General features: G+C 45.6%; 1 protein-coding gene and 5 long non-coding RNA genes across 8 annotated transcripts in view; 5 read left to right on the top strand and 1 right to left on the bottom strand.

Moving 5' to 3' along the window:
- The window catches only part of ZC3H12C (zinc finger CCCH-type containing 12C), a 185,709-nt gene extending 140,578 nt beyond the window's left edge, over positions 1–45,131 (bottom strand). Inside the window, exon 1 of one of the 3 annotated variants that reach the window (XM_056561678.1) lies at positions 45,114–45,131. The gene's annotated coding sequence lies outside the window, so the exon portion shown is untranslated. Of the gene's footprint in view, positions 1–20,685; positions 20,818–45,113 lie in introns of those variants that run through there. The other 2 variants (XM_056561674.1, XM_056561675.1) reach the window with 2 other exon arrangements.
- Positions 45,132–72,499: 27,368 nt separating this feature from the next.
- LOC130358429 (uncharacterized) lies at positions 72,500–189,572 on the top strand. Its single transcript, XR_008889520.1, has 3 exons — positions 72,500–72,514; positions 189,102–189,232; positions 189,318–189,572. It is a non-coding gene; the product is annotated as an uncharacterized LOC130358429 (long non-coding RNA).
- A 25,398-nt stretch (positions 189,573–214,970) lies between these two features.
- On the top strand, positions 214,971–215,448 carry LOC130358433 (uncharacterized). Its single transcript, XR_008889524.1, has 2 exons — positions 214,971–215,107; positions 215,193–215,448. It is a non-coding gene; the product is annotated as an uncharacterized LOC130358433 (long non-coding RNA).
- Positions 215,449–233,091: 17,643 nt separating this feature from the next.
- Positions 233,092–233,482, top strand: LOC130358434 (uncharacterized). The gene is made up of 2 exons (XR_008889525.1): positions 233,092–233,141; positions 233,227–233,482. It is a non-coding gene; the product is annotated as an uncharacterized LOC130358434 (long non-coding RNA).
- Positions 233,483–241,108: 7,626 nt separating this feature from the next.
- Positions 241,109–241,899, top strand: LOC130358430 (uncharacterized). The gene is made up of 2 exons (XR_008889521.1): positions 241,109–241,558; positions 241,644–241,899. It is a non-coding gene; the product is annotated as an uncharacterized LOC130358430 (long non-coding RNA).
- Positions 241,900–271,749: 29,850 nt separating this feature from the next.
- LOC130358431 (uncharacterized) lies at positions 271,750–272,435 on the top strand. Its single transcript, XR_008889522.1, has 2 exons — positions 271,750–272,094; positions 272,180–272,435. It is a non-coding gene; the product is annotated as an uncharacterized LOC130358431 (long non-coding RNA).
- Positions 272,436–288,358: the final 15,923 nt, after the last annotated feature.

Below are 288,358 nucleotides of genomic sequence, written 5' to 3'. Positions count from 1 at the left end.
TCAGCTAAGTAATGCGCCTCTCCCTATACACTGCCCTTTAAATGATAACATTTGTCTTTTTGTATGGGCCATTTATATACTTATTTACGTTGATCATATCCCCCCTTAAAGGGGTACTCTGCCCCTGGCATCTTATCCCCTATCCAAAGGATAGGGGATAAGATGTTAGATCGCCGCGGTTCCACTGCTGGGGACCCCGGGGATCGCCGCTGCGGCACCCCGCCATCATTACTGCACAGAGCGAGTTCGCTCTGCACGTAATGACGGGCGATACAGGGGCCGGAGCAGCGTGATGTTATGGCTCCGCCCCTCATGACATCACGGCCTGTCCCCTTAATGCAAGTCTATGGCAGGGGGCGTGACGACCACCACGCCCCCTTCCCATAGACTTGTATTGACGGGGGCGGTCCATGACGTCACGAGGGGCGAAGCCGTGACGTTACGATGCTCCGGCCCCTGTACTGCCCGTCATTTCGTGCAGAGCGATCTCGCTCTGCGCAGTAATGATAGCGGGGTGCTGCAGGAGCGAACCCCGGGGTCCCCAGCAGCAGGACCCCGGCGATCTGACATCTGATCCCCTATCCTTTGGATAGGGGATAAGATGTCTTGGGGCGGAGTACCCCTTTAAACGTCTCTTGTTAAGACTGAACAAATTTAATTATTTTATTTTTTCCTCATAGCTAAGATGTTCCTTATTAGTTTAGTCGCGCTTCTCTGCACTTTCTCCACTCCAGGTATACTCCAGATTGTTATGTTTTCCAACAATTAAGTTGTAAAGGTCTTGAGACAGCTCTTTGCATTTACCCATCCTGAGATATGTCCTCCATTGAATGCTCAGGGGCTATTAAGCAATAAGCCGCAAGAATCGGACTTAGTAAAAAAAAAAAAAAAAAAAAAAAGTTTATTGTTTGTCTGCAACAGAACAACGCGTTTCGAGGGGGGGGGACACCCCATCTTCGTCAGGTCCCACCCCTCGAAACGCGTTGTTCCGTTGCATACAAATTTTTTACTAAGTCTGATTCTTGCCGGTTATTGCTTAAAGGGGCACTCCGGTGAAAAACTTGCATTTTTTAAATCAACTGGTGCCAGAAAGTTAAACAGATTTGTAAATAAAGTATACAAATTTAACCACACCTCAAGAATATCACCCTACTTTGTACACAATGAATAAGCAATGAGACAGATGGTTTCTGAAAAAATGCTAATTTTTATAAAAAGCAGAAATAACAATAAAAAAAATAACAATAAAAAATAGTGTGCCTTGCCTACTGAAGAAGGGGTCAATTTGAGCACCCTGAAACGCGTCTAGGCCGTTTCATCTGAACAGAGCGATATACAAGCACTACCTTAATTACCAACAACATCTGAACTTTAGCCGGCACGGAAGTTCGCAACCCAAACCACCTGCTGCACTAACTACTGATCTCGCTCACTGAGCCTATCACAAGTCTGCTGCTTCTAGTGTGAGTCCGTTACTGACATCGGTGTTTGCTGACACCACGGACCGCTTACGAGGGAGCTCCTTGCCGGAACCCTCCACCTGCCAAGGCATTCACGCCGAGAGCATCGCAGAAATTACAGCACTTGTTTCCATTGGCCCGCCGCAGTGCGGAACCAGCAGCCAGGGTGAGACTGTTTCATTCATTCTATACAAACTGTGAGCGAATCCATCTAATGCCACTCTAACAATTGTGTCATCATTGAAACATCTATTGTGTTTTTTTTTTTTTTTTGCCGGACTAACAGTCCAATTCGGACCAATATCTATGGACTATCCTAGAATTGATTAGGTAGTTGCTTCAACATCTATCTGTCATTAGGGCCCAATGACAGTTTACCATTACTAATGCTCTGATCTTTTTAACTATTTTTTATTGTTATTTATGCTTTTTATTAAAATTTGCATTTTTTCAGAAACCATCTGTCTCATTGCTTATTCATTGTGTACCCAGTAGGGTGATATTCTTGAGGTGTGGTTAAATTTGTATTCTTGATTTTTCATTATTTGATCGGTGGGGACCAATTTTTATCCACATTAACCTCGAATATCCCAGGTTGTGAGCTACACATACAGTCTTTTTTAGATTTGTAAATTACTTCTATTAAAAAATCTTAATCCTTCCTGTACTTATTAGCTGCTGAATACTACAGTGGAAATTCTTTTCCATTTGAAACACAGGACTCTCTGCTGACATCTCTGTCCATTTTAGGAACTGTCCAGAGTAAAAGGAAATCCACATAGCAAACATATGCTGTTCTGGACAGTTCCTAAATGGAACAGAGATGTCAGCAGAGAGCACTGTGCTCATGATGTCAGCAGAGAGCTCTGTGTTTCAAAAAGAAAAGAATTTCCTTTTCAGCAGCTAAAAAGTATTCAGCAGCTAATAAGTACAGGAAGGATTAAGATTTTTTAATAGAAGTAATTTACAAATCTGTTTAACTTTCTGGCACCAGTTGATTTAAAAAAGGTTTTCACCGGAGTACCCCTTTAATAGCCCCCGAGCATTCAAAGGAGAGCGCCGCTGAGGACACCACTTTCAGGAGAATTCTTTCCTCCATCCTCTACTATCCACAGACCGTCCTCCACAAGCTGAGCACGGGATCGGTGCAGGCTGCACTCCTCTATATACCACTGATTGTGGAAACAAGCCCTCCATGGTGTTTTGCTCATAGCACTCAGCCGTATTCGGGAACCGTGTTTAATGCAAGTCTATGAGCCGACCGGAGTGAACCGCAGCCTCCGGTCAGCTTTGTTTTCGGCCGTATGCGGTTTCCCGACCGCAGGCAAAAACGTGGCCGACCACGTTTTTGCCTGCGGTCGGGAAACTGCATACGGCCGAAAACGAAGCCGACCGGAGGCTGCGGTTCACTCCGGTCGGCTCATAGATTTGCATTAAATACGGTTCCCGAATACGGATGAGTGCGGGCGCTGCAATTAAGCCCCGCCCCCTCCTCCCAACCGTATACGGGAACCGTATTTAAGAAAACGTGGTGTGAACCCAGCCTTACTTTCCTGCATATGATTGATCTATGAAAAAGGATAATTACGCTTACATGCGCATTGGTCTATTCTGCTTTTTTTGTTTCATAAATCTTTGTGTGACATCTTGACGCAGTTTAAGCCAATTGTTGGTCTGAACTTAGCGTAAAAGAGTGCGACAGATTTATAAAACAATCTAAGTCACCTTGATAAATACGGTGCATTCTTGAAGGGAATCTAGAAGCTTCATTTCTTACTAAGAGCTGCAGACACCATTGGATAACTGTTGGGGTATAAAAGCAAACTCTGCCCTTTCCTGGAGCTGATTGTGGTTGTCAAGCTTATAAAAATCACCTTTTTATTTCTCAGCTACGTGTCAAGAAGGTGGGGCTCAGCTGCTCAAGTGCCAAACCCTAATACACACCCTCACTCGCCCTCACCTCTCAACCCCTTCTTGACTGATATACAGCCCTGTAATTCAGTTAAATGGGCACTGTCATTAAAACAACTTTTTGCTATTGCACTCCTTATGGTAAATAAAAAAAATCTTTCTAATGTACATTGTTTAAAAAAATTACGTTTTATATGTTTTATTTGTGTTCAAAAAAAGCTGCCACTGGGTGTCTCCCTACTTGTCCAGAGCACATCCCCCCCCCCCCCCCCATCTCTTGCACAGATTTTGGACTCCTGCTAACCTGCCAGAAGTCCAAAATCAGGAAATGCAGTCTGGAGTGCTGAGGGGGAAGGGTGCAGCCTTAGCCAATAATAGCTTATCTCACACTGAACTGCTCTGGACTGTGTGTAGTAGAGTGAGGGAGGAAGTTCTCGCCTGTATGGCTTCCGATGATGTCAGGCCTGCTGGGGAACGCCCCTTCCCAGTCTGTGAATCTAAGCAGAAAATGCATGGTGTATCATGATGGGGGCAGTGAACTGGGAGGATTATAAAATTTTACAAGATCATGACAGGTACTCTTTAAGAAAAGGTTGGAAGGTAAGGTCATGAGAGGAGGTGTGTGCTGCCTGTGGCATTTTACCAGCTGGCTCTGCCTCCTTGACACTTGGGTAAGCTTCAGGAAATGTACAGTTTGCTTTCATACCCTAACAGCTATCCAATGGTGTCTGCAGTTTGTAGCAGAAAATAAAGCTGACAGATTCCCCTAAATACAGTTCTAACACCCTGTGACCCCCTGGCTCATTTTGATCTTTGTTATAAGGGCAGGGCTGGTGCAAGGAGTTTTGTCACCCTAGGCAAAAACTAATTTTCCTGTCCCCCTTCACTCTGCCCATTGGCTCGCCCTTTGACACGCCCCACTTTACTGCTGGGGTGACACACTGTAACAACCCCCCTCCTCATGTAATTAGCTTACTACTAGGGTGACCCACTGTAACAACCCCCCCTCCTAATGTAATTAGTTTACAACTAGGGTGATACACTGTAACAAATCTCCTCCTCATGTAATTAGTTTACTACTAGGGTGATACACTGTAACAAATCTCCTCCTGATGCAATCACCTTACTACTACTGGGGTGACACACTGTAACAACCCCCCTCCTCATGTAATTAGCTTACTACTAGGGTGACACACTGTAACAACTCCCCTCCTAATGTAATTAGTTTACTACTAGGGTGATACACTGTAACAAATCTCCTCCTCATGTAATTAGTTTACTACTAGGGTGATACACTGTAACAAATCTCCTCCTGATGCAATCACCTTTCTACTGTGGTGACACACTGTAACAACCCCCCCCCCTCCTCATGTAATAACTTTACTACTGGGGTGACACACTGTAACAAATCATAGAGAGGGCGCTCTGGCTGCCTATTTTGCCTATAGGCAGAGACGACCCTGTATCAGGGGTGCCCTCTCTGAAATGTTTGAAATAATGGACTCTTTAACTATATCTTTTCATTAATGCGATGTTTCCAAACTAGGGTGCCTCCAGCTGTTGCAAAACTACAACTCCCAGCATGCCCGGACAGCCTTTGGCTGTCCGGGCATGCTAGGAGTTGCAATTTTGCAACAGCTGGAGGCACCCTAGTTGGGAAACATTGCATTAATGAAAAGATATAGTTGGGAAAACGCTGCATTAATACTAATGCTAGGAGTTGCAGTTTTGCAACAGCTGGAGGCACCCTAGTTGGGAAAACGCTGCATTAATACTAATGAACCTAATACAGTCTCGGGTGCCGTATGAACACCTCCGATAGGATTTTAAGTGAAAGTAAATAAACCCAAAGCAATGCTACATTACTCTGTAACTTCAACTATGTAAAAATCCATTTGTTATAAATTCTGTAACTATTTTCTACCTACTTAGCATTTAGATAAATGGATGAACAGCAGGGGATACGAATAGTCAGGGCTGCCTAGTAATAAAAGACTGAATAAATGCAACACTATAAAGGACTATTCCTCGGTTAATACACGGCACACAAATGCGCGGGTTTCTGGTAAAACCTGTAATTTTACAACATAGATCTTTAGCGCGGCCTTTCCAGGTCTCGGTGACCACAGAGTATAATTATATCTGATGCTGAGCTGTTACTTCGTGTATCATTCTTTTACAGGTGAGAAGTGGCGTAAATGGCGGCACAGTGATCAGAGGCCATTGTTATAGATACAATGGGGGAGGCCGTGACTAAATGCACATTGCACAGCACAGATAAGTGCTTAAGTGCTCAGAATTAAGCTACTACATATACAGGCATATAGCAGATTATTTTTTTTTACTGGAGATCACGGTAGATCACTATAGATTTCATATGGTAGATCATGAAATGTATTTATTTATTTATAGAAATATATACATATATTTTTTTTTGGAGGGGGGAGGGGGGGGGGAGTTGAGGTGTTACACCATTACAGAGTTGACAACAAAAATTATACAAAGCCATACACAATTTTGCCCGGTTTTTCCTTCCTAATCCTTGTTGGGGAGGAAAATAAACAAAGGAGGAAGCTTTTGACTTCATATCCCGTCCTCATATATTGTTGTCATATCCCAACCCCATATCTCGTCCTCATGCCCCAACCTCCTATCCTGATCTCCTATCCCGACCTCCTATCCCGATCTCCTATCCCGACCTCCTATCCCGTCCTCATATACTGTTGTCATATCCCAACCCCACATCCCGTCCTCCTATCCCGTCCTCCTATCCTGTCCTCCTATCCCGTCCTCCTATCCCGTCCTCCTATCCCGACCTCCTATCTCGACCTCCTATCTCGTCCTCCTATTCCGTCCTCCTATCCCGTCCTCCTATCTCGACCTCCTATCCCGACCTCCTATCCCGTCCTCCTTTCTCGACCTCCTATCTCAACCTCCTATCTCAACCTCCTATCTCAACCTCTTATCCCGTCCTCCTATCCCGACCTCCTATCCTGACCTCCTATCTCTACCTCCTATCCCATCCTCCTATCTTGACCTCCTATCCCAACCTCCTTTCCCGTCCTCATATCTCAACCTCCTATCTTGACCTCCTGTCCCTTCCTCCTATCTCGACCTCCTATCCCATCCTTATATCCCGTCCTCATATACCATCCTCATACATCGTCCTCCTATCCCGACCTCCTATCCGACCTCCTATCCCAACCTCATATCCCGACCTCCCATCCCATCTTGACCCGTAATATGTGTACCAGGTATTGAAATAGCTCCAGCCGTACGGACATGATATGAGAACATACATTTCCCATTGATTTGCCTGGTTTTTCCTTCCTAATCCTTGTTGGGGAGGAACCTCGACCTCCTATCCCAACCTCCTATCCCGTCCTCATATACCGTCCTCATATCCCGTCCTCCTATCCCGACCTTCTACCCGACCTCCTATCAAGACCTCCTATCCCGTCCTTATCCCGACCTCCTATCTCCACCTCATATCCTGACCTCCTAACTCGACCTCCTATCCCACCCTCCTATCCCAACCTCCTATCCCCTCTTCATATCTCGACCTCCTTATATATATAGATAGATGTGGTACCATGGGTGGTGTAGGGAGATACCGTATTACTTTGTGACCCCAGGGCACCGTTAGACTATACATGGTTCGAGGTTGGAGACAGCTTCTCCTGGGCCAGACATGGGGAGTAAATGAACACACCGACGTCAGGTTACGGATAACTGTCTTTACTGAGCAGGGTGCAGATGTTGATACACAGACAGTACGGTGAAGAGTGAGAGGATGCAGTGTAACCCCTTGGGAGCCCTGTTGCCTTGCTGGGACTTGTGGTGCTTTCACCCAATAGTTTGATACTGACTTGAGAGAGGATTGAAGATTGATCCAGGTAGCCAGGGTTCTGTCAAGGTCCTGTAGCTTTCTCCGCCTGGGCATGAACTTCCACCATGCAGGTGATCCTTGCAGAATGACTGGATAGATTTGATCTGGGCCTTCCCTTGGAGCTTCTCCACACACCTCACACCTTTTACCATTTACTTGTGCTCAGGAACAACTGGAGATGAACTGGGGTAACTTCTTCCCCCACTACTCTATATACTAAAGAATTTAGGAGTTCCCATATGCAGGCAGGGTCACATGGGTTTACAAAGCTCCTCTCTTAAAGGTACAAAACACACATGAATACGCATAGAAATAACATATAACATGATACCTTTGAAAGTATATTAAACTTTTGGTAAATTGCTGGAAAAACAACAGAACAATAATCAGTCCCTCAGTGAGCCCAACACCTGTGCCGCAGGTCTGCCAGAGGAAGTCCGAAGCCACAGGACAGCCTTTGGTGCTGGGACACCACAAATGTACAAATATATGAACGGACAGTAGAGAGATCTTTCTAGTGATCTTTTCATACCTAGGCCGGTAACCATGACAACTGGGCATCCTCTACGTCTAGAGGAAAGAAGGTTTCACCATCATCACAGACAGAGATTCTTTACTGTAAGAGCAGTGAGATTTTGGAACTTTCTGCCACATGATGTTGTGATGTCTGACTCAATAAACAAGTTAAAGGGAGGCCTGGATGTTTTTCTAGAGAGTAATAACTTTAGAAGTTATGGAAAACAAAAATAGAGAAAAAGAAACACAGCCGCACATCCACAATTTGTATTTTGATCTGATTGCTTCTCAGCATAAATTCAAACACTAACAGGTTGTTAGTATACATTTTGATCAAAAAGTAGAAGCCCACTCGCCACGTCAAGGCCACCTAATTAGAGTGGGTCCCTAACACAACATTGGCGTAGCGCCAGGCGGCGGCCACCCCCACCGCAACACCATGCCCACAGGGGGGTAGTGTGGCCCAGAGTCAGGGGCTTGATTGGGCAGCAGTGGGGCTGCCTGGCCACTGGGTCGCTCCCCCTGTGGGCATAGTTTTGCGGTGGTGGTGGCCTCCGCCCGGCACTACACCAATGTTGGGCTAGGGACCCACTCTAATTAGGTGGCCTTGACGTGGTGAGTGGGCTTGTACTTTTTTATCAAAATGTATACTAACAACCTGTTAGTGTTTGAATTTATGCTGAGAAGCAATTAGATTAAAATACAAATTTTGGATGTGCGGCTGTGTTTCTTTTTCTATTTTTGTTTTACAATTAGAAGTTATGGATACTAGATTTATGGGGACAGAATGTTCATCCAGGGATTTATTCTGATGCCATTCTGTCAAGGGGCAATTGGCATCAGCCTTATGAGTGATTTTTTTTGCCTTCTTCTTGATCAACACAGTAGGGTTTCTGGTTGAACTCAATGGACTTACAAATGATGTTGCTATGTAGTTGAAATCCTAGCAAGGCTTGCATTGGGGCTGCTAGTATCGGGCATAGGCCTGGCAAGGCTTGCATTGGGGCTGCTAGTATCGGGCATAGGCCTGGTCAAACAAAATTATTTGCAACACAAGTGGATATTGTATCTACTGATTTAGGTTCTATACCATTAAAGGAGTAGTCCAGTGGTGACTCAGTGGTTTACAACTTATCCCCTATCTTAAGGATAGGGGATAAGTTGCAGATCGCGGGGGGTCCGACCCCTGGGGCCCCCCGCGATCTCCTGTACGGAGCCCCGACAGCCCACGGGAAGGGGGCGTGTTGACCTCCGCACGAAGCGGCGGCCGACACGCCCCCTCAATACAACTCTATGGCAGAGCCGAAGCGCTGCCTTCGGCAATCTCCGGCTCTGCCATAGAGATGTATTGAGGGGGCGTGTCGGCCGCCGCCTCGTGCGGGGGTCGACACCCACTATTTCGGCGGAGAGCCTGTCCCCCGTACAGAGAGATTGCAGGGGGCCCCAGCGGTCGGACCCCCCGCGATCTCAAACTTATCCCCTATCCTTAGGATAGGGGATAAGTTTTTCACCACTGGACCACTTTAATATAGTTGGCAATTCACATTAGATTAATGTCAGCCAGAAGCCCCATCATTGCTCAATATCTGCTACCAAGGGATGCAAGGATTAAAGGGGTTCTCCACCATAAGGTGATTTTAGTACCTACCTGCCAGACAGTAATGGACAGGCTTAGGAAGGATCTGTGTTTGTCTTGGGGCTAAATGGCTATGTTGTGAGATTACCATAATGCTGAGGCCATCTTTCTGTGAACTGGCTATTTCCTGTTGGTGTTTGTTCCCTTAAACTGCAAATCCCATAATTCCTTGTTTGTAAGTGTGAGGTAAGCCCCACCAGCGGTGTCTGGTAGCCATTTATCCCTTCTCCCCTGTTGAAATAAACATGCATACTAGTCCTATCTATGTGTGTATGTCAATAGGGGATATAACTTTTGGCCAAACCATTTATAATATGTATATGTTCAGTGTAGACTATGTTACCGCTCAGTGTTAGTGTTGTTTTTTCTTGAGGTGGATGATAGGCGTGTAATAGAAAAGCAAAAGAAAAAAAGTTTTTAAATTATCGAACAATTGTCCAAAAGCAGAAATGGGGGAAAAAAACTAGCAAACTTTTTTTTTCCTGTAAAATGCATGTTTTTTTCAGTCTCAGGAAATGGTCCAAAAAATTGATGGGAACATAGCCAGAACCTTTTTTTTTTAAATAGACATTTTGGGCTCCAGCAAAAGCTATAGCCCAAAAATAGTATTTTGCACAGGAGCGTTTTTATGGTAGATCCCAAAATGCATGCAGGTGCTGAAGATGCACTTCATTTTACAACTATGGACTTAAAACTAGACTAAATGGGAATTAGGAGATGTTTTCTATTAAAGGAATACTGCAGCTATGGAACACTTATCCCCTATTCGCAGGATAGGGGATAAGTGTCTGATTGCGGGGGTCCGACCACTGGGACCCTTCGCGATTTCCTGCACAGGGCCATGGCTCTCCTTGTGCAGGAGGCGTGTCCGCCGCAGCATGATGCCGTGTCAGACACGCCCCCTCCATGTATCTCTGTGGGAGAGGGGGAGATGCAGCGTTCATAGAGCTGAATGGAGGGGTCGTGTCTGTCCAGCTCTTAGTGAGGTCGACAGCACAAGCATTAGCCGTGCAAAGCTGCTGCAATGCCGGATCCCTGTACAGGAGATTGCGGGGGTCCCAGAGGTCGGACCCCCGCGATCAGACACTTCTTCCCTATCCTGTGGATAGTGGATAAGTGTTCTATGACTGCAGTATTCATTTAAATAAAAAATAAAATAGATTGTATTTTCAATTTAGTGAGATTTAAAATGTTTTTCTTTTTTTCTTTTTATGGCCCGAAAAAAATGGCCCGAAAACTCAGAGGGAACATAACCTAAGAGTCAAGGACTGGAATATGGTGACACTTAATTTCTTTCCCAATTCTGTCTGTGGATAGATTCTGTGGAGACAATGTGACACTAAACAAACCCCATACAGGTACTAATGTTAGAATATGGAGATCCCAGGGTAGTAACTGGCAGTAGGAGAAACCATTGACCTTTATATACAAAAACCCACATCTTACCCTGCATCACCGCCCTGTAAGTGCAACCACCATAAATACATCCTTACCAATGGCCTCATTGCCTCATATTCTAGGCAAATACACATAGTGAGGAATCTAGCTATAAAAAGACTAATATTAATACTAATATTAATTCAATGCTGTATGAAAATACATTAGCAGCGGAACAACAATGACTACTATGACAATATTAAGGCAAATAAATATACTCTACCTCTATCCAAATAATGATGTAAGTTTATTTAGAAGACGAGTGCTATTTCAGTACTTACCTGAGGCAGCAGACAAACTTGGCTCAGGGTCAAACATTACTAAGAATTTACACAAGACATGCGCTAGGGCACCAGGATGCCGTACCGTATATACTCGAGTATAAGCCGAGTTTTTCATCACGATTTTTCGTGCTGAAAACGCCCCCCTCGGCTTATACTCGAGTGAACTCTCCGCCTGTCAATCCCTTCTCAGTGGTCTTCAACCTGCGGACCTCCAGAAGTTTCAAAACTACAACTCCCAGCATGCCGGGAATGCTGGGAGTTGTAGTTTTGAAACATCTGGAGGTCCGCAGGTTGAAGACCACTGCGGCCTTCGTCATCATCCAGACCCCCCCTTTAGTTTTCTACTCACCTCCCCTCGGTGGGAAGGAAGGGTGAGCTGGTCCAGGCCATCTATGCTGCAGGGACCGTCCGGTGGGGAGGGTTAGTTGTTCCGGGCTGTCCATTTTCACCGGGGGGGCCCTCTTCTCCGCTTCGGGCCCGACTAGTGACGTTGCCTTGACGACAACGCACAGGGATATTCATGCGCAGCCTACCGGAGAAGACGCCCCCCAGTGAAAAAGGACAGCCCGGAATGACTAATCTTCCCCACTGGACGGTCCCTGCAGCATAGATGGTCCGGACCGGCTCACCCTTCCTTCCCACCGAGGGGAGGTGAGTAGAAAACTAAAGGGGGGGGGGGGTCTGGATGATGATGAAGGCTGCAGTGGTCTTCAACCTGCGGACCTCCAGAGGTTTCAAAACTACAACTCCGGGCATGCTGGGAGTTGTAGTTTTGCAACATCTGGAGGTCCGCAGGTTGAAGACCACTAATGAAGGGATTGACAGGCGGTGATGATGAAAGGGGGGGGGGGTGATGACAGGGGGGGGGGATGATGATGGGGGTCTGGATGATGACATGGGGGGATGATGTATTTCCCACCCTAGGCTTATAGTCAAGTCAATAACTTTTTCCTGGGTTTTTGGGGTTAAATTAGGGGCCTCGGCTTATATTCGGGTCGGCTTATACTCGAGTATATACGGTATGTTACTAAAATCTTTTTTTAGAATGCAAGGGGAATGGAGAAACCAGAGAAGACGCATGCGGTTTTCAATAGGATACAGAGATATCTTCCTGCAGTAATATTTATTTTAGAGACCCACTTCACCAAGAGGCTAGGGAGGTTGGGGAGAAGGTGGGCTAAAGCTTATTTCTATTCCACATTCTTCAATTACTCATCAGAAAGGAGATTTATCAAGCTCCATAGTAGATTTTATTTGCGGGAAAAACTTTTCTATGCATGCTGCGACTTTTTGATTTTTGCTTATTCCAATGCACATTTCTGAAATCTGCTCATGTAGTAATTTTTATTATTTTTACTATGCAGTGGTCATGTATTTATCAAATGCCATAGTTGCTATTTAAAAGTTGCATATGTATTCCAGGTCCAACCTGGCTTACAGAAAGTGCCTACGTCTGCAGAAAGTGCCTACGTCTACGTACCCACAACATTTTAAAATTAATGTAGTGTTAAATAGAATAAGGCACAAAATAATTGTGTAAGAATTTTTACAGACCATGTAAATAACCCATATGTGGCACAAAAATTTTCCTTAAAAAAACAGAAACATCCATAGTAAGAAACATCCATAGTTTGTGGCTTCACTATTGTTTATGAGCCAGTTGGTGCTGCGCTGTCTTCCTTCCTTACGTAAACTCCGGCCTCAGCGCAGCGACACAAGACTCCGCCCACCAATGTCACAGAATGCGGCCTCAAAATTAAACAAAAAAGCCTCCAGAGTACGGATATTCATGGTGCGGCATAGTATGTTTTTAATATTTTTTTTATTTCTGAGGAGGGTGGATGGGTTGTTGCGGGATAGTTGGAGTGCAGCTATTTAGTGCCAGGCAGGCCAGTCAGTGTCACCTGATGCGGTACGCCCCCCCCCCTTCCCCATCACTCTCTAGCAACGCTACCGGTAATAAAGGGTAGATAAAGAACTTGGGCTATTAACATAAGGGAAAACTTTCTGCTTTTTAAAATGCTTTTGTAAGCGGGTTTCCCGGGTTTTGCTTATGTGCGATTTATTTATCAAGGTCGTGCGACTATTTGATAAATAGGTCATATGTAAGAAAAAGTAAGTTAAAAAAATTGTCATATAAAAGCCATACGTTTGAAAATAATGATAAATCTCCTTCCTGGTTTTAAATTATTTGTCTATATAAGCATTTCTTTTGCAGAATAGAGAAAATAATAGATGAGAGAGAAAGTTTTATCTTTTTGCATGTTAAAGAAGTACTCCGAAAGAGAAAAATCTATCCCCTATCCTAAGGATAGGGAGTAAGTGTCAGATCGAGGGGGTTCTGAATGCTGGGACCCCCTGCGATCTCCTGCCCAGCACCCCGGCTATCCTGAACGGGGCGTGTCGACCACAGCATGAAGTGGTGACCGACAGGCCCCCTTTATGCGTTTCTATGGGAGAGCCGGAACGCTGCACTCGGGTATGTTTGGCTCTCCCATAGAGATACAATGGGGAATACTGGGAATTTGCGGAGACATTGTTGTCAATCCTAATTGAAATGTTTGAAACGTTTAATGAATCCTGTAAGACAAATGTCCTCCTGCGTTGCGTTCCATGGTAGAGGATAATATCATACTTTTGCCCAAAAAAAGTTAAAAACCTTCTAAAAATAAAATAGTTTGAACTAATATCCCTAGTTAGTACAGATGCAAAAATTGTTATCAAGGTGTTGGCTGGGGTTATCCCGGGATTGATCAATGATGACTGAGCATATTATATTTCCGGTAGACTGATCCAGCATAATTTGGCAAGGGTTTTCATAAACCTACAGGTTTGCACTGGTCCTCTCCCCTCCATTCTGTCATTGGATGCCATAAAGGCCTTTGACAGGGTGAAGTGTTTTTTTTTTTATTGTGCACATTAACCCCTTAAAGGGGTACTCCGCCCCTAGACATCTTATTCCCTATCCAAAGGATAGGGGATGAGGTGTCAGATCACCGGGGTCCCGCTGCTGGGGACCCCCTGGATCTACCATGCAGCACCCACCTGTAGCGGCTTCCGGGACCGCTGGAGGTCCTCCCATAGACCCCTCCCATAGACATGCATTGAGGGGTGGAGTGTGATGTCACAAGGGGGCGGAGTCATGACATCACGATCTTCCATCCCAGTGGTCGAGATGGACTCAGCCTGAGGACCTCCAGCGGTTCCCGGAAGCCGCTACAGGTGGGTGCTGCATGGTAGATCCAGGGGGTCCCAAGCAGCGGGACCCCAGCGATCTGACATCTTATCCCCTATCCTTTGGATAGGGGATAAGATGTCTAGGAGCTGAGTACTCCTTTAAGGACCAAGCCCATTCTGACCTTAAGGACACTATTTTATTTTTGCCTTTTCGTTTTTTCCTCCTCACCTTCTAAAAATCATAACTCTCTTATATTTCCATCCACAGACCCATATGAGGCTTGTTTTTTGCGTCACCAATTGTACTTTGTAATGACATCACTTATTTTACCATAAAATGTACGGCCCAACCAAACAAATATTATTTATGTGGGAAAATTTTAAAGAAAACCGCAATTTAGCAAGTTTTGGAAGGTTTTGTTTTCACACTGTACACTTTATGGTACAAATGACATGTTTTGTTTATTCTGTGGGTCAATACGATTAAAATGATACCCATGATATATGCTTTTCTATAATTGTACCGCTTAAAAAAAATCTCAAACAATTTTAACAAAATTAGTATGTCTGAAATTGCCCTATTTTGACCACCTATAACTTTCTCATTTTTCCGTATACAGGGCGGTATGAGGGCTCATTTTTTGCGCCGTGATCTGTAGTTTTTATTGATACCAAATTTCATTAGGTTTTACTTTTTATATATTTTTTATTTTTTGGGGGGAATAAAATGTAACAAAAGTGCAGCAATTATGGAATTTTTTACATTTACGTTGTTCACTGTACAGGATAATTTACAATATATTTTAATAGTTCAGACTTTTATGCACGCGGCAATACCAAATATGATTATAAAAAAATTTTTTACGGATGATTTACGTTTTTATTGGGGGAGGGGATTTTTCAAATTTTGTAACTGAATTTTTTACATTTTTTTTAACTCTTTAATAGTCCCCATAAGGGACTATTTATAGCAACCATTTGATTGCTAATACTCTTCAGTGCTATGCTTAGGGCATAGCTCTGATCAGTGTTATAGGTGATCTTCTGCTCTGGTCTGTTCCATTTCAGACCAGAGCAGAAGACCACTGGAGACGGACGGAGGCAAGTGAGGGGACCTCTGTCCGCCATTATGGATGATCGGATCCCCACTGCAGTGCTGCGAGCGATCCGATCATCCATTTAAAGTACCGCACAGCCGCAGATGCCATAATCTGTATTGAGCGCGGCATCTGAGGGGTTAATGGCGCAATCACGGATGTCCACCATTACCGGCGGGTCCCTGGCTGCTGATTGCAGCCGGGATCTTCTGCGCATGACGTGAACACCGGTCCGGTGCTCGCGGTCATGGCGGAGCATAAATGTCCGTCATAGTATGTTAAGTACCACGGCACCATGACGTACATTTACATTCATTGTCGTTAAGGGGTTAACCTGTTAAGGACCCATGACATAATGTTACGTCATGAGTCCACTCCCGATCTATAACACGGGGCCATGGCCTCTAACAACGGCCGGGACCCGTGGCTAATAGCGCGCGGCATTGACCGCGGTGCTGCGCGCTATTAACCCTTTAGACGCGGCGTTCAAAGTTAAATGCCGTGTCTAAAGTGAAAGTGAAAGCATGCCGGTTAGCTCAGGGAGCTGTTCGGGATAGCCGCGGCAAAATCGCGGCATCCCGAACAGCTTACAGGAAAGCAGGAGGGTCCCTACCTGCCTCCTCGCTGTCCGATCGCCGAATGACTGCTGAGTGCCTGAGATCCAGGCCTGAGCAGTCAAGCGGCAGAAACATCGATCACTGGTTTCCTATGAGAAACCAGTGATCAATGTAATAGATCAGTGTTTGCAGTGTTATAGGTCCTATGGGAGCTATAACACTGCAAAAAAAAAAAAAAAAAAGAGAATAAAGATCATTTAACCCCTTCCCTATTAAAAGTTTGAATCACCCCCCTTTTCCCATAAAAAAAAAAAACTGTGTAAATAAAAATAAAAACATATATGGTATCGCCGCGTGCGGAAATTTCCGAATTATAAAAATATATTGTTAATTAAACCGCACGGTCAATGGCGTACGCGCAAAAAAATTCCAAAGTCCAAAATAGTGCATTTTTGGTCACTTTTTATATCATGAAAATTTGTCCTATCAATACAAAAATGGTACCGCTAAAAACCTCAGATCACGGTGCAAAAAATTAGTCCTCATACCGCCCCAAACGCGGAAAAATTAAAAAGTTATAGGGGTCAGAATAGGACAATTTTAAACGTATAAATTTTCCTGCATGTAGTTATGATTTTTTCCAGAAGTACGACAAAATCAAACCTATATAAGTAGGGTATCATTTTAACCGTATGGACCTACAGAATAATGATAAGGTGTAATTTATACCGACAAATGTACTGTGTAGAAACGGAAGCCCCCAAAATTACAAAACAGCTGTTTTTTTTTCAATTTTGTCTCACAATGATTATTTTTTCCATTTCGCCGTAGATTTTTGGGCAAAATGACTGATGTCATTACAAAGTAGAAGTGGTGGTGCAAAAAATAAGCCATCATATGGATTTTTAGATGCAAAATTGAAAGAGCTATGATTTTTTAAAGGCAAGGAGGAAAAAACGAAAATGCAAAAACGGAAAAAACCCCGGTCCTTAAGGGGTTAAAGGCCTTCACTTTTGTCTAGGGGTTGACTAGTTGGATAAAGCTGTTGTATGGTGACCTGACAGAAACTATTTTTATTAACAGTAATATCAACATATCCAAGAAAAAACGAGGCACTCAATTACAATCACAGAGTTGTCCTTAAGCCGCTCCTGTGTTGTCTTAGCTGGGTGCTTAGGGCCAGTGTCTTGGTTAAAGATGAACCTTAGGTCCAGTCTGAGGTCCAAAAACTCCAGGCACTGTGGTTTTCATAAGGAATATCTCTGCACTTCGCTCCATTTAGCTTTTCCTCAACCCTGACTTTATGTCCGAATGCTGGGACCCCTGCGATCTCCTGAACGGGGTCCAGCCATTGCCATGAATGTGCGTGGCTAATGCGCGTGCCGTTGACCTCACTGAGGTCGACGACAGGCCCCCCCATACAGCACCATGGGAGAGACAGGGATGCACAAACGCTGCCTCTCCACCTCTCCCATAGAAATACATGATGGAGGGATGGAGAGGGCAGAGCCAGGGCCCCGTACAGGAGATCGTGGGGGTCCCCGTGTTTGGACCCCAGCAATCAGACACTTATCCTCCATCCTGCGGATAGGGCATAAGTGTTATACATCGCAGATCTCCTTTAAAAACACCCCACAGCATGATGCTTCCCCCACCATGCTTCACTGATATTGGGCAGGTGCAAAATGTGCGAGAAATTCTAACTTTTTAAGTTTCACATCCTCATTATGGGCTTTGGAGTGCAGAGTCATGGCCAGAGCCACCCCAACTGTTAAAGAACGGTGAATACTGTAAGTTATACGTAACAGCAACTTCTGATGCCTCCACAACTGTGCCTGGGCTATCTACCAGCCACCAGTGTGTATAGGTACAGTGCAGGGTGAGAAAGGGTTACAAATTATGTCCTAGCTTTAGAATGGGCATTTAATCGTAGATCCAATGTTGGGCAGCTTTTCCAATCAGCTGTAAACTGTATTAGTGGGCACAGCTGCTAATGAAAAGGAGTCAGACAGGGGCTTTCCTTCAAAACAGAGAATCGGCTGGGGTGCCGAAAATTGGACACGGCGCTGGCCCCTTAAGACAACTCATAGGTGGTGTTTTTAAGAGTCCCACTTATCTAGTAGTAATGGACTATTCTAAGGACAGACCATGAATCTAAAGAACCAGATTAAGGACGGTACATTCAGACCTCTAGAGCCCTGTTTATTTCCTACAAGAATAACAACAATTGTGGTTCAGTGCATTTACAATACATTTCGGTGGAAATCTAAGAGGATAATAGGTTTTAGTATTCATCAGTGGTTCTGGATCTCAGGAACATGTCCTATTAGAAAAGCCGAAATAAACAAACATTTTGCAATGGAAACCAGCGTCAGTGCCCGGAACAATTTAGGAGAATGACTTACTGTAAACACATCTAAAATGCTTAATATAGGGTGCGGAGCTCTGTTTTGCAGCACAGTCTATTATGTTGTTTATTTACTATATTGTATTTATCATTATGTTGGTTATTTACTATATTTTTATTTATCATTATGGTCTTTATTTACTATATTGTATTTACCATTATGCTCTTTATTCATTTTATTTACGGTACTTATTAGTTCTTTATGTACTATATTTTATTTACTATTATGCTCTTTATTTATTTTATTTTATTTACCATTATATTCTTTATTTACTATATTTTATTTACTATTATGTTCTTTATTTACTTTATTTTATTTTCCATTATATTCTTTATTTACTATACCGGTATTTTATTAACCATTATGCTTTTTTTTTATTTACATTTCAATTTTATTTATTTATTTTTTTGTTCTTTTGCTTTGTTAAAAGAGTTTTCTGGTGAGAAAAATATTTTTTTAAAGAGAATTGGGCTGGTTTAAAAAAAAAATGTAAATAAAAAGTCACTTTACCAATCACTTATTGGGAAAAACAAGAAAAAGTAGACACACTAAAGAACAGTGCACAACTAAAAGTACAAAAAATAGATATAAAATTATTAGAAATACATAGGCTAGACACACATTTAAACACACTAAAAATGGTTCCACATGAACCTGAACCACAGACAGGGTGCACCCTGAGGAAGTTGACCACAGTCGACAGAACACGTAGGGGTTCAGGGGGGCACCTGCCCAGTATTTGTATATATCTATGCTTTCTGATCTGGTCCTCCTTCCATTGTAATGGTGGTGGTCGGGGGGGGGGGGGGGGGGGGGGGTTGTATATACTGCTTTCTTTCTATAGATAAAGTTAGATCATTTATGGGATACTGCAATGTTGAACTGATTAATTTGAAATGATGCCCTTCTTTGTCCATTTGCATATATATTAATTAATTATTAATATATTAATTAACATATTAATTATGTGTATATATTGTGATTTTAGTCAGGTATTTTTTTTTAATATAAGGTGTGCAGGTGGCCTGGGAGGGCTCTAAAGGGCTCATCTGTCTGCGATTCAGGGGTGTTTTTAAATGTATGTGTAGCCTATGTATTTCTAATAAAGATTTTTAGTAAAAATCTATTTTTTGTACTTTTTGGTGTACGTTTTTTAGTGTGTCTACATTTTCTTGTTTTTCCAATCTGGTATACAATTGGCACGGTTATCTTTACCAATCCCCTGATGCTGCTGTTTCAGCACTCGCCCGGACCTACCTCCGCTAGTGATTGGCTGAGTATATCCTATGGGTGAAAACGGGACCAGAATGTGGACTCGGTAAACATCAAAATAGCAGCGGATATTGTAGCCACCACACAACTCCTTTGACATACACTGAATGCAAACCATTATTATGCTGTCCAGAGCAGCATATGTTTGCTATGGGGATTTTCTGGACAGTTCCTAAAATGGACAGCAGAGGTCAGCAGAGAGCACTGTGGTCATGACATCAGAGAAATCTAAAAAGAAAAGCATTTCCTCTTTAGTATACAGCCCCTAAAAAGTACTGGAAGGATTAAGATTTTTTTAATAGAAGTAATTTACAAATCTGTTTAACTTTCTGGCACCAGTTGATTTAAAAAATGAATACATTAATTTGTTTGGTTAAATCCCCCTATTATTAACCTCCATATACACTACCAATAACAGGATAAGAATTGCCGACATTCTTTTAAAACATGGATCCAGCATTGCTGTCATGGCTGCATTATGTACAGAATCCATGATGCTAATATAAACATAGCCTAATGTTGTCATTCTATTCGTGCACCAGTAAGAGCTGGATGAACAGTGCTCCGTATATAAATAGGATATTGATTGAAATGTAATGGCGTGAGCTCTTGAGTATTGGAATGCAAAATTGAAGTAAAAAAGGTAAATATGTGTAAATAAAACATGTGATGCAGTGCTGTGTCCATGGCTGCAATCTAGGTGGCCTCCTAGAGAAGCCCCTGTCACATTCTCTGCACATAGATTAGTAATATAGTCGGCTTCCTCTTTAGATTTGGACATCATAAGCCATGTCACTTCCAATACACATCTCTAGGAATGGGAGTGACCATTACTGTATTCTCATCTTCATCATCACAGAGGAATAATGCAGAGCTGCAGACGTGTGCCCTGCAACAAGTTTCCCATTGCTATCACTTTGTAGTATCTATTCTCCCATTAGTGGTCTGTACATAATGACACATGGAAGGAAACCATTCCTGCACGTCCCACACCGCTCCATAGCTCAGGATCTGTGCTCATCCCCTGTTCTGTACAATTACCTTTCAGCAGCACATCTGTCCTGGTCCTCTCCTCTGTACGCCTCCTCCATTACTGGGATACCCATGACTGTCCCAGCAATGGGGTCACATTCATCCCATTATCATCCAGCAGGACACCACAATGCAGCTTCCAGGCAGCGTTCACATCAGGATCTGGGCAGTGGGCACACCTCCTGATATCATCTGTCATTCACACCGGCTGCAGGAAGCTGTGGAGCGGATTCCAAATGCTTTGCCGCTTGTAAATGTATAATTCATCATGTGGTTAACCCCACGTCACCTCATATCTATCCATCTATCTATCTATCTATCTCATATATATCTATCTCATATCTATCTATCTCTTTATCTATCTCATATCTATCTATCCCATATCTATCTATCTATCTATCTCATATCTATCTATCTATCTCATATCCATCTCATATCTATCTATCTATCGCATATCTATCTCTATCTATCTATCTATCTATCTATCTATCTCATATCTATCTCTATCTATCTATCTCATATCTATCTATCTCTTTATCTATCTCATATCTATCTATCCCATATCTATCTATCTATCTATCTATCTATCTATCTATCTATCTATCTCATATCTATCTATCTATCTCATATCCATCTCATATCTATCTATCTATCGCATATCTATCTCTATCTATCTATCTATCTATCTATCTCATATCTATCTCTATCTATCTATCTCAAATCTATCTATCTCATATCTATCTATCTCATATCTATCTATCTCATACCTATCTCATATCTATCTATCTATATTATATCTATCTCATATCTATCTATCTATCTATCTATCTTATATCTATCTCATATCTATCTATCTATCTATCTATCTATCTATCTATCCCATATCTATCTATCTATCTATCTATCTATCTAGCTCATATCTATCTATCTATCTCATATCTATCTATCTATCTATCTATCTATCTATCTATCTCATATCTATCTATCTCTCTATCTCATATCTATCCAGGGGTGGACACAGACAGCAGAGGGCCCCTGTGCAAAAAATGTGCCTGCCCCCCCCCCCACCAACACAGATGAACATATAAATGCAAATAAATCTATGCTGCCTAAAGGGGGGCTCTAAATCTATGCTGCCTAAAGGGGGGCTCTAAATCTATGCTGTAGATATAGGACTCCCCTTTAGGCAGCATTGATTTAGATCCCCTTTAGGCAGCATAGATTTAGAGCCCCCCCCTTTAGGCAGCATGGATTTAGATCCCCCTTTAGGCTCTGCTGCCTAAAGGGGATCTAAATCTATGCTGCCTAAAGGGGGGATCTAAATCTATGCTGCCTAAAGGGGAGCCCTATATCTACAGCATCGATTTAGAGCCCCCCTTTAGGCAGCATAGTTTTAAAGCCCCCCTTTAGGCAGCATAGATTTAGAGCCCCCCTTTAGGCAGCATAGATTTAGAGCCCCCCTTTAGGCAGAATAGATTTAGAGCCCCCCTTTAGGCAGCATAGATTTAGAGCCCCCTTTAGGCAGCATAGATTTAGAGCCCCCCTTTAGGCAGAATAGATTTAGAGCCCCCCTTTAGGCAGCATAGATTTAGAGCCCCCTTTAGGCAGCATAGATTTAGAGCCCCCCCTTTAAGCTATGCTGCCTAAAGGGGGGCTCTAAATCTATGCTGCCTAAACAGGGGCTCTAAATCTATGCTGCCTAAAGGGGGGCTCAAAATCTATGTTGTAGATTTAGAGCCCCCCTTTAGGCAGCATAGCTTTAGATCCCCTTTAGGCAGCAGATATTTAGAGCCTCCACATGAGGCACTGGCAGCATACTTACATCTGCCGGCGGGTCGTGGGATGCGGGGACTTCTTGGAGTTGCGCGCTATAAGTGATGTGTGCACGTCATCGCATGTGCAGCGCAGGAAGTCGGCGTTTCGGTGCAGCGCTTGCAATGACGCCACTACGCGCACCTCCGCCAGGAAGTACCAGCATCCCGTGACCCGCAGGCAGATGTAAGTAGCTATTAGCAGAAATCTCCTGCCCGGCGCCCGGGGACTGCATGTCCCGGGCGTCGGGACACGAGAGCAGGGCTGCCATCAGAAATTTTGGGGCCCCTTACACAGCTCAGGCCTGGGCCCCCTGGACACCCCTCACAGTACCGCCAATTGCACATATTGCGTTGCGCGTCCTACGACGTATAACATGATACCAGTATCAGCATTACAAATTGGGCTGCTACCCCCATGCATTCTCCCCCTTGATCAACCTCCTGTGCCATTTCAACCACTCCCCACTGTGCTATATCATTTGCCACCCCCCTGATCCTCCCCATGCCACTTTATTCCCCCCCTATGATCCCACCCCCTGCCACTTTATTCCCCCCTCTGATCCCCCTGCCACTTTATACCCCCTCTGATCCCCCCCTGCCCCTTTATTCCCCCCCTCTGATCCCCCCTGCCCCTTTATTCCCCCCCTCTGATCCCCCCTGCCACTTTATCCCCCCCTCTGATCCCCCTGCCACTTTATTCCCCCTCTGATCCCCTCTGCCACTTTATCCCCCCCCTGCCACTTTATTATCCCCCCCCGATCCCCCCTGCCACTGTATCCCCCCCTGACACTTTATTGCCCCCCCAATCTCCTCCTGCCACTTTATCCCCCCTGCCACTTTATTATCCCCCCCGATCCCCCCTGCCACTTTATCCCCCCTGCCACTTTATTGCCCCCCCAATCTCCTCCTGCCACTTTATCCCCCCCGCCACTTTATCCCCCCTGCCACTTTATCCCCCCCTGCCACTTTATTGCCCCCCAATCTCCTCCTGCCACTTTATCCCCCTCTGCCACTTTATTATCCCCCCCCCGATCCCCCCTGCCACTTTATTCCCCCTCGATCCCCCCCCCGCCACTTTATTCAGAGATAATGGGGAAGAATTATCAGATCCTGTGCAGAAGGAAAGTGGAGCAGTTGTATATCGCTTCTTTAATTTTTCAGATGCCTTTTAAAAAAAAAAAAAAAAAAAAAAAAAGGAACAATCTGGTTGCTATGGGCAACTGCTCCACTTTCCCTCTGCACAGGATTTGATAAATCTCCCCCATTATCTCTGAATGTCATGTGTGTTGTGGCCTCTGTGATTACTTGTGGTTTTCTCCTGATGCCTCATATACATGTTTTTAATTTGGTTGGTGATAACAAAATAAACTTTTAGCGATATGTGGACCCTTTTTTTGTTTTGTGTAGGTACTTTGTTTTGGAGTTTTACCCTTACAGTTACAGTCGCCGGCAGATCAGCCAGATATTGTGGCAGCAGTGGTGGCCGGTCACAGGGGGCTCAGTCATGATTGTGACGGCTGCGACCATGAGATTTATATCACTTGTGTATTACAGCCATAATACTTTTCATTTTACACTTTCAGACCTATATGAGACTTGTTGCTTTTTGTGCCACCAATTTTACTTTGTAATGGCATCAATCATGCTACCATGAAATACACAGTAAAAAAAAACGCCATTTTGCAACTTTTGGGGGCTACCGTTTATACAAAAAGTAGTATACTTAAAATCCTCCTCTTCTGACCCCTATAACTTTAGCATTTCTCCATATACTGGGATGTGTGAGGGCTCATCTTTTGCGCTTTGATCTGTAGTTTTTACTGGTACCATTTTTGTTTTGATGCGACTTTTCGCTCGCTTTTTTTAAATAAATTTTTTATGGTATATGAAATTACTAAAAATTTGCAATTGTGGACTTTGGCATTTTTTAACAATTATGCCATTGACCGTGTGGGATAATTAACGTTATATTGGAATAGTTTGGACATTTATTTATTGATTCTTAAATCAATAAATGTGGTGGGTGTGTTAAATGCAGTGTGTGGGAATTATATAGTGCAGTGTTTTCCAAACAAAGTATCTCCAGCTGTTGCAAAACTACAACTCCCAGCATGCCCAGACAGCTGTTGGCTTTCTGGGCATACTGGGAGTTGTAGTTTTGTAACAGCTGGAGGCACACTGTTTGGAAAACACAGACATAGTAATTTGTGTATTAGTATGTAGTATAGGTTACCTTCATATGATACACATTCCCCTATACAGGAACTTCTTCCTGGGCCTCCATTGTATAGTAGTCAGGCTCCTCCCACCCATGTGACTGATCACATGGCAATGACATCACCAAAGGTCCTCTGCCTCCCATACACGGCCCGATGTTCGGCAGTTATCGCTCCATTGTGCTGCTGTCGTCTGTAAGAGCCTTATCCAGGGAGGAGAGGACAGATGGCAGGGAGTATTTTGCAGCTGCCAGTGAAAGCAGGAGGCTGCTGCTTAAACAGCAGTATTCTGTGCTGGGGCTGCTGCAGGGGGGTGCAGCAGGGGCCCGGCCCACCTGGGAGATGGGGCCCCTTACTGGAGTACTGGCTGTACCCCCGATGGCGGCCCTGCACGAGAGATACAAATGCCACCTGCATCATTCAGGTCCCATGGTAGGGCTGGCCCAGCATGAGAGGGGGCCTGCCTCAGATGGGCCCCCTCTCATGCTGGGCCCCTGTGCAGTTGAACATGTTGCACATGTGGTATGTCGGCCCCTGAGTCAACTGCATTAATGAATACTTCTGTTCAGTTTTTACAGAAGAAAAAGAAGGAAAAGGACCTCAATTAGGGAGGAAGACTAATGAATATTTTGATGCATGTGTATTTACAGAGGAAGAGGTTCTATGTTTGCTGTCTAAAGTGAAGACAAATAAGTCACAGGGGCCTGATGGGATACACCCAAAATTATTAAAAGATCTTAGTGGTGAGCTAGCAAAACCGTTAACAGATTTATTTAACCAATCACTGGTAACAGGAGTCGTCCCGCAAGATTGGAAATTAGCAAATGTCCTGCCCATTCACAATAAAGGTAGTAGGGAGGAATCAAGCAACTATAGGCCAGTAAGTCTGACATCAATAGTGGGGAAATTAATGGAAACCCTACTAAAGGATAGGATTGTGAAACATCTAAAATCCCATGGATTGCAACATGAAAAACAACATAGGTTTACTTCAGGGAGATCACGTCAAACAAATCTTATAGATTTTTTTGATTGGGTGACTAAAATAATAGAGGGCGGAGGGGCAGTAGACATCGCATATCTAGATTTTAGTAAGGCTTTTGACCCTGTCCCACATAGAAGACTTATCAATAAACTACAGTATTGAGCTTGGACTCCAATATTGTTGAGTGGATTAGGCAGTGACTGACTGACAGACAACAGAGGGTTGTAGTCAATGGAGAATATACAGAGCAAGGACTTGTTGCCAGTGGGGACCTCGGGGATCTGTACTGGGACCAATTTTGTTTAATATCTTCATTAGTGATATTGCAAAAGGTCTCAATTAAAGATGAGTGAACTTACAGTAAATTCGATTCATCGCGCACTTCTCGGCTCGGCAGTTGATGACTTTTCCTGCGTAAATGAGTTCAGCCTTCAGGTGCCCCGGTGGGCTGGAAAAGGTGGATACATTCCTAGGAAAGAGTCTCCTAGGACTGTATCCACCTTTTCCAGCCCACCGGAGCACCGGAAAGCTGAACTAATTTATGCAGGAAAAGTCATCAACTGCCGAGCCGAGAAGTTCGTAACGAATCGAATTTACTGTAAGTTTGCTCATCTCTAGTCTCAATGGTAAGGTATGTCTTTTTGCTGATGACACAAAGATATGTAACAGGGTTGATGTTCCTGGAGGGATATGCCAAATGGAAAAGGATTTAGGAAAACTAGAAGAATGGTCAGAACTCTGGCAACTGAAATTGAATGTGGATAAGTGCAAGATAATGGACCTGGGGCGTAAAAACCCTCGGGCAGAATATAGAATATTTGACACAGTCCTGACCTCATTATCTGAAGAAAGGGATTTAGGAGTAATTATTTCAGAAGACTTAAAGGGGTACTCCGCCCCTGGCATCTTATCCCCTATCCAAAGGATAGGGGATAAGATGTTAGATCGCCGCGGTCCCGCTGCTGGGGACCCCGGGGGTCGCTGCTGCAGTACTGCGCTATCATTACTGCACAGAGTGAGTTCACTCTGTGTGTAATGACGGGCGATACAGGGGCCGTAGCAGCATGACGTCATGGCTCCGCCCCTCATGACCGCCACGCCCCCTCCCATAGACTTGTATTGATGGGGGCGGGCCGTGACGTCACGAGGGGCGGAGCCGTGACATAACGATGCTACGGCCCCTGTATTGCCCGTCATTACGTGCAGAGCGATCTTGCTCTGCACAGTAATGATAGCGGGGTGCTGCAGCAGCGATCCCCGGGGTCCCCAGCAGCGGGACCCCGGCGATCTCACATCTTATCCCCTATCCTTTGGATAGGGGATAAGATGTCTAGGGGCGGAGTACCCCTTTAAAGGTAGGAAGACAATGTAATAGAGCAGCAGGAAACGCTAGCAGAATGCTTGGATGTATAGGGAGAGGTATAAGCAGTAGAAAGAGAAGTGCTCATGCCGCTGTACAGAACACTGGTGAGACCTCAATTGGAGTATTGTGCGCAGTACTGGAGGCCGTATCTCCAGAAGGATATAGATACTCTAGAGAGAGTTCAGAGAAGATACTAAACTAGTACATGGATTGCAGGATAAAACTTACCAGGAAAGGTTAAAGGACCTTAACATGTATAGAAGAAAGAAGAGACAGAGGGGATATGATAGAGACATTTATATACATGAAAAGGAATCAACACGGGAAAGGAGGAGAAGAGATTTAAAAGAAGAAAAACTACCACAAGAGGACACAGTTATATATTACAGAGGCAAAGGCTTCTGCAGTAATATCCGGAAGTATTACTTTACTGAGAGAGTAGTGGATGCATGGAATAGCCTTCCTGCAGAAGTGGTCGCTGCTAATACAGTGAATGAGTTTAAACATGCATGGGATAGGCATAAGGCTATCCTTCATATAAGATAGGGATAGGCATAAGGCTATCCTTCATATAAGATAGGGATAGGTATAAGGCTATCCTTCATATAAGATAGGGCCCGGGACTATTCATAGTATTCAGATTATTGGGCAGACTAGATGGGCCAAATGGTTCTTATCTGCCGACACATTCTATGTTTCTATAATCAGACAATTGTTGCTGTAATACTCCTGGGAAATGTGATGACCGGGCCGGTGCCTGTGCAGAATATTCCACCAATTAATATTCTATGGACTACACTTCAGGTAATGCCCAGCAACAGGAATATTGTGGCTGCAAATCACGTTCTAGAGGAGATGCCGGTGAAGCCTTCATATATTTATCCTTAAATAACCCAGGCCCCATAACATAGGGTCCGTAAACTCGGCACTAAAGGGATGCTCTACTTTTGGAACCACTTTAAAGAATATTTAGGGGACTCCATAACTATCACATCTTCTTATGTGGCAGAGGGGCCCTTCTTAGGCACAGGGCCCGTTTGCTTCGGCCACCTCTGAAGTCTTTATAGTTATGTTCCTCTTCAGGAAGCTCACCGTCTCTGGTTCCTTCTTCATCCGGAGGATAATCCAGCTCTGCTTCATCAAGGGAACATTTAGAATCCATGTATAATTCATAAGAGAACAACAGCTCAGCCGTGTGTCAGAATATTGTCAGGCTGACAGATCGGAGTTATTGAATATGTATCAATGTGATATTCATTAAATACTCATTACACTCCCAATAAGGTGGCCCTCACCTTACATAGCCGTCAGCCAACAGCTAATCCTCCCAACCCCCCTCCTTACGAATACACACTCAGCTCCGCCTGGATTGTATGTGTTCTCAGTAGAGAGAGAGGAATAAGCCACTGCCAGACACCTCTGGTTACAGCTTATCTCTGATATAGGGGTTGTGCAGCAAAGATCAAATTACCGTATATACTCGAGTATAAGCCGACCCGAGTATAAGCCGAGGCCCCTAATTTTACCCCAAAAACCCAGGAACAGTTATTGACTTGACTATAAGCCTAGGGTGGGAAATACATCATCCCCCCCATGTAATCATCCAGACCCCCGTCATCATCCCCCCTCTTCATCATCACCGCCTGTCAATCCCTTCATCAGTGGTCTTCAACCTGCGGACCTCCAGACGTTGCAAAACTACAACTCCCAGCATGCCCGGACAGCCATCGGCGGAGAGTTCACTCGAGTATAAGCCGAGGGGGGGCGTTTTCAGCACGAAAAATTGTGCTGAAAAACTCGGCTTATACTCGAGTATATACGGTATCCCATATCTGATCGCAGGGAGTCCGACCACTGGGAAAAACTGAACAGGCCCTGGCTCTCTGAACAGAGCATGTGCTGGGGAGAGCATGTGCTGGGGACAGCATTCGGCTCCCATAGAGAATGAATGGAGCGCATGCCGTCCCCAGCACACACTCTGCTCTGAGAGCCGGGGCCCGTTTAGGAGATCCCAGCAGTCAGACCCCCTGCAATCAGACACTTATCCCCTATGCTATAGATAGGGGATAAGTTACTGTTCACTACACAACTCCTTTAAGAACAAAAACATTGAACATGTTAATCACTTCCTGTCATTTAATGTAGATGAACGTCAATAATGTCAATAAAGGAGTATGAACAAATCTGGGACTTCTGTAAGGAACTGCCGGTTTGAAATACGGTGCTGACAGCAACAACCGCAGGTAGGATATATGATTTAATCTAAAACAATGTATCAATGCAACGCGTTTCACCACGCATGTGTGGCTTCATCAGGCATGTCAGTACAAGGTGAGGAGTCTCCCTAAATGGCAGCAATTTAACACTTTCATTTCCAGCTAAAATCACAGGCTATATATCAAAACAAAACCTATATATATAAACTTAATATCTGACCTCCACAGCGTAGGAGATAAGATGTCTGATCGCTGGGGGGGGGGGGGGGGGCGGGGCGCTGCTGAGACCCCCCGCGATCTCCCTGTAGCACCCGCATTTGTGACGTTACGCCATGCCCCCTCCATTCATGTCTATGGAAGGGGGCGTGACGGCATAGACATGAATGGAGGGGGCGTGACGTCACGTCCCCAGTCCCGGAAACCTGGAGATTTCCAAAACTGGAGATTCAGCACCCGCATAGAAAGCGGGTGCTACAGGGAGATCACAGGGGGGGTCTCAGCAGCGGGCCCCCCGCGGTCAGACACTTTATCCCCTATCCTTTGGATAGGGGATAAAATATTTTTGCCCGGAATACCCCTTTTAATGATTCAAAATGGATATGTATGATATCAAACATGACAATTCTATAAATATATTAATAAAAAGTAAACATAGTTAGGTATCAGTGCACATTTAAATAAAAATATCCTATAAAGTTGTATATATACATTATTGTCTGACTCTCAGAAGTGATATTACTAATAATAATAATAATACAAGTGAGTAGCAGCTATATACATACAGTGACCCCCCCGACATGCGATGGCCCCGACATATGATCAAATCGACATACGATGCTTTTTTATGTCGGGGCCATCGCATTAACTGCTATCCGACAGCGCAAAATGCTTAAGCTGCTGCCAGATAGCAGCTTAATGTTCCCCGTGTGGTGTGGTATTACTTACCCCTCCACGATGCTCCGGGGTGCCCTTCGGGTCCAGCGCTGGTCCTCCGGTGTCTTCTCGGCCCTCTCCAGTGACGTCAATACGAAGCTGCGTACGCCGTCCCGTCATCCAATAGGAACAGCGTACGCAGCGGTGTAATGACGTCGCTACATAGGCTCAGTAAGGCCTTGCGGAAGACAGCAGAGGACCGGAGAAGACCAGGAGAGCCCAGCAGAGGACCGGAGAAGACCAGGAGAGCCCAACAGAGGACCGGAGAAGACCAGGAGAGCCCAGCAGAGGACCGAAGAAGACCAGGAGAGCCCAGCAGAGGACCAGAGAAGACCAGGAGAGCCCAGCAGAGGACCGGAGAAGACCAGGAGAGCCCAGCAGAGGACCGAAGAAGACCAGGAGAGCCCAGCAGAGGACCAGAGAAGACCAGGAGAGCCCAGCAGAGGACCGGAGACACCATCGGGAGCGGCAGGGACACCATCGGAAGTGGCGGGACGCAGTCCGGAGCGGCGGGGACAGGTGAGTACAGCTTCCTATACTTTACATTGCGCGAATCCCTCAACATACGATGGATTCGACAAAGGATGGCTCGTTTGGAACGAATTACCATCGTATGTTGAGGGACCACTGTATTATCTAATAGGTGATAAAAAAATAACTAAAATAATATGACTAAAAAAATATTAATAATTATATTGTATTGAGATATGACAGTATGTGAACATTAAAATGTACAAAAAATACACATACAAATTTATTTCCATGTGTACAAATTGTACACAAATAGACAGTATAGTGTGTCTGGTAAGTAAACTCCAGTATGTGTTGTATAAATCAATTCTTTGTGTGAAATTATGTGATAACAATGAAATGATATAACTGGTGAGCAGACGGTGTCTGGTTATGAATTGTAATCTTAATATAATGGATCGTAAATAATACTCAAATAAAAGTAATATAAATAAAAAATCATTATGAACAATGTTGAATGAAAAAAAAAAGCATATGTGCACATTTTTCCGATCAAACAATGAAAAAATGAAGAAAAGAACCCAAGTTGTATAACAAGAAATTATTGGCGGCTCTAATTATCTGACATTTTCTATGGTTTCATTTAAACCCTAAGGCTGGAATTCCATTTGTTTTTTGGGGAAAAACGCAAAGAAAAACGCCAATTTTGCCGCATCGCTTTTTTTCGGCCAAAAAACGCTGCGGCAAGATGTTAGCTGTGAATCAATGAAAAAAAGCAAAATTCGTTCCTACTTTGCATTTTTCAGTTCAGCGTTTTTTTTGTTTGTTTTTTTTTGTATCCTTTTGGTGTTTTTTCACTATTTTACAGCTCCTTGGTGGTTTTTGCAAAACCGCAGCATGTTGAGTCTATGGGTTTTTTTCCCCCTGAAAATGTGGCGTTTTTCTTCCATAGAAGTCTCTGGAGTATAAAAAAAAACGCCAAGAAAAACGACATGTGGGATTTAACTTTGGTGTTTTTGCAAGCAGTTTTCATTCTTTTTTGGACTTCAAAAAAATCCAAAAAAAAGTGATTGAGATACCTTTTTAAATAAAATTTCACAGTGGATGTCACTCCTGACACCCGCTGTGATCCTCCTGTATAATGTATAGATGCAGGCGGCTGCTTTTCTATGGTCCTCTGCACTGCCGTATATATACACCTATTCATATTTCACGCAGAGAGCTGTGATTGGTCAGATGGTTCCAGCCAATCACAACTCTCTGTGGGAAATATGAGTAGGTGTATATATACGTCAGTGCAGGGGACCGTAGAAGAGTGGCTGCATCTATACATTATTCAGGAGGATCACAGAGGGTGTCAGGAGTGACATCCGCTGTGATATTTCCTTAACTGCAGGTACTACTGCTCCCAACATGAAGCACACTCTGCTCCATGCTGGGAGCTGTAGTACCTCCATTAATAGACAGATCACAATAGGTGTCAGAAGTTACACTTGCTGCAATCTGTCTATTAATGCAGGTACTACAGCTCCCAGCATGGAGCAGAGTGTGCTCAATGTTGGGAGTAGTAGTACCTGCAGTTAAGGACAGATCACAGCGGGTGTCACTCCTGACACTCGATGCGATCATCCTAGCTATTGCAGAGATGCGGAGCGGCTCTATACAGCACTCACATCTCTGCTCTGTATTCCGGCCAGTGATGTGAATAGAACATCAATCATTCGTATTTCCCGCTGAGAGCGGTGATTGGCTACCACCATGTGGCCAATCCCCACTCTGGGCGGAAAATATGAATGAGTGATGTTCTATTCACATCACTTGCCTGCAGGAGTACAGAACAGAGATGCGAGCGCTGTATAGAGCCAATCCGCATCTCTGCTATATTATGGACAATCGCATCAGGCGATATGTCTATTAATATAGGTACTACTACTCCCCTCATGGAACAGTCTGTTCCATGCTGGGAGTAGTAGTACTACCTAAAAAATTTTAAAAATAGAGAAAAAAATATGAAACACACACTTTATTACAAATTAATTTGGCATATTGAGTATTGCTATCCACTTTGTCTTGATGTGAAAAGTTTTATTTGTTTGAAAGGATTGAAAGGTGACTATTTTATTCTCTTTTATCATAGGGCAACATAAGCAGTGAACGCTCCCACAAGGTGGGCATCCAAAGTCTCCAGGGGTCTCCACAGCAGAAGGATGAATTTCCTTTAGCCTGCTGTGGGCCAGGATGTGTAACATACACTAAATTGTTCATGGGGCGGTTCGAGTCCCTGCATATAGCACAGTCCCCCTGCTTTTTTTTTTTTTTTTATATTGTTTTCTTTAGGCGTTTCATAGATGATTTATATATATATATATATATATATATATATATATATATATTCATTAGAATCTTAAATCAGAACCAGTGAGGTTTAGAATTTAAAACCTTACTGTCCACAGCCTTTAATAAAGTGAAAATGAAAAAGCAGTCAGATTTCACTAATCCAACTAAAGTTGAAGATAATAAAAAGAGCAGAAAAAAAAAACACAAGCTGACAATAAATTCAGGTTCAATTTTATTGTGTTTTTTGTTGCTCTTTTTATTATCTTCAACTTTAGTTGGATTAGAGAAATCTGACTGCTTTTTCATTTTCACTTTATTAAAAGCTGTGGACAGTAAGGTTTTAGGGTAACCTCTAGCTAAAAAAACGCTCATTCAGTACAGCAGACTGGGACAGGACATCCGCATCAGTGGTACAATTTTGTCTGATACGGACATACTGTCCGTACGGAACTCCCCTAAATAACTGTTTACATCAACTTGTTTAAAATATGTACAAGTATTAATTTGCCCCATAGGAGTTTTTTTGAGTAGCAAATCAAAAAATTCAATAGATGTTTTGGAAAAGTGTAAAGTAAATTCTAAACCCCATTGGTTCTGATTTAATGTTCTAATGAATTCCTCAGCTTTACTCTAAGTGCCCGACCATATAAAAAAAAAAAATCATCTATGAAACACCTAAAGAAAACAATATATATATAAAAAAAACTGTGAGACTGTGCTATATGCAGGGACTCGAACCGCCCCATGAACAAGTTAGTGTATGTTACACATCCTGGCCCCCAGCAGATTAAAGGAAATTCATCCTTCTGCTGTGGAGACCCCTGGAGACTTTGGATGCCCACCTTGTGGGAGCGTTCACTGCTTATGTTGCCCTATGATAAAAGAGAATAAAATAGTCACCTTTCAATCTTTTCAAACATATAAAACTTTTCACATCAAAAACTAAGTGGATTGCAGTACACAATGGCCCTCATTTACAAAGACTGGAGTGTCGGTTAGGTTTTTTTTTTCAGTGTACTCGTCTTTTTTTTTCTTTGTCTTTGTGATTTACTAATCTGTCGCATGTGTCGTTTTTTTTTGTGTCGCACGATATTAAATTCTGGCGCACGGGAATAAAAAGTGTTGCACTGGAAAAATAAAAATTAAACCAAATAAATAAAGTAAAGTTACTCTGCACATGGATGTAACTTTACATTTGTGATTGTTAATGGGTTAACAACCCCAATAAAAAAAAATATATATATATAAAAAAAATAATCTATTACATAATTTAATCATAAAAGCGTTGAGGGGTTAAAAATGCTTTTAAAGTATAAAACAAGTAATTTACCGTATTTTTCGCCGTATAACACGCACTTTTTCTTCCCCAAAACTGGGGGGGAAAAGTCGGTGCGAATACACCCCTATTGCGGTGGTCCCTGCGGCCATCAACGGCCGGGACCTGCGGCTAATACAGGACATCACCGATCGCGGTGATGCCCTGTATTAACCCTTCAGACGCGGCGATCAAAGCTGACCGCCGCGTCTGAAGGGAAAGTGACACTAACCCGGCTGTTCGGTCAGGCTGTTCGTGACCGCCGCGATTTCACCGCAGTTAGTGCTTACAGGACACCGGGAGGGACCTTACCTGCCTCCTCTGTGTCTTCTCCGTTCAGGGATCCCCTATATGGCCGGCGCTCTCCTTCCTCGTCATCACGTCGTCCCGTACGTGCGTCGGCGTGCGTAACGACGTGATGGCGGCGACGGAGAGTGAGGATACCCGGCCGGCAGCAGAGACGTTCCGGAGCGACGGGGACACGGCAACAGCGATTGAGCAACATCCAGGGCAGCGGTGACGGGTCCGGAGCGGCGGGGACACGTGAGTATTACTTCCTATGCAGTGGTCTTCAATCTGCGGACCTCCAGATGTTGCAAAACTACAACTCCCAACATGCCCAGACAGCCAACGGCTGTCTGGGCATGCTGGGAGTGGCAGTTTTGCAACATCTGGAGGTCCGCAGGTTGAAGACCACTATTGGGTTCAAAATCTTAATTTTTTTAGATTTTGCACCTATAAATTGGGTGCGTCTTATACGCCGGCGCGTCCAATAGGACGAAAAATACGGTAATCATGAATCACAATGGTCAGCTGTCCCTTCCTCAAAAACACTCCATTTTTCCATTTTCTCTCGACCCCTGGACTGTCGGTTTTTCAGAGTTGAGAAATCAGACTTTTTTCAGGGTGATTTCACAATTACGCCGAGTGATTTTTCCATTTTGTCAGGTTAACGCCCATTTTTGAGCAAACCACGCCCATTATTTAGGTTAAATTAAACTCTCCGAGTGTTTTTGAAAATGTAGGTTGTGCGCCTAAATTTTGGGCGCAGATTTGGTCGCACGCGGGTTGAGACCAAATTTTGGGCACAATAACCGAGAAAAACCGCCGGTTCTCCTTTAGTAAATGAGGGCCAATATGCCATTTATCTCTTGTCCTGCAGCTGTCGCTTGCAGTATGTGGGACGCACCATTCAGATCCCGCATGTACAAGCATCGCTCGAACATAAAAATTAATTTTTTTATTACATAGTTTATCTAGACATATTTCTGTTGTACACAAAAATGACATCAGTTTCCCTAAGTCTAATTATTTTGGAAGAGGTTCCAGACAATCGTCACAACCGCTATCAATGGTTGATAAACCGTGAATCCTTTTGGATCCACAAACTAGCGACATTAACCCCTCAGGGTTTAAAGGAAACCATAGAAAATGTCAGATAATTAGAGCTGCCAATCATTTCTTGTTATACAACTTGGGTTCTTTTTTTTTATTTTTTCATTGTTTGATCAGAAAAATTTGCACATATGCTTTTTTTCATTCAACATTGTTCATAATGATTTTTAATTTAAATTCCTTTTATTTGTGTATTATTTACTATCCATTATATTAAGATTACAATTCATAACTAGACACCGTCTGCTCACCAGTTATATCATTTCATTATTATCACATAATTTCACACAAAGAAATAATTTATACAACGCATACTGGAGTTTACTTACCAGACACACTATACTGTCTATTGTTGTACAATTTGTACACATGGAAATAAATTTGCATGTGTGTTTTATTTTACATATTAGTGTTCACATACTGTCATATCGCAATACATATACAATATAATTATTAATATTTTTTCAGTCATATTATTTTAGTTATTTATCACCTATTAGACAATATGTATATAGTTGCTACTCACATCACTAGTATTATTTGTAATATCACTTCTGAGTGTCAGACAATAATGTATATATTGAGAAGCAATCAGATCATTATACAAGATTGTAGATGTGCACCATGTCTGTTTTTCTACCCGAATTCACACTGTGATTTCTATCCCCTCCTTTTTTTTGTTTTTGTTTTAACATGTGCTGCACTCTTCCCCACCCCCTCAGCCCAACCCTATATAAGCAGTATTTAGCTGCACATGGGCCATTTCTTTCCTAGCAGCCTCCCAGTCTGACTGGAAGAGCATGGTAAGTGAGCTGTTACACCTTGTTCACACTGGTGTGGTGCTGTGCGGTATCCGTTGTTGCCGTGGCGCCGTGTCTGCGGGGGGGGCGGCCCACAGACTGGTTTGAGTGGCATTGGGGCTGCTCTGCCGGTGGGTCGTTCCCCCCTGTGGGCATTGGTGTCGCGGCGGTGGTGGTCGCCGCCCGGTGCTACGCCATTTTATAATAGGGACGTTAGGGACCCACTCTAAATAAGTGGCCTTGACGTGGCGAGTGGGCTTGTACTTTTTGATCAAAACGTATACTAACAACCTGTTAGTTTTTGATATTATGCTGAGAAGCAATCAGATCATTATACAAGATTGTAGATGTGCGACCATGTCTGTTTCTTCTACCCGAATTAATAATGTATATATAACTTTACAAGATTTTTTATTTTATTTAAATTCAATGCACTGGACTTTTTGCACAACGTGCACTGATACCTAACTGTTTACTTTTTATTAATATATTTATAGAATGGTCATGTTTGATATCATACATATCCATTTTGAATCATTAATAGTCTATTGCTATCATGCATATTTGCACATAGGTCCGTCGCTGTGGAGGTCAGATTTTAAGTATATATATATATATATATATATATATATATATATATATATATATATGTTTCGTTTTGATATATAGCCTGTGATAGTAGCTTGAAATGAAAGTGTTAAATTGCTGCTATTTAGGGAGACTCCTCACCTTGTACTGACATGCCTGATGAAGCAGCACATGCGCGGTGAAATGCGTTGCATTGATACATTGTTTTAGATTAAATCATATATCTTACCTGTGGTTGTTCCTTTCAGTGCTGTATTTCAAACCTGCAGCTCCTTACAGAAGTCCCCGATTTGTTCATCATTGCACAGCATGAGGGCCGCGGACAGAACCATTCATCCCACTAACTGATTACATTGGTGTGTGTGTGTGTGTTCACACAACCACCTGCAGTAAACAAACATCTTTCCCATACTGGGATCTTCTGCTCAGAGCCAGCATTAGGGCATGGCATTGCCCAGGGCCTCCATCCTTCAGAGGGCCCCTGTGGCTGCTAGAGTGTTTGTAGCTGGGGGAAGCAGTGTAGCCATGCAGCCAGCAGCATCCAGGATTGAGCCTCGCTGCAGAGTTCATTTACATAGTGCTGGCAGTGAGAGGCTCCTTTAACACCCCCTTTCCCCGTCTCCTCCTCCTTAATGCACCCAGCCAGCTTCCAATAAAAGTACCGTATTTTTCGCCATATAAGACGCATGTCACGATGCCGGCTGGCAGGAGGTGGATCCTCTGTGCCAGAGAGGGATGGCGAGGACCGTGCTAGTGGACCGGTTCTAAGACACTACTGGTTTTCACCAGAGCCCGCCGCAAAGCGGGATGGTCTTGCTGCGGCGGTAGTGACCAGGTCGTATCCACTAGCAACGGCACCTCTCTGGCTGCTGAAGATAGGCGAGGTACAAGGGAGTAGGCAGAAGCAAAGTCGGACGTAGCAGAAGGTCGGGGGCAGGCGGCAAGGTTCGTAGTCAGGGGAGATAGCAATAGTTCTGGTACACAGGGTATAAACACACAAAGAACGCTTTCACTGGCACTAAGGCAACAAGATCCGGCAAGGGAGTGCATGGGAGGAGACTAGATATAAGCAGGGAACAGGTGGGAACCAATTAAGCTAATTGGGCCAGGCACCAATCATTGGTGCACTGGCCCTTTAAGTCTCAGGGAGCTGGCGCGCGCGCGCCCTAGAGAGCGGAGCCGCGCGCGCCAGCACATGACCGCAGGAGACGGGAACGGGTAAGTGACCTGGGATGCGACTCGCAAGCGGGCGCGTCCCGCTGTGCGAATCGCATCCCCAACGGCCATGGCAGAGCAGCGCTCCCGGTCAGCGCTGACCGGGGAGCTGCAGGAAGAAGGGCGCCGTGAGCGCTCCGGGGAGGAGCGGGGACCCGGAGCGCTAGGCGTAACAGTACCCCCCCCCTTAGGTCTCCCCTTCTCTTTATCGGGAAACTGCCTCCCCTGGGATGAGGACACCGGGAAAGGATGGGGGGATTCCTCAACGGCAGGCAGAACCGCAGGAGTAGGAATGGGGAGAGAGGGCAGAGGGCGGGACCTGGCACGGGGCAGTGTGACACCAGGACGAGGGCCATGAGGGGACACAGAAGCTTGCCTGATGGAACTGGGAGGGGGGGAGGGGCATTTCCTGTGGCAGGCAGAGTCCTTAATGACCTTAGGGGGACCAGATACAGGAGGAACCACAGAGTTACGGCAAGGGTTACTGGGAACCGGTTTTAGACAGTTCTTGGAACAAGAGGACCCCCAACTCTTGATCTCCCCAGTGGACCAATCCAGGGTTGGGGAATGAAGTTGAAGCCAGGGAAGTCCAAGGAGAATTTCCGAGGTGCAATTGGGGAGGACCAAAAGTTCAATCCTCTCGTGGTGAGATCCGATGCTCATAAGAAGGGGCTCCGTGCGGAAACGTATGGTACAGTCCACCCTGGCTCCGTTGACCGCGGAAATGTGGAGTGGCTTGACAAGACGGGTCACCGGAATCCGGAATTTATTCACAAAGGAGTCCCGAATAAAGTTCCCAGAAGCTCCAGAGTCCAGGCAGGCCACGGCTGAGAGGGGAGAGCTGGCTGAAGTGGAAATCCGAACAGGTACCGTGAGACGTGGAGAAGCCGACTTGGCATCAAGAGACGCCACACCCACGAGAGCTGAGTGCGAGCGTGCGTTTCCCAGACGTGGAGGACGGATTGGGCAATCCACCAGAAAATGTTCAGTACTGGCACAGTACAAACAAAGATTCTCTTCCTTACGGCGATTCCTCTCTTCCAGGGTCAGGCGAGACCGATCCACTTGCATGGCCTCCTCGGCGGGAGGCCTAGGCGCAGATTGCAGTGGAGACTGTGGGAGAGGTGTCCAGAGATCTAAGTCCTTTTCCTGGCGGAGCTCTTGATGCCTCTCAGAAAAACGCATGTCAATGCGAGTGGCTAGATGAATGAGTTCATGCAGGTTAGCAGGAGTCTCTCGTGCGGCCAGAACATCCTTAATGTTGCTGGATAGGCCTTTTTTAAAGGTCGCGCAGAGAGCCTCATTATTCCAGGATAGTTCAGAAGCAAGAGTACGGAATTGTATGGCGTACTCGCCAACGGAGGAATTACCCTGGACCAGGTTCAGCAGGGCAGTCTCAGCAGAAGAGGCTCGGGCAGGTTCCTCAAAGACACTTCGAATTTCCGAGAAGAAGGAGTGTACAGAGGCAGTGACAGGGTCATCGCGGTCCCAGAGCGGTGTGGCCCATGACAGGGCTTTTCCAGACAGAAGGCTGACTACGAAAGCCACCTTAGACCTTTCAGTAGGAAACTGATCCGACATCATCTCCAGATGCAGGGAACATTGGGAAAGGAAGCCACGGCAAAACTTAGAGTCCCCATTAAATTTGTCCGGCAAAGACAGGCGGAGGCTAGGAGTGGCCACTCGCTGCGGAAGAGGTGCAGGAGCTGGCGGAGGAGATGGTTGCTGCTGCTGTAGCTGAGACTGAATCTGCTGTAGCTGCGACTGGAGTTGCTGAGTCATGGTGGTCAAGTACGACAGCTGGTGATCTTGTTGGGCAATCTGTCGGGCTTGCTGGGCGACCAGTGTGGGGAGGTCGGCGACAACAGGCAGAGGAACTTCAGCGGGATCCATGGCCGGATCTACTGTCACGATGCCGGCTGGCAGGAGGTGGATCCTCTGTGCCAGAGAGGGATGGCGAGGACCGTGCTAGTGGACCGGTTCTAAGACACTACTGGTTTTCACCAGAGCCCGCCGCAAAGCGGGATGGTCTTGCTGCGGCGGTAGTGACCAGGTCGTATCCACTAGCAACGGCACCTCTCTGGCTGCTGAAGATAGGCGAGGTACAAGGGAGTAGGCAGAAGCAAAGTCGGACGTAGCAGAAGGTCGGGGGCAGGCGGCAAGGTTCGTAGTCAGGGGAGATAGCAATAGTTCTGGTACACAGGGTATAAACACACAAAGAACGCTTTCACTGGCACTAAGGCAACAAGATCCGGCAAGGGAGTGCATGGGAGGAGACTAGATATAAGCAGGGAACAGGTGGGAACCAATTAAGCTAATTGGGCCAGGCACCAATCATTGGTGCACTGGCCCTTTAAGTCTCAGGGAGCTGGCGCGCGCGCGCCCTAGAGAGCGGAGCCGCGCGCGCCAGCACATGACCGCAGGAGACGGGAACGGGTAAGTGACCTGGGATGCGACTCGCAAGCGGGCGCGTCCCGCTGTGCGAATCGCATCCCCAACGGCCATGGCAGAGCAGCGCTCCCGGTCAGCGCTGACCAGGGAGCTGCAGGAAGAAGGGCGCCGTGAGCGCTCCGGGGAGGAGCGGGGACCCGGAGCGCTAGGCGTAACAACGCACCCAATTTTAAAGGAGGAAAATCTAGAAAGAAAAGATTCTGAACCAAATACTGTAGTAAAATATTTTATATCAGTATAGTTCCCCCACAATGGTTGGCAGTATAGTTCCCCCACAATGGTTGGCAGTATAGTTCCCCCACAATAGTTGGCAGTATAGTTCCCCCACAATGGTAGGCAGCTCCCCTCCCCCCTCCACAATGGTTGGCAGTATAGTTCCCCCACAATGGTTGGCAGTATAGTTCCCCCATAATGGTAGGCAGCTCCCCCCCCCCACAATAGTTGGCTGTATAGTTCCCCCACAATGGTAAGCAGCTCCCCCCCCACAGACATACAGCTTCCAGCCATATACAGTGTACGGCTGGAGGCTGTATGTCTGTGTGCTGCCCCCACAGTGTTCCGGTCACTGCTCCTCTGGCCCGGTGTCACAATCTACTGCTATGGCCTATGGACCATAGCAGTAGGTGCCGGGACCGGAGGAGCGGTGACTGGAACACTGAAGATTACTCGCCGCCGGTCACTCACCAGGCCCCGGTCGGCGCGCGTCTTCCTCCGGTCCTCCTGTCCTCCGGCGCCTCTATGGTTGTACGCACGGGACGTCACTGATGTCCCGTGCATACAACCATAGAGAGGCGGAGGATCGCAGGAAGACCGGAGGAGGGCGCGCATCGGCTGGGGAATGGTAAGTGACCCGCGGACATCCTTATGTCCCGAAAAGATTTTTCGGGACATAGGGATGTCCGGCATAGGAATACCTATGATTTTATCTGCCCGGGCCGGCTCCTGTGTGTGGCTGCAGGCGAGGGCCGGCCAGAGCAGGTAAAAACTAATACTGTATACTAAAAACCAGGGGGCCTCCAGCTGTTGTGAAACTACAACTACCAGCATGCCCAGACAGCCTTTGCCGGTCCGGGCATGCTGGGAGTTGTAGTTTCAGAACAGCTGGAGGCACCCTGGTTTTTAGTATACAGTTATTAGTAATTCACCTGCCCGGCGCCCGGAACTGTATGTTCCAGTCCTAGGGCAATAAACATAGCCGGTGTGAGGTGAAAAATTCACCGGCGGTCATGAGGCTGCTGCGGGTGGGGAGCGGGTAGTCAGCGCTGTACCGCACCGCCGCAGCCTCTGTACTTACCGCTGACTTCCCGCTCTCGCCCGCAGCAGCCTCGGGCGTATATTCGCCGTATAAGACGCACCAACTTTCCCCTCCACGTTTTGGGGAAGAAAAAGTTCGTCTTATACGGCGAAAAATACGGTAAGTAGATGTAATATGTAGATGTACATGTGTGATGTAAACAGTTTCTGTTAGATGTGTATATGTATCGTTTTTTTTTTTAAATATATGTGATATATAGTGGTGCATCTGTCACTATCTGTCAGTAGGCCTACCTAAGGCCCAACCCTAGTGCAGCAAATATCGCAGCGGTGGCAAAATTTCATAGCACTAACATTTGATATATACAGTATATGTTTATCAGTGTTTCCCAACCAGGGTGTCTCCTTCTGTATAGACTGTTTGGGCATGCTGGGATTTGTAGTTTTGCAATAGCTGGGGGCCTCCTGATTGGGAAACACTGATCTATGCATGTGTGTGGATATATCAATGTTTCGCAACCAGGGTGCCTCCAGCTGTTGGAATACTACAAATCCCAGCATGCCCAAACAGTCTATACAACTGGAGGCCCCCTGGTTGGGAAACACTGATAACGATATATGTGTATATATACAGGGTGGGCCATTTATATGGAAACACCTTAATAAAATGGGAATGGTTGGTGATATTAACTTCCTGTTTGTGGCACATTAGTATATGTGAGGGGGGAAACTTTTTAAGATGGGTGCTGACCATGGCGGCCATTTTGAATCCAACTTTTGTTTTTTCAATAGGAAGAGGGTCATGTGACACATCAAACTTATTGGGAATTTCACAAGAAGAACAATGATGTGCTTGGTTTTAACGTAACTTTATTCTTTCATGAGCTATTTACAAGTTTCTGACCACTTATAAAATGTGTTCAATGTGCTGCCCATTGTGTTGGATTGTCAATGCAACCCTCTTCTCCCACTCTTCACACACCGATAGCAACACCGCAGGAGAAATGCTAGCACAGCCTTCCAGTATCCTTAGTTTCAGGTGCTGCACATCCCGTATCTTCACAGCATAGACAATTGCCTTCAGATGACCCCAAAGATAAAAGTCTAAGGGGGTCAGATCGGGAGACCTTGGGGGCCATTCAACTGGCCCATGACGACCAATCCACTTTCCAGGAAACTGTTCATCTAGGAATGCTCGGACCTGACATCCAAAATGTGGTGGTCACCATCTTGCTGGAAAAACTCAGGGAACGTGCCAGCTTCAGTGCATAAAGAGGGAAACACATCATCATGTAGCAATTTCGCATATCCAGTGGCCTTGAGGTTTCCATTGATGAAGAATGGCCCCACTATCTTTGTACCCCATATACCACACCGTACCATCAATTTTGTGTTCCAACAGTCTTGGAGGGATCTATCCAATGTGGGTTAGTGTCAGACCAATAGCGGTGGTTTTGTTTGTTAACTTCACCATTCACATAAAAGTTTGCCTCATCACTGAACAAAATCTTCTGCGTAAACTGAGGGTCCTGTTCCCATTTTTGTTTTGCCCATTCTGCAGCACCTGAAACGACTGGAAGGCTGTGCTAGCATTTCTCCTGCGGTGTATATAGTAGTATATAGCAGTGTATACGGATACTGGAAGCCTGTGCTAGCATTTCTCCTGCGGTGTATATAGTAGTATATAGCAGTGTATACGGATACTGGAAGCCTGTGCTAGCATTTCTCCTGCGGTGTATATAGTAGTATATAGCAGTGTATACGGATACTGGAAGCCTGTGCTAGCATTTCTCCTGCGGTGTTGCTATCAGTGTGTGAAGAGTGGGAGAAGAGGGTTGCATTGACAATCCAACACAATGGGCAGCACATTGAACACATTTTAGAAGTGGTCAGAAACTTGTAAATAACTCATGACAGAATAAAGTTACATTAAAACCAAGCACATCATTGTTTTTCTTGTGAAATTCCCATTAAGTTTGTGTCACATGACCCTCTTCCTATTGAAAAAACTAAAGTTGGATTGAAAATGGCCAACTTCAAAATGGCCGCCATGGTCACCACCCATCTTGAAAAGTTTCCCCCCTCACATATACTAATGTGCCACAAACAGGAAGTTAATATCACCAACCATTCCCATTTTATTAAGGCGTTGTCACGATACTGGTGGATACTGGTGGAGACCAATGGCAGAGACAAGGCCAAAATGCAGGAGACTTGCACAGGAGTAGCAGGAAAATAAGCAGAGATCCAGGCGAAGTATCAGGGAGGAGACTTGATAATCAGTCAGCAGGTAAACAAGGTTAGCAGGGTAACAGCAAGTGGAGGAACAGACCCGAGAGCAAGTTCCAGGCTAGAGGACTGTACAAGCAGGAACACAGACACAATACTCAAGCACTGAGCAACAGGCCTGAGGGGTTTATATATCAGACAGGAAGTAAGATGGCACCCAGCTGAGACACAATCCACCATCTTAACTGAGGGAAAGCTTAAGGGAAAACCAGTCCAAACTAAACAGGAATAGCAAGGCTATTCCTGACAGGTGTATCCATATAAATGGCCCACCCTTCTTTTCTTTCTTTCCTATGATATCTATACACACACACACACACACACACACACACACACACGCACAGTAGTATATTTCAGGGTGTGTAATCCAAACTTCTCTCTCCAGTGTGTCCAACCACCCGGCATCAAAATTAAGACGCTGAATGATTGTGAACTGTCCCATTTAAATGAATGGGATCAGTTCTAGCATCAGTTTCCCTCCAGTATATGTGATATATGTGTGTATATATATATATATATATATATATATATATACTGATATATGTGAACCCGGCCTCATTCGGTCTGCAGGGTGCCAGAGTATAGCGGGTATCTACCACTATATGTTACTGTATGTGAGAATATTGCTCTATGTATCGTGGTTGTTGATTAGGAACAATATAGCGGTATTGTGTGTCTAGCAAATATTGTGTGTCTACAGGGACAAACGCTTTGTAGCTTGTGCTCCTGATCTTTTAACCCTTTCGGGACTCAGCGTTTTTCAATTTTTGCACTTTCGTTTTTTTTCTTCCTTACCTTCTTAAAACCATAACACTTTCAGTTTTCCACCTAAAGACCCATACGAGGGTTTGTTTTATGTGCTACCAATACTTTGTAATGACATCAATCATTTCACCACAAAATCTATAATGAAACAAAAAAAAAAAAAAATTGAAAAAAAAAAATTCCATTTTGCAGTTTTTAGCAGCTTCCATTTCTAGTGACATATTTATTCTGTAGGTCCATATGGTTACAAGGATACGCAATTTATGTAGGTTTTATTTTATTATACCAATTAAAAGAAATACAATGCACCAAAATTAGTATGTTTAAAATTGGCATCTTCTGACCCCTATAACTTTTTTATTTTTCAATAAATATGGGCTCATTTTTTGTGCCATGGTCTGTAGTTTTCACACGTGGCAATACCACATATGCTATTGTTTATTTTTGTTTACATATATATTTTTTTTTATAGCAAGGGGGGGGGGGGGGTAACATCACTTACACATGCAACAGGCACACTAGAGGCTTTCCATTCAGTATAACTGATATAAAAGCAACTCTTAAAGGGACAGTGACCAAATATTTATTAATCTGCTCTAAAGACTAACATTTCACTCAGTGCTGACAAAACTATATTGAGGGAGATTTATCAAGGGATTTAGATTCAGGTTGTTTTCACATAATCCTAGTGTTCAGAGGTCTTATTCCTGTACTTCGCACTACAGGGACAACCTTTTGACAAAAGGAATTGCTGGGTTAACAGGGGAGCACCAGGTTAGCTATACCACCCTGCCATGTGACCATCTGCTTCCCTACAGGACTACTACAACACTCATCATTCCCCTGGGTACCACACAATTGTCATAGAGCAAACACTGCCTGCTGCAACCATAATGCAGAGGAAGAATGTTAGTGCTGTCAAATGTCCCTCCCAGTTGAACACTACCTGCTGCGATGCATTTACCCCTTAGATGTCACTTCTGTCTCCTCAACTGAAGTTAAAGTGGTACTCCACCCCTAGACATCTTATCAGAGATGTCTGATCGGGGGGGGGGGCGCCAGTGCAGCGACGGTGGCTCGTGACATCGTGGCCACATCCCCTCAATGCAAGTCACGGCCATCACGCCCCCCTCCCATAGACTTTCATTGAGGGGGCATGACGTCACGAGCGGGGCATGACCGTGATGTCATGAGCCTTCTCCCCGCATCACCAGTCATCCAGCAGGGAGCTAAGTTCGCTCGGTGAACCTGATGTCTGTAGTGCCACAGTCGTGATCGCGGGGGTCCCGGGATCAGACATCCTATCCCCTATGCTTTGGATAGGGGATAAGATGTCTAGGGGAGGAGTACCCCTTTAACTTTCTGTATAAAAGACCACAATGTCATGATAAATACAATGGAGAAAAATAGCGCCACACCTGCCCACAGGCTCTGTGTAGTATTACAGCTGTGCTGCAATCCCACACCCAAACTATGGACACATGTACTGCTAGTAAGAAGCCATGCTTTTGTAATTCTGTACACCCCTTTAAAATGTCCATATACACATGAGAAAAGGTGTCCAGGCCATGAATGTAGGCTTCTAATATACGTCTGCTGCTTGTCAGTAGCAATAGCACCATTTTCTGCAAACTGTGGATCAAACCAATCATGTTGTGAACATAAAGAACTGCACACTTGTTGCAGGGGCCCTGCAGGAGGGAAAGGGGTATGTAACAGCCTATTTATTTTATTTCTAATATATTCACATTGTTTACGGCAGTAATATCCAACCAGTGTTCCTCCAGCTGTTGCCTTTGACTGTCCGGGCATGCTGGGATTTGTAGTTTTGCAACAGCTGGAGGCATATTGGGAAACACTGGCAAAGTTGGGGAACACATAATAATCATTAAACTGGTGGTAGGGTTTACCTCACAGGAAGGTAAAAGACACATCACTGGGTAAAACTCTCATTTGGATTACACTTGCTGTAGGTACAGTATTTGTTGGAAGGCTCCATCTTCTGGACATTTGATTTATTACACTCTTTTTTAATCAAAATAGTCAAAGAAATATGCACAGCATCTACACACAACAGTCAAATGACCATCCATAACATAGTTCCTGTGGATCTGGCATTGAAGGAATCTATCCTCCTCGGACAATTCCTTTTTGGTTAGATTAGAGCTCATTTACACAGCAGAGAGTCTGCCCAGAAGAATACTGGGTGGACATTCCGTGAGCATCAGGTGCCAGAAACGTGCCATCTCCAAAGTGGAAATTCTGTAGTGTGCACAGTGCAGGAGAACCCCATCAAAAACAATGAAAGGCTGCTGCAATGGACTTTCTGAGCAGAATTCTTCCCTTGGATTCTGCCCGGAAATTTCACTGTGTGAATGTGGCCTTATAAACTGATCACAGGGCATCTAGCTGCTAGGACCCCCAGGGATCATCTCTGCAGGAACCCTGCACAAAATTCTAATTTCCACTGCAGCGCCACCAAAGGAAGGATGAAGATTTACATGGCTTCTATCATAATCAATGGGCTTACCATGGAGAGGGAGAAAGTGAGCTCATTGTAGTCGCTCCAAGGTCTGGTTAATAGATAAAGTTCTGAAAAAAGGGACCGTCCTCTATTAATAGAATTCCCTAAAAGAGTATATAGGCTACATAGAAATGTCTCCTAAACCAGACACCCACTTTATGTAAATAAATAATTTCCAATCCAAATAATTCACATCCCATCTGGTTGTGTTGGTGGTTTGACTTGACGTGTACCACGAGCTGTTCTACTATATGGTGACAAGGACAGATCTTCTAAAGAATGTCTAACCTGGTGGCAACTCAGGAGCCCAGTCATTTAAAGTAGTAGTCTACTGAAAAGTATCTTCAGATTGTTGTGCCCGGGCTGCAAAAAAAAAAAAAAGAAAAAAGAAAACAACCATAACTCACCTTCCTCCATTCCCCGTAGTGCCGCTAAAGCTGTACCTTCTTCCGTGTGCACGGATCATCACACTGCGCTCAGCCTATCACCGGCCACAGCGATGTCCCGCCTTGGCCGATGATAGGCTGAGCACAGTGTGATGATCCTTCTACATGGGAGGACAGTACAGTTGTAGCAGCACTACGGGGAACGGAGGAAGGTGAGTTAAAGTTTGTTTTCTTTTTTTTTGCAGCCCTGACACAATGGACTGAAGATACTTTTCACTAGATTACTCCTTTAATCATGCGCACTCACTTTATAGAGATTAGAAATAAATCCACTATGACAAGTGTTCTTAGAAGAGGAAAGTTATGAGAAAGGCTGAAATCTAGAAATTTCCTTCTACATATTCTGCCTCCAATTAAGAGAAACACATTAAAATGTAATAAACATGTTGAGGGCTAAAATCAGACACAGTGGTTTTCTTTTTATCATTTTACCATCTTTCCCCCAAAACACAGCTAGACAACACTGCAATTGACAACATTTGCTTTCTGCCAACTGCTAACTGTCACAGGGTTTCCCAAGCAGAAGCAGAAAGTTATTTTGCACATTGTGCACCAAAATTGGTGCAGCTTCTATTCCTGCCTAGGAATCCCTGTGGCAGTCAGCAAAGACAATGCTGGAGAGGTAAGTATGGATTAATAGGAAAAAAAATCAGACTGCTTTTAGTCAAGACCAGGACTACCTCAGATCAACAACCGAAGACGAATAAAGAAGATTATTATTTCTTTTTTTTTACTCAAAGGCTTACTGAGGGGCCTTAGGGAGTTTTTATTTTAATTTAAAAAAAAATTTAAACCTGGTGTGTGTCTTTTTTTAAAGTTATTTTTGGCTACGTAGTGGAAGCCATCTGCATCCGTTACCACTGTTTTATAAGGCTGGCAATGGACCAAATAAATGGCCCTTGCCACCCTGGTAGTGCTGTTGCTTGGTTTTGTATCAGGTTGGTTATGCAAAATTGTGGGGACCTCACCCTTAAAAATATAAAAATAAATAGTAATAATAATAACAACAACAACAACAACAATAATACTCATTTAAAAAAAACATGGGTCCACCCCCCATTTTCCAGAACCATTTTCCATTGCCTTCTCAGTGTGGACTGAAGACAGATGTAGGTAAAAACCTCCAAAGCAATGTATGGTGATGTGATCACCACGATTCTGACCCAGATCTGCCACGGGTTAGGGAGTCTAGTAACTGGAACTGGACTTAGTTCAAGCTTGATGCAGGGCCTAAACTTTTTAGGCTGTGTTTACACAATCTAAATTTCGCACGTCTGCTTCAATTCTGCATTCGCATTGATTCAGTGCAGAATTCTGAAGATTTTAAACACATGCGGAATTGGTGCGGAATTGGTGCAGAAATTTCCACACGGATTCCGCATGATTCGGCATCTAAGTAAAAAGATATAGATTTTATTTAATTGTCCAGTGATAGTTTGTGTGAGTTCTGCGTGGAATCTGCATGCACTCCTCAAGCATTCTGCGCAAATTCTGCAACAAATTCATCAGAAAGTCAACCCCCCATGACTTCAATTGGATTCCGCAGCCAAAGTCCAGAAAAATATAAGACCAGACTTACATTTTTCCGGACCACGGAAAGCAGAATTTCAGCAACCAAATTCCACATATGGAAATTCTAGTGCCTGAATGACAGTGCGGAATCCCATTACAGTTAATGGGCAATAAATTCACACGGATTTTCTGCATTCATTTTTCGTGCGGAAATCTGCCTACATTTATTGCCTTTTAACTTTAATGGTGTTCAAACAGCAGAATTTCCGCAAGCGGAATTCCATTGCAGAATTTCCGCAAGCGGAATTCCACTGCTGAAATTCTGTTTTCCGTGGTCAGGAAAAACGTAAGTCTAGTCTTATATTTTTCCAGACTTTGGCTGCAGAATCCCATTCAAGTTAATGGAGCGGACTTTCTGCCGAATTTGTGCGGAATTCGCGCAGAATGCATTCGAAGTGCAGAATCCGCACAGACTATCACAGGTCAATTAAATAAAATCTATCTTTTTACTTAGATGTGAAATCCGTGCTGAATTTTCTGCACGGATTCCCCGCAAATTCAGCACCGAACCAATGTGGATGCAGAATTGATGCAGATGTGCGGAATTCACATCGTGTGAACATGGCCTTACAGGGCCTAGCAGGTTAAACTCTGACTAGCTATTTACTTATATTCTGCGGCAACAGAGGGATAAACTAGGGATATACTCTCCCCATAGTGCCTAGCACAGGCTTCTATGAGAATCCATGTGGATAAGTCATGTGACCAATATTCCACTCATCCTTTACAACAATCCGCCACAATACCCAGTTACAGACGCAGACATTTGGAAAGAGATTCCTCAGCCAAATGTTCTATACTTTAGTAGCTGGGACACGAGTTCCGAGACACTTCATACATACCCTATAGAACACAAAGCTAACAAGAAGTAGCTAAATAATGAAAAAACAACTTTAAACAGGCGAGAAAACACATAAATAAGCGTCTTGCGTGAATGTGCTGCATCTAAGTAAACTATCCAAAACTAACCAGGAATGAATTGAATGGGGACACCACTTTACCCAGCATTCCCTTCTCTCCTATACAAAAGAATCTATTGTGTGTAAACATGAAAGAGAGGATGGATAGTGACCTGGGTTTTCTATGTAGGGCACCTGTTACAGGACCGGATTAGCACATCACGTGATCTTTGCTTTTATTCATTGTCAATGCTCTTACGTGGGTTTTGTTGCTACTTTTCCCTTTGAAGTATCCGTCTCTCTCCAAAGTCTTCATCACCTGGTCTGCATGTCAATGGATGGGGTGGCAGGTGAGCGCGCCAACATCCCATTCGTATACTGTAGAAAGTAGGAGGTCGGCCAACACACGATATGGTACAGAACTCCACCACTATATTATTTCTAGTTATCTGCAGATTTTCACGATGGTTCTAGATCTTATGATACACATCATATTGTGTAAGTGACACAGAGGGCTCCCGAAGAGTCCCACCAGGAGCCGTGGTGCAGTTCAATAGCAGTGCAAGAAAAATCATTTTTTCATAAAGGTGAACAATAAATAAAAATAAAAATGAATGCAAATGTTCCCAAATGTATGTGCTGAGAACACACTGCTTAGCCACAACATTAAAGGGGTATTCCACTGCCCCAGCATCTGGAATAGCTCTGAGCCGTCAAGGCACGGACTCTGCAGGACATCTGAAGGTCTACTGAGGTATCTGGCACCAAGACACTAGCTGTAAATCCACCGCGTCCTGTACAGATGTGGACAAAATTATTGGTACCCTTCCATAAAGACAGAACACCCACAATGCTCCTGAAATAAGCTAAAACTAACAAAAGTAATAGGGGGAGATTTATCAAAACCTGTCCAGAGAAAACATTGCCCATAGCAACCAATCAGATCACTTCTTTCATTTTTTTTTTAAAAGGCCTCTGAAAAATGAAAGAAGCGATCTGATTGGTTACTATGGGCAACTCAGCAACATTTCCTCTGGACAAGTTTTGATAAATCTCCCCCATAATGAATAAAAATTAACTGAAAATTATCTGATGAAAATCAGACATCACTTGTGAATTGTGGTTACACAGAATCATTGTGAAAAACTAAATAATGAAACAAACATGATGGTCCCTGAACGTAATATTTTGAAACACAACCTTGTGAGGCAGACACTAGAATCCAGCAATTTCTGTAATTCTCAATGAGACTTCTGCACTTGTCTCTGGTTATCTTGGCCCACTCCTCATAAGATCCTGCTCCAGCTGTCTCCTGGGTAAAGGTGTCTTCTCCAGACTGCAGATATCTTGGTTCACTCCTCATAAGATCCTGCTCCAGCTGTCTCAGGTGTAAAAGGTGTCTTCTCCAGACTGCAGATATCTTGGTTCACTCCTCATAAGATCCTGCTCCAGCTGTCTCAGGTGTGAAGGTGTCTTCTCCAGACTGCAGGTATCTTGGTTCACTCCTCATAAGATCCTGCTCCAGCTGTCTCAGGTGTGAAGGTGACTTCTCCAGACTGCGGGTATCTTGGCCCACTCCTCATAAGATCCTGCTCCAGCTGTCTCAGGTGTGAAGGTGACTTCTCCAGACTGCAGGTATCTCGGCCCACTCCTCATAAGATCCTGCTCCAGCTGTCTCAGGTGTGAAGGTGACTTCTCCAGACTGCGGGTATCTTGGCCCACTCCTCATAAGATCCTGCTCCAGCTGTCTCAGGTGTGAAGGTGTCTTCTCCAGACTGCAGGTATCTTGGTTCACTCCTCATAAGATCCTGCTCCAGCTGTCTCAGGTGTGAAGGTGACTTCTCCAGACTGCGGGTATCTTGGCCCACTCCTCATAAGATCCTGCTCCAGCTGTCTCAGGTGTGAAGGTGTCTTCTCCAGACTGCAGATATCTTGGTTCACTCCTCATAAGATCCTGCTCCAGCTGTCTCCTGGGTAAAGGTGTCTTCTCCAGACTGCAGATATCTTGGTTCACTCCTCATAAGATCCTGCTCCAGCTGTCTCCTGGGTAAAGGTGTCTTCTCCAGACTGCAGGTATCTTGGCCCACTCCTCATAAGATCCTGCTCCAGCTGTCTCAGGTGTGAAGGTGTCTTCTCCAGACTGCAGGTATCTTGGCTCACTCCTCATAAGATCCTGCTCCAGCTGTCTCAGGTGTGAAGGTGTCTTCTCCAGACTGCAGGTATCTTGGCCCACTCCTCATAAGATCCTGCTCCAGCTGTCTCAGGTGTGAAGGTGTCTTCTCCAGACTGCAGATATCTTGGTTCACTCCTCATAAGATCCTGCTCCAGCTGTCTCAGGTGTGAAGGTGTCATCTCCAGACTGCAGATATCTTGGCCCACTCCTCATAAGATCCTGCTCCAGCTGTCTCAGGTGTGAAGGTGTCTTCTCCAGACTGCAGGTATCTTGGCCCACTCCTCATAAGATCCTGCTCCAGCTGTCTCAGGTGTGAAGGTATCTTCTCCAGACTGCAGATATCTTGGCCCACTCCTCATAAGATCCTGCTCCAGCTGTCTCAGGTGTGAAGGTGTCTTCTCCAGACTGCAGGTATCTCGGCCCACTCCTCATAAGATCCTGCTCCAGCTGTCTCAGGTGTGAAGGTGTCTTCTCCAGACTGCAGGTATCTTGGTTCACTCCTCATAAGATCCTGCTCCAGCTGTCTCCTGGGTAAAGGTGTCTTCTCCAGACTGCAGATATCTTGGTTCACTCCTCATAAGATCCTGCTCCAGCTGTCTCCTGGGTAAAGGTGTCTTCTCCAGACTGCAGATATCTTGGTTCACTCCTCATAAGATCCTGCTCCAGCTGTCTCAGGTGTGAAGGTGCCTTCTCCAGACTGCAGGTATCTTGGCCCACTCCTCATAAGATCCTGCTCCAGCTGTCTCCTGGGTAAAGGTGTCTTCTCCAGACTGCAGGTATCTTGGTTCACTCCTCATAAGATCCTGCTCCAGCTGTCTCCTGGGTAAAGGTGTCTTCTCCAGACTGCAGGTATCTTGGTTCACTCCTCATAAGATCCTGCTTCAGCTGTCTCAGGTGTGAAGGTGTCTTCTCCAGACTGCAGGTATCTTGGCTCACTCCTCATAAGATCCTGCTCCAGCTGTCTCAGGTGTGAAGGTGTCTTCTCCAGACTGCAGGTATCTTGGCCCACTCCTCATAAGATCCTGCTCCAGCTGTCTCAGGTATGAAGGTGTCTTCTCCAGACTGCAGATATCTTGGTTCACTCCTCATAAGATCCTGCTCCAGCTGTCTCAGGTGTGAAGGTGTCATCTCCAGACTGCAGGTATCTTGGCCCACTCCTCATAAGATCCTGCTCCAGCTGTCTCAGGTGTGAAGGTGTCTTCTCCAGACTGCAGGTATCTTGGCCCACTACTCATAAGATCCTGCTCCAGCTGTCTCAGGTGTGAAGGTATCTTCTCCAGACTGCAGATATCTTGGCCCACTCCTCATAAGATCCTGCTCCAGCTGTCTCAGGTGTGAAGGTGTCTTCTCCAGACTGCAGGTATCTCGGCCCACTCCTCATAAGATCCTGCTCCAGCTGTCTCAGGTGTGAAGGGGTCTTCTCCAGACTGCAGGTATCTTGGTTCACTCCTCATAAGATCCTGCTCCAGCTGTCTCCTGGGTAAAGGTGTCTTCTCCAGACTGCAGATATCTTGGTTCACTCCTCATAAGATCCTGCTCCAGCTGTCTCAGGTGTGAAGGTGCCTTCTCCAGACTGCAGGTATCTTGGCCCACTCCTCATAAGATCCTGCTCCAGCTGTCTCCTGGGTAAAGGTGTCTTCTCCAGACTGTAGGTATCTTGGCCCACTCCTCATAAGATCCTGCTCCAGCTGTCTCAGGTGTGAAGGTGTCTTCTCCAGACAGCAGGCATCTTGGCCCACTCCTCATAAGATCCTGCTCCAGCTGTCTCATGTGTAAAGGTGTCCTCTCCAGACTGCAGATATCTTGGCCCACTCCTCATAAGATCCTGCTCCAGCTGTCTCAGGTGTGAAGGTGTCTTCTCCAGACTGCAGGTATCTTGGCCCACTCCTCATAAGATCCTGCTCCAGCTGTCTCAGGTGTGAAGGTGTCTTCTCCAGACTGTAGGTATCTTGGCCCACTCCTCATAAGATCCTGCTCCAGCTGTCTCAGGTGTGAAGGTGTCTTCTCCAGACTGCAGGTATCTTGGCCCACTCCTCATAAGATCCTGCTCCAGCTGTCTCAGGTGTGAAGGTGTCTTCTCCAGACTGCAGGTATCTTGGCCCACTCCTCATAAGATCCTTCTCCAGCTTTCTCAGGTGTGAGGATGTCTTCTCCAGACTGTAGGTATCTTGGCCCACTCCTCATACGATCCTGTTCCAGCTGTCTCAGGTGTGAAGGTGTCTTCCCCAGACTGCAGGTATCTTGGCCCACTCCTCATAAGATCCTTCTCCAGCTGTCTCAGGTGTGAAGGTGTCTTCTCCAGACTGTAGGTATCTTGGCCCAATCCTCATAAGATCCTGCTCCAGCTGTCTCAGGTGTGAAGGTGTCTTCTCCAGACTGCAGGTATCTTGGCCCACTCCTCATAAGATCCTGCTCCAGCTGTCTCAGGTGTGAAGGTGTCTTCTCCAGACTGCAGGTATCTTGGCCCACTCCTCATAAGATCCTTCTCCAGCTTTCTCAGGTGTGAGGATGTCTTCTCCAGACTGTAGGTATCTTGGCCCACTCCTCATACGATCCTGTTCCAGCTGTCTCAGGTGTGAAGGTGTCTTCTCCAGACTGCAGGTATCTTGGCCCACTCCTCATAAGATCATTCTCCAGCTTTCTCAGGTGTGAGGATGTCTTCTCCAGACTGTAGGTATCTTGGCCCACTACTCATAAGATCCTGCTCCAGCTGTCTCAGGTGTGAAGGTGTCTTCTCCAGACTGCAGGTATCTTGGCCCACTCCTCATAAGATCCTGCTCCAGCTGTCTCAGGTGTGAAGGTGTCTTCTCCAGACTGCAGGTATCTTAGCCCACTCCTCATAAGATCCTTCTCCAGCTTTCTCAGGTGTGAGGATGTCTTCTCCAGACTGTAGGTATCTTGGCCCACTCCTCATACGATCCTGTTCCAGCTGTCTCAGGTGTGAAGGTGTCTTCTCCAGACTGCAGGTATCTTGGCCCACTCCTCATAAGATCATTCTCCAGCTTTCTCAGGTGTGAGGATGTCTTCTCCAGACTGTAGGTATCTTGGCCCACTACTCATACGATCCTGTTCCAGCTGTCTCAGGTGTGAGGATGTCTTCTCCAGACTGCAGGTATCTTGGCCCACTCCTCATAAGATCCTGCTCCAGCTGTCTCAGGTCTGAAGGTGTCTTCTCCAGACTGTAGATATCTTGGTTCACTCCTCATAAGATCCTGCTCCAGCTGTCTCAGGTGTGAAGGTGTCTTCTCCAGACTGCAGGTATCTTGGCCCACTCCTCATAAGATCCTGCTCCAGCTGTCTCCTGGGTAAAGGTGTCTTTTCCAGACTCCAGATATCTTGGTTCACTCCTCATAAGATCCTGCTCCAGCTGTCTCCTTGGTAAAGGTGTCTTCTCCAGACTGCAGATATCTTGGTTCACTCCTCATAAGATCCTGCTCCAGCTGTCTCAGGTGTGAAGGTGTCTTCTCCAGACTGCAGGCATCTTGGCCCACTCCTTATAATATCCTGCTCCAGCTGTCTCAGGTGTAAAGGTGTCCTCTCCAGACTGCAGATATCTTGGCCCACTCCTCATAAGATCCTGATCCAGCTGTCTCAGGTGTGAAGGTGTCTTCTCCAGACTGCAGGTATCTTGGCCCACTCCTCATAAGATCCTGCTCCAGCTGTCTCAGGTGTGAAGGTATCTTCTCCAGACTGCAGATATCTTGGCCCACTCCTCATAAGATCCTGCTCCAGCTGTCTCAGGTGTGAAGGGGTCTTCTCCAGACTGCAGATATCTTGGTCCACTCCTCATAAGATCCTGCTCCAGCTGTCTCAGGTTTGAAGGTATCTTCTCCAGACTGCAGATATCTTGGCCCACTCCTCATAAGATCCTGCTCCAGCTGTCTCAGGCGTGAAGGTGTCTTCTCCAGACTGTAGGTATATTGGCCCACTCCTCATAAGATCCTGCTCCAGCTTTCTCAGGTATGAAGGTGTCTTCTCCAGACTGTAGGTATCTTGGCCTACTCCTCATAAGATCCTGCTCCAGCTGTCTCAGGTATGAAGGTGTCTTCTCCAGACTGCAGGCATCTTGGCTCACTCCTTATAAGATCCTGCTCCAGCTGTCTCAGGTGTGAAGGTGACTTCTCCAGACTGCGGGTATCTTGGCCCACTCCTTATAAGATCCTGCTCCAGCTGTCTCAGGTGTCTTCTCCAGTCTGCGGGTATATTGGCCCACTCCTCATAAGATCCTGCTCCAGCTGTCTCAGGTGTGAAGGTGTCTTCTCCAGACTGTAAGTATCTTGGCTCACTCCTCATAAGATCCTTCTCCAGCTGTCTCAGTTGTAATGGTGTCTATTCCAGACTGCAGGTATCTTGGCCCACTCATAATAAGATACGGCTCCAGCTGTCTCAGGTGTGAGGGTATCTTCTTCAGACTGCAGATATCTTGGCCCATTCCTCATAAGATCCTGCTCCAGCTGTCTCAGGTATGAAGGTGTCTTCTCCAGACTGTAGGTATCTTGGCCTACTCATAAGATCCTGCTCCAGCTGTCTCAGGTATGAAGGTGTCTTCTCCAGACTGTAGGTATCTTGGCCTACTCCTCATAAGATCCTGCTCCAGCTGTCTCAGGTATGAAGGTGTCTTCTCCAGACTGCAGGCATCTTGGCCCACTCCTTATAGGATCCTGCTCCAGCTGTCTCAGGTGTGAAGGTGTCTTCTCCAGACTGTAGGTATCTTGGCCCACTCCTCATAAGATCCTGCTCAAGCTGTCTCAGTTGTGATGGTGTCTTCTTCAGACTGCAGGTATCTTGGCCCACTCCTCATAAGATACGGCTCCAGCTGTCTCAGGTGTGAGGGTGTCTTCTCCAGACTGCAGGTATCTTGGCCCACTCCTCATAAGATACGGCTCCAGCTGTCTCAGGTGTGAAGGTGTCTTCTCCAGACTGCAGGTATCTTGGCCCACTCCTCATAAGATCCTGCTCCAGCTGTCTCAGGTGTGAAGGTGTCTTCTCCAGACTGTAGTTATCTTGGCCAATTCCCCATAAGATCCTACTCCAGCTGTCTCAGGTGTGAAGGTGCCTTCTTCAGACTGCATGTATCTTGGCCCACTTCTCATAAGATCCTGCTTCAGATGTCTCAGGTGAGAAGGTGTCTTCTCCAGACTGCAGGTTATAGATCCTTTCATAGATATTCAATAGGATCAGATCGATCAGGCCTCATAAAAGTCAATTCCCAATAATCCAATGTTTGCAATTTTTGGGTGTTTTTAGCTTTGTGTTTTGGGTCTTTATCCTGTTGGAGGATCCATGACCTGTGACTGAGACCAAGCTTCCTGACACTGGGCAGCACATTTCTCTCCAGAATGTCTTGATAGTCTACAATTTGAAATGTCCCAGTACAGACCATAGTCCTGTACTACTCTTAGGCCCTGTGAGGTTGAGTCCCTCAGTGACCTGGGGGCTCTCCTGCAGTGTCTCCCCTGCTGTTACTATAATGTCATTTATTGACATAGGATTATAGTCAGTGTATTAATGTAAAGTTATGTATTTTGTGTATAAGGTGTTAAGGACCTGTGGAGGTCACATGATATGTTCACATGATGTTACCCAGATGGCACCAGCTTAACCTATGACCCGCAGCTTGACCAATGGGCTTTGGCTCAGTCCCCCTCTATATAAGGGGATGGCCTTTATAATTCTTTCAAACTCTTCTTTACTGAGACCAGCAAACACCAGATCTCAGTGCTAGTGACCGGCACCTGGAAGGCCGCAAAGCTACAGTCATTCCAGTAAGTCAAAAGTCTATGTCTGCTGTCACTACCCATAGTCAAGTCCAGTCTAATGTCAAGCTTCAAGATAATTATCTAAAGTCTATTACCAGTCTAATTGGTCCCAGAAAGCTGCGAGGTCCTTCTGGGTTCCTGGCCACCTCTCTAGGAATCTGGCCTAGCTGTGAAGATAATACCATCTATCTAAACTCAATAAAGCCTCCGTTAAACCATAACCAGTTGTGGACTCTCCTTTCACTACCTAGCATTTGGAATAGCGGAGATACCGTTCGTGTGGTTCCGCGGGTCACCACAAATTCATAGGGGGGGAGATTTATCAAAACCTGTGCAGAGGAAAAGTTGCCCAGTTGCCCATAGCAACCAATCAGCTCGCTTCTTTCATTTTTAACAAGGCCTCTGCAAAATGAAAGAAGCAATCTGATTGGTTGCTACGGGCAACTTTTCCTTTGCACAGGTTTTGATAAATCTCTCCCATTGTACCCTGTACAGATAAAATACACCCTGTGCCAGAGGCAGAAAAGCCACCCCAAAACATAACCGAGCCTCCACCATGCCTCACAGTAGGTACAGTGCTCTTTTCTCTGTCAGCTTCATTTTTGTGTCTACAAACATAGAGCTGCTGTGACTTGCCAAAAAGCTAAACTTTTGTCTTATCTGCCAAAGCACATGCTCCCAGAAGCATTGTGGTTTATCAATCTGCATTTTGGCAAAGTCCAGTTTCTCTAACTTATGACTTACTTTCAGCAGCGGTGTCCTACTTGGTCATCTTCCATTAAGTCCACTTTGGCTCATACAGTGATGTATGGTGCGATCTGACACTGATGGACAGTGCTCTCTGCTGACACCTCTGTTCATGTCAGGAACTGTCCAGAGTAGGAGCAAATCCCCTTAGCAAACCTTTCTTGCTCTAGACAGTTCCTGACATGGACAGAGGTGTCAGCAGAGAGCACTGTGCTCAGACTAGAAAGGAAATTCAAAAAGAAAAGAACTTCCTGTGTATTATACAGCAGCTGAAAAGTCCTGGAAGGATTGGGATTTTTTTTATATAGAAATAATTTACAAATCTGTTTAACTTTCTGGCACCAGTTGATTTAAAAGAAAATGTTTTCCAGTGGAGTACCCCTTTAAAGTTCACCTCTAATGTCTTTGGAAGTTGCCCTGGGCTCTCTGGTTACCATTCATATTATCGTCCAGGTAGGTTGGCTACAGTCCTGTGGAATTAAAATTAATAATATGTGCAACTGTAGTCAAAGGGAAATCAATCTGCTTGGAGATGGCCTTATAGCCTTTTTGCTCTCCTGAGACTCTCTCCTTGGCTTTTTGAGGTCCATGTTTGATGTGGTCCACACCAGGATACCAAACACCACAGTGACTACATTTCACACAGTAAATAGGCAACTTAGTGAGTTTGGAGACACCTGTGATCCTCATTACAGGACCTACCTCAGTCTAACACGTCCCTATTGCCAAATTATTTCCGATCTTTTCTAGGGGGACCATCATTTTTGTTCAGGACAGTTTCATTATTATTATTATGATTCTGTTGACCCTCAATTCACAAGCGATATCTGATCTTCATCAGATCATTTTCAGTACATTTTTATTCATTATTACTTTTCTCAGATTTTAAGTTATTTCAGGGAACATTGTGGGTTCTTCTATCTTTAAAGGGGTACTCCGCCCCTAGACATCTTATCCCCTATCCACGGTGCCGCTGCTGGGGACCCCCGGGATTGCCGCTGCGGCACCCTGCTGTCATTACTGCACAGAGCGAGTTCGCTCTGTGTGTAATGACGGGCGATACAGGGGACGGAGCAGCATGACGTCATGGCTCCGCCCCTTGTGACATCACGGCCCGCCCCCTTAATACAAGTCTATGGCAGGGGCGTGACGACCGCCACGCCTCCTCCCATAGACTTGTATTGAGGGGGGTGTGCCGTGACGTCACGAGGGGCGGAGCCGTGACGTAACGATGCTCCGGCCCCTGTACTGCCCGTCATTTCGTGCAAAGCAAACTCGATCTGTGCAGTAATGACAGCGGGGTGCCGCAGCAGCAATCACTGGGGTCCCCAGTAGCGGGACCGCGGCGATCTGACATCTTATCCCCTATCCTTTGGATAGGGGATAAGATGTCTAGGGGCGGAGTATCCCTTTAATAGAAGGGTACCGATAATTTGATCCTCAATTCACAAGAAGGGTACCAGTAATTTTGTCCATGTCTGCAAGTTTGACATAACCAACAACAGAGCAAAATTAAACAGAGAAAAAAGTAGAAACTTCAAAAATATAATGAACATATAATACAAAGCTTCAGGATTGTAAAGTTTCTGAATATAGAAAACCAAACTAAACGAAAAGTATAACCTCGCTTCAAAGTAGATGATGACATTGGGACATCAGATTGTCTTACTAGGGGTCTCAGCTTTATTCACCTTCTTTGTTTTACCAAACAATGGGGATCCTAGCTCCTGGATCCTACTAATACTGCCATCTGATATGCCCCTATGTGCAAAAAGGGGATTTTTCCTATTAATAGTTCAGGATAATCGGTTATGGCTGAGGAAAATACATACATAATGTTAGAGTGACATCTAGTGGCTTCTAGCGTAGAATATTTATTAATCTATCTATCTATCTTATATCTATCTTAGATCTATCTCATATCTATCTATCTATCTATCTATCTATCTCTCTCTCTCATATCTATCTATCTATCTATCTATCTTATATCTATCTATCTCATATCTATCTCATATCTATCTATCTATCTATCTATCTATCTATCTCATATCTATCTTTCTATCTATCTCATATCTATCTATCTATCTATCTCATATCTATCTCCTATCTATCTATCTATCTCATATCTATCTATCTTATATCTATCTATCTCATATCTATCTCATATCCATCTATCTATCTATCTTATATCTATCTATCTATCTCATATCTATCTATCTATCTACCTATCTTATATCTATCTCATAGCCAACTATCTATCTATCTATCTATCTATCTCATATCTATCTATCTATCTATCTTATATCTATCTCATATCCATCTATCTATCTATCTATCTCATATCTATCTATCTCATATCTATCTATCTCATATCTATCTATCTCATATCTATCTATCTATCTATCTATCTCATATCTATCTATCTATCTATCTATCTATCTCATATCTATCTATCTCATATCTTTCTATCTATCTCGTATCTATCTATCTCTCCATCTATCTCATATCTATCTATCTTATATCTATCTATCCCATATCTATCTATCTCTCTATCTATCTCATATCTATCTATCTATCTATCTATCTATCTTATATCTATCTATCCCATATCTATCTATCTCTCTATCTCTCTCATATCTATCTATCTATCTATCTATCTATCTTATATCTATCTAATATTTATCTATCTATCTTACTCTGTTGTTTTATCTATCACAAATCTATCTTTTCATATTTTACTAGCCATCTTATATCAGTCTATATATCTGTCAACATCTCATAGGGCTTTACCCTTATAAGATAACAACACTTTAACTGTATAGTTAAAAAAAAAAAACATGGAAATTACCTAATGTATTAAAGGGGTACTCCGGTGGAATTTTTTTTTTAATCAACTGGTGCCAGAAAGTTAAACAGATTTGTAAATTAATATGGAAAAAATAAATGGGGCTCAAGGGTCAAAGATATCTGGTTTAAGTTGATTGGTATTTATTAATATAAAATACAAAAAGAACTAAATAGGGATGTACAGGGCCCTTGTACCTCCCTAATTAATTAAATAATAAAAAATGAAATATGATAATCTCAATATAAAAACTAGAAATAACTATAAAATTAATAACAACTATAAAATGCAATTTGAGCCTGTATATCAATATATAGATCTTCTGATCTTGAGGAACAGCACAGTATAAAAGTTCATTCAACAACTCTTGTTTCCAGAAATCTTCAATAAAAAAGATAAAATGTATCCGCTACAAATAATCAATTGATGCGGTAGTGCTGTATCCATCCAAACCTTGGCAACTAGATCTCACCGACACAGTGATACAATGTGGCACTTTGTGAGCAGTGAACAGTCACTCAGAGTCACTCTTTAAGCATTTCTGCGTATATCATACATCATAGAAGCCAGTTTGCAATATTTTTCATATAATGCTCACCACTCCGAGATATCACGGATCTCCCTTCAGTATAATTCTGGGGGCCGGCTGTATGACGTCTTGTGGCCGGTGCCTTGCCTCTGTCAGGGATCGTGCTGCTGGAGTCTCGGCCAACTCCTATAATCGCGGCACTTGGTGGTGGGCACCGTTTGGGGGACTACAGCGCTGTCAAGCGGAGCCCCTTGGTCTGACCAACTTGGAATGATGGTGGTCTGGAGACCTCAAGTCTTTGTTGCAGATGGCCCGATTGGCTTCTCGCTAGTGGTTGTTGCATGCGATAGGCAGAGTGAGTAAATCGGCGGCGTTCCTCGTGCAAAGGTCGCGCGCTCGGAAGATGGTTCACTGTGATGGATGCCTTAGATCTGGCAAATGATTGTTATTCTCTCAGAAGAATGTTCTTTAATGACAGGCTCAATATCGCAATGTCTAAATCGCTGGACGCGTTTCAAAACCTTCCTCGGTTTTTTCTTCAGCTGCTGAAGAAAAAACCGAGGAAGGTTTTGAAACGCGTCCAGCGATTTAGACATTGCGATATTGAGCCTGTCATTAAAGAACATTCTTCTGAGAGAATAACAATCATTTGCCAGATCTAAGGCATCCATCACAGTGAACCATCTTCCGAGCGCGCGACCTTTGCACGAGGAACGCCGCCGATTTACTCACTCTGCCTATCGCATGCAACAACCACTAGCGAGAAGCCAATCGGGCCATCTGCAACAAAGACTTGAGGTCTCCAGACCACCATCATTCCAAGTTGGTCAGACCAAGGGGCTCCGCTTGACAGCGCTGCAGTCCCCCAAACGGTGCCCACCACCAAGTGCCGCGATTATAGGAGTTGGCCGAGACTCCAGCAGCACGATCCCTGACAGAGGCAAGGCACCGGCCACAAGACGTCATACAGCCGGCCCCCAGAATTATACTGAAGGGAGATCCGTGATATCTCGGAGTGGTGAGCATTATATGAAAAATATTGCAAACTGGCTTCTATGATGTATGATATACGCAGAAATGCTTAAAGAGTGACTCTGAGTGACTGTTCACTGCTCACAAAGTGCCACATTGTATCACTGTGTCGGTGAGATCTAGTTGCCAAGGTTTGGATGGATACAGCACTACCGCATCAATTGATTATTTGTAGCGGATACATTTTATCTTTTTTATTGAAGATTTCTGGAAACAAGAGTTGTTGAATGAACTTTTATACTGTGCTGTTCCTCAAGATCAGAAGATCTATATATTGATATACAGGCTCAAATTGCATTTTATAGTTGTTATTAATTTTATAGTTATTTCTAGTTTTTATATTGAGATTATCATATTTCATTTTTTATTATTTAATTAATTAGGGAGGTACAAGGCCCCTGTACATCCCTATTTAGTTCTTTTTGTATTTTATATTAATAAATACCAATCAACTTAAACCAGATATCTTTGACCCTTGAGCCCCATTTATTTTTTCCATATTGATCCTATTTTTATACACCGTGGGTATAGGTGTGTGTTGGGTTGCTCGGGTCCTTGGTGATTGTCAGATAGACAGGAGCCTCTCCATTTAGTTTATAAGATTTGTAAATTACTTCTATTTAAAAATCTCAATCCTTCCAGTACTTATCAGCTGCTTTATGCTCCAGAGGAAGTTGTATTTATTTCTGGAGTTCTTTTCTGTCTGACCACAGTGCTCTCTGCTGACACCTCTGTCCATGTCAGGAACTGTCCAGAGCAAGAGAGGTTTGCTATGGGGATTTGCTCCTGCTCTGGACAGTTCCTGACATGGACAGAGGTGTCAGCAGAGAGCACTGTGGTCAGACAGAAAAGAAATTCAAAACGAAAAGAACTTCCTGTTTCGCATACAGCAGCTAATAAGTACTGGAAGGATTAAGATTTTTAAATAGAAGTAATTTACAAATCTTATGTAAAGTAGAAAAAGATAGTGGCAGTGGCACCTAACGGTATAGGAAATGCAAAATATCTATTATAGAGGTCCCACGAATAGCAAACTATAGTGGTAGTCCATACTGAATATCCTGCGTGACGGTGGTGCCAGGACTGAGGTATGCAAACGAAACAATAATAATAACGAAGAAAAGGGGTCCGGCAACTCACGGTCTAGACGCTAGCTGCTAACAGGCTTGAAGTCCGTCCATGGGGCAGAGGTAAGTGCGGGAAGCTCAAGAGGCGATTAACCGGTTGATTTTGTGCAAAAGCACTTCATCCTGCCTCTGAGAAAATTATTTTCCTCTGGAGTACCCCTTTAACCTCTTCAGGACACAGGGCGTATGGATACGCCCTGCACTCCGAGTCCTTAAAGACCGAGGGCGTATCCATACGCCCGTGGGAAATCCGATCCCCACCGCTAGCCGGTTGGGGACCAGAGCCGGATGCCTGCTGAAATCATTCAGCAGGCACCCTGGCACATCGCCCAGGGGGGTCCTGAGACCCCCCATGTCGGTTGAAGGGTACAAGAGTCTTGATAGAATAATACAGATCTGTAATCTTGTATGATGTGTATCATAATTCTGTAATCTTGTATGATGTGTATCATAATTCTGTAATCTTGTATGATGTATCTTAATTCTGCCGTTTGTAACCGCAAGGCTCGTACCGTACTTCTCGTTTTCTCAACTGCTGATTCCTAACTGTTGTGCACGTACATCCTGTTCTTGTGTTCTGCTGACTTGTAACTATTAAGCAACATGGTATATATATATGAACGTTGGCAAATAGTAAAACAGAGCGTACTTAGACGGCATCTTGTGTGCATGTATTTTTTCCACACCTGATAAGACGCTCTCCTGGCCAGTACAAGCCTTAAGCCAAATTGGACCTAGTACCAGGGGTACAGAAAAGACAGAGAACCAGTACCAGGGGTACTGAGTAGATTATAGAGAACCTTTCAGCTGGGGGCTCGTCCGGGATCGAGAGGGTCATCCTCCGGACCGGTAAGAACCATATCCTTGTGTGGTATTGTCGATCCGGGGGGCACTGGCCACGTCTTGATTCCAGTAAGTAAAAGAGTTACTTTCATATCGTGTCTGGGACACAGTATTACAGTATTTGACTTCTGTTCAGGGAACAGGGGAAATGAGGAACTAAGAGTAATTTGATCCAGGGTGGTTGTCATGTTTCAATTTGGCTTAACGCTTACAAAAACTTCTTGTATTTCTGTTTAGTTCTGTTTAGTGTTTTACTTGTAACTTCCCTTTTTTTTCCCCTTACGCTTAAGAAGACACGTGAGTATACTAACATTGCTTTAATGTCTAGAGTAAGGTGCATATAACTGTTATAATATTAATACTGATAATATTAATAAGTAATAATCTGCTGGTTCTCAAAACATCTGTAAGACGCCCCACCCTCCCGGCTAGAGGAAACTTGTTGACCCGGGATGTGGTGAAAGCAAGTGACAGTTTGTTCAGAGATACCGTGCATGCTCAGTGATTGGTGCAATTTAATCAGAGAATCCCTAATCTGTTGAGAGGAATTGTCGGAACCCTCAGAGTTCAGTACAGCCAAATCCAGAGATTGAGGCTTTGCACCAATTACGGAACATGGGTTCCAAATCATCTAAGTCCTATCCTCCTCCCCTTCCCTGTGAAACATGTAAGGCTTATGTGGCCCGAGTTAGCCCTACAGGATGGGATTTAGTGAATCCGTGGGTAGATGATATAGTTGGTTGGTCAGAATTCATGAAGGACTCCAGCCCATTCCCAAGGGAGGGGGCCAATGATACATACCCCCTGACCCCCACTCTAACAACTACATTTGTAATCTCGAGAAGGGTAGAGAGCGTATATGGAGAGAATTAGAAGAGGAACTTAACCAAGTTTTCAAACAAAAATCATCACTGCCCATTGCTGTGGCATGCAAACAAAAAAAACTAGGTGAAACTGTTACTGGATTTTTGGAAAAGGTTCACAGCATGTTGGCGTTATGATGCAGGGCTGTGTAAATTGTTTAATAGGATTAGAGATTGTTGTCAGAAATAGAGACTCAAAGTTTTGGTGGAAAAGCAGGTGATTTGTGAAGGAGAAAGCATGTGAAGCAGTGTGAGGAATGTAGGATGAGCAGAGCTGAACCTGCTGGAATAAATGAAGTGAAGATGACTGTTCAATGCTATGGAATGGAGTGATGTGGTAAATCGCTTGGAAAGCCCTGTGTATGTGGTCATATGATGGCGTTTATAGGATGGTTCTTATGATATAAAGTATGTTATATATGTGTGAGGTGTATAGAATCAGGAGTGTATAGAAAATGACCAGTGCATGTTTTCCCTGTGAAGCTGTTGTGTTGTAATGAAAATGGTGTTAAAAGAAAAATATATTCACGTGGTATTAAATTGAACTATTTGATGATATTTCATTAATTTCTTGCCTTTACAGTAACACAGGGTTGATGAAAAAAAATGAAATGTATCAGGAAATGCGATTAATTGTCTGATTATATTACAGGAGTAATAAGAGAAGAAATTTGGCCAAGAAGATAAAATAAATATAAAAAGTGATCACTATTTAATTGATAAATATTACTTTAGGCATTTAAAATCAAGCTAATGGTTTACTGGATTATAAACAATGCGCATTGGAGATAATTATTTTTCAAATTTTTGAGAAAGCTGTGTACACTTTTATTTTTATATCTTTGGTGAGAATGTGGGCCCTGTGTGTTGTACGTTAAGTATTTGTAAATGTCGGTATTGTTACATGTTATGTTTCTTGTATGTCTCTTGATGTTAAGTAACACTGTCAGTAACACATGTGATAATAGACGTTTCATGGTGACTGACCAGAATTAGGGAAAGACAAGAAGTCAGACTCAAAGGGGTGGTGACTGGTGACATAGAGGTTTGGGAGGAGTAAGGCGGGGTTTACAGGGAGCATGACAGCTTCTTCTTCTTCTTCGGATCTGGTGTAATTTTGTTTTTCAGGGGATATATATGTATGTGCATATATATATATGCGTATATATATGTCTACTGTTTGAAATTGAGTATGTTCATAGCACCTGTATACACAATGCCCCGAGGGTGACCATTTAACCTTCCCTTCCTTTCGCATCATACCTGAATGCCCTGTAAACCTCCTGAGAAGAGACCTCATATGTAAACTCAAATTACATATCACTGCATCCCCGTCCAGGTTACATGTCACGTCTGACCTCGCACCCATAGTCACACCTGCAGGGTACTAACATTATCCTGTTATGTCCCCGACCCAAGTCCCACCTGAGGTAGACCCCATTGTCTGATCACATGGAGACCATGATGTGGGACACATTGACAGTACATCATACAAGGCAAGACTCAAACCAGACATTCTCCCGGTCTACCATAAACAGCACCCCTTGTCACAGGAAACAAATCAAAAGGTATCCGCCCTATAATCAAACATTTCCTACAAACTTGAGTTTTAGAACATACTGTCTCCAAACCCAATGGTACTGTCTGTTTTGTACAAGACCTGAGAGCCATCAACAGACTAATTGTGCCTATTGCCCCTATAGTTCCTGATGTCACTCAACTGTTGTCATCAATCCCAGCACAGGCAACTCATTTTTCTGTCCTCGATCTGAAGAATGCTTTCTTCTCGATCCCAGTGGACGAAGAGACCAGACTCCTTTTTGCTTTTTCCTTTGAGGGACTACAGTTAACCTGGTGTGCAATGCCCCAGGGGTATGCTGATTCACCAGTTGTGTTCAGCATTGTCCTCCAAGCCTTTTTACAATCATGGCACACCCCCCAGGGTTCTGTTCTCCTCCAAAATGTTGATGATTTGTTAATGTGTAGTTTCTCTGAGGAGGCCTGCCTTGAGGATGGTGTTGTGAACAGGTTGAATATCTGGGTTTTGTTCTGCCAAAAGGGAAAAGGGAGTTGAGCAAGTCTAGAGTTCAGTCTGTAGCGGGCCTGGTCACCCCGCACGCCCAGAAGGAAATGCTATCTTTCTTGGGTATGATAAACTACTGCAGACAGTGGATTCCCGATTGCTCATAGAGATGCTACCCTATCAGGCAAACCCGATCTAATCAAATGGTCCTCATAAATGTACAAAGCTTTTAATGACAAGTCCAGGGCTAGGCCTCCCAGATTACAATTTGCCTTTCCACATGTATGCATGAGACAATTGTAAAACCATGGCGGGTGTGCTGATACAGTTTCATGGAGGTAAACTATGTCCTTGTGCCCTTTTTCTCAAAGGTGATGCCCGTCTCTGTACAGGGAATGCCGGCATGTCTGCGAGCTCTTGCTGCCTGTGCTATGATTGTTGAACAAGCTACCACCCTTACTTTAGGACATGACACTACCTTGCACACTTCTCATGATGTTATCCCTCTCCTTAAGGGCCTACATACACAAACACATGTAAACACAATGGCTCTCTGGATATGAGGCAATTCTCCTCAGTAATCCATACTTAAAAATGGTGTATGCCTCCCCTACATCTGGCCCTGCGCAATAGTTGGCCTGAAAATTCATGATGATGTGATGTCGGACATCCCTACCATCACAATTAGTCATCATTCACTGCAGGACACACATGTGGGACTGATCACATTTCAAAGGGCAATGCTCTAGCAGACCAAACCACCAAACTGGCTGCTACACAACAACCTGTCTCACTGATGTTACCAGTTCTTACACCTCCTTCACTCGAAAAAATAAATAAAAAAAACTCTTCTCTCTCCAGTCCTCTGTTCCCGAACAAGAGGAATATGATTGGTGTTATCCGGTATTGCAGAAAAATCCTGTAACAGGATTGATCTGCAAAGAGGGGACACCATGCATACCCCAACACAGTGCCACAGTTTTATTGCTCATTTCCACGGAGTAGGCCAAAGGGAGCACCTTTGAGAAGTGGAAACCAGTCCTTCCCATCATACTCTCAGAAATTAGAATGACCCTCCATAAGACTTTAAAACTCTCCCCTTTTTGAGATTCTCATGGGTAGGCCTTTCCCGACTCCATGGGCCCAACAACCACTTATAACAGAAGAAGGGGACCTCAACCAGATAAGGGAACAATATGTCACAGACCTCATCCAAACCCTTGATAAAGTAGAACAAAATGTTGTCTGTAATTCTCCTTCTCTCCCACAGGAACCAACACACCAGTTCCAGGAAGGCGACACTGTCCTGGTTAAGACTCTGTCGAAAGGAAAGAAGCCCGGAGACTTCACCTTTGGACCCCCAACCACAGTTGTTGCCGTGAAGAGGACGGCGGTTCTCACGGAAGACAGCCCTTCTTGGATCCACGCCTCTCGGATCAAACTCGTCCAACATCACCCAAAGGAGGTAATAACGGGGGCAGACAGCCCTGACCTTGAAAGCCTACCGAAAGATGTACCCGCTGATGCTCTGGCCTTGTTCTGGCAGATGGTTGAAGAAACTAAGTCTCCTGATGTTTGCATTAATGACTTTATTGACTTTGATTCACCCCACGGTGACTCTACAGAATGAATAAGAGAGACACCCAAACGATAAGTTCCTGAAACACCATATAATGTTAGCACAAAACCTCACTGCAAAGGATTGTTGGATATGCACCCATGCCCCTGTGTCTGCCCAAAGCATGCCCTACTTTGCTATCCCTGTGCCCTCATATGAATTATTTCAGGGAGACTGTTTTGACATGCTTGCTGACAACGAGACACCATATGCAAAGAACTGAAACACCTCAGTGGGTATTCCTATAGTAGGATGGGTGGGGCAGCCATGGTGGCAGGGAAACTTAAGCAGCCCAGGCCTAGGACCACAACAAGTGTTGGCTTTCAAGGGGGGTTCCTGGGTAACTCGAGTGGTCACACATATACTAGACCTAGGAGCAATCCCCACAGAAGGAATGAAAGTTAGTTTTAACAGGACATCCGCAAGTACTGATCTTCTTAAGCCCAGCCAGATAGAAAGGTACTTACATGACCCAAAATGGCCAAATAACACCCTCTTTACTCAGGCTACTCAAGACGTAGACTGCTATAATATAACAGGACACCAACCATGCAATGACACGTCAGAATACCAACTTACTGAACCAACATGGAATAACCCAGATGTGGGCTACTGCGGTAGATTAGGGCAGATACCTTCCTGGTGTTACTTAACAAATGCCTCTAGACTCATTGACATAGTTAATAAACTTATCAATCAACATTCCTCTTTCTGGGAGCTCCCACGAGACATCTATTGGGTATGTGGTAGGGAAGCCTACAAGTGGTTGCCGGTAGGGGTCAAAGGCACATGCACCCTAGCTAGACTTACCCCCTCCACCTTTGTCATATCCAACGACGACATTGACATGAGAGCAGCTCCTAAACATATGTTATACCGAAGAGCAGCAGATAACAAAGAAAGGGAAAACGGTAGGCCACATGTTGTACAAATGGGAATAACCAACAAGCTTTTTAGCACCATTTTTATATATCCAATGGTGATGCAAATATGGGATAAGTTAGTCGAAGCCACTAACTACCTCGACGACCAAATATATGACATTTTAGAAATTACTAATACCTCTGTGTCCGTGCAAAATCAACTGATGATAGTGACTAACCAACACGCAATAGTCTTGGACTATCTCACAGCAGCTCAAGGAGGGATGTGTCAAATCATAGGTCCTACTTGTTGCCATTACATAGACACTTCAGGAACAATTCAGATGCACCACCAGCTTGAGAACATACAAAAATTGAGGGACAAATATGCCAAAGACAATGAAATCAACAGGGATAAGTGGTGGGGGGATACCTTTTCAATATTGAATTCCGCTACCTGGCTCAAGGGCGTAGGAGGATGGATAGGGGGCGTTCTGCAGCTCATAATACACATTACTGTCATTGCCCTTATAGTATATGTATCAATAAAACTTATTTTCTTATGTATGAAACGCTGCAAGCCAAGACCTGCTGCAGATCCTAAAATCCTCCTCTCCACCTCATCAGACACCCAAGTCCCTCTACTTCACCGTCACTCAGCAGAAGGCTATACTGCCTACATAAAGACTTTTCAAAAGAAAATAGAATACAAGAAAAACCAAGTTGTCTAAAGTGACAACTGGTTTTAAGAGGGGATTGAAGGGTACAAGAGTCTTGATAGAATAATACAGATCTGTAATCTTGTATGATGTGTATCATAATTCTGTAATCTTGTATGATGTGTATCATAATTCTGTAATCTTGTATGATGTATCTTAATTCTGCCGTTTGTAACCGCAAGGCTCGTACCGTACTTCTCGTTTTCTCAACTGCTGATTCCTAACTGTTGTGCACGTACATCCTGTTCTTGTGTTCTGCTGACTTGTAACTATTAAGCAACATGGTATATATATATGAACGTTGGCAAATAGTAAAACAGAGCGTACTTAGACGGCATCTTGTGTGCATGTATTTTTTCCACACCTGATAAGACGCTCTCCTGGCCAGTACAAGCCTTAAGCCAAATTGGACCTAGTACCAGGGGTACAGAAAAGACAGAGAACCAGTACCAGGGGTACTGAGTAGATTATAGAGAACCTTTCATCGGTGATCGGAGAAAATCGCATGTCAATTCAGACATGCGATTTTCTCCAATTCCGGGCTGATCGGGTCTCTGGTGACCCGATCACCCGGAAAATAGGGCTGATCGGAGTTGTCAACAAAAGCCCCGATCAGCCTAAAGGATAGGAGTGAGGTCGCAAAGTTGCGATCTCCTCGTATCCCCTGGCATTAGTCAGAACGGAGTTCAGACCAATGGCAGCGCAGGACAGGGGGTTGCCATGGCAACCCCCCCATTCTGCCCACCCCTGGATGTCGAGGGGCTCTGGGAAGAAGATGGAGGCCGTACCTGCAGGAGAAGATGCCTGGGGACCCGGGATCTTCGCTGGAGACTGCTGGATCCTGATCAGGTAGGGAATCGACAGTGGGGGGGGGGGGGGGGATTGAAAGTGAAAGTAAATCGATCTTTACTGTGGCAACCACTAGGGGGGCCAAACTGCAACTCCGGGCATGCTGGGAGTTGTAGTTTTGCAACATCTGGAGGGTCACAGTTTGGAGACCACTGTTACAGTGGTGCCCAAACAGTAGCCCTCCAGATGTTGCCAAACTACAACTCTCAGCATGCCTCGACTGCCCAGGCATGCTGGGAGTTGTAGTTCTGTAACATCTGCCCCTTCAAATTTAGCAATTTTCATGACATTTTTGAAAATTGGTGCTCTACTTTGAAGCCCTCTATTTTTTTCAAAAAGCAAAAGTATGTCCATTTTATGATGCCAACATAAAGTGGACATATTGTATTTGTGAAGAAAAATAAAATTTATTTGGAATATCCATTTTCCTTACAAGTAGAGAGCTTCAAAGTTAGAAAAATGCAAAATTTTCAAAATTTTCATGAAATGTTGGGATTTTTCATCTAAAAAGGATGCAATTAACGCCAAAAATTTACCACCAAAATAAAGAAGAATATGTCACGAAAAAACTATCTTAGAATCAGAATATTTGGTAAAAGTGTTTTCGTGTTATTAATTCCTAAATTGACGGTGGTCAGAATTGCGAAAAAGAGCTCAGTCCTTAAGGGGTTAAGAAACCAATGTCAGGAGAACAGACACTGATTTGTGACTTTTCCTAAAATCAATCACAAATCTTTAGCTAACCACAAGATGGTGCTGATGTACATGTGCAAAAACATGACTGGATGGGATTTTAGATACATCCCTTCCTCTCTAACCCACTCTTAACCACGTAACAACCCCTTCTCCCAATAGAAAAGACACTGACACCTGCTGTGGGAAAATTGGGCCGTGTGGCCCATTTATTTAACAAACCAATAAATAACATTTGAATATTTACATATAAACATAACCAAACTGGAGGGCACTCCCCTCCCCCAACCGGATTTGTGCAACACGCTTCTTACCCCTGGCCGCGAGCCCCTGGCCCCGGGGCACCCCGGTAACCTTCCGCACAATCCCTCGAACTCCTGAGGCCCAGAACCACCACCAGGAGGCCCAATTGAACCATCTCAAACATTTATCTTTCAAACTATTAACTCCCCCGGGACCCTTTCACATGCCTCCCCCTTATCAGAATCCCACCCACCAAGCGTTTAAAAAAGGGCGGGCGGGCGGGACCTTCTTCTCGCTTCTACACGCCGACTGGTGAGTACCCTCCCCCCCTGGGGCACCCCCCTATATACACTCCTCCCCCTCCCCTCCAGATGACCTCTCTTTCACCCCACTATCGAGCCACCTGCTACTGTCCCTTAAAGGAGCAGCAGCCATTTAACCCTTTAACCCCCATTCTCTTGAAATATACCTCTAACCCCATTAACCCTTACTAACATCTGGAAGGGCCACTAAAACCCCCGTCAAGACGCCACTACGCCAGGGGTTCCCCCGCTCCGTTTGCTCCCATGACTGGATGGGATTTTAGATACATCCCTTCCTCTCTAACCCACTCTTAACCACGTAACAACCCCTTCTCCCAATAGAAAAGACACTGACACCTGCTGTGGGAAAATTGGGCCGTGTGGCCCATTTATTTAACAAACCAATAAATAACATTTGAATATTTACATATAAACATAACCAAACTGGAGGGCACTCCCCTCCCCCAACCGGATTTGTGCAACACGCTTCTTACCCCTGGCCGCGAGCCCCTGGCCCCGGGGCACCCCGGTAACCTTCCGCACAATCCCTCGAACTCCTGAGGCCCAGAACCACCACCAGGAGGCCCAATTGAACCATCTCAAACATTTATCTTTCAAACTATTAACTCCCCCGGGACCCTTTCACATGCCACAGATGAAAGACAGTGACACCTCACTGACCTTCATCCCGCCACACACGCAACGCCAGCTCAATACCCCCTTGCAAGGCCAACGCCCACAAATCCATTCCAATGTCATTTAAATGAATACCATCAGGATCCAAGAATTCCCAAGGCTCCCCCTCCAGATCAGTGTGCCTCACCACTATCCCCCCATTCCTACGAACAAAACGACCCACCTCTTTGTTGAGCTTGACCCGAGCCTTATTCAAGCGATCCACCGACCTGGCGTGCCGCCACACCCGCCGAGTCACCATGTCAGACCAAACGAACAACAAACCTGGAAAGGTTGATTTTAGCCTCAGAATGTCAAGCTTAATGTCTCTAATTAACTCCCGTGACGATCGAAGGCCCAAATCATTGCCCCCAGCATGCACCACCAAGATGTCCGGGTGGCGGTCCAAAGAAGCGTTGAACTGTACCTCAGGGAGCACCCCGCACCACAGCATGCCACCAATTCCAATCCACCGCAACACCGCCAGGTCCCTCGAAAAACCCAGCTGCCTCCCGTCCCGTCTCACCGCAGCCCGGATCGCCCCCTCCGAACATAGGAGTGCCCAAAAATCCACACCAAGCACGGATCACGACCTGAAAAACACAAACAAGAAAACATAGCAAGCAGAATAACCCACGTAACATAATCATAACAGATGGGGACGAACATACAGACGAAAACGAGCAGACTCCCATCGCCCAATCCGCCGAATCACTTCCTCACCCATCCCCCACCGGGCCGCCTCAGTGGCGGCCTCTATCCTAAATGAATGAGAACTGTAATCCCCAGGCTCTAGCCCCCGTGCCTTCAAACATCTACGGAAAACAGACACAAATTGAAAGCGCGAGAGAGATGACCCATCCCTATGCACTAAAAAAGATCCCATACCATCCGGCCTCACTGACAGAAACGCCCGCACGCATCGCACCGGGCACACCAAGGACCCTGGCAACTCACCTAGAACCACCCAACAACCCCGACCTCTCAGATCAGTTTTGGACCTGCGTAAAAAACAACTCACCCCCTCCGCCTGCAAAATCACATCCCCATACAACAAACCCCCAACCACCGATCTACTCTGAGCAACCAGTTCCGAAATTCGAAAGGCCCCAAAAAAGGCCAACACAAACGCCACCCGAAACAACAGCACCTCGTAAGCATCCGTGCATTCACACTCCACCCGTTCCACCAGGAAACCCAACAAATCAAAAGAAACCGGGCGACGCCTATCCGGCTGCGTACCCCCCCTACGGTATCCCATAAGGGCGCGACGCACTAAAAATGCTTAGTGGCATCCCCCAGGCCCCGCACCAAAAACCAAAACGCCAGAGCTGACATACGGCGTGACACACCCGAAACAGACACCCCCGACTCAAACTGCATCCCCACAAAATACAGCACCACAGCCACCCAGTCCTCAGTACCAGCACACACACCCACCCACTCCAGTAACACCTCCCATTCACCCCAAACCTTCGAATACGCAGACCAAGTGCGAGCACTCAGTGACCTCTGAATCAACTGCGCCGCCGCTCCCAAACCACGCTCCACAGCCAATCGGGGCAAGGGATCCCGCACCGCTCCGCCTCCGGTGCCAGCACGCGAAACCTGTCCCACTGTGAACAAGAAAGAGAATCAGCGACAGAGTTGACAACACCTGGAACATGTACAGCAACAAACTGCGCATTCAACAACAATCCCCGCAGAACCAAATGACGAAGCAAGCGCAAAACCGGCGGAGAACTAGAAGTCTGATTATTAATCGCATGGACCACCCCCATATTGTCACAACGAAAACGGACCCTCCTATCCCTCAGCCGATCCCCCCAAATTTCCGTTGCCACCACAATAGGAAACAGCTCCAACACAACTAGATTAGCCACCAAACCCGCCGCACGCCAAGAATCCGGCCACCCCGCCGCACTCCACTCCCCCTGAAAAAATGCCCCATAACCTACCGAACCCGATGCATCGGTAAACAATTCCAACTCAGCATCATCAACCACCTCCGCCATCCACATGGACCTGCCGTTGTAAACCGACAAAAAGGAATCCCACACTTCCAAGTCTGCACGCACCTCCCCAGACAACCTAACATAGTGATGCGGAACCGTCACCCCCGCCGTGGCCAAGGACAAACGTCTACAAAAAACCCTACCCATAGGTAAAATCCTACAGGCAAAATTCAATTTCCCCAACAACGACTAGACCTCCTTCAAAGGTGCCCTCTTACAACGCCGACACTGCTGCACACACTGCCTCAAATCCGCCAACTTATCCTCCGGCAAGCGACACTCCATACGATCCGAATCAATCACTATACCTAAAAACTTCACTACCGTGGACGGTCCCTCCGTCTTATCAGGAGCTAACGGGACCCCAAAACGCTGCGCTACCGCCTCCATAGTATGCAACAACCGAACAAATCCGAGAGCCCCTGGGCCCCAAAAAAAGAAAGTCGTCAAGGTAATGCAGCACAGAGGACCAGCCGGCCTCCTGCCGCACCACCCATTCCAAAAAACAACTAAAAGCCTCAAAATACGCACATGAAATCGAACAGCCCATTGGTAAACAACAATCAACAAAATACTGACCCTCCCAACGAATTCCTAATAAATGAAAACTACCCGGATGGACCGGCAACAAACGGAACGCCGATTCCACATCCGTCTTGGCCAGTAATGCCCCTTGTCCAAACTTCCGAACCCACCGCACCGCTGCATCAAAAGAGGTATATGTCACCGCACACACACCCTCCTCAATCCCATCATTAACCGAAGCCCCAGCCGGGTAAGACAAATGATGTATCAATCTGAACTTGCCCGGCTCCTTTTTAGGAACCAGGCCTAGCGGTGAAACCACCAAATCCGCCAATGGCGGGTCCGGAAAAGGACCCGCCATCCTGCCCAATGCCACCTCACTTTGCAGCTTAGCCGTGACCACCTGAGGATGACCATAAGCCGAAACCAAATTGCGCCCCCCAACCCCCTGCGCAACTGCCGAACTGGGAATCACAAAACCCAAACTAAAACCCTCCTCCAACAAAACCGCCGCCGACCTATATGGGTACTGTCTTAAAAACGGCCGCATCACGTCCACCCTCACTGGAGTCGCCCCGGGACGCTGAAGCCTCAGCTCCCTTTCCTTTCCCACGCTTAAAACATCGGGAGAAACTGTGAGCCCCCCCACACCCCGAACATTCATGCTTAAATTTACAATCTGAGAGGAAGCGGCAATGCCCTTCATTATACTGCCAACAGCAGCCCCGACGCGAACCGGCCGACTGTCCGGCCGCTGAGAAACCGCCGGCCGCCCCCTGAAAGGGCTGAGACCCCCCACGAGGGGCGGCCATAAGTCGCATCCATAAACTTATGTCCTTATGATCCCACCTCAAGGAAGCCCGGACCGCCTTGCGCTGACGAAAATGCTCGTCATAACGCAGCCACGCCACTCCCCCATACACCCGGTACGCCTCACCAATAGAATCAAAATAACAAAAAAGCGCCGAACAATGTTCTGGTGCCTTCTCCCCAATAACACTCGCCAGGATAGAAAAGGCCTGCATCCAATTAGTAAACGTGCGAGGTATCAGCCGATACCGCCGTTTCTCCTCCTCCTCCTTCTTACTCTCCTCCGGCTTCTTCCTATCTAAATTAAATTTTTCCAACGGAAGCAAGGAGAAGATCTCGACATATTCGTCCTTCCAGATCTTCTCCTTCACTTCCGGTTTCAAGTGAGCCCCCAGGGGCCCCTCAAAACAGACATACACTTCCCCTTTCGCGGAGTCCGCCATACGGACATCCTCCGCCGCTGCCTTAGCGACCGCTGCAGCTCCCACAGCACCTCCACCCACGGCCGATGCCACCACCGACCCGCCCCCCGCCGGCGCCTCAACCTGTACTCCCGCCGCCGGAGCAACCCACACAGGAACCGGGGACAGCCGTACCCCCAGGACGCCCAGACAAAACACTCATTAACTGTGAAAGCAAAACCCGCAACCCCCCATCCCCCGTCACATTCAAAGGAACAGGCCCCAACCCCAAATCCCCAGAGGACTCACCAGGCTGACCCGAAGCCGATGCCCCAGCAGCCGCAGGCCTGGGCGTCCGCTCCCTGGAACCGCCGGCCGCACTCCTGTCATCCAGCGCTGTTGAAGGTCCCGCCAAATCCGCTCCAGGCTCCCGCCGAAGAATGACCGCCTCACCGGCCGCCCTCCTTTCCGGAGTCGCCAGCTCCTCTTCAGCATCTGCAGCACAATCAGAAAGGGAAGAATCAGAAGGAGAATATTCCCCAACTGCAGTTCCAGACCTGCCATGCCGACTCCTACCACCAGGTGGCGCCCTCTCACTGTAGCACTCTGGATCCTGCCGACCTCCAGCCAGCCCATCTTCCCTCACAGGCAGAGAGACGCTGACAGAAGATCTCCGAGCTCTGGCCTCCCCTGCACTCCCGGAGCTCTGCTGCTGTGCTGTACGCTGTTGGGCTGCACTCAGAGAAGGTGAGCCAGCCGTGTCCCTGCTGCCTCCGGGCCTCCTCTCCTCTGCAGACCTGGCCCCAGAACGCTGCCTAGAGCCCGACCCTGCACTGGACAGGGCCGGCCCCGCCTCCCCTCCTCCACTCTGCCGGGCCTCACGTCGGGCAGATGAAGAGACCGCAGCCGCCATCACAGGGGGACCGGCAGCTCCGGCCGTCCCCCGTTCACTCCTGGTGCCCTTCCTCGACGATCTCCGACCTGACACCCCCACCTCAGGGACGGCCGCACCACCACCCGGGCCGCACAGTGGGGAAGGAGCGGAGGGACCAGCAGCTGCCCCCCCTCCTGCATCCTCTGCCCTACGCCCTGACACTGTCCCCCGGGAAGCCGCACTGGAAGTGCCCCCGCACACTGTACCTGCCATCTCCCGGGAAGACCGCACAGGGCTCAGGCACCGCCGCCTGCTACGGGGAGTGGGCTCAGGACTCAGACGCTCCGGAGCCCTGGATCTACGGGACCCGCGCCGCAAGCCAGGGAGGGGGTCAGCCTGCACCCCACTCCCGATCCCCAGGACCCCCCGCACCTGTTCCTGCACCCAAGCATCCCCATGAGACGCTGCAGCAGCCCGGAGGTGGGTGAAAAGATCATCCAGGGACGACATGGCACCTTCTTCTCGCTTCTACACGCCGACTGGTGAGTACCCTCCCCCCCTGGGGCACCCCCCTATATACACTCCTCCCCCTCCCCTCCAGATGACCTCTCTTTCACCCCACTATCGAGCCACCTGCTACTGTCCCTTAAAGGAGCAGCAGCCATTTAACCCTTTAACCCCCATTCTCTTGAAATATACCTCTAACCCCATTAACCCTTACTAACATCTGGAAGGGCCACTAAAACCCCCGTCAAGACGCCACTACGCCAGGGGTTCCCCCGCTCCGTTTGCTCCCAGGAAAGTTACAGAATAAACCCCAACATTTCTTACTGGCAGGAATTTCCACATGTCCCTTATTATTCTTCATTTATCATTCATCATCAAATGGTTTAAAATTCCTATATGAAAAAAAGAAATAAATAAATAAACACATGTAGGCAATAACAATAACAATATATATATATATATATATATATATATATATATATATAAGTCAAAAGCAAAGAAAGTAAATGTTTTTGTTTCTATTCCATTTTCATTTCTGAATGTTTTATGGAGGACAATCTAGTAATCTAGCCTGCAAGTGAAAAAAATGTCTGTGTGCCTCCTCTAAAAAAAAAAAAAAATTATATATGTATATATATATACATACATACATGCCCATCAAATCTACACATAGACACAGACATACACCTCAGGGATATTATATCCATAGTACTCTCAAATAGGAATGACCAATTTGTAAGGGGTGCACTGTACTAACCCACCAGAATGTGCAGACACTTTATGGTGGACAGGGCCGGCGTTAGAGCGGGGCAAACCAGGCAATTGCCTAGGGCCCCAATTCCCCAGGAGGCCCCCTGCCGGCTGCTCAGCATAGGTGTGCGCACAGGGTGTGTGACGGGGGCCCCATGAGCAGCCCACAGGGATGTCTCTGTTACCTTTCTGCGGTGCCCCCCCCCCCGCATTAACTTTAAAAACGTCCCGTGCGTGCGCCCATAGCAACGGAGGAGTGGAACATCGAGGAGGACGCGCGCCGGCCGGCATGGTAAGTCACCATTACCAGCTGGCAGCACGTCATCTTTGGTGTTCCGACCACCACTCCTCCGGTCTTTGGACCTACTGCTATGGTCTATAGGACATAGCAGTAGATCGTGACCCCAGACCGGAGGACTGTAGGTCGGAACACTGAAGTGGGGCAGAACACAGACATACAGCCTCCAGTCATACACTGTATATGGCTGAAGGCTGTATGTCTGTGGGGGAACTATACTGCACCTAATGTGGGGAACTATACTGTACCTAATGTGGGGAGCTAATAGCTCCCCACATTAGGTGCAGTATAGTTCCCCATATTAGGTGCAGTATAGTTCTCCACATTAGGTGAAGTATGGCTCCGAGCTATACTGCACCTAATGTGGAGAACTATACTGCACCTAATGTGGGGGAACTATATTGCACCTAATGTGCGGGAACTATATTGCACCTAATGTGGGGAGAACTATACTGCACCTAATATGGGGGGAACTGTACTGCACCTAATGTGGGAGATCTATACTGCACCTAATGTGGGGAACTATACTGCACCTAATGTGGGGAACTATACTGCACCTAATGTGGGGAGAACTATACTGCACCTAATGTGGGGGAACTGTACTGCACCTAATGTGGGGGATCTATACTGCACCTAATGTGCGGGAACTATAATGTGCCTAATGTGGGGAACTATACTGCACCTAATGTGGGGAACTATACTGCACCTAATGTGGGAGAACTATACTGCACCTAATGTGCGGGAAATATACTGCACCTAATGTGGGGAACTATACTGCACCTAATGTGGGAGAACTATACTGCACCTAATGTGCGGGAAATATACTGCACCTAATGTGGGGAGAACTGTACTGCACCTAATGTGGGGTAAATACAGCCTAATGTGGGGGAACTATACTGCACCCAATGTGGGGAACTATACTGCACCTAATGTGGGAGAACTATACTGCACCTAATGTGGGGAACTATACTGCACCTAATGTTGGGAACTATACTGCACCTAATGTGGGGAACTATACTGCACCTAATGTGGGGGGAACTATACTGCACCTAATGTGGGGAACTATACTGCATCTAATGTGGGGAACTATACTGCACCTAATGTGGGGAACTATACTGCACCTAATGTGGGGAACTATACTGCACCTAATGTGGGGTAAATACAGCCTAATGTGGGGGAACTATACTGCACCCAATGTGGGGAACTGTACTGCACCTAATGTGAGAGAACTATACTGCACCTAATGTGCTGAACTATACTGCACCTAATGAGGGGAACTATACTGCACCTAATGTGGGGTAAATACAGCCTAATGTGGGGGAACTATACTGCACCTAATGTGGGGAACTATACTGCACCCAATGTGGGGAACTATACTGCACCTAATGTGGGGGAACTTTACTGTCAACCTAATGTGAGGAAACTATACAAAAATATAAAATTGTACTATTCTGATCCCTATAACTCTTTTATCTTTCTGTATATGGGGATGTATAAGGGTAATTTTTTGCGCTGTGATTTGTAGTTTTTATCGGTACCATTTTGGTTTTGATGGGACTTTTCAATTGCTTTTTAGATATTTTTTATGGTATTTGAAGTGACCAAAAATGTGCAAATTTGGTTAGTGCACTATTATGACTTTTGGGGTCCCTCTTTTGATTTTGCCTAGGGCCACACTAAGCCTAAAACCGGCCCTGATGGTGCAAGCAAGAAACCTTTATTTTTACATGTAGAGGCAGCACAAACTTGGCAGTTACTGTCACTTTAAGTACACACTCATAATGGTTATAGTCTCCAGAAGAGATAGTCACTAGAACTGTAGAACAAAATAACAGTTTCTAGGCCTTTGGCTAGGTTGAGTCCCAAGATGGCTGATAGAGTCCTCTGTGCTGCTATGAGTCTAAGGTAGGTTTCCCTACTCCACACATAGATTTCGTTAACAGAATGCTCCGGTCACTTTTATACAATGCCCTGGTGCCTCCAAGGATGTCAGTCTTTACCCATCTCTAGAATCACCTTGGCTAGCCTAAATGTGTGTACACCTATTGTTATACACTTTAACTGTGAATGGTCTTAATGTTTTGGTTGATTGGTGTATATGAATCTATAAATATCCTGCCATTACAGTACAGTATCCAAATAAAAGGAAAGAAGAGGTGTGCAAAGTAGCTGTCATGCCACCTTCTCAGGAGATTTTCATTTCAAATAAATTCTTCACTCCAACTAGGAGTTTTGGAAACTGACTGGGAATGTATGCCAAGCCAGAGATCCTTCCAGAAGGAGTAAGTACCTATCTGCAGACAGCTGTTTAAGGGTCTTGTCCCTCATCAGTTTGTGGTAGGCAAGGCGTAATGTACTGTAGACTGTTGAGTGAAATGACTGAGGGGAATGATCATGAACCCAGGAATGTTAACCCACCACACTCCAAGGTGAAGCGGTCGCCGGTGCCAAGTAAAGAATACCTCACATGCCAGGGTGGACTTTAATAGACAGGGCGGCCTGAGGATCTTCACACCTCTATCCTTGGACTCTATGGTGCCCATCAGATTCTTCTATTGTCCCCAAAGATGACTTGAACTGGATTGATGACCTGGTCGGCTGGATCCTTGTGAAGAGTGTATTCGCTTTTAATGCTTTAAATTTGGCAACTGGGTCTTGGGCCTGTCTCCATGGGATGAGGGGCAAGTTATACAGCAGAGGTCTTGCCTCTACCTTGTCTTACTCTGCACTGCTCTAGACTGACTAAACTTCTCCCTGCCTGCTCAGACCTGGCTGGAGAAGGGCAAGAGGCCCCGATTGGCTGGATTGCTCATGTGGTTTCTTACTCATCCTCCTACAGAAATAAGATTAAAGGGGTACTCCACCCCTAGACTTCTTATCCCCTATCCCCTATAAGATGTCTGATTGCAGGGGTCCTGCCGCTGGGGACCCCTGCGATCTCGGCTGCGGCACCCCAGACATCCGATGCACAGAGCGAACTTCGCTCCGTGCTCAATGAATGGCGATGCGGGGAGGAGGCTTGTGATGTCATGGCCACGCCCTTCCCTTTCTATAACGCGGGGCCATGACGCGGCAGAATCATCGATCACTGGTTTCCTATGAGAAACCAGTGATCAATGTAAAAGATCAGTGTGTGCAGTGTTATAGGTCCCTATGGGACCTATAACACTGCAAAAAAAAAAAAAAGGTAGAAAAAAAATGTGAATAAAGATCATTTAACCCCTCCCCTAATAAAAGTTTGAATCACCCCCCTTTTCCCATAAAAAAAAACTGTGTAAATAAAAATAGAAATAAACATATGTGGTATCACCGCGTGCGGAAATGTCCGAACTATAAAAATATATCTTTAATTAAACCGAACGGTCAATGGCGTACACGCAAAAAAATTCCAAAGTCCAAAATTGTGTATTTTTGGTCACTTTTTATTTCATGAAAAAATGAATAAAAAGTGATTAACAAGTCCGATCAATACATAAATGGTACGGCTAAAAACTTCAGATCACGGCGCAAAAAATTAGCACTCATACCGCCCCATACGCGGAAAAATTATAGAGGTCAGAAGAGGACAATTTTAAACGTATAGATTTTCCTGCATGTAGTTATGATTTTTTCAGAAGTACGACAAAATCAAACCTATATAAGTAGGGGATCGTTTTAACCGTATGGACCTACAGAATAATGATAAGGTTTCATTTTTATCGAAAAACGTACTGTGCAGAAACGGAAGCCCCCAAATTTAGAAAATGGCGTTTTTTTTTTCAATTTTGTCTCACAATGATTTTTTTCCCGTTTTGCCGTAGATTTCTGGGTAAAATGACTGATGTCATTACAAAGTAGAATTGGTGGCGCAAAAAATAAGCCATCACATGGATTTTTAGGTGCAAAATTGAAAGAGTTATGATTTTTTAAAGGTAAGGAGGAAAAAACAAAAGTGCAAAAACCTCCTGGTCCTTAAGGGGTTAAAAATCTTAATTTCCTTTCTGCAGAGAGCACTGTGGTCAGACAGAAAAGAAATTCAAAAAGAAAAGAACTTCCTCTGGAGTATATAGCAGCTAATAAGTCCTGGAAGGATTAATATTTTTTAATAGAAGTAATTTACAAATCTGTTTAACTTTCTGGCACCAGTTGATTTAAAAAAACGAATAAAAAATTATTGTTAACCACCAGAGTACCCCTTTAACCCCTTAAGGACATAGGGCGTATCCATACGCCCCTGTTTCCAAGTCCTTAAGGACAGAGGGCATATGGATACGCCCTGAGCATTTCCAGCCCTCGCCGCTAGCCGGAGGGGAGCCGGGGCCGGATGCCTGCTGAAATCGTTCAGCAGGCATCCCGGCATATCGCCCAGGGGGGTCATTATGTCCCCCCATGTCGGCGATTGCCGCAGATCGCTGGACAATTCAGTCCTGCGATCTGCGGCGGATTCCGGGTCAATCGGGTCTCCAGTGACCCGATGACCCGGAATTACTGGCTGATCGGGGCCGTCAGAGACGGCCCCGAACAGCCAGAGCCAGCAGGGGTGAGGCGCCTGCTGCGGTTGTCACTCCCGCAACCCGCTCCGCCCCTCTTCCGGAGGACGTGAGCGGGTGCGGGAAGACAACCCCCGATGCTGGGGACCCCGATCCCCGGCGTCCCTGTTGGGATCGGGGCCCCAGGAGTGAAGGCGGCGGCGAGGGACAGTCCTGTGCGGCGGCATCGTGGAGCAGCAGCAGGAGGTGAGTGACAGCCTCCTGCTGTTGCTTAGCAACAGCTCCCAGCATGCAAAAAAGGCATGCTGGGAGCTGTAGTTATGCAACAGCAGGAGGCAGACCACCACAACTCCCAGCATGCCCTTATGGGCATGCTGGGACTTGTAGTTTTGCAACAGCTGGAGGCACATTCTTTCTATGGAAAAGTGTACCTTCAGCTGTTGTATAACTACAACTCCCAGCTTGCACAATCAGCTAAAGTGCATGCTGGGAGTTGTAGTGGTGCATCTGGTGGTTGCATAACTACAACTCCCAGCATGCCCGTTGGCTGTCGGTGACTGCTGAGATTTGTAGTTTTGCAACAGCGGAAGGCACACTGAGTTAAGTAGCAAACCAGTGTGTCTCCAGCTGTTGCATAACTACAATCCCCAGCATCCCCAGCCAATGTAGTATGCCTCCGGCTGTTGCATAACTACAAGACCCAGCATGCCCTTCCGCTGTCCGTACATGCTGGGGGTTGTAGCTTTTGCAACAGCTGAAGGCACACTGGTTGCAAAACACTGAGTTTGTTACCAAACTCGGTGTTTCACAACCTGTGTGTCTCCAGCTGTTGCAAAACTACAACTCCCAGCATGCATTGATAGACCGTACATGCTGGGAGTTGTAGTTTTGCAACAGCTGGAGGTATTTCCCCCCCCCCCCCCATGTGAACGTACAGGGTACACTCACATGGGCAGAGGATTACAGTAAGTATCCGGCTGCAAGTTTGAGCTACGGCAAATTTTCTGCCGCTGCTCAAACTGCCATGCGACTGTACCCTAAAAACACTACACTACACTAACACAAAATAAAATAAAAAGCACTACATATACACATACCCCTACACAGCCCCCCTCCCCAATAAAAATGAAAAACGTCTGGTACGCCACTGTTTCCAAAACGGAGCCTCCAGCAGTTGCAAAACTACAACTCCCAGCATGCACTGATAGACCGTACATGCTGGGAGTTGTAGTTTTGCAACAGCTGGAGGTATTCCCCCCCCCCCCATGTGAACGTACAGGGTACACTCACATGGGCGGAGGATTACAGTAAGTATCTGGCGGCAAGTTTGAGCTGCGGCAAATTTTCTGCTGCAGCTCAAGCTGCCAGCGAGAAACCAATGTGAACCTCCCGCCCGTGTGACTGTACCCTAAAAACACTACACTAACACAAAATAAAAAGTAAAAACACTACATATACACATACCCCTACACAGCCCCCCTCCCCAATAAAAATGAAAAACGTCTGGTACGCCACTGTTTCCAGAACGGAGCCTCCAGCTGTTGCAAAACAACTACTCCCAGTATTGCCAGATAGCCACTGACTGTCTAGGCATGCTGGGAGTTTTACAAGAGCTGGAGGCACCCTGTTTGGGAATCACTGGCGTAGAATTCCCCTATGTCCACCCCTATGCAAGTCCCTAATTTAGGCCTCAAATGCGCATGGCGCTCTCACTTTGGAGCCCTGTGGTATTTCAAGGCAACAGTTTAGGGTCACATATGGGGTATCGCCGTACTCGGGAGAAATTGGGCTTCAAATGTTAGGGGGTATTTTCTGCAAAAAATTTTTTTTTTTTTACATATACAAAAGTCATGAAACACCTGTGGGGTATAAAGGTTCACTTAACCCATTGTTACGTTCCCCGAGGGGTCTAGTTTCCAAAATGGTATGCCATGTGTTTTTTTTTTGCTGTCCTGGCACCATAGTGGCTTCCTAAATGCGGCATGCCCCCAGAACAAAATTTGCTTTCAAAAAGCCAAATGTGACTCCTTCTCTTCTGAGACCTGTAGTGCACCAGTAGAGCACTTTTTACCCCCATATGGGGTGTTTTCTGAATCGGGAGAAATTGGGCTTCAAATTTTGGGGGGTATTTTCTGCTATTACCCTTTTTAAAAATGTAAAAATTTTGGGAAACCAAGCATATTAGGTAAAAAAAAATTATTTTTTTTTACATATGCAAAAGTCGTGAAACACCTGTAGGGTATAAAGGTTCACATTACCCCTTGTTACGTTCCCCGAGGGGTCTAGTTTCCAAAATGGTATGCCATGTGTTTTTTTTTGCTGTCCTGGCACCATAGGGGCTTTCTAAATGCGGCATGCCCCCAGAGCAAAATTTGCTTTCAAAAAGTCAAATGTGACTCCTTCTCTTCTGAGACCTGTAGTGCGCCAGCAGAGCACTTTTCACCCCCATATGGGGTGTTTTCTGAATCGGGAGAAATTTGGCTTCAAATTTTGGGGGGTATTTTCTGCTATTACCCTTTTTAAAAATGTAAAAATTTTGGGAAACCAAGCATATTAGGTAAAAAAAAATAATTTTTTTTACATATGCAAAACTCGTGAAACACCTGTGGGGTATTAAGGTTCACATTACCCCTTATTACGTTCCCCGAGGGGTCTAGTTTCCAAAATGGTATGCCATGTTTTTTTTTTTTTTGCTGTTCTGGCACCATAGGGGCTTCCTAAATGCGGCATGCCCCCAGAGCAAAATTTGCTTTCAAAAAGCCAAATGTGACTCCTACTCTTCTGAGACCTGTAGTGCGCCAGCAGAGCAATTTTCACCCCCATATGGGGTGTTTTCTGAATCGGGAGAAATTGGGTTTCAAATTTTGGGGGGTATCTTCTGCTATTACCCTTTTTAAAAATGTAAAATTTTTGGGAAACCAAGCATTTTAGGTAAAAAAAATAATAGTTTTTTTTACATATGCAAAAGTCGTGAAACACCTGTAGGGTATTAAGGTTCACTTTACCCCTTGTTACGTTCCCTGAGGGGTCTAGTTTCCAAAATGGTATGCCACGTTTTTTTTTTTTGCTGTCCTGGCACCATAGGGTCTTCCTAAAGGTGACATGCCCCCCAAAAACCATTTGTCGCTCCTTCCCTTCTGAGCCCTCTACTGCGCCCACTGAACAATTAACATAGACATATGAGGTATGTGCTTACTCGAGAGAAATTGGGTTTCAAATACAAGTAAAAATTTTCTCCTTTTTACCCCTTGCAAAAATTCAAAAATTGGGTCTACAAGAACATGCGAATGTAAAAAATGAAGATTTTGAATTTTCTCCTTTACTTTGCTGCTATTCCTGTGAAACACCTAAAGGGTTAATACACTTACTGAATGTCATTTTGAATACTTTGGGGGGTGTAGTTTTTATAATGGGGTCTTTTATGGGGTATTTCTAATATGAAGACCCTTCAAATCCACTTCAAACCTGAACTGGTCCATGAAAAATAGTGAGTTTGAAAATTTTGTGAAAAATTTCAAAATTGCTGCTGAGCTTTGAAGCCCTCTGGTGTCTTCCAAAAGTAAAAACTCATAAATTTTATGATGCAAACATAAAGTAGACATATTGTATATGTGAACCCAAAAAAAAATTATTTTGAATATCCATTTTCCTTACAAGCAGAGAGCTTCAAAGTTAGAAAAATGCAAAATTTTCATTTTTTTCATCAAATTTGGGGATTTTTCACCAAGAAAGGATGCAAGATACCACAAAATTTTACCACTAAGTTAAAGTAGAATATGTCACGAAAAAACAATCTCGGAATCAGAATGATAACTAAAAGCATTCCAGAGTTATTAATGTTTAAAGTGACAGTGGTCAGAATTGCAAAAAATGCTCTGGTCCTTAAGGTGAAAAAGGGCTCGGTCCTTAAGGGGTTAAGGAGAGTATCATAAAGACATGTGGAGACTTATAGGTCATGGATGCTCCACTGGGAATTCTGGGAATAAAGGAGGATATTTAAAGCAGCTCTTACGCTACCTTTTCTGGAGGCCTTTCCCACAAAACAGTGATTCACTGCTACTAGGTGTCTAGAAAACTGACCAGGAATGTATGCCAAGCCAGAGATCTCTCCAGATTAAGAGAGTACCCATCTCCAGACAGCTGTTTCAGGGTTTTATCCCTCATCAGTACAAGGGAGGATGCTGACCAGCTATTGAGAGGCCTATCATCATCAGAAAAAATGGGTACTATTTCTTCTTAAACAGTGTGAAAAAGATGTGTGAAGACTTATGGGCTATTGACGCTCCACTGGGAATTCTGGGTAGGGAGAATATGCAAAGCAGCTTTCACGCTACCTTTTCAGGAGGCTTTGCTTTCAAGTCAGTGATTCACTGCAACTAGGTGTCTTGGAAACTGCCTGGGAATGTATGCCAAGCCAGAGATCTTTCTAGAAGGAGACCAGCAGAAATATTTTTTTATTTTTTTTTGTTCCTCATATGTATAGAGCAGGGTGCTGGCAGGCTAGTGAGAGGCCTACAATTTTCAGACTAAATACTAAATGGGTAATGTTTCTCCTTAAGGAGAGTGTCATAAAGACGGGTGGAGACTTATAGGCCATTTATATTGATATTCCAGTGGGAATCCTGGCAAGGAAGGATTTGCAAAGCAGCTCTTACCCTACCTTTTCAGGAGCCTTCCATTCAAGTCAGTGTTTCACTCCAACTAGAAGTCTTGGAAACTAACTGGGAATGTATTTCAAGCTACAAATCTCTCCAGAAGTAAATAATACCCATCTTTAGACAGCTGTTTCAGGGTTTCATCTCTTGTCAAAACAGAGCAGGATGCCAGCTAGTAAGAGACCTCTCATTGTTGGACCAAATGGGTATTGTTTCTCCTTAAGGAGAGCGTCACAAAGACATGCGGATACTTATAGCCCATTGAAGCTCCTCAGGGATTTCTGGGAAGGAAGGATATGTAAAGCAGTTCTCACAGATGGAAAGAATACCCATCTACAGAGAGCTGTTTTAGGGTTTTTCTATAGGTAAAAAGCAGGGGACAGTGCAGTAATACCAAAGGAAACACAATAAAATCAACTAGGAAAAAAAAATATATATAAGAAAATAAAGTTCTCACTATTTACAGTATCAACACTGCATTGTGAAGCAGACATGCCATAAAGAAAGTTCAGCGAGAGGTAGAAGAAAAGGCATTTTATGCTTATCTCTATCTAGCCAAACACCATGAAATAAAAATTCACATTTATATTAGGAAGACACTGGGAAAACTACAGAATAGTTCCCGTTATATTATTTTATAGCTGTAAAAAATAGTTTTATTCTTGCATCATAGAACCAAGATGAGATTTATCAGCGTATAAGTCATTTAAAGCGCAACTGTCATGAAATCTGGGTGCAATACCTGCACTACAATACCTTGTACTGTGCGCAGGTGGTGGGTATAGCAATGTTTTTACCTAATATTTGCAGGCTTTCATGACCCCCAAAAATGCTTTTGATCAAAACCAACGACGGTCAGATAGGCACGGCGCTAGGTACGCGATGCCCCGCTGCCTCCGCCACGCCCACCCCCTCTATGTCAACACTGGGACCACTGTCTGACACACAGGTCCCAGCGCATGCGCTTTTCAGCAAATCTAACGTGCGCGCCGCTGCGTGTCATCCAGCAATCGCTTGCTTCCTCCGCCGTCTTCCTCCTCGGTGTGTCAACGCAGTGCTAGCTGGATGACATGCACACGTTAGATTAGCTAAAGGGCGCATGCGCTGGGACCTGTGTGTCAGACAGTGGTCCCAGCGCTGACATACAGGGGGTGAGAGTGGCGGTGGCGGCGGCGGGGAATCGCGTACCTCTTGCCACGACTATCCGACCGTCCGTGGTTTTGATCAAAAGCATTTTTTGGGGTCATGAAAGCCTACAAATATTAGGTAAAAACATTGCTATACCCACCACCTGCGCACAGTACAAAGGCTGCGTGCAGGTATTGCGCCCAGATTTCATGACAGTTGCGCTTTAACTATTAACTGGCTGAAAAAGATTTACATTATACCAATGTTTATCTGCTCTAGGAAGACATACCTGCAAGGACACACAAACTATAGAGCAGTATTTCCCAACCAGGGTGCCTCCAGCTGTTGCAAAACTACAACTTCCAGTGTGCCCAGACAGCCTAAGGCTGTCCGTGCACACTGGAAGTTGTAGTTTTGCAACAGCTGGAGGCACCCTGGTTGGGAAAACACTAGAGGAAGCCCATAAAGTTGCTAAGGGCCCTTGGATGATCCCATACTCTTTGGTACTAAGTGGTGGAGACCTATGCAGGACCCCATTCCCTAAAGGAACCTTATTATAGTGACCAAGGAAGTAGGAAATTAATCCTGGTATCATATAAAGGGCATGGGAAGAAGCAGCACCATAATGGGGTCCAATTTTGATTTTTTTAGGAGTATTTTACTACGGGGCAGAAGCCCCTTGGCACCCCCTATAGCTTTACCTCTGAAGAAGTGTGTAATAATGTTGAGCGTGAATATTCGAAATGCAAATTTTTACCGCAAATATCGGCACTTCGCGATTTCAGGAACATTTAGAATATAGCGCTATATATTCGTAATGACGAATATTCGTTTTTTATTTTTTGATGTGTACTGTGTAAAAAAAGAAGTCATCATCCCTCCCTGCTTCCAGCTTGTGGTCCAAAGAAGGCTCCAATATTATTTACTGTGTGAGTCGGTGTGGAGCGCGAATATTTTTAATATATGCGAATATGCAAATATTCCCAAATATCGGCACTTCCAGAGGACACTGATCCCTCCCTTCTTTTAGCTTTAGATAGGGTAGATTAGTTTAGCAGATAGGTTCTAGTGTAGGGTATAGTGTTAGTTAGTTGAAAGATGTAATCGCGCATGCGCATTATGCGAATTTCATTTTTGCATGGGAAAAAAAAGTGAACGAACCTAGCCAATATGCGAATTTCACGAACATAGGTCGAATATTCGTCCATATATTCGCGAAATATCGCAAATTCGAATATATCTCCTGCCGTTCATCACTAATGGGCAACAGCATTGGCTGGTCACTATACTGCAGAATTAGATTTCCCTTGTAGGAATCACCTTCTTTAGGTCCTAAATGTAACTTCCAGTACTCTTATACCCCCAGGCCTTACAGTACAACTTACAGTACAAGTAGGCAATTGCAAGATAAACATATTAAACAAATATCAATACTGACGGAAAACAAGACATCCAGACATCTAGAACTGGAGATGTTAAGATTTACTTGGGAAAAATATACATGTTGCTGCCTTAGCACTGTATCTTAAAGGGGTAGTTCAGGGTACTAACCTTATCAGACACTTATGCCCTATTCACAAGAGATCCCTTGCGCTCGTTCATGGAGGTGGGGGACATTGGACTGGTAAGTAGACAAAGGCCCATACAAGAGATTGCTGGGGTTTTCAGCAGTCAGACCTCCTGAAATCTCTTGTAAAGGGATTCATCTACTTACCCGTCCTTGGTATGCTCTGGTCCCTACCTTCATGTATGAGTACAAGTGACGGTCTGCTGGGCCAATTACCAGCCGAAGCAATGTCCCGCCTCTGCCAGTGATTGGCTGAGTGGCAGTATGACACTCTGGGCCCCGACGTCACTCCAGGCCCAAACGTCACAATTTCTGACAAGAAGAGTATCGCAGCCAGGGATTGGCGCAAGACACCGGAGGAACCACAGGGGCGCTTGAGGAAAGTTTTATTTTTTATACGCTGTGAAATGGTCAAAGCTGTAAACCCCCCTCCCGCTTGATAACCCCTTTAAGCACACTTATTTTGTTACAAAAAGTTATAGTTTTTTTTAAAAGTGGTAAAATAAAATAAAACCTATGTAAATTGGCTATCATTGTTATCTTTTGGTAACATAAAGTACTGTACTGCTCAATCTTTTCACAATCATGTACTGTGTTTTTCTTGGTGTTTTTTCTATGTCTATGGGTAAAAATACACCAACAATCCCTGAAAAAAAACGCCATAGTCTCAGCATGCTGTCATTTAAAAAAAAAAAATAAAATTACAAATAAATAGAAAATTACCAAATAAAAAAATACCACCTGGCCGAGACATTTATTTTTGCCTTTAAAGGAGAACTGCGGTGCAACACTTTTAACTTCCCCTGTGCCCGGGTTGCAAAAACTAAAAAAACTAACTTTAACTCACCTTCCCACATTCCCTCGTTGCGCCAATATTGCCATCCTGTTCCTCCAGTGATGGTCTGCTATCTACTTCTTAGGCTTGGAACGTCACACTGCAGTCAGCGTATTGCCGACCGCAGCGATGTCCCACCTTGGCTGGGGATAGGCTGAGCGCACTGTCATGTAAGGAGCCCAGGCAGCAGGGAGAAGGTGGGGCCCAGGCTCCTTACATGACAGTGCGCTCAACCTATTACTGACTGAGGCGGGACATCACTGCGGCTGGCGATACGCTGACTGCTGCGCGACGTTCCAAGCCTAAGAAGCATGAAGCCGAGCATCAGCAGAGGACCCGGATTCTGATATTGGCGCAATGGAGGAATGTAGGAAGGTGAGTAAAAGTTAGTTTTTTTAGTTTTTGCAGCCCGGGCACAGAGGAAGTTAAAAGTGTTGTGCCCCAGTTCTCCTTTAAACGAATAAAACATAAAAAATGCAATGCACGAATCGGGCGTTTTTTGGGGTTCAATCTGACCACAGCCTTAGGCTATGGTCTACACTGTGCCTTTTTTATTTCAACTATTCCGGTGTCATTCTTGAGTTTTTCTGGTCCTTTTCGCCAATCAGGAAGTCCCACGTCATATGTAATGTGTTCCTGATCACATGACTACCTATCACGTGATCCACCTTACCTTACATGCGACTCTGCCTCCTATGCGCATGTGTCCGCGCACTCTAGTGTGAGCATGCGCATTCTAACGTGGGTGTGTACGTACCTAATATACCGACGCAATCTTATGTGCAGATGCGCGATCCCGTGAGGGGTCGCGTTTTCAGTGCAGGTTCGTACTGACATGCGCACTGCTATATCTTCATGGCTTGTACTTCTCTCTGTCCTTTGCGCATGCTCCTAGACTTATTCTGTTACCTGATCCTTATCATAGATGATGTACTTGTTCAACTAGGTTATGTTTGTTGTTAGGTATCTGCACTGTATTTTTTCATTAATCTGCATGGTATGCTTGTTACTATACAAGTGAACTTGTGACTGGTTTTCCTGTTCTTATGGCTAGTTTTTATGTAGGATGGGGGTTATTAGCATTCTGGATGATAAGGAATTTCAGAATAGTGGTGATAAGGGATTTTTTTAATAGTGCACCCTTTACTCTATATTATTGTATTTGTTCTGACATTAATTGCATACATTTATATTCTTATCTTGATATCTCTATACTACAGGGTTAGAAGCATATCATTACTTTATATTGTGTAGATAATTTCAGTACTGCTTTGCTTCTATTGTTCTAAGATGTCATTCCACTTCATGCTATTTTAGCCGTTACGATATTAGCTCTTTACTAGTATACTTATCTATCAGATATTTTCGATCAATCTATATTTATGTCCAAATAGAGAATCAAGGAGAAGCACCGTGTTCAGGATTCCAAATCCGTATGGGTGCTTAGCTTCAGGAACAGACCAACTCCCAAGGTAACATCCAAGGTAAGGTAGAAGCGGCACTCCAAATTGTGGTAAAAAACTTGATATTTATTCACACATCTGTGCAAAGCGACGTTTCAGGTCGACAATAGAGCTTTGCATAATAAACCATGTATCACAGTGCATATTTATCAGCCCCCTAATTACACTTGTAAATGAGGGGGGGGGGGGGGGTTGCCATTCACAATAATAACAACAGTGTACAAAATACTCAGGAGACCGTATACGGTCATATAGAACAGTGACAAAGACACAATCGTTCTCATATACAATACAAACAATACAAACATCTCCACAGTGCAATTGTGTATAGTGCTTGTGTTAATTACATAAAGAATCATAAAGTTCATATTCGGTCCGGCTCCAAGGGCGGCGCTCACCTGATGACAGGAACATTGTGGTCCAATAGCGTTCGTTCTCCACTGGAGCACTATGTGTTTGTAAACACAGCTGTTGCGCAAGTGTCGGATCGCTGTATCCAGCCTAGACCAGAAGTCGTGAGCGGTCCCGAATTCTTGCGTCAGGCTGATTCAGAAGTGGGATTCCCAATCTCACACAAATGCGTAAAGACCTCTCTTGTGCACAATTCGCCATATGCCGTGTTGGCACATTTAAAGGCAACATCATGCTAGATAAATATAGCACAAAGGATGACTATACTAACCCAACTATAGAACGGGCAGGTGTCTGGATGTCTACTACATAATATAGGCTATAATTTTAACCATAAAATGATATAATACATTGTATGTGGTCTGCTGTCTCCAATAGGGGTCTGTCCTATGGACAGAAATCTCACTACGTTCATGTAGTTCCTTTTGACAGGGTATTTCCTATAGGGTATATATGCTCTTAGAGTCAAATCCCTTCGGGTTATGAGGATATTGTCAAGCCCTCATGTCATGGTCCCAAAATGGGACTCTTGAACATGATCTGGCTTCCTTAAATGTCCTAATGCCCCAATTCAGGACTGCAATAGTGTGAAGCGCATCACCCCTTATACACTTACATTAGCTCCCTCATGCAATGTTTTGATCTCTATAATCAACTCTGCCCAAGACAGGTAATTATCTACTGCCTACCAAGTCATCCTCTGTGCTATAAGTCCAGCTCTGGGGGACTTATACATTGGGAATACATTCTGAAGACTCCACACATTCTTCCAGTCAGAGGTGAGGCGCCCACTTGTATCCGGACCTTTTAATGAGTATCTGTAATGATAAAATAATTATATAAGTAAAAAAGAATAAATGTTACAAATCATACAAAAATAAACCCTACTATGGATTGGGTAACATCAATCAATCAAGTGGATCTGTATGGGTTCTGCAGATCCTCTAGCCATCAGAAAAAGATCATTACTCAGCTTTATATAAAGGCACTGTATATACAAGTACAAAAAATATATGTGGGGCGCAAGTTACAATTTAATTGAAGACCCGAACCGGAAAATCCATATTCAGACCGGCTGGATGCAATGCAATTAGCCTAGTCTGTGTGTCCATGTCACTTCCTTTTGTTTCAGTATCCTAATCCTATTTCCCCCTCACCTGGGCATCGGGACGTGCTCAACAATGGACAACCTAATTGATTTACTTTATGTCCATGTTCAATAAAATGTCTTAGCACGGGTAACTCCGTTTTCTTGGTTCTAATAGAGGATTTGTGGTTATTAAGTCTAGTTTTACATTCATTACTGGTTTCACCCATATAAATTAGTTTGCAGGGACATGAGATCACATATATTACGTGGTCTGTCTTACTTGTTAGATGTTGTCTTATCCTGTATCTTTCTCCTTTATTCATTAAGCTGCAATTCTCACAGCTCAGACACGGGTAACACCCCGGTCTGAGTTGTGAGGCTAAATTCTGCCTTTTTGGAGTAATGTCCAATTTAACAACTCTCTCCCTCAGGTTAGTCATCTTTCTATAAGAAAATAGTGGTGGAGTCATCAGTTCTGGAACATTAGTGTGTGTGACAATACTGACCAATGTCTATGGATGATCTGAGCAATATCCTTGCTATAAGTGTTGTAGGTGGATATGAAGGGTATTCTGTTGTGTTGGCCCTCTCTCGAGACTGGTTGCAATAGTTGTGCTCTTTCTACTTGTCTCGTCCTGTCCTGTTGTTCCTTCACAAGTCTCCCGGGATATCCTCTGGATATGAATTTTTTGTTCATATCGAGAAGCCTCCTCTCTAGATGTTCGAGGTCATCCACAATCCGTTTCACCCTCGGAAACTGGCTACACGGTAAGGTACAGCCTAGCCTTTTTGGATGTAGGCTGTCATAATGTAGAGGGCTGTTTCTATTGGTATCCTTAACATATAAGTCTGTCTTAAGTCTGTGTCCTGATACATAGACCCAGGTATCCAAAAATTGGATCCCTCCCTTGAGTGGACCATTGTGAACTTAATGTTCTGATCAATATGGTACAGGTAATCAAAAAATTCACATAACTGTAGGCCATCTCCACACCAGATGGCGAAGATGTCATCTATCTATCACCACCACTTCAGCACTTAGCTGAAGTGGTGGGATACGTAGATTGACATCTCCTCCAATTCAGCCATAACCATGTTTGTGTAGGTGGGGGCCATATTGGACCCCATGGCTGTACCTTTCAATTGGACATAGTATTGGTCGTCACACATAAAGTAGTTACAGGTGAGAATAATCTCAACCAATCCCAATAAAAATTCCTTACATTCATTAGAGTAATTTCAGATAGGGCTTTACTGACACATTCCAACCCTCTTTCGGGGTTAAAGGGGTACTACCGTGGAAATTATTATTTTTTTTAATCAACTGGTGCCAGAAAGTTATACAGATTTGTAAATTACTTCTATTAAAAAAATCTTAATCCTTCCAGTACTTTTTAGGGTCTGTATACTACAGAGGAAATGTTTATCTTTTTGGATTTCTCTTATGTCATGACCACAGTGCTCTCTGCTGACCTCTGCTGTTCATTTTAGGAACTGTCCAGAGCAGGAGAAAATCCCCATAGCAAACATATGCAGCTCTGGATAGTTCCTAAAATGGACAGCAGAGGTCAGCAGAGAGCACTGTGGTCGTGACATAAGAGAAATCCAAGAAGATAAACATTTCCTCTGTAGTAAACAGCCCCTTAAATGTACTGGAAGGATTAAGATTTTTTAATAGAAGTAATTTACAAATCTGTTTAACTTTCTGACACCAGTTGATAAAAAAAAAAAGTTTTCCACGGTAGTACCCCTTTAACCCCTTAACGACGCAGGACGTATATTTACGTCCTGCGCCGGCTCCCGCGATATGAAGCGGGATCGCGCCGCGATCCCGCATCATATCGCGTGGGTCCCGGCGCTAATCAACGGCCGGGACCCGCGGCTAATACCACACATCGCCGATCGCGGCGATGTGCGGTATTAACCCTTTAGAAGCGGCGGTCAAAGCTGACCGCCGCTTCTAAAGTGAAAGTGAAAGTGACCCGGCTGCTCAGTCGGGCTGTTCGGGACCGCCGCGGTGAAATCGCGGCGTCCCGAACAGCTGATCAGACACCGGGAGGGCTCTTACCTGCCTCCTCGGTGTCCGATCGACGAATGACTGCTCCGTGCCTGAGATCCAGGCAGGAGCAGTCAAGCGCCGATAATGCTGATCACAGGCGTGTTAATGCACGCCAGTGATCAGCATTAGAGATCAGTGTGTGCAGTGTTATAGGTCCCTATGGGACCTATAACACTGCAAAAAAAATGTAAAAAAAAAGTGTTAATAAAGGTCATTTAACCCCTTCCCTAATAAAAGTTTGAATCACCCCCCTTTTCCCATAAAAAAAATAAAACAGTGTAAAAAAAATAAAAAATAAACATATGTGGTATCGCCGCGTGCGTAAATGTCCGAACTATAAAAATATATCATTAATTAAGCCGTACGGTCAATGGCGTACGCGCAAAAAAATTCCAAAGTCCAAAAAAGCGTATTTTGGTCACTTTTTATATCATTAAAAAATGAATAAAAAGTGATCAAAAAGTCCGATCAAAACAAAAATCATACCGATAAAAACTTCAGATCACGGCGCAAAAAATGAGTCCTCATACCACCCCATACATGGAAAAATAAAAAAGTTATAGGGGTCAGAAGATGACATTTTTAAACGTATAAATTTTCCTGCATGTAGTTATGATTTTTTCCAGAAGTGCGACAAAATCAAACCTATATAAGTAGGGTATCATTTTAACCGTATGGACCTACAGAATAATGATAAGGTGTAATTTTTACCGAAATATGCACTGCGTAGAAACGAAAGCCCCCAAAAGTTACAAAATGGCGTTTTTTTTTCGATTTTGTCGCACAATGATTTTTTTTTCTGTTTCGCCGTGCATTTTTGGGTAAAATGACTAATGTCACTGCAAAGTAGAATTGGCGACGCAAAAAATAAGCCATAATATGGATTTTTAGGTGGAAAATTGAAAGGGTTATGATTTTTAAAAGGTAAGGAGGAAAAAACGAAAGTGCAAAAACGGAAAAACCCTGAGTCCTTAAGGGGTTAATGCTGGTGTAGAGACTTGTTACATCAAACAATACAAGTTTCAGGTAAAGTTACATCAGAAATCTTATTTAAAAAATCGTCCGTGTCTTGAAGGTATGACCTTGCTCTAGTGGCAAATATTTTTAGGACTTTGTCCATAAAAATCGCCGCAGGGCTTAGGATCGAGTCCCGGCCTGACACAATCGGGCGTCCTGGAGGTCACTCCAAGCTCTTATGGATTTTGGGCAAAATATAGATCACAGGAGTTACGGGGTGGGTGGGTAATAAAAATTTTCAACCTTTTTGTGATCAAAATTTTCTGATCTGTAGTGGTACGTCTATAGACAGATACATCATTCAATTGTCTGTAAAGTTCCTCCAAATATGAGCTTCGGTCCATAATGACGACTGCTCCCCCCTTATCGGCAGGTTTGATGACCAAGTCGTCATTTTGGACCAACGCCTCCCTCTCCACCTTGGACATGTTGGGACGACCCCAGTTAACAATTCCCCTCTGTTGTTTCTTAAGACACTCAATGTGAGAGAAGTGAGACAAGTGAGAGAGAATAAGAAGAGATATTTACCACGAAGTCCTTGTGTTCTTTGAACCCCCCCTCCCCCCCCCCCCCCGGTTGCTCCTCGTGCCTGTCGGTTCTTTATTGCTGTTGTCCTCAACGACCGCCCCGTCGTATTCTTTTCCTCCTCCCTCTGTTGGTAGATTCTGTCCTAAAAAACACTGCTGCAGTGTCTTTCCTCCTTGTTGTCTTTGCTTCTTTTTTGCCGACTATGTAGTTCTTGGTCCCCAAAACGTTTTTTCCTGTTTGTCAAGGTATTGCCAATTATATATCTGGCCTGATTTGTAGTCCTCTTGATCTCTATGCCACTTTTGGAAATCAATATTCAACAGTATTAACCCGATAACGACCATGGACGTCTATGCTTGTCCAATGGCCGTTAACGGGGTATGACGCGGGCTCCCGACTTGAGCCCACGTCATACCGGCCGGCCCCCAGCTGATTCCTGTAGCTGGGGGCCGGCGTTAACAGCTGACCTGCGGCGATCGCCGAGGGCGGCTATTAACCCTTTAGATCACCGCTGTCAAAGTTGACAGTGCCGTCTAAAGGTGCCTGCATCCCGTCCCTGGTGGTCCAGCAGGGTGGATTGCCTCCCCCCCCCGCTGCGCAATTGGGGGGGGGGGGGGGGGGCGGGGGCGATCCACTGCTGAGGTAGTCTGAGGGCTTACCTCTCCTGCTGTGCTGGCTCCGGAGCTCAGAATGATAAAGCGTGGCAGGGCCAGGCTTTATCAGTCAAGCGCAGAGCACACAGATCAATGGGATTATATGTAACCCCATTGATCTGTGTGTGTTGATTCCTCCTAAAAGTCCCCTAAGGAGACTAAAAGTGTAAAAATAAAAAGTTTTAAAAAAACCACACACATTAACCCCTTCCTTATTAAAAGTTTAAATCATCCCCCTTTTCCCAAATTCCATATAAACAATATATAAACATAATAAAAATAAACATAAAAGGTATTGCCAAATCCGTGCGTAAATGTCTGAACTATAAAAATATATCATGAATTAAACCGCACGGTCAATGGCGTACGCGCAAAAAAATTCCAAAGTCCAAAATTGCGCATTTTTGGTCACTTTTCATAACATAAAAAAAAGGAATAAAAAGCAATCAAAAAGTCTGATCAAAACAAAAATGGTACCAATTAAAACTTCAGATCACGGCGCAAAGCCTTCATACCACCCCATACGTGGAAAAATAAAAAAGTTATAGGGGTCAGAAGAGGACAATTTTAAATGTATTAATTTTCGTGCATGTAGTTATTTTTGTAGTTTTTTCCAAAAGTATGACAAAATCAAACCTATATAAGTAGGGTATAATTTTATTTGTATGGACCTACAGAATAAAGAAAAAAAAACTGTAATTTTTACCGAAAAATGTATGGCGTAGAAACGGAAGCCCCCAAAATTTATAAAATGGTGTTCTTTCTTCAATTTTGATGCACAATGATTTTTTTTTCCGTTTCGCCGTACATTTTTGGGTAAAATGACTGATGAAATAAGCTCTCATATGGATTTTTAGGTGCAAAATTTAAAGGGTTATGATTTTTAAAAGGTAAGGAGGAAAAAACGAAAGAGCAAAAACCGAAAAATGCTTGGTCCTTAAGGGGTTATGTCCATAGCATATTTATTTGTCAATCCCTCAAATCTGTGGCAAAATTCTACATTAGTAGGGAAAAGGTTGGGTCGTAAGTGTGGTCGCAGACCCCTTGACACCATCTGCTATTGATAAAAGCGTCCCAGTAAGGATAGATGTAAAGTGCAGGAGATTGCTCTCCTAAATTCAGCCTCATATATTCGCTTGAGATCCACTTTTGAAGGAATACTAAGAAAAGCATAATCTCCAAGTGAACCACTCAATATGTTGTTGATGTCCTCATCTGTGTAGGAAAACAGATTTGGTGAACTTGCTTCCATATTGCAAATATAAAAGTCCCAATAGACTCACGTGCTCACTCCTGGGCAATGAAGTACAAATAGAGAATCAAGGAGAAGCACCGTGTTCAGGATTCCAGATGCGTATGGGTGCTCAGCTTCAGGAACAGACCAACTCCCAAGGTAACATCCAAGGTAAGGTAAAAGCGACACTCCAAATTGTGGTAAAAATATATATTCATGATATATATTCATACATCTGTGCAAAGTGAAGTTTCAGCTCGACAATAGAGCCTTTCTCATGCATAATAAACCGTGTATCAAAGTGCATATACACTGCTCAAAAAAAAATAAAGGGAACACATCCTAGATCTGAATGAATGAACTAATCGTATGAAATATTTTCGTCTTTACATAGTTGAATGTGCTGACAACAAAATCACACACAAATGATCAATGCAAATCAAATTTATCAACTCATGGAGGTCTGGATATGGAGTCACACTCAAAATCAAAGTGGAAAACCACACTACAGGCTGATCCAACTTTGATGTAATGTCCTTAAAACAAGTCAAAATGAAGCTCAGTAGTGTGTGGGCTCCACGTGTCCGTATGACCTCCCTACAGCGATTGGGCATGCTCCTGATGACCTGGACTAAAGCATCCGCCAACTCCTGGACAGTCTGTGGTGCAACATGGCGTTGGTGGATGGAGCGAGACATGATGTCCAAGATGTGCTCAATCGGATTCAGGTCTGGGGAACGGGCAAGCCTGTCCATAGTATCAATGCCTTCCTCTTGCAGGACCTGCTGACACACTCCAGCCACATGAGGTCTCACATTGTCTTGCATTAGGAGGAATCCAGGGCCAACTGCACCAGCATATCGTCTCACAAGGGGTCTGAAGATCTCATTTCTGTACCCAATAGCAGTCAGGCTACCTCTGGCAAGCACATGGAGGGCTGTGTGGCCCCCCCCCAAAGAAATGCCACCCACACCATTACTGATCCACCACCAAACCGGTCATGCTGGAGGATGTTGCAGGCAGCAGAACGTTCTCCACAGCGTCTCCAGACTCGTCTGTCACATGTGCTCATTGTGAACCTGCTTTCATCTGTGAAAAGCTTTCATCTGTGAAAATCACCGGGCGCCAGTGGCAAATTTGCCAATCTTGGTGTTCTCTGGCAAATGCCAAATGTCCTGCACGGTGTAGGTCTGTAAGTACACTCCCCACCTGTGAACGTCGGGCCCTCATACCACCCTCATGGAGTCTGTTTCTGACCGTTTGAGGGGACACATGCATATTTGTGGCCTGCTAGAGGTCATTTTGCAGGGCTCTTGCAGTGCTCCTCCTGCTCCTCCTTACACAAAGGCGGAGGTAGCGGTCCTGCTGCTAGGTTGTTGGCCTCCTCCATGTCTCCTGATGTATTGGCCTGTCTCCTGGTAGCGCCCCATGCTCTGGCAGACACAGCAAGCCTTCTTGCCACAGCTCGCATTGATGTGCCCTCCTGGATGAGCTGCACTACCTGAGCCACTTGTGTGGGTTGTAGACTCCGTCTCAAGTTACCACTAGAGTGAAAGCACTGCCAGCATTCAAAAGTGACCAAAACATCAGCCAGGAAGCATAGGAACTGAGAAGTGGTCTGTGGTCACCACCTGCAGAACCACTCCTTTATTAGGGGTGTCTTGCGAATTGCCTATAATTTCCACCGGTTGTCTGTTCCATTTACACAACAGCATGTGAAATTGATTGTCAATCAGTGTTGCTTCCTGAGTGGACAGTGTGATTTCACAGAAGTGTCATTGACTTGGAGTTACATTGTGTTGTTTAAGTGTTTCCTTTATTTTTTTGAGCAGTGTATATCATTAATCTGCATGGTATGCTTGTTACTATACAAGTGAACTCATGACTGGTTTTCCTGTTCTTATGGCTAGTTTTTATGTAGGATGGGGGTTATTAGCATTCTGGATGATAAGGAATTTTAGAATAGTGGTGATAAGGGATTTTTTTGAATAGTGCACCCTTTACTCTATATTATTGTATTTGTTCTGACATTAATTGCATACATTTATATTCTTATCTTGATATATCTATACTACAGGGTTAGAAGCATATCATTACTTTATATTGTAGTGCTTTGCTTCTATTGTTCTAAGATGTCATTCCACTTCATGCTATTTTAGCCGTTATGATATTAGCTCTTTACTAGTATACTTATAGTTGTAATTAAAGTGCATTTCTTATTTCTGTTCATTTTAATTATTATACTTTTTTTTCTTATTTTGTCTATTCATTTATAGCTACTCATCATCTCCATGTCCCATCAGCCTCATCCATCCTCCTCGGTCTCCTTCCCACATCTCCAGCATCTACCCCTCCGATCCAGCACTCTGGACAATAAACTCATCACTCTTCTCCCAGATTTGGTAGGTATTGTTGCGCTGTTCACTATATTATATATATATATATATATATATATATTATATATTATTTATTATCCATGTTCCATTTTTCCTTTATTAACTTGTCTTGTTATTTTAATGACAAGTATTCTTTCTCAGTCTCAATCTAGAAACGCAGAATAGGAAAAACCTTCATTAACCCCTTAAGGACTCAGGGTTTTTCCGTTTTTGCACTTTCGTTTTTTCCTCCTTACCTTTTAAAAATCATAACCCTTTCAATTTTCCACCTAAAAATCCATATTATGGCTTATTTTTTGCGTCGCCAATTCTACTTTGCAGTGACATTAGTCATTTTACCCAAAAATGCACAGCGAAACGGAAAAAAAAATCATTGTGCGACAAAATCGAAAAAAAAACGCCATTTTGTAACTTTTGGGGGCTTTCGTTTCTACGCAGTGCATATTTCGGTAAAAATTACACCTTATCATTATTCTGTAGGTCCATACGGTTAAAATGATACCCTACTTATATAGGTTTGATTTTGTCGCACTTCTGGAAAAAATCATAACTACATGCAGGAAAATTTATACGTTTAAAAATGTCATCTTCTGACCCCTATAACTTTTTTATTTTTCCATGTATGGGGTGGTATGAGGACTCATTTTTTGCGCCGTGATCTGAAGTTTTTATCGGTATGATTTTTGTTTTGATCGGACTTTTTGATCACTTTTTATTCATTTTTTAATGATATAAAAAGTGACCAAAATACGCTTTTTTGGACTTTGGAATTTTTTTGCGCGTACGCCATTGACCGTACGGCTTAATTAATGATATATTTTTATAGTTCGGACATTTACGCACGCGGCGATACCACATATGTTTATTTTTTATTTTTTTTACACTGTTTTATTTTTTTTATGGGAAAAGGGGGGTGATTCAAACTTTTATTAGGGAAGGGGTTAAATGACCTTTATTAACACTTTTTTTTTACATTTTTTTTGCAGTGTTATAGGTCCCATAGGGACCTATAACACTGCACACACTGATCTCTAATGCTGATCACTGGCGTGCATTAACACGCCTGTGATCAGCATTATCGGCGCTTGACTGCTCCTGCCTGGATCTCAGGCACGGAGCAGTCATTCGTCGATCGGACACCGAGGAGGCAGGTAAGAGCCCTCCCGGTGTCTGATCAGCTGTTCGGGACGCCGCGATTTCACCGCGGCGGTCCCGAACAGCCCGACTGAGCAGCCGGGTCACTTTCACTTTCACTTTAGAAGCGGCGGTCAGCTTTGACCGCCGCTTCTAAAGGGTTAATACCGCACATCGCCGCGATCGGCGATGTGTGGTATTAGCCGCGGGTCCCGGCCGTTGATTAGCGCCGGGACCCACGCGATATGATGCGGGATCGCGGCGCGATCCCGCTTCATATCGCGGGAGCCGGCGCAGGACGTAAATATACGTCCTGCGTCGTTAAGGGGTTAAAGGGGTTATCCAGGAAAAAACTTTTTTCTATATATCAACTGGCTCCAGAAAGTTAAACAGATTTGTAAATTACTTCTATTAAAAAATCTTAATCCTTTCAGTACTTAAGAGCTTCTGAAGTTAAGGTTGTTCTTTTCTGTCTAAGTGCTCTCTGATGAAACCTGTCTCAGGAACCGCCCAGTTTAGAAGAGGTTTGCTATAGGGATTTGCTTCTAAACTGGGTGGTTCCCGAGACACGTGTCATCAGAGAGCACTTAGACAGAAAAGAACAACCTTAACTTCAGAAGCTCATAAGTACTGAAAGGATTAAGATTTTTTAATGGAAGTAATTTACAAATCTGTTTAACTTTCTGGAGCCAGTTGATGTATAAAAAAAAAAGATTTTTCCTGAATAACCCCTTTAAGTTCTGTGGGACATAGGCTATTAAGCCTGAATATCATTTTGCATCTTCCCTTAGTAATGCTTTATCGACATCTCCCTTTCTTGGTCCCATTCTCCACTGGCATAATCCCCAAAATTATATTACTTCCATATTGCCATCATGTCTCATATTTACATGGCTTGCTAGAGGTGTGTCTGCTTTTGTTTGTATTGTGCTAAGATGTTTACTGATCCTTTTTGGTAGTTGTTGCGTGGTTTTCCCCACGTATAATTTCGGGCAGGGTCACTGTGCTATATATATGACATTACGGCTACTACAGTTTATAAATTGTTTAATCGTGTATCGTCTGTTATCCACTGGATTTTTAAAAGTTTTTATTTTTGGCATTACTTGTCAAAATCCATGTCCACATGGATATGAGCCTGCTAGTGGCTTTGGAAGCCACTTCTGTGATCTTCCGTCAGTCACTTCATAATGACTGTGGACAAGCAGGTCCTTTGAGTTGGACCCTCTTCTGTATGTGACATTTGGTCGTTCATTTAACACCTCTTTCAGGTCTGGGTCTGCATTCAGGATTTTCCAATGATTCGCAAGAATCCTCATTACTTTTGAGGTGTATGCATCATAGGTGCCAATGCACCTTATGGTTTGTGGGCTGTCATTCCTTATGGTCTTGTCATTTAGCAGGTTTGTACTGACACTGTACCAGGCTCTGTTGTAGGCCTTCCTCACCCATTTTTTAGGGTAACCCCTCTGTGAGAATTTTCTCATCAGGTTCTGGCTTTCTCTTGTAAAGTTGCTTTCTTCTGAGCAGTTTCTTTTAGCCCTTAGATATTGGCCTATTGGTATACTACGTTTTAATGATGTTGGGTGCCAACTGGTACAGTTTAAGAGACTGTTTGTCGCTTTAGGTTTTCAATATATATTGGTTTGGATATGGTTGCAATTGTAGCTAGAGACATAGAGGTGGCTGCTATTAGACAGATGTAGCAGTAAATAGAACCGTAGAACTGGGAAGCAGCTATGCCTAGGCCGGACGAAGCGCTAAGTGCGCAAAATTGCCGGTAGTCGCCTTCTGAATGCTATGGATCGTTCACCTCCTGGACTCCACGGCATTTCCACGTAGGAGCCTTTGGTTGCTTTTTTTTTTGCGGTGAGTGCGGATATTGTGCTTTTTTGCTATATACCCTCTCTATTGGATATGGTTGTGTTTATCGATATATATCGTCAAATCCAGAAAGTTCAAGGATTGTCATCAATTTCTGCTGTAAACTTCATCCCAACATCATTGCTGTTTAATAATCTTGTAACAAATTCATAAATTAAAGTGCTCCCCCGTCCCCAAAAATCAAAATCGCATCTATATATCTACCCGCGAGTGGATGGACGAGAGCGCTGATAGGCATCAGCCAACTGACTACCTATGATCTCTCTGTAGTAGGTCAGTGGCTGAATGACACGGCTTGGATGAGGCTGAAGCATGAGGAGACCATATAGTGGCTGAATGACACAGTGTGGAGGTGTTCTCAGCATAAGGAGACCATATAGTAGCTGAATGACACAGCGTAGAAGTGTTGGCAGCATGAGTAGTCCATGTAGTGGCTGAATGGCACAGCGTGGAGGTGTTGGCAGCATGAGGAGACGATATAGTGGCTGAATGACACAGCATGGAGTTGGCAGCAGCATGAGTAGGCACTAGGCCTTCACAATCCCTAAGATTATGAGATGAATTCTGAAATTTAAACCGAAGATTTTGGGTAGCTAGTGCTACCCTAACAAATTTTGTATTCCCAGACCCAGTCACAGCAGCATCAGTAAACCATATGTTGCCTGAATGACACTGCCTGGAATTGGCTTAAGCATGAGGAGACCATTGAGATATAAGAATTTTAAATAGAAATCTAAGATTTTGAAATTGAAATTGAGGATTTTGAAATGGAACTTTTAGCTCCCAAGTTTTAGCACCCCGGGTACCCACCGTGTGGGTACAAAGGACCTAATCTAACAAGGAGTCACATGTCACATGGCAGCACAATGACAGAGCCTGGAGGTGGCATCAGTAGGACGAGACCATATAGTGTCTGAATCGCACAGCCTGGAGTTGGCTGAAGTATGAGGAGACCCCAGGCCTTCACAATCCCTAAGAAAAAAAAGACGAAGTTTGAAATTTAAAGTGAAGATATTGGGTAGCTAGTGCTACCATAACAAAATTTTTATTCCCAGTCCCAGCAGCATCAGTAAACCATATATTGCCTGAATGGCACAGCCTGGATATGGCTGAAGCATGAGGAGACCCTAGGACACCCTAGGGCTACACAATCCCTAAGAAAAAAAGACAAAGTTCGAAATTTAAACTGAAGATTTTGGGTTGCTAGTGCTACTATAACAAAAATTTTTATTCCCAGGCCCAGCAGCATCAGTAAACCATATATTGGCTGAATGACACAGCCTGGAGTTGACTGAAGCATGAGGAGACCATATAGGGGGACATTTATCAATGTTTGCTTATGTATTCCTTTTTTTAGTTATTTTTGTCTATACATTTTTTTGCTTATGTGCGACGTATTTCAACTGCTTTCAGCCTGTTGATAAATTTTGTTCACTTAAGCACTTTTTCTTTTTTGCTTTGGTAGTGGCTTTTTCTGCTCCATGTCTGAGCTGGAGTAAATTTAGTAGCTTTTTTCATGCAATGCAACTTTTTTGCGACTTTCGCACTTGATAAATCTCTGACCACTGTAAGTCAAAAATCACTTTTTGCTTTGGTAAGCAAGATTTTTATTTTTTGCTTAGGACACTGAACAAGCAAAAAGTCGCAGAAAAAAGAGCGTAGGCGCATGTGCGACAATTTTGCGAAAATTTTAAGCAAAAAAAAATCGACTAAATGCTTTGATAAATGTCCCCCATAGTGTCTGAATGGCACAGCCTGGAGTTGGAAGCAGCATGACGAGACCATTGAAATCTATGATTATTAAATTTAAATTTAAGTGGTATGCACTAATGAGGGCAGAAACATGTGCTACGGTACGCTTAAAAATACTTATTTTTACCTGTGTCCAAGATTACAAAATTCCTTTATAATCAGAAATTGTCAGAATACCACCTGACATTCAAAATAATAAAATGATAGATACGTGCTCTGAAGAAAAGGATCCTTCATTAGATGAATATGAGTATTGTGTGTTCCAGTGACATTAGCTCATCGGAGGAACAGGAAAACATGATACAACTTAATTCTGCAACTGAAGAACCACAACAAAGAATGAACAACTTAAAGCCTACTGGAACTGAGGAACTTCAAAATGGTAAATCTACCACCTGGGATAGTCAGTCAATTCCAACAGCCGGTGGTCAGTATCCACAGTTCCTGTTTCTGCTAGTCCTTGGCAATACTCCTTTTATTACTGGTCTGGTATCAACATGGCAATAATGCTGGGAGAGTAACTCAAAGATAGCCACATGATTCCTACAATACACAGTCAATATATGGAGACCATATAGTGGCTGAATGACACAGCCTGGAGGTGGCTGAAGCATGAGGAGACCATATAGTGGCTGAATGACACAGCCTTGAAGTGGCTGAAGCATGAGGAGACAATAGGGCCTCACAATCTCTAATAATAAAAAATGAATTTTGAAATTTCAATTGAAGATGTATGGTACCTAGTGCTACCATAAACATATATAGGTAATGTCCTCGGCTCAGCAGCATCACTAAACCGTGTAGTTGCTATATGATACATACAGGAGCAGGCAGCAGCATGAGTAGACAAGAGGGGTTCACAACCCCTAACATTAAAAGGCGAATGTTGAAATCTCTATTGAAGATGCATGTTAGCTAGTGCTACCATCCAAAAATTTAAGGCCCAAGCCCAGCAGCATCACTAAACCATGTAGTTGCTGAATGACACAGACAGGAGCAGTCAGCAGCAGGAGTACACAAGAGGATTTCATAACCCCTAAGATTGAAAGATAAACATTGAAATCTCAATGAAGCATGTATGTAAGCTAGTGCTAACATCCAAAAATGTAAGACCCAAGCCCAGCAGCATCAGTAAGCCAAAAAGTTCCTGAAACACACTGTCAGGAGCAGGCATCAGCAGTACACAAGAGGGTTTCATAACCCCTCACATTGAAAGATCAATGTTGAAATCTCTATTGAAGCGGTATGTTATCTCCTGCTATCATCGAAGAATTGAAGGCCCAAGCCGAGCAGCATCGCTGAGCACAGTAGTTCGTGAAACACACAGCCTTGAGCCGGCATCAGCATGAGTTTACAAGAGGGCTTCACCACCCCTAACATTAAAATGTTAATGTTGAAATCTTTATAGAAGATGTATATTAGCTAGGGCTAACATCAAAAAATGTAGGCACAGGCCCAGCAGCCTCACTAAACCATATAGATGCTGAAACACACAGCCTGTATAAGGCAGCAGCAGAAGTACACAAGGGGCCTAATAACCCCTAACATGAAAAGGTGAATATTGAAATCTGTATAGAAGATGTATGTTAGCTAGTGCTAACATCAAAAAAATTTAGGCACAGGCCCAGCAGCATCAGTAAGCCAAGTAGTTCCTGAAGCACACAGCCTGGATCAGGCGGCAGGATGCGTACATAAGAGGGCTTTACAACCCCTAACATTAAAAGATCAATGTTGAAATCTCTATTGAGCAAGTATGTTTGCTAGTGCTACCATAAAAAAATTGTAGTTAATATCCAAGACGGTCCAAGTAGCACCAGAAAACAATATATTGGCTGAATGACAAAGCCTGGAAATGGGGAGATGTAGGCGCAATATCTCCATTTCCCTGAACAGCCATTGTAAACAACAGTTGTTGTAAGAAATGAATCAGTGGAATGACGTCATTCATCCCGTAATCCTGGCGATAATGTGGCTTCCTCAAAGCGCATGAGCAAATGGCAGGTGTCACGTATAAGTTGCCACTGGTTCACATTGAAGTTACACAGAGGAGTACCCATATCTGCTCGGATCATCAAGAAATCGGTGATGGGTTTTCTCTGTTCTTACAATCGGTCCAACATATGGAGGGTGGAATTCCAACGTGTGGCAACATCACAAAACAGACCATGTTGGGGGATACCGTTCTGACACTGCAGCTGAAGGAGGGTGTGCTTTGCGGTGTACGAGTGGCTGAAGTGCATGAAAAGTTTCCTTCCCATTGTTAGAATGTCTTGCAAATGGGGGGAACACATCAGGAACTGCTTGACAACCAGATTTAACACGTGTGCCATGCAGGGCGCATGGCCCACCCTTCCTTGTTGCAGCGTGGCCAAGATGTTCTTCCTGTTGTCGGTCACCATGGTTCCCATTTCAAGTTTTCGTGGAGTAAGCCATGTTCCGATTTCTTTACGAATGACTTTTAGCAGTTCCTCCCCTGTGTGATTCTTTTCCCCAAGGCAAATCATTTGAAGAACAGCCTGACACTGCCGTGCCATGCACACATGGTATGCTGAAGGGCCACTGAGACTTGTCCGGGCAGTGGAGGCTGAGGACACGGTGGAGGATGAGAAGGCAGAGTCACAAACTGTCACAGGACCAACAGGCTGAGAGCGTGGAGGAGGAAGCAGCGTGACCTGTAAAAGTTGGGGTTGTGGCTGTGCAGGAACCACATTCACCCAGTGAGCCATAAAGGACATGTATTGTCCCTGACCGTAGTTACAGCTCCAGACGTCGGCGCTGCCATGCACTTTGGTACACACCAACAGGCTCAAGGACTAGCCCATCTTCTCTTGCACAAAATTGGGCAGGGCTGGTACTGCCTTCTTTGCAAAGAAATAACGGCTTGGCACTCTCCACCTCGGCTCGGCAAAAGCCATCAGTTCTCTGAAAGGTGCAGAGTCCACCACTTGAAAAGGGAGGGACTGCAGCACCAGCAACTTAGACAGGAGCACATTCAGCTTCTTCGCCGTTGGATGAGTGGGCGCATACTGTTGTCTCTTGGACATGGCTTTGCGGATGGATTGTTGGCAGAATGGCTGACTAAAAGTGGGAGAAGCAGAGCATTTTGAGCGACAGAAGAAGGGTAGGACAGACAGCTCCCTTCGGCTGAGGTGGTGGAGCCATGGCTAACTGAAAGAGGGAGCGGCATGCCACTGGGTGATGCAGAAGGCTGGACCACTACATCGGAGCCACGGCTCTTCCAGGCCACTTTATGTTGGCAAAACATATGCTGACGCAGGGCTGTGGTGCCAACATTGGGACCCTAGCCACGCTTCACCTTCTGCCAACATATCTTGCATGTGGCTATGTGAACCTCCTCCGGATGCTTGACTAAAAACTGTCACACCCCCGAGTAGCTGATTTTCCCCACCAACAGTCCGCACGAATTGACTGCTACTGCCGCCGTCTCCAGGAACCCCTGTTCCACTACCTTCCAGGAAGGTAGGCTGCCGCGTAGCAGGTGGTCTCATCCGGGCACGTTTGGCTCCAGATTTTCCACTTCTGCTACCACGCTGACTGCCAACCATACTACCGCCTTGCTGGCTCAGTTGCTGCCTCACGGGCAACCTGAAACTCTCTTCTCCTGATGATGATGATGATGAAGCCCCTTCTGCACCCGGCTCCCAATTGCGATCTGCTTCATCATCATCAACAAGTGTCTGCACTTCCCTGAGGTCCTACTCAGGTTCCTCAACAGTGTCTGCTTCAGGACCCTGAACCATGGCAACACCACCTCCCACGTCACTCTCCTCATCACTACTTGCCTGTAAAGCGGAGGAAGCGGCGGATGTCTCCTCCCCTTCTTGGCTGGGCAGTAGCTGCTGACTGTCCTCTATTAGATCGTCCTCAGTGAATAGTGGAGTTGAACCCACAGCATAAGATACTTCTTTAGGAGAGGTAACAGCATAGGACAGAGGCAATGGGAGGACAGGGACTGCTCCTGGGCCATGCCAACTGATGGTTGTGTCTGAGGAACCCACTGACTGTTGACTGGCGGTGTCAGATGTCACTTGTGATGAAGTGGATGACCGTGTTAACCAATTTGACAATGGCAGATGGGTTGCTGGTCGAGACACGACCGCTAGCTGATAAAGGGAGCTAAGGCCTTTCGGTGCGACTCCTGCTGCCACTCGCCCCTAGTCTGCTGCTACCTCTGCCTGAAGGATTTAGGCCTCTGCCACTCCTCTCTGCACCTCCTGGCACTTCTCTGCCTGACATACTTAGTGGCCCTGATTTACTAAGAGTGGATTGTTTATTCCGGAGTGATTTCAATATCACTCGTCATTTTTTTCAAACTTATTTACCATTTTGTTGCACATTTCGTTTTTTTTCTGTCGCACGGTTTTTTGTGTCACATTAGTCAATTGTGTCGCACAAACTCCGAGCTGAAGAAATTAGTTGTGTGAGTCAAAATGGTTTAGACTTGTTTGTTTAAAAATGTTTTCATGATTAAAAAATATTCATGTGTTATAATTTTTCTAACATTACAACAATTATCTTTGTTTATCACCTTGGGTGTTAAATTGATTTAAACCTAATATTGCAAATGTGTTAAAAAGAAAAACAAATTTAAACATTAACTATCACAAAATAGCTTTCAATATTTTATTCATAAAAGTGTTTAACTGTACAAAATGTTTTCAGGTTATAAAACAAGTTACTTTCACACAAAACACTATGGCAAACAGTCCCTTGTTAGAAATTACTCCATTTTTTAAATTTCACTCGGCCTCTTGGCTTTTGGTTATTGTGTGAGGCAAACTCACACTTTTTCTAGAGTAATTTTGGAAGTACTGCGAGTATTTTTTAGTTTTTGTCAGGAACACGCCCATTTTTGCATAAAACACACCCATTTCAGAGAGGAAAACCCCCAAGTGGTTTCTAAAGTGTCGGTTGTGCGGTGTAAAATTTGGTCACAGAAATAGTCGCACGGACGTTGCGACAAAAATATTGGTGCCATAACCGAGAAAAATTGTCTGTTGGACTTTAGTAAATCAGGGCCAGTGGGTATATGAGGGTAGTACAATACGCTTCACTACGCTTAAAACAGTATTTGTCTAGAACAGCATCAGGTGTGCACTTTTGGCTGCCATTTCACAGTATCTAGGCCATTGACAGATTAACAGGAACAAAATAGTACGCTACTTAAATGTAGGGATGTCGTATGCACTGATGAGTAGTGATGAGCGGCATATGCCATATTCGAATTTGCAATATTTCGCGAATATGAGGACGAATATGCGTCCCATATTCGTGAAATTCGAGTATTCGTGATATTTGTGACGGTATTTTTTTATTGCGAAATTTCGCTATTGCGAAATTTTGTTCGTCTGCGCATGCGTGCTATGACATCATGCGAGAACGGAGAACATTTCCTGGTTCTTTGCCAGTTGCTTTTCGCATCGTGATTTTCTGCTGCCCTGCGAAGCGAAGATGGTGGGGAGTAACTTTACATCAAGTGAAGAAAAACTGCTGATTTGTGTAAGTAATTTTACCACTGTTATTTAATTATATTTAACTGCATTTTAGACTAGTTTAAAAGTTATGATATAATATCAGATAGCAGTGTTTCCCAAACAGTGTGTCTCCAGCTGTTGCAAAACTGCAACTCCCAGCATGCCTGGACAGCTGGAGGCACCCTGGTTGGGAAACGTGTGTTTAGGTAGGGTCGCCACTTTCCATGTTATTTGGCATAATTAACATTGTACTCAGAGAGTTATCACGGTGTTATCTGTGGTGTTACATAGGACTGCAGTTCACATCTACTACATTATCTGTACTCAGAGAGTTATCACTGTGTTATCTGTGGTCTTACATAGGACCGCAGGTCACATCAACTCCATTATCTGTACTCAGAGAGTTATCACGGTGTTATATGTGGTGTTACATAGGACTGCAGGTCACATCTACTACATTATCTGTACTCAGAGAGTTATCACTGTGTTATATGTGGTGTTACATAGGACTGCAGGTCACATCTATACATTTTGCTTTGAAAAAAGCAGTTGGGTCTAAGGTAGTACTATGAAGCACAAAGCTCAAAGGACGCTGGAAAAATGACAGAAGCACTCCACTCTCAAAACCACCATGTGAATCTGCAAGGAAATACTGCTGGGAGTCAGGGGCGGATCCAGAGTCGAGTCTCGGGAGGGGCACTATTAGCGTATTTTGTGTTGGCAGACAGAAAATAAGATTACGGAACTTACAATATTATTAAATGTATCATACATTCCTAACCTTGTTTATAACTCTTAGGCCGTGTTCACATGTCAGAATAATAATCAAATATACCAATTGCCACAGAATGGAAAAGTGCTAAAGAGGTTTTTACCATTTTAAAACGACAGCTCCCAGTATGACCTAAGCAGTGGTAAGGGGATGCTGGGAATTGTTGTTTCACCCATCATTACTGCAGAACTTACAAGTGACTCCAGCTCTGATGGGACACACACAGGAGGATACAGAATGATATCAGTGACTACAGGTGACGTCTTCTCTATAGTCTTTCCTTATCTAATTCAGATGGTACATACCGCCAGGACTTGTTTCAGCTAAATCTTCTCCCTACAGAACTTGACGCCCAGATGGCTCCTCACTATGTCAGCGGATTCTGATCCTCTATATGAAAACAATAATTATTATAATACTGCTAAACACTGTATTGTTCTAATACAATACCGCTACACACCCTCTGAATATAATTCTGACACACGGTACCTCCTGAATATACAACACACTGTACCCTCTGAATATAATACCGCCACACACCATACCCTCTGAATATAATACTACCACACACTGCACCCTCTGAATATAATACTACCACACACTGCACCCTCTAAATGTAATGCTATAACACACTGCGCTCTCTTAATATACTACCACACACTGCACTCTCTGAATATAATACTATCACACACTGCACTCTCTGAATATAATACTACCACACACTGTACCCTCTGAATATAATACTACCACACACTGCACCCTCTGAATATAATACTACCACACACTGTGCCCTCTAAATATAATGCTATAACACACTGCGCTCTCTGAATATACTACCACACACTGCACTCTCTGAATATAATACTACCACACACTGCACTCTCTGAATATAATACTACCACACACTGCACTCTCTGAATATAATACTACCACACACTGCACTCTCTGAATATAATACTACCACACACCGTACCCTCTGTATATAATACTATCACACACTGCACTCTCTGAATATAATACTACCACACTCTGCACTCTCTGAATATAATACTACCACACACCGTACCCTCTGTCTATAATACTACCACACACTGCACTCTCTGAATATAATACTACCACACACCGTACCCTCTGTATATAATACTACCACACACTGCACTCTCTGAATATAATACTATCACACACTGCACTCTCTGAATATAATACTACCACACAATGCACTCTCTGAATATAATACTACCACACACCGTACCCTCTGTATATAATACTATCACACACTGCACTCTCTGAATAGAATACTACCACACACTGTACCCTCTAAATTTAATACTACCACACACACTGCATTCTCTGAATATAACTTGCTGTGCAGGGCACCCTCTGAATAAAATACCCAAATGTTTTGTGGCCCATAAAAACGTACCACCCCAGAAATTCCTCATAATCTACACTATACTTCTGAAATGCAGAACACTTTGTGCCTTCACATATAGTAATAATGCCCCATCGTGTGCCCCTACATATAATGATTATGACCCGTCCTGTTCCCCCCACATAATAATAATGCCCTGTGCCCCTAACATATATTGCCCCCTGTGGTGTGCCCTTCACATATAATGCCCCGTGCTGTGCCCTTCACAGATAATGCCCCCATTTTTTGCCCCTCACATATAATGCCCCCATCATGCGCCCCTCACATATAATGCCCCCGTTTTTTGCCCTTCACATATAATGCCTCCATCATGCGCCCCTCACATATAATGCCCCCTGTGCTGTGCCCCTCACATATAATGCCCCCTGTGCTGTGCCCCTCACATATAATGCCCCCATCCTGTCCCCTCAGGGGGCATTATATGTGAGGGGCACAGCACAGGGGGCATTTTATGTTTGGGGCACATGACAGGAGCATTATTTGTGAGGGGCACAGCACAGGGGGCATCATATGTGAGGGGCGCATGATGGGGGCATTATATATGAGGGGCGCATGATGGGGGCATTATATATGAGGGGTGCATGATGGGGGCATTATATATGAGGGGCGCATGATGGGGGCATTATATATGAGGGGCGCATGATGGGGGCATTATATATGAGGGGTGCATGATGGGGGCATTATATATGATGGGCACAGCACAGGGGGCATTATATGTGAGGGGCACAGCACAGGGGACATTATATGTGTGGGGCAAAGCACTGGGCATTATATGTGTGGGGCACAGCACAGGTGGCATTATATGTGTGGAGCACAGCACAGGGGACATTATATGTGTGGGGCAAAGCACGGGGCATTATATGTGTGGGGCACAGCACAGGGGGCATTATATGTGTGGGCCACAGCACAGGGGGCATTATATGTGTGGGGCAAAGCACGGGGCATTATATGTGTGGAGCACAGCACAGGGGACATTATATGTGTGGGGCAAAGCACTGGGCATTATATGTGTGGGGCACAGCACAGGGGACATTATATGTGTGGAGCACAGCACAGGGGACATTATATGTGTGGGGCAAAGCACGGGGCATTATATGTGTGGGGCACAGCACAGGTGGCATTATATGTGTGGAGCACAGCACAGGGGGCATTATATGAAATAATGCCTTCTGTGTTGTGCCCCTCACATATAATGCCCCCAGTCCAGCCCCATAGGGGGGCATTATACGTAAGGGGCACAATATATGTGAGGGGCACAGCACAGGGGGCATTATATGTGAGAGACACATGACAGGTGCTCTTAACATCTAATGTCCCCTGTCATAGGCCGCTCACATTAATTTCTCCTTTCCTGTGCCACATAATTGCCACCTATCCCAGTGCCATGTAGTTGACTCTTTTAAACAGAAAAAAAAAAATGTGCATTTAGATTTTGTTCCCCCGCTGAAAATCTTCTTACTTGCAGGAAGCGTCACACAGGCAGCTCAGTGTGCACTGCAGACGAGCCGAGCGACGAGCTGCGGGGACGGGATCTTCCGGCGCCGGCGCGATAATGTGATGTCATCGCGCCGGCCTGTCAGCACTTGGTCCCCTCAGCCGCGCCGAGCCGGCCGGTAAATAAACAGTGTGAGGGAGCGGGAGCTGACAACTCCCGCTCCGCTATGCTATTTTATTAGTATTATACGGGGGGGGGCAGAAATCTCGGGGGGGCAATTGCCCCGTTGCCCCCCCCCCTGGATCCGCCACTGCTGGGAGTGATCTTATATACTGGTCGTGCCAGCAAGTTTCTATTGGTTGCTAGGGAGGTTGCTAACCTCTGTCAACTGTGGTTGCAGAACTCTCATTGGCTCAGAGGCATAAGAAGGGCGTGGAAAATATTCGCAAATATTCGCAATACAAATATTAACATGCACAAACTAATCGCCTCAGATTCTCGCCCCAGGGTCTCTAATCATACCAACAATGCATTTATTCGTCGATGGAGATCACTATAATGTGAACTGTGTTTAAACAAGTTTGGGAAAAAAACGAATATTCGTAATCGCGAATATTATTCGCGATATTCTAAATATTCGCGAATTCTCGAATATGCTATATTCACGACGAATATTCGCATTGTGAATATTCCTGAGCAACGCTACTGATGAGGGAAGAGAAATGCTTTACAGTACACTTAAAAAAGTATCTAAGTACAACACCAGCCGATGAGTACTTTTGGCTGGACTTTCACAGTATGTAGGACCTTGACAGATTAACAGGTACAAAATATTACACTACTTAGATGTACGTATGCGGTATGCACTTATGAGGGCAGAAAAATGTGCTACAATGAGCCTAAAAATTGTGTCATTTTTTTAAAACACCAGCCGGCGATTACTTTTGGCAGTCCTTTCACAGTATGTAGGCCCTTGACAGATTAACAGGTACAAAATAGTACACTACTTAGATGTGCGTATGTGGTATGCACTGATGAAGGCAGAAAAATGCTCTACAGTACACTTGAAAAAGTATCGGAGTACAACACCAGCTCATGAGTACTTTTGGCTGGACTTTCACAGTATGTAGGACCTTGACAGATTAACAGGTACAAAATAGTACACTATTTAGATGTACGTATGCACTTATGAGGGCAGAAAAATGCACTATAATGAGCCTAAAAACTCTGTAATGTTTTTTAAAACACTAGCCGGTGATTACTTTCGGCAGTCCTTTCACAGTATGTAGGCCCTTGACAGATTAACAGGTACAAAATAGTACACTACTTAGATGTACTTATATGGTATGCACTTATGAGGGCAGAAAAATTTGCTACAATGAGCCTAAAAACTCTGTAATTTTTTTAAAACACCAGCCGGTGATTACTTTTTGCCTGTCCTTTCACAGTATGTAGGCCCTTGACAGATTAACAAGTATAACATAGTACACTACTTAGGTGTAGGTATGTGGTGTGCACTGATGAGGGTAGAAAAATGCTCTACAGTACACTTAAAAAAAGAGTACAACACCAGCTGATGAGTACTTTTGCTTGGACTTTCACAGTATGTAGGACCTTAACAGATTAACAGGTACAAAATGGTATACTACTAACTGTACACTTGGAAAGCATATTTTCATAAAACAACAGCCAGTGATTACTTTTCCCTAGCCTTTCACTGCATGTAGGCTTGTTACAGATTAACAGGTACAAAAAAGTGCACTGCTTAGATGTAGGTATGTGGTATGCACATATGAGGACAAAAAAAATGTGCTGCAGTACACTTGGAAAACATATTTTCATGAAACAACAGGCAGTGATGACTTTTCCCTGGCCTTTCACAGTATGTAGGCTTGATACAGATTAACAGGTATAAAAAAGTGCACTACTTTGATGTAGGTATGTGGTATGCACGTATGAGGGCAAAAAAGTGCGCTTCATTACACTAGGAAAACGTATTTTAATGAAACAACAGCTGTGATTAGTTTTCCCTGGCCTTTCACTGTAAGTAGGCTTATTACAGATTAACAGGTACAAAAAAGTGCATTACTTAGATGTAGGTGTGTGGTATGCAACAACAAACATATCCTAGTTGAACAAGTACATCATCTATGATAAGGATCAGTTAACAGAATAAGTCTAGGAGCATGCGCAAAGGACAGAGAGAAGTACAAGCCAGGGAAATATAGCAGTGCGCATGTCAGTATGAACCTGCACTGAAAACACGACCCCTCCCGGGATCGCGCATCTGCACATAAGATCGTGCCGGTTTATTAGGAAGTACACACCCACGCGAGAATGCGCATGCTCGCGTGAGAGTGCGCGGACGTATGCGCATAGGAACCAGAGTCACATGTACGGAAAGGTGGATCACGTGATAGGTAGTCATGTGATCAGGAACACATTACGTATAACGTGGGACTTCCTGATTGGCGAAAAGGACCGGAAACAATCGAGAATGACACCGAAAATAACAGAGAATAACGGAGAATATCGCCATTGGCCTCACAACCCTTGACAAAGCCAGTTTGCTGGTGAAACGTTGGGGAGGTGGGTGATTGACTTCTTTAAAACAGAGATCCCCATAGTGATTATCCACATAGATGGAATAATACAAAAATAAAAATCAGAGTGGTGACATAGTGTGCTAAGGAATACATTGGCACAGAAAAATAAGGCTCACAGCGGTGAGGAGGTGCAGCACTCCTCATAGCATATATAGCACCATATCTATACAGGAGGGTGTGAGAGACTCTCAATATTGCTATGTGGTAGTATCCATCACAGCACAAGTAGCACAGCAATTATATAGGAGGGTGTGAGAGACCCCCTGCAGTGGAATATAGGAGTACCCCTCATAATATATATAGCACTATGCTCGCATAGAAGGGTGTGGGAGACCCCCTATAGAGTTATATAGTAGGATGTGTGAGACGCCCAACAGCGCTAAACCTATAAGAGCTATCTGGTACCAATATGAGGAGCCCAAAAGATCTTTTAGCAGAATAACATAATTGCTGCAGCACAAAACGACAACCAAAGGCAATTATAGCACAGTCTCACATGTGGAGGGTGTTATATAAGGAGGAATATTATAACCTCTGTTCTAAATCACCCTAAGCACCACATAGTAGACCTGTAAATTAATCCCCTTATTGGAATTACCTAAAAACATAAGCCACTATCTCACCACTAATAATGTATGAAGCCAAAAATTGGCAATAATCACACAGGAATCTCTGATCATTTAAAATCACTAGTAATTTCTTTCACCATAAAATAGTAATATTTTAAAACATACCAATAAAAAGTTGTTTTTAGTGGAGCCCTACTTATAGGGTTCTTTATCCCCCGAGGGAGGATGTCCTCCCAAAGGGTTATTGTTATTGAAACTAATCCCCTGGGACCCATACAGGATTATTTGATTTATGGTGGAATATAGCTGTCACTCAATAGATAAAAATGATCTGAAGCGCTAATAAAAAGTTGCAGTGTAGCCCTGAAGTCATATTTATTATTATTATTATTTTTTTTTTTTATATATATCCAAATGATAAATATTTCAGCCTGGAATCCAATATACTCATTTCTGGGCGATATAATAATAAGATAGTATTCCTCCATAGTGAGAAGGTCTTCATGTTTTCGTTATAAGGATGTATAATTTATGTCGGTAAAATAGCTGTCAATTACACATTTAGCGCGGAGTACAGGAGCGCGTGGCTCTCCGCCGATTCAACCTATCATTATACAGCCCATAATTTTGTTATTGTTATATTAACAAATGAACTTCTCTTCTGTGGAGATAATTACAGTGCTTTGTAGTCGCCGAGTGGATTCATATCAAAGGGCTCCTAACCTTTATTATTCTCTTTAGCCTGATAGTTTCCATACATTATTAAACCGTTGCGGTTTGTGATCGTTTTTCTGTTTTTTTTTGGGTGTTCTGCGGTGGAAAGTTCTTATTTATTTACTGCATAAATTACACTTGAGCTGAAGGTTTTGCTATTAAATAGATAGAAATATAATCATTATGTAGAATAGCAGAATAACCTTCGTGATCCTCTGCGCATTGGCCGAATGGAAAGCTCAAGTGTACAAAAAAGTATAAAAATCCAGCAGAATCTAGAACAGCTTCTGAAAAAAGTTATATATTATATAAGTTATGTATTATATAAGGCAGGGTCACGCGGGACACATCAACAGAGTATTTCACAGTGTGAAACATGCTGCGGAAGCGCCCCCAGTGACCCGGCCCTAAGGCTGCATTTTCCAATGGTCAGTATTTTAAAGGAAAACTGCCAGTCTGTTTACCCACACTAAAACCTAGGTTATAGTGAGGGTGAACAGGAGTCCAACGAGGGGTCACTTACTTATAGGGGTACTCCAATGAAAAACAATTTTTTTCATGTCAACTGGTTCCAGAAAGTTAAATCGATCTGTAAATTACTTCTATTAAATAATCTTAACCCTTCCAGTACTTATAAGCTGCTGTATGCTCCACAGGACGTTGTGTAGTTCTTTTCAGTTTGACCACAGTGCTCTGTGCTGACACTTCTGTCAGTGTCAGGAACTGTCCAAAGTAGGAGCAAATCCCCATGGCAAACCTCTCCTGCTCTAGACAGTTCCTAACATAGACAGAGGTGTCAGCAGAGAGCACTGTGGTCAAACAGATAGGAACTTTACAACTTCATCTGGAGCATGCAGCAACTGATAAGTACTGGAAGGATTCATATTTTTTTTTAATAGGAGTAATTTACAAATCTGTCTAACTTTCTGGCACCAGTTGATTTGAAAATTTTTCTCTGGAGTACTCCTTTAAATATGTCCAGTTAGTCCTTGTAACACTCACGTTTCTGAAGACAGTACTCCGGTGTATGTGGATCTGCTGGACCTGTGTGGCAGATGACTCGGACCGTACCAGGGAGCGGAGTCTAAGGTGCCGCTGGTCTTCACCAGAGCCTGCCGCAAAGCAGGATTGGCTTGCAGCTGCAAGCGACACCCAGGTCGCTACCCCTAGCACGGCTCGACCACACAGGCAGCTGAGGAGATGCGAGGCACATGATGGATGAGGCAACTCATAGTCTGGATAGCAGTAGGTCAGGGCAGGCAGCACAGTAGCATAGTGAGGACGTAGCAGGAGTTCAGTAGGCAGGCGGATGAGGAGCAAGGTCAAGTCACAAGAGCAGGAGATCTGGTACATGGCAAGGCAATACAAAGGAACGCTTTCTCTAGGGCACAAGGCAACAAAGATCCAGCAGAGAACTAAGGAGGGTGGAGGAATATATAAACAAGCCACAGGTGGTTAACCTAATGAGCGTACTGGCCCTTTAAATCTTATAGCTCTGGTGAGCGCACGCCCTAAGGGACGGGGACATGCACACCGGAGCAGAGAGGTGGAGGCAGAGGCAGGAGAAACACCCGGAGAGTGATGGACTGAGGCTCGCATGCGGGTGCGTCCCATGATGCCAGTCCCAGCCCCATCGGCAGCAGAAGGTAAGGGGACCATGCGCTCACGGCCAGCGTGTGAGGCCGGAGCGCATAGTGTAACAGTCCTGAGATATGTCCCCCAGAAGATCCTCTGCCGAATTCAGTGATTCGCACAGAGGAGGTGGGGCTTTGTCGGCGCAATTTACATATTAATTATCTGTGACTCCACATCCTAGTGAAGTGGAGTCACTAAGCCCCGCCCCCTGCAAAGCCCCAGCCTACTGAACGTGATTCACTGAATTCAGCAGAGGATCTTCTGGGGGATATATCTCATGATCTACTGGACATTTTTAAGTAAGTGACCCCTCGTTGGACTCCTGTTCACACACACTATAATAATTGTATTGGGTTTAGTGTGGGTGAACAGGCTGGCAGAAGTTCTTCCAAAACAGAGAAAAACTGTAATGTAATTATTTAGGTCTTTTTGGGGTTTTGGCTAATAAATAAATATATAATTGCCAAATGTTACGCCGAGCGCTCTGGGTCCCTGCTCCTCCCCGGAGCGCTCGTAGCGTTCTCCTCTCTGCAGCGCCCCGGTCAGACCCGCTGACCGGGAGCGCTGCACTGTCACTGCCGGCGGGGATGCGATCTGCGTAGCGGGACGCGCCCGCTCGTGGGTCGCATCCCAATCTACTCACCTGTCCCGTTCCCCCGGCCGTCACGTCCTGGCGCGCGCGTGCCGGCTCTCTAAGATTTAAAGGGCCAGTTCACCACTAATTGGTGCCTGGCCCAATCAGTGTCTATTAGCTTCCTGCCCCAGGTGTATATAAAACCACTTTCCCTTCCTGTCTTCGCCGGATCTTGTTGCCTTGTGCCTAGTGAAAGCGTTTTTGTGAGTGCCCTTACCAGTGTTACCAGACCTTCTGCCGTTGCCCTTGACTACGAACCTTGCCGCCTGCCCTGACCTTCTGCTTCGTCTGACCTCGCCTCTGTCTTGTCCTCCTGTCCCACGCCTCTCTCACCAGTCAGTGAAGTTGAGCCGTTACCGGTGGACACGACCTGGTTGCTACCGCCGCAGCAAGACCATCCCGCTTTGCTACGGGCTCTGGTGAAAACCAGTAGCAACTTAGAACCGGTCCACTGGTACGGTCCACGCCAATCCCTCTCTGACACAGAAGATCCACCTCCAGCCTGCCGAATCCTGACAGTAGATCCGGCCATGGATCCCGCTGAGGTGCCACTGCCAAGTCTCGCTGACCTCGCCACCGTGGTCGCCCAACAAGGACAACAGCTGTTGCAGTTGACCGCCATGCTACAGCAGCTTCTATCTCTACAGCAGCAACCATCTCCTCCGCCTGCTCCTGCTTCTCCTCCGCAGCAAGTTGCCACTTCCAGACTCCGCTTGTCCCTACCTGACAAGTTCGAAGGGAACTCTAAATTGTGCCATGGGTTCCTGTCCCAGTGTTCTTTGCACTTGGAGATGATGTCGGACCAATTCCCCACTGAACGGTCTAAGGTGGCTTTCGTGGTCAGTCTCCTGTCTGGAAAGGCCTTGGCATGGGCCACACCGCTCTGGGACCGCAACGATCCTGCCACTGCTACAATCCAGTTCTTCTTCGCTGAAGTTCTTAGTGTCTTTGAGGAGCCAGCTCGGGCCTCCTCAGCCGAGACTCCCTCGTCCAAGGGAGTTCTTCCATAGGCGAATACGCCATCCAGTTTCGTACCCTCGCCTCTGAGCTATCCTGGAACAATGATGCCCTCTGCGCGACCTTCAAGAAAGGCTTATCCAGTCACATCAAAGATGTGCTGGCCGCACGAAAAATTCCTGCTACCCTATCTGAACTTATCCAGTTGGCCACCCGCATTGATATGTGTTTTTCTGAAAGACGCCAGGAGCTCCGCCAGGAAAAGGACCTTGATCTCTGGGTACCTCTCTCCCAGAATCCTCTGCAATCTACTCCTGTGCCTCCCGCCGAGGAGGCTATGCAAGTGGATCGGTCTCGCCTGACCCAAGAAGAGAGGTCTCGTCGCAGAGATGAAAATTTGTGCCTGTACTGCGCTAGTACCGAACATTTCCTAGTGGACTGCCCTATTCGTCCTCCGCGTCTGGGAAACGCACGCACGCACCCTGTTCACGTGGGAGTGGCGTCTCTTGGCATAAATTCTGCCCCTCCAGGTCTGACTGTACCTGTGCGGATTTCTCCTTCTGTTAACTCCTCCTTCTCTGCTGTGGCCTTCTTGGACTCCGGCTCTGCAGGAAACTTTATTTTGTCCTCTTTTCTTTCGTTAATAGGTTCAGTATCCCAGTAATCCATCTCGTCAAGCCGCTCTACATTTCTTCTGTCAACGGAGAAAAATTGGACTGCACCGTGGCAAGCTTCACCCTCTGCCCCCCCCCTCCCCATTCCCACTTCTTCTGGAGTTCCTGCCGTAGATGAAGTAACCCAGGACTTCTCCGTTATCTGGAAGGAGACTCAAGAGTCGCTCCCACTGGCCTCGTCTCGTATGAAGGGACATGCAGATAAAAAGAGGGGGGGACCTAAGGGGGGGGGGGTACTGTTACGCCGAGCACTCCGGGTCCCTGTTCCTCCCCGGAGCGCTCACGGCGTTCTCCTCTCTGCAGCGCCTAGGTCAGATCCGCTGACCGGGAGCGCTGCACTGTCACTGCCGGCGGGGATGCGATCCGTGTAGTGGGACGCGCCCGCTCGAGGGCCGCATCCCAATCTATACACCTGTCCCATTCCCCAGCCGTCACGTCCTGACGCGCGCGGCTCCGCTCTCTAGGGCGCGCGCGCGCCGCCTCTCTAAGATTTAAAGGGCCAGTGCACCACTAATTGGTGCCTGGCCCAATCAGTGTCTATTAGCTTCCTGCCCCAGGTGTATATAAACCCACTTCCCCTTCCTGTCTTCGCCGGATCTTGTTGCCTTGTGCCTAGTGAAAGCATTTTTGTGAGTGCCCTTACCAGTGTTACCAGACCTTCTGCCATTGCCCTTGACTACGAACCTTGCTGCCTGCCCTGACCTTCTGCTGCGTCTAACCTCGCCTCTGTCTTGTCCTCCTGTCCCACGCCTCTCTCACCAGTCAGTGAGGTTGAGCCGTTACCGGTGGACACGACCTGGTTGCTACCGCCGCAGCAGGACCATCCCGCTTTGCGGCGGGCTCTGGTGAAAACCAGTAGCAACTTAAAACCGGTCCACCGGTACGGTCCACGCCAATCCCTCTCTGACACAGAGGATCCACCTCCAGCCTGCCAAATCCTGACACCAAAATTGACCAAAATAGCTCATTTGAACCCAGCCTTAGGATTGGACTGGCTCACCAGAGGATCCTTTAGTGAGTCATGGCCAGTAGCACCATAAGACTATGTTCACATGGGGTAGTAAGAAAATAGATTTCTCAGTCCTCAGCACAACAACTATTGCAAAATAGATGTATAATGGATTATTGGCTCAAAAATTTTGACCTTCCAGACCAATATCTTAAGTCGTTACAATTTATTGAACAATGTTAAAAAAATATATATATAGGATAAAAATAATATGCATATACAAATGATCACCAGCCGCAGGGCCCTACGTCTGTGTATACATTAAAACACACTGAATACCTTGATTCTAAAATTATAGCTATATTAAAAATACAACCAAATATTGCCAAGATGTACTTATTGCACATGAGTGAATGTCCACTCGGAATATCTCTGTGCAGACATTCACCCAACAGCGGAACATCGGCATTACATGCCTGGGCAAAGGCCGCTCGGAAATGCTCCGTCTCACAGACTGCAATACATTTCCGACATGTCTATTCTTTCTGCAGACAACGGAATTAGAATTTCTGGCACGAGATGTTTCCGGCCCGGAAATTCTGCGTGAACAGCACAGCAGAATACCATTAAAGGCAATGGAACTCTGCTGCCGCAGAATCTCCTTGCGGAATTCCAATGGGGAATTCTGCACGGAAACTCCATCATGTGAACATGGCCTAATAGGGCCTAAAGGTCTTCCAGAAAACAACCAAAATTATGCGGTTTTGTTGTATATTTTGGTGAAGATGTTTACAAGGAATGTCAATCAATTGCATTGCACTAAAATAAACAAGCACTCTGTTTTTTTTTTTCGTATATAGTGCAGCATAGGCTGCTATAGGAGAATAATGTAGAATTTCTTGTGTATGCCTTTTGCTCACCTGTTGTGGCTGATATAGCAGGCAGGCAATATTTTGTATGCAAATCTCTCACTGAAATGGTATTGTAATGCTGTCTACACTTCCCATGAATTCCCTTACATTGCAATTTAAATTATTATTATTTTTTTTAAATATCCAGGTTTTGTGCCTGGAAAGTGAAGAAGCAAAGGTCCTAGTCCAATACGTGTTGTTCACTGCTAACTGTCCCTCACAGAGATCTTCACCTAACTGATATCTTTATAATGGCTGCTGAAGCTATGTGCATATGCTTTTCTAGTGGCTTTGACATTATCCCTATACTGCCTCCATATTGGCTTGGAGAGCTGTATGGAGAGGTGCAGAGTAGCCATAGGCCCTTCCCCACCTTCTATTTCCCCTAGCAAGGGTCCAGCCTTAAAAATTGAGCAGTTTTTATTGGTCTCATGAATTTTGCACAAATCTATTATGCACTTGTGTACTATTTACATGCATCATGAGTGCAAAAGAGTATTTGATGCCTAATAGTTGGAAACCTTTGCATTGCTCCCAGGGCTGGTGCAAGAATTTTTGTCACTGTAGGCAAAAGCTAATTTTGCTGCCCCCTTGACTCTGCCCATTGGCCTGCCCTTTGACATGCCCCACCTTACTACTGGGGTGACACACTATAACAAGCCCCTCCTCATGTAATTAGCTTACTACTGGGTGTGATACACTGTAACAAACCTCCTCCTCATGCTGCTGGCTGAGTGAGTGGTTTGGATGCTGGTTGTCTAACTTTCTTGTGGCAGGCAGAGCGCCCCCCCCCCATCAAGAAGGTGCTCTGGGTTGCTGCCTATCTTGCCTATAGGCAGAGCCAGCCCTGATTGTCCCTTATTATGAAGATATTCTTCTAGGGGTGGAATATTTCCAAAAAGAAGGGTTCCATGCAACAACTTACAGCAGTGTTCCCCAACCAGGATGCCTCCAGCTGTTGCAAAAGTACAACTCCCAGCATGCCCAGACAGGCTGTCCAGGCATGCTGGAAGTTGTACTTTTGCAACAGTTGGAGGCTGCCTGGATGGGAAACACTTTCTTACAGAATCCAGCAGTAAACTCCGCCAAATGACCCTATATGATGAACTCATAACTACTGTATAGTGTGTTAATTTTTTTCAATTAACATTAAAATACATTGTTTTACATTTTAATGATGTGTTAAGAATATATAGAAAGGCACCAGGAGGTCACCAAATTTCTGCAATTCTTTGTTACAAAATACAACAATAACAACCCCTGAACCGTTAGCATGGAGCCTTAGCTGTGAGAAAACTTTTTCCTTCGAGGTGTTTAATTGAATTCCAAAATGTAGCACTATTAAGACTGAGCGCTGCTTAGTTACCTAGTTACATTTTGGCACCATGGGAGTCCTGAACTCATTTCGTAATTCATGCAAATGAATTCCACTATGCTACAAGCCTCCCCTCCCCCTTCTGATGCCAAGTTCATTACACAAACAGCCTACCTATATGTTTATTTAGAATATGTATTAACCCCTTACCGATCCATGATGTTCATTTGTGTCCTTTACCTCCAGGGTATACTTGGTAAAGATGTCTGGTAAGCATACCCGTAATGGTGTGTGGAAGTAGTCAAGACACTTTACTGTTGTCCGCCATACACAATCCAGACAATATATTCTCCTAACAGTGTTGGGGGGCAAGTAACAGGGTTTTTGCCCAGTTTTTCCTCTACTGTCTAGTCCTGGGGTGGGAACGTCTGGCCTGACGTGGACCACAGCATCATTTGGTCTGGCCCACTCAGGCCACAGACTAGAATTTAAAGTCTCTAGGGTTTTAGGCCTCTAGTGAAGCTGCCTGTGGTCACTAGAGGCTGTGAGTTTCTCATCCTTCAGTACTCACAAAATGAGTAATGTCATTATGTATTTCGCAAAGCTAAGGAAGCTACTGGCCTCTAGTGGCTGCAGAAAGAAGATGTTGAGTATGTTTTGTTTTGCTTTTTTTAAATCTTCAGTGTGGTTCTTCCTACAGGGACAAGCTACTTACAGAATGGGTCTACATACATGGGGAGATTACGTACAGAGGGGTTTTAGATACGGGGGGCAAGTTACTTTTAGAATAGGTCCTATCTCCAAGGGGCAAGCTACCTTCAGGGGGGGTCCTAAGTTCAGGGGTTCCTACCTACAAGGGCAAACTACCTACAGGGGCAAATTACATTTAGGAGGATCCTATATACAGGGGGCAAACTAACTACATGGGGGATACTCCTTCCGTAGACTTTTTAGCAGTTTCTACATAGATCCTAGTCTGAAGGCAGGTCATGTGACAAAAGTTCCACCCATCCTTATAGATGTGACATAGAAAATCTGCAAACTCTACATATTTTACTTAGATATAGATTCAGACCGTTGAAAAGAGAGATTCCTGTAATGGTTCTATATGGTTCTGGCAGAAAGGTCAATAACTCCTGTGTTCGGCTGGTACATCTTTCATTGCTGTGATGATGCTCAGGCCAATAAGAGGGCTTAGACGACAAGCATATTACATCTGGCCTTCGTCCCATGCCCTTCTTGGGTGGGCTTTATTACCTCACCTAGTCTCTTACTTTTTGCCTGTGTTAGAGTTCAATTTCTACACTAACTCCTGTCTTTTGCTTAAATCCTGTGTATTCTGTCCTTGGCTTGTTTTGTGACTCTTCTGCTTACTGTATCTGTATTGCGACACTCTCACTGGTACTGACTTGGCTTGTTTGACTTCTTGTTTTACGTTTGTATGTACATTCTCTGTCTGTCTTTTTGCTGTGCTGTTGTTAGTTAACCCTTTTGTTCCCTGATCTTTTTCCTGACTTCTGTATTTAGTTGTTTATTACTTTGACACGCCCAGGACTTTAGTAGGGACCGACACCATGGTTGAGGCCATCCAATTAAGGAAGTGAGTACCCCGAAGGACAGGGACAGAGGTCTGAGCGAGCTCAGGGTCGCACCAATTCCTGCAAGAATTCACAACAGCCTGATGCTTTTGTAGCTGGGAGATGGCACTCGGACACTGCAATAGTAGGTCAGTTCATGAGAACAACACAATAACATGGGGCAAAAAGGGCTTAAAGGGGACCCTTGTATAGCATTTCTCTGTATTCTTTCTGGATTTATATAAATAAAGTGACAACTGGGTATAACCATTACCATTGTCAATACGCTGTCAGATTATGTAGTGAAATTCCCCTTGGAAAAAGGGAACAATAACACCCAGTTGTCATTTGTTTTCATACATTTCAAGGAGGAATAACAGAGGGGCGGCACAATGACTTTGTATGGGGAATATGAGTATTTCACTATGAACTTTGATAAAATACCTGATGTGAGAAACCTCCCAGTGAATGACACTTATGTTTTAAATATTTTAAGGATCGTATAAATAAGAGAAGATATTTCTGTGACGCAAAGACTGTGAAATGCTGAGCACCTGTGAATGTGGGATAAGGCAGAATGACCAGGGAGAATGTGTTCCTGAGCCATGTAAATCAATGTGGAGAGTTTAGGTCACTGGATGAGAACAAATATAAAAGCATTATTCTGATCAGACTATAAGCATTTCATGTAATGCACCATAAAACCATAGAGCCCATTTACAGTATAGAATTTGAGATTCCTAAAAAATCTAAATCAATCATCACTATGACTGCACGGACATGTGCAGTCCCCATTGACGGCAATGCAGTCCATGCAGAATTCCCCCTGAACATGTGCATTCCTTTAGAAGAACCTGAAATCCATAATTTATGCAGAAATTTCACTCGGAAATTCCATACTATAAATGGGCTCTTTTGCAAAACTACAACCCCCAGTATGCCCGGACAGCCTTCGGCTGTCCGGGCATACTAGGGAGTTGTAGTTTTGCAACAGCTGGAGGCACTCTGGTTGAGAGACACTGCTCTACTGGTTCTACTGTATGTAATCCAATGTGTTGAATGTATGTATGCAATATTGTTTGCAGCCACTAGATGCCTCTGTAGTACCATATACAGGAGGAGGGTATATAAGGATGTTAGTGTGTGGCTGATGCCACATGGAAGGCAATGGCCCCCTGGGCTGAGGAGAGCGAAAAACAAAACTGCAGTGGATCAAGGAGCAGTTTCTAAAGAAGGGAGAGCCTACTTTGAGAGATGCAGCTGCGGAGAAGTGTGATATTGGTGGAGGGATTGCAGTAGCCTTCAGTACGGCCCCTGTGAGATGCATGGGCTCATCAGATAAGGCTTGTAAGTGTGTGTATAACTACCCAATAGTTTACTGGTGAGTTGTTGCACTCAAATGTGTCACCCCCTCCAATTTGAGTAATGGGCATCAGAAATTAGGCTCCCATATGCATGTTTTGCCGCTAGGGATATAGCACTACAACATTCGTAGGTTGGCCTAGAATACATCCATAAAAATTAATTTGGCACCAAGTGAATGTCTGCACAGATCGCTTCTTTCATTTTAAACAAGACAAAATAAAAGAAGCCTTCTGATTGGTTGCTGTGGGCAACTGGTCAACTTTTTTATGCGCAGATTGTCTTGTTACGGGCACGATGATTATGCAAGTCCTGCCACATCTATAGGCACGAAGGTACGCAGGACCTGTCTAAACTACAGGTACGATAGGCACGCAGAGACCGATCATATCTACAGACACAATGCTTCTGTTTATACCTGTCACGCGTTCATGTACGACAGTCTATAAGCGCAATTGTTACACGAGTTCTGTCAAATCTATAGGAATGTGCATGACAAGGAGACCCATCATTTGCTGCAGGTCGTCACTCCTCAGATCTTAGTCATGACGACATGTTGGGCAGGTGTGGGTATGGCTCACTGTTCAGTCGAGTCAACTCTTCAGGTAGGTTGCTTATCGAGGCTTAATTGGTATAGGCGTCATGCCAATGGAAGGTCATTGTCACCAAAGGTCGGTCATTGTGTCAGGTTGCGTATCACTTAACTAACAGTGGAAACTTTGCCACTTATTAGCAGGGACTGAAGTATGTTATGCCTGGTAAGTTTATCAGTTCCATCTTGCTGCATTTGTCACAGTAAGTACGTCAATAGGCTCGAATCAGCCAGTATGTAGTCTGGTCCAGTTCCAGCGTAAGGCCATCCATAGTAGGCGTCTCTACCGTTACTTCTCAGGGTCAGGTACCTAATGTGGGCGCGAGCCGGCATGCTCAACTCTCTCTTGGTTGCTCGAGGTTAGGTAGTACAGTTAGGGGTAGATAGATATGTCTAGTGGTGGTGTGGGTTATCTTGATTAGGAGCAATGTTATCAATCCTATGTCTGAGTTTTTGCCCTCTTCAGGCGTGCCCTCATACGCGGTTATGGGCACAATTCAACCGCAGAGTTAGGCATTCTCAATGGTATAGGTTGTCTTGGTAAGTCAATACGTGTTTATGTATAAATCGGTAGTCAACCCTTGCAACCACGTGCACGAATGAAAGCCCTGAGCACAAGTGGGAAGCCTATCAGGCTGAATTTGTGTGAGGGGGCAGGAATTCCCACACCCCTCACACCTCTAGGCGGAGCCGTGTTAGGGGAGGGAGTATAAAATGTCCCTTCATCATGTAGGCGGGGCGTACGTGACGTTTGCAGAACCCTCCCAAACCTCCCTCATTATTATCAACTCATCATAGGGCATGCTCTCTTCAGGCGTGCCCTCATACGCGGTTATGGGCACAATTCAACTGCTGAGTTAGGCATTCTCATTGGTATAGGTTTAGGTCTGTCTGTAAGGTGCAATCTCAGGTAGGGAAGAACTCTAACCTCTTGGTAAGTCAATGTGTTTATGTATAAATCGGTAGTCAACCCTTGCAACCACGTGCACGAATGAAAGCCCTGAGCACAAATCCATGTTATCAGCTCATCTATATGTGGTCTGGTATGTGTGTGCAGGGGGGAGGGCAGTGGTGTGAGCAATGAGGAGACCAACCAACCAAGGGGTGTAGGGTGGTATGTGGTGATGATGATCGATTTGCAATGATGAGAAGACAGGATGGGGTGCAGGGGTGCAATGATGGTGATGAAGAGACCAAGGATGGGGGGATATAAGCTAGAGGGGGGGGGGGTGCAATGCTGAGGAGACCATGGTGGGGAGGGCTTAATATGGAGTGCAGGGGTTACTAGACCAAAGATGGGTGGGGGTTGTTAAGGGTTGTGTGGGGTGCTGAGGTGATGAGGAGACCAGGATGTGTCAGGAGGGGTTGGGTATTGGGGTGATGAGCATGACATTGAGATGTTGAGGAGACAGAGGATTGGGTGAAGGGTATGCAGTAATGAGGAAACCGAGGATTGGGGATGTGTGTGTGTGTATGTTAGTTGTGTGTAAGTATAATGTATAATAGATGTGTGTATGTATATATGACAGATGTGTCACACATACACTTAGGGGTTGGAGGGTATAGGGGTGCATGAAAAGGACTAACAAGTGTAGGGAAAAGATGGTTGGATGAAGGAGGAAGACTTATATTGTGTTCAGGGTACAGCATATAACAGAGTTATATTTCAAGGGTACAGTGTGTGGCAGTATTATATTCAGGTGGTACAATGTGTGGCAGTATTATATTCAGAGGGTACAGTGTGTGGCAGTATTATATTCAGGTGGTACAATGTGTGGCAGTATTATATTCAGAGGGTACAGTGTGCGGTAATATATTTAGGGGGTACAGTGTGTGGCAATATTATATTCAGAGGGTACAGTGGTTGGCAGTATTATATTCAGGGTGCTTGGTATTTGGCAGGAATATAATTATTATTGTCATCATACAGAGGATAAGGATCTGCTGACAAATTAAGAAACCAATGATGTTCAGGCGTCTGACAGAGAAGATGGAGCTGGAAGAAGTCCTGACATCTGGACCAGATGAGGAAGAACAGGAAAGACAACAGAGAAGACGTCACTCAGGTCCCTGATATCCTTGTGTATTTTCCTGATTTGTCCCATCAGAGCTGGATTCACTTGTATGTCCTGCAGTGATGATGGCTGTACCCCAATCTGTGGCTCTCCAGCTGTTGCAAAAGGGCAACTCCCATAAAACCTGAGGTTTTTCAGACTTGATGGGAGTAATAGCTTTGCAACATCTGGAGAGCCACTTGAACCAAGGTTATTGGTGGGGGTCCCAGCAGCCTGACCCCCACCATAACAATGGGCTGCTTATTCTAAAATGCCCGGGCGTATTTTTGGTCCCAGTGGAGAGAAAAGAGGGATAATAGCTTGGTGAGTACTCCTAATGTAGAATACCCTGCTGGCATGAAGGCACGGTATACAGGAGTCTTTCCCAACTTGGGTGCCTCCAGTTGTTGCAAACCTACAATACTAGCATGCCCAGACAGCCAAAGGCTGTCTGGGCATGCTGGGGGTTGTAGTTTTGCAACAGCTGGAGGCACACTGGTTTGGAAACACTGGTATACAGTATATATATATATATATTTATGGTAAGTAACTTAAATGTACACAGTGACCCCATCTTCAGAACAGTGAATGCAGCTCTGGAAAAGGAGCAACATTTGTTCTACTCCAGAGCTGTACTGAACCTGTACTGATCCTGAGTTATATCCTGTATTATACTCCAGAGCTGTACTCACTATTCTGCTGGTGAGGTCACTGTGTACATACATTACATTACTGATCCTGTACTGATCCTGAGTTATATCCTGTATTATATTCCAGAGCTGTACTCACTATTCTGCTGGTGAGGTCACTGTGTACATATATTACATTACTTATCCTGTACTGATCCTGAGTTATATCTTGTATTATACTCCAGAGCTGTACTCACTATTCTGCTGGTGAGGTCACTGTGTACATACATTACATTACTTATCCTGTACTGATCCTGAGTTATATCCTGTATTATACTACAGAGCTGCCCTCACTATTCTGCTGGTGAGGTCACTGTGTACATACATTACATTACTTATCATGTACTGATCCTGAGTTGTAGCCTATATTATACTCCAGAGCTGTACTCACTATTCTGCTGGTGAGGTCACTGTGTACATACATTACATTACTGATCCTGTACTGATCTTGAGTTATATCCTGTATTATATTCCAGAGCTGCACTCACTATTCTGCTGGTGAGGTCACTGTGTACATACATTACATTACTTATCCTGTACTGATCCTGAGTTATATACTGTGAAATATACCTCAGAGCTGTACTCACTATTCTGCTGGTGAGATCACTGTGTACATACATTACCTTACAAAATCTTGTAGGGTCGTGCAACATTGAGTGGCCTTGCCCACCTCCTTTATATGACTCTGCCCTCAGCCACGCCCATGGCCCATGCCCCGGATCTTTTGAAGACCTAGCAAAGCCCCTGCTGTTATGTGCCTTTAAATACTGTTACCAAGTGTTGTAACCAAGGAAGGTACCAGTGATCACATGACTAATAGGGTGACCTATGGGACCCCTCCAGAGTCTCCCCCATATAAACCCTGGGAGGAGCTAGCTAGTTAGTTCTATGCATGCTGAGGAACAGTCAAGACGTGAGAGAGTGTCTGGTGTCCTGAGAAGAACCAAGGCCTAACACACAGCCATGCTTCAACCAATCCAGTGCCCAACAGGTGAAAGTCAAAACCTGGTAAGCTACATACGGGGTGAAGTCTGTCTAGTCAGTGCTAGTAAGTCAAGATCAGTCTGCAGAAAATTTTCCAAATCCAGCGAGCCCTAAAGTCTCTGAAGTCACTGGTCATAACTGAGCTGTCAAGACTATTCCATCTGTCTGCCTCAGTAAAGCTGCCCTTGTTCCGTAACTTTGCGTCAGAGTCATTATTTGCCCCGTGCCTAGCCCAGGATCCAGCAGCCATAGCTTCAGGTGGTGTAGAGATAAAACCATGCCCTGGCATCACAAACACAAGGGGTTAATGCCATCTGCCCCTAGGGTAAAAACATTTGCCTTCATCACACCCTCACACACACACACCCTCACACACACACACACACACATATATATATATATATATATATATATATATATTTATTTATTTTTTTACTTTTTTTTAAAACTATTATTCTTCAGACATTTTACAATGCCATGACCCCAGTCTTTGCAAGTCCACACATTATCAATAGAAAAAGTACTATTCTCTATGGTTTAAGTCAACGGTGGCCTCATTATTATTTATGATCCAAGCCAAATATTTTATCCTGTGCTGATTTATTATCTCCAAACTGTGCCCCCCCCCCCACCCAGATGTTGCACAACTACAACTTCCAGCATGCTAGAAGTTGTGGTTTTGCAACCCTTGAAGGCCATGGTTTGTATATCTATGCAAACATTTGCAGCACAGTTGGTACTGAATATAACGTTTACTCTCCAGAGGCACAATATTTATTTTAGAAGAAAACCCCAATTAATAGAACATATAAGCCACATATCATGATTACCAAGTATCATAAACAGCTTTTGTTTTAATCCGTGATTAATAGAATATGGGATAATGAGATTCCAATGCTACAATTCCTAATCGCTTCCATACAAATAATAGCAAGGGAACACTATACGAGGTTAGACGGCATTTAATCAGCACTTGGCGCACACAATGTTTATCACCCTGGGCTTCCAGACATTATCTAACCTCGCTACTAATTAAAAAAATAAAATAAAAAATGAAATAAAAATTGTAGTTCTAAGCATGTAGCAAAAAAAAAAAAATCACCCGTCTTATAAGAGCCAAGCGCATGGCAGCCGATCATGTACCTTAAAATTATGTATGTTTCCCCTTCGGTAAACATCTATTGCAACGCCGAAGCCAGACCGCCGGTGAAATCGTACAGCGATTTGCTATCCATTTGCAAAAATTAAAAGCTCAACCACCAGCGGGGTATTAAATTAAAGCTTGCAGCAGATATTGAAGGCATAACTACCAGTGTTCTGAGGAGAATACTACTCAGAGCACACAGGGATAGAGTCTGTATCGAGGTGCACGGTGGCAGTATGACTGCTTATTGCACAGAATTTTAATTTTTTTAGGGAGTCTGTTGGGGTGTGTGTGTGTGTGTGTAAGGGGTTAAAAAATAATCATAGCAACTTTAAGGGGAAAAAAAAGGGGACATGCACCAGCACAACCTGTGAGAAGGGTAAGAATGTAGTATAAGAACTGCTCATCTTTGCGTATTGCACTCCGAGCACAACACTGTATTCAGCCTTAGTTGCGGGCTCGGGTCATCCGGCAGCAGCTGCCCATGTCCAACCATGTCCAGTGTCCTGGGCCGGTAGGTAGCAATGTAGATATCCACACACTTGGTGAGGCAGGAGAAAAACAGAAAAATGGCTTGACAACGCGTTTCGAGGGTAGTGCTCCCCTCTTCCTCAGGTCAGGGAGGGGGATACATGAGCCATACATGTCTTATATACATACAGAGTGTAAAAAAGCCAGCGAATGGCATCCCGACCTGTGGGCAAGTCAGATGATGTCATAGTTGTCATGTGTATTAGCCAATGTAATCAAACAGTACATGCTATGTAATACAATAGCGAGGCATCTAACATTGAGGCAGTCTTAGTACATTCATGTTCCAGATATGGAGGGGTTAACAAGAATGTGAGGAGCAGTAAAAGAATTTAAAGATCACGAGTGATGTAGATGCTGCGTGTGTTCACAACAGCTGCAGCGCACAGAGCGGGTCCACTGTCAGCGATCGCTTGTGCCGTGCGCAGTGCCGTAACTTACAGCTGAATACAGGACATCGCAGAAATACCTTGGCAGATGGATAGCCGAATTTGTGACATCTCGGGGATGTCATGTGCGGTGTGGTGTTAGGCAGGTAGCCACACACGGGACATCACCGGGACGCCGTGTGCAGTTAATGACGGAAAGGTGCCACGTACATGTATTCTTGAAGATCCGGTCCCGTACTTGAGCAGTGTACAGCTGACACATCTTGAGGTGGTATAGAGGCAATGTGGTCGGCACTATGGTCCTGTGCACACACCAGTGCATAATGAGGATTAGATATATATATATATATATATATATATATATATATATATATATATACATCAAAGAGGGGTAATAACTCTGGCATATGGATCTCAGTGAGTAGCTGGATGCATGTTTTTTGGAGGGGATGCAGGATGTGCTGCAAATGTACATACTGAATCCTAAATAAATGGGGCGCTAAAGATGGGTGCATATGGATAAAATGTGAGGCAGGGCTAGGATCCCAGAGGGGACCCCAAATGGTGGAGAAAGGGTGGGGTTGGCAGGGTTGGGTGTCTATGTAGGGCCCCGGGGGTATTGGGGCTCAGGTGGGGCCCTGAATATCTTATAACCTGCCTAGAACTGGTGCTTAAGACAATTTCTTCACCTATGATGAATGTATGTGCAAACAGATATGCAGGACCGCCATGGGGACGTAGCCCCAGCTTTTGCCAACCTGTTCATGGGGCGCTCTGAAGATACTTTCATCACAAACAATCACCTGTTCAAAGACCATGCCATACTATATAAGAGGTACATAGATGACTTGTTCATCCTATGGTGAGGTCCTACAGAAGCGATAAATGCCAATGATTGGGGATCACTTTAACCACTAACTATTCCTCTGAGAAGATCGAGTTCCTTGACCTGGAGATCACTCACAAGAATGGAGAAATACTCACATCTACATATTTCAAAACTGTAGACTCAAACATTACAAAAAATGGCACGAGAACACCCCCTTTGGCCAATACAAGAGGGTGAGGAAAAATTGTACTGAAGACAAAACTTTCACCATCCAGGCCAAAACCCTAGAAAAATGGTTCTGACTACATATTCTGCCAGACAATACACCATAAGAAACATACTACAAAATCATTGGCATATTCTTCTGTCTGACCCATATCTAAAAGATGCCATCCCAAAGGTGTTGGGGATCACATTTCGCAGAGCCCACACTCTAAGGGGAATGATCGCAGAATAAAACGACATACTTCCAAACAAGACCAGGATCTAGCTGCCAAGAAAGGAGCATATAGATGCAATACACCAAGATGCATGTGCTGCCAGACCATCTGACATGGAGCAACATTATTCAGAAGCACCAACACAGGGAATATATTTCAGATAAAGAAATACCTCACATGTCAATCTAAGTACATTGTGTATATGATGGAATGCAACAAACAGGACGTGGGCAGAACCACACAACCACTACATACAAGACTGAACCAACACCGGGCCAATATCAAAAAGGGCTACCAACTACATGGCCTCTCATGCCACTGCAGCAGGTATCACCCCGGAAACAGCAACCCTATATCAATCACTTCGATCGACCAGGTACCAGGACATCTAATAAACAGATTTGAACCCCTGGTAAAAAAGGAGATGTTCTGGATCTACAACCTGGGATCATTACAACCACGAGTCCTAAATGAGATGACGGAACTTATCCATTAAAAAGCACTCCACTGGCAATTTCAGGGCCCTACACAGACACCCAACCCTGCCGCCCCCATACCTTTCCCCACCATTTGATGTCCCCTCTGGGATCCTAGCTTTGCCTCAGATTTTATCCATATGCATCCATCTATAGCGTCCCATTTATTTAGGATTTTGTATGTACATTCGCAACACATCCTATATCCCCTCCAAAAACATGCATCCAGCTACTCACTGAGTTCCATATGCCAGAGTTATTACCCCTCTTTGATATATATATATATATATATATATATATACACTGTATGGCGAGACCTCATCAGGGACCGACCTTTGTGCATGTGACTACCCAGGCAGCCAGACAGGGATAGTAATACAAAAGTCCAGAAATCACCGCACAAGTAGATCTTGGATCAATAAAAGCTGGTATTCTTTATTCCCAAAATAAGGTGCAACGTTTCGGCTGTGGTAGCCTTTATCAAGCATAGTGAGTACAGAGGAAATGCACATTTATATACATATCAAATAACTTCCATTGGTTACAACACAGGTGTAATCAGTATACAATCATTAGTGTCCACACCTACAGTGTGTGCCTATTGGTGTAGAAACCTGTCAATCTGTGTGACATCATATCGTCATGGCAACTTGTGTATAAAATAAAGTTATAGTGAATGTACAGTGTTTACTGTGGATTAAAACCAAATAAACATGATGTGGATTTAGGTTTGGATTTTTTTTCCCCTTTTTAAATTTTTCTCTCTACCCCCCCCCCCCTTTTTTTTCTCTTTTTTTCTTTATTTCTCTTAGCATCCCTATCAGTAATTATTTATGCACCTTTTCGCAAATTAATTGATTTTATGGTAATTTTTTCTTTTTCATTTTTTTATATTTACAGGCACTGACACTTCGTTCAAAAGATGATGGATTCATTGTGAAGGACCTTCATCCCAGCCTGGATCGCCAACATTATAGCCTGTTATTTAAGTATTTTTTGTCCCTTTGCCCCAATCATGCATGCCAGCCTCTCTACATATAGATTTTGTATAACATACTACAATATTGTTATAATAAAATCATTGAATGTTAGCACTGGATGGTGTACAATGTATTGTCTATAAATGGGCTCTGCGCATGCGCAGTTCGCCGATGCACTCGCATCATCCTGGTTTGGGGTGACGCGTATGCGCGGCGGGTTGGCGCAGGCGTATTGAGCCTGAGACACCAAATTTGGGTATGGGCATGACGTAAGTAGCGCGACTTGTGTGATGCGCTGTATGTGACTGGCACGCGATTGGAGGACGGAGGGTAACCATACTGACACGCTGATGACGCGTGCGCAGTAGGTTTGTTTACAAACACAAGCATGCATGGAGCAATCGGTACTATGACCTGTTGCTAGTCATGATGGATCGGCGATTAGAGCTAAATAGAGACTGAGGATGAAGGTACCTAAATCCACATCATGTTTATTTGGTTTTAATCCACAGTAAATACTGTATATTCACTATAACTTTATTGTATACACAAGTTGCCATGACGATATGATGTCACACAGATTGACAGGTTTCTACAGCAATAGGCACACACTGTAGGTGTGGACACTAATGATTGTATACTGATTACACCTGTGTTGTAACCAATGGAAATTATTTGATATGTATATAAATGTGCATTTTCTCTGTACTCACTATGCTTGATAAAGGCTACCACAGCCGAAACGTTGCACCTTATTTTGGGAATAAAGAATACCAGCTTTTATTGATCCAAGATCTACTTGTGCGGTGATTTCTAGACTTTTGTGTATATATATATATATATATATATATATATATATATATACCTAATCCTCATCATGCATACACAATTCTGTTTCAATTACCAGCTCCATCAATCAAATATGTAGAGATGAGCAAACTTTTTAAAAATTTAATTTGGCAGATTAGCTAAATTTTCCATTTTTGTTGTTGTTTCAGACCGAATTTATTTGCAGCGAATCGCTATTAAAAACTGCTATTTCTGGCCTACAGAGAGGCTCAATAGGGGTGTAGAGTACTTTGCTTTGTCCTAACACGCATAGGGAGTGTGCTGTGTTAGTGAAATAATACTGTTATTCAGTATGGCATGCAGATTACAGGCATTGCTATTAGAATCACTGCTGCAGAGCGTCGATGTGGCAGCAGGGAGACCATATGGTGTCAAAATGTAAGAGAATAAAGAGATTTTTTTTTTTATTTTCATTTAATTTGAATTTATTTACCCATTCTGGTGAGCATTGAGCTGACGGTCCTCCGCCAGCCCCTGCCTCTCAGTGCCCCCCTGACTATGAAAGTGCAATTTTTCATTTAATCAGTTATGGTTCATTGTTATCGCTCCAAGCCGTTCCATTGGATTCTTGTGATAATTCCACAGATAATATGATGTAGACGACCATAGAGCCTCAGTCTTGAAAAGATTGCATTGATTTTTTTAATTAAAATTTTAGATTTATATTAGATTCCCAAGTTTAATGTCCCGATGTTTACTTTGAACTAATACTGTATGACCACAAAACCCAAACTAACAAGGAGTCACATGGCGGCACAATGACAGAGCCTAGAGGTGGCAGCAGCAACATGAGGAGACCATAATCTGGCAGAATGAAACAGTCTGGAATTGGCGGCAGCACGAGGAGACCATATAGTGGCAGAAGCACCCAGTCTGGAAGTGGCAACAGCCTGACCAAACCATAGGGCCTCACAATAGATATTTTTGACATTTTAAATTGAAGATTTTAGATATATAAAAATTTTTCAAGTTTAATTTAAGGCGCCAACAGCATAAGGAGACCATATGGTGGCACAATGACACAGCCTGGAGCTGGCGGCAACATGAGTAGACAATAGGGCTTCACAATCCCTAAGATTAAAAGATGAATTTTAAAATTGAAAGTCCAATGAGATACCATTGATCGATGTAAAAAGTCAGTTAGTGCAGTATTATAGCCACAAGAGGGGGCTATAACACTGCAAAAAAAAAAGTGAAAAAAAGTTAATAAAGATCCTTTAACCCCTTCCCTAATAAAAGTTTGAATTACCCCTCTTTTACCATGAAAAAAAAAAAAAAGCAGTGTAAATAAAAATAAAAATATGTGGTATTGCCATGTGTGGAAATGTCCGAATTACAAAAATACATCAGTAATTAAACTGCCCGGTCAATGGCGTACACGCAAAAAAATTCCAAAGTTCAAAATAGCGTATTTTTGGTCTTTTTATATATCATGAAAAAATGAATAAAAGCAATCAATACAATAATGGTACAAATAAAAACTTCAGATCACAGCGCAAAAAATAAGCCTCCATACTGCCCCGTACATGGAAAAATAAAAAAGTTATAGGGGTCAAAAGATGACAATTTTAAACGTATAAATTTTCCTGCATGTAGTTATGATTTTTCCAGAAGTATGACAAAATCAAACCTATATAAGTAGGGTATCATTTTAATCATATGGACTTACAGAATAAAGAGAAGATGTAATTTTTACCGGAAAATGTACTATTTAGAAACAGAAGCCCCCAAAAGTTACAAAATTTTGTTTTTTCTTCAATTTTGTTGCACAATGATTTTTAACCTTAATCTTTTAACCTTAAGGGGTTAAAAGATACATTTTCAAATTGAAATTGAAGATTTTGAAATCGAAATATAATATTACGCTCCAAAGTTTTAATGTCCCGGGCCCCGGCGTGTGGTTACAAAGGACCAAATCTAAAAAGGAATCACATGTCACATGGCGGCACAATGACAGAGTCTGGAGGTGGTATCAGTATGAGGAGACCATATAGTGTCTGAATGGCACAGCCTGGAGTTGGCTGAAGCATGAGGAGGACATATAGTGGCTGAATGGCACAGCCTGGAGTTTGTGACAGCATGAGGAGACCATATAGTGTCTGAATGGCAAAGCCTGGAGGTGGCTGAAGCATGAGGAGACCATATAATGTCTGAATGAAACAGCATGGAGTTGGCTGAAGCATAAGGAGACCATATAGTGGCTGAATGGCACAGCCTGGAGGTGATGAAGCATGAGGAGACCATATAGAAGCTGAATGGCACAGCCTGGAGTTGGCTCAAGCATGAGGAGACCACATAGTGGCTTAATGGCACAGCCTGGAGGTGGTGAAGCATGAGGAGACCATATAGTGTCTAATGGCATAGCCTGGAGTTGGCTGAAGCATGAGGAGACCATATGGTGTCTGAATGGTAAAGCCTGGAGTTGGCTGAAGCATGAAGAGAACATATAGTGGCTTAATGGCACAGCCTGGAGGTGGTGAAGCATGAGGAGACCATATAGTGTCTTAATGGCACAGCTTGGAGTTGGCTGAAGCATGAGAAGACCATATCGTGTCTGAATGGCACAGCCTGGAGTTAGCTGAAGCATGAGGAGACCATATAGTGTCTGAATGGCACAGCCTGGAGTTGGCTGAAGCATGAGAAGACCATATAGTGTCTGAATGGCACAGCCTGGAGTTAGCTGAAGCATGAGGAGACCATATAGTGTCTGAATGGCACAGCCTAGAGGTGGCTGAAGCATGAGGAGACCATATAGTGTCTGACTGACACAGCCTGAAGTTGGCTGAAGCATGAGGAGACCATATAGAAGCTGAATGGCACAGCCTGGAGTTGGCTGAAGCATGAGGAGACCACATAGTGGCTGAATGGCACAGCCAGGAGTTGGCGGCAGCATGAGAAGAACACATAGTGGCTGAATGGCACAGCCTGGAGGTGGTGAAGCATGGGGAAACCATATATTTTCTTACTGGCACAGCCTGGAGTTGGCTGAAGCACGAGGAGACCATATAGTGTCTGAATGGCACAGCTTGGAGTTGGCTGAAGCATGAAGAGACCATATAGTGGCTGAATGGCACAGCCTGGAGGTGGCTGGAGCATGAGAAGACCATATAGTGTCTGAATGGCACAACCTGAAGTTAGCTGAAGCATGAGGAGTCCATATAGTGTCTGAATGGCACAGCCTAGAGGTGGCTGAAGCATGAGGAGACCATATAGTGTCTGAATGGCACAGCCTGGAGGTGGTGAAGCTTGAAGAGACCATATAGTGGCTGAATGGCACAGCCTGGAGGTGGCAGCAGCAGCATCAGGAGTCCTGAAAGTGACCTGGTGATAGAGTGGTGTGGTGGGTGGCAATACAGTACCCGGTAATGAAGGTGGGTGAAAAAAGGTCTGATGTGGAGGAATGTTTGTAACTGGGGAGCAGCGCCTAAAATCTGTTTGGCACTATCCATATTTGTGAAGTGTTGGTGTGGCACCATGGTCAATCTACTCTGGTGCATCAGGCATTGGTGGGTGGAAATCCTGGCTGATGCATGCCTGATTCATCTTCACAATGGTCAGTCTTTCCACATTTTTTGTGGACAGATGAGTTCTCCTTGGGGTGACTATGGCCCCCGCCGCACTAAACACCCACTCTGATGGCACACTACTGGCCGGGCAGGACAGCTTTTCAAGGGCAAACTCTGCTAATTACGGCCACAAATCAAGTTTCGCTGCCCAGAAGTCCAGCGGATCTTCAAAATGTGTTGGCATGGTCATGTCAAGGTATGCCACACCTGCTGGTTCAGGTCCTGCTCCAGGTCGATCCGGCTGCTGATGAGTTGCTTCACTATGCGGGTGAAGAAAGGTACTCATCAGTGACTGTAGACTCAGGCTGCTGCTGATGGAGCTGGTACCGCTTCGCCACCCCACCCCTCCCCAGCAGCCATGGCAGTGGAAGGTGAGCACAGGGGGCCCCTCGAACCAGATCTGTGAGAGGATGGACGATGGCGTCAATAGGCATCGGCCAACTGACTACATATGATGCCTCTGTAGTAGGTGAGTTTATCCTCCCTCTCAGTGGATGTAAAAAAAGGCCCCCATTTTGTGGCGGAAGCGAGGGTCCAATAAGGTGGAGAGCCAGAAGTCATCCCACTGCCGAATGGTGACAATTCGGCTGTCACTACGCAAGCAAGTGAGCATTCATCGTGCCATTTGTGCAGGTGACTCAGAGGGACTCCCTGCCTCCATCTCCCCTGCATACTGCCATGGTGTGTCTGGGTCCTTTGTCTCGCCTTCCTCATCTCCTGTCAGATTACTAGAAAAACCACCCATTTGGCAAAACCTAATATGTGCGCCACTGTGCTCCTCCCCCCTCCTCCTCCTCCAGTTGAGGCCCACAGGGCTCATGTGGCCATGAGATGTAGGCGCCAGTGCCCTGACCAGTCATTGTTTCCAACACATGTCGTAAGAAATGAAGCAGTGGAATGACGTAGTTCATCCCGTAATCCTGGCAACTTACTAATAATGTGGCTTCCTCAAAGGGTCTGAGCAAATGGCAGGTGTCACTTATGAGCTGCCACTATTACATAGCATGTACTGTTTGTTTGTTAACATTGTCCAAAACACCTGACAGCTATGACATCATCTGACCTGCCTACAGGTCGGGATGCCGTGTGCAGGCCTTTTTACATGCTGTATGTATATAAGACATGTATGGCTCGAAACACGTTGTCAAGCCATTTTTCTGTTCAAATAAAATGCTATTTTACATCTATCTGAAGCTCAGCATCTATACTTCACTGCACAACGTCCCAGCAAGCACCAGAAAGTGTAGTTTTTCTCCTGCCTCACCAAGTGTGTGGATATCTACAAAAAATAATTATGCCTACACACCAGAACCACATTTTACCACGGCATGGTAACTGGATAATACCACCATACTGACCCAAATAAAACACACTATATACAGTCAATATTACCACCATTCAGTGACTATATAGTGGTAGATGTCAGATCTACACAGGCTCGGCAGACCATATGAGTGATTACAGTGCAGTTGCATTGGGGTGACGTCTTCTCTTTTCTTCTCCAGGCAACTTTAAAGACTGCTGCTAGACACAACTTTTCTCTGCAGCCAAGCTTCTCTGTAGGTCTTCAGTAGGAAGGCAGGTAGGTAGGTCCTCCCAGTAGTTAGGTAAGTAGATCCTCATAGTAGATAGGCTGTTTCCCCCAGTAGGTAGGTCCTCCCAATCAGGGGCGGACACAGACAGCAGAGGGCCCCTGTGCAAAGAATGTGCCTGGGCCCCCCCCCAGCACTGTGCCCCCTCATGTACCTAGACCCCACCGGGGGGGCCTCCACTTACCCCGCGCGTGTAGTGTCGCCACTTGCCTTGTCCACCACAGGTGGATGGAACGACTCCTGAGGTGGGCTCCGGGTGGCCCCTGTCCCTCTCAGTGTGCGGCCCAGTGAGTACTCCCCCAGGTCAGCCTGACCCGTATCTAGCTGGGAGGCAGAGGGCAGTGCTCCCCTTTACATTCGCACCCCTGGACTTAGCACGACACCCCTTGGCACCCCCTGGTTCCTTGGCCTCTTATCCTTAATGATAGAAGGGACTTACAGGCAGGGCCAGACTGGGACCAAAAATAGGCCCAGGCATTTTTAAATAAACAGACCATTTTTATGGTGGGGGTCTGACTCATGGGACCCCCACCAATCACCTTGGTTCAAGTGGCTCCCGAGATGTTGGAAAGCTGCAACTCCCATCATGTCTGAAGTGACTACAGCTGATGGGACAGTCAGGAGACTACACAATGATATCAGTGACTAAAGCTCTGATGGGACAGTTAGGAAAATACACAATGATATCACTGACCTGAGTGACGTCTTCTCTGTTGTCTTTACTTTTCTTCTTCATCTGGTCCAGACACCAGGATTTCTTCCATCTTCTCTGCAGAGTCTGACACCTGGACATCATTGGTTCCTTAATTTGTCAGTAGATCCTCATCCTCTGTATGATGACAATAATCATTATAACCTTGCCAAATACTGTACCCCTGAATATAATACTGCCAACCACTGTACCCCCTGAATACTGCCAACCACTGTACCCCTGAATATAATACTGCCAACCACTGTACCCCCTGAATACTGCCAACCACTGTTCCCCCTGAATATAATACTGCCAACCACTGTACCCCCTGAATACTGCCAACCACTGTACCCCCTGAATATAATACTGCCAACCACTGTACCCCTGAATATAATACTGCCAACCACTGTACCCCCTGAATACTGCCAACCACTGTACCCCTGAATATAATACTGCCAACCACTGTACACCCTGAATACTGCCAACCACTGTACCCCCTGAATATAATACTGCCAACCACTGTACCCCTGAATATAATACTGCCAACCACTGTACCCCCTGAATACTGCCAACCACTGTACCCCTGAATATAATACTGCCAACCACTGTACCCCCTGAATACTGCCAACCACTTTACCCCTGAATATAATACTGCCAACCACTGTACCCCCTGAATACTGCCAACCACTGTACCCCTGAATATAATACTGCCAACCACTGTACCCCCTGAATATAATACTGCCAACCACTGTACCCCTGAATATAATACTGCCAACCACTGTACCCCTGAATATAATACTGCCAACCACTGTACCCCTGAATATAATACTGCCAACCACTGTACCCCTGAATATAATACTGCCAACCACTGTACCCCCTGAATACTGCCAACCACTGTATCCCTGAATATAATACTGCCAACCACTGTACTCCCTAAATACTGCCAACCACTGTACCCCTGAATATAATACTGCCAAATACTGTACCCCAGAATATAATACTGCCAACCACTGTACCCCTGAATATAATACTGCCAACCACTGTACCCCTGAATATAATACTGCCAACCACTGTACCCCCTGAATACTGCCAACCACTGTACCCCTGAATATAATACTGCCAACCACTGTACTCCCTAAATACTGCCAACCACTGTACCCCTGAATATAATACTGCCAAATACTGTACCCCTGAATATAATACTGCCAACCACTGTACCCCTGAATATAATACTGCCAACCACTGTACCCCTGAATATAATACTGCCAACCACTGTACCCCCTGAATACTGCCAACCACTGTACCCCTGAATATAATACTGCCAACCACTGTACTCCCTAAATACTGCCAACCACTGTACCCCTGAATATAATACTGCCAAATACTGTACCCCAGAATATAATACTGCCAACCACTGTACCCCTGAATATAATACTGCCAACCACTGTACCGCTGAATATAATACTGCCAACCACTGTACCCCCTGAATACTGCCAACCACTGTACCCCTGAATATAATACTGCCAACCACTGTACTCCCTAAATACTGCCAACCACTGTACCCCTGAATATAATACTGCCAAATACTGTACCCCTGAATATAATACTGCCAACCACTGTACCCCTGAATATAATACTGCCAACCACTGTACCCCTGAATATAATACTGCCAACCACTGTACCCCCTGAATACTGCCAACCACTGTACCCCTGAATATAATACTGCCAACCACTGTACTCCCTAAATACTGCCAACCACTGTACCCCTGAATATAATACTGCCAAATACTGTACCCCTGAATATAATACTGCCAACCACTGTACCCCTGAATATAATACTGCCCACCACTGTACTCTATCAATATAATACTGCCAACCACGATACACCACTGAATCACCCCATACACTCCATCCTCAGTCTCCTCATCACCCCATACACTCCATCCTCAGTCTCCTCATCACCCCATACACCCCACGCACCCCATCCTCAGTCTCATCCCCCCATACACCCCACACAACCCATTCTCAGTCTAATCATCACCCCACGCACCCCATCCTCAGTCTCCTCACCCCATACACCCCACACAACCCATCCTCGGTCTCCTCATCACCCCCATATACCCCATCCTCAGTCTCCTCATCACCCCATACACCCCACACACCCCATCTTCAGTCTCCTCATCACCCCATACACCCCACGCACCCCATCCTCAGTCTCCTCATCACCCCATGCACTCCATCCTCAGTCTCCTCATCACCCCATGCACTCCATCCTCAGTCTCCTCATCACCCCATGCACTCCATCCTCAGTCTCCTCATCACCCCATACACCCCACGCACTCCATCCTCAGTCTCCTCATCACCCCACGCACCCCATCCTTAGTCTCCTCATCCCCCCATGCACTCCATCCTCAGTCTCCTCATCACCCCATCCTCAGTCTCCTCATCGCCCCACGCACTCCATCCTCAGTCTCCTCATCACCCCATTCACCCCACGCACCCCATCCTCAGTCTCCTCATCACCCCATGCACTCCATCCTCAGTCTCCTCATCACCCCATGCACTCCATCCTCAGTCTCCTCATCACCCCACGCACTCCATCCTCAGTCTCCTCATCACCCCATGCACTCCATCCTCAATCTCCTCATCACCCCACGCACTCCATCCTCAGTCTCCTCATCACCCCATGCACTCCATCCTCAGTCTCCTCATCACCCCATCCTCAGTCTCCTCATCACCCCATACACCCCACGCACCCCATCCTCAGTCTCCTCATCACCCCATGCACTCCATCCTCAGTCTCCTCATCACCCCATGCACTCCATCCTCAGTCTCCTCATCACCCCACGCACTCCATCCTCAGTCTCCTCATCACCCCATACACCCCACGCACCCCATCCTCAGTCTCCTCATCACCCCATGCACTCCATCCTCAGTCTCCTCATCACCCCCATACACCCCACGCACCCCATCCTCAGTCTCCTCATCACCCCACACACCCCACACAACCCATCCTCAGTCTCCTCATCACCCCATACACCCCATGCACTCCATCCTCAGTCTCCTCATCACCCCATGCACTCCATCCTCAGTCTCCTCATCATCCCATATACCTTAAGCACCTCATCAGTATTACACAGCTGACACCCCCCACCCCAGTCCTTCTCATCAACATTAAACCCCCTAATCATTACCCCCCTAACCCCCCCTCTGGTCCTCCTTATCAACACTACGCTCTCCCAGACCCCCAATCTTTCTTATCATTACACCACCAACCTCTTCAACACCCCTCCTGTCCTCTTCATCATCATTACAATCCCCTCCCCCCACCCCCCTGCACCCGACCGTCACTCTCCTCACCTTATCTGCTCAGTGATGCGGCCGTGTGAGGCGGGAGGGTTTGCTGCTCCTGTCGCTTCTGCCGGGGTCAGAGGCCATGACACGTGACGTCAGGGGCTTGGAACAGATGTGCGTGCCTGCACGGGGCACGTCTGTTCCCATCAGCCCCTGGCCTGTCCTCTCGCCCGGCCGAGGTAAATTACTGCTGTCAGCGGCAGGTCCGGGACCTGTTGCTGCAGCATTTAGTATGAAGTACTGGCAGGGGGCCCTGCAGGGGCCCAGACTGTGAGGCCCAGGCTGTGACCTGGGCTACTAGGGGGCCCCCTAACACGCTGGGCCCCTGTGCAGCCGAACCGGCTGAACAAGTGATATGTCCGCCCCTGCTCCCAATAGATAGGTTGTTCCCTCAATAGTACAATAACACAGTAGGTAGTACAGTAAATTAGTAGTTCACCTCAGTAGGTAATACAGTAAGTTAGTAGTTCCCCTAGTAGCCAGCTAGTTTCCCCCATTAGGTAGGCAGATCCTTCCAATGGGTAGGTAGTTTTCTTGATTGGAGAGGTAAGTTTCCCATCAGAAAAGATGCTCCCCATATTATTTAGATAGTTTCACCCAAGTTCTCCCTCTCCTCGCTCTTACATCAAGTAGTACAGTCTTCTTTCTCTGCTCTGATATGAACCAGGATGCAGATCTCCAGGGCACTTCCAGGCCTGCTGTAGATTGCAGGCCTTAAGCTGCCTGTGGTCTAAAACAATAAGCAACAGAGCAAAAAGCCAATAGTTCTTTGCACCTTCACAGCTTTTAACTGCATGCACGTTTTAAGGATATACCTACAGTTGAAAGTGATGGCCCTGATGCCTTCACTTGAAAGCTTAAATCTGTGAAATCATTCTTTTTCGTATGTCCCTGTAATAGTGCAGTCGACTACAACCTCTGTAGTGAGCTGAAATGGTAGAAAACTTAAACATGATCACAAGTAGCAACAACAAAAGATATGGAAAATAGCACCATATATAAAAAAAAAAAACGGCATAGTAGTGCTAAGATCGAAGAAAATGCACCAAACTCTGATATCTTAGCCAACAATTAGCTGACATATATTTCTGCTATAGTTTTCTGACATAATATGTTGGGCTAAGGGAGGCCATGCCACTGTGAAAAGTTATGAGTGTGGTGGGCTAACTGGGGTGTTTTCGCTGACTAGTGTAATGGTGACAAATAGACAGTTTGTGATGCCATGGTAGCATTAACTACCACGCTCCAAGGTTCAGCAGTTCTCCTGGGCCAAGCGCTAGGGTAATAACAACCACAGATGCAGGGTTACGGAAAACTGTCTTTACTGAGGCTAGCATAGAGCAGTAAACCTTAACAGTACAGATCAGAGCAGGAGAAATGCAGGGTAACCCTATGGAGCATTTTGCCTTGCTGGGACTTGTAGTACTTTTAACTTGACTGAATTTTAGTTACTGTAGACTTTAGGCATTGACTTCTAGGCCTTAGACTTGTCACTTGAGACCATCCTCGCTGACTTGAGACTCACTGCAGTAAATCCCTGGAATTACGTTAATGCCAGGCTTTGACTGTAGACTTTTGGACCAAGAGTTTCCTGATTCTTTCTATCTCCTGCTATCCTAGACTTCCAGACTGGAACTGTGCAGTGGGGAACTTGTAAATGCATGGTTTCAGAATTTATTACTTCTCCACAGAACTCCAACTAACTAGCTCCTCCCACCTTACACTACTTAAGGTTCAGTCTATAGGGCATGCCAATGGGCATAACAGTTTTTTGATAAGACTGAAAATCATTTACATATCAAAAATCACAAAACACAATGTAACCTGGAGTAGTGGACCCAGAAAAGATATGCCCCACATGCCTGAGGCAATGTTCACCTGACAGGACAACATTCTGTACTGGGTCACCACAAGAGAAATACAAAAAAAAACAGCAAAATGTCATTCAGTAGCTACAGTGAGTGTGGAATGTCATCAGCAGAGCAAGGAGAACACTTCATCATAGTAAGTATACAGGCACTGGGGTGCTCCGGAGCACTGGTGCAGAACCTGGCAAAGTGAGTATGGTGTAATATGTTTTTTTACAGGCCTAACAAGCTGAAGTGTGCTTTTTAACTAAATCAGAATATCCCTTTGAAGTTGGGTTAACCCTGACCCTGACATCATACAGACGCATTCTTATGTCCGTATTGCAGTTTGTGTCTATATTAAATCCCGACCTGACCATGATTCCCATGACCCAGGTATCAGATCACTATTATCTAGTAAAGTAAGATAGAGTTAAAAAACAAAACAAAAACTAAGGAATAATAAAAATTTAAAAAAAGCAGTACCATCATGGGTAAATTTGGCATGGATGTGATGGATATATCACAGAATATATTGAATCAAAGTCACACCAATTATTGTCACCAATTTTTTCCTCCTTAGCTCAAAACTAATTAAAGGTGTTATCCAACGTAAGGTGACTTCAGTAACTAAGTGTAATGCTTTGAACATGTTTACCAAGGATCTGTGCTTGAGTTGGTGGTAAATGGCCAGTTGGTGGTAAATGGCCATGTCCTGTATCGCACATCACGTTACTGGCTTGTTTTTGGGAACTAACTACTTCCGATTTCCATGGCCTCCCTCAGACTACAATCCCAGGATCCTTTGCTTCAAGGTGGGAGGTGACTTATTTCCCTCCCACACATCGGTCAACCAACCCATTGCAGCACAGCCACGCTCCCTTTGATCACATGACTTGCCCGACATCACCTGACACACAAGCTGTGGATCTGTGAGATGATGAATGCACGCACATGTTCATCAATAACTGTTACGCCTAGCGCTCCGGGTCCCCGCTCCTCCCCGGAGCGCTCACGGCGTCTCTCTCCCCGCAGCGCCCCGGTCAGTCCCGCTGACCGGGAGCGCTGCACTGTCATGGCCGTCGGGGATGCGATTCGCACAGCGGGACGCGCCCGCTCGCGAATCGCATCCCAGGTCACTTACCCGTCCCGGTCCCCTGCTGTCATGTGCTGGCACGCGCGGCTCCGCTCTCTAGGGCGCGCGCGCGCCAGCTCTCTGAGACTTAAAGGGCCAGTGCACCAATGATTGGTGCCTGGCCCAATTAGCTTAATTGGCTCCCACCTGCTCCCAGACTATATCTGCTCACTGCCCCTGCACTCCCTTGCCGGATCTTGTTGCCTTAGTGCCTAGAGAAAGCGTTTACTGTGTTTGTCCATACTGTGTACTTGACCTCCTGCTATTGCCATATTGACTACGATTCTTGCTGCCTGCCCCGACCTTCTGCTACGTCCGACCTTGCTCTTGTCTACTCCCTTGTACCGCGCCTATCTTCAGCAGTCAGAGAGGTTGAGCCGTTGCTAGTGGATACGACCTGGTTGCTACCGCCGCTGCAAGACCATCCCGCTTTGCGGCGGGCTCTGGTGAAAACCAGTAGCAGCTTAGAACCGGTCCACTAGCACGGTCCACGCCTATCCCTCTCTGGCACAGAGGATCCACCTCCAGCCTGCCGAATCGTGACAGTAGATCCGGCCATGGATCCCGCTGAGGTTCCCCTGCCAGTTGTCTCTGACCTCACTACGCTGGTCGCCCAGCAAGCCCGACAGATCGCCCAACAAGATCACCAGCTGTCGTACTTGACCACCATGACACAGCAACTTCAGTCGCAGCTACAGCAGCTTCAGTCACAGCTACAGCAATTTCAGTCACAGCTACAGCAGCAACAACCATCTCCTCCGCCGGCTCCTGCACCTCTTCCGCAGCGAGTGGCCGCTCCTAGCCTCCGCTTGTCCCTGCCGGACAAATTTGATGGGGACTCTAAGTTTTGCCGTGGCTTTCTTTCGCAATGTTCCCTGCACTTGGAGATGATGTCGGACCAGTTTCCTACTGAAAGGTCTAAGGTGGCTTTCGTAGTCAGCCTTCTGTCTGGGAAAGCTCTGTCATGGGCCACACCGCTCTGGGACCGCAATGACCCCGTCACTGCCTCTGTACACTCCTTCTTCTCGGAAATTCGAAGTGTCTTTGAGGAACCTGCCCGAGCTTCTTCTGCCGAGACTGCCCTGCTGAACCTGGCCCAGGGTAATTCTTCAGTGGGCGAGTACGCCATCCAATTTCGTACTCTTGCTTCTGAATTATCATGGAATAACGAGGCTCTCTGCGCGACCTTTAAAAAAGGCCTATCCAGTCGCATCAAGGATGTGCTGGCCTGAGAGATTCCTGCCAACCTGCAAGAACTTATCCATTTGGCCACCCGCATTGACATGCGTTTTTCTGAGAGACATCAAGAGCTCCGCCAGGAAAAAGACTTAGATCTCTGGGCACCTCTCCCACAGTCTCCGTTGCAATCTACGCCTGGGCCTCCCGCCGAGGAGGCCATGCAAGTGGATCGGTCTCGCCTGACCCAGGAAGAGAGGAATCGCCGTAGGGAAGAAAATCTTTGTCTGTACTGTGCCAGTACCGAACATTTCTTGGTGGATTGCCCTATTCGTCCTCCACGTCTGGGAAACGCACGCTCGCACCCAGCTCTCGTGGGTGTGGCGTCTCTTGATTCTAAGTCGGCTTCTCCACGTCTCACGGTGCCCGTGCGGATTTCTCCTTCAGCCAACTCCTCCCTCTCAGCCGTGGCCTGCTTGGACTCTGGTGCCTCTGGGAATTTTATTCTGGAGTCTTTGGTGAATAAATTCCGCATCCCGGTGACCCGTCTCGTCAAGCCGCTCTACATTTCCGCGGTCAACGGAGTCAGGTTGGATTGCACCGTGCGTTACCGCACAGAACCCCTCCTGATGTGTATTGGACCCCACCACGAAAGGATTGAGTTATTCGTCCTTCCCAACTGTACCTCTGAGGTCCTCCTCGGTCTGCCATGGCTCCGGCTTCATTCTCCCACCCTTGATTGGACCACCGGGGAGATCAAGAACTGGGACTCTGCCTGCCATAGGAAGTGCCTCTCCCCCCCTCCCAGTCCCGTCAGGCAAGCCTCAGTGCCTCCTCATGGCCCCCGTCCTGGTGTCACACTGCCCCGTGCCAGGCTTCGCCCTCTGCCCTCCCTCCCCATTCCCACTCCTGCTGTACTGCCTGCCGTTGAGGAAACCCTCCATTCTTTCCCGGTGTCCTCATCCCAGGGGAGGCAGTTACCGGACAAAGAAAAGGGGAGACCTAAGGGGGGGGTACTGTTACGCCTAGCGCTCCGGGTCCCCGCTCCTCCCCGGAGCGCTCACGGCGTCTCTCTCCCCGCAGCGCCCCGGTCAGTCCCGCTGACCGGGAGCGCTGCACTGTCATGGCCGTCGGGGATGCGATTCGCACAGCGGGACGCGCCCGCTCGCGAATCGCATCCCAGGTCACTTACCCGTCCCGGTCCCCTGCTGTCATGTGCTGGCGCGCGCGGCTCCGCTCTCTAGGGCGCGCGCGCGCCAGCTCTCTGAGACTTAAAGGGCCAGTGCACCAATGATTGGTGCCTGGCCCAATTAGCTTAATTGGCTCCCACCTGCTCCCAGACTATATCTGCTCACTGCCCCTGCACTCCCTTGCCGGATCTTGTTGCCTTAGTGCCTAGAGAAAGCGTTTACTGTGTTTGTCCATACTGTGTACTTGACCTCCTGCTATTGCCATATTGACTACGATTCTTGCTGCCTGCCCCGACCTTCTGCTACGTCCGACCTTGCTCTTGTCTACTCCCTTGTACCGCGCCTATCTTCAGCAGTCAGAGAGGTTGAGCCGTTGCTAGTGGATACGACCTGGTTGCTACCGCTGCTGCAAGACCATCCCGCTTTGCGGCGGGCTCTGGTGAAAACCAGTAGCAGCTTAGAACCGGTCCACTAGCACGGTCCACGCCTATCCCTCTCTGGCACAGAGGATCCACCTCCAGCCTGCCGAATCGTGACAATAACATAATCGGGGGGCTGGCCTCACACACAGCAGACAAAGTAGACAAGCCCCCTTTCAGCACCTGATTTGTGATGTATTGCCTTGGGCCGTACAGCAAGCTGGGAAAGGTTCAAGACAACTATCATTGTGTAGGCTGCAAAAAATAAACTTTCTGGGAAAAGAAAGACAAAGAAATTAAATGCCAGCCACCAAATGCCACAGGAAAGCCAAGTATATTAGTAAGTAGACTAACTATTCCAAAAATCCCAGAAAAAAATAAAATAATTGCCCTTAGAATGCTACCTTGGTGTTGAAAGGGTTCAATGAGATTTTCCACATGGCATCCCTGACACCATTCTTAATGGTAAGCTATTGTCTGCTCGCTATCGATTAACTATGTCTGGACAGCTAGGTATAGGCTGTAGAGAAGATACAATATATCAGCATGAGGCTATTATACCCCAGGGGATATTTACCTTGGAGCAGCAGAAATAAATTCCACAGAGTAGCAGTGTTTTGCATAAAAATAAATATGTGACATCCCAAAAATTGAAGAACACAATATATTCAGCGCCCATTGTAATTATCCTTATATGTGACCTTGCAATTTTTTTACTATAATACTTTTCTAGAATTCACTTAATTCTTTTAAACCAGGTCCCAAAATCAGTCAATTTACAGGATGTATAGGAAAACAATTTACTTACAGTGCACATTAAAATGAATGTGTGGAAGCAGAAAGAGGCTCCAAAAAGCATTGGACTCTTGGAGGATTCAGCATGTCTATGCATAACATGAACAGCCCATTGATTTTAATGCACACCAAGTAATAATGACTGATCTCTCCTATGGAGGCGCTGCAGGGAAATTGAACATTTGTAGGTATTCCTGCGGATCGCACATGATCACTAGGGTTCTAAGCAGCAGGACAACTTGTGGCCAAATAATATTCTGTGGTGGAAGAGGAGGAATGACAAAACTGAATTGTGCAAAGTAAACAACAGTTTTAAAGAGGTACTCCAGCCCCAAGACATCTTATCCCCTATTGAAAGGATAGGGGATAAGATATCTGATCGTGGGGGTCCCGCTGATGGGGACCCCTGCAATCTAGCATGCAGCACCCACCTGTAAGTACTGCCGGAAGCGCTGGAGGTTCTCAGTCTTTTGCCTCCCGACCACGGGTACGGATTATTACGTCATGACTCGGCCCCCATGTGACATCACGCCCCGCCCCCTCAATGCAAGTCAATGGGAGGGGGCGTGACGTCACGATAATCCATCCCTGTGGTCGGGAGGCAAGAGTCTGAGAACCTCCAGCGCTTCTGGCAGTACTTACAGGTGGCTGCTGCATGCTAGATTGTGGGGGTCCTCAGCGGCAGGACCCCCGCAATCAGACATCTTATCCCCTATGCTTTGGATAGGGGATAAGATGTCTTGGGGCTGGAGTACCCTTTTAAAATAGTAACAAAAAACAAAAAAAATTAAAATACTTATATACTTACTATATACTTAATACACTTACAGTACATACTATACTTACCATATTGATTATTTTATCATGAACCTCTCACTGTCCTTTCTGTCTTTATACTGTATAATGGGACTGCCATATTCAGGTCTCTTGCACACTACGGAATATCTGCCCGAAGAAATTCCTGGTAGGCATTCTGTGTTCAGCAAGCACCACCATAATAAATGAATGCTGGACATGCACTATCCCTATTGATGACAATGCATTTACAAGTGGTTTACCCCACAAAGAATGAAGATGTCCATCCTTTAAACGGAGTCAGGAATTGGAATTTCCAATTTTTAAATTTAGTAGTGTGCACGGTGCCGCAGAATCCCTTTGAAGACAATAGGAGGCTGCTGGAATTGCAATTCTACGATCACTTGAGCTTCCTCATTGTGCACAGTTCCTAATTGTGAACAGCCCTGGAGCAGCCTCAAGGTAACGTCTACATAGGAATGTACTGTACTTGTTTAAAATCTGTATCCGTGTATTCAGGAGGACACTAAAGTCTATCTGCCATTGTAGCCATGTAAGCGGAACTGACCTACAATACTAGAAACATTAACCTCTTCAGGACACAGGGCGTATGGATACGCCCTGCATTCCGAGTCCTTAAGGACCGAGGGCGTATCCATACGCCCGTGGGAAATCCGGTCCCCACCGCTAGCCGGTTGGGGACTGGAGCCGGATGCCTGCTGATATCATTCAGCAGGCACCCTGGCACATCGCCCAGGGGGGTCCTGAGACCCCCCCCATGTCGGCGATCAGAGAAAATCGCATGTCAATAAAGACATGCGATTTTCTCCAATTCTGGGCTGATCGGGTCTCTGGTGACCCGATCACCCGGAAAATAGGGTTGATCGGAGTTGTCAGCAACAGCCCCGATCAGCCTAAAGGATAGGAGTGAGGTTGCAAAGCTGCGATCTACTCCTATCCCCTGCCATTACTCAGAACGGAGTTCTGACCAATGGCAGCGCAGAACATGGCAACCCCCCGTTCTGCCCGCCCCTGGATGTCGAGGGGCTCTGGAAAGAAGATGGAGGCCGTACCTGCAGGAGAAGATGCCTGGGGACCTGGGATCTTCGCTGGAGCCTGCAGGATCCTGATCAGGTAGGGAATCGACAGTGGGGGGGGGGGAATTGAAAGTGAAAGTAAATCGATCTTTACTGTGGCAACCACTAGGGGACTAGGGGGGCCAAACTGCAACTCCCAGCATGCCCAGAGAGCCAAAGGCTGTCTGGGCATGCTGGGAGTTGTAGTTTTGCACCATCTGGAGGGTCACAGTTTGGAGACCACTGTTACAGTGGTGCCCAAACAGTAGCCCTCCAGATGTTGCCAAACTACAACTCTCAGCACGCCTCGACTGCCCAGGCATGCTGGGAGTTGTTGTTCTGTAACATCTGTCCCTTCAGATTTAGCAATTTTCATGACATTTTTTAAAATTGCTGCTCTACTTTGAAGCCCTCTAATTTTTTCAAAAAGCAAAAATATGTCAATTTTATGATGCCAACATAAGGTGGACATATTGTGTTTGTGAAGAAAAATAAAATGTATTTCGAATATCCATTTTCCTTACAATTAGAGAGCTTCAAAGTTAGAAAAATGCAAAATTTTCATGAAATTTTGGGATTTTTCACCAAAAAAGGATGCAATTAACGCCGAAAATTGACCACCAAAATAAAGTAGAATATGTCACGAAAAAACAATCTCAGAATCAGAATATTCGGTAAAAGCGTTTTCGCGTTATTAATTTGTAAAGTGACGGTGGTCATAATTGCGAAAAAGGGCTCAGTCCTTAAGGTGAAAAAGGTAAACAACAACACTGCCATATTTTTCTGGTATTATATAGCCCATTTAGAGTTTTTCTTTCCCCCAGGAGGAAAAAGAACCTTAAAAGTGGTCAGGTATCCTTGTATACCCACCTGCCCAATCACCTTTCATTGACTTCCTGATAGTGCCTAGGTCCCTGATGGTGACATACTGTCATATAGGAAATGTCCATTTAGCCAATCACTAGACACACCAGTGACCCGCATCAGTCAGCTGGGGGAGCATTTCTGGCATATGGAAATGGTGAACAGTGAAGACCAGGAAGTCATGAGCAGCGGGGACTTGGGTACTCTCAAAATGGCAGTGGTGGGAAATTGGGATGGTGAGTATACATGATTCTATATTTTTCAAGGTACCTTGATTATGTTTATTTTTAGATTTTTTTTTTATGTCTCATACTACGAGGACTCATGGACAACAAGGAGGGAAACCCAAAAGCCAAACCAGTATGGGAACATTCTCGACTGATACTTCTGTAGGGACTGTGTTGTATAACTTGGTCCATACAATTCTGTCAGTCTTGTAAGAGTGGTGGATTCATTTTAAGCTGTCGGACATTGTTTTAGACACAAGCTTTTTCTGCCCACTTCACCATTAATTGTACACTCTGCCTAGCATGCATGTTTATTACAGTAGGTAGATGGCAGTAAGAAGCTGCCAGTGGTGTAGAGTTTGTGGAAAGGGCAAAAGATCAGGCATGTTAATGGTTAGCATGGCAGCGCTGGGGACATTGGTTCAAATCCAACCATGGTCACATGGAGTTTGTGTTCTAAGCAGAGAAAAACCAGCTCACCTCCTCCCAACTAAGTGCACAGATTCAAACCCGGCTCAGTGCCCAAAACATGTCAAGTGTGAACGGGGGGGTTTCCAATGGGTTCTTTCCACACTTCAAAAACATACTGAGGTTACATACAATGTGGATAGGGACTGATGTGAATTGATATTTTATATTGTGTCTATGCGAAGATTTAGATGTCACTTTGACCAGAAACTTCATAGTAGTTGGTTTTGGGTTCGGAGCCTGGGGATTGGCATGTAGGCACCGTCAATGGCATACCATTATAATATATTTCCTGTAATAGCTTGTGGTTTACAATTCTATGAAAATTAACAGATTTTAATGAAGCTTTTACTTGGCTATGTTTCTTATAGGGATTTTTTTTGCAAATTGTCTGAGACGTAGACTTCCACTGCTTAGCAACAGACCTGATATAGACAGCCAAGTCAAATGTATGTGACAGCTAATGGCTTATGGCTTATGGTGAACTTTTCTTAAATACATAGATGTGTCATTATTTTCTCAAACTTCCACTTGGCAGATCAATATTAAAGGCAACTTTTAAGTTTTCTGCCTACTTTTATAATTAAATTCCCTTGAACTATTTCTAGAATAGCTGTATACAAATACACCAGCACAAAAGAAGGAACACAAGTAGGAGTGGAAAACGGCACTGGGATTGAATAATAATGGCTTCACACAGAGAACCGAGGCATGAAGGAAGGATCAATGTGCACATCTAAATGAGAGGGAAAACAAACACAAAGATGTATAAACCCAAGGCACTATGTGTTCTACAAGTTAAAGGGGTACTCTGCCCATAGACATCTTATCCCCTATCCAAACGAATGCCGGGTGCAGCAGGGAGATCGCGGGGATCCCCAGCGGCAGAACCCCCAATCAAACATCTTATTCCCTATCCTTATCCTTTGGGTATAAGATGTCTAGGGGCAGAGTATCCCTTTAATACTTGAGGTGGATAGTCATCACTGAATTGAAGGGGTTGTCTCTTATGTGGCTAATAGAGGAATCGGAAATCCAGCCTTTTACTGGACATGTGCCAATAGACTCCAAAGGGGTTGGATTCAGATGGGTTATTTAAATCTCATAGGCCCCAGTTTAAATTCTCAACTTCCATGTACTTTATAATACCCTTTAAATGTAAGAGCTCCATCGTGCACGTACCCTAGGAGGCGGGGACACGCACGCCGGGGCTGCGAGGATAGCAAGACTAGGGAGGTGAGTAACGGGCTGGGATTTGTATGCTCAAGTTAGTCGGAGAATCTTGTGTAGTGATAGCATCCTTGATTCTAGAGGAAAGTCATTTTTTAAAGGTAGCACACAAGGCCTCGTCGTTCCAAGCAAGTTCAGAGGCAAGAGTGTAGAACTGAACCGTGTAGTCACCAACGGAGTAGTTCCCTTGGCAGAGGTTCAGAAGAGCCATCTCGGCAGAGGAGGCTCGCACGGGTTCCTCAAATGCATTGCGGAATTCTGCAAGGAAGGCTGACAGGTTCAAGGAGACCGGATCTCTATAGAGATGAGTAGCCCAAGCTAAACAGGCAGAAAAGGAATAAGGAAAATCCAGCTTCCAATGGTGCAGGTACAATTAAACTGAACGTTTACTTCATCCAATTAAAAATAAAGGAACATAGTGAAGGTGGGTAGTGACATGTCACTCTAAAATCGGAGTGAAACGCCGATGCGTTTCGAGCATAAGCTCATGGCAGTGACAATACTGTACTGAAGGGTTTAAATACACATTTATAAATGACACAAACCTCATTTCACATACGCCTTCTAGTCTCCGGAGCTAACATCAAGTTCCCAATGCAGGGGCAGCATAATTGCTGCTTCTCATTCTCTGTTGGATAGCCAGGAAACGTACAATGATTCCAAGCCGCACAATGTGAATACACATTAAAGTATAAACGTTCACAGGACTTTATGTTTGTTTGTTTTCTCTTTGTAATAAGTTGCCAAATCTTATTCAAAATGCCAGCTGCACAAAGCAAAAATCCACAAACACATGTTTCACGTGAAAATTCCCTGCCACACAATGTGAACACACATCAAAAGCACAAACGTTCACAGGACTTTGTGTTTGTTCAGACAGTAAAGTGACCACAAATGCCACTTTAGCACGCTCTGACGGCAACAGAACACTGTGTCACAAAGCCTCTACACAGCTTGGGATCTACGTCATACTTTGAAGACAAGGACAAACGAAGCTGGGTCCCAGGAGAAGCTGCAGACACAGGAGGAGGCTCAGGAACAGGTGACTGCTGCTGTTGCTGCTGAGCGTTGTTGCCCCTGACGGGCTGCTGAGCCATGACGGTGGGAAGATCCTAGACATCTGGCAGAGACACCCCAGAGGGATCCATGGCCGGATCTTACTGTAACGGGTCATGGCAGGTGGTGGATCCTCTGGGCCTGTGTGGATGATGACATGAGCCATGCCAGGGAGCGGAGTCTAAGCTGCCGCTGGTTTTCCCCAGAGCCCACCACAAAGCGAGGTGGTCTTGCTGTGGCAGGTGGCACCCAGGTCGCTAACCCTGGCATGACTCATCCACACAGGTTTCTGGGATGTGGCATGACACAGAAGGAAACTGGCAGGATATGGTCAAGGTAGCAGTAGGTCAGGGCAGAAGGCACAGGTGCAGGGTCAGATAACGGAACAAGGATCTGGTACAGAGAAATCAGGAACACAGAAACACAGTAGCTTTCTCTAGGGCACAAAGGCAACAAAGATCCGGCAGGGATACAAGGGAGGAGCAAGTACTTAAAGATAGGATGCAAGTGTAGACACTTAATTAAATGAGAACTGGCCCTTTAAATGTTAGAGCTCCGGTGCATGCACCGTAGGAGGCAGGGGCATGCGCGCAGGGGCTGTGAGGACAGGAAGACCAGGATGGTGAGTGATAGGCTGGGATTCGCATGCGGGCGCATCCCGCTATGCGAATCCCAACCCCCACGGCAGCGGGGACAAGACAAGAGAGCGCTCACGGCCAGCGTGTCTGGCCGGAGCGCAGATGTTACATGTATATACCTATATCTATCCATAGCGTAGATTACAGGACTCAGCGCTGACCACAAATCAATAGTGCATGTGGGGTGCCTGCTAATCAGAAAAGGCATAAGCGACTAAATAATAAATTTTTGGATGTATGCTACTAAAAATTAACATTGGAGCAACAATCACATAAGAATTGGGAGACCAGCCATCAAACACAGGGAAAGACAATATATTAAGAACTACGCTAACTTTACAGCCCCTGTAGCATAGTCAAATAAAGAAAAATCCCGGAATACCCCTTTAAAGGGGTACTCTGCCCCTAGACTTCTTATCCCCTATCCAAAGGATTGCGGAGAAGCTTGAAAAAGTACCCTTAGTAGATGCCACTGCGGCTCCTTCAGAATGATGGAATGGGATCAAAGCTTAGTTTAAGGTCCACAGTGGAACCATGTTTATTAGGTTATATAAAATAAAAAACATGCAATGATGCGTTTCAGGAGCATCCCTACCTTCCTCAGATCAGTAGCTTCTCCCGAAATGCGTCATCGCATGTTTTTTTCTTTTATGTAACCTAATAAACATGGTTCCACTGCGGACCTTAAACTAAGCTTTGGTCCCAGCGCCAACTACTAAGGGTACTTTTTCAAGCTTCTCTGCAATTCATCCAGGACAGTGCCACTGTTTCCTGCTACCTAGAAGGCCTGGCAGCGACTCCGCACTTTAGTACCCCTTTACCACTGGGGTTATATGCCTGTACTATCTTGTCTAAGGTCAGTGGCCATCTTTATGGTTCCAGTCCAGCCCTGGACCACTTTAGCTACATTTACCAAGGGTAATACACCAGGCGCCGGTATCGGTCTCTCCATTTTTTCTCCCTTACAGACTATCCAAAGGATAGGGTATAAGATGTCTGATCGCGGGGGTCCTGCTGCTGGGCACCCCAGACTGCGCTGCGGCACCCCAGACATCCGATGCACGGAGCGAACTTTGCTCCGTGATGGTTGACTGGCAATGCAGGGCGGAGGCTCGTGACGTCAAGGTCACATCCCATTCGTGACATCACGACCACGTCCCCTCAAAGCAAGTCTATGGGAGGGGGTGTGATGGCTGTCACACCCCCTCCCATAGATTTGCATTGAGGGGTGTGGCTATGACATCAGGAGCCTCCGGCGCCGCACCCAATGCTCTAAACGAAAGCAGGGTGCAGCAGGAAGATCGTGGGGGTCCTTAGCAGCGGGACCCCTGCGATCAGTCATAGGGGATAAGATGTCTAGGGGTGGAGTACCCCTTTATGTCGCTTCTAGTTCTACCTTACTAACACTTTGGTTACTCGATATTATATAATATATATTATTGGTACAATGCTAACAGCAGTGATGGAGGAAAGGCATTCTGTACAATCATGTCATGACATTTCTTATCTCCGATGGGGACCCTCCACCGAATGACAATGTTATACATGGTATAACCGTAAACAAATAACAGCACAGAACTTTTCTTCATTGTATACCAGTGACAAGTCCATTACTCTGCTCTGCAGATCAGCAGTTTTTAAACCTCTATTTTCTGATTCCCTTGTACTCGTGTGCCGTAAGAACCATTGAGAAAATAATTGGAATCCAGATGACTTAGGTGGACATGTAATGTGCAACCCATGGCAGGAATGAAGCGCCCCAGTGAGACATGATCTGTACATACTGCTTGACTCCTATTGTCTAAAAGAAGACTGACTACGTTTCTTCATGAAGAATGAGCCTGGTTGTGCGGGGATTACAGGATGGGGAGTCGAGACGTTCTGCAGAATCCATTTAAAAGGGCAGATGAAGTCAAGGAGCTTCACATTTCCCTCTGCAAAGGAGGAGGGAAAGATACAATCACAGAGCGTCAGATATATTTGGAAGCCAGAAATATCCGTCTGCTGAAACCTATATTTTACATATGCAGACATGTATAGAAAAAAAAAGTAAATTTAAATGTTATATATATATATATATATATATATATATATATACACATATATATACATAGCAGATACAGCAGCACTCTTGTAAAGATAGATTAAAATTCTTAAGCGTCGGGTGCAGGCTTTTGTAAAGGGCAACATCCACAGAATAATAGAATACAAAAATGTCATGAAACGATAATAAAAACTGTGATGAAGAAATGTATCCCATCAAACAAAATTTAACAGCTGTTTTGTTTGTTGGAACATATTTTTCATCACATTTTTCACTATCCTGGAGTGCGGGGTAGAACCACCAGAGAAAAAAATCTACACAGAATTTTTTTTAAACTAAAACAGCCCTTAAAGGGGTACTCCTGTGGAAAACTTTTTTTTTTTTTTTTAAACCAACTGGTGCCAGAAAGTTAAACAGATTTGTAAATTACTTCTATTAAAAAATCTTATTCCTTCCAGTACATATTAGCTGCTGAATACTACAGAGGAAATGGTTTTCTTTTTGGAACACAGAGCTCTCTGCTGACATCATGAGCACAGTGCTCTCTGCTGAAATCTCTGTCCATTTTAAGAACTGTCCAGAGTAGGAGAAAATCCCCATAGCAAACATATGCTGCTCTGGACAGTTCCTAAAATGGACAGAGATGTCAACAGAGAGCACTGTGGTCATGATGTCAGCAGAAAGCTCTGTGTTCCAAAAAGAAAACCATTTCCTCAGTAGTATTCAGCAGAGAATAAGTACTGGAAGGATTAAGATTTTTGAATAGAAGTAATTTACAAATCTGTTTAACTTTCTGGCACCAGTTGATTAATTTATTTTTTTTTCCCACGGGAGTACCCCTTTAAAGCTTGTCTGTCATATCACAGAAAAACGATAATGCTTATATAGGTCATGCAGATTATTTATATGTCTTTTTTTGTGTCTAACTTCTGCATTTGGCTTACATATCCCTCTGTTCTGCTGCTCACTCATGCTGACATCCATTGCTCAGGAAGGGGGCGTGTCCGATGCAATCACTGAGCCAACCCTCGCTCACCATGCATTCACTTCCTCCCTGAATCTGCTGTGCTGTGCTGGGTCTCTTTACCCAATCACTGCAGGATGCTCTATAATCACCTCCTTTCTGTTTTCATGCTGCAATCTGATAGGAGAGGAGTGAGCACAGAGGAGTTCTAGTCCCGCCCTCCCTTCCTGGACTTTTGGGGACATTCATCAAAACCTGTGTAGAGGAAGAGTGGTGCAGTTGCCCATTTCAGTTGTTTCCATTTTTCAGAGGCTTTAAAAAAAATGAAAGAACCAATCTGATTGGTTGCTATGGGCAACTGATCAATGTTTATCTGCACAGGTTTTGATAAATCTCCCCCCTTTGTCCCTGCCTGTGCTGCAGCCGGACAGGGTTATGTTCAGGGGTGTAGATTCTTATCCCCTGACTATATAATCCCGCCCATCGTGAAAGTCACTCCCATTATTAAAATTAAGTTAACGCCCATTTGACTGATTCCCTGAATTGTCAGTCAAACTATAAACCCTCATATCTTGGGAACGGGAGGGCGTATAAAGAAAATGTGAAGTGGTGTGTGATCAGGGCACCCTAATCTATTTAATGATATGACAATCAACATTTATGGGAATTGGTCACCAGTCCTCTTTAAGCAAGGCGTCGAACACAACAAGGAAGGAATCTGTTGGCATTACCGCAACATTTGACAGTGGGAAGTTGGGTAACAGATTGTACAGTAGGTTGGCTTGAAGCTTAAATGTATTGCAGTAGCAATGCAGGGCCGGAGGAAGTAAAAAAAATGGTGCATTTTTAATGTAATATATCAACACATGACTAAATAGACATGAAGGAACATATGTTTGTTCTACATGACGGTGACAGCTGTCGTAGGATGGATGGGGTCTTTTTTAATTACATTTCCCCTACAATAAATCAATACAGATCAATCAATAAAGCTACAAAGTTACTGCTCACAATGTATTCTCATCAGGCTCATTATTATTATCTGTCATTGTTATTTTACGTTTCATTTGTATATAATGTGTTAATGAGTACGAATGTGTCACATCTCATCTCCTGGCGTCTATTGTCGGCACTATAATACCGAATCTGCACTGCAGAGAACCAAGGCGCTATGTGCGGGAAGGTTAGGACTGAAGAAATAAACCAGTGTTTCGCAATTAGTGTGCCTCCAGTTTTGTTTTAAAACTACAACTCCCAGCATGCCCAGACAGCCGTTGGCTGTCTGGGCATGCTGGGAGTTGTAGTTTTGAAAAAGCTGGAGGCACTCTGGTTGGGAAACACTGCATTTGAATGTACCTCAATGGTTACATAATATTTTACTGGGTTTCCTGACATTGATAATATATATCTAATATATTTGAAAATCAGAGCCTCCTAAAAATGTGAAATAAATGGGCAGGTGCCAATCGACTATGACTGCAAAACACAAGCAAATAAGATATAGGCCAGTGTTTCCCAACCAGGGTTCCTCCAGCTGTTGCAAAACTACAACTTTCAGCATGCCTGGACAGCCAAAGGCTGTCAGGGCATGCTGGGAGTTGTAGTGTTGCAACAGCTGGAGGCACTTTGGTTGGGAAACACTGATAAAGGCAAACACACCCTCAATTCCCAAGAAGCAATTTTAAAACTGTATGTAAAATCGTAGATCTGTAAGAGGGGCTTCTGAATGTACCATTTATTTTTGGGGTTTGTTCACACGAGCAGAAAATGCATTGATTTCAGATGTTAAAACAGCATTGCGTCACTGTTGCGTAACCTTGCTCTCATTGACTTCCATGGGAGCCAGAGAAATATGTAAAAAATAAGTGACATTGATTCTTTATTGCATGGTTCAGTTCTTAAGATCCTAACAAGGTCATGAGCTGCCCCCCTACATAACTCAAGGAACTTGTTATAAGTTATTGTTTAAATCAGGTTTTTATTAAAATTAAGCTTAGACGAAGTTGTTCTGTACAGATTATTTTCCAGTAATACCTTTCTACTAAGAACAGACAGATGTATAATGAACAGTGACACCAGCAAAGAGATAACACTGGATCTACCACTATTCACAGCAAAGATCAGCATTTCCCTTGTCTGCAGAAGTAGAACTCCTAGTCTTAAGTGTTGTCCATTCTCCCTTACATAATTTACATGGTGCCCTGCACTAATAGCCCATGGGATCTATTAGCAGTATGTCAGGGGTGCATAAAGCATCCCTGGATTACTGTTTTGTAACTGTAAGGCTAGGTTCAGACTACAGAATTTCCGCCTGCAATTCCGCTTTGAAATTGCAGGTGGAAATTCCGCTTTCTAAAATGTATAGTGTAGTGAATGGGTTTCCATTCACAAATTCACACTTCGGAATTTGTGAAGCGGAATTTGGGAACGGAAAATCCCCTTGGAAATTTCCTCCTAAAGAATGGCATTGCTCTTTCTTCAGGCGGAAATACCCGCGGAACACATTGCAGTCTATTGGAGACGGCAGTGTCCGCGCGGTCCTATTGCCAACTGATTCAGGCGCTGGCCGCACTTGGAATCTCCAGTCAGAAATGTTCTGCCCGGAGATTCCGTAGTCTGAACCTAGCCTAAAGCTTAGGTAGTTTCTGTAGTGCTCTACACTGGTGGCATAGGGTGCCACAGAAACCAATGTGACTGGTCATATGTACTCAGAGCTGTATACTGTAGCCAGTGCTCAAGCTCTCACTGAAGTCAATGGCTGCCCCCACATAACTAAGGTCTTAAAAGGAACATGACATAAGAAAATTACATATTGTTTAAATACATATTTTTTTTAAAGATTTTTTGGTGATCCCCCCCCCCCCTAATTTTCCATTTTACTATCTGAAATCTTGCAGTTTTCATTCTGGTCAATGAGCCTAAAACTAAGCTTAGACTTAGTTGTTCTGCACAGGTCATTTCCCAGTAATGCCTTTCTACTAAGCACAAACAGAAGCATTTCCCTTGTCTGTAGGGGTAGAACACCTTTCTTGAGTGTTGTCCATGCTCACTTACGTAATTTCAATGGAACCCTGGCCTATTAGCCGATGGATTCTACTAGCAGTAAGCCAGGCATGCATAAAGCATCCCTGGCTTACTGTTTTGTAACTGTAAAGATTATGTTGTTTCTGTTGTGCTCTACACTGGTGGCATAGGGTGTAATGCGACTAGGGATATGTACTCAGAGCTGTATATTGTAGCCAGTGCTCAAGTGTGCTGCGGCACCAAGGTCTGGTTGAAAGATCTCTATGGCTATGCCTCATGTACATCGTACTATACAGCGAAATCCTGACATTTACCCATGGCGTAAAGCCAAAACTGTAATGGAATAAAAAGAAAAAAAATCACACAAAATGTTTAAGCAGAGCCAACAAAACCCCCGAATATACCAATTGTCCCAGAACACTGCTGATCTGGCAAGAATTTTTCGTAATCCATTAGTATGAACAAGAAGAATAATAAAAATGATTAATCAATACTAGAAAACCTCCATAAATCATGGTTAAGTACGGTCTCCCTGACATTTATCACTCACCAGAATATATTTAATTACAGGACCAAGATTAAAATGCTTTCATATGCAATAAGTTAAATTAAAAATTGCAAGAAGGTAATACAACGTTCAGCGCTTAATTGTCAATTATGTATTCTGCGGTGGTCACTGTAATAAAATGGAAATGAGACCGCACAGATTGTGGAGTGAAATGTGGATCAATTACAGATCAGTGACTCACACTCGGTGGTCATTGGTGATGGTAGGTGACGATCCCGGGTCCTGTCGGGAATTGTAGATCTATTCATAATTGACAATGTCTAGAATGTAATTCTTCATTCCTCACCATCTAAATGTTTTATTTTCAGATTACAACTATTCATACAGAAAAGTCTGACCAAAACAGAGAATATTAAATAGATATTAAAAAGTATGTTTGATTTTTTAAATATATATTCTACTTTAACCTCTTCAGGACGCCGGGCGTATGCATACGCCCTGCATCCCGAGTCCTTAAGGACGTGGGGCGTATGCATACGCCCGTGGGAATTCCGGTCCCCGCTGCTAGCTGGTTGGAACTGGACCGGGATGCCTGCTGAAATCATTCAGCAGGCATCCCGGCACATCGCCGAGTGGGGTCCTGAAACCCCCCCCCATTTCGGCGCTTGCAGAAAATCGCATGTCAATGAAGGGCGGTAGTGATCTAATGACTACTGACCAGCTAGGACTTATGTCAGTAGTGCTCCTGGATCTGTTCTGTGATATTTCGAAAGAACCATAAATGGGTATTGAGGCTAATATATATATGAGCAACAGAAGAATGCAGCAGCACACTGCCAGCACAAGGATATAGGTGAAACATGAAAATGCAGTTAAAACATGGAGAGCTATACAGCTATGGTGTAATAGATGCAAATGTGAAACTATGAAATAGTGAGGCACTTAGCTCCCAAATTTGTCTCCGCCGGCGGTCAAATAGCTTGGACCGTCCCACCGCGATAAGGTAGCCTCCTTGGGACGGACCCTACACTGTGTATATGCCTCTGTGTGAACAGTTCAGTAAGCATGGCAGGATCTGGAACATCCAAGACACCTTATATACACCTGATAGAGGTGGGTGGGGTGCAAGGCCAACATGGAGGTAGCCACTCCCCCGTATGTGCAATACAGACAAAGAATAAGTCAGCCAGCACTTTAGTTGATACCAAACTATTATATGGACCTGGCCTACAGGTGCACGCTACTAGGCTAGATATACAGCAACAGAAGAATGCAGCAGCACACTGCCAGCACAAAGATATAGGTGCAACATGAATATGCAGTTAAAACATGAAGAGCTATACAGCTATGGTGTAATAGATGCAAATGTGAAACTATGAAATAGTGAGACACTTAGCTCCCAAATTTGTCTCCGCCGGCGGTCAAATAGCTTGGACCGTCCCACCGCGATAAGGTGGCCTCCTTGGGACGGACCCTACACTGTGTATATGCCTCTGTGTGAACAGTTCAGTAAGCATGGCAGGATCTGGAACATCCAAGACACCTTATATACACACCTGATAGAGGTGGGTGGGGTGCAAGGCCAACATGGAGGAATTATAATAATAATTATTATTATTATTTTTATCTATTACCGGTATATGGTCACTGTAGGATTCACACTTCACACACTTTTTATATGTTGTACATCTTGGCAAAAAAAATTGCCTTTCTAAAATGCTGATGAAGAGCTGAGGGAAAGCAATGCTTTCTGGGTATTTTAGTACTGATCATATGCTCAACCAGGAAGTACAGGATTAAGACCCCCAAAACAAAGAACCACTTTATGCCTTGGTGGAGATTCAAGAACAGTGGTCTCCAAACCGTGGACCTCCAGATATTGCCAAACTACAACTTCCAGCTGGGAGTTGTAGTTTTGAAACATCTGGAGGTCCACGGTTTGGAGTCCACTGCTCTAGAGTGTGCCACTGTTCTTAGGCCTTACTAAAATGGCTGTAATATGGCCCTACACAAGCTCTGCGCTATGAAGTGTCACAATAGGGTTTCTATGTCGCCCCACTGTGCCCCTGTATGCCTCTGATTTTTTTTACCCATAGGGGGACCCATTGTGGCGTATTCATTTAGATGCCTCAATATGACATTATTCTCTCCTAGTTTTACTGTTTCTAGACAAGCATATTTCTGTCAACAAGGGAGCTTTATCTGTGGTGACCTAGAACTGGAAAAAAAAGGTATAAAAATAATAATGATAAGTTTAATACCTATAATAAAATGTGCTGTGTAATATTGTATGATTTCCATAACAAGTATGTACCAACAGAAAATAGACACAAGAACATTTCTTAAATGATTCAGCTTGGGCAACAAAAAGGTGCTGTGGCACATCTTCTGACTATACGAATGATAGTTGTACCGACATTTGCATGAGTAGAGGGGTCCCCCATACCCAACTCCCTAACCCTGCAGACCATAAAAAATGTAAATCCCTTTAATCTTTCTTCCGCTCCTGCTCTGAGCCCTCTCCGTCGTTAGTTCCATTATCCGGAGTGGTGTAGGACCTTCCGTGTGACATAATTTCATTGCGTGACAGGTCCTGCACCACTCCGGTTACCACTCTGGATAATGGAGTAAAGGAGAAGGTCCTGCACCACTAACAGAATGGAGGAGTCAGTGGTTTCAGTGCAGGAACAAAGGGGAGTGGGATATGATTATTATTATTTTCTTTTGGAGGGGACTTAGTGGGGGAAACTAATGAAGGCATCTACCTACCTGACTACCTAACTACTGCGGGCTTCTATCTAAATGGGGAGGGTTCCCTATCTACTGGGGGCTTCTACCAAATAGAGGGCATTTACTACCTACCACTGGGGACTTTTTCCTATTAGGGGGATTCCATACCTACTTACTGAGGGCTTCTGACTATTAGGGGGATTTCATACCTACCTACTGGGGGTTTCCTTACATAACTACTAGGGGCTTCAACCTTATTGTAGGGGGGGGGGGGTCATTTTGTATGCTGTTAAAAAAAAACTTCAGGGTAAAGATCACATAAGAACTGCGAGATCAGCCCTCAAACACAGGTACAGACACTATTTTAGGAACTACACTAACTTTACAGATCCTGTAGCACAATCAAATGAAAACAAATCCTGGAATACCCCTTTATGGGTATGTTCAGACTACGGAATTCGCACAGAATTCCACCCAGTGAACATTAGTGTTGCTCGTGAATATTCGCAATGCAAATTTTATTAGCGAATATCGCATATTCGCGAATTCGCGAATATTTGCGAATTCGTGAATATTCACGAATGTAGCACTATATATTCGTAATTACGAATACTCGTTTTTTTTTTTTGTTTTTTTTTTCTCACAGTACACATCACAGTGATCACCCCTCTCTGCTTCCAGCTTGTGTGGTGTAAAGAAGGCTCTAATACTACTGTGTGAGAATGGCATGCAAATTTTCGCATATGTGAATTTTCACTTATGTTACTTTTCGCATATGCTAATTTTCGCATACGCGCTTTTTTGCATATGCGAAAATAAAACGCAAATATTACGAATATGCGAATTTAGCGAATATATGAGGAATATTCGTCCACATATTCGTGAAATTTCACGAATTCGAATATGGCCTATGCCGCTCAACACTATCCCCCCGTCAAACTTCGGCAGCGCATCACGCAGAGCAGGAGTTCGCTAGGACGTATGCATACTTACAGTTGCACTAACAAGCTTGCAACTTGGACATATAATTCACCACAAGATCACCGCAGTGATCCACTAATTCCCTATTTTCCCATATATTAAAAACATATAACTTTATTGATTTATAATAATCCACACCAAATGAAAGATTAAAAATTCAGAGTGTCTCTCTTCCCATATGTATCAATATCCAATGAGTACCGCTGTACCACAATCAATTGTAATTCTGTATGCACCTGCAGTGTGACATACAGATGGGGAAGGCCACCACAAGAATTAAAATCAGTTTGCAGCCTATTTTTAGGGTGGTGGGAAAACACGATGGTATTCACTGACACTCATCATGACTACACTTCACATATATTATTTTGGGCACGTTATATTGATGATGTTTTATTATTTTGGGATGGCACTGAGGCACTTTTTGAACAATTTGTTAATACTTTAAACAATAACAATATAGGGATGTTTTTCACTTCTGAAATTCACAGTACCACGATTAATTTTCTAGATCTACAAATCACCTCGGAGTCTGGAGGCAGTGTCCAGACATGTATATACAGGAAACCTACATCTACAAATAGCTTTCTTGAGTGGGGCAGCTTTCATCCCAGCCCCTTAAAGAGGGGGATCCCTGTAGGCCAATACTTACATGCAAAAAGAAATAGTTCGACCAATGAGGCATTCCTACGGGAATGCGGGACATTATATGGGAAATTCATTAAGAGGGGATACCCCAAAAAAGTGCTCCATAGAGCATTTGCTAGGGCACGTGATACCCCCAGACAAGAATTACTGAGTAGCAAATTGACCATTAATCCCACTGGTAGGACTGTACGGTGTATAGGGACGTATGATGAGAACAATCATCAAGTTATACAAATATTACGTCAGTTTTGGCCTATTTTGGAAGCAGATGAGGACCTTAAAGAGGTTATTACACCTTTCCCTTCAGTTACATACAGAAGGGGGGAGAATATTCGTGAACACTTGGTTCACAGTTTATTCTATGAAAAACCTGAAAAGACCTGGCTCCAGTCCACTATAAAAAGATCCCACTCATGTGGGAATTGTTCATTTTGTGGTTTTATGCCGAGAATGAAGGAGTTTGTCAACCCAGTGGACAACAGAAAATATGTCATTAGAGACTTGATCAATTGCCGGACTACAGGAGTGGTGTATATCGCCCAGTGTGGATGTACTAAATTATATGTGGGTAAAACCACACAGGAACTTAGGAGACACATCTCACAGCACTTGAGTACTATTCGCACTGGAGTGGATACACCATTGGCAAGACATGTTAGGGAAATCCATGGAGGAGACATGCGAACCCTCAAATTCTGGGGATTAATCAAGATGACTTTGGGCCCGAGGAGAGGGAATCTGGGTAGAAAACTGCTTCGTGAGGAGGCAAGATGGATACAAAGGTTAAAAACCTTAAGTCCCAGTGGCTTGAATGAAGGTTTTACCTTCTCAGCCTTTATTTCATAATTAGACCTGCCGTTATTAATTATGATTACAACCATCATTATTACAACTTTGAACCACACAAGTCCATTGACCAAGTTTAGGAAGTGCCTGTTAGATGTCCTTTTTTAGCTTCCCTATACAAGGGATGAGGTGATAATGTACTAATCCAACCACCATTAAGGCGTTGGAGATGAGAGATACAATTATAATATATCAAGTGGCTATGATTGATCATTTATAATAATCATGTTATTGGAACAATCCTAATATATTACCACCCGAGTAATCTAAATGATGGTGATGGAAAAACAAATCCCCCCCTTTTCTTTTTGAAGTCATTAATTACCCCAAATTCTTGTGAGAATTGGTCTAGGATTGCGTCACTCATGATACTGTGGAAGAAGTACTTACCGGATGGATGGAACTGGATCCATGTCAGTAGGGTGATGTCCTAAAAGATTAAAAGGCAAGACAAGAGATCAATAAGGAATATGACCAATAATATATATGAGTTTAATGACATATCCTTAACAAGGGGGTTTGTCCTGTAAAGATGAAAAGGTAAGACAAGAGATCAATGATTAATATGATCAATAATACATATAATGACATATCCGTAACAAGGGGACTTCTTGAGACCTAATACTGATTCTCAATAGTCCCAACGCCATAAGACAGTATGATTAGGACCTAAGCTATATAGGAATGCACAGAGTGACCAGAGACTATCAATCTATTCAATTATATAGCTTATAACTGTGATTCCAATTCACATTGGCGTATAACAACTCAGAATATGTTATCCTGTTATAATGGACATTCCACCTCTGCTCATATAACTATGTAATAATATAGCCTCCATTTACATATAGTAAGAATGCTATATATGGACAATGTTGGGAGAATAAAACTAAATGTAAGAATACTGTACATGGACAATATTGGGAGAATCGAAATAAAACTAAGTGTTCGCGCAGGTTACACTGCGCAACCGTCCATGAGATACTCACAGCGGCGCGACAGAAGCATCCACGCATGCGCCGTACCATGAATGAAGACAGCATTTTGGTCTAAGTAATAGCGCAGGGGTCATCGCGCAGATAGTGGATGTGAGCAGCTAAGTGCCGGTGCAGAGGCCATGGCGCAGGCACGTCATCTTTCAGTTGACTTAGTAGTCATGACGATAGGTACACAATAAAGGTGGTTGGTGGGAATATTGTTACTAGGATAGGACGGTACAGCCATCAATCAATGGGAACTTCAGATGATTGGTGGAACGGACTTTCCACCAATCAGCATCAGGCACTTCCTCTATGATGAGGTCATGATAGGAGGTTATAAAAACCCCTGTAGTGGCGTTTTTTGTTCATAGCCCTACAACCTCTTGACAAAGCCGTGTCTAACGGCGAAACATGTCGAGGGGGGCTGCAAACTGATTTTAATTCTTGTGGTGGCCTTCCCCATCTGTATGTCACACTGCAGGTGCATACAGAATTACAATTGATTGTGGTACAGCGGTACTCATTGGATATTGATACATATGGGAAGAGAGACACTCTGAATTTTTAATCTTTCATTTGGTGTGGATTATTATAAATCAATAAAGTTATATGTTTTTAATATATGGGAAAATAGGGAATTAGTGGATCACTGCGGTGATCTTGTGGTGAATTATCTGGATTAACCCTCCATATATTGGTCTTATATGAATCATCAACTTGGACATATACATACGTCCTGGGGCGGGAAGGGGTTAAAAATAGTACAATACCAATTCAAATTGTTCTGCTGTGTTGACAGGCTGGACACGGAAAGACACAAAATGACCCGCACATCCAAGTTTTTTGCAAAATGGGAAGTCTTTATCACGACAGCATATACCACGGCTGAAATTGAGGACATAGTGAGACCTTTTAGGTTTACTGAGTGGTACAGTTGGGGTGAATTGGGTGACACTCTAGGGGCCCTCCGACTTTCTATGATTTGATGGCTGAATGAATTCTGTCTCTAATTCTGTCACAAGTGCCTGTGGTTACTCCTTCTTGTGTTTTATCTGACGGTGTACCTAATGTAACCCTTTTAGTCCTGGAAAAATGTACTGTTTTCTCAGCCCTGATGTTTTGGGCTACGTGTTGTGTTTTTGTTGTTTTACTTGAAAAAAACTAAAATATCAATAAAATGTATTTAAAAAAAAAATGTAAACATGGGTATTGTTTAAATCACTGACCCACGGAATAAAGAGAACATGTCAGTTTTTACTGTAAAATGCACTACGTAAAAATGAAAACCCCAAAATGTGCTATTTTTTTTCAATCTCTCCCCCCCCCCCAAAAAAACCAATATAATGTGGAATTTTGTTTTGCTCTCCATACAAAATAAAACGTGTCATTACAAAGTACAATTGTTTGCACAAAAAAACAACAAGGTTCTATGAAATGGGCTGTGACTCAAAGAGTTAAAAGGGTTATCCACCATAGGGTGATAAAAGTACTTACCAGCCAGACAGTAATGGCCATGCTTAGGAAGGGACTGTGCTTGTCTTGGGGCTAAATGACTGTGTTTTAAGTACACGAGAACGCTGCAGATTTTTTGTGAACTGTTTATATTTCCTGTTGGAGTTCCTTCTCTCCAACGACAAGTCCCAGGATTCCTTGTATGTAAATGTGAGGTCACTTTTTTCCTCTTACGCATCATCGTGTTCCTGAAAGCCACTGTGCCGGCCTTGAGATCGCAGGGATCCTCAGTGGTCGGACCCCCCATGATCATACATCTTATCCCCTATCCTTTGGATAGGGGATGAGCAGTTTAGGGGCAGAGTACCCCTTTATCGACCGGGAAGGGAGTTTTGTTTTTCCTCCTCACCTTCTAAAATCTATAATGCTTAAAATTTTTCCACCTGCAGACCCATTTAAGACTTGTTTTGTGAGCCGCCAACTGTACTTAGTACTATTTTGCTTCTGTACTATTTTTTTGCGCCATGATCTGTAGTTTTTCATCAGTACCCTTTTTGTTTTGATGGAATTTTTTGATCACTTTTTTTTTTCTGGTTTATGAAGTGACCAAATTATTATTTTTTTTTTACTTTTCTGTAAACTTGTCACATGTTTTGTTACCCAGAGAGCACCAGCTAACCAGGTGACCTGCAGCTTGACCTATGGGCTCCTTGCTCAGCCCCCTTTATAATGAGGGGGAGCCATTATAATCTCTCTCTTCCACCACATTCTCTGCTAAGGTCAAGTTCAGTCCAGATGTCTCAGAGCCAGTGTCCAGCACATCAGGAGGCCTCAAGCCTAACCAGCAGCCACATGTCAGTAAGTCAAGTCGTCTATGTCTGCTGTCACTACCTACAGTCAAGTCAAGTATATAGTCAAGTCTATTATAGTCAGCGTGGCTGAGTTAAAGTCTGTCCAAACACTGCAAGTCCCAGCAAGCTGCAAGGTCCCCTCTGCGTTACTGGTCACCTCTCTTGGATCCTGGCCTAGCTGTAAAGACTGTACTATCTGTCTACCTCAGTAAAGCTACCGTTAACCCTAACCTGGTCTTGGACAATTATTACACTGCCTAACCTAGGAATAGCGGTGCTACTGTTAGGGTGGTTACCGGAAAAGCCACGCCCTGGCATCATGAACATTTAGGGGTTAATAACATCTGCCCCTGGGCTATAACATACACCTCACACATTCACACCCTGAGGCACACCCTGGCATCTTGTGAGAAAAGAAACGAGTGGGCAGTTTTTGTTGTGTTTTTGCTTTGTGGTGCCTTGGGGGGGGGGGGGGGGGGGGTGTATGGCAGTTGTGGTGTTGCTGTGAAGTATATCACGGTTATAATTAACTCTTGTCAGTCGTGACGACAGGGTGAGAGTTAATACTGTGACGCTTGGCCTATCGCCACCCTTCCCAAAAGCGATAGGGAGATGTAGAATAAATGCAATGTCCACAACCAGAGCTTTGCTGAAAACTTTCAGAAACTTTACTGAAGATTTTCTGTAACATGAGATAACAGGAACAGTCTTTATAACAAAGTCTATGTACAGCTTAGCTGAGATTGACGTATGGTTGGGACTTTTGTAAGTTCTTTAGCTTTGTAGGATTTAGTATGCGCAGATCCGCCTGATTTAGGGTTATGTTTAGGTCCAGGGTCCTTGCTAGAAGTAGTGGGGAAGTTTGTAAGAACTCACTGTTTGATTCCAGCCGAGGCCGGCAGGCTTTGGCCCAGTGGTTGCCGATGACAGCTATGCAGATCTTTACTCATCAGCAGCCCATGAGGAAAGAGAGCAATTAATGGCCGCAGCTCCCTTATATGGGCAGGGGCTGGCCGTTTTAGGATTGATCGCCACCATCTGTCAATCAGCTTTACAAGGTATTGTGGGTATCACATGACCCAGAACCTCCAAAGGTCCTCTTACCTACCATAGAGACTAAACTGCAGTCACATGACCCTGCGACGCTATGCAAGGTAATACACTTTCTATACAGTATTTACATTTATTTTAGCAATATATTAACTATATGAGGGGTGACTAGGGGAAGACTAAAGAAGCGGAATCCCACAGTTACTAGGAACTCTGACAGGGTAATACACAGGGTTATAGTGCAGGTGAACATGAGACCGATGCAAGCTCTTTGACCGATATGCGTACCTGTAGTCCGGCGCGGTGTCCCTCTGAAGGTCCGCTTCTTCCTGCGCTGAATTGCACGCTGGAGGCGGCTCGCCGGCTGGACTTGAATATTCATGGGCGCTGGCCACGTGAGCGCTCAGAAGGCACAAGAGCTCTTGTGACCAGCACCCACACTATAACCGGTGTATCAGGTTTAGTGTGGTGAACGAGTGACCGTTTTCCTTCAAACACAACTTATGTGTGGCCTTTTTCAAAGCCCACATTGCTTTTTTTTTCTTTCTATTTATTCCCCCCCCCCCTTCCGACAGATGTCTGTCCAGCTGTTGCAAAACTACAACTCCCAGTATACCCTGACAGATGAAGGCCGAAGGCTGTCAGGGCATGCTGGGAGTTGTAGTTTTGCAACTGCTGGAAAGCCACAGGGGATCACTGATGCAGTATGTCAATTTCGGCCTATGCTGCCTGATTTTGAACTGGCAGCAGGAGCCACAACCACTTTAACCCCTTAAGGACCAAGGACGTATGAGTACGTTCTTGGTCCCACTCCTGTGATATAATGCGGGGTCCCACAGTGACCCCGCATCATATCATGGCGGGCCCAGCGTCATAGTGAAGCCGGGACCCGCCGCTATTAGCGAGTGGCACTGATCGCGGTGCCGCGCGCTATTAACCCTTTAGCCGCGTGCTCAAAGCTAAGCCACGCGGCTAAAAGTGAAAGTAAAATGTGCCGGTTAGCTCAGGGAGCTGTTCGGGATCGCCGCGGTGAAATTGCGGCATCCCGAACAGCTTCACTACAGGAGGAAGGTCTCTTACCTTCCTTCCTGCAGTCCGATCGACGATTGAATGCTTCAAGCCTGAGATCCAGGCTTGAGCAATCAATCGCCGAAAACACTGATCAATGCATCCCTATGGAGATGCATTGAACACTGTTAAAGATCAGTAAATGCAATGTTATAGCCACCTATGGGGGCTAAAATATTGCAAAAGAAAAGTTTTAAAAAATCATTAACCCTTTCAATTATCCCTTCCCCTAATAAAAGTTTGAATAACCCGGCATTTCCAATAATAATTAAAAAAAACCCAGTGTAAATAAAAACAAAAATAAACATATGTGGTATTGCCGCGTGCGGAAATGTCCGAAATAAAAATATACCGCTAATTAAACCGCACGGTCAATGGCGTACATGCAAAAAAATTCCAAATAGCATAACAAAAGTCCAAAATAGCATATTTTTGGTCACTTTTTATATCATGAAAAGATGAATAAAAAGCGATCAAAAAGTCAGATCAATGCAATAATGGTACCGAAAAAAAACTTCAGATCACGGCGCAAAAAATGAACCCTCATAGCGCCCTGAACACGGGAAAATAAAAAAGTTATAGGGGTCAGAAGATGACAATTTTAAACTTATACATTTTCCTGCATGTAGTTATGATTTTTTTCTGAAGTGACACAAAATCAAACCTATATAAGTAGGGTATCATTTTAACCGTATGGACCTACAGAATAAAGAAAAATGTACTACGTAGAAACGGAAGCCCCCAAAAGTTACAAAATGGCTGTATTTTTTCAATTTTGTCTCACAATGATTTGTTTTCCCGTTTCGCCGTAGATTTTTGGGTAAAATGACTGATATCATTACAAAGTAGAATTGGTGGCGCAAAAAATAAGCCATAATACAGATTTTTAGGTGCAAAATTTAAAGAGTTATGATTTTTTAAAGGTAAGGAGGAAAAAATGAAAGAGCAAAAACCGAAAAACGCCGTTCCTTAAGGGGTTAAATCAATAAGCAGCACTGGCTGTCGGCAGTGGCGTTGCGACCCGGGTGCGGGGGGTGCGGCCCGCACCGGGTGACACCAACCTAATGGGGTGACACCAGGACGCTCCGCAGCACCCCCCCCCCCCTCCCCAGCTACAACGACACTCTCCGCCTGTACCCGACCGGCAGCACCCCCCCGCCCCCCCCCCCCCCTCCTTTACTTGCGCTGCTGTGCGCCCGTCCTACAGCACCCCCCCCAGCCTTCATCGCCGCTGTGCGCCCGACCGTCCGCACCACCGCATGGGACGTCAGTGACGTCACTCGCAGGGCGCCAGGAGAGAAGGAGCGCTGCGCTGGATGGGTGAGTGTGTGTGTCTGTCTGTCGCTATCTCTGTCTGTGTGTGTACTGTGTCTGTGTGTGACTGTATGTGTGTGACACTTTGTGTGTGTGTGTGCATGTATGTGACTGTGTGTGACTCTGTGTGTGTGTGACTGTGTGTGTGTGTGACTCTGTGTGTGTGACTCTGTGTGTGTGTGTGACTCTGTGTGTGTGTGTGACTCTGTGTGTGTGTGTGTGTGTGTGTGTGACTCTGTGTGTGTGTGTGTGACTCTGTGTGTGTGTGTGTGACTCTGTGTGTGTGTGTGACTCTGTGTGTGTGTGACTTTGTGTGTGTGTGTGTGTGACTCTGTGTGTGTGTGACTCTGTGTGTGTGTGACTCTGTGTGTGTGTGTGACTGTGTGGCTCTGTGTGTGTGACTGTGGCTCTGTGTGTGTCTGTCTGTGTTGTATGTGTTTTTTTTGTGAGGGGGGTTAAACAGCGATCTAATGTGGGGAGACTTTGACCCATTGTGGGGAACCTGCAAGGGAACCTGCGGCCTAATGTGGGGTAACTACTACCAAAAGTCTATGCTACCTAATGTGGGGATTCTATGCTACCTAATGTGAGGAGTTTATGCTACCTAATGTGGGGAAACTGCTACCTAATGTGGGGAATCTGTGCTACCAAATGTGGGGAGTCTATGCTACCTAATGTGGGGAAACTGCTACCTAATGTGGGGAATCTGTGCTACCTAATGTGGGGAAATTGCTACCTAATGTGGGGGAACACATACCAAATGTGGGGAATCTATGCTACCTAATGTGGGGAAAATATGCTAACTAATGTGGGGGAACTGCTGCCTACCTAAAGTGGGGGAACTGCTGCCTACCTAATGCTCCCCCCCTGGCAGTAGCACCCTCATCATCCACCAGCAATCCCCCCCCCAGCAGTAGCACCTCCATCAGCAGATCCTGATGGTGGATGATGGCGGTGCTCCTGCCAGGAGGATGATCCTGCCGATGGATGATGGGGGTGATACTGCCAGGGGGGGATGGCCAGTTGCACCCTCCTCATCCTCCAGCAACACCCCCCCCCAGTAGTAGCACCCCCATCATCCACTAGCAACACCAACAAAACCCCCCTCCCGTGGTAATAGCATCAGCTAATGGATGTTGAGGGGTGTTACTGCGGATGTGGTATTATATTCAGAGGGTGCACTGTATGGCAACGTTAAATTCAGAGGGCGCAGTTTGTGGTAGTATTATATTCAGAGTGTACAGTGGGTGGTAGTATTATATTCAGGGGTACAGTGTGTGGCGGTATTATATTCAGGGGTACAGTATGTGGTAGATTTATATTCAGAGGGTACAGTATGTGATGGTATTATATTCAGAATGTACAGTGTGTGGTAGTATTATATTCAGAGGGTACAGTGTATGGCGGTATTATATGCAGGGGTACAGTATGTGGCAGATTTATATTCAGAGTGTACAGTATGTGTTGGTATAATATTCAGAATGTACAGTGTGTGGTAGCATTATATTCAGTGGGTACGGTGTATGGAATGTTTATAATCAAAGAGTATAGTGTATAGTAGTATTATATTTAAAGGATACAGTGTCTGGCAGGTTTATAATAATACTTGTTTTCATATAGAGGATGAGAATGCGCTGACATAGTGAGGAGACGTCTGGGCGTCACATTCTACAGACAGAAGTTTTAGCTGGACCAGGCGGTATGTACCATCTGAATTAGATAAGGGAAGACTATAGAGAAGACGTCACCTGTAGTCACTGATATCATTGTGTATTCTCCTCACTATAGAGAAGACGTCACCTGTAGTCACTGATATCATTGTGTATTCTCCTCACTATAGAGAAGACGTCACCTGTAGTCACTGATATCATTGTGTATTCTCCTCACTATAGAGAAGACGTGTCACGATGCCGGCTGGCAGGTAGTGGATCCTCTGTGCCAGAGAGGGATGGCGAGGACCGCGCTAGTGGACCGGTTCTAAGCCACTACAGGTTTTCACCAGAGCCCGCCGCAAAGCGGGATGGTCTTGCTGCGGCGGTAGTGACCAGGTCGTATCCACTAGCAACGGCTCACCTCTCTGACTGCTGAAGATAGGCGAGGTACAAGGGAGTAGGCAGAAGCAAAGTCGGACGTAGCAGAAGGTCGGGGGCAGGCGGCAAGGTTCGTAGTCAGGGGAGATAGCAGAAGTTCTGGTACACAGGCTTTAAACACACAAAACGCTTTCACTAGGCACAAGGGCAACAAGATCCGGCAAGGGAGTGCAAGGGAGGAGACTAGATATAGCCAGGGAACAGGTGGGAGCCAATTAAGCTAATTGGGCCAGGCACCAATCATTGGTGCACTGGCCCTTTAAGTCTCAGGGAGCTGGCGCGCGCGCGCCCTAGAGAGCGGAGCCGCGCGCGCCAGCACACGACAGCAGGGGACGGGAACGGGTAAGTGACCTGGGATGCGATTCGCGAGCGGGCGCGTCCCGCTGTGCGAATCGCATCCCCAACGGCCATGACAGAGCAGCGCTCCCGGTCAGCGGGACTGACCGGGAAGCTGCAGGGAGAAAGACGCCGTGAGCGCTCCGGGGAGGAGCGGGGACCCGGAGCGCTAGGCGTAACAGTACCCCCCCCCTTAGGTCTCCCCTTTTTTTTGTCCGGTGACTGCCTCCCCTGGGATGAGGACACCGGGAAAGGATGGAGGGATTCCTCAACGGCAGGCAGAACAGCAGGAGTAGGAATGGGGAGAGAGGGCAGAGGGCGAGACCTGGCACGGGGCAGTGTGACACCAGGACGAGGGCCATGAGGGGACACAGAGGCTTGCCTGATGGGACTGGGAGGGGGGGAGAGGCATTTCCTGTGGCAGGCAGAGTCCTTAATGACCTTAGGGGGACCAGGTACAGGAGGAACCACAGGGTCACGGCAAGGGTTACTGGGAACCGGTTTTAGGCAGTCCTTGGAACAAGAGGGCCCCCAACTCTTGATCTCCCCAGTGGACCAATCCAGGGTTGGGGAATGGTGTTGAAGCCAGGGTAGTCCAAGGAGAATTTCGGAAGTGCAATTGGGAAGGACCAAAAATTCAACTTTCTCGTGATGAGGTCCGATGCACATTAGGAGGGGCTCTGTGCGGTAACGCACGGTGCAGTCCAACCTGGCTCCGTTGACCGCGGAAATGTGTAGTGGCTTGACAAAACGGGTCACCGGAATGCGGAATTTATTCACTAAGGACTCCCGAATAAAATTCCCAGAAGCTCCAGAGTCCAGGCAGGCCACGGCTGAGAGGGGAGAGCTGGCTGAAGTAGAAATCCGAACAGGCACCGTGAGACGTGGAGAAGCCGACTTAGCATCAAGAGACGCCACACCTACGAGAGCTGGGTGCGAGCGTGCGTTTCCCAGACGTGGAGGACGGATTGGGCAATCCACCAAAAAATGTTCAGTACTGGCACAGTACAGACAAAGATTCTCTTCCTTACGGCGATTCCTCTCTTCCAGGGTCAGGCGAGACCGATCCACTTGCATGGCCTCCTCGGCGGGAGGCCTAGGCGCAGATTGCAGTGGAGACTGTGGGAGAGGTGACCAGAGATCTAAGTCTTTTTCCTGGCGGAGCTCTTGATGCCTTTCAGAAAAACGCATGTCAATGCGAGTGGCTAGATGAATGAGTTCATGCAGGTTAGCAGGAGTCTCTCGTGCGGCCAGAACATCTTTAATGTTGCTGGATAGGCCTTTTTTAAAGGTCGCGCAGAGAGCCTCATTATTCCAGGATAGTTCAGAAGCAAGAGTACGGAATTGTATGGCGTACTCGCCAACGGAGGAATTACCCTGGACCAGGTTCAGCAGGGCAGTCTCAGCAGAAGAGGCTCGGGCAGGTTCCTCAAAGACACTTCGAATTTCCGAGAAGAAGGAGTGTACAGAGGCAGAGACGGGGTCATTGCGGTCCCAGAGCGGTGTGGCCCATGACAGGGCTTTTCCAGACAGAAGGCTGACTACGAAAGCCACCTTAGACCTTTCAGTAGGAAACTGGTCCGACATCATCTCCAAGTGCAGGGAACATTGCGAAAGAAAGCCACGGCAAAACTTAGAGTCCCCATTAAATTTGTCCGGCAAGGACAGGCGGAGGCTAGGAGTGGCCACTCGCTGCGGAAGTGGTGCAGGAGCGGGCGGAGGAGATGGTTGTTGCTGCTGTAGCTGTGACTGTACTTGCTGTAGTTGTGACTGGAGTTGCTGTGTCATGGTGGTCAAGTACGACAGCTGGTGATCTTGTTGGGCGATCTGACGAGCTTGCTGGGCGACCAGCGTAGGGAGGTCAGCGACAACTGGCAGAGGAACTTCAGCGGGATCCATGGCCGGATCTACTGTCACGATGCCGGCTGGCAGGTAGTGGATCCTCTGTGCCAGAGAGGGATGGCGAGGACCGCGCTAGTGGACCGGTTCTAAGCCACTACAGGTTTTCACCAGAGCCCGCCGCAAAGCGGGATGGTCTTGCTGCGGCGGTAGTGACCAGGTCGTATCCACTAGCAACGGCTCACCTCTCTGACTGCTGAAGATAGGCGAGGTACAAGGGAGTAGGCAGAAGCAAAGTCGGACGTAGCAGAAGGTCGGGGGCAGGCGGCAAGGTTCGTAGTCAGGGGAGATAGCAGAAGTTCTGGTACACAGGCTTTAAACACACAAAACGCTTTCACTAGGCACAAGGGCAACAAGATCCGGCAAGGGAGTGCAAGGGAGGAGACTAGATATAGCCAGGGAACAGGTGGGAGCCAATTAAGCTAGTTGGGCCAGGCACCAATCATTGGTGCACTGGCCCTTTAAGTCTCAGGGAGCTGGCGCGCGCGCGCCCTAGAGAGCGGAGCCGCGCGCGCCAGCACACGACAGCAGGGGACGGGAACGGGTAAGTGACCTGGGATGCGATTCGCGAGCGGGCGCGTCCCGCTGTGCGAATCGCATCCCCAACGGCCATGACAGAGCAGCGCTCCCGGTCAGCGGGACTGACCGGGAAGCTGCAGGGAGAAAGACGCCGTGAGCGCTCCGGGGAGGAGCGGGGACCCGGAGCGCTAGGCGTAACAAGACGTCACCTGTAGTCACTGATATCATTGTGTATTCTCCCCACTATAGAGAAGACGTCCCCTGTAGTCACTGATATCATTGTATATTCTCCTCACTATAGAGAAGACGTCACCTGTAATCACTGATATCATTGTGTATTCTCCTCACTATAGAGAAGACGTCACCTGTAGTCACTGATATTGTGTATTCTCCTCACTATAGAGAAGACGTCACCTGTAGTCACTGATATCATTGTACATTCTCCTCACCATAGAGAAGACGTCACCTGTAGTCACTGATATCATTGTACATTCTCCTCACTATAGAGAAGACGTCACCTGTAATCACTGATATCATTGTGTATTCTCCTCTCTGTGTCCTATCAGAGCTGTAGTCACTTGTAAGTTCTACAGTTATGGTGAGTAAAACTACAACTCCCAGCATAACCTCACCACTGCTCAAAGGGGTACTCTACTGGAAAACATTTTTTTTTATCAATTGGTGCTACAAAGTTAAACAGATTTGTAAATTACTTCTATTTAAAAATCTTAATCCTTCCAGTACTTATTAGCTGCTGTATAAGTGATTCACAGGAAGTTCTTTTCTTTTTAATTTATTTTCTGTCTGACCACAGTGCTCTGTGCTGACACTTCTGTCCATGTCAAGAACTGTCCATAGTAGGAGCAAATCCCCATAGCAAACGTATCCTGCTCTGGACAGTTCTTGACATGGACAGAGGTGTCAGCAAATAGCACTGTGGTCAGACTGGAAAGAACTACACAACTTCCTGTGGAGCATACAGCAGCTGATAAGTACTGTAAGGATTAAGATTTTAAATAGAAGTAATTAAAAAATCTGTGTAACTTTCTGGCACCAGTTGATATAAAAGTAAATGTTTTCAAGTGGAGTACCCCTTTAAGTAATTCTGGGAGCTGTATATTTAAATGGTGAAAACTTCTTTAACACTTTCCTATTCTGTGGCAACTGGTATATCTGATTATTATACTGGAATTTCTCACAATGCGCTACAACAGTGGTGTCTGTCACAACAGGCTAAAAACTTACTGGGGGAAGGGGGGAGGTATGGGGGTGACACCATTTTCTACCGCACCGGGTGACACCAACCCTAGCAACGCCACTGGCTGTCGGGACGTCTGACGAATAATATCCTTCCGCTCCATACCACAACGTCAGGGGCATCACTCGTCAGACGTCCCGGCAGCCAGCGCTGCCCATTGGGAGACATTTATCAAAACCTGTCCAGAGGAGAAGTTGCTGAGTTGTCCATAATAACCAATCAGATCGCTTCTTAAATTTTTTAGAGGCCCTTTCAAAAATGAAAGAAGTGATCTGATTGGTTGCTGCGGGCAACTCTGCAACTTTTTCTCTGGACAGGTCTTGATGAATCTCCCCCATTGAGCCTGCCAGAGCCGCAGTGATCTGTGTAAGAAACCTATGGGCCCAGGCTGTTAGGGCCACCAAATGATATTACAAATACTGGTGTCTGGTTAGGAGAAACAAATATAATGTACCCACAGGGAGTGAGCCATTTTAATAACAATTGCCATAAATCCCTGAGATAAGTCATGCAGAATATGTTAAAAAGGTTTTTTGATTTTCAGCCAATCAGAAAGCAGCACGACTTAAATAGAACTCCCGTGAGGTCACACATGTGATGTCATCACTATTGTCATCAGTGAGGGGCCTAAACTGTAGGAACCTAGGAATACACATTCATACCCGCCTGTGACTGGTAAGTATCACATCTTTTTGTCCAGTTCCATGTGCATTTCTATAATAAACATGTAACTAATCTCTCTTTTCTTTTCCTATCTTAGATGCACACCTTCCAGGCTGTGGGGCAGCACATACACGGACACTTTGCCCAAATTCTAGAGGTAACCTCCTTTAGTATGCCCAGAGGAAGGGCAGTACAGTAGCCATGGATTCCCTACAGGTTTCCTCCCCTCTGGAGGTTTTTCCTGTCCTGAGTTAGTTACTGTCCGCTCTTTGTGAGTGATGGAGGTTACATAAAATCCCTACACAAACTTTTCAATAAATAATAAATAAAGTTCCCCTTTGTTTAAACTGTTCTTTGACTTGTTCGACTCATTTATTTTATTTGTGTGTGTGAAAAATAGTGTTATCAAAATGTGGATGACAGAAGTGTCCAAAACTGCTGCCCGATCTGCGCCATGTGATGAGGTGAGAGGCGGCTGGTGCTGGGGGTACAGTTGTCCAGGCAACCGTAGGGCACCCAGCAAGTTCTGATGTCTTATGCCCAGAAATGGTTGGCTACTCACTGTGTCAGAAGATTCTCATCCTAGATATGAAGACAATCAGGGATCAAAACCTGTGGAGAGGAAAAGGTGACCAGTTGCCCATAGCAACCAATCAGATTGCTTCTTCTATTTTTCAGAGGTCTTGTTAAGAATGAAAGAAGCGATCTGATTGGTTGCTATGGACAACTGATCAACTTTTCCCCTTCACGGGTTTTGATAAATCTCCCCAATAATTATTACAACCATGTCACACACTTAGGGTTGCCACCTGGCTGGTATTTTATCAGCACAGCTGGTATTTTAGACACCCTGCCAGTATTTGTAATATAAAAATAGCTCTGATTGGTGAAGATTTCTCCCTCACACAGAGGAGCTCAGCACACTCAGCACAAAGGGAGAAGATTAACCCCTTAAGGACCACGGGCATATGGGTACGACCTTGCTCCCTGGTACTTAAATGGGCACTGACATGAAGTAAAAAAATTGATATGTCGTAGTACTGAAGTACTACAACATATCTCTAATATACTTTAATAAAAAAAAGTGATTTTAGACAAGTTTAAAATCACTTTTAAATTCGGCCACTAAGGGTCGCCCTCCTAGTGGCCGAATGCATTTGGCAGTGACGTCACTACTGAATTTCGACTCATTTAAGCCTGGTAATGAGTCGAAATTCAGGCACTGCGGTGCTCGCTCCCGCCTGTCAATCAAACAGGCGAGAGCGAGCACGCTAATAGCTGGGGCTGCGCGCATTGGCCAGCTCCACTGGCCTCGCGCACAGCCCCCCCAGCCCTGTTACCCTGTCCCTGTGCCCACTAGTGTCAAATGTGCCCCCCGCGAGCGCGAGCGCTACCATCACCGCTAGCGGGGTCCCTGTGCCCACTAACGGTGTCACAAGAATGCCGAGCGCGGCTCTGTTCCCCGTCCCTGTCAGCTCTCAGGGTACGGGAACAGATTTGAAAGCCTCGCACGCAGCTAACGTAGTACTGCGCATGCGCAGTACTACGCAAATAGCGAAGGGCTAACGCCAGGCTCCTAGCGCTTCCTACGTTAGCCCTACGCTATTTGCGTAGTGCTGCGCCTGCGCAGTACTACGTTTGCCGCGCGCGAGGCTTTTAAATCTATTCCCGTACCCTGAGAGCTGACAGGGACGGGGAACAGAGCCGCGCTCGGCATTCTTGTGACACCGCTATTGGACAAAGGGACCCCGCTAGCAGTGATGGTAGCGCTCGCGGGGGGCACATTTGACACCGCTAGTGGGCACAGGGACCCCGCTAGCAGTGATGGTAGCGATTGCGCTCGCAGGAGGCATTCTTGTGACACTATGACATTAGACAATAGGGTGCCTCCAACTGTTTCACAACTGCAATTCTCAGCATGGCCTGACAGCTGATAGCAATCATGGCATGCTGGGAGTTGTAGTTGGGAAACAGCTGGAGGCACCCTATTAGATAAATAACACGCATGCATAGACAATGTGAGGGCGGAAGCAAGCGCCCAGCAAGGCATCAGTGGCGTCGCGCCTGTTGGGAAGCGCTGCTTTCTGCCCTGCTTTATAGAGCAGATTTAGAAGCACTAAATCTGCTCTATGAAAGCGATGAAACATTTTTTTGAATCGAGGTAGGGGGTTAGGGCTAGATTACTACTAGGTAGGGACATATTAGATTATATAGTATTTGGAGGGAGCTACCCTTTAAGGACCGAGGGCATTCCTGTACGCCCGTGGGAATTTCTGTTTGCGCCCCCCCCCTGGGGGCCGGGCGGGGACCGGCCCGGGATGACTGCTGATATTTATCTGCAGGCATCCCCTTGCCAATGCCCAGGGGGGTCCTCAGACCACCCCATGTCAGCGATCGCCACAAATCGCCGGTGAGTTCACACCGGCGATTTGCGACGATTCCGTGTCACACAGGTCTCCGCTGACCCGGTGACCCAAAAAATAAGGTATAGGAGTTAGGTGGCAGGGGTGCCACCCCTCCTATCCCTGCTATTGGTTAGTCAGAAGCGATCGACCAATAGCAGATTGCGGGCGGGGGATTAACATTCGGTTCCCCCCCCCACTCTGCCCACCCACTGTTGTCCAGTCAGAGCAGGGGAACCGTCGGTGAACAGCGCCAGAGGTTACTTACCCTTGGCTGCGATCCCCGGCGGTGATACTCGGCGGCGGCGATGATGTGCGGCAGGCTCCATGGATCCTACGTAAGCCGGCAAATAGTTGCCTAGCAACATCTGGAGGGCTACAGTTTGAGACCACTATACAGTGGTCTTTAAACTGTAGCCCTCCAGATGTTGCATAACTACAACTCCCAGCATGCCCAAACAGCTGTTTGCCGTTTCGGCATGCTGGGATTTGTAGTTTCGCAACAGCTAGAGGGCTACAGTTTGGAGATCCCTGTGCAGTGGTCTCTAAACTGTGGCCCTCTAGATCTTGCAAAACTACAACTCCCAGCATGTCAACACAACAGTTAGCTGTCTGGGCATGCTGGGATTTGTAGTTTTGAAACAACTGGGGGGCCACAGTTTGGAGATTACTGTGCAGTGGTCTCTAAACTGTAGCCCTCCAGATGTTGGAAAACTGCAAATCCCAGCATGCCCAAACAGAAAACAGCTGTCTCGGCATGCTGAGAGTTGTAGTTGCGTACCTCCAGCTGTTGAATAACTACATCTCCCAGCATTCCCTTCAGCGATCAATACATGCTGGTAGTTGTAGTTTTGCAACAGCTGGAGGCACACTGGCTGGAAAATACAGAGTTAGGTAACAGAACCTAACTGAAGGTTTTCCAACCAGTGTGCCTCCAGCTGTTGCAAAAGTACAACTCCCAGCATTCAAAGTCTGCCAGTGCATGCTGGGAGTTGTAGTTTTGCAACAGCTAGAGGTTTGCCTCCCCCCCCCCCATATGAATGTACAGGGTACATTCACATGGGCGGATTTACAGTGAGTTTCCTGCTTCAAGTTTGAGCTGTGGCAAATTTTCCGCCACAGCGCAAACTCCTAGCGGGAAACTCACTGTAAACCCCGCCAGTGTGAATGTACCCTAAAAACACTACACTACACTACACTAACACATAATAAAGGGTAAAATACTACATATACACCCCGTTACACTGACCCCACCAATAAAAATGAAAAACGTACTGTACGGCAGTGTTTCCAAAATGGAGCCTCCAGCTGTTGCAAAACAACAACTCCCATCATTTCCGGACAGCCACTGACTGTCCAGGCATGCTGGAAGTTTAGCTGGAGGCACCCTGTTTGGGAATCACTGGCGTAGAATACCCCTATGTTCACCCCTATGCAATCCCTAATTTAGTCCTCAAATGCTCATGGCGCTCTCTCACTTTGAAGCCCTGTCGTATTTCAAGGAAACAGTTTAGGGCCACATATGGGGTATCGCCGTACTCGGGAGAAATTGCATTACAAATTTTGGGGGGCTTTTTCTCCTTTTACCCCTTATGAAAAGGAAAAGTTAAGGTCTATACCAGCCTGTTAGTGTAAAAAAAAATGTTGCACTAACATGCTGGTTTTGCCTTTTACTTTTTATTTTCACAAGCAGTAAAAGGAAAAAAAGACCCCAAAAATTTGTAACACAATTTCTCCTGAGTATGCAAATACCCCATATGTGGGCGTAAAATGCTCTGCGGACACCCAACAAGGCTCAGGAGTGAGAGAGCGCCATGTACATTTGAGGCCTAAATTGGTTATGTGCACAGGGGGGGCTGATTTTACAGCAGTTCTGACATAAACACAATGTAACAAGGAGTATGTAACAAGGGGTATAGTGAGCCTTAACATCCCACAGGTGTTTGACGAATTTTGTTAACGTTGGATGGGAAGATAACAAAAAAAAAAGAAAAATTCACTAAAATGCTGGTGTTACCCTAAATTTTTAATTTTCACAGTGGAAAATAGGAAAAAAGCCCGCCAAAATTTGTAACCCCATTTCTTCTGAGTTAGAACATAACCCATATGTGGATGTAAAGTGCTCTGCGGGCAAACTACAATGCTCAGAAGAGAAGGAGCACCATTGGGCTTTTGGATAGAAAATTTGTCCGGAATTGAAGGCCACGTGTGTTTACAAAGCCCCCATAGTGCCAGAACAATGGACCCCCCCCACACATGTGACACCATTTTGGAAAATACACCCCTCACAGAATTTAATAAGGGGTGCAGTGAGCATTTACACCCACAGGTGTCTGACAGATTTTTGGAACAGTGGTCCATGAAAATGAAAATTTTTTATTTTCATTTGCATAGCCCACTGTTCCAAAGATCTGTGAAACACCAGTGGGGTGTAAATGCTCAGTACACCCCTTATTAAATTCTATGAGGGGTGTAGTTTCCAAAATGGGGTCACATGTGGGGGGGCATCCACTGTTCTGGCAACATGGGGGGATTTGTAAACCCACATTACCCCCTCCCCCCGACTTCCTTTCCAAACAAATTCTCTCTCCAAAAGCTCAATGGCGCTCCTCCTCTTCTGAGCATTGTAGTTCGCCAGCAGAGGACTTGACGTCCACACGTGGGGTATTCCCATACTCAGAAGAAATGGGGTTACAAATTTTGGGGGGCATTTCCTCCTATTACCCCTTGTAAAAATGTAAAATTTGGGGAAAAAACTGCATTTCAGTGAAGAAAATTTTTTTTTTTCATTTACACTTCCGACTTTAACAAAAAGTTGTCAATGCCATGTGGGGTTTTCTTTGCTGTTCTGGCACCATAGGGGCTTCCTAAATGCGGCATGCCCCCCATAAACCATTTCACCCAAAAAAATTTCATTTACACATCCGACTTTAATGAAAAGTCGTCAAACACCTGTGGGGTGTTAAGGCTCACTGGACCCCTTGCTACTAGAGATGTCGCGAACAGTTCCCGGCTAATTTAACGTTCACATCGCCGGGCGAACATATGTGAAGTTCGGTCCGCCCTCTATAATTTAACTTTGCAGTAAACTTTGACCCTGTGAGTCAGAGTCAGCAGACACATTACAGCCAATCAGCAGCAGTCCCTCCCTTCCAGACCCTCCTACCTCTTGCATGGACGCCATTTTACCCTTATTCAGCATGCTGCAGGCTTAGGAAGTGGAGGGTCAGAGAAGCTGCTCCTGCTGTATACGGAAAGCGATAGCTAGGTTGCTGCTAGGTGGTGTATTCAGGGTCCAGTTTACTTCTAAAGCACTCGTGTAACATCTGCTTTAAGGACAGCACCCAAAAATGCCCTTTTTAGGGCTGAAAGATATGAGTCCGTGTGTCTTGCAACAGCTGGAGGCACACTGGTTGGAAGGGAACCGCTGGTTAAAAGGGGTACTCCAGAATCAAACTAAAGTTCTTCAAGCAACTAACTACTACAGTATTCAAAGGGCTGAAAGATATCAGTCCGTCTGTCTTGCAACAGCTGGAGGCACCTTGGGAGGGAACCACTGGTTAAAAGGGGTACTCCAGAATCAAACTAAAGTTCCTTCAAGCAACTAACTACTACAGTATTCAAAGGGCTGAAAGATATCAGTCCGTGTGTTTTGCAAAGCTGGAGGCACCCTGGTTGGGGACCACTGCATAAAAGGGGAACTCCGCTGGCAAGCTTTATTTCTTTAAAGCAACTAACTACTACAGTATTCAAAGGGCTGAAATATATCAGTCCACGTGTTTTGCAACAGTTGGAGGCACCCTGGTTGGGGACCAGTGCTTAAAAGGGGAACTCCGCTGGCAAGCTTTTTTGCTCATTGTCACACAAGTGCAAATCACATTAGGTGTGAAAGTTGTGCAAATTAAAAAAAAAAAAACTTTTTTGGCTGTTAAATAAAACCAGTCGTCACTGTCAGTTCACGTCACAGTTGCCAGTTTTTTTTGCCTGCAGGGCAAATTGTGTCACCCTAGTGCAAATCACATTAGGTGTGACAATGAGTGCAAATCACATTTGGTGTGACAGTTGTGCAAATTAAAACAAAAAAAACTTTTTTGGCTGTTAAATTAAACCAGTCGTCACTGTCAGTTCACGTCACAGTTGCCAGTTTTTTTGCCTGCAGGGCAAATTGTGTCACCCTAGTGCATATCACATTAGGTGTGACAGTTGTGCAAATTAAAAAAAAAAATACCTTTTTTGGCTGTTAAATAAAACCAGTCGTCACTGTCAGTTCACGTAACAGTTGCCAGTTTTTTTGCCCTGCAGGGCAAATTGTGTCACCCTAGTGCAAATCACATTAGGTGTGACAGTTGTGCAAATAAAAAAAAAAAAACTTTTTTGGCTGTTAAATAAAACCAGTAGTCACTGTCAGTTCACATCAAAGTTACCAGTTTTTTTTGCCTGCAGGGAAAATTGTGTCACCCTAGTGCAAATCACATTTGGTGTGACACTTGTACAAATTTAACCAAAAAAATGACAGGAAGAGGAAGGCTACCCCGCAGGGGCCGTCGTGGTGCTGGGATTCCCTTTGGCCTTAGAATGGCCAGTGTTTAGAGGCCAAGTACCCTGAACCCCCAAAGTTCTGAGGACTTAGTTGACTGGCTATCACAAGACACCCAATCTACTACAGCTTCTGCTCGGTACCTTGACGCACCATCCTTCTCCTCCTATAGCTTAGCTTCGGGCACCTCTCATGCTACCACTTGCCTGACCTGCCGCCACCACCAACACTAGCACCACAGCAGCTCTACTTGATCCGTCAGAGGAGTTATTTACACATCAGTTTGAAGACATAAGTTATGCGCAACCATTATTGCCAGAGGATGTAGTGAACAGGGATATGTCTCAGTCAGGCAGCATTACACACATGGACGTACGGCGTGATGATGATGTTGCACCCGCTGCTGCTTCCTTTCTTGAGGTGTCAGATAGCGGTGAAGGTGTTGATGATGACGATGTGTCCGTGGATGCCATGTGGGTGCCCTCTAGAAGAGAAAAAGAGGGGGAAAGTTCAGATGGGGAGACAGAGAAGAGGAGGAGACGAGTTGGAAGCTGGGGAGGTCGTCGCAAGGAGCTAGTGGCACAGTCAGACAGCATGCATCGGCACCCAGGGTTAGCCTGACGGGATGCCAATCAACGCATGCTGTTGGCACCACCAGAATGCCGTCATCGCAGAGCTCAGCAGTGTGGCATTTTTTTTGTGTGTCTGCCTCTGACAACAGCGAGGCCATTTGCAACCTGTGCCAGAAGAAACTGAGTCGTGGGAAGTCCAACACCCACCTAGGCACAACTGCTTTGCGAAGGCACATGATGTCACATCACAAATGCCTATGGGATCAACACATCAGTACAAGCAGCACACAAAGTCGAAGCCGCCATCCTCCTCCTGGTCCAGCATCTTCAGCCAGGTCAACCACTGCTGCCCTCCTTGCCCCCTCTCAACCATCCGCCTCTCCGTCTCTCGCCTTGAGCAGTTCCTGCTCATCTGCCCACAGGCAGGTGTCTGTCAAGGAGATGTTTGAGCGCAAGAAGACAATGTCTCAAAGTCACCCCCTAGCCCAGCGTCTGACAGCTGACTTGTCGGAACTGCTAGCCCGCCAGCTTTTACCATACAAGCTGGTAGAGTCTGAGGCCTTTAAAAAATTTGTAGCCATTGGGACATCGCAGTGGAAGGTACCCGGACGAAATTTTTATGCACAAAAGGCAATCCCCAACCTTTACTCCATTGGGCAAAAGGAAATTATGGCATGTCTGGCACACAGTGTATGGGGCAAGGGTCCATCTGACCACTAATACCTGGTCTGCAAAGCATGGTCAGGGCAGGTATATCACCTACACTGCGCATTGGGTAAACCTGGTGATGGCTGCCAAGCATGGAATGCGTGGCTCTGCAGAGGAGTTGGTGACACCGCCACGACTTGCAGGCAGGCCTGCTGCCACCTCCTCTACTCCTCCTACTCCATCCTCTTCCATAACATCCTCGGCCGAGTCCTCCTCCACTGCTCCCCAGGTGCTATTCCACATCCCGGATATGGCAGTGTCACGCCATCTTGGGGTTGACTTGCCTCAAAGCGGAGAGTCACACCGCACCAGCGCTCCTGTGTTGGCCCTGAATGCACAGGTGGACCAGTGGCTGACTCGGCACCAACTGGAGATCGGCAAGGTGGTTTGTGACAACGGAACAAATTTATTGGCGGCATTGAGGTTGGGCAAGTTGACACATGTGCCGTGCATGACACGTGTGTAATCTGATTTTGTACAACGCTTTGTGCTCAAGTACCCAGGCTTACAGGATGTCCTGAAGCAGTCCAGGAAGGTGTGTGGCCATTTCAGGCGTTCCTACACGGCCATGGCGCACTTTTGAAAAAGATTTCTTTGTGTTTTTCACTGTCCTGCATTATAGAGTCTTCTGGACTTTAAAATAATTTAAACTTGAATTTTCAAGAGTACTAACCATTACTCAAAGGAACGCCTGTTGCGTGTGATTTTTTAACTTAAATTTTCAAAAGTAAAATACAGAGAGAGAAGAACTCTGTTTCTTTATTTGATGAAAAATTTTATTTAGAAAATAATTTCTTTGTCTGTTTCTCCGTCCTGCATTATAGTCTTCTGGACTCTTGGATATGCGCTTGTTCTTATTTTTCAGCCATGTGTACATGCCTCTGGTGCTGCACTTTTTATGCTGCCGCAATTTTTCTGGGCGCTGCTACAGCTGCAATAATACCAAATTTTTGAGCCATGTGTCCAGGGTCGGATGGTATTAACCCTTAACCCCTTAAGGACTCAGGGTTTTTCCGTTTTTGCACTTTCGTTTTTTCCTCCTTACCTTTAAAAAATCATAACCCTTTCAATTTTCCACCTAAAAATCCATATTATGGCTTATTTTTTGCGTCGCCAATTCTACTTTGCAGTGACATTAGTCATTTTACCCAAAAATGCACGGCGAAACGGAAAAAAAATCATTGTGCGACAAAATCGAAAAAAAAACGCCATTTTGTAACTTTTGGGGGCTTCCGTTTCTACGCAGTGCATATTTCGGTAAAAATTACACCTTATCATTATTCTGTAGGTCCATACGGTTAAAATGATACCCTACTTATATAGGTTTGATTTTGTCGCACTTCTGGAAAAAATCATAACTACATGCAGGAAAATTTATACGTTTAAAAATGTCATCTTCTGACCCCTATAACTTTTTTATTTTTCCACGTACGGGGCGGTATGAGGACTCATTTTTTGCGCCGTGATCTGAAGTTTTTATTGGTATGATTTTTGTTTTGATCTGACTTTTTGATCACTTTTTATTCATTTTTTAATGTTATAAAAAGTTACCAAAATACGCTTTTTTGGACTTTGGAATTTTTTTGCGCATACGCCATTGACCGTACGGCTTAATTAATGATATATTTTTATAGTTCGGACATTTACGCACGCGGCGATACCACATATGTTTATATTTTTTTTTTTTTACACTGTTTTATTTTTCTTATGGGAAAAGGGGGGTGATTCAAACTTTTATTAGGGAAGGGGTTAAATGACCTTTATTAACACTTTTTTTTTACTTTTTTTTTGCAGTGTTATAGGTCCCATAGGGACCTATAACACTGCACACACTGATCTTTCATCCTGATCACAGGCGTGTATTAACACGCCTGTGATCAGCATTATCGACGCTTGACTGCTCCTGCCTGGATCTCAGGCACGGAGCAGTCATTCGTCGATCGAACACCAGGGAGGCAGGTAAGAGCCCTCCCGGTGTCCGATCAGCTGTTCGGGACGCCGCGATTTCACCGCGGCGGTCCCGAACAGCCCGACTGAGCAGCCGGGATACTTTCAGTTTCACTTTAGAAGCGGCGGTCAGCTTTGACCGCCGCTTCTAAAGGGTTAATACCGCACATCGCCGCGATCGGCGATGTGTGGTATTAGCCGCGGGTCCCGGCCGTTGATTAGCGCCGGGACCCACGCGATATGATGCGGGATCGCGGCGCGATCCCGCTTCATATCGCGGGAGCCGGCGCAGGACGTAAATATACGTCCTGCGTCGTTAAGGGGTTAATGTCACGTGACGCCACTGTAGTCGTGGTATCTCCCGGGGTACTACAGGTCCGGGGAACTCAGTCTCCCCACAGTCTAGCAAGGAAAGAATTGACTCCACACTAGGTTGCAGTTTAACGGAGGCTTTACTAACTTGAAGATAGGTGGTACAATCTCCACAGCTCTCAACCAAAGTCTCCCAAAGGTTTCCCAAAGAGGCCCGGATGATCGGGGCAAGTGTCACACTGAATGGTGGTGTCCCTCCGTCTCCCCTTCCTGTGAAACACTCTGCATCTTTTCTGGGTTCGTCCCGACCTTCCAGTGTTGGGGATCACACCTGGAAAGTGTTGGCCGGGGACGATCCGGGGGACCTAAAGTTCTAGAGGTGCTCTGAACCGCTCTTTGGCGGTCACCATAGATGAGGGCCTTTAGAATTACCTCTTGGAACTGCAGGTATGTCCCTGTGTTGCCAGCGTTCTGGTACAGTATAAAAGAGTTGTACATGGCAACCTGTACCATGTAGACCGCAACCTTTTTATACCATACGCTTGTTTTCCGCATGGCGTTATATGGTTTGATGACTTGATCAGAAAGATCAACTCCCCCCATATACTGATTGTAGTCCAGAATACAATCGGGCTTGAGGACCGGTCCCGCGGTACCTCGCACAGGGACAGGGGTGCTGCCATTCCCATGAATAGTGGTGAGCATAAGGACATCCCTCTTGTCCTTATACCGGACCAACAACAGGTTCTCATGGGAAAACGCACGGGACTCACCCTGGGGGATAGGAGCATGTAGGGAATGATGGGGCGGAAGGCCTCTTTGATTCTTCCGGACTGTCCCACAAGCGACCGTGGATCTGGCAACGAGGGATGAAAAGAGAGGGATACTAGTATAAAAGTTATCCACGTAAAGGTGGTAACCTTTATCTAGCAATGGGTGCAAAAGGCCCCAGACGATTTTCCCGCTAACACCCAGAGTAGGGGGACATTCTGGGGGTTCAAAACGGGAATCTCGTCCCTCATACACTATAAACTTGCAAGTGTACCCGGAGGTACTCTCACAAAGTTTATACATCTTCATGCCATACTGCGCTCGCTTGGTAGGGATGTATTGCCGGAAGCTGAGTCTCCCCTTGAAGCTGATGAGAGACTCATCAATAGAGACCTCCCGCCCCAGGACATAGGCCTCCCAAAATCTGGCCCCGAAGTGATTGATTACCGGCATGATTTTATACAGGCGGTCATACGCGGGATCAGTTCGGGGGGGACATGCCGCATTATCAACATAATGCAAACATCTCCGAATGGCCTCGAACCGGGAACGTGCCATGGCCATACTGTAGAGGGGTGTCTGGTAAAAGACGTCCCCACTCCAATATTGCCTGACACTGGGTTTTTAACTATACCCATATGCAACGCGAGGCCCCAAAAGGTCCTCATTTCGGCTGCATCGACTGGTGTCCAGCCGCCGGGTCTAGCTAAAAGTGAGCCCGGGTTAGCGGCGACGAACTGTTGGGCATACAGATTCATCTGTGTAACCATCAAATTAACAAAGTCGTCACTGAAGAAATGACCGAAAAAGTCCTTTTCAGTGAACCCAGCGATGTTAATTTTGATTCCTGAGTCGGCAACAACTCAGGAATCACGGGCTCGTGGTCCGCTGGCTCAGCCCAGTCAAGTTCTCCGGTACGAGGTACCAGTGACCTTGGCAGGGGGGCTTCACTAGTATGAGCGCCAGGAGGACTCATACTAGCATGGGGCACAGGGTCAAGGGCAGAGGAGGTTTGCGGCACCGCATGGCGGCGAGTTTGCCACCTTGGTGGCTCATCATCTGAGCTAGATGATGATGAGGACGATGAAATAAGGAAGGTGGGGTCTTCATCGCGCTCTGAGATGCTTTCAGAGTCGGAGGCAATTATGTCATATGCCTCCTCCGCCGAAAACACTCTGCGGGCCATTTCCCTACTCTAATGGGGATACGGGGGTGTGTGTGGGTGTGTGTGGGGGGGGGGGGGGGCGGGAAACTTTATTGGTGTATGTGCTATGTGTGGTGTGGTGCGAGACTACCTCCCTAACCCGCCCTAACCTGCCCTAACCTAACCTAACTAAACTAACCCGCCCTAACAGAAAAAAAGATAAAATAAAAAGGGGACTTTAAAAAAAAAAAGGGGGACTTCTAGCGCAAAAAAAACCCTGCGCCAAAAAAAAAGCGTAAAAGCGTTTATCTAATCAGTGGTGTGTGCACTGATTAGCGCTTGTGGCGGCAGGGGGCGCAGAAGTCACTGGGGGGTCCGGCCACTCAGCCCAGAACAGTGGCTGGTGGCATGTACACAGACCCCCACACAAAAAAAAGCCGAAAAATTTAATTAACAAAAACGCTTTACCCCGAAAAAAATGCACCCGCCTGAACCAAAAAATATAAAACTCTGATCAGTGAAACACACATTTACGGTCCAGCCACACAGTACACGCCTGCTACCGGTAGCACGGACCGCCTATGGGTGCAAAGAAGCGCTAGAAAACCCTAAAAAAAGCGCCGGGACCACAAAAAAAAAACCACTGATCACTACTACGGGACTGATCAGCGGTGGGGGGGCTTTAACAAACGGTGGCGGACCGCTCTTTTATAACTAAGAGGGTCCGCACACACGCTTAGAAAAAATAAAAAGATCTGCGCCAAAAACAAGGCTGGCGGCAGACCGCAGCGACCCAGCAGGGCTGGGGTCACGCAGCTAAAGGTGCTATGGACCCACGGACACCCACTAAGGTACGCCAAATCTAACCTGTCCCTACCTAAATCTAAAGCTATCCCTGGGGATTTCTGTGCCAAGGGGCCACAGAAAGGGGGCAAGGGGCACTTTTTTTACAGTGAGGGGATGGTGGGCAGCACGGGGCTCCGTCCTGCTCGCCAGATCTCTGTGGAATGGCGGGCTGAACGGAGCAACATGCTCCTAGCCCCCACCATCCCCTCCCATTACACTGTGATTGGTGTGGCCACTTTGGCCACCCAATCACAACTGTAATGAGGGGGGTGGCCACAATGCCAGCCCCCAGTACAGCACGGATGGTGATTGGTGGTGTATATTACACCACCAGTAACCATCTATATCCGGGTCTGGTTTATGAAGTGACCCAAATTTTTTTTTTTACTTTTCCGTAAACTTGTCAAATGTTTTGTTACCCAGAGAGCACCAGCTAACCAGGTGACCTGCAGCTTGACCTATGGGCTCCTTGCTCTTCCCCTTTATAATGAGGGGGAGCCATTATAATCTCTCTCTTCCACCACATTCTTTGCTAAGGTCAAGTTCAGTCCAGATGTCTCAGAGCCAGTGTCCAGCATTCAGGAGGCCTCAAGCCTAACCAGCAGCCACATGTCAGTAAGTCAAGTTGTCTATGTCTGCTGTCACTACCTACAGTCAAGTCAAGTCTATAGTCAAGTCTATTATAGTCAGCGTGGCTGAGTTAAAGTCTGTCCAAACACTGCAAGTCCCAGCAAGCTGCAAGGCCCCCACTGTGTTACTGGTCACCTCTCTGGGATCCTGGCCTAGCTGTAAAGACTGTACTATCTGTCTACCTCAGTAAAGCTACCGTTAACCCTAACCTGGTCTTGGACTATTATTACACTGCCTAACCTAGGAATAGCGGTGCTACTGTTCGGGTGGTTACCGGGAAAGCCATGCCCTGGCATCACAAACATTTAGGGGTTAATAAGGTGGTGTCCTGGTACCGAATCCTATCCGGTACCTTTGTTTATGGGTCCTCATAGCCAGAGTCCCTAGGATGTCGGGGTCCTTTTGTATAGTCCACCCCTGGTCACCTCTCACCCCTATAGTCTTTGCTCTAATCATATGTTCCTTATTTGTGGAAGTTTAACTGTATAAAATGTATATAAATAGTTAATTACCTGTGAGAAGCGTAGCAGGACCTGCGGGTCACGTGGTCGGATGAACTCTATGGTATTTCTGCTTGAGGACCTTTGGAGGTCCTTGTGACGTAATGCACTCATTTCCTTTGTGACGGTGAGTGACAGATGGCTGGACCAATCAAAACGGCCTGCCCCTGTCCATATAAGGGCGCGGCGGCCAATAATCTCTCTCTTGGTTCCTGGCTGTTGACGAGAAAAGGATCTGCGCTGCTGTCATCAGTGAGTCTAGGCCTTAGCCTTGCGGCGACGGCTGTTTTATTCCAAATTGTGAGTGTATCAATCCCTAAACACTCTGCAAGACCACCGGACCTTATCTATCCCCTAAATCCGGGCGGATCTTCGCAATATACTCTGAATTCAGAGACTATTGTCTAAAGTCAAGGTCCGCAACATCTGTCAGTCATTGAGGTATATGGAGACTGTTTGATTGAGACTGTTACTACTCTGTGGATGTACCGCAAGCCGTTAAGTAAAGTTTATGCAAGTTCAAATTCAACTACCTTGTGGACCTTCAGTCTTTATTCTTATGCACCTATCGTTACTGGGAAGGGCGGCGATAGGCCGGAGAATCATCTCAGCATACTAGCCCTCAGCCTGGCGTTACGAACTACAGGGTTAACATTAACCCCTCATTTACCGAAACAATACCCCCACTACTAACACCCCCCCAAGGGCTACCACAAAGCCTTTTTGGCATTGCACGAACAGGATACGGGTGTGTGCCTACTACAGTCGCCATTAGTGAAAGTGTACTCCCCCCCCCAGAAAAATTACTTTATTTATGTACTGTGACTTATACTCCGGAGTAAGGGGTTGCGCACACAGTGCTGTGTGGAGGAAATGCGCATGTAAAGTAAGGGGGAGGCGAACAGTACAGCGGAGCTACAAGTTAGCACGGGACATCCCTGCACACGTGATCTAGAGATCCCGCCCATCGAAGCCCTTGGTGCCGCGGCGGCCATTTTGTTGGAGTCTAGTGCCAGAAACCAACAAAGAGAGACAGTTCAGCGCGGGAAAAGGCGCAGAGTGCGACAACAGGCTGGAAGCTGTGAGGAGCTGGAACAGTACGGGATTCTGAGACATCAGATTGCCGAATTGAAGTCCTACATAGAGTCGCTTCAGCTACCGATCAACACACTCAAATTTCAATTAAAGGCTGTTGAGTTTCAGGTCACCGCTCTCAAATTTCAAATCTACGCTCTCAAGTTCCAGATTAGAGAACAACTGCGTATTTCTTTGGGACCTAGGAATTCAAGATCTATTTAAAGGGCCAGCATACCAAATACAGAGATGTCAGAACCTGCAGCCCCACAGTCCCCATCTGAACAGCAAGGGGGCGATGCTCCAGTGGCCCCACCCACAGGGTCTCCACCCCAAGCCAGAAGGGTGTTGCCGCCTTCACCAACACTTTCGACCTCACAAGGACGTGCTCTGCCTGTGATTCCAGCAAGACCTCCAGCACAGGCAGAGCAGGACCCAGCAAGTCCACCTTCAGTCTCTCCCTATGTGTTGGGAGCCCCTGTTGCTGCACCTGTCTTCTTGGGGAATCCTGTGTTCCCCAACTACAATGGTGACCCTTTTACATTAAGAGACATTAAAGAAAAATTCTACAGCCTCTTTGGATTTTATGCACTTCCCCCTCATCAACAGGTACAGCTGCTTCTGGGACAGCTCCAGGGACCCGCTTTGGAAGAACTTTGCACCTGGCCAGTGGCTGATAAAGCTACAGTGGGACAGATTTTTGAAGGACTTTCTCAAGTGTTTGAATCTCATTCTCCCTCGGAGGTACGCCTCCGACTCTATGAATGGCGCCAGAAGCCAGGTGAGACTCTCCGAGCATATGCAGTGGCTTTGCAGAGCGCATTAGAAGCGGTACAGAAGTTGGACGGCATCACGCCCGATCAGGGCAATCGAGTACTGATGGACCGTTTCATAGAAGGGGCACTGAACAAATGGGACAAGGCCCAACTTAGGATGCTGGCCGTGCAAAATCCCGACATGGCTTTCCCAGCTTTTAAGAGACTCGCGGTTAAAGTAATCCAGTCGGGACCTCAGACAGAAGAGACTAGTGTCTCCGCTACCGAATCTCCGGGGCCCGCGCCCCAACCGCCTGTCCCTTCTCAATCTGCCCCGCCAACACCTTCTTCTAGCCCTTGGACAGCTGATTTACAAGACATTAAGCAGGACAATGAACGGTTAGCCAAGGCCTTTAAAGAAATGGCTGTACGGCCAAATCCTTCTAGATCTGCAACACCACCATCTAAGAAGGCTGACCCTCGCCCTGTTGGTCCACGCGGTACCCCTCCTGTGAGACCACCTGGGAGTCAGAGACCCGTCTGTAGCTATTGTAACAAGAATGGACACTGGAAGAGCCAATGCTGGGCTTTAAACGGGCGTCCCCTGGGGTCGAGGACCGCACCCCAGGAGTAGAGGCTGATGGTCCAGAATCAACCAGGGACACGAAGGGACTGTCTATGTATGTAGCTTCTTGTCCTTATGTACAGGTGATGATTGAAGGTATCCGGTTACAAGCTCTGATAGATACGGGGTCTCAGGTATCCACGATTCCGCAGGGGGTTTTCTATAAGTACTGGGGCCCAGAAAGGTTGTGTGACCCTCAGGAAGCTTAGTTTAGAGTATTTGCAGGGAACGGGAAACCAGTACCCAGGCATGTTTACTGGGAGCCGACGTTGCATGTGGGAAAACATGTGTTAGGAAGGCAGGGTGTGATTGTCACCAATGTTAGGGATGAGGGGGCAGCTGATTTCATTTTTGGCATGAATATTATGAGGCACTGTTTTGATGACATTGTCTGTGCACTGCATGCATCTCTCCCTCACCTGTCACCCCCAGGCCGGCGAGCTGCCCAACACCACCTCAAAATCCTCCAAGCAGAACAGAAGTTTGTGAATCATCAAGGAGAAATCTGTCGAGTAAGGATCCAAGATATCCGAGCCGTTAATCTACAGCCACAGACGGAGACAGTTTTTTGGTGCCATGCCCGACCTGGGGTGAAAAATCAAGATTACCAAGCGCTCTTGGAACCCCTTTTACTGGAAGATTGTCCCTTGGTGCGAGCCGCTAGAAGCCTGGTAACCGTACGTAATGAGAAGGTTCCAGTGAGACTTATTAACCTCTCTCAAGTTGCGGTCCAACTACCCAAGTATACCCCAGTGGCTACTCTACACCATTTAGATGTCAGAGATGTGGTCTTGAAGTCACAAGTGGTTCAACGAGGACCTGACCAGAATCCTGCGGAACCTTGGTGGAGTCAACTACAGATAGGAGGAGAAGATACCCCCAAGGAACAGGTGGAAGGAGTCATCCAGGTGGCTAAGAAATATCAAGAAGCGTTCAGCAAGTTCCCCACAGACTTTGGCAGGACCACCATGATAGGATTCTCACTGGAGACAATCCACCCATTAAAGAGAGACATCGCCCTGTGGCTCCTGGGATGTATCAGACCATAAAGAAAATGCTCGTGGAGATGAAAGAGGCCGATGTCATCCAGGAAAGCCAGAGTCCTTGGGCTGCACCTTTGGTCCTGGTGAAGAAAAAAGATGGAACTATCCGCTTTTGCGTGGATTACCGGAAGTTGAACAACATAACTCATAAGGTTGCCTATCCTCTCCCTCGCATCGAAGAATCCTTGACTGCTTTGGGGTCGGCCGCCTACTTTTCCACACTGGATCTGACGAGCAGCTACTGGCAGGTGCCAATGGCAGAAGAGGATAGAAAGAAGACCGCATTTGTGACCCCTATGGGTCTCTTCGAGTTCAAGAGTATGCCCTTTGGACTGTGCAATGCACCAGCTACTTTCCAACGCCTAATGGAGCGATGCTTGGGGCATCTTAACTTCCAGAGTGTCCTGTTGTATTCAGATGACGTCATCGTCTATTCTCGGACATATCAAGAACACCTGGATCACCTGAAAGAAGTTTTCCAAGTCCTTATCCAACATGAACTCAAGGTTAAACCTTCCAAATGTCATTTGCTAAAGCCACAAGTACACTATCTGGGACATGTCGTCAGTGCTCAAGGAGTCCAGTCTGATACAGACAAAGTGAGTGCTGTGAAAGAGTGGCCTACACCCAGGACGGTGCGAGACGTTCGAAGTTTCCTGGGGTTTGCTGGATACTATCGGCGCTTCATTCCCCATTTTGCTCAAATTGCTGGACCCTTGACCGAATTACTGAGAGGGACTGCCTGGCATAATTATAATGGGAGGCTTCCCATACAGTGGGCCGAAGAACAAGAAGATGCCTTTCGAGCCCTGAAGTACCTCCTCACGGAACCCCCCATTTTGGCATATCCTGACTACAGCCTGCCGTTCCGTTTATACACAGACACTAGCTTTGAAGATCTGGGGGCAGTCTTATCTCAGGTGCAAGATGGCAAAGAGAGGGTGATTGCCTATGCCAGCCGGCATCTTCGAGGTGCTGAGAAGAATGATACCAACTATAGCTCCTTCAAGCTGGAGAAGTTTAAAGACTATCTGGCTGCTACTTCCTTCACGGTCTACACTGATAACAACCCCTTGGCCCATTTGAACACTGCTAAGTTGGGAGCTCTTGAACAGCGTTGGGCCTCTCGGTTGGCCAACTATGATTTCAACATTGGAAAACCAATGTTAATGCGGATGTACTCTCTCGCATGGCCCCGGGAGAAGCACCTCCTGCTGAAGATGTGTGGGAAGATGTGGAAATGCCTCCCTTCTACCGAAGGTTCGTGAGCCAGAATGCTCTAACTGCCCAGGCGAGTGACGGACCTGAACCTCCCAAAGTCCCTGAAGATCTGTCCACCTGGAAGACGCTTCAGGATGAAAGCTGGGTTATCGGGGACCTCTTAGACTATTGCCTCCACAAGAAAGTGCCCATTCGGGTGCGCAAGGCCTACGGGGACTTCGAATTGAAGCGGTTGTGGCGGCAAAGGAATCGCCTGTTCCTGCACAAGGGGCTATTTTACCAAAATTCCCTGGACCCAGTTTCCGGAGACCGCATACATCAGATTGTGGTTCCCAGAAGAGATGCAGCCATGGTCCTGAATGCCTATCATGATCAATCCAGACACTTCGGGGTCCATATGACAGAGATCACCATCAGAAGGAGATTTTACTGGATTGGGATGCGGGGAGACATCGAGAAATGGTGTGCCGAGTGCTCTGTGTGCAACGTGATAAAGAACCCCCGGAGGGACGCAAGACCCCTTTGCATCCCATCTGTACAGGAAGGCCGAATCAAATTGTTGCCTTGGATCATGTGAAGCTGGCCCCCACTCGATCTGGCTATTGTCATGCTCTAACTATGGTGGATCATTATTCCAAGTGGGTGGTCGTGGTCCCTGTCAAGGATCTTACCGCCAAGACTGCTTCTCTTCTATGGACTTTGGATCCAACCTCTGGGGTGTCCCGAATCGATCCTCACGGATCGGGGGACCACCTTTGAAGCCCAGTTGTTCCAGGATCTTTGCCGGTTTCATGATTGCAAGAAGCTCCGGACAACGGCCTACCATCCCCAAGGGAATGGGCTCTGCGAGAGGATCAATCAAGTGTTCATCCAGATGCTCAGTCACAAAGCACGAAGAGTGGCCTCAGCTGTTGCCTGAACTACTGGAAATTTACAACAACACTGTCCACTGCTCTACGGGGTATACGCTCTTTTTCCTGATGATGGGCCGACATGGCCAATTGCCAAAGGATCGAACCTTCGAGCTACAGGCACCTTTCAACAATTCTCCTCAGGCTTCCCAAGGTTGTGTGTCAGAGCATCAATGAAGAATTGAGGAAGGACATTGTTGAGAAGAAAATGGGTGAAGTTCATGAACGCCAGCAGAAAGATTATAATCGACATGCTTCGGCTCAGCCCTTGCGGCTTGGAGATAAAGTGTGGCTCAGAAAATTTCCTAGAACCCATAAACTGGACTCCTTGTGGGAAACGGAGCCATACACCATTACTGTGGTTCCTTATCCTGAAACGGACATGTACGAGATACAAAAAGACGGGTTTGAGCCACAGGTGGTCCACCGAAATAGGATAAAAGTGTGCCAGAAGGAAGATATGCTTGGCCCATCTCCTCCTGATCCTCCTGCTACTTCTACTCCACCTCCAACAAGGCCAATGAGAGAATATGTGCCGGGAGAAGGAATTCATCCCACTATGGACGTTCCTTTGTTCCCATCTCAGAAGCCTACCAAGTATTGGGGTATACCGTTCCCAGCTCCATCAAGCCAGCCGCCACTGGTTGCACCACCCAGTCAGTTGCCAGTGGCTGTTGCTCCCCGTCAACCACTATTGGTTGCTACACCCAACATCAGTCCTGCTCCAGTGACTGTTCCAGATATTGATAACACTACACCACCTGTCTTAAGAGAACCCCTCAGTTCAACCGAAGATGTTGCTTCCATTTCCAGCCCTCCAGCTGGTCCCTCGGGGACTGAAGTTCTTGAAGAATCCTCAAGTGAAGGAACTTGTTACGCCGAGCGCTCCGGGTCCCCGCTCCTCCCCGGAGCACTCACAGCGTTCTCCTATTCGCAGCGCCCCGGTCAGACCTGCCGACCGGGTGCGCTGCGATAATGTTCCCAGCCGGGATGCGATTCGCGATGTGGGACGCGCCCGCTCGCGATGCGCATCCTGACTCACTTACCAGACCCGTTCCCCGTCTGTGCTGTCCCGGCGCGCGCGGCCTCGCTCCCTAGGGCGCGCGCGCGCCGGGTCTTTGCGATTTAAAGGGCCGGTGCACCACTGATTGGCGCATGAGGTTTTAATCAGTACCGTCACCTGTGCACTTCCCTACTTATACCTCACTTTCCCTGCACTCCCTTGCCGGATCTTGTTGCCATTGTGCCAGTGAAAGCGTTTCCTTGTGTGTTCCTAGCCTGTGTTCCAGACCTCCTGCCGTTGCCCCTGACTACGATCCTTGCTGCCTGCCCTGACCTTCTGCTACGTCCGACCTTGCTCTTGTCTACTCCCTTGTACCGCGCTTATCTCAGCAGTCAGAGAGGTTGAGCCGTTGCCGGTGGATACGACCTGGTTGCTACCGCCGCTGCAAGACCATCCCGCTTTGCGGCGGGCTCTGGTGAATACCAGTAGCAACTTAGAACCGGTCCACCGACACGGTCCACGCCAAACCCTCTCTGGCACAGAGGATCCACCTCCAGCCAGCCGAATCGTGACAGAACTCCTGACGACTCGAAGGTGGTGTTGCGGCGGTCTCAAAGGACTACACAGGGCAAACTACCCATAAGGTACCACTTATCTCACTTAAAAAAACACTTAGGAATTGTAGCATATTCATACCCAATTCCTGCCACTGTTAGGTACACTTCTTCTTCTCTTTCATTGCATGTGTGAGATGCTCTGCCTGGCCAGTAGGTGCTCTTGCTAATACAGAATTAAACACGTAATTCTAGGAATAACCTAGTTAGGTTGTTTTGAAAGTGCTCTAGGGGTAAGTAGCGTGTAGCCGATAGACCCTAGCAGCCACCCTTACTGTGACCTAGCTTCCGGCTAGCCAGTATAACCTTATGTGTACTTACAGGTAACTTATTGTTGGCAAAGAAATAAAATGTGTGAGATAATATAAAATTGTCTAGTCAGCTTGACGCTAAAGGTATATAGAGCTGAACTAATGTCTAGATAGTCTCATGTATAGAGAGTTATATTAATGTTCAGTTTAGCCTCCAAGAATGTGTAGAGAGCCAATAAAAGTGTCTTAGGAGCTAGCAACTATATGTCAGATAGCTGCCTAATTGTCTAGTAAGCTTAGAATGTTTAGTAAGCTTAAGGAAAATGTCTAAGAAGCTAGAAACTAAAGGATAGATAGCTTCGTTAATGTCTAGATAGCATTCATGTCTAGATAGTACCAATTTCTAGATAGATTTCTATTGTCTAGTCCAGATACAAGTAGGAGTATCAGAGAATGTAAATGTATTTAATGTTTACTTAGGATGTATAGCAAAGATATAGATCATCCTGTTCTATTCCTAGTCCCTCTGTCTTAGGGGACAGGCGTCGAGGTCGACTTATCTTAAGTAAGGGGGTTTGTGGTGTCCCGGTACCGAATCCTACCGGTACCTTTGTTTATGGGTCCCCATAGCCAGAGTCCCTAGGTCGTCGGGGTCCTTTTGTATAGTCGACCCCTGGTCACCTCTCACCCCTATAGTCATTGATCTAATCATATGTTCCTTATTTGTGGAAGTTTAACTGTATAAAATGTATATAAATAGTTAATTACCTGTGAGAAGCGTAGCAGGACCTGCGGGTCACGTGGTCGGATGAACTATATGGTATTTCTGCTTGAGGACCTTTGGAGGTCCTTGTGACGTAATGCACTCATTTCCTTTGTGATGGTGAGTGACAGATGGCTGGACCAATCAAAACGGCCCCGCCCCTGCCCATATAAGGGCGCGGCGGCCATTAATATCTCTCTTGGTTCCTGGCTGTTGACGAGAAAGGATCAGCGCTGCTGTCATCAGTGAGTCTAGGCCTTAGCCTTGCGGCGTCGGCTGTTTTATTCCAAATTGTGAGTTTATCAATCCCTAAACACTCTGCAAGACCACCGGACCTTATCTATCCCCTAAATCCGGATGGATTTTCGCAATATACCCTGAATTCAGAGACTATTGTCTAAAGTCAAGGTCTGCAACATCTGTCAGTCATTGAGGTATATGGAGACTGTTTGATTGAGACTGTTACTACTCTGTGGATGTACCGCAAGCCGTTAAGTAAAGTTTATGCAAGTTCAAATTCAACTACCTTGTGGACCTTCAGTCTTTATTCTTATGCACCTATCGTTACTGGGAAGGGCGGCGATAGGCCGGAGAATCATCTCAGCATACTAGCCCTCAACCTGGCGTCACAAACTACAGGGTTAAAGGAGTACTCTAGTGGAGAGTATTCATGCTACATCCTGCCCGGGCTGCAAAATAAATGAAAATGAACCATCACTCACCTCCCTGGGTTCCCGCGGAGCGCCACTACAGCTGTTCGGTCCTCCGGTCCATCTCCTTCATACTTCCGGGTGTAATGAAGCGTCACAAGGCGCTCAGCCTATCGCCGGCCGCCGCGATGTTCAGCGTCGACCGGCGATAGGCTGAGCGCCATGTGACGCTTCGTTACACCCGGAAGTATGAAGGAGATGCACCGGAGGACCGAACAGCTGTAGTGGTGCTCCGCGGGAACCCAGGGAGGTGAGTGATGGTTCATTTTCATTTATTTTGCAGCCCGGGCAGAACGGAGTAGGAATACTCTGCACTAGAGTACTCCTTTAACATTAACCCCTCATTTACCGAAACAATACCCCCACTACTAACACCCCCCAAGGGCTACCACAATAACATCTGCCCCTGGGCTATAACATACACCTCACACCTTCACACCCTGTGGCACACCCCAATGGCATCTTGTGAGAAAAGAAAAGAGTGGGCAGTTTTTTGTTGTGTTTTTGCTTTGTGGTGCCTTGGGGGGGGGGGGTGTATGGCAGTTGGGGTGTAGAATAAATGTAATGTCCACAACCAGAGCTTTGCTGAAAACTTTCAGAAACTTCACTGAAGATTTTCTGCAACATGGGATAACAGGAACAGTCTTTATAACAAAGTCTATGTACAGCTTAGCTGAGATTGACGTATGGTTGGGACTTTTGTAAGTTCTTTAGCTTAGTAGGATTTAGTATGCGCAGATTCGCTGGATTTGGGTTTATGTTTAGGTCCAGGGTCCTTGCTAGAAGTAGCGGGGAAGTTTGTAAGAACTCACTGTTTGATTCGAGCCGAGGCCGGCAGGCTTTGGCCCAGTGGTTGCCGATGACAGCTGCACAGATCTTTACTCATAAGCAGCCCACGAGGAAAGAGAGCGATTAATGGCCGCAGCTCCCTTATATGGGCAGGGGCTGGCCATTTTAGGATTCGTCGCCACCATCTGTCAATCAGCTTTACAAGGTATTGTGGGTATCACATGACCCAGAACCTCCAAAGGTCCTTTTACCTACCATAGAGACTAAACTACATTCACATGACCCGCAGGCCCTGCGACGCTATGCAAAGTAAGTATACACTTTCTATACAGTATTTACATTTATTTTAGCAATATATTAACTATATGAGGGGTGACTAGGGGAAGACTAAAGAAGCGGAATCCCACAGTTACTAGGAACTCTGACTTTGGGGACCCCTAACAAAGGTACGGTATGCAATATGGTACCGGGATACCACATTTTTTTTGCTAAAAAAAACTCAAACAAAAATTGCGTCTGTTACTAGGCTTAGACTGGGATTAAAGGAAAAAACGGTCACCCATTCAGTCACACTAAACCCAATACACAGGGTTATAGTGCAGGTGAACATGAGACCGATGCAAGCTCTTTGACCGATATGTGTATCTGCAGTCCGGCGCGGTGTCCCTCTGAAGGTCCGCTTCTTCCTGCGCTGAATTGCACGCTGGAGGAGGCCCGCCGGCTGGACTTTAATATTCATGGGCGCTGGCCACGTGAGCGCTCAGAAGACACAAGAGCTCTCGTGACCAGCATCCACACAATAACCGGGTGTATCAGGTTTAGTGTGGTGAACGGGTGACCGTTTTCCTTCAAACACTACTTATGTGTGGCCTTTTTCAAAGCCCACATTGCTTTTTTTTTATTTTTATTAAATTTATCCCCCCCCCCTTCTGACAGATGTCTGTCCAGCTGTTGCAAAACTACAACTCCCAGTATACCCTGACAGACTAAGGCCGAAGGCTGTCAGGGCATGCTGGGAGTTGTAGTTTTGCAACTGCTGGACAGCCACAGGGGATCACTGATGCAGTATGTAAATCTCGGCCTATGCTGCCTGATCTTGAACTGGCAGCAGGAGCCACAACCACTTTAAATCAATAAGCAGCACTGGCTGCCGGGACGTCTGACGAATAATATCCTTCCGCTCCATACCACAACGTCAGGGGCATCACTCGTCAGACGTCCCAGCAGCCAGCGCTGCCCATTGGGAGAGATTTATCAAAACCTGTCCAGAGGAGAAGTTGCTGAGTTGTCCATAATAACCAATCAGATCGCTTCTTTAATTTTTTAGAGGCCCTTTCAAAAATGAAAGAAGTGATCTGATTGGTTGCTGCGAGCAACTCTGCAACTTTTTCTCTGGACAGGTCTCGATGAATCTCCCCTATTGAGCCTGCCAGAGCCGCAGTGATCTGTGTAAGAAACCTATGGGCCCAGGCTGTTAGGGCCACCAAATGATATTACAAATACTGAGTGTCTGGTTAGGAGAAACAAATATAATGTACCCACAGGGAGTGAGCCATTTGAATAAAAATTGCCATAAATCCCTGAGATATGTCATGCAGAATATGTTAAAAAGGTTTTTTGATTTTCAGCCAATCAGAAAGCAGCACGACTCAAATAGAACTCCCGTGAGGTCACACATGTGATGTCATCACTATTGTCATCAGTGAGGGGCCTAAACTGTAGGAACCTAGGAATACACATTCATACCCGCCTGTGACTGGTAAGTATCACATCTTTTTGTCCAGTTCCATGTGCATTTCTATAATAAACATGTAACTAATCTCTCTTTTCTTTTCCTATCTTAGATGCACACCTTCCAGGCTGTGGGGCAGCACATACACGGACACATTGGCCCAAATTCTAGAGGTAACCTCCTTTAGTATGCCCAGAGGAAGGGCAGTACAGTAGCCATGGATTCCCTACAGGTTTCCTCCCCTCTGGAGGTTTTTCCTGTCCTGAGTTAGTTACTGTCCGCTCTTTGTGAGTGATGGAGGTTACATAAAATCCCTACACAAACTTTTCAATAAATAATAAATAAAGTTCCCCTTTGTTTAAACTGTTCTTTGACTTGTTCGACTCATTTATTTTATTTGTGTGTGTGAAAAATAGTGTTATCAAAATGTGGATGACAGAAGTGTCCAAAACTGCTGCCCGATCTGCGCCATGTGATGAGGTGAGAGGCGGCTGGTGCTGGGGGGTACAGTTGTCCAGGCAACCGTAGGGCACCCAGCAAGTTCTGATGTCTTATGCCCAGAAATGGTCGGCTACTCACTGTGTCAGAAGATTCTCATCCTAGATATGAAGACAATCAGGGATCAAAACCTGTGGAGAGGAAAAGGTGACCAGTTGCCCATAGCAACCAATCAGATCACTTCTTCTATTTTTCAGAGGTCTTGTTAAGAATGAAAGAAGCAATCTGATTGGTTGCTATGGGAAACTGATCAACTTTTCCCTTGCACGGGTTTTGATAAATCTCCCCAATAATTATTACAACCATGTCACACACTTAGGGTTGCCACCTGGCTGGTATTTTATCAGCACAGCTGGTATTTTAGACACCCTGCCAGTATTTGTAATATAAAAATAGCTCTGATTGGTGAAGATTTCTCCCTCACACAGAGGAACTCAGCACACTCAGCACAAAGGGAGAAGATTAACCCCTTAAGGACCACGGACATATGGGTACGACCTTGCTCCCTGGTACTTAAGGACCGAGGGCGTTCCTGTACGCCCGTGGGAATTTCCATCACCCCCCGTGTGCCGGGCGTGGACCGGACCGGGATGACTGCTGATATTTATCTGCAGGCATCCCGTGCCAATGCCCAGGGGGGTCCTCAGACCACCCCATGTCAGCAATCGCCACAAATCACCGGTGAATTCACACAGGCGATTTGCGACGATTCCGTGTCACACAGGTCTCCGCTGACCCGGTGACCTGAAAAATAAGGGATAGGAGTTAGGTGGAAGGGGTGCCACCCCTCCTATCCCTGCTATTGGTTAATCAGAAGCGATCGACCAATAGCAGATTGGGGGCGGGGGATTAACGTTCGGTTCCCCCCCCACTCTGCCCACCCACTGTTGTCCAGGCAGAGCAGGGGAACTGTCAATAAAGGGGAACCGTCGGCGCCAGAGGTTACTTACCCTTGGCTGCGATCCCGAGCGCCGATCCTCGGCGGCGGCGATGACGTGCGGCAGGCTCCATGGATCCTACGGAAGCCGGCAAATAGTTGCCTAGCAACATCTGGAGGGCTACAGTTTGAGACCACTATACAGTGGTCTCTAAACTGTAGCCCTCCAGATGTTGCATAACTACAACTCCCAGCATGCCCAAACAGCTGTTTGCTGTTTCGGCATGCTGGGATTTGTAGTTTCGCAACAGCTAGAGGGCTACATTTTGGAGATCACTGTGCAGTGGTCTCTAAACTGTGGCCCTCTAGATCTTGCAAAACCACAACTCTCAGCATGCCCACACAGCAGTGACCACGGGCATATGGGTACGACCTTGCTCCCTGGTACTTAAAGGGGCACTGACATGAAGTAAAAAAATTAATATGTTGTAGTACTTAACCTGTTGGGGACAAAGGGCGTATGCATACGCCCTTGCGTCCTGGTACGGGGACCGGGCCGGGGTTACTGCTGATATCTATCAGCAGGCACCCCGTGCAAATGCCCAGGGGGGTCATTAGACCCCCCCCCCATGTTGGCGATCGGCGCAAGTCGCAAGTGAATTCACACTTGCGATTTGCGCCGATTCCGGGTCATTACGGGTCTATGTTGACCCGGTGACCCGGAATAGAAGGGAGATCGCGGGTGTCTAAGACACCCACGATGCCCCTAAAGCGATAGGAATGAGGTGGCATGGGTGCCACCCCTCCTATCTCTGCTATTGGTGGTCTAGACGTGACCACCAATAGCAAATCTGGGGCGAGGGGGGTTTACTTTCGTTTTCCCCGTCCTGCCCACCCACAATAGGCGGGGCAGAACGGGGAAAACGAAGAGGAGCGGCGCCGAAGATCACTTACCCGTCCGGAGGCAGCGGAGCGATCGGCGGGCGGCGAAGGAGATCTGGGGCGGCGTGTGGCAGAAGAGGATGGCTCCCTGGATGCGACGGAAGCCGGTGACTAGTTGCCTTGCAACATCTAGAGGGCTACAGTCTGAGACCACTATAGTGGTCTCTAGACTGTAGCCCTCCAGATGTTGCAAAACTATAACTCCCAGCATGCCCAGACAGCTGTTTGCTGTGTGGGCATGCTGGAATTTGTAGTTTTGCAACAGCTGGAGGTCTACAGTTTAGAGACCACTGCACAGTGATCTCTATACTGCCCTCTAGATCTTGCAAAACTACAACTCCTAGCATGCCCACACAGCTGTTTGCTGTCTGGGCATGCTGGGAGTTGTAGTTTTGCAACATCTGGAGGTTCACAGTTTGGAGATCACTGTTCAGTGGTCTCTAAATTGTAGCACTCCAGCTGTTGCAAAACTACAAATTCCAGCATGCCCACACAGAAAACAGCTGTCTCGGCATGCTGGGTGTTGTAGTTGCGTACCACCAGCTGTTGCATAACTACATCTCCCGGCATGCCCTTCTGTGATCAGTACATGCTGGGAATTGTAGTTTTGCAACAGCTGGAGGCACACTGGTTGGAAAATGCTGAGTTAGGTAACAGAACCTAACTGAAGGTTCTCCAACCAGTGTGACTCCAGCTGTTGCAAAACTACAACTCCCAGCATGTACTGACAGACCGTGCATGCTGGGAGTTGTAGTTTTGCAACAGCTGGAGGCACACTGGTTGGAAAACACTGAGTTAGGTAACAGAACCTAACTGAAGTTTTTCCAACCAGTGTGCCTCCAGCTGTTGCAAAACTACAACTCCCAGCATGCATGGTCTATCAGTACATGCTGTTGGGAGTTGTAGTTTTGAAACAGCTGGAGGTTTCCACCCCCCCCCCCCCCCCATGTGAACGTACAGGGTACATTCACACAGGCGGGTTTACAGCAAGTTTCCTGCTTCAAGTATGAGCTGCGGCAAATTTTTCGCCGCAGCATAAATTCCTAGCGGGAAACTCACTGTAACCCGCCAGTGTGAATGTATCCTAAAAACACTACACTACACTAACACATAATAAAGAGTAAAACACTACATACACACCCCCTTACACTGCCCCCCCCCCAATAAAAATGAAAAACGGACAATTCATTTTTATTGGGAGGGGGGGGGGGACAGTGTAAGGGGGTGTGTATGTAGTGTCTTATTCTTTATTATTTGTTAGTGTAGTGTTTTTAGGGTACATTCAATGTTTCCAAAACGGAGCCTCCAGCTGTTGCAAAACAACAACTCCCAGCATTTCCGGACAGCCACTGCCTGTCCAGGCATGTTGGGAGTTTAGCAACAGCTGGAGGCACCCTGTTTAGGAATCACTGGCGTAGAATACCCCTATGTCCACCCCTATGCAATCCCTAATTTAGTCCTCAAATGCGCATGGCGCTCTTTCACTTTGGAGCCCTGTCGTATTTCAAGGAAACAGTTTAGGGACACATATGGGGTATTTCCGTACTCGGGAGAAATTACACTACAAATTTTGGGGGGCTTGTTCTCCTTTTACCCCTTATGAAAAGGAAAAGTTGGGGTCTACACCAGCCTGTTAGTGTGAAAAAATCTTTTTTTTACACTAACATGCTGGTGTTGCCCTTTACTTTTTATTTTCACAAGAGGTAAAAGGAAAAAAAGCCCCCCAAAATTTGTAACGCAATTTCTCCTGAGTAGGAAATACCCCACATGTGGCCGTAAAATGTTCTGCGGGCGCTCAACAAGGCTCAGGAGTGAGAGCGCACCATGTACATTTGAGGCCTAAATTGGTGATTTGCACAGGGATGGCTGATTTTACAGCGGTTCTGACATAAACCCAAAAAAATAAATACCCACATGTGATCCCATTTTGGAAACTAGACCCCACACGGAATGTAATAAGGGGTATAGTAAGCATTTACGCCCCACAAGTGTCTGACAGATTTTTGGAACAGTGGTCTGTGAAAATGAAAAATGTAATTTTTTTGTTTGCACAGCCCACTGTTCCAAAGATCTGTCAAACGCCAGTAGGGTGTAAATTCTCACTGTACCCCTTATTACATTCCGTGAGGGGTGTAGTTTCCAAAATGGGGTCACATGTGGGGGGTCCACTGTTCTGGCACCACGGGGGGCTTTGTAAATGCACATGGCCCCCGACTTCCATTCCAAACAAATTATCTCTCTAAAAGCTCAATGGCGCTCCTTCTCTTCTGAGCATTATAGTTCGCTCGCAGAGCACTTGACGTCTAAACATGGGGTATTTCCATACTCAGAAGAAATGGGGGTACAAATTTTGGGGGGCATTTTCTCCTATTACCCTTTGTAAAAAAGTAAAATTTGGGGGGAAAAACTGCATTTTAGTGGAAATTTTTTTTTTCATTTACACATCCGACTTTAACAAAAAGTTGTCAAACACCTGTGGGTGTTAAGGCTCACCGTACCCCTTGTTACGTTCCTTGAGGGGTGTCGTTTCCATAATAGTGTGCGATGTGGGGTTTTTTGCTGTCCTGGCACCATAGGGGCTTCCTAAATGGGACATGCCCCCCAAAAACCATTTCAGAAAAACTCACTCTCCTAAATCCCATTGTTGCTCCTTCGCTTCTGAGCCCTCTAGTGCACCCGCCGAACACTTGACATACACATATGAGGTATGTGCTTACTCGAGAGAAATTGGGTTACAAATTTTGAGAGGATTTTTTTCCTTTTACCCCTTGTAAAAATTCAAAAACTGGGTCTACAAGAACATGCAAGTGTAAAAAATGAAGATTTAGAATTTTCTCCTTCACTTTGCTGCTATTCCTGTTAAACACCTAAAGGGTTAACACACTTACAGAATGTCATTTTGAATACTTTGAGGGGTGCAGTTTTTATAATTGGGTAATTTATGGGGTATTTCTAACCATAAGACCCTTCAAATCCACTTCAAACCTGAACTGGTCCCTGAAAAATTCCGATTTTGAAAATTTAGCGAAAAATTGAAAAATTGCTGCTGAACTTTGAAGCCCTCTGATGTTTTCCAAAAGTAAAAACTCATCAATTTTATGATTAAAACATAAAGTAGACATATTGTATATGTGAATCAATATATAATTTATTTGGAATATCCATATTCCTTATAAGCAGAGAGCTTCAAAGTTAGAAAAATGCAAAATTTTCAAATTTTTCATGAAATTTTTGAATTTTTCATCAAGAAAGGATGCAAGTATAGACAAAAATTTACCACTAACATAAAGTAGAATATGTCACGAAAAAACAATCTCGGAATCAAATTTATAAGTGAAAGCATCCCAGAGTTATTAATGCTTAAAATGACAGTGGTCAGATTTGCAAAAAATGCTCCCGTCCTTAGGGTCATAATGGGCTCCGTCCCCAAGGGGTTAAGTACTACAACATATCTCTAATATACTTTAATTTAAAAAAGTGATTTTAGACAAGTTTAAAATCACTTTTAAATTCAGCCACTAGGGGTCGGCCTCCTAGTGGGCGAATGCATTCGGCAGTGACGTCACTACTGAATTTCGACTCATTTATGCCTGGCAATGAGTCGAAATTCAGGCACTGCGGTGCTCGCTCCCGCCTGTCAATCAAACAGGCGAGAGCGAGCACGCTAATAGCTGGGGCTGCGCGCATTGGCCAGCTCCACTGGCCTCGCGCACGACACCGCCCGCCGCCGTTACCCTGTCCCTGTGCCCACTAGTGTCAAATGTGCCCCCTGCGAGCGCGATCGCTACCATCACCGCTAGCGGGGTCCCTGTGCCCACTAGCGGTGTCACAAGAATGCCGAGCGCGGCTCTGTTCCCCGTCCCTGTTAGCTCTCAGGGTAAGGGAACAGATTTAAAAGCCTCACGCGCAGCTAACGTAGTACTGCGCATGCGCAGTACTAAGCAAAAAGCGTAGGGCTAACGCCAGGCTCCTAGCGCTTCCTACGTTAGCCCTACGCTATTTGCGTAGTGCTGCGCCTGCGCAGTACTACGTTTGCCACGCGCGAGGCTTTTAAATCTATTCCCGTACCCTGAGAGTTGACAGGGACGGGGAAAAGAGCCGCGCTCTGCATTCTTGTGACACCACTAGTGGGCACAGGGACCTCGCTAGCGGTGATGGTAGCGATTGCGCTCGCAGGGGGCACATTTGACACCGCTAGTGGGCACAGGGACCCCGCTAGCGGTGATGGTAGCGATCGCGCTCGCGGGGGCACATTTGACACCACTAGTGGGCACAGGGACCCCGCTAGCAGTGATGGTAGCGATTGCGCTCGCGGGAGGCATTCTTGTGACACTATGACATTTGACAATAGGGTGCCTCCAGCTGTTTCACAACTACAATTCTCAGCATGGCCTGACAGCTAATAGCAATCATGGCATGCTGGGAGTTGTAGTTGGGAAACAGCTGGAGGCACCCTATTAGATAAATAACACTCATGCATAGACGATGTGAGGGCGGAAGCAAGCGCTAAAGAAGCACTAAATCTGCTCTATTAAAGCGATGAAAATTTTTTTGAATCCAGGTAGGGGGTTAGGGCTAGATTACTACTAGGTAGGGACATATTAGATTATATAGTACTTGGTGGGAGCTACCCTTTAAGGACCGAGGGCATTCCTGTACGTCTGTGGGAATTTCCGTTACCTACCCCCCACCCCCCCGTGTGCCGGGCGAGGACCGGACCAGGATGACTGCTGATATTTATCTGCAGGCATCCCGTGCCAATGCCCAGGGGGGTCCTCAGACCACCCCATGTCAGCGATCGCCGCAAATCGCCGGTGAATTTACACAGGCGATTTGCGACGATTTCGTGTCACATAGGTCTCCGCTGACCCGGTGACCTGAAAAATAAGGGATAGGAGTTAGGTGGCAGGGGTGCCACCCCTCCTATCCCTGCTATTGGTTAATCAGAAGCGATCGACCAATAGCAGATTGGGGGCGGGGGATTAACGTTCGGTTCCCCCCCCCCCCACTCTGCCAACCCACTGTTGTCCAGGCAGAGCAGGGGAACTGTCGGTGAAGGGGAACCGTCGGCGCCAGAGGTTACTTACCCTTGGCTGCGATCCCCAGCGGCGATCCTCGGTGGCGGCGATGACGTGCAGCAGGCTCCATGGATCCTACGGAAGCCGGCAAATAGTTGCCTAGCAACATCTGGAGGGCTACAGTTTGAGACCACTATACAGTGGTCTCTAAACTGTAGCCCTCCAGATGTTGAATAACTACAACTCCCAGCATGCCCAAACAGCTGTTTGCCGTTTCGGCATGCTGGGATTTGTAGTTTCGCAACAGCTTGAGGGCTACATTTTGGAGATCACTGTGCAGTGGTCTCTAAACTGTGGCCCTCTAGATCTTGCAAAACTACAACTCCCAGCATGCCCACACAGCAGTTAGCTGTCTGGGCATGCTGGGATTTGTAGTTTTGAAACATCTGGGGGGCCACAGTTTGGAGATTACTGTGCAGTGGTCTCTAAACTCTAGCCCTCCAGCTGTTGCAAAACAACAACTCCCAGCATTTCCGGACAGCCACTGACTGTCCAGGCATGCTGGGAGTTTAGCTGGAGGCACCCTGCTTGGGAATCACTGGCCTAGAATACCCCTATGTCCACCTCTATGCAATCCCTAATATAGTCCTCAAATGCTCATGGTGCTCTCTCACTTTGAAGCCCTGTCGTATTTCAAAGAAACAGTTTAGGGCCACATATGGGGTATTTCCGTACTCGGGAGAAATTGCGTTACAAATTTTGGGGGGCTTTTTCTCCTTTTACCCCTTATGAAAAGGAAAAGTTAAGGTCTATACCAGCCTGTTAGTGTAAAAAAAAATGTTGCACTAACATGCTGGTTTTGCCTCATACTTTTTATTTTCACAAGCAGTAAAAGGAAAAAAAGACCCCAAACATTTGTAACGCAATTTCTCCTGAGTATGCAAATACCCCATATGTGGGGCGTAAAATGCTCTGCGGACGCCCAACAAGGCTCAGGAGTGAGAGAGTGCCATGTACATTTGAAGCCTAAATTGGTTATATGCACAGGGGTGGCTGATTTTACAGCAGTTCTGACATAAACACAATGTAACAAGGAGTATGTAACAAGGAGTATAGTGAGCCTTAACATCCCACAGGTGTTTGACAAATTTTGTTAAAGTTGGATGGGAAGATAACAAAAAAAAATCATTTTTCACTAAAATGCTGGTGTTACCCTAAATTTTTAACTTTCACAGTGGAAAATAGGAAAAAAGCCCCCCAAAATTTGTAACCCCATTTCTCCTGAGTTAGAGCATAACCCATATGTGGATGTAAAGTGCTCTGCGGGCAAACTACAATGCTCAGAAGAGAAGGAGCACCATTGGGCTTTTGGATAGAAAATTTGTCCGGAATTGAAGGCCACTTGTGTTTACAAAGCCCCCATAGAACAATGGACCCCCCCCCCCAACATGTGACACCCTTTTGGAAAATACACCCCTCACAGAATTTAATAAGGGGTGCAGTGAGCATTTACACCCATAGGTGTCTGACAGATTTTTGGAACAGTGGTCCGTGAAAATGAAACATTTTAATTTTCATTTGCACAGCCCACTGTTCCAAAGATCTGTCAAACGCCAGTGGGGTGTAAATGCTCAATGCACCCCTTATTAAATTCTATGAGGCATGTAGTTTCCAAAATGGGGTCACATGTGGGGGGCATCCACTGTTCTGGCAACATGGGGGGATTTGTAAACCCACAGGCCCCCCGACTTCCATTCCAAACAAATTCTCTCTCCAAAAGCTCAATGGCGCTCCTCCTCTTCTGAGCATTGTAGTTTGCCAGCAGAGGACTTGACGTCCACACGTGGGGTATTTCCATACTCAGAAGAAATGGGGTTACACATTTTGGGGGGCATTTTCTCCTATTACCCCTTGTAAAAATGTAAAATTTGGGGAAAAAACAGCATTTTAGTGAAGAAAATTTTTTTTTTTCATTTACACTTCCGACTTTAACAAAAAGTCGTCAATGCCATGTGGGGTTTTCTTTGCTGTTCTGGCACCATAGGGGCTTCCTAAATGCGACATGCCCCCCATAAACCATTTCACCAATTTTTTTTTCATTTTTACATCAGACTTTAATGAAAAGTCGTCAAACACCTGTGGGGTGTTAAGGCTCACTGGACCCCTTGCTACTAGAGATGTCGCGAATTGTTCGCCCGCGAACAGTTCCCGGCGAATTTAGCATGTTTCCGTTCGCATCGCCGGGCGAACATATGTGAAGTTCGGTCCGCCCCCTATACTTTAACTTTGCAGTAAACTTTGACCCTGTGAGTCAGAGTCAGCAGACACATTACAGCCAATCAGCAGCAGTCCCTCCCTTCCAGACCCTCCTACCTCTTGCACGGACACCATTTTACCCTCATTCAGCATGCTGCAGGCTTAGGAAGTGGAGGGTCAGAGAAGCTGCTCCTGTTGTATAGGGAAAGCGATAGCTAGGTTGCTGCTAGGTGGTGTATTCAGGGTACAGTTTACTTCTAAAGCACTCGTGTAACATCTGCTTTAAGGACAGCATCCAAAAAAGCCCTTTTTAGGGCTGAAAGATATCAGTCCGTGTGTCTTGCAACAGCTGGAGGCACCCTGGTTGGAAGGGAACCGCTGGTTAAAAGGGGTACTCCAAAATCAAACTAAAGTTCATTCAAGCACCTAACTACTACAGTATTCAAAGGGCTGAAAGATATCAGTCCGTGTGTTTTGCAACAGTTGGAGGCACCCTGGTTGGGGACCAGTGCTTAAAAGGGGAACTCCGCTGGCAAGCTTTTTTGCTCATTGTCACACAAGTGCAAATCACATTAGGTGTGAAAGTTGTGCAAATTAAAAAAAAAAAAAACTTTTTTGGCTGTTAAATAAAACCAGTCGTCACTGTCAGTTCACGTCACAGTTGCCAGTTTTTTTTGCCTGCAGGGCAAATTGTGTCACCCTAGTGCAAATCACATTAGGTGTGACAATTGTACGAATAAAAAAAAAAATACCTTTATTGGCTGTTAAATAAAACCAGTCGTCACTGTCAGTTCACATCAAAGTTACCAGTTTTTTTTGCCTGCAGGGAAAATTGTGTCACCCTAGTGCAAATCACATTTGGTGTGACACTTGTACAAATTTAACCAAAAAAATTACAGGCAGAGGAAGGCTACCCCGCAGGGGTCGTCGTGGTGCTGGGATTCCCTTTGGCCCTAGAATGGCCAGTGTTCAGAGGCCATGTACCCTGAACCCCCAATGTTCTGAGGACTTAGTTGACTGGCTATCACAAGACACCCAATCTACTACAGCTTCCACTCGGAACCTTGATGCACCATCCTTCTCCTCCTCTAGCTTAGCTTCGGGCACCTCTCATGCTACCACTTGCCCAACCTGCCGCCACCACCAACACTAGCACCACAGCAGCTTTACTTGATCCGTCAGAGGAGTTATTTACACATCAGTTTGAAGACATGAGTGATGCGCAACCATTATTGCCAGAGGATGTAGTTAACAGGGATATGTCTCAGTCAGGTAGCATTACACACATGGACGTACGGCGTGATGATGATGTTGTACTCGCTGCTGCTTCCTTTCTTGAGGTGTCAGATAGCGGTGAAGGTGTTGATGATGACGATGTGTCCGTGGATGCCACGTGGGTGCCCGCTAGAAGAGAAAAAGAGGGGGAAAGTTCAGATAGGGAGACAGAGAGGAGGAGGAGACGAGTTGGAAGCAGGGGGAGGTCGTCGCAAGGAGCTAGTGGCACAGTCAGACAGCATGCATCGGTACCCGGGGTCAGCCAGACGGGATGCCAATCAACGCATGCTGTTGGCACCACCAGAATGCCGTCATCGCAGAGCTCAGCAGTGTGGCATTTTTTTTGTGTGTCTGCCTTTGACAACAGCGAGGCCATTTGCAACCTGTGCCAGAAGAAACTGAGTTGTGGGAAGTCCAACACCCACCTAGGCACAACTGCTTTGCGAAGGCACATGATGTCACATCACAAACACCTATGGGATCAACACGTCAGTACAAGCAGCACACAAAGTCAAAGCCGCCATCCTCCTCCTGGTCCAGCATCTTCAGCCAGGTCAACCACTGCTGCCCTCCTTGCCCCCTCTCAACCATTCGCCTCTCCGTCTCTCGCCTTGAGCAGTTCCTGCTCATCTGCCCACAGTCAGGTGTCTGTCTCGTGACCAACACCTACACTATAATAGTGTTGAGCGGCATAGGCCATATTCGAATTCGCGAATATTCGCGAATATATGGACGAATATTCGTCATATATTCGCGAATATTCGCATATTCGTTATATTCCCGTTTTATTTTCGCATATGCGAACATTCGCGTATGCGAAAACTATCATATGTGCATATTAGCATATACAAAATTAACATACGCGAAAATTCGCATATGTGAAAATTCGCATGTGCTAATTTTCGCATATGCTAATTTTCGCATATGCGAATTTTCGCGCGCCAGTCTCACACAGTAGTATTAGAGCCTTCTTTACACCACACAAGCTGGAAGCAGAGAGGGATGATCACTGTGATGTGTACTGTGAAAAAAAAAAAAAAAAAAAAAACCGAATATTCGTAATTACGAATATATAGCGCTATATTCGCGAAATTCGCGAATTCGTGAATATGCGATATTCGCGAATAATATTCGAATTGCGAATATTCGTGAGCAACACTACACTATAACCGGTGTATCAGGTTTAGTGTGGTGAACGGGTGACCGTTTTCCTTCAAACACAACTTATGGGTAGCCTTTTTCAAAGCCCACATTGCTTTTTAATTCCCCCCCCCCCCTTCCGACAGATGCCTGTCCAGCTGTTGCAAAACTACAACTCCCAGTATACCCTGACAGACGAAGGCCAAAGGCTGTCAGGGCATGCTGGGAGTTGTAGTTTTGCAACTGCTGGACAGCCACAGGGGATCACTGATGCAGTATGTCAATTTCGGCCTATGCTGCCTGATCTTAAACTGGCAGCAGGAGCCACAACCACTTTAACCCCTTAAGGACACATGACGTACTGGAACATCATGTGTCCGCTCCCGATCTATAACAGGGGGCCACGGCGTGGCCCCGTGTCATAGCGGGTCGGGCCTCTAACAACGGCCGGGACCCGTGGCTAATTGATCGCGGTGCCGCGCTCTATTAACCCTTTAGACGCGGCGTTCAAAGTTGAACGCCGCATCTAAAGTGAAAGTGAAAGTATGCCGGTTAGCTCAGTGGGCTGTTCGGGATAGCCGCGGCAAAATCGCGGCATCCCGAACAGCTTACAGGACAGCAGGAGGATCCCTACCTGCCTCCTCGCTGTCCGATCGCCGAATGACTGCTCAGTGCCTGAGATCCAGGCATGAGCAGTCAAGCGGCAGAATCATCGATCACTGGTTTCCTATGAGAAACCAGTGATCAATGTAAAAGATCAGTGGGGGACATGTATCATTGCATTTAGACCATTTTTCACGTCTACAAATTTTGCGCAATTGCGCTTTTTTTGCATAGAGCTGCGTTTTTTTTGGTGGACAGTTTTCTAAAGTTGTCACCAGTTTGGTCTACAGTACACCACCTAATCCAGTGGACTGGTATTTATCAATTGCGCAAAAAAAAAGTAGATGTTTTTTTTTGCGCAATTGCGCTTTTTTGCAAGAAAAGTAGTCTAAACCTAAGAGTGCTAGCAAGGACTCGTAGAAAATGGCAGACGGTGGAAGATGCAGGTGGGGGATGCAGGAGCCGTCTCTCAGCACTGCAGTACTACAACTACTCCCATCATGGGACAGAATCTGTCCCATAATGGGAGTAGTTGTAGTACCGAAGCGCTGAGAGACGCACATCCCCCGTCTGCGGGACTCTATTGTGACTGTTAGGACTACTACTCCCATCATGGACAGACTCTGTCCATGATGGGAGTTGTAGTCCTGGGACTGAAGGACAGATCGCAGCAGGTCATTCTCCAGAGACCCGCTGCGATCTGCATTTATTAACTTAAAAAGCCGGCGGTACATGCGGCTCCACTGCGCTGCCGCCGGCTCCTGTATACAGATGTCACGATTCATAATCCCCGCCTCCGGGAGAGGGGAGCTCTGATTGGTGGAAAGCTATTCACCACTATTAGCCAATCAGAGCTCCTGTCTTCTGGCGGGGATTATGAATTGTGACAGGTCTATACAGGGGAGCGAGTGGAGCCGCTTCTACAGTATATAATTGTTATGTGTACTGTACCCCCCCCCCCCCAGACTAATACTGACCCCTTCTATAGTGAGCGCTGGGACCGCTGTGTGATTGACAGGTCCCCAGCGCAAGTGTCCGGCCCCACTGACCTTTATATGTTATAAATCTTTATGATACACACTGCCCGTCCTCCTCTTCATTCTTCTGATACCGGAGTCGCGCGGCTTCTGCTTTCACTATAGTCAGAGCGCCCCCTGCCGTTGTCTGGCCCCAGCCCCGTGCAATTGGAGGCCGGGAGGGGGCGCTCTGTCTATAGACTATGATACAGAAGCCGCGCGTCTCCGGTATCAGAAGAATGAAGAGGAGGACGGGCAGTGTGTATCATAAAGATTTATAACATATAAAGGTCAGTGGGGCCGGACACTTGCGCTGGGGACCTGTCAATCACACAGCGGTCCCAGCGCTCACTATAGAAGGGGTCAGTATTAGTCTGGGGGGGGGGGGGGTACAATACACATAACAATTATATACTGTAGAAGCGGCTCCACTCGCTCCCCTGTATAGACCTGTCACAATTCATAATCCCCGCCAGAAGACAGGAGCTCTGATTGGCTAATAGTGGTGAATAGCTTTCCACCAATCAGAGCTCCCCTCTCCCGGCGGCGGGGATTATGAATCGTGACATCTGTATACAGGAGGAGGGGGTGGGGGTGGGGAGTGCAGTGTTGCCGCCGGCTTTTTAAGTTAATAAATGAAGATCGCAGCGGGTCTCTGGAGAATGACCTGCTGCGATCTGTCCTTCAGCCCGAGGACTACAACTCCCATCATGGACAGAGTCTGTCCATGATGGGAGTAGTAGTCCTAACAGTCACAATACAGTTTCACAGCTGGGGGATGTGTAAGAGCCATCCCTCAGCACTGCAGTACTACAACTACTCCCATCATGGGACCCAACATTTCCCATGATGGGAGTAGTAGTCCAAGGGCAGACTGACGGATCTCAGGGGTCTCACTCTTGAGACCCCTTGCAACTTCTCCACCCCTGCCCCCTAGTGATGACATGATTAGGGGGCGGAGCTTCACAGTCCAGGCCTGAAGCCAGGGTGGTAAGTATGGCTCTGTTCTCATTATGCGTTTTGCATAATGGGAACAGAGCCTTTTTGGCAGTGTGTTCCCAAACAGGGAGACTCCAGCTGTTGTTTACCTACAGCCCCCATGATGGGAGTTGTAGTTTAGCAACAATTGGAGGCTCCCTCTTTAGGAACACACTGCATTATGTGCGCTCTCCCCAGGGGAGAGCGCCAAAAATGTACTGACCCATTTTTCGTGTTTTTATTTTCTTGTCATTTCAGATAAGTGAATGCAGAGGACTACCTGAGATTCGGTGGAGTGTGACGATGACTAGCATTTTATTAATGTCAATAAAAGGGTTAACGAGGGCTGTGGGGGAGTGTTTTTTTAAATCCATTTTTTTTTTCATGTGTTGTGTTTTTTATAATTGAAATTTCAGGCTTAGTAGTGGAAGCCGTCTTATAGACAGAATCTATTACTAAGCTGGGCTTAGCGTTAGCCCCGAAAACAGCTAGCGCTAACCCCCAATTATTACCCCAGTACTCACCGCCACAGGGGTGCCGGGAAGAGCTGGTACCAACAGGCCCGGAGCATCAAAAATAGCGCTCCTTGGCCTAGGCGGTAACAGGCTGGGGTTATTTAGGCTGGGGAGGGCCAGTAACAATGGTCCTCGCCCATCCTGGTAATGTCAGGCTGTTGCTGATTGGTTGGTGTCTGATTGACACTGAAAATATGGGGAAGCCTATGTGTTGTTTTTTTTTTGTAATAAAAAAAAGTGTGTGGTTCCCCATATTTTCAGTGTCAGTCAGATACCAACTAATCAGCAACAGCCTGACGTTACCAGGGTGGGCGAGGACCATTGTTACTGGCTCTCCCCAACCTAAATAACCCCAGCCAGGAGCGCTATTTTTGACACTCCAGGCCTGTTGGTACTGGCTCTTCCCGGCAACTCTGTGGCGGTGGGTAATGGGGTAATAATTGGGGGTTAGCGCTAGCTGTTTTTGTGGCTAACGTTAAGCCCGGCATTGAAAAAAAAATGTATTTAAAAAAAAAACACTCCCCACACAGCCCTCATTAAACCTTTTATTGACATTAAAAAAAGCTGGTCATCATCGCAATACACTGAATCTGACGTAGTCCTCCCCATTCACGTATCTGAAATGAGAAAAAAAAAAGGTTAGGACATCATTTGCGATCTCACCTGGTGAGTGCGCCCATACTGCAATGTGTAACAGGGAGCCTCCAATTGTTCTTGTCTGCCTACTGTATCCTGTATATACAGTCATCTATAGATGGCTGTATATACAGGAGAGCGCACAAAGATTTAACTCAGAACTGCAGTGTGGGCTAACTCTTTCCTTGCTGGGCTCCTGTATAGTATACATGGATACACTATGCCCCCTGTATACTATACAGCGGGCGGAGGTAAGTAGTGATGCTCTGCACCCTGTATATGTATATGCTATACATCACTCCTTACCTCCTTACACTCCGTGGGGCGGGCGCTCTGCATCCGACCCATGGAGTAGTACCTGCAGTGAAAAAAATGCACACAGGGTATAAAAATGTTTGTTTCCGCACACCAGCAAAAATGCAAGAAAAAACACAAGGGGGGAGATTAATCAAAACCTATGTAGAGGAAGAGCGGTGCAGTTGCCCATAGCAACCTATCAGATTGCTCCTTTCATTTTTGTAAAGAAGCAATCTGATTGGTTGCCATGGGCAACTGCACTACTCTTCCTCTGTGCAGTTTTTGATAAATCTCCCCCAAGAAAAATTACCAAAATGCAGGAAAAGCTGGGACCGTTTTTCAGGCGTTTTTGCTGGTGGACAAAAAAAAACCTCAGTGAAATCCTGAAAAACAATAGAACAAAATCCCAGCGTCCAGGATACACCACTATTCCTGTGAGGTGTAGAACAGGTCTACAAATAGAACTGTGTGGAGATTTAGACCATTGCACGAAATTTATCATGGGGCTTGCACAAGTTTGATAAATTTGGAGAAATTGCTCCAAATTTAGACCAACCAAAATGATCTACAAAAAACGTCTACCAACAACAACATTGATACATCTCCCCCAGTGTGTGCAGTGTTATAGGTCCCTATGGGAGCTATAACACTGCAAAAAAAAGTGAAAAAAAAAAGTGAATAAAGATCATTTAACCCCTTCCCATAAAAAATCACCCCACTTTTCCCATAAAAAAAAACACAGTGTAAATAAAAATAAACATATGTGGTATCGCCGCGTGCGGAAATGTCCGAATTATAAAAATATATTGTTAATTAAACCGCACGGTCAATGGAGTACGCACAAAATCAATCGATCAATAAGTCCCATCAATGCAAAAATGGTACCGTTAAAAACTTCAGATCACGGCGCAAAAAATGAGCCCTCATACCGCCCCATACGCGGAAAAATAAAAAAGTTATAGGGGTCAGAAATTACAATTTTAAACGTATTCATTTTCCTGCATGAAGTTATGATTTTTTTCCAGAAGTACGAAAAAATCTAAACTATATAAGTAGGGTATCATTTTAATTGTATGAACCTACAGAATAAAGATAAGGTGTCCTTTTTACCGAAAAATTTACTACGTAGAAATGGAAGCCCCCAAAAGTTACAAAACTGCGTTTTTTTTTCAATTTTGTTTCACAATGATTTTTTCCCCGTTACGCCATAGATTTTTGGGCAAAATGACTGACGTCATTACAAAGTAGAATTGGTGGCGCAAAAAATAAGCCCTCATATCGATTTTTAGGTGCAAAATTGAAAGAGTTATGATTTTTTAAAGGCAATGAGCAAAAAATAAAAATGCAAAAACAGAAAAAACCCCGGTTCTTAAGGGGTTAAATCAATAAGCAGCGCTGGCTGCCGGGACGTCTGACGAATAATATCCTTCCGCTCCATATCGCAACGTCAGGGGCATCACTTGTCATACGTCCCAGCAGCCAGCGCTGCCCATTGGGAGAGATTTATCAAAACCTGTCCAGAGGAGAAGTTGCTGAGTTGTCCATAACAACCAATCAGATCGCTTCTTTAATTTTTTAGAGGCCCTTTCAAAAATGAAAGAAGTGATCTGATTGGTTGCTGCGGGCAACTCTGCAACTTTTTCTCTGGACAGGTCTTGATGAATCTCCCCCATTGAGCCTGCCAGAGCCGCAGTGATCTGTGTAAGAAACCTATGGGCCCAGGCTGTTAGGGCCACCAAATGATATTACAAATACTGGTGTCTGGTTAGGAGAAACAAATATAATGTACCCACAGGGAGTGAGCCATTTTAATAAAAATTGCCAAAAATCTCTGAGATAAGTCATGCAGAATATGTTAAAAAGGTTTTTTGATTTTCAGCCAATCAGAAAGCAGCACGACTCAAATAGAACTCCCGTGAGGTCACACATGTGATGTCATCACTATTGTCATCAGTGAGGGGCCTAAACTGTAGGAACCTAGGAATACACATTCATACCCGCCTGTGACTGGTAAGTATCACATCTTTTTGTCCAGTTCCATGTGCATTTCTATAATAAACATGTAACTAATCTCTCTTTTCTTTTCCTATCTTAGATGCACACCTTCCAGGCTGTGGGGCAGCACATACACGGACACATTGGCCCAAATTCTAGAGGTAACCTCCTTTAGTATGCCCAGAGGAAGGGCAGTACAGTAGCCATGGATTCCCTACAGGTTTCCTCCCCTCTGGAGGTTTTTCCTGTCCTGAGTTAGTTACTGTCCGCTCTTTGTGAGTGATGGAGGTTACATAAAATCCCTACACAAACTTTTCAATAAATAATAAATAAAGTTCCCCTTTGTTTAAACTGTTCTTTGACTTGTTCGACTCATTTATTTTATTTGTGTGTGTGAAAAATAGTGTTAGCAAAATGTGGATGACAGAAGTGTCCAAAACTGCTGCCCGATCTGCGCCATGTGATGAGGTGAGAGGCGGCTGGTGCTGGGGGGTACAGTTGTCCAGGCAACCGTAGGGCACCCAGCAAGTTCTGATGTCTTATGCCCAGAAATGGTTGGCTACTCACTGTGTCAGAAGATTCTCATCCTAGATATGAAGACAATCAGGGATCAAAACCTGTGGAGAGGAAAAGGTGACCAGTTGCCCATAGCAACCAATCAGATCGCTTCTTCTATTTTTCAGAGGTCTTGTTAAGAATGAAAGAAGCGATCTGATTGGTTGCTATGGGCAACTGATCAACTTTTCCCCTGCACGGGTTTTGATAAATCTCCCCAATAATTATTACAACCATGTCACACACTTAGGGTTGCCACCTGGCTGGTATTTTATCAGCACAGCTGGTATTTTAGACACCCTGCCAGTATTTGTAATATAAAAATAGCTCTGATTGGTGAAGATTTCTCCCTCACACAGAGGAACTCAGCACACTCAGCACAAAGGGAGAAGATTAACCCCTTAAGGACCACGGGCATATGGGTACGACCTTGCTCCCTGGTACTTAAATGGGCACTGACATGAAGTAAAAAAATTGATATGTCGTAGTACTTAAGTACTACAACATATCTCTAATATACTTTAATAAAAAAAAGTGATTTTAGACAAGTTTAAAATCACTTTTAAATTCAGCCACCAAGGGTCGCCCTCCTAGTGGCCGAATGCATTCGGCAGTGACGTCACTACTGAATTTGGACTCATTTAAGCCTGGCAATGAGTCGAAATTCAGGCACTGCGGTGCTCGCTCCCGCCTGTCAATCAAACAGGCGAGAGCGAGCACGCTAATAGCTGGGGCTACGTGCATTGGCCAGCTCCACTGGCCTCGCGCACGGCCCCCCCCACCCCCGTTACCCTGTCCCTGTGCCCACTAGTGTCAAATGTGCCCCCCGCGAGCGCGAGCGCTACCATCACCGCTAGCGGGGCCCCTGTGCCCACTAGCGGTGTCACAAGAATGCCGACCGCGGTTCTGTTCCCCGTCCCTGTTAGCTCTCAGGGTACGGGAACAGATTTAAAAGCCTCACACGCAGCTAACGTAGTACTGCGCATGCGCAGTACTACGCAAATAGCGTAGAGCTAACGCCAGGCTCCTAGCGCTTCCTACGTTAGCCCTACGCTATTTGCGTAGTGCTGCGCCTGCGCAGTACTACGTTTGCCGCGCGAGGCTTTTAAATCTATTCCCGTACCCTGAGAGCTGACAGGGACGGGGAACAGAGCCGCGGTCTGCATTCTTGTGACACCGCTAGTGGGCACAGGGACCCCGCTAGCGGTGATGGTAGCGATCGCGCTCGCCGGGGGCACATTTGACACGCTAGTGGACACAGGGACCCTGCTAGCGGTGATGGTAGCGCTCGCGCTCGCGGGGGGCACATTTGACACCGTTAGTGGGCACAGGGACCCCGCTAGCAGTGATCGCAGCGATTGCGCTCGCGGGAGGCATTCTTGTGACGCTATGAAATTTGACAATAGGGTGCCTCCAGCTGTTTCACAACTACAATTCTCAGCATGGCCTGACAGCTAATAGCAATCATGGCATGCTGGGAGTTGTAGTTGGGAAACAGCTGGAGGCACCCTTTTAGATAAATAACACTCATACACAGACGATGTGAAGGCGGAAGCAAGCGCCCAGCAAGGCATCAGTGATGTCGCGCCTGTTGGGAAGTGCTGCTTCCTTCCCTGCTTTATAGAGCAGATTTAGAAGCACTAAATCTGCTCTATTAAAGCGATGAAAATTTTTTTTGAATCCAGGTAGGGGGTTAGGGCTAGATTACTACTAGGTAGGGACATACTAGATTATATAGTACTTGGTGGGAGCTACCCTTTAAGGACCGAGGGCATTCCTGTACGTCTGTGGGAATTTCCGTTACCCCCCCCCCCCCCCCCCCCGTGTGCCGGGCGGGGACCGGACCGAGATGACTGCTGATATTTATCTGCAGGCATCCCGTGCCAATGCCCAGGGGGGTCCTCAGACCACCCCATGTCAGCGATCGCCACAAATCACCGGTGAGTTCACACCGGCGATTTACGACGATTCTGTGTCACACGGGTCTCTGGTGACCCGAAAAATAAGGGATAGGAGTTAGGTGGCAGGGGTGCCACCCCTCCTATCCCTGCTATTGGTTAATCAGAAGCGATTGACCAATAGCAGATTGGGGGCGGGGGATTAACGTTCGGTTCCCCCCCCCCCCACTCTGCCCACCCACTGTTGTCCAGGCAGAGCAAGGGAACCGTCGGTGAACAGCGCCAGAGGTTACTTAACCTTGGCTGCGATCTCCGGCGGCGAAGCTCGGCGGCGATGACGTGCGGTAGGCTCCATGGATCCTACGGAAGCCGGCAAATAGTTGCCTAGCAACATCTGGAGAGCTACAGTTTGAGACCACTATACAGTGGTCTCTAAACTGTAGCCCTCCAGATGTTGCATAACTACCATTCCCAGCATGCCCAAACAGCTGTTTGCCGTTTCGGCAGCTGGGATCTGTAGTTTCGCAACAGCTAGAGGGCTACAGTTTGGAGATCCCTGCGCAGTGGTCTCTAAACTGTGGCCCTCTAGATCTTGCAAAACTACAACTCCCAGCATGCCCACACAGCAGTTAGCTGTCTGAGCATGCTGGGATTTGTAGTTTTGAAACATCAGGGGGGCCACAGTTTGGAGATTACTGTGCAGTGGTCTCTAAACTGTAGCCCACTAGATGTTGGAAAACTGCAAATCCCAGCATGCCCAAACAGCAAACAGCTGTCTCGGCATGCTGAGAGTTGTAGTTGCATACCTCCAGCTGTTGCATTACTACATCTCCCAGCATTCCCTTCGGCGATCAATACATGCTGGTAGTTTTGCAACAACTGGAGGCACACTGGCTGGAAAATACTGAGTTAGGTAACAGAACCTAACTGAAGGTTTTCCAACCAGTGTGCCTCCAGCTGTTGCAAAAGTACAACTCCCAGCATTCAAAGTCTGCCAGTGCATGCTGGGAGTTGTAGATGTCGCGAATTGTTCGCCGGCGAACAGTTCCCAGCGAATTTAGCATGTTTCCGTTCGCATCGCCGAGCGAACATATGTGAAGTTCGGTCCGCCCCCTATACTTTAACTTTGCAGTGAACTTTGACCCTGTGAGTCAGAGTCAGCAGACACATTACAGCCAATCAGCAGCAGTCCCTCCCTTCCAGACCCTCCTACCTCTTGCACGGACGCCATTTTACCCTCAATCAGCATGCTGCAGGCTTAGGAAGTGGAGGGTTAGAGAAGCTGCTCCTGCTGTGTAGGGAGAGCGATAGCTAGGTTGCTGCTAGGTGGTGTATTCAGGGTCCAGTTTACTTCTAAAGCACTCGTGTAACATCTGCTTTAAGGACAGCACCCAAAAAAGCCCTTTTTAGGGCTGAAAGATATCGGTCCATGTGTCTTGCAACAGCTGGAGGCACCCTGGTTGGAAGGGAACCGCTGGTTAAAAGGGGTACTCCAGAATCAAACTAAAGTTCCTTCAAGCAACTAACTACTACAGTATTCAAAGGGCTCAAAGATATCAGTCCGTGTGTCTTGCAACAGCTGGAGGCACCCTGGTTGGGAGGCAACCGCTGGTTAAAAGGGGTACTCCAGAATCAAACTAAAGTTCCTTCAAGCAACTAACTACTACAGTATTCAAAGGGCTGAAAGATATCAGTCCGTGTGTCTTGCAACAGCTGGAAGCACCCTGGTTGGGGACCACTGCATAAAAGGGGAACTCCACTGGCAAGCTTTTTTTCTTTAAAGCAACTAACTACTACAGTATTCAAAGGGCTGAAATATATCAGTCCGTGTGTTTTGCAACAGCTGGAGGCACCCTGGTTGGGGACCACTGCATAAAAGGGGAACTCCGCTGGCAAGCTTTATTTCTTTAAAGCAACTAACTACTACAGTATTCAAAGGGCTGAAATATATCAGTCCATGTGTTTTGCAACAGTTGGAGGCACCCTGGTTGGGGACCAGTGAAAGGGGAACTCAGCTGGCAAGCTTTTTTGCTCATTGTCACACGAGTGCAAATCACATTTGGTGTGACAGTTGTGCAAATTAAAAAAATATATATCTTTTTTGGCTGTTAAATAAAACCAGTCGTCACTGTCAGTTAACGTCACAGTTGCCAGTTTTTTTTGCCTGCAGGGCAAATTGTGTCACCCTAGTGCAAATCACATTAGGTGTGACAATTGTACGAATAAAAAAAAATTACCTTTATTGGCTGTTAAATAAAACCAGTCGTCACTGTCAGTTCAAGTCAAAGTTACCAGTTTTTTTTGCCTGCAGGGAAAATTGTGTCACCCTAGTGCAAATCACATTTGGTGTGACACTTATACAAATTTAACCAAAAAAATGACAGGCAGAGGAAGGCTACCCCGCAGGGGCCGTCGTGGTGCTGGCATTCCCTTTAGCCCTAAAATGGCCGGTGTTTAGAGGCCATGTACCCTGAACCCCCAAAGTTCTGAGGACTTAGTTGACTGGCTATCACAAGACACCCAATCTATTACAGCTTCCGCTCGGAACCTTGATGCACCATCCTTCTCCTCCTCTAGCTTAGCTTCGGGCACCTCTCATGCTACCACTTGCCCAACCTGCCGCCACCACCAACACTAGCACCACAGCAGCTTTACTTGATCCGTCAGAGGAGTTATTTACACATCAGTTTGAAGACATGAGTGATGCGCAACCATTATTGCCAGAGGATGTAGTTAACAGGGATATGTCTCAGTCAGGTAGCATTACACACATGGACGTACGACGTGATGATGATGTTGTACCCGCTGCTGCTTCCTTTCTTGAGGTGTCAGATAGCGGTGAAGGTGTTGTTGATGATGATGATGATGTGTCCGTGGATGCCACGTGGGTGCCCGCTAGAAGAGAAAGAGAGGGGGAAAGTTCAGATGGGGAGACAGAGAGGAGGAGGAGACGAGTTGGAAGCAGGGGGAGGTCATCGCAAGGAGCTAGTGGCACAGTCAGACAGCATGCATCGGCACCCGGGGTCAGCCAGACGGGATGCCAATCAACGCATGCTGTTGGCACCACCAGAATGCCGTCATCGCAGAGCTCAGCAGTGTGGCATTTTTTTTGTGTGTCTGCCTCTGACAACAGCGAGGCCATTTGCAACCTGTGCCAGAAGAAACTGAGTCGTGGGAAGTCCAACACCCACCTAGGCACAACTGCTTTGCGAAGGCATATGATGTCACATCACAAACACCTATGGGATCAACACGTCAGTACAAGCAGCACACAAAGTCAAAGCCGCCATCCTCCTCCTGGTCCAGCATCTTCAGCCAGGTCAACCACTGCTGCCCTCCTTGCCCCCTCTCAACCATCCGCCTCTCCGTCTCTCGCCTTGAGCAGTTCCTGCTCATCTGCCCACAGTCAGGTGTCTGTCTCGTGACCAAGACCTACACTATAACCGGTGTATCAGGTTTAGTGTGGTGAACGGGTGACCGTTTTCCTTCAAACACAACTTATGGGTAGCCTTTTTCAAAGCCCACTTTGCTTTTTAATTCCCCCCCCCCCTTCCGACAGATGCCTGTCCAGCTGTTGCAAAACTACAACTCCCAGTATACCCTGACAGACGAAGGCCAAAGGCTGTCAGGGCATGCTGGGAGTTGTAGTTTTGCAACTGCTGGACAGCCACAGGGGATCACTGATGCAGTATGTCAATCTCGGCCTATGCTGCCTGATCTTAAACTGGCAGCAGGAGCCACAACCACTTTAACCCCTTAAGGACACATGACGTACTGGAACATCATGTGTCCGCTCCCGATCTATAACAGGGGGCCACGGCGTGGCCCCGTGTCATAGCGGGTCGGGCCTCTAACAACGGCCGGGACCCGTGGCTAATTGATCGCGGTGCCGCGCTCTATTAACCCTTTAGACGCGGCGTTCAAAGTTGAACGCCGCATCTAAAGTGAAAGTGAAAGTATGCCGGTTAGCTCAGTGGGCTGTTCGGGATAGCCGCGGCAAAATCGCGGCATCCCGAACAGCTTACAGGACAGCAGGAGGATCCCTACCTGCCTCCTCGCTGTCCGATCGCCTGAATGACTGCTCAGTGCCTGAGATCCAGGCATGAGCAGTCAAGCGGCAGAATCATCGATCACTGGTTTCCTATGAGAAACCAGTGATCAATGTAAAAGATCAGTGTGTGCAGTGTTATAGGTCCCTATGGGAGCTATAACACTGCAAAAAAAAGTGAAAAAAAAGTGAATAAATATCATTTAACCCCTTCCCATAAAAAATCACCCCACTTTTCCCATAAAAAAAAAAACACAGTGTAAATAAAAATAAAAATAAACATATGTGGTATCGCCGCGTGCGGAAATGTCCGAATTATAAAAATATATTGTTGATTAAACCGCAAGGTCAATGGCGTACGCACAAAATCAATCGATCAATAAGTCCCATCAATGCAAAAATGGTACCGTTAAAAACTTCAGATCACAGCGCAAAAAATGAGCCCTCATACCGCCCCATACGCGGAAAAATAAAAAAGTTATAGGGGTCAGAAATTACAATTTTAAACGTATTCATTTTCCTGCATGAAGTTATGATTTTTTTCCAGAAGTACGAAAAAATCTAAACTATATAAGTAGGGTATCATTTTAATTGTATGAACCTACAGAATAAAGATAAGGTGTCCTTTTTATCGAAAAATGTACTACGTAGAAATGGAAGCCCCCAAAAGTTACAAAACTGCAGGTTTTTTTTCAATTTTGTCTCACAATGATTTTTTTTCCGTTATGCCATAGATTTTTGGGCAAAATGACTGAAGTCATTACAAAGTAGAATTGGTGGCGCAAAAAATAAGCCCTCATATCGATTTTTAGGTGCAAAATTGAAAGAGTTATGATTTTTTAAAGGCAAGGAGCAAAAAATTAAAATGCAAAAACAGAAAAAACCCCGGTCCTTAAGGGGTTAAATCAATAAGCAGCGCTGGCTGCCGGGACGTCTGACGAATAATATCCTTCCGCTCCATACCGCAACGTCAGGGGCATCACTTGTCATACGTCCAAGCAGCCAGCGCTGCCCATTGGGAGAGATTTATCAAAACCTGTCCAGAGGAGAAGTTGCTGAGTTGTCCATAACAACCAATCAGATCGCTTCTTTAATTTTTTAGAGGCCCTTTCAAAAATGAAAGAAGTGATCTGATTGGTTACATAGTTACATAGTTACATAGTTAGTACGGTCGAAAAAAGACATATGTCCATCAAGTTCAACCAGGGAATTAAGGGGTAGGGATGTGGCGCGATATTGGGGAAGGGATGAGATTTTATATTTCTTCATAAGCATTAATCTTATTTTGTTCCAGGAATGTATCTAATCCTGTTTAGGCCCCTCACTGATGACAATGGTGATGACATCACATGTGTGACCTCACGGGAGTTCTATTTGAGTCGTGCTGCTTTCTGATTGGCTGAAAATCAAAAAACCTTTTTAACATATTCTGCATGACTTATCTCAGAGATTTTTGGCAATTGTTATTAAAATGGCTCACTCCCTGTGGGTACATTATATTTGTTTCTCCTAACCAGACTCCCCTCTCTCGGGAGTTGCTGCGGGCAACTCTGCAACTTTTTCTCTGGACAGGTCTTGATGAATCTCCCCCATTGAGCCTGCCAGAGCCGCAGTGATCTGTGTAAGAAACCTATGGGCCCAGGCTGTTAGGGCCACCAAATGATATTACAAATACTGAGTGTCTGGTTAGGAGAAACAAATATAATGTACCCACAGGGAGTGAGCCATTTTAATAACAATTGCCAAAAATCTCTGAGATAAGTCATGCAGAATATGTTAAAAAGGTTTTTTGATTTTCAGCCAATCAGAAAGCAGCACGACTCAAATAGAACTCCCGTGAGGTCACACATGTGATGTCATCACCATTGTCATCAGTGAGGGGCCTAAACTGTAGGAACCTAGCAATACACATTCATACCCGCCTGTGACTGGTAAGTATCACATCTTTTTGTCCAGTTCCATGTGCATTTCTATAATAAACATGTAACTAATCTCTCTTTTCTTTTCCTATCTTAGATGCACACCTTCCAGGCTGTGGGGCAGCACATACACGGACACATTGGCCCAAATTCTAGAGGTAACCTCCTTTAGTATGCCCAGAGGAAGGGCAGTACAGTAGCCATGGATTCCCTACAGGTTTCCTCCCCTCTGGAGGTTTTTCCTGTCCTGAGTTAGTTACTGTCCGCTCTTTGTGAGTGATGGAGGTTACATAAAATCCCTACACAAACTTTTCAATAAATAATAAATAAAGTTCCCCTTTGTTTAAACTGTTCTTTGACTTGTTCGACTCATTTATTTTATTTGTGTGTGTGAAAAATAGTGTTAGCAAAATGTGGATGACAGAAGTGTCCAAAACTGCTGCCCGATCTGCGCCATGTGATGAGGTGAGAGGCGGCTGGTGCTGGGGGTACAGTTGTCCAGGCAACCGTAGGGCACCCAGCAAGTTCTGATGTCTTATGCCCAGAAATGGTTGGCTACTCACTGTGTCAGAAGATTCTCATCCTAGATATGAAGACAATCAGGGATCAAAACCTGTGGAGAGGAAACGTTGACCAGTTGCCCATAGCAACCAATCAGATCACTTCTTCTATTTTTCAGAGGTCTTGTTAAGAATGAAAGAAGCGATCTGATTGGTTGCTATGGGCAATTGATCAATTTTTCCCCTTCACGGGTTTTGATAAATCTCCCCAATAATTATTACAACCATGTCACACACTTAGGGTTGCCACCTGGCTGGTATTTTATCAGCACAGCTGGTATTTTAGACACCCTGCCAGTATTTGTAATATAAAAATAGCTCTGATTGGTGAAGATTTCTCCCTCACACAGAGGAGCTCAGCACACTCAGCACAAAGGGAGAAGATTAACCCCTTAAGGACCACGGGCATATGGGTACGACCTTGCTCCCTGGAACTTAAGGACCGAGGGCGTTCCTGTACGCCTGTGGGAATTTCCATCACCCCCCGTGTGCCGGGCGTGGACCGGACCGGGATGACTGCTGATATTTATCTGCAGGCATCCCGTGCCAATGCCCAGGGGGGTCCTCAGACCACCCCATGTCAGCGATCGCCACAAATCGCCGGTGAATTCACACAGGCGATTTGCGACGATTCCGTGTCACACAGGTCTCCGCTGACCCGGTGACCTGAAAAATAAGGGATAGGAGTTAGGTGGAAGGGGTGCCACCCCTCCTATCCCTGCTATTGGTTAATCAGAAGCGATCGACCAATAGCAGATTGGGGGCGGGGGATTAACGTTCGGTTCCCCCCCCACTCTGCCCACCCACTGTTGTCCAGGCAGAGCAGGGGAACTGTCGGTAAAGGGGAACCGTCGGCGCCAGAGGTTACTTACCCTTGGCTGCGATCCCGAGCGCCGATCCTCGGCGGCGGCGATGACGTGCGGCAGGCTCCATGGATCCTACGGAAGCCGGCAAATAGTTGCCTAGCAACATCTGGAGGGCTACAGTTTGAGACCACTATACAGTGGTCTCTAAACTGTAGCCCTCCAGATGTTGCATAACTACAACTCCCAGCATGCCCAAACAGCTGTTTGCTGTTTCGGCATGCTGGGATTTGTAGTTTCGCAACAGCTAGAGGGCTACATTTTGGAGATCACTGTGCAGTGGTCTCTAAACTGTGGCCCTCTAGATCTTGCAAAACTACAACTCTCAGCATGCCCACACAGCAGTTAGCTGTCTGGGCATGCTGTAATTTGTAGTTTTTAAACATCTGGGGGGGGCCACAGCTTGGAGATTACTGTGCAGTGGTCTCGAAACTGTAGCCCTCCAGATGTTGGAAAACTGCAAATCCCAGCATGCCCAAACAGCAAACAGGTGTCTCGGCATGCTGAGAGTTGTAGTTGCGTACCTCCAGCTGTTGCAAAAATGCAACTTCCAGCATTCAAAGTCTGCCAGTGCATGCTGGGAGTTGTAGTTTTGCAACAGCTAGTGTGAATGCACCCTAAAAACACTGCACTACACTACACTAACACATAATAAAGGGTAAAACACTACATATACACCCCGTTACACTGTCCCCACCAATAAAAATGAAAAACGTATCGTACGGCAGTGTTTCCAAAATGGAACCTCCAGCTGTTGCAAAACAACAATTCCCAGCATTTCCGGACAGCCACTGACTGTCCAGGCATGCTGGGAGTTTAGCTGGAGGCACCCTGTTTGGGAATCACTGGCCTAGAATACCCTATGTCCACCTCTATGCAATCCCTAATATAGTCCTCAAATGCTCATGGTGCTCTCTCACTTTGAAGCCCTGTCGTATTTCAAAGAAACAGTTTAGGCCCACATATGGGGTATTTACGTACTCGGGAGAAATTGCGTTACAAATTTTGGGGGGCTTTTTCTCCTTTTACCCCTTATGAAAAGGAAAAGTTAAGGTCTATACCAGCCTGTTAGTGTAAAAAAATTTTGCACTAACATGCTGGTTTTGCCTCATACTTTTTATTTTCACAAGCAGTAAAGGGAAAAAAAGACCCCAAAAATTTGTAACGCAATTTCTCCTGAGTATGCAAATACCCCATATGTAGGCGTAAAATGCTCTGCGGACGCCCAACAAGGCTCAGGAGTGAGAGAGCGCTATGTACATTTCAGGCCTAAATTGGTTATATGCACAGGGTTGGCTGATTTTACAGCAGTGTTTGACGAATTTTGTTAAAGTTGGATGGGAAGACAATAAAAAAAAAAAAATTTCACTAAAATGCTGGTGTTACCCTAAATTTTTTAATTTCATAATGGAAAATAGGAAAAAAGCCCCCCAAAATTTGTAACCCCAGTTCTTCTGAGTAAGAACACAAGCCATGTGTGGATGTAAAGTGCTCTGCGGGCAAACAACAATGCTCAGAAGAGAAGGAGCACCATTGGGCTTTTGGATAGAAAATTTGTCCGGAATTGAAGGCCACTTGTGTTTACAAAGCCCCCATAGTGCCAGAACAATGGACCCCCCGCCCATGTGACACCATTTTGGAAAATACACCCCTCACAGAATTTAATAAGGGGTGCAGTGAGCATTTACATCCCACAGATGTCTGACATATTTTTGGAACAGTGGTCCGTGAAAATGAAAAATTTATATTTTCATTTGCACAGCCCACTGTTCCAAAGATCTGTCAAACGCCAGTGGGGTGTAAATGCTCAGTGCACCCCTTATTAAATTCTGTGAGGGGTGTAGTTTCCAAAAGTGGGTCAAATGTGGGGGGCATCCACTGTTCTGGCACCATGGGGGGATTTGTAAACGCACATTCCCCCCGACTTCCATTCCAAACAAATTCTCTCTCCAAAAGCTCAATGGCGCTCCTCCTCTTCTGAGCATTGTAGTTCGCCAGCAGAGCACTTGACGTCCACACGTGAGGTATTTCCATACTCAGAAGAAATGGGGTTACAAATTTTGGGGGGCATTTTCTCCTATTACCCCTTGTAAAAATGTCAAATTTGGGGAAAAACCAGCATTTTAGTGAAGAATTTTTTTTTTTTAATTTACACTTCCGACTTTAACAAAAAGTCATCAATGCCATGTGGGGTTTTTCTTTGCTGTTCTGGCACCATAGGGGCTTCCTATAAACCATTTCACCCAAAAAATTTTCATTTACACATCCGACTATAATGAAAAGTCGTCAATCACCTGTGGGGTGTTAAGGCTCACTGGACACCTTGCTATGTGCTTTGAGGGATTTAGCCAAACAACAACACGGCAAACATTAAGCGCCGTATGTAGGTCCCGGGGGTACCAATATATAGCCAAAAAAAAAGAGACCCACAATACTAATAATATATCAAAAAGTATGACAATCTTTATTAGACAAAATAAAACAAACAATTAAAAATGATTAAAAGGCAGAGGATAACCTTAGGCAGGAGACAACAAGTGCCAGTGAATCTGGTAAGGGTAATGTAGGTATTCAGTCGAGAGCATATACAATATAAAACTGACACGGCTGCAAACTCTTAATATAGTACAATATAGATAGAACATCTAACATACATCAGTATAACATAGGGAGCAGCAATGCAGTATAACAGACAGAAATAGGGACCCAAAATTAGTAATACCTAAAGAGACTACCTGTCATATACCCACAAGCCAGGAACACGAAGCCCCCTGACGAAGCCCATACGCGAAACGTGCGTTGGGATGTTGGTGCTTGGTGTTCCTGGCTTGTGGGATGTCTATTTTCCTTACAACCAGAGAGCTTAAAAGTTTCAAAATTTTCAATTTTTTCATCAAATGTTGGAATTTTTCACCAAGAAATTATGCAAGTATTGACGACAATTTACCACTAACATAAAGTAGAATATGTCACAAAAAAAACAATCTCGGAGTCAGAATGAAAAGTAAAAGCATCCCAGAGTTATTAATGCTTAACCTGATAACGACCAAGGACGAGTATAGACGTCCTGTTTGGCGGCCGTTCCGTCCTTGGTTCCCGTGGGTGCAGCACAGTGCACCCACTAGATCGCGGCAGGGATTCGGCTGTAACACACAGCCGGGACCCTGCCGCACTGCCGGGAGCGAAGTTTAACCCTTACAGCCGCGGTCGGAAGTGACCGCGGGCTGTAAGTGTTATGACAGAGAGAGGGAGTTCCCTCTGTCACGCCTGCAGCACCACGCAGCGTGATCGCGGGGTGCTGTGTGTAATCCCTGGCGGGCAGGGACCTGTCACACTGCCGGGACTGAAGAAAACTTCGGTCCTGGCAGTTTAACCCTTCCAGCTGCGGTCGGAAGCGACCGCGAGCTGTAAGGAGTTTTGACAGAGGGAGGGGGCTCCCTCTGTCTCTCCTGTAGCACCCTGCAACGATCGCAGGGTGCTGCTGCTTACCTGGGCAGCCGGGGGTCTTTACAAGGACCCCCAGGTCTGCCCTTGTTATTGCCTGACAGGACGTGCCTTTGGATAGGGGATAAGATGTCTAGGGGCGGAGTACCCCTTTAAGTATTTAAAAAAAAGTGTAAAAAAAGTGTAAAATTTTTTTCAAAGAAATAAAATAAAAATACATTTATTAAATATAATGAAAAATAAAAATGTATGATGTGTAGGATCACACGGCGCACATCCACAACATATTACGTGCTGCGGATGCCCGCCAACAGTCACAATAATGAGCTCCCTGCTGCGGCTTGGTAGCTTTGTGTGTCCACTCCGCCGCCGGCAGTCATGAGCGGACACACTGAGCTACCCAGCCACAGCAGTGATGTCGCCCTTGTGACTGCTGGGAGGCATCCGCGGTGTGAAATATGCTGTGGATGCACTCTATGTGACCCTACACAGCAGGGGCGGACACAGACAGCAGAGGGCCCCTGTGCAAGGAATGTGCCTGCCCCCCCCCCCCCCAGCACTGTGCCCCCTCATGTACCTAGACCCCACCGGAGGGCCTCCACTTACCCCGCGCGTGTAGTGTCGCCACTTGCCTTGTCCAGTACAGGTGGATGGAACGGCTCCTGAGGTGGGCTCCGGGTGGCCCCTGTCCCTCTCAGTGTGCGGCCCCGTGAGTACTCCCCCAGGTCAGCCTGACCCGTATCTAGCTGGGAGGCAGAGGGCAGTGCTCCCCTTTACATTCGCACCCCTGGACTTAGCACGACACCCCTTGGCACCCCCTGGTTCCTTGGCATCTTATCCTTAGTGATAGAAGTGACTTACAGGCAGGGCCAGACTGGGACCAAAAATAGGCTCAGGCATTTTAAAATAAACAGCCCATTTTTATGGTGGGGGTCTGACTCATGGGACCCCCACCAATCACCTTGGTTCAAGTGGCTCCCCAGATGTTGGAAAGCTGCAACTCCCATCATGTCTGAAGTGACTACAGCTGATGGGACAGTCAGGAGACTACACAATGATATCAGTGACTACAACTCTGATGGGACAGTTAGGAAAATACACAATGATATCACTGACCTGGGTGACGTCTTCTCTGTTGTCTTTACTTTTCTTCTTCATTTGGTCCAGACACCAGGATTTCTTCCATCTTCTCTGCAGAGTCTGACACCTGGACATCATTGGTTCCATAATTTGTCAGTAGATCCTCATCCTCTGTATGATGACAATAATCATTATAACCTTGCCAAATACTGTACCCCTGAATATAATACTGCCAACCACTGTACCCCCTGAATACTGCCAACCACTGTACCCCTGAATATAATACTGCCAACCACTGTACCCATGAATATAATACTGCCAACCACTGTACCCCTGAATATAATACTGCCAACCACTGTACCCCTGAATATAATACTGCCAACCACTGTACTCTATCAATATAATACTACCAACCACTGTACCCCCTGAATACTGCCAACCACTGTACCCCTGAATATAATACTGCCAACCACTGTACCCCTGAATATAATACTGCCAACCACTGTACCCCCTGAATATAATACTACCAACCACTGTACCCCCTGAATACTGCCAACCACTGTACCCCTGAATATAATACTGCCAAATACTGTACCCCTGAATATAATACTGCCAAATACTGTACCCCTGAATATAATACTGCCAACCACTGTACTTCATGAATATAATACTGCCAACCACTGTACCCTGACTATAATACTGCCAACCACTGTACTCCATGAATATAATACTGCCAACCACTGTATTCTATTAATTTAATACTGCCAACCACTATACACCACTGAATCACCCCATACACCCCACGCACTCCATCCTCAGTCTCCTCATCACCCCATACACCCCACGCAACCCATCCTCAGTCTCCTTAGCTCCCCCATACACCCCACGCACCCCATCCTCAGTCTCATCCCCCCATACACCCCACGCACCCCATCCTCAGTCTCATCACCCCATACACCCCACACAACCCATCCTCAGTCTTCTCATCACCCCATACACCCCACACACTCCATCCTCAGTCTCCTCATCACCCCATACACCCCACACACTCCATCCTCAGTCTCCTCATCACCCCCATACACCCCACACACTCCATCCTCAGTCTCCTCATCACCCCATACACCCCACACACTCCATCCTCAGTCTCCTCATCACCCCCATATACCCCAACCTCAGTCTCCTCATCACCCCATACACCCCACGCACCCCATCTTCAGTCTCATCACCCCATACACCCCGCACAACCCATCCTCGGTCTCCTCATCACCCCATACACCCCATCCTCAGTCTCCTCATCACCCCATACACCCCACGCACCCCATCCTCAGTCTCCTCATCACCCCATGCACTCCATCCTCAGTCTCCTCATAACCCCATACACCCCATGCACTCCATCCTTAGTCTCCTCATCACCCCATACACCCCATCCTCAGTCTCCTCATCACCCCATACACCCCACGCACCCCATCCTCAGTCTCCTCATCACCCCATGCACTCCATCCTCAGTCTCCTCATAACCCCATACACCCCATGCACTCCATCCTTAGTCTCCTCATCACCCCATGCACTCCATCCTCAGTCTCCTCCTCACCCCATGCACTCCATCCTCAGTCTCCTCATCACCCCATACACCCCATGCACTCCATCCTCAGACTCCTCATCACCCCATGCACTCCATCCTCAGTCTCCTCATCACCCCATGCACTCCATCCTCAGACTCCTCATCACCCCATGCACTCCATCCTCAGACTCCTCATCACCCCATGCACTCCATCCTCAGACTCCTCATCACCTCATACACCCCATGCACTCCATCCTCAGTCTCCTCATCACCCCATACACCCCACGCACTCCATCCTCAGTCTCCTCATCACCCCATACACCCCACGCACTCCATCCTCAGTCTCCTCATCACCCCATACACCCCATGCACTCCATCCTCAGTCTCCTCATCACCCCATGCACTCCATCCTCAGTCTCCTCATCACCCCATGCACTCCATCCTCAGTCTCCTCATCACCCCATGCACTCCATCCTCAGTCTCCTCCTCACCCCATGCACTCCATCCTCAGTCTCCTCATCACCCCATGCACTCCATCCTCAGTCTCCTCATCATCCCATGCACTCCATCCTCAGTCTCCTCATCATCCCATGCACTCCATCCTCAGTCTCCTCATCATCCCATGCACTCCATCCTCAGTCTCCTCATCATCCCATGCACTCCATCCTCAGTCTCCTCATCACCCCATGCACTCCATCCTCAGTCTCCTCATCATCCCATGCACTCCATCCTCAGTCCCCTCATCACCCCATGCACTCCATCCTCAGTCTCCTCATCATCCCATGCACTCCATCCTCAGTCTCCTCATCATCCCATGCACTCCATCCTCAGTCTCCTCATCATCCCATGCACTCCATCCTCAGTCTCCTCATCATCCCATGCACTCCATCCTCAGTCCCCTCATCACCCCATGCACTCCATCCTCAGTCTCCTCATCATCCCATGCACTCCATCCTCAGTCTCCTCATCATCCCATGCACTCCATCCTCAGTCTCCTCATCATCCCATGCACTCCATCCTCAGTCTCCTCATCATCCCATGCACTCCATCCTCAGTCTCCTCATCATCCCATGCACTCCATCCTCAGTCTCCTCATCATCCCATGCACTCCATCCTCAGTCTCCTCATCATCCCATGCACTCCATCCTCAGTCTCCTCATCATCCCATGCACTCCATCCTCAGTCCCCTCATCACCCCATGCACTCCATCCTCAGTCTCCTCATCATCCCATGCACTCCATCCTCAGTCTCCTCATCACCCCATGCACTCCATCCTCAGTCTCCTCATCACCCCCATACACCCCATGCACTCCATCCTCAGTCTCCTCATCACCCCCATACACCCCATGCACTCCATCCTCAGTCTCCTCATCACCCCCATACACCCCATGCACTCCATCCTCAGTCTCCTCATCCCCTCATACACCCCATGCACTCCATCCTTAGTCTCCTCATCACCCCATACACCCCATCCTCAGTCTCCTCATCACCCCATACACCCCACGCACCCCATCCTCAGTCTCCTCATCACCCCATGCACTCCATCCTCAGTCTCCTCATAACCCCATACACCCCATGCACTCCATCCTTAGTCTCCTCATCACCCCATGCACTCCATCCTCAGTCTCCTCCTCACCCCATGCACTCCATCCTCAGTCTCCTCATCACCCCATACACCCCATGCACTCCATCCTCAGACTCCTCATCACCCCATGCACTCCATCCTCAGTCTCCTCATCACCCCATGCACTCCATCCTCAGACTCCTCATCACCCCATGCACTCCATCCTCAGACTCCTCATCACCCCATGCACTCCATCCTCAGACTCCTCATCACCCCATGCACTCCATCCTCAGTCTCCTCCTCACCCCATGCACTCCATCCTCAGTCTCCTCATCACCCCACGCACTCCATCCTCAGTCTCCTCATCACCCCATGCACTCCATCCTCAGTCTCCTCCTCACCCCATGCACCCCATCCTCAGTCTCCTCATCACCCCATGCACTCCATCCTCAGTCTCCTCATAACCCCATACACCCCATGCACTCCATCCTTAGTCTCCTCATCACCCCATGCACTCCATCCTTAGTCTCCTCCTCAACCCACGCACCCCATCCTCAGTCTCCTCATCACCCCATACACCCCATGCACTCCATCCTCAGTCTCCTCATCACCCCATACACCCCATGCACTCCATCCTCAGTCTCCTCATCACCCCATACACCCCATGCACTCCATCCTCAGTCTCCTCATCACCCCATACACCCCACACACTCCATCCTCAGTCTCCTCATCACCCCATACACCCCACGCACTCCATCCTCAGTCTCCTCATCACCCCATACACCCCATGCACTCCATCCTCAGTCTCCTCATCACCTCATACACCCCATGCACTCCATCCTCAGTCTCCTCATCACCCCATACACCCCACGCACTCCATCCTCAGTCTCCTCATCACCCCATACACCCCACGCACTCCATCCTCAGTCTCCTCATCACCCCATACACCCCATGCACTCCATCCTCAGTCTCCTCATCACCCCATGCACTCCATCCTCAGTCTCCTCATCACCCCATGCACTCCATCCTCAGTCTCCTCATCACCCCATGCACTCCATCCTCAGTCTCCTCCTCACCCCATGCACTCCATCCTCAGTCTCCTCATCACCCCATGCACTCCATCCTCAGTCTCCTCATCATCCCATGCACTCCATCCTCAGTCTCCTCATCATCCCATGCACTCCATCCTCAGTCTCCTCATCATCCCATGCACTCCATCCTCAGTCTCCTCATCATCCCATGCACTCCATCCTCAGTCTCCTCATCACCCCATGCACTCCATCCTCAGTCTCCTCATCATCCCATGCACTCCATCCTCAGTCCCCTCATCACCCCATGCACTCCATCCTCAGTCTCCTCATCATCCCATGCACTCCATCCTCAGTCTCCTCATCATCCCATGCACTCCATCCTCAGTCTCCTCATCATCCCATGCACTCCATCCTCAGTCTCCTCATCATCCCATGCACTCCATCCTCAGTCCCCTCATCACCCCATGCACTCCATCCTCAGTCTCCTCATCATCCCATGCACTCCATCCTCAGTCTCCTCATCATCCCATGCACTCCATCCTCAGTCTCCTCATCATCCCATGCACTCCATCCTCAGTCTCCTCATCATCCCATGCACTCCATCCTCAGTCTCCTCATCATCCCATGCACTCCATCCTCAGTCTCCTCATCATCCCATGCACTCCATCCTCAGTCTCCTCATCATCCCATGCACTCCATCCTCAGTCTCCTCATCATCCCATGCACTCCATCCTCAGTCCCCTCATCACCCCATGCACTCCATCCTCAGTCTCCTCATCATCCCATGCACTCCATCCTCAGTCTCCTCATCATCCCATGCACTCCATCCTCAGTCTCCTCATCACCCCCATACACCCCATGCACTCCATCCTCAGTCTCCTCATCACCCCCATACACCCCATGCACTCCATCCTCAGTCTCCTCATCACCCCCATACACCCCATGCACTCCATCCTCAGTCTCCTCATCACCCCCATACACCCCATGCACTCCATCCTCAGTCTCCTCATCCCCTCATATACCTTAAGCACCTCATCAGTATTACACAGCTGACACCCCCCCAGTCCTTCTCATCAACATTAAACCCTCTAATCACTACACCCCTGACCCCCCTTCTGATCAACACTACGCTCTCCCAGACCCCCCCAATCTTTCTTATCATTACACCACCAACCTCTTCAACACCCCTCCTGTCCTCTTCTTCATCATTACAATCCCTTCCCCCCCCCCGCCCTGCACCCGACCGTCGCTCTCCTCACCTTATCTGCTCAGCGATGCGGCTGTGAGGCGGGAGGGTTTGCTGCTCCTGTCGCTTCTGCCGGGGTCAGAGGCCATGACACGTGACGTCAGGGGCTTGGAACAGACGTGCGTGCCTGCGCGGGGCACGTCTGTTCCCATCAGCCCCTGGCCGGCCGGTTTAAAGGTAAATTACTGCTGTCAGCGGCAGGTCCGGGACCTGTTGCTGCAGCATTTAGTACGAAGTACTGGCAGGGGGCCCTGCAGGGGCCCAGACTGTGAGGCCCAAGATGTGACCTGGGCTACTAGGGGGGCCCCCTAACACGCTGGGCCCCTGTGCAGCCGAACCGGCTGAACAAGTGATATGTCCGCCCCTGCTACACAGCATCCCGTTCACACTGCGTTTCTGCAGTGTTAGAGGTATCCGTCAGCATCATGTCTAAAAAAGTGATGCTGACGTATACTGTAGCAGCTCCATTCATTTCTGAATGAGACGGGTACAGTATACATTGGCATCACTTTTTTGACATGACAACGGACACCTATACTGCAGAAACGCAGTATGAATGAGGACTATTCATATAATGATGCCCTGAAAGCCAAAGGGGCTCCTCTCCTTCTGGGTCCTACCACGCGGCCAAGGAACCAAATATGGCCTAATTGGGGGTATTTCCAAACACGGGCCGAGCAGCTTAATAAAATATAGGGTGCATTTCTTGCACTATCAGAAGTGATGTACAAAAAATATGCCCCCCAAATGATGCATTTGTGAAAAATTGCAAACTTTGAATTTTTAACACTGACTTTGTAATAATTCCTGCCAAAAACTATGGTGTTAAAATACTCCCTGTACCCCCTAGCGAATACCTTGAGGGGTCTAGTTTTTAAAATGGGGTCATTTGGGGGGTGTTCCTATGTTCTACTACCTTCAAATTTCTGCTAACCATGCATAGCACATTAAAAAAATTTACTTTTCAAATTTTCAAAATTTTCTAAATTTCAAGTTAAATTGTTAGGCTTCTAATTAATTTCAAATGTTAATTAAAAACAAAAAAAAATGCTGTCAAAATAAAGTAGACATCTGAAAGTATAAGTTTCATAAACTATTTGGGCAGTAAGTATAAATATATGCAACCTATTAGTGTTAAAATAGCAAAAAATCATTATTTTTTGTAAAAATTTCATGATTTTTTAAAAAAATTTCATGATTTTTTGCATTTAAAAAAAAACTACAAATGATATCGGCTTACTTTTACTATGTACATGAAGGACAACTTGTGACAAAAAAACAATGTCAGAATTATCGTGATTGGCAAAACGTTACCAGAGTTATTCTCTAATAATGACAGACATCCCCAATTTGAAAAAACAGGCCTGGTCTTTTAGGGGCGTACAGGTTTATTTGTATTGGTCCTTAAGGCGTTAAAGTGACAGTGGTCAGATGTGCAAAAAACGCTCTGGTCCTTAAGGTGAAAATGGGCTTGGTCCTTAAGGGGTTAACCACCTCCTGGCCGCCCTGATCCTACACTAAGTGACTGCAGCCCCTGTAAGCACTTACACTGTGACTGATAAGGAGGGGGAGAGAGGGGAGATGGCACAGCAGCAGACTGATAAGAACATTAACCCCTTAAGGACTCAGGGTTTTTCAGTTTTTGCACTTTCGTTTTTTCCTCCTTACCTTTTAAAAATCATAACCCTTTAAATTTTCCACCTAAAAATCCATATTAGGGATTATTTTTTGTGTCACCAATTCTACTTTGCATTGATATTAGTCATTTTACCCAAAAATTCACGCTGAAACGGAAAAAAAATCATTGTAAAATCAAAGAAAAAACTTCATTTTGTAACTTTTGGGGACTTCCGTTTCTACGCAGTGCATATTTCGGTAAAAATGACACCTTATCATTATTCTGTGGGTCCATACGGTTAAAATGATACCCTAGTTATATAGGTGGGTGTCCGCTGTGCTGGTGACCCAGCCGTGTCGTTCCGGGTCGCGGGACCACCAGCGGGAGTCGCCCGGACTGGCTTTTGAAATCACGGGATCACAAGTAGGTGTCACAATACTTCCTTTACAAGAATCACTGAATGTTAAATATGAACAGGGACACGCAGCCAGTGTTGTCAATTCCCATCCATATGGCACCCATTGCTTAGTATTGTTGTGTTGATAAAAAAAAAAAAAAAAACTTGTCTACACGTTGTACTATAGGCCTACTCCTGGTAGCAGGTATGCGCCCAGAGCATTTTATGCACATACAGTCGTTCCATTCATAACATATTCTCATAACATTAACAATCCTCGTACATTCACCAAATTATAATGCTGCACAACCACTAATAGCATTGTACTGCACTCATGCATAAAGCATTTATACTATACATACGGTCATGCATTTATGCTGCATACACAGACAGGCTACCATACAGTGTATACACTGGTGTTCCTATGCAGTATACGCGCTGGTATCACCATGTGGTATGCATGCTGGTGATTACCATACAGTATGCACGCTTGCATTTACCCTACAATATACACGCTGGCTTTTATTATACAAAATTCACGCTGGTATTTACCATACAGTATACACGCCAGTATTTATCACACTGTATTACACGCTGGTATGTTCCATTCTGTAGAACACTTGTATTTTCATACAGTAGAACACGCTTGTATATTCATACAGCATCACAAGCTTGCATCTCCATACAGTAGAATACGTTTGTATACACACTTGTATTTTCCATACAGTATACACGCTTGTATTTTCCATACAGTATACACGCTTGTATTTTCCATACAGTATACACGCTTGTATTCCCCATACAGTATACACGCTTGTATTTTCCATACAGTATACACGCTTGTATTCCCCATACAGTATACACGCTTGCATTCCCCATACAGTATACACGCTTGCATTTCCCATACAGTATACACGCATATATTTCCCATACAGTATACACGCTTGTATTTCCCATACAGTATACACGCATATATTTTCCATACAGTATACACGCTTGCATTTCCCATACAGTATACACGCATATATTTTCCATACAGTATACACGCTTGTATTCCCCATACATTATACACTCTTGCATTTTCCCATACAGTATACACGCATATATTTTCCATACAGTATACACGCTTGCATTTCCCATACAGTATACACGCATATATTTTCCATACAGTATACACACTTGTATTCCCCATACAGTATACACGCTTGCATTTTCCCATACAGTATACACGCATATATTTCCCATACAGTATACACGCTTGTATTGCTCATACAGTATACACGCTTGTATTGTCCTTACAGTGTAATATGATTGTATTTTCATACAGTAGACACGCTTGTTTATATATAATATACACATTTTTTTTATCATACAGTAGGCACGTCTGCATTTTCATACACGCTTGCATTTTCATACAGTGTATACGCTAGCATTTCCATACGGTATGCACACTGGTATTTTCATATAGTAAATACGCTGGTATTTTCATACAGTATACACGCTTGTAGTTCATACGGTATACACATTTGTAGTTCATACGGTATACACACTTGTAGTTCATACGATATACACACTTGTAGTGTATACGGTATACATACTTGTAGTTCAGACGGTATACACACTTGTAGTGCATACGGTATACACACTTGTAGTTCATACGATATACAAGCTTGTAGTTCATACAGTATACATGCTTGTAGTTCATACGGTATACACACTTGTAGTTCATACAATATACACGCTTGTAGTTCTTACAGTATACATGCTTGTAGTTCATACGGTATACACACTTGTAGTTCATACGGTATACACACTTGTAGTGCATACGGTATACACACTTGTAATTCATATGATATACACTCTTGTAGTTCTTACAGTATACATGCTTGTAGTTCATATGGTATACACGCTTGTGGTTCATACGGTATACACGCTTGTAGTTCATACGGTATACACTCTTGTAGTTCATACGATATACACGCTTGTAGTTCTTACAGTATGCATGCTTGTAGTTCATACGATATACACGCTTGTAGTTCATACGGTATACACGCTTGTAGTTCATACAGTATACACACTTGTAGTTCATACAGTATACACGCTTGTAGTTCTTACAGTATGCATGCTTGTAGTTCATACGATATACACGCTTGTAGTTCATACGGTATACACGCTTGTAGTTCATACAGTATACACACTTGTAGTTCATACAGTATACACGCTTGTAGTTCATACAGTATACACGCTTGTGGTTCATACGGTATACACACTTGTAGTTCATTCGGTATACACACTTGTAGTTCATACATGATACATGCTTGTAGTTCATACAGTATACACGCTTGTAGTTCATACAGTGCACATGCTTGTGTGTCATACAGTGTCATGCGGTGTACACGCTTGTGTGTCATGCAGTGTTCACGCTTGTGTGTCATACGGTATACACGCTTGCATTTTTAGATGGGATACGCGTTTATGTTTTCAGTTGGGACACACTCCTGTGTTCGTATACGACATACACGTTGGTATTTTCAGGCAGTACGCACGCCCGTGTTGCGTACAGTATACACGCTTTTTCATACGGTAGATATGGGTGTATGTTATACAGCATACACGGCTGTATTTTCATTCAGTATACTCACTTGCTTTTCGTTGAGTACATTCATTCAGTATACACTTGCATTTTCATTCAGTATATTCATTTAGGATACACACTTGCTTTTCATATATGCTTGTATTTATTTATTTATTTTTCATTCAGGACACGCTTGGATGTTCAACAGTAAACGCTGGTGTTTTCTGCAGGACAGGCACTTGTATTTTTTAGGTAGTACACATGTTGGTATTGGCATGCAGTACATGCGATTGTATTTTCATACAGTATACGCGATTGTATTGTCATATAGTATATACACTTGTATTTTCCGTATAGCATTCACGCTTGTTTTTTCCATATATACATGCTTATGTTTTCATATAGTATATACGATTTCATTTTCCATATAGTTTACATGCTTGGGTTTCTTACGGTATACGCGCTCATCTTTCATATAGTATACACGCTAGTGTTTCGTACGGTATACACGCTTGCTTTTTTTGCACAGTATACATGCTTGTATTTCCAGTACAGTATACGATTTGGTATTTCCAGTACAGTATACACGCTTGTATTTCCAGTACAGTATACACACTTGTATTTCCAGTACAGTATACATGCTTGTATTTCCAGTGCAGTATACATGCTTGTATTTCCAGTACAGCATACACGCTCGTGTTTCCAGTGCAGTATACACGCTTGTATTTCCAGTACAGTATACACGCTTGTATTTCCAGTACAGTATACACGCTTGTATTTCCAGTGCAGTATACACGCTTGTATTCCCAGTACAGTATACACGCTTGTATTTCCAGTACAGTATACATGATTGTATTTCCAGTACAGTATACACGCTTGTATTTCCAGTACAGTATACATGCTTGTATTTCCAGTACAGCATACACGATTGTATTTTCCGTACAGTATACATGATATTATTGTCTGTACGGTATACACGATTGCATTTTCCATACAGTATACACGATTGTATCTTCTGTACAGTAGGCACGATTGTATTGTCTGTACAGTATACACAATGGCATTTTCCGTGCAGTATACATGATCGCAATTCCCATACTGTATGCACGCTGGTGATTGCCATACAGTGGGCATGCCTGTGGTCGTGGGTGTGCGCACTGGTGTCTACTATACGGCGTGCATGTCTGTATTTTCTGTACGGTGTGCCCGCCTGTGGTTGGCATACGGGGTGCACGCTGGTGTTCTACCATTCGGTGTGTATGCTGGTAATTATCATACAGTATACATACTTGTATGTTCCATTCAGTTTACCCGCTCAGTTTCCATACCGGATAACATGATTATGTTTTATATGGTGTGACACTTAGGTTTCCAAACCGGTCAAAACATTCATGTTTCCTTACAATAGTTCAGTCATATTTTCCATATGGCATGTCATACTATTGTTCACCATATGGTACAGCACGCTTATGTTCTATACGTGGTATACGCTCAGGTTTCCACACATTATCATACGCTTATGTGTCTATACGGCATAACACGTGGTGTTCCATACGATCAATTTCCATACAGCTTACACACACACCCGTAGGCTTCCATACGGTATTACACGCTTATCGGGCTCTAGTATAACTGGATCATGTTTTCACACTGTGGTAAGCATAGGTGTCTATGGTAATTGTGTTTAGACATGTGTTACTGAGTCTTGTTACCATAATATGGGTACGTAATTTCGCTTATTATCATAGCATTGACTACGGCACATGCGCTACGAAAGTTCTAGCATTCTACGTATACTTTACTACTTGCATGACACGATGCTTATCTGCCCATTCGTTTCGGGTACCCAGTAAACGTCTCAGTTACACGTACGTTTATTTTAAGCAGGTTACCTTGGTCCTGATTCCACGTTCATGAATAGGTCAGGTTACGTTACCATACCACCGTTGAAGGTTTCTACTCCAAGCCATCTTACTTTGCATACGGTAGTCACACGCTTACGTCATTGATGCGGGTATGACACTACGTGCTAGGCATAGTGCTGATTTCTCACACGTTAAGGTAATCACAGTGCACGAATCTTACACGTAATGGTCATACGCATTATGCACATAGGCGCATTATCAACCATTTTGGATCATGTCACATTTACAGGTTATGGATATTCTCAGCCTGCCTGCCACGTCTGCAGGGGAATACATCATTTGTGCTATTGTTTCGGACATGTTTTCCTGAGCAATAGCAGCAGGACACATAGAGGATTATATACCTGACATGCCTGACACGTTCTCAGGTGGGATATACTACTTGGTTATTGTTGATGACACATTTTCAAAGCAATAACATCACTACACATAGGCAGCTGCATACCTGTGATGCCTGTCACGTTCTCAGGTGGGATGCACTGCATAGTCGTATGTTCCGACACGTTCTCCGGTGGGATATACTACTTGGGTATTGTTGCTGACACGTTTTCGGAGCAATAACATCACTACACATAGGCAGCTGTATACCTGTGATGCCTGTCACGGTTCTCAGGTGGGATGCACTGCATAGTCACATGTTCTGACACGTTGGCAGGATACGACGGTCATACCGGCATTATAGTGATCATTTACAGGCCAAGGTAATCACAGTGCGCAAATCTTACACGTAATGGTCATACGCATCATGCACATAGGCGCATTATCAACCTTTTTGGATCATGTCAAATTTACAGGTTGTGGATATTCTCAGTCTGCCTGCCACGTCTGCAGGGGAATACATCATTTGGGCTATTGTTTCGGACACGTCTTCCTGAGCAATAGCAGCAGGACACATAGAGGAATGTATACCTGACATGCCTGACACGTTCTCAGGTGGGATATACTACTTGGTTATTGTTGCTGACACGTTTTCAGAGCAATAACATCACTACACATAGGCAGCTGCATACCTATGATGCCTGTCACGTTCTCAGGTGGGATGCGCGGCATATTCGTATCTTCTGACACGTTCTCAGGTGGGATGTACTATTCAGGTATTGTTGCTGACACATTTTCAGAGCAATAGCATCACTACACATAGGCAGCTGCATACCTTTGATGCCTGTCACATTCTCAGGTGGGATGACCGGCATAGTTGTATCTTCTGACACATTCTCAGGTGGGATGTACTACTCGGGTATTGTTGCTGACACATTTTCAGAGCAATAACATCACTACACATAGGCAGCTGTATACCTGTGATGCCTGTCACGTTCTCAGGTGGGATGCACTGCATAGTCGTATGTTCTGACACGTTTGCAGGATACGACTGCCATACCGGTATTAAAGTGATCATTTACAGGTTACATATTCACACATGGTAACATGGTTCAGTTAGTTGTTTTCTCCCATAGTTATGGTTGTTGATTTAGGGAATAGTTTGTTGCATCGGCAGTATACGTCTGTAATGTTCTGTGTCTCATGACACTGGGGTTTCTTTCTAGGGTTTCCCTACGGTTTGTCAGGTTTGGCCCATAATTCCGGAAACTGCATACTAGGTTTTACTGAGAGTGGGTCATGAGGTGCAGTAGGATAGGGAGCTGTTTGGTCAGTCCATTCAGCAAGTTCAGGTGGCGGATATGCACATGGTGTCTAGATGGTAGCTATGGCTTCTGGTGAGGTAGGTGTCATTATAGGGATGTCCGTAGTACTATTGGATACTCGCTGAGGGGGTTGGGACATGGCCTGAAGGCTGGGTCGACAGCTCAGGCTCTGGTATCTGTTACGCCGAGCGCTCCGGGTCCCCGCTCCTCCCTGGAGCGCTCGCAGCATCCTCTCATTCGCAGCGCCCCGGTCAGACATGCTGACCGGGTGCGCTGCAATATCTCTCCCAGCCGGGATGCGGTTCGCGACGCGGGAGGCGCCCGCTCGCGATGCGCGTCCCGGCTCCCGTACCTGACCTGTTCCCCGTCTGTCTTGTCCCGGCGCGCGCGGCCCCGCTCCTTAGGGCGCGCGCGCGCGCCGGGTCTCTGCAATTTAAAGGGCCACTGCGCCACTGATTGGCGCAGCAGGCCTAATCAGTGTTATCACCTGTGCACTCCCTACTTATACCTCACTTCCCCTGCACTCCCTCGCCGGATCTTGTTGCCATTGTGCCAGTGAAAGCGTTCCTTTGTGTGTTCCTAGCCTGTGTTCCAGACCTCCTGCCGTTGCCCCTGACTACGATCCTTGCTGCCTGCCCTGACCTTCTGCTACGTCCGACCTGGCTATTGTCTACTCCCTTGTACCGCGCCTATCTTCAGCAGTCAGAGAGGTTGAGCCGTTGCTGGTGGATACGACCTGGTTGCTACCGCCGCTTTGCGGCGGGCTCTGGTGAATACCAGTAGCAACTTAGAACCGGTCCACCAACACGGTCGACGCCAATCCCTCTCTGGCACAGAGGATCCACCTCCAGCCAGCCGAATCGTGACAGTAGATCCGGCCATGGATCCCGCTGAAGTCCCGCTGCCAGTTGTCGCCGACCTCACCACGGTGGTCGCCCAGCAGTCGCAACAGATAGCGCAACAAGGCCACCAGCTATCTCAACTGACCGTGATGCTACAGCAGCTATTTCCACAGCTCCAGCAAGCTTCTTCTCCGCCAGCTCCTGCACCTCCTCCGCAGCGAGTGGCCGCTTCCAGCCTTCGATTATCCTTGCCGGATAAATTTGATGGGGACTCTAAGTTTTGCCGTGGTTTCCTTTCGTAATGTTCCCTGCACTTGGAGATGTCGGACCAGTTTCCTACTGAAAGGTCTAAGGTGGCTTTCGTAGTCAGCCTTCTGTCTGGGAAAGCTCTGTCATGGGCCACACCGCTCTGGGACCGCAATGACCCTGTCACTGCCTCTGTACACTCCTTCTTCACGGAGATTCGAAGTGTCTTTGAGGAACCTGCCCGAGCCTCTTCTGCTGAGACTGCCCTGCTGAACCTGGTCCAGGGTAATTCTTCTGTTGGTAAGTACGCCATCCAATTCCGTACTCTTGCCTCCGAATTATCCTGGAATAATGAGGCCCTCTGCGCGACCTTTAAAAAAGGCCTATCCAGTAACATCAAAGATGTGCTGGCCACACGAGAAATTCCTGCTAACCTGCATGAACTTATTCATCTTGCCACCCGCATTGACATGCGTTTTTCTGAAAGGCGTCAGGAGCTCCGCCAGGATATGGACTTTGTTCGCACGAGGCGGTTTCTCTCCCCGGCTCCTCTCTCCTCTGGTCCTCTGCAATCCGTTCCTGTGCCTCCCGCCGTGGAGGCTATGCAAGTTGACCGGTCTCGCTTGACACCTCAAGAGAGGACACGACGCCGCATGGAGAATCTTTGCCTGTACTGTGCCGGTACCGAACATTTCTTGAAGGATTGTCCTATCCGTCCTCCCCGCCAGGAAAGACGTACGCTGACTCCGCACAAAGGTGAGACAGCTCTTGATGTGAACTCTGCTTCTCCACGCCTTACTGTGCCTGTGCGGATATCTTCTTCTACCTTCTCCTTCTCTGCTATGGCCTTCTTGGATTCCGGATCTGCAGGAAATTTTATTTTGGCCTCTCTCATCAACAGGTTCAACATCCCGGTGACCAGTCTCGCCAGACCCCTCTACATCAATTCTGTTAACAATGAAAGATTGGACTGTACCGTGCATTACCGCACGGAACCTCTCCTAATGTGCATCGGACCCCATCACGAAAAAATAGAATTTTTGGTCCTCTCTAACTGCACTTCAGAAATTCTTCTTGGATTACCGTGGCTTCAACGCCATTCCCCAACCCTTGATTGGTCCACAGGAGAAATCAAGAACTGGGGTACTTCTTGTCACAAGGACTGTCTCAAACCGGTTCCCAGTACTCACAGCCGTGACCCTGTGGTTCCCCCGGTATCTGGTCTTCCTAAGGCCTATCTGGACTATGCTGATGTTTTTTGCAAAAAACAAGCAGAGACTTTGCCTCCTCACAGGCCTTATGACTGTCCTATTGACCTCCTCCCGGGTACTACTCCACCCCGGGGCAGAATCTATCCTCTTTCTGCTCCAGAAACCCAAGCCATGTCGGAGTACATCCAGGAGAATTTAAAAAAGGGGTTTATCCGCAAATCCTCCTCTCCTGCCGGAGCTGGATTTTTTTTTGTGTCCAAAAAAGATGGCTCCCTACGCCCTTGCATTGATTACCGCGGACTTAATAAAATCACGGTAAAAAAACGCTACCCCTTACCCCTTATCTCGGAACTCTTTGATCGTCTACAAGGCGCCCACATCTTTACCAAGCTGGACTTAAGAGGTGCTTATAATCTCATCCGCATCAGGGAGGGGGACGAATGGAAGACGGCATTTAACACCAGAGATGGACACTTTGAGTATCTGGTCATCCCCTTTGGCCTCTGCAACGCCCCTGCCGTCTTCCAAGACTTTGTTAATGAGATTTTTTGTGATCTCCTATATACCTGTGTTGTGGTTTACCTGGACGATATTCAGATTTTTTCTGCCAACTTAGAAGAACACCGCCAGCATGTCCGCATGGTTCTTCAGAGACTTCGGGACAATCAACTTTATGCCAAAATGGAAAAATGTCTTTTTGAATGTCAATCCCTTCCTTTCCTAGGATACTTGGTCTCTGGCCAGGGACTACAAATGGACCCAGATAAACTATCTGCCGTGTTAGATTGGCCACGCCCCTCCGGACTCCGTGCTATCCAACGTTTTTTGGGGTTTGCCAATTATTACAGACAATTCATTCCACACTTCTCCACTATTGTGGCCCCTATCGTGGCTCTAACCAAGAAAAATGCCAATCCTAAGTCCTGGTCTCCCCAAGCGGAAGACGCATTTAAACATCTCAAGTCTGCCTTTTCTTCTGCTCCCGTGCTCTCCAGACCTGACCCATCTAAACCCTTCCTATTGGAGGTAGATGCCTCCTCAGTGGGAGCTGGAGCAGTTCTTCTACAAAAAAATTTTTTCCGGGCATGCTGTTACTTGTGTTTTTTTTTCTAGGACCTTCTCCCCGGCGGAGAAAAACTATTCCATTGGTGATCGAGAACTACTGGCCATTAAATTGGCGCTTGAGGAATGGAGGCACCTGCTGGAGGGATCAAAATATCCAGTTACTATATACACTGACCACAAGAATCTCTCCTATCTCCAGTCTGCCCAACGACTGAACCCTCGCCAGGCTAGGTGGTCGTTGTTCTTTGCCCGTTTTAACTTTGAAATCCATTTTCGCCCTGCTGACAAGAACGTTAGGGCCGATGCCCTCTCTCGTGCTTCTGATGCCTCTGAAGTAGAAGCCTCTCCGCAACACATCATTCCTCCGGACTGTCTGATCTCCACTTCTCCAGCTTCCATCAGGCAAACTCCTCCAGGGAAGACCTTCGTTTCTCCACGCCAGCGTCTCGGGATTCTAAAGTGGGGACACTCCTCCCACCTCGCAGGCCATGCGGGCATCAAAAAATCCTTTCAACTCATCTCTCGATTTTATTGGTGGCCGACTCTGGAGACTGATGTTGTTGATTTTGTGCGGGCCTGTACTGTCTGTGCCTGGGATAAGACTCCTCGCCAGAAGCCTGCTGGTCTTCTTCATCCTCTGCCTGTTCCTGAACAGCCTTGGTCACAGATTGGTATGGACTTTATTACGGACTTGCCCTCATCCCATGGCAACACCGTTGTTTGGGTGGTCGTTGATCGATTCTCCAAGATGGCACATTTAATTCCTCTTCCTGGCCTTCCTTCAGCGCCTCAGTTGGCAAAGCAATTTTTTATACACATTTTTCGCCTTCACGGTTTGCCCACGCATATCGTCTCGGATAGAGGAGTCCAATTCGTGTCTAAATTCTGGAGGGCCCTCTGTAAACAGCTCAAGATCAAATTAAACTTCTCTTCTTCTTATCATCCCCAATTCAATGGGCAAGTAGAAAGAATTAATCAGGTCCTGGGTGACTATTTACGGCATTTTGTTTCCTCCCGCCAGGATGACTGGGCAGATCTTCTACCATGGGCCGAATTCTCATACAAATTCAGAGTCTCCGAATCTTCTGCTAAATCCCCAATTTTCGTGGTGTACGGCCGTCACCCTCTTCCTCCCCTCCCTACTCCCTTGCCCTCTGGTATGCCCGCTGTGGATGAAGTGACTCGTGATCTTTCCACCATATGGAAAGAGACCCAAAATTCTCTTTTACAGGCTTCATCTCGGATGAAAAAATTTGCTGATAAAAAGAGAAGAACTCCCCCCATTTTTGCTCCCGGAGACAAGGTATGGCTCTCCGCTAAGTATGTCTGCTTTCGTGTCCCCAGTTACAAACTGGGACCACGCTATCTTGGTCCTTTTAAAGTTTTGTGCCAGATTAACCCTGTCTCTTACAAACTTCTTCTTCCTCCTTCTCTCCGTATTCCCAATGCCTTCCATGTTTCTCTCCTTAAACTACTCATCCTTAACCGCTTCTCTCCCAAAGTTGTTTCTCCTACTCCTGTTTCCGGTTCGTCTGACGTCTTTTCTGTGAAGGAGATTCTAGCCTCCATGATCGTCAGAGGTAAAAAAAAAATTTTTTGGTGGATTGGGAGAACTGTGGCCCAGAGGAGAGATCTTGGGAACCTGAGGACAACATCCTAGACAAAAGTCTTATCCTCAGGTTCTCAGGCTCTAAGAAGAGGGGGAGACCCAAGGGGGGGGGGGGGTACTGTTACGCTGAGCGCTCCGGGTCCCCGCTCCTCCCCGGAGCGCTCGCAGCATCCTCTCATTCGCAGCTCCCCGGTGCGCTGCAATATCTCTCCCAGCCGGGATGCGGTTCGCGATGCGGGAGGCGCCCGCTCGCAATGCGCGTCCCGGCTCCCGTACCTGACCCGTTCCCCGTCTGTCTTGTCCCGGCGCGCGCGGCCCCGCTCCTTAGGGCGCGCGCGCGCCGGGTCTCTGCAATTTAAAGGGCCACTGATTGGTGCAGCAGGCCTAATCAGTGTTATCACCTGTGCACTCCCTACTTATACCTCACTTCCCCTGCACTCCCTCGCCGGATCTTGTTGCCATTGTGCCAGTGAAAGCGTTCCCTTGTGTGTTCCTAGCCTGTGTTCCAGACCTCCTGCCGTTGCCCCTGACTACGATCCTTGCTGCCTGCCCTGACCTTCTGCTACGTCCGACCTTGCTATTGTCTACTCCCTTGTACCGCGCCTATCTTCAGCAGTCAGAGAGGTTGAGCCGTTGCTGGTGGATACGACCTGGTTGCTACCGCCGCTGCAAGACCATCCCGCTTTGCGGCGGGCTCTGGTGAATACCAGTAGCAACTTAGAACCGGTCCACCAACACAGTCCACGCCAATCCCTCTCTGGCACAGAGGATCCACCTCCAGCCAGCCAAATCGTGACAGTATCACTAAGGCATATTATATACTACTCCCCTAGGCATGCTGTTTTTGCCCCCTTAAGGTGTAGCCCCCCAGACGGCGGCTCGGGCACACCTCTGCCGCAGATTAGGTAAGGTAGGTTATGTCTGGTATTCTTGTTACAGGATAGGAAGAGGTGTTAAAGTTACATCATGGTATGTTAGGTTAGGTAGGCGTACGTTCCATACGCACTGAAAGGCCCTGACCATAAGTTAAAGGTTGAAAGACAACCTGGGTTTATGGGAGGGGCCTGGGTGGTATAAATACCAGTACGTGCAGGCTCAGGTGCACGTTGGACGTCACGCTGTCCCACCCATCAGCCCTCCCTCTTTTTTCAGGTCTTCCTTCATTTATTCAGGGTATGCCCCCTTATGGTGTACCCCCGACGGCGGCCCGGGGACAACTCTGCAGCAGATTAGGTAAGGTAGGTTATGTCTGGTATTCTTGTTACAGGATAGGAAGGAATGTTAAAGTTACATCACGGTATGTTAGGTTAGGTAGGCGTACGTTCCATACGCACTGAAAAGCCCTGACCATAAATATATATATATATATATATATATATATATATATCCTGTCAAAACCATAGATTCCGTGATCACGGTCTCGGCAGCTGCGCGGGACCTTGGCTGTGATTGACAGCTGGGTCCCGCCATCAAACTCCTGCAGCGCATCACGCAGAGCAGGAGATTGCTAGGACGTATGCATACTTACAGTTGCACTAACAAGATAGCAACTTGGACATATACATACGTACTGGGTCGGGAAGAGGTTAAAAATAGTAATATAATAGAAAATGTAAACATGGGTATTGTTTAAATCACTGACCCACGGAATAAAGAGAACATGTCAGTTTTTACCGTAAAATGCACTACGTAAAAAGGAAAACCCCAAAATTTGCAAAAATGTTTTTCCAATCCCCCCCCCCCCCGAAAAAAAAATTAAACAATATAATGTGGAATTTTGTTTTGCTCTACATACAAAATAAAACGTGTCATTACAAAGTACAATTGTTTGCACAAAAAAAACAAGGTTCCTTGAAATGGGCTGTGACTCAAAGAGTTAAAAGGGTTATCCACCATAGGGTGATACTAGTATTTACCAGTCAGACAGTAATGCACATGCTTAGGAAAGGTCTGTGCTTGTCTTGGGGCTAAATGACTGTGTTTTAAGTACACGAGAACGCTGCTGATTTTTTGTGAACTGTTTATATTTCCTGTTGGAGTTCCTTCTCTCCAACGACAAGTCCCAGGATTCCTTGTATGTAAATGTGAGGTCACTTTTTTCCTCTTACGCATCATCGTGTTCCTGAAAGCCGCTGTGCCGGCCTTGAGATCGCAGTGATCACCAGTGATCGGACCCCCATGATCAGACATCTTATCCCCTATCCTGTACTTAGCACTATTTTGCTTCTGTACTATTTTTTTGCGCCATGATCTGTAGTTTTTATCATTACCCTTTTTGTTTTGATGGCATTTTTTGATCACTTTTTTTTTTCTTGTTTATGAAGTGACCAACATTTTTTTTTTTTACTTTTCCGTAAACTTGTCACATGTTTTGTTACCCAGAGAGCACCAGCTAACCAGGTGACCTGCAGCTTGACCTATGGGCTCCTTGCTCAGCCCCCTTTATAATGAGGGGGAGCCATTATAATCTCTCTCTTCCACCACATTCTCTGCTAAGGTCAAGTTCAGTCCAGATGTCTCAGAGCCAGTGTCCAGCACATCAGGAGGCCTCAAGCCTAACCAGCAGCCACATGTCAGTAAGTCAAATCGTCTATGTCTGCTGTCACTACCTACAGTCAAGTCAAGTCTATAGTCAAGTCTATTATAGTCAGCGTGGCTGAGTTAAAGTCTGTCCAAACACTGCAAGTCCCAGCAAGCTGCAAGGTCCCCTCTGTGTTACTGGTTAACTCTCTGGGATCCTGGCCTAGCTGTAAAGACTGTACTATCTGTCTATCTCAGTAAAGCTACCGTTAACCCTAACCTGGTCTTGGACTATTATTACACTGCCTAACCTAGGAATAGCGGTGCTACTGTTAGGGTGGTTACCGGGAAAGCCACGCCCTGGCATCATGAACATTTAGGGGTTGATAACATCTGCCCCTGGACTATAACATACACCTCACACCTTCACACCCTGTGGCACACCCCAATGGCATCTTGTGAGGAAAGAAATGAGTGGGCAGTTTTTTGTGGTGTTTTTGCTTTGTGGTGCCTTGGGGGGTGTATGGCAGTTGGGGTGTTGCTGTGAGGTATATCACGGTTATAATTAACTCTTGTCAGTCATGACGCCAGGGTGAGGGTTAATACTGTGACGCTTGGCCTATCGCCACCCTTCCCAAAAGCGATAGGGAGATGTAAAATAAATGCAATGTCCACAACCAGAGCTTTGCTGAAAACTTTCAGAATCTTTACAGATCTTTACTCATCAGCAGCCCACGAGGAAAGAGAGCGATTAATGGCCGCAGCTCCCTTATATGGGCAGGGGCTGGCCGTTTTAGGATTGGTCGCCACCATCTGTCAATCAGCTTTACAAGGTATTGTGGGTATCACATGACCCAGAACCTCCAAAAGTCCTCTTACCTACCATAGAGACTAAACTACAGTCACATGACCCGCAGACCCTGCGACGCTATGCAAGGTAAGTATACACTTTCTATACAGTATTTACATTTATTTTAGCAATATATTAACTATATGAGGGGTGACTAGGGGAAGACTAAAGAAGCGGAATCCCACAGTTACTAGGAACTCTGACTTTGGGGACCCCTAACAAAGGTACGGTATGCATTTTTTTTGCTAAAAAAACCTCAAACAAAAATTGCGTCTGTTACTGGGCTTAGACTGGGATTAAAGGAAAAAACGGTCACCCATTCAGTCACACTAAACCCAATACACAGGGTTATAGTGCAGGTGAACATGAGACCGATGCAAGCTCCTTGACCGATATGCGTACCTGTAGTCCGGCGCGGTGTCCCTCTGAAGGTCCGTTTCTTCCTGCGCTGAATTGCACGCTGGAGGAGGCCCGCCGGCTGGACTTGAATATTCATGGGCGCTGGCCACGTGAGCGCTCAGAAGGCACAAGTGTTCTCGTGACCAACACCCACACAATAACCGGTTGTATCAGGTTTAGTGTGGTGAACGGGTGACAGTTTTCCTTCAAACACAACTTATGTGGGCCCTTTTCAAAGCCCACATTGCTTTTTTTTATTTTTATTTTTTTATTTATTTATTCCACCCCCCCCCCCTTCTGACAGATATCTGTCCAGCTGTTGCAAAACTACAACTCCCAATATACCCTGACAGACGAAGGCCGAAGGCTGTCAGGGCGTGCTGGGAGTTGTAGTTTTGCAACTGCTGGACAGCCACAGGGGATCACTGATGCAGTATGTCAATCTCGGCCTATGCTGCCTGATCTTGAACTGGCAGCAGGAGCCACAACCACTTTAACCCCTTAAGGACCAAGGACGTATGAGTCCGTCCTTGGTCCCGCTCCCGTGATATAATGCGGTGTCCCACGATGACCCCGCATCATATCACGGCGGGCCCAGCGTCATACCTGCCGCTAATAGTGTGCGCCACTGATCGCGGTGCCATGCGCTATGAACCCTTTAGCCATGCTCTCAAAGCTAAATCACGGCATCCCGAACAGCTGTAGCACAGGAGGAAGGTCTCTTACCTTCCTTCCTGCAGTCCGATCGCCGATTGAATGCTTCAAGCCTGAGATCCAGGCTTGAGCAATCAATCGCCGAAAACACTGATCAATGCATCCCTATGGAGATGAATTGAACACTGTTAAAGATCAGTAAATGCAATGTTATAGCCCCCTATGGGGGCTAAAATATTGCAAAAGAAGAGTTTAAAAAAATCATTAACCCTTTGAATTATCCCTTCCCCCAATAAAAGTTTGAATAACCCGGCATTTCCAATAATAAAAAAAAACAATGTAAATGAAAACAAAAGTAAACATATGTGGTATCGCCGCGTGTGGAAATGTCCGAATTAAAAAAATATACTGCTGATTAAACCGCACGGTCAATGGCATACGCGCAAAAAAAATCCAAATAGCATAGCAAAAGTCCAAAATAGTATATTTTTGGTCACTTTTTATATCATGAAAAGATGAATAAAAAGTGATCAAAATGTCAGATCAATGCAAAAAGGGTACCGAAACAAACTTCAGATCAAGGCATAAAAAATGAACCCTCATAGCGCCCGGAACACAGGAAAATAAAAAAGTTATAGGGGTCAAAACGTATAAATTTTCCTGCATGTAGTTATGATTTTTTTTCTGAAGTACAACAATATCCAACCTATATAAGTAGGGTATCATTTTAACCGTATGGACCTACAGAATAAAGAAAACTGTACTACGTAGAAATGGAAGCCCCCAAAAGTTACAAAATGGCTGTATTTTTTCAATTTTGTCGCACAATGATTTTTTTTCCCGTTTCGCCGTAGATTTTTGGGTAAAATGACTGATATAATTACAAAGTAGAATTGGTGGCACAAAAAATAAGCCATAATACAGTAATAAATGTAAAGAGTTATGATTTTTTAAAGGTAAGGAGGAAAAAACGAAAGAGCAAAAACCGAAAAACGCCGGTTCCTTAAGGGGTTAAATCAATAAGCAGCACTGGCTGCCGGGATGTCCGACGAATAATATCCTTCCGCTCCATACCACAACGTCAGGTGCATCACTCGTCATACGTCCCAGCAGCCAGCGCTGCCCATTGGGAGAGATTTATCAAAACCTGTCCAGAGGAGAAGTTGCTGAGTTGTCCATAACAACCAATCAGATCGCTTCTTTAATTTTTTAGAGGCCCTTTATAAAATGAAAGAAGTGATCTGATTGGTTGCTGCGGGCAACTCTGCAACTTTTTCTCTGGACAGGTCTCGATGAATCTCCCCTATTGAGCCTGCCAGAGCCGCAGTGATCTGTGTAAGAAACCTATGGGCCCAGGCTGTTAGGGCCACCAAATGATATTACAAATACTGAGTGTCTGGTTAGGAGAAACAAATATAATGTACCCACAGGGAGTGAGCCATTTTAATAAAAATTGCCATAAATCCCTGAGATATGTCATGCAGAATATGTTAAAAAGGTTTTTTGATTTTCAGCCAATCAGAAAGCAGCACGACTCAAATAGAACTCCCGTGAGGTCACACATGTGATGTCATCACCATTGTCATCAGTGAGGGGCCTAAACTGTAGGAACCTAGGAATACACATTCATACCCGCCTGTGACTGGTAAGTATCACATCTTTTTGTCCAGTTCCATGTGCATTTCTATAATAAACATGTAACTAATCTCTCTTTTCTTTTCCTATCTTAGATGCACACCTTCCAGGCTGTGGGGCAGCACATACACGGACACATTGGCCCAAATTCTAGAGGTAACCTCCTTTAGTATGCCCAGAGGAAGGGCAGTACAGTAGCCATGGATTCCCTACAGGTTTCCTCCCCTCTGGAGGTTTTTCCTGTCCTGAGTTAGTTACTGTCCGCTCTTTGTGAGTGATGGAGGTTACATAAAATCCCTACACAAACTTTTCAATAAATAATAAATAAAGTTCCCCTTTGTTTAAACTGTTCTTTGACTTGTTCGACTCATTTATTTTATTTGTGTGTGTGAAAAATAGTGTTATCAAAATGTGGATGACAGAAGTGTCCAAAACTGCTGCCCGATCTGCGCCATGTGATGAGGTGAGAGGCGGCTGGTGCTGGGGGTACAGTTGTCCAGGCAACCGTAGGGCACCCAGCAAGTTCTGATGTCTTATGCCCAGAAATGGTCGGCTACTCACTGTGTCAGAAGATTCTCATCCTAGATATGAAGACAATTAGGGATCAAAACCTGTGGAGAGGAAAAGTTGACCAGTTGCCCATAGCAACCAATCAGATCACTTCTTCTATTTTTCAGAGGTCTTGTTAAGAATGAAAGAAGCGATCTGATTGGTTGGTATGGGCAATTGATCAACTTTTCCCCTTCACGGGTTTTGATAACTCTCCCCAATAATTATTACAACCATGTCACACACTTAGGGTTGCCACCTGGCTGGTATTTTATCAGCACAGCTGGTATTTTAGACACCCTGCCAGTATTTGTAATATAAAAATAGCTCTGATTGGTGAAGATTTCTCCCTCACACAGAGGAGCTCAGCACACTCAGCACAAAGGGAGATGATTAACCCCTTAAGGACCACGGGCATATGGGTACGACCTTGCTCCCTGGTACTTAAGGACCGAGGGCGTTCCTGTACGCCCGTGGGAATTTCCATCACCCCCCGTGTGCCGGGCGTGGACCGGACCGGGATTACTGCTGATATTTATCTGCAGGCATCCCGTGCCAATGCCCAGGGGGGTCCTCAGACCACCCCATGTCAGCAATCGCCACAAATCGCCGGTGAATTCACACAGGCGATTTGCGACGATTCCGTGTCACACAGGTCTCCGCTGACCCGGTGACCTGAAAAATAAGGGATAGGAGTTAGGTGGAAGGGGTGCCACCCCTCCTATCCCTGCTATTGGTTAATCAGAAGCGATCGACCAATAGCAGATTGGGGGCGGGGGATTAACGTTCGGTTCCCCCCCACTCTGCCCACCCACTGTTGTCCAGGCAGAGCAGGGGAACTGTCGGTAAAGGGGAACCGTCGGCGCCAGAGGTTACTTACCCTTGGCTGCGATCCCGAGCGCCGATCCTCGGCGGCGGCGATGACGTGCGGCAGGCTCCATGGATCCTACGGAAGCCGGCAAATAGTTGCCTAGCAACATCTGGAGGGCTACAGTTTGAGACCACTATACAGTGGTCTCTAAACTGTAGCCCTCCAGATGTTGCATAACTACAACTCCCAGCATGCCCAAACAGCTGTTTGCTGTTTCGGCATGCTGGGATTTGTAGTTTCGCAACAGCTAGAGGGCTACATTTTGGAGATCACTGTGCAGTGGTCTCTAAACTGTGGCCCTCTAGATCTTGCAAAACTACAACTCTCAGCATGCCCACACAGCAGTTAGCTGTCTGGGCATGCTGTGATTTGTAGTTTTGAAACATCTGGGGGGGCCACAGCTTGGAGATTACTGTGCAGTGGTCTCGAAACTGTAGCCCTCCAGATGTTGGAAAACTGCAAATCCCAGCATGCCCAAACAGCAAACAGGTGTCTCGGCATGCTGAGAGTTGTAGTTGCGTACCTCCAGCTGTTGCAAAAATGCAACTTCCAGCATTCAAAGACTGCCAGTGCATGCTGGGAGTTGTAGTTTTGCAACAGCTAGTGCGAATGTACCCTAAAAACACTGCACTACACTACACTAACACATAATAAAGGGTAAAACACTACATATACACCCCGTTACACTGTCCCCACCAATAAAAATGAAAAACGTATCGTACGGCAGTGTTTCCAAAATGGAGCCTCCAGCTGTTGCAAAACAACAATTCCCAGCATTTCCGGACAGCCACTGACTGTCCAGGCATGCTGGGAGTTTAGCTGGAGGCACCCTGTTTGGGAATCACTGGCCTAGAATACCCTATGTCCACCTCTATGCAATCCCTAATATAGTCCTCAAATGCTCATGGTGCTCTCTCACTTTGAAGCCCTGTCGTATTTCAAAGAAACAGTTTAGGCCCACATATGGGGTATTTACGTACTCGGGAGAAATTGCGTTACAAATTTTGGGGGGCTTTTTCTCCTTTTACCCCTTATGAAAAGGAAAAGTTAAGGTCTATACCAGCCTGTTAGTGTAAAAAAAATTTGCACTAACATGCTGGTTTTGCCTCATACTTTTCATTTTCACAAGCAGTAAAGGGAAAAAAAAGACCCCAAAAACGCAATTTCTCCTGAGTATGCAAATACCCCATATGTGGGCGTAAAATGCTCTGCGGACGCCCAACAAGGCTCAGGAGTGAGAGAGCGCTATGTACATTTGAGGCCTAAATTGGTTATATGCACAGGGTTGGCTAATTTTACAGCAGTGTTTGACGAATTTTGTTAAAGTTGGATGGGAAGACAATAAAAAAAAAAATTTCACTAAAATGCTGGTGTTACCCTAAATTTTTTAATTTCACAATGGAAAATAGGAAAAAAGCCCCCCAAAATTTGTAACCCCAGTTCTTCTGAGTAAGAACACAAGCCATGTGTGGATGTAAAGTGCTCTGCGGGCAAACAACAATGCTCAGAAGAGAAGGAGCACCATTGGGCTTTTGGATAGAAAATTTGTCCGGAATTGAAGGCCACTTGTGTTTACAAAGCCCCCATAGTGCCAGAACAATGGACCCCCCGCCCATGTGACACCATTTTGGAAAATACACCCCTCACAGAATTTAATAAGGGGTGCAGTGAGCATTTACATCCCACAGATGTCTGACAGATTTTTGGAACAGTGGTCCGTGAAAATGAAAAATTTATATTTTCATTTGCACAGCCCACTGTTCCAAAGATCTGTCAAACGCCAGTGGGGTGTAAATGCTCAGTGCACCCCTTATTAAATTCTGTGAGGGTTGTAGTTTCCAAAAGTGGGTCAAATGTGGGGGGCATCCACTGTTCTGGCACCATGGGGGGATTTGTAAACGCACATTCCCCCCGACTTCCATTCCAAACAAATTCTCTCTCCAAAAGCTCAATGGCGCTCCTCCTCTTCTGAGCATTGTAGTTCGCCAGCAGAGCACTTGACGTCCACACGTGAGGTATTTCCATACTCAGAAGAAATGGGGTTACAAATTTTGGGGGGCATTTTCTCCTATTACCCCTTGTAAAAATGTCAAATTTGGGGAAAAACCAGCATTTTAGTGAAGAATTTTTTTTTTTAATTTACACTTCCGACTTTAACAAAAAGTCATCAATGCCATGTGGGGTTTTTCTTTGCACCATAGGGGCTTCCTATAAACCATTTCACCAAAAAATTTTTCATTTACACATCCGACTTTAATGAAAAGTCGTCAATCACCTGTGGGGTGTTAAGGCTCACTGGACCCCTTGCTATGTGCTTTGAGGGATTTAGCCAAACAACAACACGGCAAACATTAAGCGCCGTATGTAGGTCCCGGGGGTACCAATATATAGCCAAAAACAAAGAGACCCACAATACTAATAATATATCAAAAAGTATGACAATCTTTATTAGACAAAATAAAACAAACAATTAAAAATGATTAAAAGGCAGAGGATAACCTTAGGCAGGAGACAACAAGTGCCAGTGAATCTGGTATGGGTAATGTAGGTATTCAGTCGAGAGCATATACAATATAAAACTGACACGGCTGCAAACTCTTAATATAGTACAATATAGATATAACATCTAACATACATCAGTATAACATAGGGAGCAGCAATGCAGTATAACAGACAGAAATAGGGACCCAAAATTAGTAATACCTAAAGAGACTACCTGTCATATACCCACAAGCCAGGAACACGAAGCCCCCTGACGAAGCCCATACGCGAAACGTGCGTTGGGATGTTGGTGCTTGGTGTTCCTGGCTTGTGGGATGTCTATTTTCCTTACAACCAGAGAGCTTAAAAGTTTCAAAATTTTCAATTTTTTCATCAAATGTTGGAATTTTTCACCAAGAAATTATGCAAGTATTGACGACAATTTACCACTAACATAAAGTAGAATATGTCACAAAAAAAAACAATCTCGGAGTCAGAATGAAAAGTAAAAGCATCCCAGAGTTATTAATGCTTAACCTGATAACGACCAAGGACGAGTATAGACGTTCTGTTTGGCGCCCGTTCCGTCCTTGGTTCCCGTGGGTGCAGCACAATGCACCCACTAGATCGCGGCAGGGATTCGGCTGTAACACACAGCCGGGACCCTGCCGCACTGCCGGGAGCGAAGTAAACGTAGCTCCGGGCAGTTTAACCCTTACAGCCGCGGTCGGAAGTGACCGCGGGCTGTAAGTGTTATGACAGAGAGAGGGAGCTCCCTCTGTCACGCCTGCAGCACCACGCAGCGTGATCGCGGGGTGCTGTGTGTAATCCCCGGCGGGCAGAGACCTGTCACACTGCCGGGACTGAAGAAAACTTCGGTCCCGGCAGTTTAACCCTTCCAGCTGCGGTCGGAAGCGACCGCGAGCTGTAAGGAGTTTTGACAGAGGGAGGGGGCTCCCTCTGTCTCTCCTGTAGCACCCTGCAACGATCGCAGGGTGCTGCTGCTTACCTGGGCAGCCGGGGGTCTTTACAAGGACCCCCAGGTCTGCCCTGGTTATTGCCTGACAGGACGTGCCTTTGGATAGGGGATAAGATGTCTAGGGGCGGAGTACCCCTTTAAGTATTTAAAAAAAAGTGTAAAAAAAAGTGTAAAATTTTTTTTAAAGAAATAAAATAAAAATACATTTATTAAATATAATGAAAAATAAAAATGTATGATGTGTAGGATCACACGGCACACATCCGCAACATATTACGTGCTGCGGATGCCCGCCAACAGTCACAATAATGAGCTCCCTGCTGCGGCTTGGTAGCTTTGTGTGTCCATTCCGCCGCCGGCAGTCATGAGCGGACACACTGAGCTACCCAGCCACAGCAGTGATGTCGCCCTTGTGACTGCTGGGGGGCATCCGCGGTGTGAAATATGCTGTGGATGCGCTCTATGTGACCCTACACAGCGCCCCGTTCACACTGCGTTTCTGCAGTGTTAGAGGTATCCGTCAGCATCATGTCTAAAAAAGTGATGCTGACGTATACTGTAGCAGCTCCATTCATTTCTGAATGAGACGGGTACAGTATACATTGGCATCACTTTTTGGACATGACAACGGACACCTATACTGCAGAAACGCAGTATGAATGAGGACTATTCATATAATGATGCCCTGAAAGCCAAAGGGGCTCCTCTCCTTCTGGGTCCTACCACGCCGCCAAGGAACCAAATATGGCCTAATTGGGGGTATTTCCAAACACGGGCCGAGCAGCTTAATAAAATATAGGGTGCATTTCTTGCAATATCAGAAGTGATGTACAAAAAATATGCCCCCCAAATGATGCATTTGTGAAAAATTGCAAACTTTGAATTTTTAACACTGACTTTGTAATAATTCCTGCCAAAAAACTATGGTGTTAAAATACTCCCTGTACCCCCTAGCGAATACCTTGAGGGGTCTAGTTTTTAAAATGGGGTCATTTGGGGGGTGTTCCTATGTTCTACTACCTTCAAATTTCTGCTAACCATGCATAGCACATAAAAAAAATGTACTTTTCAAATTTTCAAAATTTTCTAAATTTCAAGTTAAATTGTTAGGCTTCTAATTAATTTAAAATGTTAATTAAAAACAAAAAAAATGCTGTCAAAATAAAGTAGACATCTGAAAGTATAAGTTTCATAAACTATTTGGTCAGTAAGTATAAATATATGCAACCTATTAGTGTTAAAATAGCAAAAAATCATTATTTTTTGTAAAAATTTCATGATTTTTTGTAAAAATTTCATGATTTTTTGCGTTGTAAAAAAAAACTACAAATGATATCGGCTTACTTTTACTATGTACATGAAGGACAACTTGTGACAAAAAAACAATGTCAGAATTATCGTGATTGGCAAAACGTTACCAGAGTTATTCTCTAATAATGACAGACATCCCCAATTTGAAAAAACAGGCCTGGTCTTTTAGGGGCGTACAGGTTTATTTGTATTGGTCCTTAAGGCGTTAAAGTGACAGTGGTCAGATGTGCAAAAAACGCTCTGGTCCTTAAGGTGAAAATGGGCTTGGTCCTTAAGGGGTTAACCACCTCCTGGCCGCCCTGATCCTACACTAAGTGACTGCAACCCCTGTAAGCACTTACACTGTGACTGATAAGGAGGGGGAGGGAGGGGAGTTGGCACAGCAGCAGACTGATAAGAACATTAACCCCTTAAGGACTCAGGGTTTTTCAGTTTTTGCACTTTCGTTTTTTCCTCCTTACCTTTTAAAAATCATAACCCTTTAAATTTTCCACCTAAAAATCCATATTAGGGATTATTTTTTGTGTCACCAATTCTACTTTGCATTGATATTAGTCATTTTACCCAAAAATTCACGCCGAAACGGAAAAAAAAATCATTGTGCGAGAAAATCAAAGAAAAAACGCCATTTTGTAACTTTTGGGGACTTCCGTTTCTACGCAGTGCATATTTCGGTAAAAATGACACCTTATCATTATTCTGTGGGTCCATACGGTTAAAATGATACCCTAGTTATATAGGTGGGTGTCCGCTGTGCTGGTGACCCAGCCGTGTCGTTCCGGGTCGCGGGACCACCAGCGGGAGTCGCCCGGACTGGCTTTTGAAATCACGGGATCACAAGTAGGTGTCACAATACTTCCTTTTCAAGAATCACTGAATGTTAAATATGAACAGGGACACGCAGCCAGTGTTGTCAATTCCCATCCATATGGCACCCATTGCTTAGTATTGTTGTGTTGATTAAAAAAAACTAAAAAACTTGTCTACACGTTGTACTATAGGCCTACTCCTGGTAGCAGGTATGCGCCCAGAGCATTTTATGCACATACAGTCGTTCCATTCATAACATATTCTCATAACATTAACAATGCTCGTACATTCACCAAATTATAATGCTGCACAACCACTAATAGCATTGTACTGCACTCATGCATAAAGCATTTATACTATACATACGGTCATGCATTTATGCTGCATACACAGACAGGCTACCATACAGTGTATACACTGGTGTTCCTATGCAGTGTATGTGCTGGTATCACCATGTGGTATGCATGCTGGTGATTACCATACAGTATGCACGCTTGCATTTACCATACAATATACACGCTGGCTTTTATTATACAAAATTCACGCTGGTATTTACCATACAGTATACACGCCAGTATTTATCACACTGTATTACACGCTGGTATGTTCCATTCTGTAGAACACTTGTATTTTCATACAGTAGAACACGCTTGTATATTCATACAGCATCACAAGCTTGCATCTCCATACAGTAGAATACGTTTGTATACATAGTACGGTCGAAAAAAGACATATGTCCATCATATGTCCACGCTTGTATTTTCCATACAGTATACACGCTTGTATTTTCCATACAGTATACACGCTTGTATTTTCCATACAGTATACACGCTTGTATTCCCCATACAGTATACACGCTTGTATTTTCCATACAGTATACACGCTTGTATTTTCCATACAGTATACACGCTTGTATTCCCCATACAGTATACACGCTTGTATTCCCCATACAGTATACACGCATATATTTCCCATACAGTATACACGCTTGTATTTCCCATACAGTATACACGCATATATTTCCCATACAGTATACACGCATATATTTCCCATACAGTATACACACTTGTATTTTACATACAGTATACACGCTTGTATTCCCCATACAGTATACACGCTTGCATTTCCCATACAGTATACACGCATATATTTTCCATACAGTATACACGCTTGCATTCCCCATACATTATACACGCTTGCATTTTCCCATACAGTATACACGCATATATTTTCCATACAGTATACACGCTTGCATTTCCCATACAGTATACTTGCATATATTTTCCATACAGTATACACACTTGTATTCCCCATACAGTATACACGCTTGCATTTTCCCATACAGTATACACGCATATATTTCCCATACAGTATACACGCTTGTATTGCTCATACAGTATACACGCGTGTATTGTCCTTACAGTGTAATATGATTGTATTTTCATACAGTAGACACGCTTGTTTATATATAATATACACATTTTTTTTATCATACAGTAGGCACGTCTGCATTTTCATACACGCTTGCATTTTCATACAGTGTATACGCTAGCATTTCCATACGGTATGCACACTGGTATTTTCATATAGTAAATACGCTGGTATTTTCATACAGTATACACGCTTGTAGTTCATACGGTATACACATTTGTAGTTCATACGGTATACACACTTGTAGTTCATACGATATACACACTTGTAGTGTATACGGTATACATACTTGTAGTTCATACGGTATACACACTTGTAGTGCATACGGTATACACACTTGTAGTTCATACGATATACAAGCTTGTAGTTCATACAGTATACATGCTTGTAGTTCATACGGTATACACACTTGTAGTTCATACAATATACACGCTTGTAGTTCTTACAGTATACATGCTTGTAGTTCATACGGTATACACACTTGTAGTTCATACGGTATACACACTTGTAGTGCATACGGTATACACACTTGTAATTCATATGATATACACTCTTGTAGTTCTTACAGTATACATGCTTGTAGTTCATATGGTATACACGCTTGTGGTTCATACGGTATACACGCTTGTAGTTCATACGGTATACACTCTTGTAGTTCATACGATATACACGCTTGTAGTTCTTACAGTATGCATGCTTGTAGTTCATACGATATACACGCTTGTAGTTCATACGGTATACACACTTGTAGTTCATACAGTATACACACTTGTAGTTCATACATTATACACGCTTGTAGTTCATACAGTATACACGCTTGTGGTTCATACGGTATACACACTTGTAGTTCATTCGGTATACACACTTGTAGTTCATACATGATACATGCTTGTAGTTCATACAGTATACACGCTTGTAGTTCATACAGTGCACATGCTTGTGTGTCATACAGTGTCATGCGGTGTACACGCTTGTGTGTCATGCAGTGTTCACGCTTGTGTGTCATACGGTATACACGCTTGCATTTTCAGATGGGATACGCGTTTATGTTTTCAGTTGGGACACACGCCTGTGTTCGTATGCGGCATACACGTTGGTATTTTCAGGCAGTACGCACGCCCGTGTTGCGTACAGTATACACGCTTTTTCATACGGTAGATATGGGTGTATGTTATACAGCATACACGGCTGTATTTTCATTCAGTATACTCACTTGCTTTTCGTTGAGTGCATTCATTCAGTATACACTTGCATTTTCATTCAGTATATTCATTTAGGATACACACTTGCTTTTCATATATGCTTGTATTTATTTATTTATTTTTCATTCAGGACACACGCTTGGATGTTCAACAGTAAACGCTGGTGTTTTCTGCAGGACAGGCGCTTGTATTTTTTAGGTAGTACACATGTTGGTATTGGCATGCAGTACATGCGATTGTATTTTCATACAGTATACGCGATTGTATTGTCATATAGTATATAAGCTTGTATTTTCCGTATAGCATTCACGCTTGTTTTTTCCATATATACATGCTTATGTTTTCATATAGTATATACGATTTCATTTTCCATATAGTTTACATGCTTGGGTTTCTTACGGTATACGCGCTCATCTTTCATATAGTATACACGCTAGTGTTTCGTACGGTATACACGCTTGCTTTTTTTGCACAGTATACATGCTTGTATTTCCAGTACAGTATACGCGTTGGTATTTCCAGTACAGTATACACGCTTGTATTTCCAGTACAGTATACACGCTTGTATTTCCAGTACAGTATACATGCTTGTATTTCCAGTGCAGTATACACGCTTGTATTTCCAGTACAGCATTCACGCTCGTGTTTCCAGTGCAGTATACACGCTTGTATTTCCAGTACAGTATACACGCTTGTATTTCCAGTACAGTATACACGCTTGTATTTCCAGTGCAGTATACACGCTTGTATTTCCAGTACAGTATACATGATTGTATTTCCAGTACAGTATACATGATTGTATTTCCAGTACAGTATACACGCTTGTATTTCCAGTGCAGTATACACGCTTGTATTCCCAGTACAGTATACACGCTTGTATTTCCAGTACAGTATACACGATTGTATTTCCAGTACAGTATACATGATTGTATTTCCAGTACAGTATACACGCTTATATTTCCAGTACAGTATACATGCTTGTATTTCCAGTACAGTATACACGATTGTATTTTCCGTACAGTATACATGATAGTATTGTCTGTACGGTATACACGATTGCATTTTCCATACAGTATACACGATTGTATCTTCTGTACAATAGGCACGATTGTATTGTCCGTACAGTATACACAATGGCATTTTCCGTGCAGTATACATGATCGCAATTCCCATACTGTATGCACGCTGGTGATTGCCATACAGTGGGCATGCCTGTGGTCGTGGGTGTGCGCACTGGTGTCTACTATACAGCGTGCATGCCTGTATTTTCTGTACGGTGTGCCCGCCTGTGGTTGGCATACGGGGTGCACGCTGGTGTTCTACCATTCGGTGTGTATGCTGGTAATTATCATACAGTATACATACTTGTATGTTCCATTCAGTTTACCCGCTCAGTTTCCATACCGGATAACATGATTCTGTTTTATATGGTGTGACACTTAGGTTTCCAAACGGGTCAAAACATTCATGTTTCCTTACAATAGTTCAGTCATATTTTCCATATGGCATGTCATACTATTGTTCACCATATGGTACAACACGCTTATGTTCCATATGTGGTATACGCTCAGGTTTCCACACATTATCATACGCTTATGTGTCTATACGGCATAACACGTGGTGTTCCATACGATCAATTTCCATACAGCTTACACACACACCCGTAGGCTTCCATACGGTATTACACGCTTATCGGGCTCTAGTATAACTGGATCATGTTTTCACACTGTGGTAAGCATAGGTGTCTATGGTAATTGTGTTTAGACATGTGTTACTGAGTCTTGTTACCATAATATGGGTACGTAATTTCGCTTATTATCATAGCATTGACTACGGCACATGCGCTAAGAAAGTTCTAGCATTCTACGTATACTTTACTACTTGCATGACACGATGCTTATCTGCCCATTCGTTTCGGGTACCCAGTAAACGTCTCAGTTACACGTACGTTTATTTTAAGCAGGTTACCTTAGTCCTGATTCCACGTTCATGAATAGGTCAGGTTATGTTACCATACCACCGTTAAAGGTTTCTACTCCAAGCCATCTTACTTTGCATACGGTAGTCACACGCTTACGTCATTGATGCGGGTATGACACTACGTGCTAGGCATAGTGCTGATTTCTCACACGTTAAGGTAATCACAGTGCACGAATCTTACACGTAATGGTCATACGCATTATGCACATAGGCGCATTATCAACCATTTTGGATCATGTCACATTTACAGGTTATGGATATTCTCAGTCTGCTTGCCACGTCTGCAGGGGAATACATCATTTGGGCTATTGTTTCGGACATGTTTTTCTGAGCAATAGCAGCAGGACACATAAAGGATTATATACCTGACATGCCTGACACGTTCTCAGGTGGGATATACTACTTGGTTATTGTTGCTGACACATTTTCAAAGCAATAACATCACTACACATAGGCAGCTGCATACCTGTGATGCCTGTCACGTTCTCAGGTGGGATGCACTGCATAGTCGTATGTTCCGACACGTTCTCAGGTGGGATATACTACTTGGGTATTGTTGCTGACACGTTTTCGGAGCAATAACATCACTACACATAGGCAGCTGTATACCTGTGATGCCTGTCACGATTCTCAGGTGGGATGCACTGCATAGTCACATGTTCTGACACGTTGGCAGGATACGACGGTCATACCGGCATTATAGTGATCATTTACAGGCCAAGGTAATCACAGTGCGCAAATCTTACACGTAATGGTCATACGCATCATGCACATAATCAACCTTTTTGGATTATGTCACATTTACAGGTTGTGGATATTCTCAGTCTGCCTGCCACGTCTGCAGGGGAATACATAATTTGGGCTATTGTTTCGGACACGTCTTCCTGAGCAATAGCAGCAGGACACATAGAGGAATGTATACCTTACATGCCTGACACGTTCTCAGGTGGGATATACTACTTGGTTATTGTTGCTGACACGTTTTCAGAGCAATAACATCACTACACATAGGCAGCTGCATACCTGTGATGCCTGTCAAGTTCTCAGGTGGGATGCGCGGCATATTCGTATCTTCTGACACGTTCTCAGGTGGGATGTACTACTCAGGTATTGTTGCTGACACATTTTCAGAGCAATAGCATCACTACACATAGGCAGCTGCATACCTGTGATGCCTGTCACGTTCTCAGGTGGGATGACCGGCATAGTTGTATCTTCTGACACATTCTCAGGTGGTATGTACTACTCGGGTATTTTTACTGACACATTTTCAGAGCAATAACATCACTACACATAGGCAGCTGTATACCTGTGATGCCTGTCACGTTCTCAGGTGGGATGCACTGCATAGTCGTATGTTCTGACACGTTTGCAGGATACGACTGCCATACCGGTATTAAAGTGATCATTTACAGGTGACATATTCACACATGGTAACATGGTTCAGTTAGTTGTTTTCTCCCATAGTTATGGTCGTTGATTTAGGGAATAGTTTGTTGCATCGGCAGTATACGTCTGTAATGTTCTGTGTCTCTTGACACTGGGGTTTCTTTCTAGGGTTTCCCTACGGTTTGTCAGGTTTGGCCCATAATTCCGGAAACTGCATACTAGGTTTTACTGAGAGTGGGTCATGAGGTGCAGTAGGATAGGGAGCTGTTTGGTCAGTCCATTCAGCAAGTTCAGGTGGTGGATATGCACATGGTGTCTAAATGGTAGCTATGGCTTCTGGTGAGATAGGTGTCATTATAGGGATGTCCGTAGTACTATTGGATACTCGCTGAGGGGGTTGGGACATGGCCTGAAGGCTGGGTCGGCAGCTCAGCCTCTGGTATCACTAAGGCATATTATATACTACTCCCCTAGGCATGCTGTTTTTGCCCCCTTAAGGTGTACCCCCCCAGACGGCGGCTCGGGCACACCTCTGCCGCAGATTAGGTAAGGTAGGTTATGTCTGGTATTCTTGTTACAGGATAGGAAGAGGTGTTAAAGTTACATCATGGTATGTTAGGTTAGGTAGGCGTACGTTCCATACGCACTGAAAGACCCTGACCATAAGTTAAAGGTTGAAAGACAACCTGGGTTTATGGGAGGGGCCTGGGTGGTATAAATACCAGTACGTGCAGGCTTAGGTGCACGTTGGACATCACGCTGTCCCACCCATCAGCCCTCCCTCTTTTTTCAGGTCTTCCTTCATTTATTCAGGGTATGCCCCCTTATGGTGTACCCCCGACGGCGGCCCGGGGACAACTCTGCAGCAGATTAGGTAAGGTAGGTTATGTCTGGTATTCTTGTTACAGGATAGGAAGGAGTGTTAAAGTTACATCATGGTATGTTAGGTTAGGTAGGCGTACGTTCCATACGCACTGAAAAGCCCTGACCATAAATATATATATATATATATATATATATATATATATATCCTGTCAAACCCATAGATTCCGTGATCACGGTCTCGGCAGCTGCGGCGGGACCTTGGCTGTGATTGACAGCTGGGTCCCGCCATCAAACTCCTGCAGCGCATCACACAGACAGGAGATTGCTAGGACGTATGCATACTTACAGTTGCACTAACAAGCTAGCAACTTGGACATATACATACGTCCTGGGTCGGGAAGAGCTTAAAAATAGTAATATAATAGAAAATGTAAACATGGGTATTGTTTAAATCACTGACCCACGGAATAAAGAGAACATGTCAGTTTTTACCGTAAAATGCACTAAGTAAAAATGAAAACCCCAAAAATTGCAAAAATGTTTTTTCAATCCCCCCCCCCCCAAAAAAAAAAAAAAAAACAATATAATGTGGAATTTTGTTTTGCTCTACATACAAAATAAAACGTGTCATTACAAAGTACAATTGTTTGCACAAAAAAAACAAGGTTCCTTGAAATGGGCTGTGACTCAAAAAGTTAAAAGGGTTATCCACCATAGGGTGATACTAGTATTTACCAGTCAGACAGTAATGGACATGCTTAGGAAGGGTCTGTGCTTGTCTTGGGGCTAAATGACTGTGTTTTAAGTACACGAGAACGCTGCTGATTTTTTGTGAACTGTTTATATTTCCTGTTGGAGTTCCTTCTCTCCAACGACAAGTCCCAGGATTCCTTGTATGTAAATGTGAGGTCACTTTTTTCCTCTTACGCATCATCGTGTTCCTGAAAGCCGCTGTGCCGGCCTTGAGATCGCAGTGATCACCAGTGGTCGGACCCCCCATGATCAGACATCTTATCCCCCATCCTTTGGATAAGGGATAAGAAGTTTAGGGGCGGAGTACCCCTTTATCGACCGGTAAGGGAGTTTTGTTTTTCCTCCTCACCTTCTAATATCTATAATGCTTAAAATTTTTCCACCTGCAGACCCATTTAAGACTTGTTTTGTGAGCCGCCAACTGTACTTAGCACTATTTTGCTTCTGTACTATTTTTTTGCGCCCTGACCTGTAGTTTTTATCATTACCCTTTTTGTTTTGATGGCATTTTTGGATCACTTTTTTTTTTCTGGTTTATGAAGTGACCAACATTTTTTTTTTTTTTACTTTTCCGTTAACTTGTCACATGTTTTGTTACCCAGAGAGCACCAGCTAACCAGGTGACCTGCAGCTTGACCTATGGGCTCCTTGCTCAGCCCCCTTTATAATGAGGGGGAGCCATTATAATCTCTCTCTTCCACCACATTCTCTGCTAAGGTCAAGTTCAGTCCAGATGTCTCAGAGCCAGTGTCCAGCACATCAGGAGGCCTCAAGCCTAACCAGCAGTGACATGTCAGTAAGTCAAGTCGTCTATGTCTGCTGTCACTACCTACAGTCAAGTCAAGTCTATAGTCAAGTCTATTATAGTCAGCGTGGCTGAGTTAAAGTCTGTCCAAACACTGCAAGTCCCAGCAAGCTGCAAGGTCCCCTCTGTGTTACTGGTCACCTCTCTGGGATCCTGGCCTAGCTGTAAAGACTGTACTATCTGTCTACCTCAGTAAAGCTACCGTTAACCCTAACCTGGTCCTGGACTATTATTACACTGCCTAACCTAGGAATAGCGGTGCTACTGTTAGGGTGGTTACCGGGAAAGCCACACCCTGGCATCATGAACATTTAGGGGTTGATAACATCTGCCCCTGGACTATAACATACACCTCACACCTTCACACCCTGTGGCACACCCCAATGGCATCTTGTGAGGAAAGAAATGAGTGGGCAGTTTTTTGTGGTGTTTTTGCTTTGTGGTGCCTTGGGGGGGGGGGTGTATGGCAGTTGGGGTGTTGCTGTGAGGTATATCACGGTTATAATTAACTCTTGTCAGTCGTGACGCCAGGATGAGCGTTAATATTGTGATGCTTGGCCTATCGCCACCCTTCCCAAAAGCGATAGGGAGATGTAGAATAAATGCAATGTCCACAACCAGAGCTTTGCTGAAAACTTTCAGAATCTTTACAGATCTTTACTCATCAGCAGCCCACAAGGAAAGAGAGCGATTAATGGCCGCAGCTCCCTTATATGGGCAGGGGCTGGCCGTTTTAGGATTGGTCGCCACCATCTGTCAATCAACTTTACAAGGTATTGTGGGTATCACATGACCCAGAACCTCCAAAGGTCCTCTTACCTACCATAGAGACTAAACTACAGTCACATGACCCGCAGGCCCTGCGACGCTATGCAAGGTAAGTATACA

This window comes from Hyla sarda, chromosome 2, assembly GCF_029499605.1.
Source record: "Hyla sarda isolate aHylSar1 chromosome 2, aHylSar1.hap1, whole genome shotgun sequence".
In the NCBI taxonomy this organism is placed as follows: Eukaryota; Metazoa; Chordata; class Amphibia; order Anura; family Hylidae; genus Hyla; species Hyla sarda.
The sequence above is the reverse complement of the archived record's forward strand: the minus strand, read 5'-3'. Positions and strand labels throughout refer to the sequence as shown.